The sequence below is a fragment of the Psittacula echo genome (genome assembly GCF_963264785.1).
Source record: "Psittacula echo genome assembly, chromosome: 1".
Lineage (NCBI taxonomy): Eukaryota > Metazoa > Chordata > Aves > Psittaciformes > Psittacidae > Psittacula > Psittacula echo.
Genome location: NC_137735.1, coordinates 161,219,109 through 161,504,977, shown reverse-complemented (window position 1 = coordinate 161,504,977; position 285,869 = coordinate 161,219,109). Strand labels below are relative to the sequence as shown.

Below are 285,869 nucleotides of genomic sequence, written 5' to 3'. Positions count from 1 at the left end.
CAGGAGCCTCTGAAAGAGTGGAAAATGAGTGCGGGATTTAGAAGTGCAGGATTTAGAATAGCAAAGTGGCACTGTTCCTAACCCATGTCAAGCACTCCTCGCTGAAGACATGGCAGACAAAACAAGCTGTTCGTTGAAATCCTAACTGAAAATACTGTATTAAATATCATGCAGTAACAGAACTGTTTGGCAGGCATTCCTTGTTGACAGTAACTAAGCATTTCTTAGCACCTTTGAGTAGATTATGATGCAGATGGTAAGGTCATTGTAACTTTTTTTCTGACAAGTGCATACACAAGCACACCTGACAGGTTTGTAAATGAGTATTTAAGGAGGAAAGTGCTCAAACCAGAGAAGGAGACAGCTTTGGCAGTAAGAGCTGACAAAGCACTATAGTAAGTCATTAAAAGACTAAATCTGATTGTATTAGTTTTTAGAGCTGAGCAATTTGCTGCTTTATATTGATGTTTATGGCTTAATAGTTTTTCCACACCAAAACTTTTCTTCCTCAGATGGATGCTTCATCCCTGGCAGTGTTCAAGGCCAGGTTGGACACAGGGGCTTGGAGCAAACTGCTCTAGTAGAAGGTGTCCCTGCCCGTGGCAGGGTTTGGAAATGGATGAGCTTTAAGGTCCCTTTCAACCCAAACCATTGTATGAGTCAGTTGAAAGGGAAGCAGTCTCCTTTGGTATGAAACCCACTTAATATCTGAGTGAGCCTGCTCACTTGGATCCAACTGCACCTGAGTCTCACATGCAAGATTGCTAATGCTTTGCACTGAGTAAAGGAAGCTTCTTTTCAGGTGGGTACTGCTTGTCCACCATCTAACCATATGCAGAGAGAAAGATGAGGGAAAACTGATTCAGTGGGCCAAGGAAAATGAAAAATACAGCAACCCAGAACAGATCCTCCTTAGCTGTGTTCTTTTTCCACCATCATGGACGAAGGTCTTTTCCTCCAGTGCTTATATGCCACATGAAGAAGCATTGAGCCATCCAAGGTTGGCCACTGTCATGCCGTGAAATAAGACAGTGGTTACACTTAGAGATATTCAATACCATCAGCTTCTAAGTGATGGTCTTTAAAGACTCATTCAACTATGTTTCACCCATTTCCACCCTACTATCAGCACTGCAGGCAGAGTTGAGATCATTTATCGCCACCTTTACTTTTCCTAGCTGAATGTAAAAATTACCTTTTTTTTCATTCCAGTAGAATAATTCTGAACCAGGTTTTGCAAGATTTGGTTTGGGAGCTAATTGCAGTCTCTTTCAGACAGTTTTCATCTGTTCATCACACACATGATGCAATTTAAACTCCACTTTAGCTTTGGCTTTGTCTAGGAAGGCTTTTCAGTTTCTTTTCTGTTTTCCCTTAACTATCAGAAATGTCATGCAAGACTGGTAAAGAAACCCAAGGAGACTGTTATTAGATGAGAGTGCTACAGATTAGCAGTCTTATAGAATGTGCCTTAAATTATATATTTTTGAATTCATTTTAAGGACAGATTTTCGTATTGAATTTCAGCTGTCTTTGTAAGTCTACAAGTTTTCTACTGAAACTAAAAGCCTCTTTAAATATATTACATTGTAAGAACTTGATTCCATTGACTTTATGGGCACATATAGTCCATAGATTTTGAAGGTTGTGAATCGCTGCTCTGAGATACCAGCGAGCAAACACCAACAACTGGCACTTAGTACATGGTTTGCATTGGCAGGGCTGCTAAAACATACCAGTGAAACTGCCCCAACATTTACAGTTTCCCTGTTTCCTCAAAACCGGATTTCCCTTAGTTGTGGACCAGAAGAAAGTTGGTAACCTCCTCATCAGGGATTGTAGTGATAGTAAAAGGGGTGATGGGTTCAAACTGAAACAGGGGAAGTTCAGGGTGGAGATAAGGAAGAAGCTCTACTGTCAGGGTGGTGAAGCACTGGAACAGGTTGTCCAAAGAAGTGGTAAATGGCCCATCCCCGGCAGTGTTCAAGGCCAGGTTGGACAGAGCCTTGGGCAACATGGTCTAGAGTGAGGTGCCCCTGCCCATGGCAGCGGGGTTGGAACTGAATGACCTTAAGGTCCTTTCCAACCCTAACTTTTCTATGATTCTATATAATTACATGCCCTTGAATACAGTGATCAACTTAATTTATTTCTAATATCTGTCAAACGTTAGTGCCTGTGGATGGTTTTGGTTTCTTTTCTAAAATCAGAAAGACAGCCTAGTGCGAAGTCCTATGGAAAGCTAAATCTGTGCTTACTAACTTGTTTCTTTTCCTCTGCTTCTCCATCGAGGCCTGTGAGTATAGAACTTGGGTATAATTAAGTACCTATATAGGAATGCAGTTAGGAAAAAACAGAGTTAGGTGACAGCTCTTAGAGTATTCCATTTGTTCTGCTTAAGCTTACGTTTTGTTTGGTTACAGTATCATTCAGAGTGAGAGAAAATAATCTTGATCATTTGCTGCCTGGTAAGACCAGAAATGTGAATGAAAATTCATGTTTCGTTCCCTCTTTGCAGGCAGAGTTCATTTGCTCAATTAAAAATGTTTTCTTCTGTGATTGCCTGAAGGCATTTGTCTGTGTCCTGCATGTTCTGGCTATTTCTTGTTCCCAATTATATTTCTTGGGTTTTCATTTAACTCCTTCCAGCTTGGACATTAACAATACGAGTAATTCTTCTCATCGAACTTCAGTCACTAAACAACTAGATGCCTGGATCAGAGTTATCTGATTTCAGAGTTAGAGAGTCAGGTACCTCTGCAGTTCATCCCATTGTAAGAGAGATGGCTTGTTGTCAAAGGAGACGTGCTTTGTGCAAGGAATGAGGGTAGTTGTGTTAATGCTGAAGTTGGCTGAGAGGAATCCCAACTACTTTTACTGCTGCTGTTGATTTTAATGGTAATTTAAAATACATTTTCCCTTTTCAGGACAGATGGCCAGTATAGAACAGGTATAATTTAGAGTGAAATAGCCCCATATAGAATCATAGAATAGTTAGGGTTGGAAAGGACCTTGAGATCATCTAGTTCCAACCCCCCTGCCATGGGCAGGGACACCCCACACTAAACCATGTCACCCAAGGCCTCATCCAACCTGGCCTTGAACACCGCCAAGGATGGAGCATTCACAACCTCCCTGGGCAACCCATTCCAGTGCCTCACCACCCTCTCAGTAAAGAATTTCTTCCTTAGATCCAATCTAAACTTCCCCTGTTTAAGTTTGAACCCGTTACCCCTTGTCCTATCACTACAGTCCCTGATGAAGAGTCCATCCCCAGCATCCTTAGTACTGTTGACTGTTACGATTTTAGTAATTTGTGTATGATGCTTGGAGGTCAAGGTCAGTTTGAAGCCATGTTGAGTTAAGTACTTTATAAACATAAAGAGAACACACCCTCCTCTGGTGAATAAGCCATGTACCTGTATTCTACAGTTGACGTAACATGAGTGGTGCTCAGTTAAAGTCAAAGACATAAAGTCAAAGACCTTCCAGTACCTAAAGGGGCTGACAAGAAAGCTGGAGAGGGACTTTTTACAACGAATGTAGGGAAAGGACAAGGGGAATGGCTCTAACCTGACAGGGGGAAGATTTAGGTTAGATATTAGGAGGAAGCTCTTCCCTGTGAGGGCGCTGAGGCACTGGCACAGGGTGCCCAGAGAAGCTGTGGCTGCCCCATCCCTGGCAGTGTTCAAGGCCAGGTTGGACACAGGGGCTTGGAGCAAGCTGCTCTAGTGGAAGGTGTCCCTGTCATGGCCGGAGGTTGGAGCTGGATGAGCTTTAAGGCCCCTTCCAACCCAAACCATTCTATGATAAATACTCCTATGTTTTAGCCAGCATATGCACATCTGGTAAGAAGACCAGAGATTTACAGCATAATTTTCAAGATGCTGGTAGTAGTTTCTTCCCTCAGCTCCTGTTCCCTCATTTTCATTACTCTTGATTTGCCATCAGCCTGGTATGCCACCTTGAAGGACTGCATTGTAAACCAGGTCACAGAAACAATCGGAGTTAAGGACCTCTCTAAAAGGAGAGGAAGGATATTTCTATCTTGATTTGTGTCACTTGCCCTGCTGCCCTACCAAAAGCTGTGTCAGTCAAACGTGGAGGCAGTAAATTCCAGAATAGGGGTGGGTGTGAGTAACTGGGTTTTAGAACTCCTTATCATGAAGCATTTAATGTCCAGCTCCCCACACCATAAAATTCAGCTCCATTGGCTAATTTAGCAACTAATTGCTAAGGGTTTGTGTTCAGTTCTTTTCCTTAACTGCAAAAACCTCTGTGTAGTTAATAACATAGAGGAGATACAAGGACTGGGGAAGTGTCACAGTCTGACTCACCTTAGTTTGTCACACAACAGACTTGTTGCAATCAGTGGCCTTGAGAACCTACCTATCAAAATACTCAACCTGGTAAGAAAAAAGTAATTCTAGTTATTTTCCTGTCTTTTATTATTAAATGAATTCCTTAATAAATGTGAAGTTGGTTACATTAAAATATTTTCAGAGATATTTGTAATTCTGGACACATTTGGATTATTAATACAGAATCATAACATGATATGGGTTAAAAGGGAGCTGTGAAGGTCATCTAAGCCAGCTTCCTGCTCAAAGCAGAGACATCTTCTGTGGAGGATGCTCAGGGCCATGTGCAGCTGGGTTCTGGATTTTTCCAAAGATACTTTGCATTTACTCTGGGTAGGTTTTGTTGTTGCTTAGGTGCTGTGTAAGAAGTTACTGTGCAAGACCCACAATACAAACAATGAATTGAATTCATTTTTTTAAGCACATTTCCTCATAAAGTTGTGTTGATGATAGCAGGGAGCTGGGACAGGAGAGGGGAAAGTGAGGACTGAGATGCTTTTGTTTTAGAACACAGCTCAACTCTAATATGCAATTCTGCTATTCTATTAAAGGATATTTATCTACTCATTTAAGGCTCTTGTAATGAGATGGGAAGTTTTATGTTGCCAGCTTTGCATTAAGAGATCTACAGTATATTTGTTTAAATACAACTTTTCTAGGTTATATTTCTAGGTGCTGTAGTGGAATTTATCTTCTCTGGCTTCAGATTGCTGCAGTGCAGATGAGTGCACCTGAGCTACTTGTTCTTTGCTGCCTTGAATGTCAGTGGAGAGAAATGGACACTTAAAACACTTCATTATTCTGATCCAGCTGCTGATGTCTCCATTGCACAAGATGCATCAGGCCTTGGACAAGCCTGTTGGTTATGAAGGTAGCCAAGGATAACTAGCCCTAATCTCTATCAATGCCTACACTTGTTGGCATGCATCTTACTCATTCTACAGGCCTTGGGAAAGCATTAATCTCAGTGTTCCTCAGCCCCATACTTGTAAATTGACTTTAATAATCTCAATGCTTTCTTCTGAATCATTTCAAGATATTTAATAGGAAGAGCCATCAATATAGAGGTTGTGCAGAAACACAAGCAAAACCTACCTATCTTTGATGCTATTGACTTGCTATAAAATACAACAGGCTACTTCTTAGCAGGTTTTACTTTGAAATAATGATTTTAAAAGATATTTAATGGGATTTTAAAACTAAGTACCAAAAAAACTATAGATAGAAATATGCTCAGATTTGCTACATTAGTTTTAAGCACCTACATAAATATTTTAGATAAAGTGAACGAATCCCTTCTCAGGAATAGAAACATTCTTTTCCAATCCTTTTGAAATTTTAAAGGTTTTTCATCTGTTCTATAGTAATTGATACAGAAAAGAGCAACTATGGTCTGTACCCATCAAGACCCGGCTCTTCTACTTATTTCCGCTTCCATATGCAGGAAAGATGTTCACATTTAAAAGTGGACAGTAGTGTGCTTTGAATAATACATTCAAATAGTGTTCACTAACATATTTTTAATCCACCTCTATTTTGTATATATATATACTGCCTTCAGTTATGCCCCTAGTGGTAATAAAACTGGATTTTGTCTCACTTTTAGTGGATAAGATGAACTCAGATTGGCAAAATCATGCCTAAAAGTTCTGAAATAAGAGTATGCCTGTAGGAGTATGAAGATCTAAGCTGACAGGGTGATCTTTTCGTCAGGGAGAACTACACTGAGTTGCTCACCCATTGTCTGCACTGATTTCCTCATCTGTTAAAAGGCCTAGTAATAATTCTGCTAGTAATGGGTTATCTGCTGTAAAACGCTTTGGAGGTTGTGGTAACAGCTAAAACTTATTAATATGAACATGTGCTTCAGGTTGGGTTCTTACATGCTGATACGATTATTTATACAACTGCTTGTCTTTTTTAATTAGCAAAGCAGATACTCATGTGGAAATTATGTAAATAGATGGATTTTAGCACAGCATTTCCTTTTACTCGTTAGAATAAAATGCAGTTCTCCGTAGGAGCAGCCATCCCCTCTCCTCCCATTGATTCAGCTTTCTTTTCTGTTTTCCCTTGAGATTTTTAGGTTGAAAGAGTAGTGAGGCCTGAAGTTTGGCAGAAAGACATCAAAACCTGTAAATACTGCCTAGCTATACCAAAAAAAAGCGCCTTTATTCTGCATATGTTTGCAAAAACCTAAGAAGTGCAGCTCTAATGAACTGGACTCTTAGGAATTTTATGCCTTGCAAAATAAAAAGATCTCTACACAAATCCCTTTTGTTCACAGGATTTTATGTGCATCTCTTGCATAGTGTTTTGCAGCTCGAGCTCTGAGCTGTATCCTATTAACCAGAGGTCTAACGAAGAACAGGAAGAGAAGAAGGAGCCTCCATGCTATTAATAACCTAATTAAACATTTAAAAGTCAGGAAAAATGTCAAGGACAGACAACTGGATTCACATTAGAGTCAGCTGCCTTATTTATTTCAATAGTTCCTAAAAATTTATTAATAGAATATGAGGCTTCTAAGCTTTCCAGCACAAGGTGATGCTGATGGCAAAATAGAGCTTGCAAGGTTATCCAGAAGAAATCATGTTGAGAGGCCATCTGGGTACGCGTGGCCACTGGGACAAAGATGAGTACAGAACTTCAGCGTGTTACATTATTTGGAGTTCATAGCAGAAATGAGTATGTGATTTGTGAGGCCCTGACAAACGAAGCCATCTGGTGTCCAGTGATAAATGTAGGTCTTCTGTCTTGTACCTTGTATGGGAAGAATAGAAAACAATGGTAGTTGTTTATGAGTTCTCAAAAGCTTGTGTTAGAGTCTAATGAACTAAAGCTTGGGTCATTTCTTCAGCTTGAAGAAGAGAAGGCTCCTTAAGAGGAGACCTTAGAGCAGCTCCAGTGCCTAAAGGGGCTACAGGAAACCTGGAGAGGGGCTTTGGACAAGGGCCTGTAGGGACAGGCCAAGGGGAATGGATTTAACCTGAAAGAGAGGAGATTGAGATGAGCTCTTAGGCAGAAGCTCTTCCCTGTGAGGGTGCTGAGGCGCTGGCACAGGGTGCCCAGAGAAGCTGTGGCTGCCCCATCCCTGGAAGTGTTCAAGGCCAGGTTGGACACAGCGGCTAGGAGCAACCTGCTCTAGTGAGTCCCTGCCTGTGGTATGAGGTTGGAACTGGATGAGCTTTAAGGTCCCTCCCAACACAAACCAGTCTGGGATTTCTTGTGTTAGAGTCTAGAACTAAAGCTTGGGTCATTTCTTGTGTTAGAATCTATGTAAACTAAGAGTAAGTTAGGTTTGTTTGTTTGGGGGTTGTTTTAAACATGCCTATGCATGCTGTCACTGACAATAAATAAAATCTGGCTTCATTTAGTGTGCATCAGGATAAACTTGTGTATCCTAGAGATTGCCAGTAGTCCAAAGAAGGCATTACTGTATTGTTCTGCCTTCATGTTTTGAGTATTTACTCTGTAATCATAAGTGTAAATATAACCATGATTACAGAGGGAAATTCTATGTATTTATGTATATATATTCTATCATTTTGTCTGCATATCTATTTTCTACATTTTAATTTGGATACTGACAAGGGTATCCTTTAGCTAGGATCAGCTTTAAGAGGATGCTGGAGCTCTTTCTCATGCTATTGTCTCTTGTTGCTCTTCCAGGTGAGTTGAAGATAAGTTAATCACGAGATAGTTGATTCTTTTTTCCTTGAGCAATGTGGAAAGCTGTAATGTGTCATCTCAAGATGAAGATGGGGCTAATGCATAACAGGCCTATTTGTAATCGGATTCTCAATAACAACGTGAATTCTGTTCTTCCTCAGGAATGTTGGTTTATGTCTGTAGAACTTTATCAGCAGTTTATGTCCTTTCATTTCTTCTTAGAGCTCTAACCAGATTGAGAAGACAACTGGGCTGGGCAGCTTGAAAGCTCTACAGACATTGGACCTCTCTAGCAATAAAATAACTAGTCTAGAAGGCTTGAAGAAACATGATCTACTACAGGTGATCAACTTAGAGGATAACCAGGTAGCATACTTGATTTTGATATATATATAATATAGCTTTTTCTAAGAATGCATAATTTTTCTTTCTAAAATCCAATCCCTTTTAAGGCTTAATCAAAGAATCTTAAAATCTGCAAGGAATTAATTATAACAGATCATATTTTTCCTTTCATATTTTACTCCAGTGTTGCTTCACATGTTGATCAATAGTGTACTCCTTAGGCCTTAGATCTCTAAATGGGTTTATCTTTATGTAGGTATCACTTCTGTCACATTTAGTGCTCACATACATAAATAACCAAGAGTGTTCTTCTGAGTGGATAAGATAGGGATGAGCATGCAGCTTTTCCAGCTTGATTATTCTTGAGGCCTTTTACTTATATCACAGCTTTTCTACTGCCAGGCCTCAGGAGGCTTTGCTGGTATCTCTCAGCCTAATTTTACAACCACAGGTTCTTCTGAGCTTTCAGCTGAAAACATCCTATGGGGCAGAATTCGTGGTCTCTGTTTATAAAGCAGCTTTCATTATGCAGCAGTATCCACTGGCAGTACAATGATACAGTCAAACTCATTTGGGTTTGAGTTTTGAAACCCAAGCCATATATACGGAATACTACTGATATTGATCTGCCAGCATCCTTACCTGAAAAGACTGGAAACTGAAGACTTAACTGAAAATTTGTGAATCATTTTAGCATCAAAGCTGGATCTGCTCATGAAAGAAAAATCTAAGAAAATAAGATATAAAAACATAAATCAGGATATTATTGATATTTTGACTGTATTGATAATTTTCTGTCATTTCCTTCATTTACAAGATACATTTACAGGATGTAATACAAGACTATGGATTGTTTTTTCTCACACTGTTTTCAGGCTGACATTTAAAGGTACATCAATTGCACAAGCCAGGAAACTAATAGTATGGTTGCTATTAGCACTAATAACACCACTTCCATTGCCTCATATAGTTTCCACTGTTCTTTAGCATGTAAAGCTATTAATTTTACCTCATCAGAATTTGCCTCTTAATGATGTTATTGAATCTCTTTAATGAGTCACCAGGTTTTGAACATTTCCTTCTAAAGGAAGGAAATTTAAAGAGAATTTAAAGTGAATTTTGATTAATTAACACAGAAAGATCTGAGTTTCTTGAGCTCATACCACCCAGCGTGATTTCAAATGCTTGGTTTATCTGCAAACTAGGTCTCTCTTATACATGTTGAGTGATTTTCCAGATGCTGACAGTTGGCATTCTAGGATTTCTTTATGAAATCCACCCAATTGACATTTAACTTGGTCAAAACTGTTTCATGGTGGGCTTCTTCATATCCCTAAATGAATACTGGGTAGGCTATGGTGGAGGATTGTGGTTTTAGACTGAGTATAGGGATAGAATCTGGAGTCTTCTAAGTTCAGTCTTTCAGCAGTGGAGGCAGAATAGGTATCAAGCATTACAAGGCCAGTCATCCCAGCCTACCATGGATCCAGTGACCTCTGGAACTCCCTCTCCACTAATGATAAAGTGAGGTTAGGGTATTGGTTTGAACCAGTTTAGCAGATGCCATCCCTGGCATTGTTCAAGGCCAAGCTGGACAGAGCCTTGGGTAACATGGTCTAGTGTGAGGTGTCCGTGCCCATGGCAGGGGGTTGGAACTGGATGATCTTAAGGTCCTTTCCAACCCAAACCATTTTGTGATGCTATGGCTAAAATGAGGCAACATGAATTCCATTAGATGGATTTAATTGACGACCTTACAACTGTTCACTCAGCATTTATAGTGCCTCAAGTGAGACTTTGTTTTGGGCACACAAACTCTGATTTAATCCCACTGAACTTCTAATGCTTGTCTGATGTGCCCGAGTGCAACCAAGCCAGGTTTCCTGTGTGGATAGAGGAGACCTTAAGTGGAAGGCATCATCCTCTGGACACACACAGCCAAGGACAGCTGTGCGGATGCTTTTCAATCAAGTGCTGCAACTTAGGTAGGATGAACTTGAGCTGCAGTGAAAAGAAACTCTTCTTAGAAGGATTTTCTTTTGCCAGTCAGCTGAAGCACAAATATAAGTGCACAATTGCCTCACTTAAGCACATCAGCCACATAAAAACTGAATGTGTCAGGGCCTGACATTTGAAAGAACTGCAAAAGATCAGGTGGTTTGAAATTGCTGTCTGTATTGTGCTGCTCCTCCAGCTAACGTACAGGTTGTCTGCCTTTTGTGACTAGAAGTGCCTTATTGAATGCACTTAACATATATATCTGTTTTGTGAGTATAATGAAGTTGGTTTATGTCCAGATTTTAAAAGCAGAGACTAAAATGCCTTTCCACCTCCCACACCCCCCATAGTTATCATGGATTCTGTTACTGCTGGTTTATGTTCTCTTTCTGTCACTAATTAGATTGCTGAGCTGCATGAACTTAAGCACATTGAAAATCTGCCTCTCCTCAGAGTTTTAAATCTGTTAAAGAATCCTGTACAGGTAAGAGGAAGCCAAAAATAAGAATCTGGAACTGCTGGTTTGGATCACACCAGAATCCCTTTAGCCTCAGCTTCTATATCTGACAGGGGCCAGGTCATTTTAGGGAGTCAGTACAGGAAACACTGAGTGATGGCTTTCCTGTCATGGGTACCAACCTTCGTCTGGGAGCTTTGTCTAAACAAAAGCTGCATGTGAATCATGATGTTTAACACAGTAAATCTGTTGAATTGATTGCTTCAATTTGTGAATCCATTTATAATTTGTATTCACAGCATTCCATGATTTTAGTTTGGGAAAAGATTCTCTTTTCTTTTGCTTTGAAGGTCTGTACTCGATTGTCCCTGGTAAAAGCCCAAAGGAACTTACTAGTGTCCCATTTAAATCATGTGTCTCTCGAACCTGTACCATCTTTTCTTCTCTAGGATTTACTTAGTTCTTATTTATGGCTCCCATAATATTCCTCAAACAATGAATTAAACATCCATTTTATCAACAACAACAGTTGCAAAATATAGGAAATTCTAAATTTGCCTCTGCCTTTATCATTTGTCCTGGGTGATAAAAGGCGATTCTCTCCTGACTCTTGTGATTTCTAAATTTTATGTGAATTTTACAGTGATTTCCAATGTTAGAAAGAAGAAAAATATTAACAGTTTAATTTCTTCTTCCTGTAATTGCCAGTTTGGCTTTGGCTTTCATGAGGATGGTCTGTTGTGGCACACAATGACATTACTGTGTAAGAAATACCCAAAATAGGCTGCCCCTGCTCTCTGTAATCCAAAAGCCTTTTTCTATTCAGATGTCCTTCCCCAAAGCAAAGTCTCATCATATTCCTTTCAATTACTCTTTTAATAGCTTATACATGCAACAACCATCTTATGACAGCTGTTCTGTTGTTTAACAGGACCTTACTGGTTTGGAACTAGGAACCTTCATGAACTTGTCAGTGTCGGCTTTTTAATTTGACTTTCAATTATTCTTTTTATTGTCTCAGACTTAAAAGCCTATATGATAACAGATTTATGGTGCAAATTCTCTTTTAAAGTTCCTATACTATGACTGAGTTTAGAATTATTAACCATAGTTTATTACTGTGTAATATTACTATGTAACTTATCATAGTGATAGGACAAGGGGTAATGGGTTCAAACTTAGGAGAAGTTCAGGCTGGATATGAGGAAGAAGTTCTTTACTGTGAGGGTGCTGAGGCACTGGCACAGGGTGCCCAGAGAAGTAGTGAATGCTCCATCCTTGGCAGTGTTCAGGGCCAGGTTGGACAGAGCCTTGGGTGACATGGTCTAGTGTGAGGTGTCCCTGCCCATGGCAGGGGGTTGGAACTGGGTTATATTAAGGTCCCTTCCAACCCAAACCATTCTATGATTCTATAATCCCTGCATAGATAACACTTCTAGTTCTCCAACAGTCTTTCTTGGTGTTATAGTGGACGTGGTGGTGAATTTTAAGTTCCCATCTTGACCTTTTGAACAATGTAGTTGGAGACTTTGAGCAATTATTAACTCTTGCTGCAGAGGCTAAGCTTGTGGTGGGGTGTGAATTTATAGTGTATTGACATCCTTCAAGGTAAAGAGCTTTTGATGTTGCAATGTATTAAGGCCAATTCAATTTCAACTGATTGAGATGAAATATTAGACTGATGAAGTTCGATACTTTATGTCAAAGTGGAAACTTTGTCCTTCAGGAGCAAGCAGATTATTGGCTCTCGGTGATTTTCATGTTGCTCAAACTAACAGAACTGGATCTCAAGAACATTTCAGTGAAAGAAAAGGTATGTAAATATGATACCCTTCTGAATTTGTCCTAAATAAAGAATATTAAAAACTATGCATGAAAATGCAGCTTTGTAGTCATGTGGGAGTGACAAACGTCCTGTGTTTTAGCCCCCAAGATAAGCTACAAATTCAGACATCTGCTTTTAAATCTGGTGTTCAAGGCCAGGTTGGATGGGGCTTAGAGCAACCTGCTTTAACAGAAGGTGTCCCTGTCCATGGCAGGGATTGGAACTGGATGAGCTTTAAGGTCCTTTCCAACCCAAACCAGTCTGGGATTCTCTATGGAATTTCTGGCAGTTGTGGTATGTAAAAATGCAAGGCTTCTTACCTAAAAACTTAGTTCAGTGAAGAGATTTACTTAGCAGCCATTGTTATTCAGCTAGTGAATCCAAACGGGCAACTACATTCATGAAACACTCTGAAGTGATAACCACTGTGCTATCTCTAAAATACTGTTGTTGGGAGTTTTTTAGTGTCATGCACGGCAAAGTGAACTCTGGAAGTTAAAGTGCTGCTTGTATCCCATTCTACTCCATGCAGCTTTCACTGCAAAATCTTCTGCCAAAACCAAACCTTCAGTGGTAATAGAATCCTTTCCCTGTTGTGCAGCTTTTACTGTAATTTGGTTGCTGCATGTAGTATTTGGGCCCAAGCCATGCTAGAACTGTTAGGATCAACAGCTGCCAATTGGGGTTGGATTTCAGGGAAATAAGCTTTAAAATTATCCTTCCTGGAAATTCATTGCTCCTAACTTTGACTGCATAAATATCAGAGTTCTTGTTGAATGCCAGACTCTCTCTGTCTTGAGCACAGAGAAGGGATAATATCAGGGTGTAATTCACCCACTTATCCAAGTGTGGTTTTGAAGTGAACCCCCTAGTTGCCCAACTTGCTGTGCTTGAGTCTCAGTATGGAATAGTCTTGCAATATGTTCCCTGTGAGGGTGCTGAGGCACTGGCACAGGGTGCCCAGAGAAGCTGTGGCTGCCCCATCCCTGGCAGTGTTCAAGGCCAGGTTGGACACAGGGACTTGGAGCAACCTGCTCTAGTGGAAGGTGTCCCTGCCTGTGGCAGGGGGTTGGAACTGGATGAGCTTTAAGGTCCTTTGCAATCCAAACCATCCTATGATTCTATATGAACTAGACCTCTTTTGGGCTTAACCTTAACTGGATGATGTGCAACTAAGTAGCTCCTAACCATTAATTCAGACCAAACTAACTCGAGTGAAATGAGCTCCCTTTCTCCACTCCTCCCGAAATAGTGTGGATATTGGGTCCTGAGTACTGAAAGTCTTGCTTTAAAGACCCACTTCTGTTGCACCACACTACTGGCTAATAAAGGCATGGTTCTCATCAAAACTTTGCAGCAGTGTTTTGCAGCAGTGTTGTCTCATTGATATTTGATGGTTTACCTGAAGTGACTTGGTAGTTCTTTACCTGATTCTGAGTGCACAGCATTAATAACACCAAAAAATATGCAACGCATTAATGGTCAGTACCCTCAATAGAGCTTTCAATAGAATGGATGGAAGGAATCCTTGGAGTTTAAGTGCTCCTCATTCCAGGAAAGCCAGAAATGCATTGTCAGGAGAAAACTGCAGTTTGTTTACTTTGTTAATGCCCATTCTGTTCCTCTTCTGACAAAGAAATGAATGACTTCAGTCCCTGAGGATTTTACATCAGCATCTTCCACCAGCACTAAGAGGATGCAAATTAATGGATAATTAAAACCTAACCAAAATTACTTTGCATCTTATATGGCATCCTGTTTGCTTTCCAGTAAAATGGTGACTATATTAAAGATGGTAAGCTATATCTAGCTACCTTCCATCCGTCCATCCATCAGATTGGGCTTAAAACTCCTGAAAAGATTTATGTGCTCACAGATAAGCCAAATCTAAAGACTGACCCTCATAAATACAAAGCCACCATTATTCATAGTGGTCTGCTAAGCATATAGGAGCTGGAAACCATAACATCACTGCTCTTCTTTCTTTTGCCCCTAAACAGGTTGCTGCTGTGAATAAATATGATCCTCCTCCAGAAGTAGTTGCTGCTAAAGACCATATGACTCATGTTATGCGTGGCGTGATGCAGCCCCAGAAGATCTTTGACAGGTAAGATTCCCTCCACTTCACATCTGCTCCTGAGGGTGGCACATGTGTAAAGCACAATGTGTTGGCATATTTAGAGGGCCGTTTTCCTGTCCCTCTCCCACCTCTAAATGGATCTACTGAAGAGGAGATATGGTATTCCGTTCATTAGCAGGCTGGAAATCAGGCAAATCTTATAGAATCATAGAATAGTGAGGGTTGGAAAGGACCTTCAGATTATCCAGTTCCAACCCCCCTGCCATGGGCAGGGACACCTCACACTAAACCATGTCACCCAAGGCTCTGTCCAACCTGGCCTTGAACACCACCAGGGGTGGAGCATTCACAACTTCCTTGGGCAACCCATTCCCCAGATCTTATTTGATTGGAATTGATTATGGAATGAAATCAGTCATTCACTTCTAAAGGCTCAGACAAATTTTCTGCAGCTCCGTTGCTTTTAAACAATCTGTTGAAACAGATGGCCACAAGCACCATCAATGAAAGATGCAAAATTTCTCTCAGTTCCCAAAGGCACTTGAAAAATCTCTAGAGACAGAAGAGAGCCATAAAACACAACTTCTTCCTGTTCTGCTTACTGCTTCTCTTTACACTGTTGGCATCCCATTGCGAACAAAATGACCTTATTTTGTGGCTTTGGGGCACATTTTATATTCATAAGGTGAGATTTTTAAGTTTCTCCTTAGGGAAGTCCAGCTACTTCTGTCTTTGGGAGGAGATGGTGCTCATTGCCACTTAAAAGCATAGGTGGGAGAGGCAAATCGTTGTGCTTTTCCAGTGTTGCCATAGGCATGCCGGGTGACTTCCCTCGGTTTCATTTCTCATGGAGAAATCGGAAATGGCCATAATTTGCTGCTTTGCAGATGTGTTATGATGCTTCCTTGATGAGTACTTGGAACATGCTCTGATGGAAAAAGTTATGAAATATATGTGATCTATTCTTATATTTGCTACAGTGGGTACTGAGATCAACTTTCATGTCCCCACATCCCATTGTAGCACCATTTTGGACATCTGAATTCATAACTGACTAACCCAATACACTGAACCTGCCTTCCAGTATCTGAAGGGGGCTACAAGAATGCTGGAGAGGGACTCTTCACCAGGGTTTGTAGCGATAGGACAAGGGATGATGGATTCAACCTTAAACTGGGGAAGTTCAGGTTAGATATAAGGAAGAAGTTCTTCCCTCTGAGGTTGCTGAGGCACAGGCACAGAGTGCCCAGAGGCGTGGTAAATAGATGCTCCATCCCTGGCATTGTTCAAGGCCAGGTTGGACAGGGCTTTGGGCAACAAGGCCTAGTGTGAGGTGTCCCTACCCATGGCAGAGGGTTGGAACTGTATGATCTTAAGGTCCTTCCCAACCCAAACCATTCTACAAGTCTATGAATTTAGATCCATGATTTATTAGCTCAGAAATCTTTAGGTTTAGAATAACTTTATTTCAAGTCTTATGTTTCCTGGGATTGTTGACAAAAGACTGGAGCTATCCCATGGGTGATGACAGCTCTGAGAATTCATAGCAGCCTGTTAAAAAAGCCTCCTAAGATTTATTTACCGCTCTGCAGGGCTGGCGGTTTCTTTAACTAAAAGCACAATACTTTTACCTAAAGGCATGGATTTCTTCCAGTGCTGACATACGCTCTATTTAAATATTTGTTTACTGGATTGTGTACGTGTATCTTTTTTGCTGGAAAACAACAATTCTGTCTTGTGTCAGAGGTATTGTATACACAAACATAGAAACATGCAGACCAACATAGATGGGGCTGACCAAGATTGCTAATGATGCTTTGAATGCTCGCCCGTGCTCAGCTGGAAAGCAAATGACAGAGTCATTAGTGAAATCTTCCTAATGAGGATGTTTTCCAGACTTCTACACTCTAAAATGTTTATTGGAACCAGCTTAGTATATAGTTCATTTGCATCTATCATTTTAAATTCATTAATTTGTAGTAATATCTGTATTAAGAAGTGAAAATAAGGCAAAAAGTTACATTCTTGCATAGCCTGCAGTCAAAAAACGTTCACATTAAGTTCCTTATGCCATTGCCTCTCTGTGTGTGCCTTGTGGTTCTTCACTTACATAGCAACACACCACTGAAAAATATGATGGTTTTCCCCTACTATACATGCATGTGGCATTTTAAAAGGCAGCTTGATCATAGTTAGAACTGCTAAATGGGGAGCAGAAATCTATTAACAGGGGGCTTTTCAATCTAAGTAGAATCATAGAATAGTTAGGGTTGGAAAGGACCTTCAGATCACCCAGTTCCAACCCTTCTGACATGGGCATCACACTAGACCATATCACCCAAGGCTCTGTCCAACCTGGCCTTGAACACTGCCAGGGATGGAGCATTCACAACTTCCTGGGGCAGCCTGTGCCAGTGCCTCAGCACCCTGACAGTGAAGAACTTCTGCCTTATCTCCAACCTGAACTTCTCCTGTTTCAGTTTGAACCCATCACCCCTTGTCCTATCACTCCAGTCCCTGATGAAGAGTCCCTCTCCAGCATCCTTGTAGCCCCCTTCAGACACTGGAAGCTGCTCTGAGGTCTCCACGCAGCTTCTCTTCTCCAGGCTCAACAGCCCCCATGCTCTCAGCCTGTCTCCATATGGGAGCCGCTCCAGCCCCTGACCATCCTCGTGGCCTCCTCTGGACTTGCTCCAGCAGCTCTATGTCCTCCTTGTGTTGAGGACACCAGAACTGCACACAGTGCTGCAAGTGGGGTCTCGTGAGATGAGACTTGGTATCTGGCTACTGAGGATCAATTCATTCCGAGAAGAAGAGCATGCTTTTCTTTAACAATGAAAGTAATTAACCCTTGGAACCATTTACCAAGAATTCCTCACATCTGGAATGTTTATAATTAAAGTATACTCTAACAGAACCCCAGGAACCAGGCTTGAAACAAGAACTAACTTGGGGAAACCCTGTAGCCAGTGTGATGGTGCGAGTCTGACTTAGATGATCTCAGTAGTCCCTTCTGGCCTTGATATCTATTAATCTTGCACAGCAGTCTATTACTGTACTCACCAAAGACAAAGAAAGAGGAAAGATGCTCATTAAATGAGCTGAGATACTGCTGACAAGTTATAGGCAACCCAAAACTTCTGGTTTCTCTTTTGAGAATCAGTAAGTGGGGATGTAATGAAACAGAGGATTATGGAAATATTCTCCATGTTCTTCTGATGAAATAATAAATCCAAGGAATTTGAGGATGTGAGGAATTTGAGCAATGGAAATTTACTTCAGAGAATTTGAATTCTGAGTATAAGCATGTCAATAATTATATATTGTGTCATTATTTGATTCAACACTTCATTGCAACAGGAGAGATTACAGAGGAATTCTGCATTTGCAAGCATGTAACAAGCTCTGTGCAAGGAGAGGGAATATATTTAAACTGTGCTGAAGATAAGGGTTCTTTCTTCACAGACCTGCTTTGACATCTTTATTCACAAAGGGCATGGCCTTGAGCAAGAGAACCTTTCTGCTACATCTTGTTAAATTTGAATCTCTAGTCAGTGAGAGTGTTTCCTGGAATTCCCATCTTTGAAATGGTTCATCTACAACAATGCACTTGTAGCAGCCACAACTGTCACTAATACTTTCTGGGATCATGTTGCCTTAAACTGGTCTTTGCACAGAAACCCAGTTTGTGTTGGAAGGGACCTTAAATCTCATCCAGTTCCACCCCCTGCCATGGACAGGGACACCTTCCACTAGAGCAGCTTGCTCCAAGCCCCTGTACCCAACCTGGCCTTGAGCACTGCCAGGGATGGGGCAGCCACAGCTTCTCTGGGCACCCTGGGCCAGCGCCTCAGCACCCTCACAGGGAAGAGCTTCTGCCTAAGAGCTCATCTCAATCTCTCCTCTGGCAGGTTAAAGCCATTCCCCTTGGCCTGTCCCTACAGGCCCTTGCCCAAAGCCCCTCTCCAGGTTTCCTGTAGCCCCTTTAGGCACTGGAGCTGCTCTAAGGTCTCCCCTTCAGGAGCCTTCTCTTCTCCAGGCTGCCCCAGCCCAGCTCTCTCAGCCTGGCTCCAGAGCAGAGCTGCTCCAGCCCTCGCAGCATCTCCGTGGCCTCCTCTGCACTCGCTCCAACAGCTCCACGTCCCTCTTGTGCTGCTGCCCCAGAGCTGGATCAGGGCTGCAGGGGGGGTCTCCCCAGAGCACAGCAGAGGGGCAGGATCCCCTCCCTGAGCTGCTGCTCACGCTCTGGGGGTGCAGCCCAGCACAGGGGGGAGTCTGGGCTCAAGTGCACACTGAAGCTGGGTCATGGGGAGCTTCTCATCCACCAACACCCCCAAGTCCTTCTCCGCAGGGATGCTCTCACCACATATGTTAAAAGGGAAAAGACAATCTTAGCAGCTTAAAAAATCATGACAGGAGGAAGCTATTTTTTGAACTGAACAGAATGTCACAACTTAATACATTCAGATAAGGATTTTTAAGGTGTATTTTTACCTTCTTCGGTATTTTTCATGTATTGTGCTAACAAACTTGTACTTATATTGTCCAATGTCTTGTAAATGACACTAAACAGCACAGTAAGTAAAAAAATCTTTAAATATCCCAAGGGTTCTGCTACTGTCTTGCTTTAAAATAGCCTAGTGGATGGAACACTGAACCACAGTCTGGGTTCATTTCACAGTTTAGTAACAGCTCATATGTACAGAGATGATCCAGTCTCTTAATTTATTAGGTGTATCTGTTGTGTCTTTTGTGAGGCTGGTACTCCATAGAGAATTAGGAGGCTCAATTTCCTTATTGTCTCAGTGCTTCTGAAGCATCAAGTCCCATTATATACCAATAGTCTGGTAGATAATAGAGCTGGTTTGCTGATACTAAATAGGAGTAAAGCCATTACTTCGAAATCTCTCTCTTCCATGCTTGTGTTCAATGGTTATCGTTACTTCTTAGTTACTTAGAAAAGGTAAAAGAAATACACTCTGGTTTCAGGTATGTGCCTTTACCTGCTTAAATTGCATTAAATGGAAGCTAAATACACATAGGTTGTTTCCATCCTCTTTAAATTTATTTAAACTATTTATTAGTTAAAAATGAATGAGTTTGGAGCTGTTTTAACTATTTCTGACATATTATCAAGTGGCTTCATCAGAAGGTCTAGCTGAGGGTTAAAAATGAAAGTCCACAGTTGTGTTCCATTTTTAGCTGTCTATGTAAATTGCTGGACACAACTGCTTTTCATTGCAGTATTTACAGCTGGAAGTGGAAATCTGAGGCTTTAACCATCTGCTCAGCATGGAGAAAATGGAGGGCTTTGTATTTCTGTAGCACTTTGGGTTCTTCTAGTGTGGTGGTGTTTGTGTTCAGTGGATCATAGAGGTTTTCATTGTCTTGAATTGTAGAGTCCTTTACAAATCACCACCTTCATCTGGCAAGGCCATGGAAGTCAGCAAGATTCCATGCAGGAGCGTGGAAAGGTTGGTAGGATTGAGTCCAGGTTCATGCTAGGCTCATTATCCTCATCGTTAAAACAGTACCAGCTCTGCAACAGACTTAGAAAACTCTTAAACATATGCCAGCAACACTGTGACTGCAGAGGGAGCTTTAGAAAAGGCTATAAATCAGAAAAGATTATAGCAGATAGAACATTATTCCTTTGGCAAAAGAGACCCAGGGGTCCTTAATGCAGCATTTTGTGCTATTTTTATGTTTAGAGCATGTCAAACTGAGCACACGCTTCTCCTGGTTGTTGTCTACCCTGCGAACAATGTGAACAGTGTGATAGACAGATGAGATTAGTTGAAATGATGATAAAGCCTCCATAGAAGCTTTATACAAAGTCGCTAAAGATTTCATTTGCAGGTAATGTGACAGCTCCTTTATTTTCCTTTCTTGTAGCACTTTACCTTCTCTTGATACCCCCTACCCCATGCTGGTATTAGCTGGTCCTGTAGCCTGTGGTAAGAGAGAGCTTACTCACAAGATCTGCAGACAGTTCAACAATTTCATCAGATTTGGGTAAGTTTGCTCCCTAAGTTGAAACCACCAAGTGATCCAGGCTAGAATTGCTCCTGGTTTAGTGGCTGTTGCTGCTTCTCTTCATAAAGAAGTTAAAGACAAACAATAAATGTTCATTGCTCTGCATTTTATCTCTTCCCAGGGCTTGATTGCCTGAAGTCATCACATACTTCCTTAAAAGAAAAGCTATTTAAATGCTTGTGTTCTTTTCAAAGGTGAACAGCAAACAAACAAAAGTGTCATTTAGTGCTCCTTTTATTGATCTGTTCCCTCTCTGCTCACTGATGCCCCTCAACCAAAGCATCTGTTTATATACATATGCATTTCTCTTTATTCTTGTAATGTACCTGCATATAATACATTAGCATGCATGTGCTGAGGGCATCCAGAAGCTAAGAAAAGAAGCAAGTGCAGTTGCTGGACCAGTTTATTATCCTGGGAGTAGTGTTATCAAAGCAAATGGCACCTTTCAGACTTCACCACATGCTAGGAGGACAAATTCTCCCTATCTGAAAGGCCTGAATTATGATCCTTTTGGGCTCCCTGTGTGTTTAGTGGAGAGAACCTATCTCTTCCCAAGGGAGATTCAACCTTTATGAATCACTTCCCTGAGGCACCTACTTATTTCCAGTGCCCAAGAGACAGGAAGTCTGGCTAAGTTATATCACCACTATCTGGTACTTAAAGTTAGGTGGTGCAAGCTGATAACTTTCGTCCACCCATTCCATTCTTCAAGATACCTGACTTTCATAGGTCTTATAGCACATGCTATCTCTTTCCAAGAGAGGTTCAACCTTTGTGAATCACTTCCTTGAGGTACCCACATATTTCCAGTGCCCAGGAGGTAGGAAGTCTGGCTGAATTAGATGACCACTGTCTGATGCCTAAAATTAGGTGGTGCAAGCTGTTTCTCTTGTCCACCCATTCACAATACCTGACTTTCATAGGTCGCATAGCACATGCTATTCAGCACCAGTCTATATTCCTATGTACTTTATATTGTTATATTGTCTCTCCTCTATTCTCTCCTTTACTACACTGATTTATCCATTAATTTTCAACTAGACTTTAGCCATAGTTTCACATATATTGCCACAGTAGAACCTGGGTCTCTATTTGTGCACTCTTAGGTAATGAATTGTAAGAAAGGGACGGTGGGCACATACATATATGAGAATGAAACCTCAAGAGTTCTTACCATCACAGGACCATGTTCTGCATGTCAATGTGATGTCTAGTAGTAGCCTTCTTCTCTAGCACATGATGCTGAAGAGGTCTATATGTATTTCTGTCTGCCCTGTACTCAGATTGTAGCCACTTGCTGGTTTAGGTCATAAAACTGGCAAGTTGAAAGGACATCGTAAGATTACATGACTGGAAAAAGGACTTTTTACCCTTCTTTAAAGCAACGACAATGTTTTGAAAGACTACATTGGAAATGACAAGCTAATTGAAAGCCAATTGAAATGTCCCAAGCGCTGTGCAGGGTTTTTTTTTCAGAGCATTGTTTTTCTACCACGTCTTTTATTTTCTAAAAGCTTTATGCATGAGGGGAAACTAAAAAAAGAGAGAGAGAGACAGAATCTTAACAGAGCAGAAAATTGCAACCATAAACCAAAGTTGTGTTTTAATTATTCAGGGGAGATTTCAGCAATTTTCTGGCTTCTACCTTTAGATTTCAAACATTCCACTCATTAAAAATGTATTGCATGCAGGAAACCCTGGCAGCTTGAAGGTAAACATGGCCTTGCAATTCAAAAAGGGTTGTAATGTAGAAAAGTGTTTCAGAAAACCCAGTGAAATTGGACCCTCCAACCATCTGGCTGGTGCTCAGGAATGACCTTTAAAGCTCGATGTGTTCATAATATCTTGAAGAAAATCAGGCCTTTGAAGTGGAGTTTTAGAGCCCGTGTGTAGCGCACTGTTCTCGTTTGTCATAGCTTGCTGATATAAAAGAAAGTGGCACCCTCTAAATGCTGTGGTGGTGAAGATCTGACAAGCTCTGTTTTATTGACTAAACTCGTGTCATGGTTTAACCCCAGCCCCATGCAGCTGCTCGCTCACACTGTCTCCGGTGGGATGAGGGAGAGAACTGGAAGGTAAAAGTGGGGAAACTCGTGGGTTGACATAAAAACAGTTCAATAAGAAAAGCAAAAGCTGCGCACAAGCAAAGCAATCCAAGGACTTCATTCACCACATAGAAACACAGAATGGTTTGGGTTGAAGGGACCTTAAAGCTCCTCCAGTTCCAACCCCTGCCACACGCAGGGACACCTTCCACTAGAGCAGCTTGCTCCAAGCCCCTGTGTCCAACCTGGCCTTGAACACTGCCAGGGATGGGGCAGCCACAGCTTCTCTGGGCACCCTGTGCCAGCGCCTCAGCACCTACGAACCATAGCAGGCAGGTGTTCAGCCATCCCCAGGACAGCAGGGCTCCATAATGCATAATGGGGACTTGGGAAGACAAGCACCATCACTCTGAATGTCCCTCCCTTTCTTCCTTCTTCTCCCAGCTTTAAATGCTGAGCATGATGCCATATGGTATGGCATATACCTTGGCTCAGTTGAGGTCAGCTGTCCTGGCTGTGTCCCCTCCAAACTCCTTGTGTACCCCCTAGGTTCCTCACTGGTGGGGTGGGGTAAGGAGCAGAAAAGGCCTTAGAATCATTGAATCATGGAATCCACTAGTTTGGAAAAGACCTTTAAGCTCATCAAGTCCAACCTTTACCTCAGCACTGCCAAGTCCACCATTAAACCATGTCACTGAATGTGTCACCTTAACACTGTGTAAGCACTGCTCAGCAATAACTAAAACATCCCTGTTATCAGCACTGTTTCCAGCACAAATCCAAACCACAGCCCCACACCAGCTACTATGAAGAAAATTAACTCTACCCCAGCCAAAACCAGCACAACTTCTTAATGGTTTATAAGTGGTTTATAATGGGGGCTTTGGGATTTTTTTAGGGCTTTTTTAGTGTTTCATCCTGGTTGTAAGCTCACGTACCTGAGGTTTATCCTATTGTCCTTACGTGGTGGCAGGTAATTACTTTTCCTGCCTTGTATCGTACTTTTCTCCATCGTTTCAGGAGTGTTTCTTCCCTTTACTATTAGCAGTCTATTTAAAGATTGGTCTTTATAATCTCTTTCTTAAGCTCAGTTCAGCCTAATTCTTAGTCTCCTTTCCCATATTTAGGATTCTACTTTATATCATCCACAAGCTGACATGAGTAGGAAAAAAATGGTTTCATCATTTCTCTGTTACAGGGTGCTGTGACAGCTTCAGTTCAGGCTACCCTGGGCTGGGAGGGGATTTATAGCCAAAATGTAGTGTTACATTGAAACTTCCTTTTTGTATTTATGGGTTGATCTTTCAAATATGCAGCATTAGTGCTGTGATTTGCACCTCGTATTTCTTGTCTTCTTCAAAATAAACTGATTTGTAGCATTCTCCCTTTCCCCCCCTCCCCTCCAATTCCAGAGTTGCTTCTATGATTGAAACCAGGTTATTTCTTTATTATACCATCTATCTTCCAGTCCCTGTCACACTACCAGGGAAGCTTACTTTGGAGAAGAAAACAGACTTGATTACTACTTCATTACTCAAGAAGAATTTGATAAAATGGTGAACCTGGTAAGTACCTGACTAGTATTTTAGTAGACCCATTTCCTACACCCAGAGTGAACTCAGCTTTATGACCAGCTCTGATTTTGATTTTTATTATATTAGGTTTTTGTGTGCGAGCTTATTCACTCACAGTCATGTAGCTAAAGTTTATAGATGGAAACCACAAATCTCTTTTATCATTGCATATTTATTCTGTCTTGTATGAATGTAGAGAAACCAGTAAATGTGCATAATGATCAGTAGGAAACTTTAAACAGCACTATGATGTCAAAATAAACTTATTTCCATGTGCACCTATGTGTGTGCAGGGAAGAAAAACTCCTTAAATAGTTGATATCCTTTTTCCTTGTTATTTCCAAATCTTCTAGCAACCCCACAGCGAAAGCAGTCTTTGAGAGCTTAGCAAATTCACCCTGAAGGCATTGTGTTTCTCTCTGAAGGCATTGTGCCTCCAGCTACTGTTTCTGATGCCTTTTGCTGCCTGCAATAAAACATTGGCTTGAAAAGCCACAACAGAGCTCATTATTTATACATATACAAATGGGGGAGCCAACACAGTCTTAAGCAACTGATCTGGTCCTAAACGATAACTCTTAGTAATTAAATAGTTTCATTTGAAAAGCATATAATCTGCTTACATCTCTCTAGATGTACTAATGGGAAGCAAAGTTTCAGTTGTCAGGTTTTAACTTTGAAATTTCTTGGCCAATTATACATTCTCCTTGCAGATCTGTTTCTGTCCTGTCTTTGGCATCTTCTCTTTTATATGGCATGGCCATATGGTTTGATGTAATGTCAAAAGAAGGATGCCCCTTGCTTTAGATCTCACTTTCTTTACAGTGTAAATGAATAACCAATGAAAGCTGTAACCTGTCAGCAGCTTGTTTTCAAGACACTGGTGTTTTATTATCTATGAACAATGTACAAGCACATGCCCTGCAGGAATGACTACGTGCTCTTCCCTGCAAATTGTGTGTTCCCATTGGCCTCATTATCCTTGATGGTTTACACAGGGAGAAACTTTGTAGGGAATAAAAACAAAGAAGTCCAGAGCTATTATGCTCCTTTAAGGAAGTTTTTCACTTAAAATATTTCTTTTCTCATTATAACTGCTGTTTTGAATTTCAGGGGCAGTTTATAGCAACCTATAAATACAATGGCTATTCCTACGGACTTGCAAGAAACACTATTGAATCAGTTGCCAGAGAGGGTCTTGCAATTTGTGTTGAATTAGAATTAGAGGTAAGGATTACTAATTGCTTAACCATTGTTGATTGAGTCATTCTTTAACCTGAAAGAGGGGAGACTGAGATGAGCTCTTAGGCAGAAGCTCTTCCCTGTGAGGGTGCTGAGGCGCTGGCACAGGGTGCCCAGAGAAGCTGTGGCTGCCCCATCCCTGGCAGTGTTCAAGGCCAGGTTGGACACAGGGGCTTGGAGCAACCTGCTCTAGTGGAAGGTGTCCCTGCCCGTGGCAAGGGTTGGAACTGGATGAGCTTTAAGATCCCTTCCAACCCAAACCATTCTGGGATTCTGTGGGACCTATGCTGGGGAGGAATTCATGCAGTTTGACTAAGGTTTGTTTCAGCTGCCTAGGCATATCCGTTTAGTGACACAAGAGACACCCCATGGCTTTCTGCCCAGCCTACAGCTGCTGCTGATACATTTGAACTAGTTGTGTGGGCTAATTACAGTGACTGGAATTATGGTTATTTGGTCAGAACTGCATTTTGAACTCCAATGCCTGCATCAAGTAGCTCTCCATTGTCTGTATGTAACCCTCACCACTCTGTTTATGGACAGCCACATTTAGTCAGATGGATCCTTCTGCTGGCTTCTTAACATTTTCTGGCCTGTTTTTCCAATCTTCAGCAGCCTCATCTCCCCACCACATCGCCAGCACTTCCCATTACAGTATCCTCAGCTTTTCAACCAGTGCATTCCCTCCATCTGCAGCTTATAGTGAGACTAGTCTAGAGCTGCACATCTCCTGATCACCCCTAGAAGAACACTGTGTTTCTCCTTTGCTCCTGAAGCAACGGAGGCCGTGTGCAAGCCTGAGGAAATATTTTGGGCAGAACTATTAAAAGATGCAATCTCTTTGAAGGATGCCTTTACCTTCTTTGAGATTTGTCAGGTGCACATGCACAGATGGTAGAATCTCTGAAGTCACACTGCGTTAGGAAAGTAGGTCACAAGCAGAGTGTCAAAACCTGTCTATTAGAATCCCAAAAGAATAACTTTTAAACTCATCTTCTAATTATCTACTCCTCATCATCTTAGAACAAGATTTACAAGAGAGGAGTTGAGGTGACAAAAAGGAAAGGCAGGATACATTTTCTTCCAAATTCTTTGTATGTAACAAGCTCCATCTTTATGAGCTTCCAAACTGAGAGACTCTACAGAGCACCTGGAACGTTATACTGAGTGTTGCTGGATTTCACTGTGTTTGTAGGGCTCAGCTCTACCTCCGAGGGTTTACTGTGAGTTAATGAACACTACAAACCTTCAGAATAGATGGGGAAAAATAATAGAGATAGAAAGAAAGGTGGGAGACTGCAGTGCTGCCATAGGATCTTAAGTTTTGTATCCAGAGTTAGGGGAATGACTAAGGAAAATTGAGCAAAAATCAATGCTAAATTTAATATTAGGATGATTAATTTGTTTGTGAAACTGATGCTCAAAAAAAATAGTTTTTCACTTAAGAACATTAGTGTTCATGAGGAATTTTAGTCTGCTTTGGCCCAAGTAAATGTGTACATATTTACTGGCTTGTATATAAATGTACAAATAACAGAATAGCAGCATCGAGTATCTGAAAGGGGCCTACAAGGATGCTGGAGAGGGACTCTTCGTCAGAGACTTTAGTGACAGGACAAGGAGTGATGGATTCAAACCGAACCAGGGGAAGTTCAGGTTAGATCTAAGGCAGAAGCTCTTCCCTGTGAGGGTGATGAGGCACTGGCACAGGGTGCCCAGAGAAGTGGTAAATGCTCCATCCCTGGTGGTGTTCAAGGCCAAGTTGGACAGAGCACTGGGTGACATGGTCTAGTGTGAGGCATCCGTGCCCATGGCAGGGGGTTGGAACTGGGTGATATTAAGGTCCTTTCCAACCCAAACTATTTTATGATCCCATGTCAGTGCTAAAATATAAGTAGATCCCTGCTCAAATGGTCAACAATTTAATGCTGCAATCGTGCTCTTCAGTGCCTGTTACATGACTGATCTTAGACAGAAATTAATAATTTAATCTCAGTTTAGTTCCATTCCCTTTTCTCTTCAGTCCTGTCAGAAACGTGAATTCCCCTCAGTCTCCATTGATTGCAATAGGCATTGAGTGTGTTTTTTGTCTTGTCAGACAGACACTAGAATTATAGAGGAAGAAAAATAGGAGATTCAATATGATGGAATGCCTTTTAAAGCTGTCAATTTTTCACAAAGTAGATGTGTTATCAAATAATTTAGGAGAAAGAACTTTAAGTAGCACAATTTTTATTCATAAGGAGGTTAACCCAGTGACATAGGCAGTGACAGTAACTTTTACTGGGTATTACTGAAGCTACTGCCATGGACAGACAGCTGAGAAACTCCCTTGTCACCAAACTTTCAAGATCAGGTAGTAATTATTCATAGTCTTGTATTACTGTGGACTCTGCGAGCAGATGAAAAACAATACCAGTGAGTTATGTATCTGAATAGAAGCTATAGAAGTCCATTATCTTCTGTGAGGCTCATACCCAAAGTGATTTAGCACTATTAAAAGAAATTTTAATTATGGGCTGTGGGCTGAGACAGGAACTTTAGAGCTGTTCATTCCCTTTAATCTGGAGTATATCTTTCACTGATAAAGGAGACTGAAACAAATACTGGAAGTTAAATCGTGCTGAGTCTACACTTCCAGCCAGTGAAGCTGCTGCAGTTCTGACACACAGTTATGTGTTGGAATAAGCACGTTTGCTGCACTTTCTCTTTGCTCATGTAGCCACCAGTACCTGTAGAGCATGTTCCAAACAAGGAACAGGGTGGCTAATAGTTCTCGTTATGCTCCCAGAAATAGGTTATCCTCTCATTCAGGCCAAGGAGTCGAAGGATGTCATAGAAATCCCAGACTGGTTTGGGTTGGAAGGGACCTTAAAGCTCATCCAGTTCCACTCCCCTGCCATAGGCAGGGACACCTTCCACTAGAGCTTCCTGTTAGCAGCAATGCAGTACCGTATTGCAGGTTACACGATTCAGTATCCTGGTTTATATGTAGATAGGACAAGAGGGAGAGATAAAGTACTCTTCTAAGTGTATGTTGGTGCAAAGGAGAGCTGTCAGAAATTCAGGATTGATACCATTACCTACATCACTGTATAAAACTTTATCCGTAAGTCCTGGCACACAGACAGGTTGCTTTTCAGATCTAGCTGAAATGATAATAGGTATTTGCAGTCCTCAGCTGTCAGAGCTGTTGTCCTCACAGCAGAGTTGATGCAAGACACATGTAAATGTTTCCTGGGCTCCTATGTGACCAGTTGTCCTGGGTTCAGCAGCAGCAGTCACTTTTTCTTCTTAGTAGCTGGTGCAGTGCTGTGGTTTTGACTTTCGGCCTGGGAATAATACTGATAAAACCGATGTTTTCAGTTGCTGGTCAGAATGTTTACCCTGACCAAGGACTTTGTGAGTCTCATGCTCTGCCAGGGAGGAGGGGAAGCCGGGAGGAAGCAGAGACAGGACACCTGACCCAAACTAACCAAAGAGGTATTCCATAGCACAGCACGTCATGCCCAGGATGTAGAACTGAGAGTTCCCAGGACGGCTAGATCACTGCTGGGTCGGGCTGGGTATCGGTTGGCGGGTGGTGAGCGGTTGTATTCTCTTCCCTTGTTATTTCCCTTATCATTATTATTATTGGTGGTAGCAGTAGTGATTTGTGTTATACCTTAGTTATTAAACTGTTCTTATCTCAACCCGTGGGAGTTGCATTCTTTTGATTCTCCTCCCCATCCCTCCAAGAGCGGAGGGAAGAAAGGTGGGGGGGAAGTAGACTGCGTGGTTCTAACTTACGACCTGGGTTTAAACCACGACACAAGTCCTTTTCATTATAGCTTACTGCTGATGAAAATTGTTCAAGTTAAGTTGGCTAACTACGGTGTAACAGCTGAGGAATGTGCACATTGTACCTCTGCTGGGGACTTGTGGTTATGCCCAGTTCTGGGAGGGAGTAAAATTGCAAGCTGCTTTAGCCAAATAAATATGCCTCTATCCTGATGAAGTTGCAGAGTTTCACTTGAAAAAATATACAGGATGAAGGAGAAAATTGACAGTTTGTTCAGGCTGGAAAACTACGGGCCAAGTGTTACAGATAAATTGTGCTCTGTGTCTGCACAATAACATGAGTCAGTGAAATGCTTGTTTAGAATCATAGACTCATAGGATAGTTTGGGTTGGAAGGGACCTTAAAGCTCATCCAGCTCCAACCCCCTGCCACAGGCAGGGACACCTTCCACTAGAGCAGGTTGCTCCAAGCCCCTGTGTCCAACCTGGCCTTGAACACTGCCAGGGATGGGGCAGCCACAGCTTCTCTGGGCACCCTGTGCCAGCGCCTCAGCACCCTCACAGGGAAGAGCTTCTGCCTAAGAGCTCATCTCAGTCTCCCCTCTGGCAGGTTAAAGCCATTCCCCTTGTCCTGCCCTACAGGCCCTTTTCCAAAGCCCTTTTCCAGCTTTCCTGTAGCCTCTTTAGGAACTGGAGCTGCTCTAAGGTCTCCCCTTCAGGAGCCTTCTCTTTTCCAGGCTGAGCCAGCCCAGCTCTTTCAGCCTGGCCCTAGAGCAAAGCTGCTCTCAATTCAGCTATATATCACCTGGAATAACTAGGTCCTAATGGAACAGGAAGGATTCAAAAAAGAGAAAACCTATTAACTGGTGGGTATGAGAAGTACGATGTTTTAAATCACTGTGGAATTTGACTAAAAAGATTATTTGAAAAGTGTGTTTAGAACAAAGTCATACTACTCATACAATGCTTTTCATATGTAGCTTTAAGGCACTTCACCTTGAACTTGCCTATTTTGTTGCATTCTAGATCTTGAGACCTGTAGATGGGATTAATGTTTCCAGCACTGATTTCACAGTAATTTCACAAAACATTTTGTTTCCCTACTTCATTTGAAGGGTCTGCGTAGCTTGAAAAACACCTACTTTAAACCCAGATGTATCCTGTTAGTACCACTTAGCAAAGGGAAATATGAGGAGCATCTGCGGAGGAAAGGATTATTCAGCAGGTCAGAGATTGAAGAGGCAGTCTCCAGAGTGGATATGTACATCAACATGAGTGAGGATTTTCCAGGGTACTTTGATGCCATTATCTACATAGGTAAGTTAATCTCTTTTCGTACTTTAAATCTGATTTCTAAGGTCACACCAATAGATGGACTGAAACTGCTAGGCAAACAGAGCCACTGGCAGATGTTAAACTAAGGATGACGAATGGTTTGATGTTCAGCATAACAGCTTAAACTATCCCTTAACCGATTTTCCCAGCTAATTCTTGTCCCAGGAATCCAAAAACTCTGGAGATCTGTCAGGACTAAATTACTCCACTATGTCCAAGTTTTGTTTTAAACCCATCTAGAAACGAACCAGTTATTGAACCCAGCAGCACACTTGTTAAGTATTGGGTTCTATGACAATATTCAACTGATCTAATTGTCTGTTGGTCTCTGGGTAGAGTACAGAGCTGCTTTTGATCCAAAAGACCTAGTTATCCTTGGGCAGGACAGGCTTTATGCAAGTCTTAAAATGACAACCAATGTGCAGTCTGACAATGTCCCACTATAAGGAAGAGTCTCCTGCAAAGCTTCTCCTTGTAGGACTCTTCTGCTTCCTAACTTGCCCGAGTCCCCCAGCCTGGAGCAAGGAATGGAAGGGTGGTAGATATTCCGTTAAAATAAACATTTTCTTCTTGCTACTTAGGAATTGAGGATGGCAGATGGAAAAGAAGTGTCCTTTTCTACTTCATTTTGTGTCTGCCCTTTTGTGGAGGTGATTTTTGTGGTTCACCAGAGTCATGGTGAAATATCTTATTGTGGTGTGAAATAGTGTATTTGTACTTATTCTCAAGGGCATATAGAGCTTGCAATTTAAATGTAGTATTAAAGAAATAAAACAGAAAGCCAAATTGCAGAAGGACAATGTTTAGGTGAGTGCAGAAACTGAGATGAATTTCAGATTATCTTCTTGAATGTGCTATTTATGAAGATGAAGACTTTTCTTCCAAAGAGATGAGCAGGTTAAGTTAAGAATGCATTTCTGTGTCAGACTTCTGTGATTTTTAACTTTGTACTGATGAACGGCTGGTTTTTAACATTATGTATCCTTTCTCTATGCCATGAAATGCATATCCCTGTCTGCAGATGAACTGGATGAGGCATTCACAGAACTGAGTTTCATCATAAGGGAATACCTGGATTTGAAGCCACCCGCAGTTGCTGATAGCATTCAGGACTCAAACAGCAGAGTAGGAGCAGGTACTGTGTCTGGGCACGTGCTAAAACTGGTTTTATCAGTAAAGAATTCCTATTTATTTGTTACAAGAACTGAAATCTGTGAATGATGCAGTTTTTGAGATTTCTCGTGTCTAAACCTCTGTGTGCTTCCCTGCAATGGGTCTCTTGGGCTGATTCCTTCCCGGGATGCAAATCTTTAATGGAGATTTTTCCAGGTTTCTTTACATCACTGTGTGTCCTGAGGCAATAATATGCAGAAAGTGAGTTGCCTGACTCTTTTAAGGATGCTTTTGGGCTGAGGATCATCCCATTCATTCCAGATGAATCACAAATGAGATACGCACCCATGGCTGAGAGTTTTGTGCCAATCAACCTGCTGAGCAGCAAGAAAATGCCAAGACAGTGAGACCTTACTTTACCCTCTTCCTCAGGGTAGCAAGAAACATAAAGAGGTATATGAAACCCAGGATAGTAAGATGAGTGAAGGCAACTTATAAATCCACTCTAAGTGCTTTTGTGGCTACTTGCTTCATGGTAAACCCAAATGATTGGTAGTGTATTTAAAAGAAGCCTTTTGTGCTTGAATCATAGAATCTGAGAATGATTTGGGTTGGAAGAGACTGTCAAAGCTCATCTGGTCCAAACCCCCTGCAATAAGCAGGGACATCTTCATCTAGATCAGGTCACCCAGAACCACATCCAACCTGGCCTTGAATGTCCCCATAGACGGTGCATCCACCACCTCTCTGGGCAACCTGGGCTAGGGCCTCACTACCCTCATTGTAAAGAATTTTTTCTTCACATCCAGCCCTAATCTCCTCTCTTTTAGTTTAAAACCATCCCCTCTGACTGAGGCTGGAGCCTTGTGATCAGTTCCAGCTAATTCAAGCGCACACTGCTGCAAAAAGTAGATAGACATGCCCAACTTACTTCTGCTTATGCATTTCTAGTTCCCCCCTTGCTCTCATTCCTCTGGTTGTGCAGTCATGTGTAACCTGGATCAGGGAACGGTTCCATCCAAAAACTAAGATAGGAAAAATCACCTCAACCAACTTTCAGACAGATCCATTCCCAGCTCAGAATCTTGGAGCTATAGAATTGGCTCAAGGAGGGAAGGGTGCAGTGAAGAGCTTTATGGCTGCACATGGAGGAAGAAGGGAGAAGTGCTCTTGTCAGAGGCAGCATAGCCAAGGTTATCTTAACATACTGTGAGAACTCAGCTGGAACCTTTGATTTTAGCCCAGACAGGGCAGGTTACCAGCTGGGATGAAAGCAGAATATGACCTCTAAAATACTGGAGTAGAAGAAGTAAGACACAGATATTATGATAGTCAGAAGTTGTGCAATGTGGACTAACAAGAAGCTCATTTATGTGATCTTCCCTCTGACAACTCGAAGAGCCTTCATGGTTTATGGCTGTCTTTGTTAGATCCATTGCAAAAGGAGGGTTAATCAGTTTGCTGAGTAACACAGAGCCAATATTCAGGACCTTCTGTGTGGCACAGAAGGCTGCAAATAAAAGTAGCTGAAGGAAGGGCAAGAATGTCTGAACGTTTTAATGAAGGATAGCGTAAAAATTCATCAGTTCAAGTAATTCTGTGTCCTGAAAGAATTAATAAATACTGATTTCCCAGTGGGCAAGAAAAAAGCTTCTCCACATGAGAGGAAGTGATGAGAAAGTGAGGACCTTTTTGCAGGGTCTTATTTAATCTTAAACTATTAAAGTGAGAAAGACTTCCTTGCCTTTTTACTATGATATTCTTACTATATGTTGTTACTTATTTGTCTTAAAAACACTGGAGATTGTTTATCCTGAGAGGCAACAAAACCCACCAAACCCCAACTAGATTAATAGGAAAGAGAAAAAGGAGAGGATTAAAGAGAAAATACTTTAATATAATGATAGCATTTCCCAAGATCTATATTTATGTGTCTAAAGCTCCTTTAAAGGACTTTGTATTCCTCAGCAGTTCTGAGTTCTTTCAGTGAGTGACTTGTCACTAGTTCCGGAAACTTCATTACTACTACTAGATTTTGGTAATCCTCCTGTCCATAAAGTAACTTTGAAATTTACTGTGCACCATTAAATTCATTTAGAGCTTCATTTATAGGTGTTTAAATAAATTTAACTACCCTATTTCTCGAGATCATCTCTTCTTATGGACGCTGTGAAATAATTTATCTTAAGAAACTTGCCCCAAGGTTGTCTTTAATACGGACATTCTTAGTAAGATAGTAGCAAGGGGAAGATTGGTTGGGGGAGATTATGATAGGTTGTTAATTCTGGTTTTAATGAGCTGCTCTGCAAGAGCTTTTGCTCATGTATAGAGTGAAAATAGTGGGAGAAAATAGATAAGTTCTGCCTTTTATAGAAGTTTTTATAGCAGAAGGATAATCCATTTCCGAGCTGATAATGCTTTGTACTTGCATTAGCAGCTTTCCTTCACAGAGCCTGGTATTTTACAACTATTAATTATATAGCACAGCAGTCCTGTGGAGTACGTATTGCTATTTGTATTTTTCAAATGAGGAAAAGGACATTTATGTCAAAGACTGATTATTCGTGATGCTGGGCACCAGAAATCCCACTGAAGTTTCAGCAATGTGAAGCTCTGCACCTCTGAAGGTGAGGCTTTAGGTTTACTCACTGTCGAAGTGAGCAGTTTACTGTCCCTGAAACAGAAGCCACCAGTCTTCAGCCTCATCTCTGTTTTTAACACCAACTCTTCTGATAGCGACAACCCAGCAGTATAGAATCATAGAATGGTTTGGGTTGGAAAGGACCTACAAATCATCCAGTTCCAACCCCCTGCCATGGGCAGGGACACCTCACACTAGACCATGTCACCCAAGGCCCTGTCCAGCCTGACCTTAAACACTGCCAGGAATGGGGCACTTACCATTTCTCCGGGCACCTTGTGCCAGTGCCTCACCACCCTCACAGGGAAGAACTTCTTCCTTATGTCCAATATATATCCAATATATATCCTCATAACCAATCTTTTAAAAGTTTCTTGAGTTATCTTTTGTGGATCCAGAACTGTGCTGAAAGCCAGCTGATGATAGTTGCAAATAACTGGTTTCTTTCTGCTCGCTGTAAGCAAAGTGGTGTTCAGAATGTTTTTGTTCAGGAGTGTCTTTTGCATCCCAGCTTCCAGAATACAGGTTTTACGGCAGCAAAGATTCTCACCTGGTGGTGTAACTACTGGAACTACTCAGTCTTCATTTGGCAGTGAGTTCTTGGACTCTTCTGCCAACAGCTATGCAGGAGGCATCTCAGAGAAACATGCTGCACAACTGAGGTCTATGGTAAGGAGCATTTACTCTAACCTTAGATAGAAATGATTAGTTGTATGCAAAAAATACATGTCAGACCTTTCTTTCTCCAGAGAAAATGGACTCCTGTTCTCTGGCTGTGTTTCATTCCAACAATATTTACCAGTTCCTCAGAGTTAAAGGCAGATTGAGGAGAAAGAGGCAGGTAAACTCAAATGAGAGGACAAGCTGTTGTTTCTGCTCAGTTTTACACCAGAGTGGATCTGTTGATCCTAAATAGAATCCCAGACTAGTTTATGTTGGAGGGGAGCTTAAAGCTCCTTCAGTTCCAACCCCCTGCCACGGGCAGGGACCCCTTCCACTAGAGCAGCTTGCTCCAAGCCCCTGTGTCCAACCTGGCCTTGAACACTGCCAGGGATGGGGCAGCCACAGCTTCTCTGGGCACCCTGTGCCAGTGCCTCAGCACCCTCACAGGGAAGAGCTTCTGCCTAAGAGCTCATCTCAGTCTCCCCTCTTTCAGGTTAAAGCCATTCCCCTTGTCCTGTCCCTACAGGCCCTTGTCAAAAGGCACAATTCCATCCAGTTGATTTCGTCCAATTGTGTACTGGTGTAAGGATATCAACTCTCAGCTCTACAACAAGATATGAAATGATCCTATTCAGTGGCAATACTTAAATGCAGTTAAAAGGACAATGAAGACTACTTGTGAACGCCATCCTGTGGCTGTGGATAAACCCATTCAGCTGAGCCTCTCAGAGTGTATCTAGTGCTAACAGCCAGAGATCAGATTTAAGCACATTTTTCACCTGCTTTTACTTTTCCAATCAACAGATGCAAAAACGTGCTTGGATTTCAAATAACCTCTTGCAACTCCAGCTTCATCTCTCTTCCTGTTTTTTTCCTTCTCCTTAATAGTCCTTTCCCTACAGGCATTCATCCTGCTTGCAGGCAGTGGAGGAGTTGGGGCTATGAAGCAGATGTGGCTAATGCTCATTTTATACGACGATGACAGGAGAAGGGGGAAAAGAAAAATGAAAGCTTTAAACTATGTTCCATTCCAGGGTTATGATGTCATTATGATGAATGATGGCTTGGCAGCCATGACTTGCTCTACAATTTTGCCGCTATCTCTGTATTTATAACTACCTCTGATGTTTAGGATTAGTGCTGTAGGTAGAGGAAAGTAACAGAACCCCCCTGCCCTGTTTCCCAGGCTTTCAAAAAGACTCACTTAGATGTGGAGAAAGGTATGGTTAGAGAACCTCCCATCTTTCAGTTTTCTGAAATGAAATACATCCTTTCAAGCTACGCAGAGCTCCAAAACTGTCACAAGTGTTGTTCATTTTCATGTTTCATAGAATCATAGAATAACAGAATGGTTTGGGTTGGAAGGGACCTTAAAGCTCCTCCAGTTCCCCTCCTCTGCCACGGGCAGGGACACCTTCCACTAGAGCAGGTTGCTCCAAGCCCCTGTGTCCAACCTGGCCTTGAACACTGCCAGGGATGGGGCAGCCACAGCTTCTCTGGGCACCCTGTGCCAGCGCCTCAGCACCCTCACAGGGAAGAGCTTCTGCCTTATTTCCAACTTGAACTTCCTCTGTTTCAGTTTGAACCCATCACCCCTTGTCCTATTGCTACAGTCCCTGATGAAGAGTCTCTCTCCAGCATCCTTGTAGACCCCTTCAGACACTGGAAGCTGCTCTGAGGTCTCCATGCAGCTTCTCTTCTCCAGGCTCAACAGCCCCACTGTTCTCAGCCTGTCTCCATACAGGAGGTGCTCCAGCCTCTGATCATCCTCGTGGCCTCCTCTGGACTTGCTCCAACAGCTCCATGTCCTCCTTATGTTGAAGACACCAGAACTGCACACAGTGCTGTAAATGGGGTCTCACAAGAGCAGAGTAGAGGGGCAGGATCACCTCCTTCGACCTGCTGGTCACGCTCCTTTTGATGCAGCCCAGGATATGATTGGCTTTCTGGGCTCAAGAACACAATGAAGCCAGCTCATGTTCAGTTTCTCATCGACCAACACCCCTCAGTTTCTTTCATGCCAAGGTTTGTTAGTTTAATGAGGGAGAAGCCAGAGTATTTCTCACTTTGGTGGCACTCTGCCATCGCTCCTACCCCAGCAATTTATTTTTCTCACTTTTTATTTAATCTTTTTTTATTCCTATTTTGAAAGTTTACATTTTGTCAAGTCAGGGAGAAGTGGTTTATGACTAAGGGGGCCATCGTTTACCTTGGGTTTCACTTACTTAGTGGCTGCAAGGCTCTTTCTTATTAGTCTCCTTGTTCAGGTCTGGTAATACCTTTTCCTTATTTACTGCACTAAGTTTCCAATATATTTTTACATGCAGAGGAAGCTTTACAGCATCAGCTGAAGCGACAACATAGTAAAACACTCAAGGTGAAACGCAGGTGCCTCTTAGACCATATTTAATGAGAAGAATGTAAATATGTCAGTGGCCTTCAAGTGAAATTTTGTCTAAACTGTTACACTTGGGACTGGAAATTACTATAGTGCTTTTGGCACCCAAATCGTGTGCTGTCACTGCAGTAACCGCATTCCACTCCCACTGTGTAGAACTGGACAATCAAAACCAGGAAGAAATTAATGGGAATTATCCACAAGCAATATAAGAAGCAGGATCTGCTGCTCAGAGATAGACAGTAGATGTGATTCCTTGCAGCCTTATCCCTTGTGAGCATGCCAATTTCGTATGGCTGTAATTAACTGTACTGGGTATGAACAGAAAGGTGTCTATAACTGTAATCTACACAGAAATAAAGGTCAGAACTATATCTTTACCAAAACAGAGCAAAACAAAGCACAAGCTTGGTGAGCACCTAAGGAGAGCCTTACTTAGTGTAAGTAATGAAAGAAAGTGAACGAATCCACAAGAGTCGTAATGTGAGCATTCCACAGATTTACCATATTCTCTGTCATTGCATATACCATGATAAAACACCTCTATTACATGTGATTTAGCTATTAAATTGAGAATTATCAATGGGTATCGGTTGATAAGAAAGCACAATTTAATAAGTTTGTGATGTACATGTTAATGTATTTGAGCACATGCTACTGCTGCATTGTCTGACCTGAGAAATTGTCCTATAGCATATGTTAACATACTCTTAACAGTCAGGACCACATTTTCCTGCTGAGATCATCATGTGTTCATTGTACAAAGTCATTTAAACCAACTAAAACTTGCAGAAGGTTCTTTCTTTTAGTGAAGGTATAATGAGCAATGAATTCTTTCATTGACAAGGGGGATATTGCTTGATACAGAGTTGGCAAAGTGTTGCTGGAGAAAGGAGACAATGTATTTAAGATGAGGCAGAGGCAAATTTGACTGTATTCAGTCCCTTGCTAGTGAAGAGAAGCTTAAGACAACAGCATAGTTAGAATTATCCCTACTCAAACATACTGGGAGGTTGGGACGCATCAAAAGTAGTTCTTTGAAGGTATTTCTTCCTATTACCTCCTCGCACATTTTGACTACTATGAAGAAATGGAGCTTCACTGGAGGTAAAGATCTTCATTTTTCAAAGGCAGCAAGATTTCAACCTAAAATTGGGTCTGTGTAGACTGATGAATCACATTTAGCACCTTGTTAGTTATAATATAGCTCTGCTATTTTCCCAGAATCTATCAATTCATACACTCTGGAGCCTTAGCAAAAGAGAGGAGTATCATAACCTATTAAGTTGCCATATATACTTTTAAGCTGCTGTCTAAAGTTGCTCATATTTCTTTATCAGGAAGAAGCTTCTTTCCAAAGACGTTTCCGTGCAGCATGTCAGGCTCTATCAGGGAAAGCACCTAATGCGTATGTCCAGCCCTTCCAAAGGTAAAGTGGAGTGGTTTCAGCCAAGTCCTTTGCAATAAAGTGAGTAATGCCTGTTGGAAGGTTTCTTCTCCACTGCTCATAAGAATGAACTATTAGAAGCTGTCAGGGATTGCAGATCTCATAGACAACTCTCCTTTCCATCACCCTGGTCTAGCCCTACAAATAAATCACACACTGGCTGTCTTTTGACTCGGGAGTGTAGCAGTCCCAAAATATATACCAAAAATATATGAGGCAGAGCCATCCACAAGTAACTTGTCTAAAACTATGAAATTATTGTATGTGTTTTGTCTGTGAGCACAGAAAGGGATCATTTTTCTGGCTGCTCACAGTCTCCCACGTGGCTTTTAGCACTACTTGTAATTAGTGTTGGGAAGTCACAGCCGCGCTCAGCACAAGGTTGGTTGCTGCAGTGTATCTCTGTTTAAAATAGAATCCATGGATGTCTCTGTTTAAAATGCAATTTCTGAAAGCTGGTTCCACCCCTAATTTAATTTTTTTTTACTTGTTTTATTTTTTATATTTTAGAAATTGGATCCTATCTTGACTGTCTTCTTCTTCCTTATAATCACAGCCTTGCAAAAGTGGTGTTAAAAGTCTATGAATCTCAATGTACCTTCTTTGATTGACCTTTTGTGGCACTCCTGCCTTCCCCTGCTTGTAAATCTTCCTAATCTGAATTCTTCTTTGCTTGCTTTTCCTACTTGCCGTGAAAAGGCTCACAGTGTTGACATTTAAAGTATCACATAGGCCTCTAAAGCAGCAATCATCAGAAAGGACAGAAAAGTTCATACCTTTCAGCCCATTTCAGTCCTGTACAAATGCAGTCACCAGCTGTAGATACCAGATGTGTTTTACAAAAATCATTCCAATGACAAAGTCTGGAGACTGACTCTTAATAAAAGAAAAGAAAGAAAGAAAAAGAACATCCTACTGAATTAAAGTGTCTCTAGAAAATCAACAGCCAAAGCTTATACACAGAGAGGCACAACTGTCATAGAATCATGGAATGGGTCGGATTGGAAGGAACCCTAAAACTCACTCAGTTCCAACCCCCTGCCATGTGCAGGGACACCTTCCACTAGGGCAGATTGCTCCAAGCCCCTGTGTCCAACCTGGCCTTGAACACTGCCGGGGATGGGGCAGCCACAGCTTCTCTGGGCACCTTGTGCCAGCAGCTCCCCACCCTCACAGGGAAAGACTTCCTAATATCTAATCTAATAATAATAATCATCATCATCATAGTTATATCAATAAAATAATAAAGTAATAAAATAATAAAATAATGTCTAATCTAATTATGATGCATTTTCCAAATCTTAGAGAAAGACGTTTTTAACTAGCTGATTCATTCATTTTAAACTATGTTGAAATGAAGAAGAATAGAAAGCAGTGTTTTCTTTTGCTGGATGTTTTGGGTTTGATTTAGCATTGCAGTATGAACTGTTCCTGTGAGTCTTCCTGCTTGTTGCTCTTTGCTCCCTTTATTTCACAAGACACATCTTTTGGAAGCTGATTTTGGAGTTAAGTATCAGGCTGCTTTGGCAGAGCTGTCAGGCAGGTGAGAGCAAATCCTGTCACCCCCAATCAGTACTTGCAATTACCAGGCCTCAAGGGATAGGTGCACTCAGTGGAATTGGAGGCAAGAGTAGACAGCATCCCATTCCGTGCAAGAGGTTATGTCAAGAGGGCCATAAATATGAATGTTATAAAATGGTTGAAATGCTGAGAGAGAAGCTGAATCCTGGAATGTAGCAATTAAATAGTGGAGAACCTGGTAGGTCAAGAGGTCCACTCCACTGTTAGTGCATGGTTGTTCCATTGAGCAGGTTTATTTACACAGAATTGAATCAAGTTTTAAATACCCATCAGAGAGGGGTTTTCACCTTGGAAAAGCTCACCTAGGGTTTGGTGGATCTTCACGGAAGAGAGGTTCAGAGAATCATAGAACACCAGGTTGGAAGGGACCTCAAGGATCATCTGAAGCAACCTTTCTAGGCAAAGCATGCCCTGTTCCAATGCCTGACCACCCTCTTGGTGAAGGAACTGTTCCTAATATCCAATCTGGATATTAGGAAGAACCACTTTGTGCTAGCATCATACTGAGAGAGGACTGGGAATGTAAATAGGTGGCTGGGGACCAGAAATAGTGGAGGGCAGGGGCAGCTCAGCTTGCTTTTGAGCAGTGCTGCTGCAGAGAATGAGAGCCCTGCTTCAGTGAGGAATGGACCTAAATTCTATGAAATAGATGAAACTGATGTCAAAAATGATATATTCCATGAAGTTCCTAAGGTATGTTTTGAATTCTTGCGTATCTGTAAATATTAAAAAGATTCTTTAATGTTTAATCTCATCATTAGACATTTTAATCCAAACTGAAATATAGTGCTCCATTTTCCTGAGTATGAGAATGTTAAAAGTGGTGTCACACAAGAATCTAACCTATCTTATTTATTGCAGACCCTCAGGCTTATCTACATAAATGTAGATTCTTAAACCCAAATTACTGGAAACCTGGCCTCTATTTTTTGCCTGGGGCTGTGTGCAGGTGTAATTGAAGTCATTTTGATGTCTCATTGCCTAACATAATGTACAAGCAACACTCGGTGGTTTGCTCTGAGTAATTTCACTAGTTGTCTGTGTATTTGAGGGTAATAAATAAGAGGTTGGGTTGAAATCTCCTTCAAATCAGGCCTTTAGCTAATGATTAACTTCTCGATTTCGTCTAAATGTTGCTGAAAGAACTGGAGGAAGCAAGAGCAGGCAGCGCCGAGAGGAGGATTTATAGCATTGCTTCTTTGAGTTGGAAGGAATTCATACCCTTTACAGTTTCACTGCTAGAACTGCAGAGAGAGGTCTACAGCAGCTTTCCAGTATCTGAAGGGGGCTACAAGGATGCTGGAGAGGGACTCTTCATCAGGGACTGTAGTGACAGGACAAGGGGTGATGGGTTCAAACTGAAACAGGGGAAGTTCAGGATAGATATAAGGCAGAAGTTCTTCCCTGTGAGGGTGCTGAGGCGCTGGAACAGGGTGCCCAAGGATGTTGTGAATGCTCCATCCCTGGCAGTGTTCAAGGCCAGGCTGGACAGAGTCTTGGGTGATGTGGTCTAGTGTGAGGCATCCCTGCTATGGCAAGGGGTTGGAACTGGATGATCTTAAGGTTCTTTTTAACCCAAACTATTTTATGATTCTATGGTCTGCCTGTGGTTGAGACTGTCTTCAGCTTGGATTTGATTACTGTGAGCGTAAGATTTATGTGCATGTTGTTCCAGAGAACTATAGGACTGTTTGTGTTGGCAGGGACCTTAAAGCTCATCCAGTTCCAACCCCTGCCACGGGCAGGGACACCTTCCACTAGAGCAGGTTGCTCCAAGCCCCTGTGTCCAACCTGGCCTTGAACACTGCCAGGGATGGGGCAGCCACAGCTTCTCTGGGCACCCTGTGCCAGCACCTCAGCACTCTCACAGGGAAGAGCTTCTGCCTCTTTCAGTTTTATTTCTGTGCCCCTCTTAATGACAAAACCAGGACATTGTTCCGAACTCATGGATATGCCTTTTCACAGGGTGCTGTTGAACTTCTTCAGTCTGTTTTCCCTTTCTTTTTTTTTTTTTTTTGTGAGCTGAGGCATCCTGATGCAGTTTGAATTCTACTCTGAGCCTAAATACCTATAAATGACAGTGTATGAGAGACATTGACAGACAAACATGAGAGACAACACAAAGAAGACATTTAGTGCAGAGACAGAAGGTGAAAAATCATCCCTATCCCACCTCTAAAAATGCATCTTTTTTATAGCTGTCGGGCATCTTGGTTTAAGTTTATTTATCAACTCAGTTGCAGCTTCCCAGAGTGGGTCACAGGTTCTGAAGCCAAACCTTTGCTCCAGGAAGCAGAGCCCATTTTCCCATGGTTGTCCTTCAATCCTGCCTTCAGACTCCTGCTTTAACCTCCCCTGTCAGGAGGTGTATTTCTGTGCTGTACATCAGAGTTCTTTGCTGAGCTTTCCTTCATTTCTTCTTATTTTCATTTCCATCCTGTGGATTTACAAGAACTGATTTCTGAGAGCAGTCGGCTCTGGGGGCCATTAAAGGAATCAGGCCCTTTCTCCTATGTAATTGGTTCAGATTCCGATCTGAGCTGATAACAAACAAACACTATTACCAGCTGGCAGTTGCTTGACAGTGAAACAATAACAGCTTGAGGCCTTACACTAGGGAAGCTTTATTTATAGGTGTTAATAAGAATAAACTAAAGAAAGGGAAATTTAAAGGCAAAGAGTAGAAAAACCTGGCTTGCAATGCAGTGTACTGGGCTAGGGACTGACTTCTGAGGAGGGGTGGGGAAAGCCTCCTCACTGAAGCATCAGAAGACCCACAGAGGGGAAGAGTCCTGCTCTGGCAAGATGAGGAGGTGTGAAAAGGCAATGAGAGATTCCAGCCTTTCTGTTTCCTGTGGGAAACCAGCAGTGGTGTACTTGTTGCCTTAATGGCCTATGGTTGGACAGGGCTTGGAGCAACCTGAGCTAGTGGAAGGTGTCCCTGCCCCTGGCAGGCGGTTGGAACTCCATGGTCCTAAAGGTCCTTTCCAACCCAAATCATTCTATTACTGTCTTTGGTTTTAGCTCTGTGGCTCAAGTCGATAATAATGAATAGTGGTGCCAATTACTGCAATAATAGTGATGGCAACATTGGAATTATCAGGAGCGCTTTGCTTTAGGTGTTATACGTGGCAGTGATGATGAAAATTCTCATCTTGTGAGTTAGTCACAGTCTCACCCGATTTCATGTGTCTAATAAAAATGACTCTATCTGAACAAGTTGCCCTACACTGCTGTCTCAATGGAGAGTGATTCATCCAACCTGCTTTAGCTCCTTACTTAAGCTTGAGTTTATTCCTACTGTAGCTGTGACTGTTCCTCTCTATTTGCTATAAACAGAGCCTGGATTACTACCCCCAACTGCTTATATTGCTGCTTCTCTCCCACAGGAGATAACACTCTCCTCCAGCTGAACAGGTCTTGTGAACTCACTAAGCTCTAAATGAAGCTATCACAGTATATAAATGCATGTAACAAGCACTTTATTTTCTTTCTATATCATTTCAGGGACCTGGCAGCCACTCCTGCACCGGGCAGCTCCCATCAGCAATTCCTGGAACCAACATTACATGCTTCTGAGCTCTCAGATGGAAGGAATATGACCCAAGACCAGAGCTTCCCCCTGAGTAACCCAGAGAGCCGGTGAGTTCAGCTTCTGAGACAGCAGATCATCGTTGGGTAGAATGAAGGTTAATGCTGCAGTGTGCAAGAACTAAAACCATTTCCCAAGCTAAATGCAGTTGTCTCATCTGTTACATCAACAGCCTTATTAAGCACGTGTCACTGCAGCATAAACCAAAGTCTTGCCATTCGTGGGACTGGTTTCATTTAGACACCATAATTCAGATACACAGAAAGAGAATTTTGAGAGCTTTCTATCAAGAGGATGTTTGAAGGGAGAAAGATGCTGAAAGAAACTTGGTCCAGGTATAGGAAAACAGAACTTGAGTGATAAATATGTTTTTGAAACAAATTTACCACATATTGCTATCAGGGTTATTTCTTGTTCTTTCTTTAGAGGAATACCATAGTTACCATTTGGGAGGCTCTGGTGATCTTCACATTCATATCTTATCCATGATAGCATCAGATCCCATCACGATACTGAGCTCTGTAATACCTTTACCTTCTCTTGCTATCTCAAATACTGCTACTATGCTTCATATCTTGTGCAGCATCTCTGTTCACGAGTGATGAACATCCTCATTTACTTGTACCACAGCTAAGCAGGCTCTGAGGTATGAGAGGGAAACATCTCCCTATCTCATTTAAAGCTTGTAGAGAGGTGAAGGTAAAAGAAGATATGAAAAGGCTACATCTTCAGTGCCTTCAGCTATATTTTCCTGACTAGCTCTGCAGGTACACATTGCCTCTTACAGGATGGCAGTGACTTACTCTAATGGTCCTGTTTCGTAAGTACATCTGAGCTCTGGCTGCCAACAAGCCTGTCTGCTGCTGTGGCAGTGACATTGCAGCTTTTCTATGCGGTATCCTGGATAAGCTTTGTTTTTTCCCCTCTCCTGGCCATCTGTTGTAATCCCATGCCCAGATGGGATATACAGAAGCAGCCGGATGCCACACAGCATGACCTAGTGAAGTGTAACACACCAGATCCCCATCCACACTAGGAAGTAGGTGTGTGCTTGTAGCCATGCTCTGCTCACTCTTCAGAACCTACCACAAAGCTCATCTGAAAGCTTCAACTTGAATGAGCTAAGTTGAATGGCTTAGAGTGAGCTATGCTATCTGACTGTTGGTAAACTTGAATTGGATCATGGGTTCAACCCCATGTCTGCTATCTTGTTCTAATCCCACACAAGCCAATATACCTTTCCTGCTCTATTTAAACACACTATGCTGTGTTTTTTCCACCTCTGCGTTTTCACACCTTGTAAAAATCATTGTCAAATAACCTCCTAAACACACATAGAATCATAGAATAGTTAGGGTTGGAAAGGACCTTAAGACCATCTAGTTTCAACCCCTTGCCATAGGCAGGGATGCCTCACACTAAACCATGTCACTCAAGACTCTGTCCAACCTGGCCTTGAACATTGCCAGGGATGGAGCATTCACAACATCCTTGGGCACCCTGTTCCAGTGCCTCAGCACCCTTACAGGGAAGAACTTCTGCCTTATATCTATCCTGAACTTCCCTTGTTTCAGTTTGAACCCGTTACCCCTTGTCCTGTCACTACAGTCCCTGATGAAGAGTCCCTCTCCAGCATCCTTGTAGCCCCCTTCAGACACTGGAAGGTGCTCTGAGGTCTCCACACAGCTTCTCTTCTCCAGGCTCAACAGCCCCAATGTTCTCAGCCTGTCTCCATACGGGAACTGCTCCAGCCCCTGATCATCCTCGTGGCCTCCTCTGAACTTGCTCCAACAGCTCCATGTCCTCCTTATGTTGAGGACACCAGCACTGCACACAGTGCTGCAAGTGGGGTCTCACAAGAGCACCTCTGGCCAGGATCCCCTCCTTTGACCTGCTGGTCACACTTTTGATATGAGGCAGCTTTTCACATTAAATCAGACCAATCAGAAATGCTGAGCATCTTTATAAGATTTCAACCCCTTCACCTTATCCCTCATGTGTTAAACAGAATTTGGAGCTAAACTTGCTGTTGTAAAAAACCCTGTGTTCCTTTTCTATCCTAGAGAGACTGTGCCCTCTCTGTGATGTACTACCTGCCACTGTAATTACAAGTAGTTAATTAGCATGCTGTAAAAAGGGCAAAACCACAGGCCTCTGCAGACTCATTTGTCCTGAGTATTTGTGCCACGGTGGAGTGTGCTGAAGGGGAACAGAGTGAGTGTGTGAGAGAAACCAAGTGCATAATAAGTTGCTGAGGGATTATGCATCATCTGTCCTTAGCGGGAAGAAGCAAGACCTATAACTCAAATGAGTGTGAAGCTCTGATGAGTTGTAAAGGTCTTACCCTTCACATATGGGAATAAATATGTCTTTCCACTCCACCACATTGTGGTGTTTTGACTTCAGCACTGTTTTCATTTAGCGCTGTTAATAACACGGTGGGAAAACAACTGTGAGGAGAGGGAAAGCAAACTGCTAATCTGATTCATTTTCCGTGCGTGCAGCATGGCCTACAGCAAACTGGTAGAGAGTCGTGTTGCCAACTCCTTTTGCAAAGGAAATATGGGAAGCTGGGAAGGAATTTGCTTAGAGGAGTGATGGATGGAAACGCTGTTGTGTAGATGTGTTTGAAAACCCCCACATATCTAAAGCATTGTACAACCTGCAGTTATCTTGTTTGAATATCGAGGTGCTTTAATATGTTCTTTCTCTCCAATTTCATGCTTTCAACATTTGGAATGGAAGAAAGAGTAAACTGAAAAAAGCCATCAAGGGGTAAGAGTATGAATGTGTTGACCTCTGAGCACAGCAAGTGAAGGAAATACTGCTTTCCAAGAGCAGGGTTAGTCTCATATCAAGAGCAGATTAGTCTCATATCTCACTGGAAAACACTGTGTCCAGCTCCCAAATATTTTGCATTATTTCTCAGTTCTGGCAGTTTTCATTTAAGCCTGAGCTGTGGTGTGGAAGCAGCAGCATTATTCTTCAGGTCACTACCACTTGTTGGATACAAGCCCTGCCGTTGTCTGTTACTTCTGCTTTACAAGTGAAATGATTGCATTTACTGCAGAGTGAAAATTAAAGGTTTTGTTTAGACATCTGCCCACTGACGTGCAGGTCTCAGCAGGACAGTTTCTAATCACATCCATGGCTGCTTTGCATTGCTGAGACCATAGCTATGGTCTTCTCCTGGGAAGTAACCTACGACGACCTGGTCTTCCCTGATCTCGCTAAAGAAAACACTGTGCCAGTTTCTAGGGACTTCTCAAGTCCTCTGCTGGAGGCTGACCTCTCCCACACATGGAAGTGTGGATTATGCTTGCCTGAGGTGCCATTTGTTTTCACTCATAGACTGAAGCAATTTATCATTGCCTTTGGTGAGTAGCAGTCCTTTAGGGCAATAGATCTTACAACTGTACTTTAAAGCACTGCTACTCGCCACAGGCAATGATAAATTCTTTGGGTCCCTCTCTGCTATATTTCATCACTCACTTTAACCAAGCAGAAGTATTTGTAAGGTTGTTGAAACGACCTGGTTACAGCATAATGAGGAGAGGAGACACAAAATACAGTGAGTTGGAGAGTAGAAACTTCTTAATCATAGAGCACTGCCAGGGATGGGGCAGCCACATCTTTTCTGAGCACGCTGTGTCAGCGCCTCAGCACCCTCACAGGGAAGAACTTCTTTACATCTAACCTAAATCTCCTTTGTAGTTTAAAGCCATTCCCCCTTGTCCTATCACTACATTCCCTTCTGAAGAGTCCCTCTCCATTGCTTCTTCTGATTTCTTCTCCCTAACTTTTTCTTGTATGTACAGGTTGTGGGCTGTGCCTCGATACAGGGCTCTTCAAACCTCACCCCACTGTTCTATTCCATTCACTTCTACCGGTGACAGAAATAGAAAGCAGACAAAATTAGAGCAACTGCCACAGTTTTTATTCTTGTATAAGCATCTTTTCACACTGAAGACAAGGAGACGACATTCTCTGTGTCAGGACTCCCAGTAGCTTCTGTCCTATGCCTGTTTGCAAGTTTGAGGGTGGAATAAGAACCTCACCTACCATTTAACAAGGAACTGACTCAAATATTGAATTGCACATCCCCATTCCTGCCAAACACAAGCAAATGAGAAATGTCTATCAACTGAAATATTACAACATCCTGTGCAATGATGTACGTTAGGGTTTGGCAGCCCAGTGCAACCAGAATCTAAACAGGATCTATAGCAGGCTTTACTCCTCAACTTGTTACTGAGGGAAAACATTAAAGTCAGGACACATAGAATGGTTTGGGTTGGAAAAGACCTTAAGATCATCCAGTTTCAATCCCCCAATGTGCCTGCTTCCCCTATAATCGGTCTCTTTTCTGTGCTGAGGCTGTCAGGAAAGTACTAAAGATACCTTATCCAAATTCATTCACAGGTCACCTGGCAAAGGCATAAAGGAGAGGCAAATTCTCAGCTCCTCTGTCCCACGCTTCCCAAATACCTTGGACATCTACATGGCAGAGATCTCATAAGCTCTGGTTTCCCACTTCTCTTTGATGTCATTCTCATTAAGCAGCTTTGCAAGAATCCTTAATTAAGCTAAATGCTTCCTGTAACACTTGTACTACAAAAGCCTGAGTACCTACATTGCCTTTACACCCTGCCCAGTGGTACGTGATCTATTTCCAGGCTCTACCTTGTCTTCTGCCATTTAAGAAAGGGACAGCTGAGGAGAAAAGCAATGGAGATTGTTGTTGAGTACTTTTGGATGCTGGTTTTTAACACACTGCATTCAAGTAGTTGCAGCTAGAGATCCACAGGGGTTAATTCTAACTATATGGTATCTATTTTTAGCCTTTATTCGTAGGTGGATGTGTGACTGTGTTCTCTGAAGCAAAAAGCAGTAGTCAGCCTTTTAGAAACTGGAATAGATGCTGTTGAGGAGTCCAAGGTGCTGTTTATACTAAGCCTGGATTTACTACTTCTAGTTATTTCTTATCCCTACCGCAGTTATGTCTGATAAGTATTACAGGCAGCTAAAATGAGATTACAACTAGGGTTAAGCACTTGGCTGGAGCACTGGGTGTTTGATGAGCATCCTTGGGTGCAGTGGACCTCAGAGGAAGACGTAAGCACTCAGTACATTAAAGGATAAAATATCCTTTTACCATGAAGGCAACAGAAAAAAATCCCATAGTCTTCCATAGTACATCTATCTAGTGACAAGATAATTACCTGTTTCTTATGGGAGAATCTCACTGTTTTATCTCATTATTCATGATCCTTTCTTCTTATTGCATGGGTTTATTCAAATACCACTGAAATACTTCCTTTCCTTTCCCCACAACGCTGTAATCACAGTTATTCTCACAAGCTTAAACTCTTCTTGCAAGAATTAGAGGGTGAAATTACTTTGGCCTGCCCCATGGGTAAGGTCAGGCTGAATAATCTTCCTCCTAGATTCATAAATCTATGAATTAGTTTCTCTCACCTAGACCAGAACAGTCCTTTCTGTACAGAGACATTATTAATTATTTTAAGCATTGCTCCAGAAATATATAACAGTTTTGCATTAAATAGGTAGTTAGTGATCCTTCCATATCAATCGAAGCCTTTTCCTTACTTATCTTGAAGTAAATGGATAGTATATAGAGGGAAATGGGAAGTCTTTATCAGAACAAGCTACAACATGGTCATTATCATTGTCAGGGTCTCAGACCATTTGTGTTTTGGCTTTTCTGCAAGAGACATAACAAGTCAGAGGTGCTTTGGGTACTACTCACTGGTAAATGACTACTCATGGTTTGTGTTGTCACTGGGGTACTCCAGAAATGCTTCTTTTCAAGGCAGTTCCTATTTTCTTTCACTCACCAAGAGAGAACATTGAAGATGCATTTAGAAACAAGGAGCTCTGAGTTCTGATCTCAGATCTGGAGCTGCTGCACTGTGTGGCAGGAACCCCTTTTGCACCGTTGAGTGGCTGATGAAATCAATAAATTCAAACTGAGAGGTAGCAGTTGTGTTTGCTAGCACTAGAAGTTTTGTGATGTGTAAAGCTTTGTGTAACCAATAAGTACCGGGATTTATTTCTGTCTCTTGACTGAGTCGTGTGACTGCAACACCAGTGATACTGTCAGGCTTGGTGCGTATGCTATTTTATTGCTATTTTAAAGCATGAATCATTTCCTCCTCTCAGCTGCAAAGAATCTGGTCCTGCCAGGGGACGATTCCTGATCTCATCTGGTGCATCTGCTGCTGAAGGTCTGCCTGTTCGGAGCCCTGTTCCTCGTGCTCACCTCACTGAAGAAGCCAAAGCTGAGCATCAAAATCCAAGAAGAGCTGAAGATGGAGTAGACAGACTGAAAGGTTTGAACCATACTGGAACACATTTTGGAACAGGCTTCCCAGGAGAGTGGTGGAATTACCAGTCCTGGAAGTGTTCACACACTGTGTAGACAAGGTCCTCAGTGACATGGGTTAGTGGTGCATAAAGGCTGGACTGGATCTTAAAGGTCTTTTCCAACCCGGTTCATTCTGTTCTATATTCTATGTAACAGCTTTGCTCAGGCTGTGCATCTTATTATAAAAGCAGTAGCTTTATTTGGGTTACAGAGCAGCTTCTTTCTGCTTCTAGTAATGATACTTCTAAGAAGCATGGATATGTTGGAACTAGATGATCTTAAGGTCCTTTCCAACCCTAACTATTCTATGATTCTACAATTCTTTGATGTGGCAGATTCATCACAGTGTGAATGCAACACACTCAATATAGCAGCTTTCTCTCAATGAACTTCTCGAGAAATTAGATAGTGACTGTTTAGGTGTAAAGTTACTCTTCCATACGTAGAGGGAGAGCAGTCACTACCTGAAGATGTTGCTCTTCCCTCACTCCCCAAAACACTGGCTTTTCAGCTGCAGATCTGTGGAAGTTGTGGCTGCCCCATCCCTGGCAGTGTTCAAGGCCAGTTTGGACACAGGGGCTTGGAGCAACCTGCTCTAGTGAAAGATGTCCCTGCCTGTGGCAGGGGGTTGGAACTGGATGAGCTTTAAGGTCCCTTCAGCCCAAACCATTCCATGATTCTATAAACACCCTCTTAGTGCTTCTTCATTTGTTATTTCTGCAGACGCTGAATTCTCTGGTGACAACCCCCAGAGAAAGCACAGCAAGTCCAAGCCTGGTTCTTCTCAAGTGCCTCAGCTCAGCAACTGGTCAGGCTCCAAACCTGTCCTACCTCCAATCCCATCAGGGTGGAAGAAGACCAACCATTGATGGCTGCAACTAGCCAAGCCTTTGTTGTGAGTACACTGAATCTTTCTGCCTAACAGGAACAGTGATTTTTATATATCTCTTTCTCTTCCACAAAGCAAAGTCTATCAAATGTTATTCCTAAATCCATTTCTAATTAATTCTCCCCCCCAAAAAAGTTATGTATTTATAACTTGATTAAAAAGTAATTTCTCTATTTCCCAAAGCTAGAAATTATTTCCCCAGGCACTCCCAGCTGGGAAATGGTGTAGATTTTATTCCTAACAGCCACATGACCACATCTTCCATTAACTTCCCTCTTTTCTTCCTCTCCTACGTTATAGATTTAATTGAGGTGTGGGAGCACTGGGGTCTCTGTTAATATTGTCTATATTGTAGGAGTAGTGAATTACTTTGAAGGACTTTGTGAAATGTTCAGAGTTGAATTGAGAGTTAAAACTGCTTCCAAAACTCTTTGTTGTTTAATAAAATGTGGTTTTTTGAAGGGATGAGTCCCAACTCTTGGATTTGCAAGTGTATTTAAACAGCCCGGTGAGGAGCCATCAGGAAACCTCAGTATAATCACTGACAGCTAGCTGAAGCTGTGAGTAGTGTGTGAACATTTGTTCTCCTGTATGCGGAATAGGAGCTCTGACAAGTAAATAAACCTCTTGAATTAATGTTTGTCCTGATTAATTTTCATTACCATCGACTTAGAGAGCAGATAGTGAAGCCCCTTTGCCCAAGCAGCTTCCCATGAGGAGGGGGCATTTGCTATTCCTATTGCAGCGTGGATCTTTGCATGCACAGAAGACAACGTGACTTGTTGCCACAGTGTGGAGTCGTGCCCATGGAAGAGCTCTGTGTGTTCAGTGTGGCCAAGGGGTTTTGGTGATTAAATAGGATGAACTGAACGAAGCAGCTCAGCTCGTGATAACTAATGGATAGATACGGATAGCCTTGACCTTAAATTCCAGTAAAGCCTGGAAAACAACTCAGCTTTTTATTAAGCAGTTCCCTTTCCATACAGCTCTTTCCAGCTGAAGAACAACAGCACCTTTTTCATATCACTGATTTTGACAGAACAAAAAAGCAAGGCTGCTCCATGGCCTGGTTTCAGAAGGAATTCAGAAGCTGCAGTTCCAACCTTAGTGGCTGTTTTGCCAATGCAGTTCAGCAAAGGTGGGTACCCAACTGCCGCTGGATACCTACCCAACCTCCACAGCTTCTTCAGCAAACCACACAGGACTCCTCGTGGCTGCATTCCCTCTATAAATACCCTTGCAGAAGCTGGCCTGGCTGTTGCAGTGGCTGCATGGCACATTGACATGGATGCTGATGGGGGTATTGGGCTTTGCTGGTTTAGAGGTGACAGTTTTGCCATGCACTGGACCAAGTTGCTTAAGGAAGCTGTGGCTGCCCCATCCCTGGCAGTGTTCAAGGCCAGGTTGAACACAGGGGCTTGGAGCAAGCTGCTCTAGTGGAAGGTGTCCCTGCCCATGACAGGGGTTGCAACTGGATGAGCTTTAAGGTCCCTTCCAACACAAACCATTCTGTGATTGTGTGGTTAATGAATATGTACAAGGTACCTCGTGGTTCATACGCAGCAGGGCCGGGGTGTTCACACCTGCTCACTTAAGTTACACAGATAATGCAGTCAGTGCAGATAAATCAGTTTTCTCCAGGACACAAATGCAGAAACCCATGTTCAGGCCTCTGTAGCCCAAGTTCATGTCTGGAAAATAAGGGCAGTGGATGGTAAGTAACACCCCAGTCACATCAGTGTCTCTTTTCCTTCCATTCCTGCCCAGTTCTCCAAGCTGAGACCACTTCCACATTCAGCCCCAGCTCTCCAGTTTTCCCTTGGAACGGTTACTTCCTTCTGTGTAAAATGGATCAAACCAGGACAAGTTATTCCTGAATTGTGATGAATTTCCTCTGCTTGAAGTGTGCAACCCTGCAAAGGCGCATTGCACACCTTAAGCGAATGAGCACAGAACTTCAAACTACTCCTATTTACAGGAATGTCTTAAAGGCTGAGCTCTTCAGTGTAGGAATTGTATATCTATTTTGCTTATAGAGAGCTGAGCATACAGGTGCAGTATAAATACATTGCTCTTATTTCCAAGTTGTAAAATCCTTTGTTCTTTTGTGATCAGGGCATTGCATTTGTATCAGACAATAATGTTTGAAGAGAATCTCCCATTTTGCAACCAGTTCTTGGGTCCTGAGCTTTCAATTACTTCCAAATGTGGCACGTCCAGTGGGGTTCATAGAATCACAGAGTGGTTTGGGTTGGAAAGGACCTTCAGATCATCCAGTTCCAACCCCTGCCACGGGCAGGGACACCTTCCACTAGAGCAGCTTGCTCCAAGCCCCTGTGTCCAACCTGGCCTTGAACACTGCCAGGGATGGGGCAGCCACAGCTTCTCTGGGCACCCTGTGCCAGCGCCTCAGCACCCTCACAGGGAAGAACTTGTGCCTTATCTCCAACCTGAACTTCCCCTGTTTCAGTTTGAACCCGTTACCCCTTGTCCTGTCACTACAGTCCCTGATGAAGAGTCCCTCCCCAGCATCCTTGTAGCCCCCTTCAGACACTGGAAGCTGCTCTGAGGTCTCCACGCAGCTTCTCTTCTCCAGGCTCAACAGCCCCAACTTTCTCAGCCTGTCTCCATATGGGAGCTGCTCCAGCCCCTGCTCATCCTCGTGGCCTCCTCTGGACTTGCTCCAGCAGCTCCATGTCCCTCTTATGTTGAGGACACCAGCACTGCACACAGTGCTGCAAGTGGGGTCTCGCAAGGACCTTGTGTGGACATTAGAATTTCTAAGGGAGAAGCTGAATGTGAAGCCAATTCAGCCAAATACTCAGTTTCTTCCCTGCTTTCCCTGCCCTTGTCCTGCTGTACCCTCACTTGCTCTCTTCCCACTCCCCAGCACACCACAGCTCAAGCTGCAACCCTGATTGACAAGGATTTACCCCAAACCAACTGCATTCTGCTGAGCTGCCCTTTGTCTCCTGCGCCCTGAAGCACGGAACGTCTGGTTGAGTCTGAAGGCACAAGTGCTGTTGGGTTGCTGGTGTGTAAGACTGACGTTTCATTTAGCACATTGTTCTGAGGAGTTCTGTTTTGCGTGGCAGGAAGCGGTTTGCATTACAGCGGAGCAGCACCTTCAGTTACTCATAGTGAAACAAAGCTCTGAGGCTGGAGTTTTACAGAGGGCACTGTGACAAGCTGTTTAATTTCCCCCTTTTTAAGAGAAACATTCAATATTCAATAGAATCAGGAACTGTGGTTGCTGCCTCGTGAATGCAAATGGCTTTACCAGCCAGAGGTAGCTGCATGCTTATCACACATGCTGTCTCATAGCCCTGTGCTACACACGGGTAAATCACGGCAGAGGGAAATCGCACTGATTTGTGTTATCCCAGGAGGTTTTCCATAAGAACTGGATCAGAATCCAGGAATTCTGTATCTCTGCTCAAATGCTGTCTCTTTGAGGCGAAGCACAGGAGACTGTGCCCATGCAAAAGCGTTTTGGGGAGCCAAGAGCAGCTCTTTTTCCCTGATTCCTCCCCTAGGTCAGCAGCAAGGCGGTAGGAATCACCATAGAGATGCTGTAGGACAAAGAGCTGCTGAATGAAGGGACGGTGAGTTTGTCAGACATAAAGGGATGGTGTTTTCATACAGCCCTGTGCCTGAAGGAGAGGATATGAAGTTTTCTGGCTATAAGTTTGATGCGGAGTGAAGAATTCCAGGGGCTGTAGAATAGGTCCATACTCCTGGACCTACTACTGGTAGAACTACTGGCTACTCCCGGACTGAGCGTGTCGAGCGCTGAAGGCTGAGATGCTCCATGGACTATCACAGTGTGTAGGCAGCCAGGAGAACCTGCTGTGGGCTTGGTAGAAGACAACAGCAGAAGGCTCGTGGTGGCTTAGGCTCTCCAGCAGCCATTCCCCAAATTGTAGCTGTATATTAAACAAATGGGTACAAAGTGGTTGGGTTTGGCACCTCATCTCCCTGCCTCATTCCTCCACTAACCCCACTGATACCAACCCTAGAAACCCTAGAACCTGGAAACCACTGGTAGAGGCTTGACTTGCTGGTGACACCACTCCAAACCCAGCAGCTACCTCTTTATTGTATTCCTTGAACCGTGCTCTGCAGCCAGATGAGGAATTGTTCCCAGCACTGACCAAAGGGCCGTTTATTTCCCTGCAGATCACACACATCCATCTCCAAACCTACCTTCCTGAAGCTCCATGTCATGCCCTGGCAGTGTCCGGCTGCCCCACTCCCTCTGCCTGCTCCCTCGGGAGCCTGTCTAAGGGAATATGCTGCACAATACACTGCTGTTTGGCAGCTGTTAACGTGAATTAGGGTTTCTTGTAATAGTCCTATGGGGGGGTTGAGGAGAGTTGCTGCTCAGTGTGATCACACCAACCAGCCGGGTCCCTCTTTGAATCCCTCACTCAAGGGAGAGAAAGGGAACGGCTTGAAGGAGACCCATGATTTCCATCCCGGGTCTCATCCTGCACTGCTGTGGTGTTGCTTCAGCAGCTCCAGCCTGCAAACCACTTTGAGTTCCCCATTCATCTACCAGTTGTCCCTTCTAATGCCAAGGTGTGTTTCACCACCTTCTCCCCACGGTGACTCTTCATCAGGGACTGTAGCGATAGGACAAGGGGTGATGGGTTCAAACTGAAACAGGGGAAGTTCAGGTTGGAGATAAGGCAGAAGTTCTTCCCTGTGAGGGTGCTGAGGCGCTGGCACAGGGTGCCCAGAGAAGCTGTGGCTGCCCCATCCCTGGCAGTGTTCAAGGCCAGGTTGGACACAGGGGCTTGGAGCAAGCTGCTCCAGTGGAAGGTGTCCCTGCTCGTGGCAGGGGTTGGAACTGGAGGAGCTTCAAGGTCCCTTCCAACCCAAACCATTCCATGGTTCTATGGTCTATGGGTCTGGAGCCTCCTGGCACAGTTTCAGCCCTGCACACCCTGTGCAGGCTCTGCACTAAATCTTGCTGCTTGGACAAACCCTCCCCGTAACCCTCACAAAATATTTCAAGCTTCTGAGATATTTTTCCTGCCTTGTGTAAGGCAGGGGCAGAGGAACCCTGGGAGCTGAGCCTGAAATTCATTTTCCTGCAGGGAGGAGGAGGCTCCTGCATTTTTATCATGCATGCTTTTCCTTGCTCGTAGCTCAGAGCAAGTAGAAGCACGCAGGTGTAAACCAGTGCCCATCACAGAGGCATGAAGGCTCCGCAGTGAGAAATCCCCCATGCTGAGGGTCCTTCCGGAGAAGAATCACTGCTAGAGACCCCCATTTCGAGACCCATCTGAGACCCAGCTTCAGCGTGCCCCCGTGCTGGGCTGCACCCCCAGAGCGTGAGCAGCAGCTCAGGGAGCGGATCCTGCCCCTCTGCTGTGCTCTGGGGAGACCCCCCCTGCAGTCCTGATCCAGCTCTGGGGCAGCAGCACAAGAGGGACGTGGAGCTGTTGGAGTGAGTGCAGAGGAGGCCATGGAGATGCTGCAAGGGCTTGGTATTGTGGAACTTCATCTTCCCATTTGCAGTGGTCTGGAGGCCTTGATGTACACAACTAAGCACCAGTTGACTCAGCCTAAGATGCCACCAAGTTCAGCTCTGTATGCTAAGGACTACAAGGCCAGGTTGGACAGAGCCTTGGGTGCCATGGTTTAGTGTGAGGTGTCCCTGCCCATGGCAGCGGGGTTGGAACTGGATGACCTTAAGGTCCTTTCCAACCATAACTATTCTATGATTCTGTGATTCTACATAAGCCAGACAAAACCAAAGGAATTCAGTTAAAGGAAATCAGCTAACTAAACTTAAGCAACAACACAGGAATGGAGGAGATGGATGGTCCCGGCTTGGTGCTGCAGAGAGGGAAGGAAACAGCCACAACAGGAATCTACTGGCACCACAGGCTGATGGCACGTCACTGGTTGAGCTGCAGCTCCCTGTCAGCCTCTGTGAATGAGGAGTAGGAAGAGGAGATTTGGGGAAGGCAGCTTCTCACCTCATGGCAGCATCTAGAGGCTTATGTTGGACTGAACCACAGATGGGGCCACACATTCTGGGTAGCATCACCAAGCCCTGGAGGACACATGTGGGGAGCACATGGGGTAGTGAGGCCTGGGGGTACCGGTGCTCAAGGGCACTCTGGAGGTGTTTCAATGCAGGAGGGATGGGTCTTCCCCTCAAACCCCAGCCAGGCTCAGCCTCTTCTATCTTCTCTCATGTAACAGCAGGACAAGTTGTGTGCTGATTTCAGAGCCCCAGGAATTACTTGACTTCACAGCTCTGTGTATTTTCCAGTCGCCAGCAGCTGATTCCAGTAGCACAGCATGGATGGAGAAACAAACCCAGCACACTTTGAAGAGGATAAGACAGATTTATTTCGTATTTTAAAAACCCAACAAAAGCATCACCCTAAGCCCAACCAACCGACCCGAAAGCTCAACACTGATCAAAAAGCTTTTTGGCTCACCCACTTTTCCAATCTCTGCTGAAAAATCTGTGCTATTATCTCTAGAACACTAAAACCAAGCACATCAGGAGCCCCATTTTTCAGTGGGGGAGAAACCTGGATTTAAATACTGCTTTTGGCTAATGGGGCCCCTTCTTCATGGACCGTTCTTTGTCTCACAAGTGGGCAAGCTCAATGCTCTCCTGCAGCAGGAAGGGAATCGCTGCATCTTCTATGATACTGTAAGAGTTATAAATATACAGAAAGACACAAGTCACATAAAAATAGCCCTGACAACAACAAATCTCAACCCATCGTTGACACTTGGTATGAGAGAAGACCAAGGACAGCACATGGCTAAAAGAAGGGAACCCAAGTAGCCCCAAACCTACCAGTAGGACAGGAACTGGAGACAAGATGTGATCTCGAAACGAAGAGTGACCCGGTGAGTGTCTATGTACAGGTTACACTCACTCAGGCTCTGCGCAGCTATTGCTCTGCTAAATCCCCACCAGTTACTCAGTCCCTGATGCTGAATTTGTGGTGCCTTCTTCTCCTTCCCCACTGCAGCTGAAGCTCTCTGTTAACAGCTTTGAGGAGCAATATCCTTCATCCTGGTGCCCATGCAAGGAGATGGAAGGGGGACCTGACCCACAGGAGGTGCTGGGAACCAGTGTCCCCATCTACTGAATCCTTGGAAACATCCCATGTCTGACACTCAAGAACCAAGGTTTTCCAGGCTCAGGAAAAATCAACCCCCTTCACAGCACCTCAGGAAGTTGCTGCGGGTCCCATCAGCATCATACCACTGTTGAGATGGAGTTAATCATTTCCATAGTGGTCCATACACTGCTGGGCTTTGGGTCCGTGGCTAAAACCATGCTGACAACACACCAGTGCTTCAGCACTTGCACTGCATCAAGGCTTCCCCTTTTCCACCCACCAATGATCAGACTATGGTGAGCTGGGAAGGGGCATGTCTGTGACACAGGTGAAAAACAGCAACAAAACCATCAGGGAGGAGGTTTTGGAAAGGTGGCCATTGCTCAGGATGGGCTGGATATAGCTCTGACAGTGGGAGATGGGTTGGAAAGCTATTGGGATGCTGGGTGGCAGAGTAACAGTCCTTACTTGGCCAAGCTGGATGTGAATGAGGTTGACATTCTGGATGCTTTAACTATCACAGCAGAGCAGGGACAGCATCATGATGATGGGAACAAGGTGCTCCAGGACAACTGAGGCAGCACAAAACAGTGCTCCTCATGCTCCAAAGCTGAGATAACTTGCTCTGCCCAACACTGAGCAGCTCCTGGAAGAGCTGCGGCTGCTGCTCCTCAAATTGCTGGCCACACGTTGCCTGTACTCATTGGGACACACACCCAAGGCTCTTGGAGACACCAATCCTGCACCAGTTGGATGCTGCTATGATGCACAGAAATGCCACAAGCGACGCTGATGCCCAAGGGGCGGGAGAAGAGAACCAGGTGAAGGGACAGTAAAACCAGCCCCCAGCAGCAGAAATAAGCTCAGTTGTACTGGCCCTTAAGTTCCTTGGCATCATTTGAACCCTGAGGTGGGGCTGGATCTAGGGGGGATCAAGGGTGCACTGGGGGCTCAGCACAGGCTGTTGTTAACAAAACCCACTGCACATGATTGTGATGAGGGGAAAAGTAGGAAGCGACTGGAAAGTGACCTCTCCTGAGGACCTAACAGGGGCAGGAAGAACCCAGGACACCCTCTGGCTGGTGAAGTATCACGGCAACACCTGAGGACTCTGATCTAGTTGAAGATGTCCCTGCTCACTGCAGGCGGGTTGGACTGGATGAGATTAGAAGGTCCCTTCCAACCCAAACTATCCTATGCATCAGCAAAGCCTCAAAGCACTTCAACTACTCCCTGCTGCTAGTGATGGGAACGTGCTGGCTTGGGAATCAGCCTCCTGAGCCACTCCCCAGTGAGGGACCTACTGGGCAGACTGGAAGGCTCTACAGGAGCACAGGGGTAATAGGATCAGGCAACAAGGACTCAGGTTAACAGCCAGGCCTGGAATCTCCAGTGTAACCAACAACCCGCTGCACAAATAGCAGTGCCCCTGAACATTAAAGGATGGTACCAAAGAGGCTCAGGGTCCAGCTCGTTGAAGGGGGAAGAGTGGACAGCAGCACCACAAGAAGGCTGGGCTCCTAAAGGAGAACTGGGTCAGCTTTTCCATTACTTTCAAAGGGTTCTTCAAATGGGAAAAGAAAAACAGGAGGAGAAGCTGGAAGCAAAAGGGGTTGCAAAAATAACCGCATTGTCTCTCCATTTCAGTAGGTTCCCAGGGGAGGCTCCACATTTCCCAGGAGCTTGGCACAGCCAACACCTCCCCTGTGTGATAAAACAACCCCTTCTGGGGCATTCCCTGCTGCTCTGCTCTATAAAACAATAAAAAGGTCCCTGCAGAGAGGTCCCAGGCTGTTACTCCTCCTTTGACCTCCTCCTCCAGCGAGCCAGGAAGGGCCCGAGGCTGTTCCACACCTCGGTGTACATGAGAGTCCCCATGAAGACGAAGGCAGTGCCCAGCCAGTGCCAGGCTGTGAAGGGGTTGTGGAAGTAGAGGATGGAGAAGATGAGGCTGACGAACTTGCGGAGCGTCACCACCAGTGTGACCGTGAGGGACGTGCACTCTGTGGTGAGGATGAACACGCCACGGATGCAGACGTATCTGGATAGGTGAGGTAAGGGGACATCAGGGATGAAGAAGGAGGACACCTTGGAAAGCCTTTGGGAATGAGGATTGGGCAATGAGCAACCCAAGTCTGGCTATAGAGGGAATAAGATTCCCTTCTCGTCACATCAGTGTTTCCACAGCTGTGAACAGCTTCACTGCAAACCCCAAAGACACCCCAAATCTCCCCCCAACCCTGCTATGGGCCAGCAAAACTACTCCAGTCCAGGAGCCTGGTGAAAGGTTGATAGCACACAGGGTTTACAGTCCCTGCCATAGAGTCAAGGGAAGATAAATCCAGACTTTATGGAATGGTTTGGGTTGGAAGGGACCTCAAAGCTCCTCCAGCTCCAATCCCTGCCACGAGCAGGGACACCTTCCACTAGAGCAGCTTGCTCCAAGCCCCTGTGTCCAACCTGGCCTTGAACACTGCCAGGGATGGGGCAGCCACAGCTTCTCTGGGCATCCTGTGCCAGCACCTCAGCACCCTCACAGTGAAGAGCTTCTGCCTTATATCCCCTCTAAATCCATCAGCATAAGTTCCCCTTCCCCTTGAGAGGGTATAGGAAAGGCAGATTAAATAAGGGGGTTTCATGGAGGAGCCTGAGCAGCAACTTAGGTTCTCTGAACAGTGAGAGGAAAATGGCAAGAGTGTCTCAGATGAAGGGTCCCTTTCTTGAGGGCATCTCAGCTTCATCAGACTTTCAGACCTCTCCTCTCTGCCTGAAGACTCTACACTGATATATTCCAGATAGCTCCTGATGTGTCCCTTCTACCTCGAGCTGCCTGGCAAAACTGTAGTGAGTTTACCACAATCAACCTGTCCCTGGGGAGGTGGTGCCAGATTTCAGCTACCCTGGAAAAAATCGTAAGCCCCAGGTTAAATTCCACTCTCTATTATCCAAGTTACACACACATCGGCTCCCAAACACAGGGAAGACTCCAAGGACTTTATATCCCCACCCCATTGCTCCTCTCCCACTCCACTGCCATCTCTGCCACCTCCGTGGCGTCTCAAGCTGAGCTTTCAAAGGATACTGAGTGATGACGTTCATGAGGAGGTAGAACCACATGATTGGCAGGGTCAGGCCGATCACTGGGACCTGGAATGGCTCTGCAGGGAGAAAGGATGGAGCAAGGTCACTTTCTCCTACTGCTTAAAGATGATGCACAGAGAAATTGCTCTATCCCATCCAGCACTGACCACTGCAGCTACAGGAGGCTGTTGCTGTGTTAGGCAGGATGTGGTGTAGGCACAGTTTGATTTTGGAGAGTTATCTTGTTCCTACTTTGGTAAATGACAAATGCCAGAGTTTCAGATAAGCTTTGTCTTGGTTTCTTCAGGGCTGTCCCACTGTTAAAACTGGACGAATCAACTGTGTGGCTCTGAGAGTGCTAACACAGCAAAGCCAGTGTAGCACCAGTAAAAAAAGAGCCAATGGGACTTTGTTTACACCTGGGTCCTGCTACTCCCATTTCTGAACCCTCTTACAGGGAGGAACTTCTGCCTAAGAGCTCATCTCAATCTCCCTTTGGGCAGGTTAAAGCCTTGTCCTGTCCCTACAGGCCCTTGTCCAAAGCCCCTCTCCAGGTTTCCTGCAGCCCCTTTAGGCACTGGAGCTGCTCTAAGGTCTCCCCTTCAGGAGCCTTCTCTTCTCCAGGCTGACCCAGCCCAGCTCTCTCAGCCTGGCTCCAGAGCAGAGCTGCTCCAGCCCTCGCAGCATCTCCATGGCCTCCTCTGCACTCACTCCAACAGCTCCACGTCCCTCTTGTGCTGTTGCCCCAGAGCTGGATCAGGACTGCAGGGAGGGGCTCCTCAGAGCACAGCAGAGGAGCAGAATCCCCTCCCTCAACCTAATGACAGGGCTGAGAGATACAGAAGCTTTCTGGTGCTGGAAAGCCTGTTGAATTTCACTTGAACATCCCAAGACAAGAGTCTGATGTGCAAAACTGCTGGAATGAAAGCTTCCTATGGCATTTTCCAGAGGACAGAAAGGTGTGAGAGCAAGGATCCATCTGTGCAGCACTTACCTGACTGGCTGAAGAGGACTGCATGGTGGTAGATGTTGGGGGCAAGAAGCAGAAAGCCAGGGAGTGGTAATGCGTGCTGGAGAGAAAAGACATGATGTTAACATGTTATGTGCACCCAGCCCACTTCTCATCCTGGGAAAGCAGCCTCACACATCTGGATGAGAGCACACACTTCTCTGCTCCAGCTCTGCAGTGTGTCATCCTTTCGATTTGTGCTGCGTATGGGATGGGAAGGAATTCTCTCAGCAGTTCTATCTGCCCACTAAAAGCAACAGGAAGGATGTGGTGACTCACATTGTAAAATAGGGCCTCTTTGGAGTGCTTCCCAAACCGCTTGTACAGGGTCTCTTGGAAAATCCCCATCCTGGCAGACATGAGGAGGGCGAAGGTGAGCGCAGCAATACCTGGAAGAAAAGCACAGCCTTGCCACACTGCTCTAGCATGGCGTAGCTCAGGTCAACCAGCCTGAAGGCTCCCACAAGTTGGCTTTCAGTCAGTCCAGACTTGGTAAGACTGATAACAACCTTCGGGACACAGGCATCCAGTGTCTTACTCCCCTCACAGGGAAGAACTTCTTCTTTATCTCTAACCTGAACTTCCCCTGTTTCAGTTTGAACCCATCCCCCCTTGTCCTATCGCTACAGTCCCTGATGAAGAGCCCCTCTCCAGCATCCTTGTAGCCCCCTTCAGACACTGGAAGCTGCTCTGAGGTCTCCACGCAGCTTCTCTTCTCCAGGCTCAACAGCCCCAGTGTTCTCAGCCTGTCTCCATATGGGAGGTGCTCCAACCCCTGATCATCCCCATGGCCTCCTGTGGACTTGCTCCAGCAGCTCCATATCCTTCTTATGTTGAGGATACCAGAACTGTACACAGTGCTGTAAGTGGGGTCTCACCAGAGCAGAGCAGAGGGTCAGGATCACCTCCTTTAAATACTGAATGAACACTTGAATCAGCCACAGCCCGTCTCCCTCTCTGCAGTCTATCTCATAACATCAGGTGTGTCAGGTAGGGCTTCTTTTGCAGAAAGAAGTCAAGAAGATACCTGCAAACATGCATGACTGCAGTCTCACTTTGTCACTAAACCACTACCTTGAAGAACCGCTTAGATGCCGTATTTACCTCATTCGACAAATGAAGAGCATCTCCTTGCACAAAGCTGCTGATGGGTGCCCCAAAACCTATTCCTTTGCAAACCAACATCCACCAGATGCTCAGCACAACTTAAACCCAGCACAGGGACTTCCAGCAGCATCTGCTTCACACAACCCGCATAGAATCATAGAATCTACTAAGTTGGAAAAGGCCTTTAAGGACATCAGAGAGCCGAGTCTTGACCCAGCAAGGTCAGCTAGAGATGTGACACTCACCTAGCAGCCACCACAAGAAAACCTGGAGTCCATCCTCTTCATTTAAGCTGGAGTCAGATGCCTGGTGGAGGGAGACACAACACAGTCACATTGAGCCACCATGTCCCTGCAGCTCAACCTGCCTGTACCTCACTCTTGGTGTGTGTGTTGTATTCCAAGCAAACCCAAGCTCATATTCTCTGAACAGAGGTGGCAGCGACTACAGCACACCCTGCTTTCCATCCTGCTCAGGGAATGCACCAGATTCCAGCAGAAAGTGTAAATGTCTGACCAAGAAAGCAGCTTTCCTGAAGTGAACGCCCTAGCTTAGCAAAAGACTGAACTCTTCAACCACAAAGCTGATCAATGACACTTACAAAGCTCTCAGACAGCCCATCAGCTCATCTGTCCTCAACTCAGAGATGAGTGTGCAGGAAGGAACAAGGGGTTTGGGCAAGCCCCAGTCAGGTATTAAACCAGGGCTCTGGCTTGCAGTGAAGACACTGAGGAAACCAGGCCTGTAGAGGCTGCTAGCTGAGGGTAAAACTCCAGGTAGCATGACCTGGCTCAACTCTTTTCCACTGTAGTTCAGGGCAAATTAGATTAACTCACCTTTGCCCCAACTGTCTGTACTATCCCACAACTCCATGACTGCACATGGGCTAATACGGAGCAAAGCTGCACTGCACAGACCTTCTCAGACATTCTGAGGACATAAAAAGCAATTCAGTGGTGAGGAACTTGGAGGTTTGACAGCGCTGGTTTATTCCCAGTCTCTCAGAGCTGGATAAAGTGCAACCGATTTTCCCTTGACCACCACTTTATGCCATTTTCCTGTCTTCAGCTGACAAGATCAGGCTGTAGGTGCTGACCCCAGGGATTTTTTTTCATTCCCTCCTGTTCTCCAAATACATGCACTTTATTTCAAGGGTCACAGAAAGTTACACTGGATGAGAACAGGTCTGGAATAATCTAGCCTGAAAGCTGACAATCTCTTCTGGGATAAAAAGAGCAAAGGCTTAAGATGGATGAGTTTTGTTTAAGATTCACTGCTCCTACTGCAACACATCACAGTAAAACAGCTTCTAAGTGTTATAAATAATGGTTTAGTGTCAGCAAAAAGCAACCTAAACAGGTTAAAAGGCACCTGGAATTAAGCTAAACCACACATATGTGTGTATCCCTTCCTTCCAAACCACATGAAAATTAAACCAGGAACAAGAGCTTTTGTGAAGCATATTTAGAGCCAGGATACATTTTATCTTTCCATTAATAGTCAAGCAAAGGGAATTACTGATGAAGGTGCTGACAGCAGCTCCTCCTGTCAATAAGGTTCACAGCTCTGCCCTCAGGCCCTTTCCAATCCTTACCACTTGCTTTGCAGACATGAAAGTGCAGGTGAAGATCCCCATGGACACCAGGGCTATGGACATATATTTAGATACGCTGTACCTGCACGGGGGAGAAGAGAGATGTCAGTGACCCAGCTCAGCCTCATGTCATTCATCTACTGCTCTCTTGCATTGCATTTAGCTCCATTACACTGGTGTGAACATGGAGTAATGGGCACATATCCATTACCTAACACTGGAGAGAAGGTCAACTCACTCCAACGGCAACAAAAAAGGAGCATTTGGACCAACATCTCCTTGCCTGCGGCAGAGGATCCCTCTTGGATCTCTGCGTAGTAATGGAGTGGCAGGTGATGTGCTCATACTGGTCCAACAGCCAGACCCTAAAGTACTGGGAGGACCCTCCTGACCTGATGTGGGCGGGGTGACCCCAACAGCAGCCAAGCACCTACACAGCACTTACTCATTCCCCCAACTCCATGGGATGGGAAAAGAACAAGAGAACTCATGGCTTGAGCTACAGAGTTTAATAGGTGAGGGAGGAAAATAAAACCCCCAAACCATGCAAAAGCGATCACTCATCACCTCCCATAAGCATGGCCATCTTGAAGCCAATTCCTCCCAACCCTTTTCTTCCTCTACCCTGGTTTCTATTGCAGCACACATTAAGTGACACAGAATATCCCTTTGGCCATATTGGGTCAGTTGTCCCAGCTGTGTCCCCTCTCAACTTGTTGTCCACCCCCAGCCTATTTGCTAGGGATGCAGAGTGGGAAAAACAGAGCCTTGACACTGTGTATGCACTGTTCAGCAACAGCCCAAACATCAATGTGCTATCAACACTGTTTTAGCCACAAATCCCAAACACAACACCATATGGGCTGCTATGAAGAAAGTTAACTCCATCCCAGCCAGACCAGTACAACCATCCATCAGGAGTGGTACTGGCCTCACAGAAGCAAGAGGAAAGAAGAGAGCTAACACAGAAGGCTGCGGTGATGTGTTAATCTCTCTTTTCACTCCGTGCTTGACTTAAATGAAGGAGTGAAGGGTGGTGGGAATGCAAGGGGGAACTATTCCAGCCTCTAGTTCAGGCATACCTTTATGTCCCAGTTTCCCCACCAGTAAACCAAGAATATTTAACAGGAAAGGGCACTAAGCAGTCAGGATTAAGTCAATGGCAAAGCATTCCCTGGTGCTGTAAAAAGAGGTTTTGATTTACCTTTTCTTCAAAATGATGATACCTAGAGCCATGCTTGCTATGAGAGAACCCTGGGGAGGAAAAGAAAGAGGATTAAAACAAAAGAGAAGGTCAGCATAACAAAATTCCTTGCACTGGGATGCAGAGAAACACCACAAACTCAATACAACTAGTGCCAAAGCACCAACAGACGTGCCAGAACAGGATCAGGGAGACTGGCAAGGCGGGGACAAGACAAGACAACTTCAAGTTGTGCCAGGGGAGGTTTAGATTGGACATTAGGAACAATTTCTTTACCCAAAGGGTAAAGTGCTTTGTCAAGCACTGGAACCTGGAGCAGGCTGCCCAGGGAAGTGGTGGAGTCACCATCCCTGGAAGGACTTTTTTGACATACAATGTGGCATTTAGGGACATTGTTTAGTGGTGGACTTGGCAGTGCTGGGGAACAGTTGGACTTGATGATCCTAAAGGGCTTTTCTAACCTAAATGATTCTATGAGTCCCACTTCAGTTAGGAGGAGGGGAGAACTTGAGCTGGGTGGCTTGGGAACAAGGATGCTGGGGCAAACAGGCAACTACGATCTTCCCCATTTTTGGCTCCCTCATGACATTCTGTGTGTGCTACAGACCAGAACCTGCTGTGGTGTTAATGGGGAACAGAAATATGGCTCCACAAATTGACTGGAGGGCTGCAATACAAGAACCATCCATTATGGTTCATGCAGGACAGGTCTCTGAATGTTGTCTGGTTTTCTTCTTTTTAACCTCTCCTTACTTCAGGTATATCAACTCCATGCTGTGTTGCAGGAGAACAGTAGATCTGCCCAGCAGATTCTGTTACTCCAAATAGCTGGGACTTCATCTTCTTTGGTTTTAACAGATATGGTAGCCTGGTGCTCATCTACACTTAAGTAAAGATGCATTTTAATAGCGCTTTGCAAAGCAAAGACAATGCAGTAACAGTGGAGGTGGAACTAGGCCAAATCCATGCTCTCTGACCTTGGGTGTTTAACCAAGACACCTACACCAGGACATGGACCACTTGTTGTAGCTGTGGGATGGAAGGGAAAGCTGGATGCCCTTGGCCAGCAATTCAGTTCATCCAGAGCTGACAGGCAGAGTCTGGGCTTGGTTTTGTCACTTACTTCCCCATCACCTTTGGAAATATAAAGCCAGGTTGAGCCTCTTTCCTTCTCTGTCCATTAAGTTGAAATATAATGATCAACACTGTGAAAGTTAGAATTGGAACTGAACCTTCAGAGCAAAGTTGCTCTCCCTACAAGTTACATGGAGTTTACTATTTGCACAGGAGTGCCCTTAGAGAAAGAGTGGGTGGCAGAACACATGCAGGGACAGTGCTTGCAGAGATAACAGGAAGAGATGTCACATAAGGAGGAAAAGGATGATAGTACTCACTGATCTGAAGATCATGTGCAGTGGCATGGCGATGTTTAAGTTCAGAGCATAGTTATTCACCACACTGACAGTGAAGAACATGGCCACCATGGTGAGATAGTACCTGAAACACAGAACCAACATAAACCAGCTGACCTCCCTGGGATGCTGGGAGTCACCTTGGGAACAGATTTTGGGTTGCAAGGAAAAGTCTGGAGCTGAGCAGGAGCCCTAGCTCTTGGGGCTGTGACAAGGAGATCAGTCCCCTTTGGATGTAACAGGCAAGTCCTTAGGACAGGAAGCAACCTTACCTGCACTGACTCAAGCTATACTAACTCCAGAAGCAAAGGGGAGCTGAGGATACTCCACATGAGATCTTTTAGCAAGGACTTCCTCCAGATCCCTCTTTTCTGAGGGCAGTGGCATAAGACAAGGCTTGATTTGAGGGGATTCAATGTCTGCCAGCAGGCATCACTACCCTGAGTGGAAGGAGAAACCATTCAAATCCAGGCTGAGCACCACCTCCGTGGTTCTACACCTCCACGGACTATAGTTCCTCGTTGTGACGCAGCCATGAATGGCACTAAACTTGCCCTCAACTTCCTGCCATGAGGATCTCTGTCTCAACACTCAGTTGCCACAGGCAATCTGCTAAGGAACCCCACTAAAACTCTTCACTTCACCCACTGAGTGCCAGGGAGGAGAGCAGGAACATGCCAGGCCATTGCCAGGACAAGATCAGCCCTGACAGAGAAATGCAGAAGTGAATTTGTGTTTCCAGTAAACCTCTCCCTCCCACACTCATTGCACCAAGCCCCAAAGACACAGCAAAGCTCTTCAAAACACAGCCAACTCTTCAGTGTGCAAAACACTGCCCTATTGCTTGGACAGGGAAGTATCTGATGGCAATTTCCTATTGAGAATTCTCATAAAAAAGAGGAGTTCATCTTTTATCAGGCACGACAGGTTCTCAATGTGGCTTCACAAATACTGCACAATAGATGGGATTTAGCCAGGATAAATTGATAAGCCATTTTATTAAACACTTCTGGAGATAACAGATAACTAGACAATTTGTGCCTAGCAAAAGTGTTCAGAACAACTATACCTTATTGGTATGGCTGGCTTCTTCCTCCCAAAGTTGGTTTCGAAGATAAAGCCTTCCACTGCAATAAACAGGAACTGGGAGAATGTCACTATGTTCCCACATCCTGGAAACTGCCTGCAGAAAGGCAAAGAAACACAAGCATGCAAGCAATGCCACGGAGAACAAACACTGCATTGGGTTCTGATAAAAAGAGGCTCACAGCTCATAATCCCAGAGTGAGCATCAACCTGGAGGGGCTTTACTGCTTTATCTGCCCAGGTTCTCACATTGCCTTTGTTCAGCACCTCCCTGCAGGTATTATTCATCTGTGCTTGCAAACACATGTGCAGCAATCTCTTCCTCAAACATTACCAAAGAGGTAATAAGCAGCCACCCCCACTGGTGAGGCTGCACCTCAGATTCTGTGTTCAGATCTGGGCCTGAAGAGACATTGAGGTCCTGGAGCGGGGCCAGAGAAGGGCAATGGAGCTGGAGCAAGCCTGGAGCCCAAGTGTGGTGGGGAAGGGCTGAGGGACCTGGGGGGTTCAGTCTGGAGAAGAGAAGGCTCAGGGGGGACCTGATGGCTCCCTACAACTGCCTGACAGGAGGATGGAGCCAGGAGGGGCTGGGCTCTGCTCCCAAGGAACAAGGGACGGGACAAGAGGAACCGGCCTCAAGCTGCACCAGGGCAGGTTTAGATGGAGCTGAGGAACAATTCCTTCCCCAAAGGGTGCTCAGGCAGTGGCACAGGCTGCCCAGGGCAGGGCTGCAGTCACCGTCCCTGCAAGTGTTCACACACCGTGGAGAGGAGGCCTCAGTGCCATGGGTTAGTGGTGGCCTTGGCAGTGCTGGGAACGGTTGGACTTGATTTTCTTAAAAGTTTTTTCCAACCTGGTTGTTTCTGTGACCATGGGTCAAGTGGTGAATTGGGTCTGGAAGTGAAAGACGAAACTTGCCACATCTCAGAGCTCTGCAGGGTGCAGAGTCTGAATGAGCAACATCACACACTTGACTTAACCGTGGTTATGGATCTTCCCCTTTCTGATAGGGAAGTGGTTCTGATAGGGCTCTCTCCCTACCTACAAGCTGCTGTACTTTTTAGAGGCCAGGTGAAATGATGAATCCACCCAGGAGGAAAGCAGCAGGATTTCCAATAGTGCTTATTTCCACCGCATGAGGGAAGTGCCATGCTCAGGTCCAGGCCTGCAGAGCAAGGTGTAGTATCTGTGGTTCTGGTTGTATCATTAAGCCACAAAGCAGTGTCTGACCTTGAAAGAGACCTTCTTAGCTGAGCATCTTTCTCCTCCCAGAGACCCAGGCACTGCAGCCATCGCTGCCTTTGTAGTGAAAATGACACCACCTCTGAGCAAATCAACCTCGTGTGTTTATTCTGAGGGAAGAACCATAGAATGGTTTGTGTTGAAAGGGAGCTTAAAGCTCATCCAGTTCCTGCCCCCTGCCACAGGCAGGGACACCTTCCACTAGAGCAGCTTGTTCCAAGCCCCTGTGTCCAACCTGGCCTTGAACACTGCCAGGGATGGGGCAGCCACAGCTTCTCTGGGCACCCTGTGCCAGCGCCTCAGCACCCTCACAGGGAAGAGCTTCTGGTTTATATCTAACCTAAATCTCCCCTGTTTAAGTTTAAACCAATTCCCCTTTGTCCTATCACTACTATCCCTGATGAAGAGGAACTACACACAAGCCCACAACAGCTTGACAATCCACACTCCCTGCATGGTGATCCTACAGACATGCCCACTGCAGAGCCTGCCTCCTTCCTAAGAAGCTTACAGGCAGCAGGAAAGGATTTCCTAGAGGCACACAGTCAGCTGTGGGCTCAGAGGAGTCTGTGACATGTCACATAATCAGGAAGCTCCCTGTTATTTGCAGCAGGAAATGGGAACTTAAGTGAGTACTTCCCCTATCTCTGCTGCAAGACAGAAACTGAGGCCAAGGACTTAATGGAGAAGCTGCACACCACTGAGTCCCAATCCTCACCCTAGTGCACAAGTATGCAGTTTGCTCATACAGCATCCCATCACAAGTAGTTAGAGGGTGGGTCTAGACAGCGTTTCGTAGAATCACAGAATCCCAGACTGGTTTGGGCTGGAAAAGACCTTAAGATCATCCAGTTCCAACCCCTATGTTCCCTGCTATAGGCAGGGACATATCACATTAGACCATGTTGCCCAAGACTCTGTCCAACCTGGCCTTGAACACTGCCAGGGATGGAGCACTTACCACTTCTCTGAGCACCCTGTGCCAGTGCCTCAGCACCTCACATTAAAGAACTTCCTCCTTATATCTAGAATACCGAATGCAAGCTGAGGGATGCACTGGAAAACCGGAATAACCAAGCTGTCTCCTGGGTAGCAGAGCCAAAGGCCTGATCTCCAAAATCTCCTCTGTCACCCGCCAAGACTTCTCAGAAGCAGCAGCACTGGATAATGCAGAGCTGGCAAGCAGTTGCCACCTAAGAGCACTTGAAAAGGCCACCTTCTCCCTGCATTTTCCATGGGGTAGGCATTAGCCTGAGCCCCTCCTCTCTACCCACCTGCCAATATTCACATTTTTCAGAGCTCAATCACCCATAAGACCTCAATTCCTGCTGTGCAATGAGGTTAAGAGGTTTGGAAGTGACTTGGGGAAGTAAAGAGATACTGAACAGTAGAGAGAGGCCAGGCTCCAGGATTGTAAACTTTATAGGGGAATACAGAGCACGTGTAAACTTGGAATAAACCCAGACTGTTCCCATGCACTAGACTTTGTTTCCTCCCCATTTACAGATCCTTGCTGTACATATACCTCACATTATCAGGGTTATATGTTGACTGATAGTAAAAGACAAAGAAAGCTCCAGGCTGTATCTCCATCCTTCACTCACAATCCTAACACACTGACAGACCTAAAAGGAGAGACAAGAAGCGTGGATATATCAACCACAAGGATCTGCTTTAGCTGTAGCTAACTGGTAACGAGTCCTCCAGAAGCAATGTGAAAACACTGGAATGCAATTGTCAGCCTATCTACTAGGATGGGATTGCCTGGGCTGTCTCACAGCCCCAGCAGATGCTGGGATGAAAGACGGTGCAGAACATTCCACGCTCTGTAGGGAATTCCTTCAACAGCCCCTGCAAAGAGCAACCTCCCCATTTGCACCGTACAGGGAAGAACCCCCTACCTTGATATCCACCATGCAGAGCCTCAATTGGTCTTACAAAGAAGGCACCTCACAAGGACACAGCTTCAGAAGGTGAAGAGCAGATCATGGATCATGGGATGAACTGGATGGTGTTTCTTGCCCTGCCCAGGACTTAAGTTTAACTTGCTCTTTAAAACCCCCTAACAAGGACTTTTCATGCTCTTTCTCTCACAAACCCACTTCACTACATTGAGAAGGAGCAAACCTGGTTTTTGGCCTCCTTTAAATCCCCTTCATAGCAATTTAAGCCCCTTATTTCTTGTTCTGCCTCCAGAGCCTAGCAGAAAAATTTCTCTCCTCTTCCCTGCAGCCATTCTCCACACATTTAAAGTCTTCTGTCTGTCCTCAGGCATCTCTAGACTAAACACTTCCCACTCCTTTGCTCTATCCTCATAAATCCTTAACAAATTTCTCCCAATCCCCCTCACTAGACTCTTAGTCTGGTCACTGCCTTTTCCTGTGATCCTCTTCCAGGACTTGGCTTGTTATGAGAAGATTCATTTCCAGGAGAGACTTTTCTCTCCAGGTAACCCCAAGACCCAAAGAAATAATCAGCGCAACCCCAACTCAGGGACCAAAGGTGAACTGCACAAGTGAGGGGTACAGGAACTGAGCTGTTAGGAACAGGGGAATGAGAGGCACTGCTTAAGAGAAGCCTGTATGTGAAAAGCAGCTTTTCCTTGATGTCTGCAATTGAATTTCTGGAATTTGTTGCTCAAAATCCCTTCTGGGGTTCAGACACCTAATTCTGAATAGGGCCAAACGGCTCAGTTTTGTTTTAAGGTCTGGCTTCAGGATACACAAACCTAAGTGGCAAGCAAACGGAAGAAGCCAGATCCAAAGCTCTCTTCACATTAGAAGGACCCATACCTTCTCCCTCACTGATGCTGCAGCACAAGCCAACAGGAAATGCAGAAGTCAGAGCAATCCCTGACAGGAAAGAGAACTCACCACAAAAGGTCTGTTCCCCCAGGAACAGCTTCTTGATTTACACAGGGATTGATGAGTGATTGTGCAACCTGTGTTAAGGTACCTGCATCCCAGCCTCCCACTTAGCTTCAAATATCCCCACTGCTGGCTTATAGAGGCAGGCTTCCTTTTGCACTCCCTTTTTCTCTGATCAAGCTGGGGAGGAAGTAAGGGCAGGTTTTAACTATGAATGACTGCCCAGAGAAGCTGTGGCTGCCCCATCCCTGGCAGTGTTCAAGGCCAGGTTGGACACAAGGGCTTGGAGCAACCTGCTCTAGTGGAAGGGGTCCCTGCCTGCGGCAGGGGCTGGAACTGGATAAGCTTTAAGGTCCCTTCCAACCCAAACTGTGATTCTATGATGTGAACACAGTACAGAGTGGTCAGGGGATGCAGCTCCACACTGACTTACTATGATTGTAGGCACAGAACCAGTTTAATCATTACTTTCTTCCAGTTAAATCAAGCACTTCTGCCTTTAACAGCTTGCTGACCGACCCTGGACGCAAAACCAGCAGACCATCACCTTTTCCAAGCCATGCCAGCCTTCCTCCATAAGGGCAAGGAAGGTGACACAGCACTTACACAGTACCCTAAACATCAGCCCTCCTCTCACTGCAACCTGGGAATTCTCCTTCGCTCCAAACACCACAGGGACTCGTTGCCATCACCACCTTGGCTTTGCAGCTGCGTGATGCTACCAAAGATCACATTTCCAGATGGAAAATGCTCCCTCGGCCCTGCCTGCTGTCCCCAGGGATCCCTACCCAGCTCCTGCACATCGTCTTCTTGGGATTTCAGCTGTTACTTGGGATCAGTGGGGTTTTAGGGCTGGACTGATGCATGTGATGGTCCCTGTGTCAGCGCAGACATGAGATTCCCAGTGCTGGGACCATGGCAGGACCAGACTGAGCCCAAGCTGGGGGGGACAGCCCCCCAAAACCCCATCAGACACTGACACAGCAAGGCCAGGGCCTGGCAATCCACACCCGGGCACCTTCTGGCACCTCGATGAGGAACCCTGGCATTCCTAAGCCATGAAGGGCACCGGCCACCCCACCGGGGCCACAGAGCCCATCACCACAGACCCCCACCACCACCCCAAACCCCTTCCATCTCCTGGAGACCCCCAGGGCACCGCTGCCGCGTCCTCCCCTCACAAACCCTGAAGCCGGTGGAGGACACCGCGCCCCGATCCCATCGCTGCCCCCGAGGCCTCTCCCCGTCCCCGCACCTGGCCAGCAGCTCCAGGAACACCACGTTGCTGCAGCAGCCGCCGAACACCAGCCCCACCGCCACAGCCGGGTGCATGGTGTTGCCTCAAGCAGCGCGGCAGCGTCCCGGGCCGCCACCGCATCCCTCTCTCGGCCCGCGGCCCCGCTCCCGAGCCCGGCCCCGCTTCCTCCCGGCCGCGGGTAGTTCGGTCCCCGCCCGCTGCCCGTTCACCGACACCGCCACGGCTGCAGGGCCTGGACTACAGCTCCCAGCATCCCGCGCGGCGCATGGCCGCACCCTCCTGCCAGTGGCGCGGCGCCGCGGGGCATGATGGGAGTTGTAGTTGCGTGGTGGCGGCGTGCGGCAATGGCGGTGCAGGGTTCTGCGCTGAGGGGGTTGGAGAAGGGAGAGGGGGCAGCTCAAACGCTGCTTCCCTGCTGAGAAACAGCCGCTAATTGCCGGTTTGGGGTTTAGACCATTAAATTATCGCTTTGATGTGAAATCGAGCTTATCTGAGGCCTGTGGTGGAGCCTCCCGGGAGGTCCTCCCATGCGCTCAGGGCCACAGGCAAGCCCCTTATGAATGGCACCATGGCGGAATCAGAAACACGGGATACTGAGGCAGCAAAACTGAGTTTGAAAAGCAATTGTGTGCTTGGAAGGAGTCGAGGGCGACAAGGAGGGTGTGGGAAGGGGAGAAGGGAGGGAAAGGGGCACAAATGGTGGCATTGGGGTGGTTTGGGGACGGTGTGGGTCCGACAGCACCAGAAGCAGCCCGCTGCTTCACAGGGGGAGATGGAGGAAAACACAGCCCATTTAGAGGGATGGGTGAGGTGTTTCTTCGCACAATCCAGTGACAGAGAAGGGCATCGTGCTGCTGGAGATGGAGGATTTGGGTCAGAGGATTATTGATGTGGGGACAAACTGCACCCAGAGGCACCAATAGCATGTGCAATGATGTGTTTGCTAATTTGCTTTCATGGCAGGGTACTTCAGCTTCTCTTGTCAAGGTGAAGATAATGTCCTGGCCATCATGGTAAAGACATGAACCAAAACCCCACAACTCCAAGGATCCAGCCCTGACATGGATCTGGTGTGGACTTTCCATAGGGCTTAATACAGTGTCCGTGGCACCTTCAGTTTTACTTTGTCCCTATTAGATTTTGTTGTTGCCCTGTTACTCCTTATCCCCGGTACCTAGAGAGTGATTTTGCATGGAGTTGGAGCAATTCATGCTTTCTGCTGTTAATGTAGCTACATATAAGTCAGCAGTGAACTATCTTATAGGGTTGCATGGAGAGCCCTTTTAGGCACCTGCCAAAGCCCTCTGTGAGCAAAAGAAGCCAAATTGATCAAAAAGTGGGATTTTCAGGCTGTAAATATTTCTTTTTGTTGTAAATAAATTTGTATCGGAATCAGACCCAAGTCTTTCTTTGAGTACAAGTGTGAAATCCCGTGAGCACACTGCAAAGAACTATGGTCAGCCCCAAAATGAAGCACTTCCTTTTATGATTTCCAGCTCTTCAGGGAATGTGACAGCCTTGGCAGCTTCTCTGCTGCTAAAAGCAGCTAATGACAGGGGCAGAACTGCCAGGATTACCCATTTTTCAGCTCACTGAGAGAGTTTATAGGCTCTTTGACTCCAAGCTGGTGATCCCAGCGTTCCAGACTCCATACATGGGGGCTGGAAACTCAGGGTGGATGGAGCATGTGTCCTCAGCGCTTCCAGGAGCTGAAAACCTGGAAACTATAGCAATGACACCCAGGAATCCTTGGCTACATCGTGTGCTTTGGCTGCAGATAGAAACACTGAGGTGTCCCTGCCCGTGGCAGGGGTTCGGGCTGGATGATCTTCAGGTCCTTTCCAACCCAAACCATTCTATTATTGTTGATAAAAGCATCATAGATCCAAAGGCTCTGGAGCCTCCATTGTGATATTTCCAGGAGTTTCAGCTTGGACATACCCTCTAGGAGGATGGTCTGCCAGAGAAATGCAGCCTTGGGGCTCCAAGCATCTTGGAGACCCTATTGGAACGCAGTAGTTGTGCTGAGCTCTGGCTCTGTATTTGGCAGAAGTTCATTTTTCCCCTATTTCACAAAGCATGTTGGTGCTTTCTGCTCTCTCTCTCTCAGTAGAAATGCTTCCATTGCCTTCCTTGGTCTTCCCATCAGGTCCTTTTAAATGGTTTATATATTATTAAAAAGCACCATGGCTCATTAGCAACAAACAAAGACAATGGCTCAGGCTCACTGGCACGTTGTAATGTCCCCAGGGTTTCCTGCTTCCAGATCCTCAGCTGCTGCACAGGTCAGAATGATCGATTCCTTTCTGTTCCCTTCACTAATAAGCTTTTGCTACCTTGGGTGCTCACTTCTTCGGCTTTATTCACTTGCTTTGTGCTTCAAAATGAGGGGGGAAGAGGGCTGAAGGTTGTTTTCCTGTGACACTAAATGCGCCGCACCTTAGTTCCTAAATGCATTAAGCCACAGAACAAATTGCTTCTTTTGAACTGCTCCAGTGTAACAGTGAACCCCAAATGTCAGCTCATAAAGCATTTCCAGCTGGTCACTGTAGCCTGGCACTTCTGGGAGGGCAGTTTTGTCTGGGCTTGTGAGTACTTAACATCCTTTCTAATGTTACAGCTACGAGGCAGGTTCTGGGGACACATTGGCTGAGGGAAGTTCTCAGTCTGGTGTGTTCATGGTCTAATTCTGAGGGGATGGGGGCTTACATCATTGCAAAAGCTTCCAGGTCACCTCAGTGTAGCATAGGGATGTAGTTGCCAGACTTGCCTTTTATCCTTGGAGTGAGGTTGGTTTATCCTAGCTGTGATGCTGGACCAGCTCCTTGTTTGCAGGTTGGTGTATTCTGCACAGGTGATCCTGATCACAGATGAAAGATTAACAGTATCATTATTCACTCCCATTAAAAGAAAAATGAAATCCATTCCGAATTGGACATCAACTCCATGATATCAAAATGAATGACAAAATAAGGTTCAGAAAATAGAAAAAATATTAGTATATATAAAAAATACCAATTCAGAAGTAATTTAAAATCAGTTCACCTTCACTGTATCAAAAAGCAGACACCCAGCAGTGTGTCTATGAACATCCTCTGAGTAGGAGAGATTTCTTAGCCCTGTCTCTGTACTAGGAATGACAACTAACACTTGGCAGTGCAGCCAGGTTGTCTTGCATACCGTGAACAGACAGCAATGCACTTGAGGCCATGTTCTTGCAGTCAGGATGCTCTAAGGGCACAGACAAGATGAGGTTTGTAGGTTGAAATAATATAGCTGGAAAATTAAATAAGCTTTCAGCTATAGGACAAAAGCTTCTCTTTCCTGCCCAGGGCTTATTTGTTTTCTACCAGCAACAGCAGATGCTCTAATAAAAGATATTACTTCTACGTACAAACATCATCTTGCTTCTGCCAGGGTTATTTTGACTTTCTTCAGAGATAGCTCAAATAAAACAAAGCATGTTTTCACATCATGGAAACATGGGAGAGTCTGTTGCTGCCCAAAAAGCAGGCTGGCTGGTGGTGGTGTCTACTCTTATACAAATCTGTAGCACTTCGAGGTTTGAATAAGCCCTGGCAGCGGTTTGAGTTCCTAACTTCTAAAATGCAGTTCAAAGCAGACTGGGGACTCAGTCTGCTGAGTGAGGGGGGTTGTGTTGATTTACTGAATGCATCACAGAATCAATTGGGTTGGAAAAGCCCTTTAAGCTCATCCAGTCCAACCGTTCCCAGCACTGCCAAGGCCACCACTAACCCATGGCACTGAGGCCTCGTCTCCACAATGTGTGAACACTTGCAGGGACGGTGACTGCAGCCCTGCCCTGGGCAGCCTGTGCCAATGCCTGAGCACCCTTTGGGGAAGGAATTGTTCCTCAGCTCCATCTAAACCTGCCCTGGTGCAGCTTGAGGCCGGTTCCTCTTGTCCCATCCCTTGTTCCTTGGGAGCAGAGCCCAGCCCCTCCTGGCTCCATCCTCCTCTCAGGCAGTTGTAGGGAGCCATCAGGTCCCCCCTGAGCCTTCTCTTGTCCAGACTGAACCCCCCAGGTCCCTCAGCCCTTCCCCATCACACTGTGCTCCAGGCCCTGCACCAGCTCCGGTGCCCTTCTCTGTCACCACTCCAGCATCTGCCTTCAGCTCTGCCCAAGAACTGCATTGTGAGAGATCTTTCTCATGCCAGAGCAAGGAATTTAAGAAGCCAGATTTCTTTCATAGTTGCCAGACAGTCAGGCCTTGATTCCCCAAAGAATCATAGATTTTTGGGCTTTGCTTTGGGGATGACTACGTTGATGGAGAAAACCAAACAGAGCTGTAAGCTCTTGCATTAAAAGTTCTTATGTTTCATTTCCAGACAGGCAGTTTTGAGCCTGTTTGGTGTGGCAAAATCTGACAGAACACCAGAGACTTTGACATTCTGACACGGGCAAAAGCTTGTTTCTCAAAGTTGAGCTTTCCCAGAGAGGCTTTCTTGCTCTCTTGTTTTCTAAAGCATGGCTTTTTCTGAGCAGTAAAACCAATCATGTTCTTCATGCGTGGGAAGCAAATCAATCAAACCAATCTTGGCTGTTTTCACAATCAATACCTACGTGATGCATGCCTGGAAAAGGCAGGAGATTCTAACATAACACCGAAGTGCAGCGGGTTTCTGTAGTGCCTGATCCATGGAGCGGGGGAATCTGTCGCAGAGCAGTTCCTGACCTTTGGCTCAGCTCGAAACTGCTTGTACTGTTAGTGCTGCAAATGCCTTTTCAAACCACAGGGTATCAGTGGCAGTGGTGTTGTCACACAGGTATTGTGTGACTATCTCTGAAGTAGATCTGCTAATGTTTCAGTCAAGTGCCTTAGAGACAGTGATTTCTGCAGGCCGGGCTGATTCTGAAAGATGCAAACAGAGCAAGTTAATGAAATGCCTCATTTCTAACTGCATCAAATGCATTAGTTCCCCTTAGATTTCACCTTTGCCTTCAGCTCTTGCTTCACCTCTGACTTTGGGGTCAGATGGAGATGCCACAGGTGAAAAGAAGTCATTTGTTAGTGAGAATTACTGCAAATATGAACAAGTTTTAATACATCTCCACCTTGGCCTTCCGTTGTTTGCCAGCACCTTTGGTCTATCTGTATATTACACTGTTAATTCAAACCTCTCCCTTCCAGCAATGGTGTCTCTGCTGAAATGGAGTGTGATGTGTCATCTCCAATAACATTATTATGACAGTTATATTTTTCCCGATGGATGATCCAGAGAAGGGATTCAGAACTGCCAAACTGGACTCTCTCCAATCCACATGGATTTGTGTTTTCTGCGTGCAAGGCATTTCCGAAGAATGGGAAAACTGGTGAAGAGGGAGATTGTGGAGTGATGGGTGGTGGTGATGGACTCACAGCCTTTTAACTGGCATCTGGGTTTAAACTGAAACAGGGGAAGTTCAGGTTAGATATAAGGAAGTTCTTCCCTGTGAGTGTGCTGAGGAGCTGGCACAGGGTGCCCAAACAAGTGATAAATGCTCCATCCCTGGCAGTGTCCAAGGCCAGGTTGGACAGAGCCTTGGGCAACATGGTCTAGTGTGAGGTGTCCCTGCCCGTGTCAGGGGGTTGGAACTGGATGATCTTAAGGTCCTTTTCAACCCAAACCATTCTGTGATTCTATGATTCTATGATTATTATTAATCTCATTTTATAGTGGGAACAGTTACGTTGCAGACACAGGCAGAGACTTGGTCAGATCATTTGGGGTGAAAAGAAGGGAACAGATCCTGGGATTTAGATTTTCCTCCTCCAGTATTATGTATCACTATGTTAGGTGCATATTTGTGGGAGAGCAATGATAAGGAATAAATCCTTTTTGTATGCCTGAAACCTAAACTCCCCTAACCCAGGTATCAATGAGTGCTGTTGGGAGAGACAGCTCCTAAACAGTCTATATTGTGTCCTAAACCAGTCTGCTCTGCCAGCAGGCAGCTTGTTGCTGTGCAGCTCTCCCAGCCTTTCCATGTCAGCTTCTTCACCTTTGTTTTGGGAATGTGCAGTAACAGAAACTCAAGAAGTGCTACTCTACTTTCACCAGCTTTGTTTGAAGTGCCCCAAACCCCTGGACTTCTACAGCTTTGGCTGAGTCTTCTGCTTTTCTGTTGGGAAGCTTTTTGTGGTAGTCAGTGTTAGCTTGCCATTTCTTTTATGATATCAAGTAACTTTAACTAAATCAAATCACTGATGCGTTTTTAGGTGCATTACAAGGGGTAAGTCTCTCTCCTCAAATCACTGCATTCTGTTCCATCACAAACTTCCAGGTGCCTCAAATATTCTTCCCACTCTCTCGTCGGTAGATCCTTTCTCAGCAATCTCAGTTATTTGCTAAATGCATTGTGCACTTTCTCAGCTTAGCATTCAGAAATGATCCCTGTTTCTGGATGGAGCAGGAGACATTTCTGCTCTCTCAGATGCTTTCTGAGAGGCACACACGTTGCTTTTCTCACTACAGATGTTTCTGTCCCTCGCTAGTGTAAAGCAGCAGGGCTCCTATGACATAGTAGATGCAAGAAACTGGCCTCCTTTCTCCTCTTTGTCACTTCTTAAACACCCCTTTTTTTGTTTCTCTTCATTTTTCCTCTGCCAAGTTTTATTTGGGTGATTTCCAAAGCAGAACTCTCTGATCAAGCAGCGCTGGTGCTAGAACTGCCGATGTGTGTTGCTACTTGTCAAAAAAGGCTAAAAACTCCAGGCATGTTTAGGGGGGAGAAAAGGGGAAAATTGGAAATAGCTTCTTTATTCTTTTCTCTAACCCTCTCCCCCTTCCTTCTCCTCATTCCTTACAATCGTTAAACTTGACATCTCTTTAAATGAGCTGGAAGAACTTCAACCTCAAGCGCTTTTCTCTTCTGAGAGCATCCCCGTGTTGGATATGTCTCTCCATGCTTTAGGCAAGTGAGCATGACTCTGCAGAGGTGATTGATGGCTTCTCATAGAAATGCTCTTTCAATTAAAATAACCCAAATGCACACAAAGAGGAGAAAAAGAGGTTCTTTTTCCTTTATTTTACTGGTTTTTATGCTTGTCCAGAATGTGAATCAGTTATCTGCATTAAAACATTGCATGTTTTCTTCTCCTTTGCAGCCTAACACTTAACTGGCTTCTCTCTGTATGCTCAGCCCTGATCCATGTTGCCCCTGGAAAGCAACGCTGCTGAGCTCAGCTTGTTCTCCCTGCTCAGCCCTGCCGACACTCCCTCCTTGCAAAGCTTTCTGTATTTCCTATGATTTAAGACTGGGTTTGCCCCCCCTTGTGCCTGGAGATGAAGAATTAATGCACTACACTGTACCCTCAAGGTGTCAGAATCATTATCATTAAACATCTAAACTATGCGTTCACCCCAGGTAGGGCTTGTTGCTTTAAAAGCCCTTGGTGACAGGGAAATTGAAAGGGAAATGCATCTTTAGGTATTAAAGAGCTTTGCAAGCTGCAGCATCACAGTCTGCCTCCCACCTTTGTTCAGCACTGGGTTTTCCTTCAGTGTGTTGTCAGTTTTGCCCCCAAATTCACTTTTCCTTCAAGGAAAGCCAGGGAAATGGTCACTAACATGTTTTTATCTAGGTATTGTGTCCATTATTCATTTTACTCCAACCTTTGTTGCTTTTGGCTCCCACGAGCGTGGGAATTAGAGTTCTTCCCAACCTCATGGCACCAAGCTTTAGTTTCAGTGCACTGCAGGACATGGGATTTGGGAAATTGGACCTACCTGTCTATTCAGAAATCTCATGGTCTAGCAAAGACCTTTGGAACCACTGCACTCCCTGAGTAATCTGTCATGACTTCACATGGGCTCCAACAAGGCTTTGGGAAGTTGCTCCAAGATCCCCTCTGAGAGGGCTGGAAACCTTCTGCAATGGTATACATTTCCCACATGAAATATACCCATGTCTGCTTCTTACCCATCTGTTCTTGTGTGTTGGTCTTTCTTCCACTTTGCTTTTACTGTCTCCAAGAGTGTGTTCAGAGAACAGACATGGTGCCTAGGTCCAGCAGATGTATTGTTCCACCATTGTGGCTTTAGTTCCCCCCTGTTGTGGGGGATCTTTGAGATATCATGCTATAGGATTTGGGCTCCTAGATTAGTAGCTGGATAATTTCTTCCACTATTAATGGTGTCCCTGAGGGGTTGGTAATGGGACCAGCAGTGTTTAACATCTTTGTTGGTGACATGGACAATAGGATGAAGAACACCTTCAGCAAGTTTGCCCATGAAACCAAGCTGTGTGATGTGGTCGACACACTGCAGGAAAGGATTGGGATCCAGAGGGAGCTGTTGGAGTGAGTCCAGAGGAGGCCACGGAGATGCTGCGAGGGCTGGAGCAGCTCTGCTCTGGAGCCAGGCTGAGAGAGCTGGGCTGGGTCAGCCTGGAGAAGAGAAGGCTCCTGAAGGGGAGACCTCAGAGCAGCTCCAGTGCCTAAAGGGGCTGCAGGAAACCTGGAGAGGGGCTTGGGACAAGGGCCTGTAGGGACAGGCCAAGGGGAATGGCTTTAACCTGCCAGAGGGGAGACTGAGATGAGCTCTTAGGCAGAAGCTCTTCCCTGTGAGGGTGCTGAGGCGCTGGCCCAGGGTGCCCAGAGAAGCTGTGGCTGCCCCATCCCTGGCAGTGTTCAAGGCCAGGTTGGACACAGGGGCTTGGAGCAGCCTGCTCTAGTGGAAGGTGTCCCTGCCTGTGGCAGGGGTTGGAACTGGACGAGCTTTAAGGTCCCTTCCAACCCAAACCAGTCTGGGATTCTATGATTCTATGATTTCTGCATGCTGGTGTTCTCAGGCTACGGGTCTGGAGCTGTAATAGCTCAGCAAGGCTGCTGCAGAGAGGACAACAGGTTTCCTGATGCTTTCATAACCTAAACCCAAGAGGCCTTGGAGGCAACAGATTACTGCAAACCCCATGAATGCAAGTCAGGGTAGAGAAATGAAATGTTCTCTGGGCCCCCATTGACAAAACGATGTTGATGGCTGTTGTTAGACCCAAGAGAATCTGAGCCCGAGAGAAAGGGCTGGGGATGACTTGGCTCTGTTTGCTGTGAGAAGGTTCAGTTTATTCTCTTGATGCTCCATTGCCTGGAATTTTTCTGTGCCTGTGTTCACTTGTGTGGATTGAGCTAATAAAAGGGGGCCACAGGCGGTCTAGACAGAGGTGGTCTCCTGAAGGCATCAATCTTCATTACAGAGACCAGCAGCTGGGAGATGAGGTGGGGAAGGAGCTATCCCTGAGTAGCACCACATTTAACCCTTCGGCTTGCAGTGCAGCAGCTCCCTCCTATCTCTTTTTATGCTGAAATTAACAATTTAAGGTATATTTCCTCTTTCTGATAGGGCAGTTATGGTGGGGCTTTTGTGCTGGTGAGGGTGGATGGAATACGGATGATCCTTGTTGGTCTCAAGGCAGAGAACTGGGAGAATGGTTTGGAGGCCATGAGAAAGCTTGGGGGAATTCTCTTCAGGGATGTGATTGCTCCTAGCACGGAGCACTTGCTCTCATCTACGCTTGTACATGAATTATACTTTGCTCCTTGTTCCCAAGGCTCATGGCAAAGCTTCCTTGCAGCTCTACCACAATGGAAACCTATTTGCTGACCACTAACCCTCATCTCTGACCCATATGGGAGGCAGTTGAGCTCAGCTCTCTTGGAGCACCAGCCACACTGTGCTCCTATGGGCTTTGCTCAGCTGCAAAGGTCCCTGAGAAGGGGCTGATGCCAGGCAGACACTGGGGACTTCGGGGGCCTCTGAGTATTTGTGTTTATTCCTGGGCCAAAGGGGTATTTTGGTAGAACTTCATCCACACTTGGGACAAGGGCTTTTTCCAGCCCTGGATGTGGCTGTTCATGCAATGGAAGGTCATCTTCCACTTGGGAATGGTTGGCATGTTCTTGTTGTATGGCTTCATGGAAGGAGCAGGACTCATTGTGTTGAGTTTATGGTTTGACTTGATGTTCTTAAGGGTCTTTTCCAACCTAAATGACTCTATGTTTTGTTGCTGGGCCAAGGTCTGGGTGGAAATGAGCTGCCCTCTGTGTTAACAGATGCTCATGGGGATCTTCCAGGTTTCCTCAGTCTCTCCATGGGCACAGGCACTTCGGTACTATCTCGGTTGCCGTTAGTGCTTAAATGTATTTCTGATATTGCCTCTGATGTACAAAAATCATGTTTCCTAGCCTTAGAGATGGTAGGGATCATATGGAAGAAATGGGCAATGTTTCTCCAAGGTTTAAAAACCTTTAATGTTTGTTGTTATACAAGAATCGAGTGGCACTATACGAAGCAAGCAGGATTGAGGTTGAAAACTAGTGAAAGGACATAACAACATCGTGCAGCACTTAGTAAACCTGTGGAACTCATTGCCATGGGACGTTGGGAATGCGTAAAGTGTAAATGGTTTCCAAAGTAAGAAGTTTCTTCAAATTAAGAAGAAACATTTGGGAACAATTCCTTCCCCAAAGGGTGCTCAGGCATTGGCACAGGCTGCCCAGGGCAGGGCTGGAGTCACCGTCCCTGCACCATAGAGACGAGGCCCTCAGTGCCATGGGTTAGTGGTGGCCTTGGCAGTGCTGGGAACGGTTGACCTGGATGAGCTTAAAGGGCTTTTCCAACCTGGTTGATTCTAAGATTCATAGAAGGAAAAATCATGCAGGGTATTAAATACAAAGACATTTCCAAGGTGCAGTCTGTGCCTCACATTGTCCCTGAGCTATTGGTCACTGGAGGCTGGAAGGATGGAGGTGTCTCCATGTGCTACCCAGTGTAGGGTTTTCTTCCTACAATGGCCAACATCAGATGGCCATTGTAGGAAGCAAACCGTGCACTGGATAGCAAGTAGGAATCTGATGTTGTCCATTGTAGAAAGCAAGCACTGACCTAATACAGCAGCTCTCATGTTTCTCTTCATACTTTGCTCGCAACATCTGCTATCTTTGCATAAATATTTCGCTGGCACCAGCTGCAGCTCTCTGGCAGAACGAGTCAGCAGGGTTGACTCTCAGCTTAGTTTTCCCAGAGTCTGCAGGATTTTCACTGTGTCCTCCACAGAGGCTGAGCTTTTCATCTTCCCTTTTCCAGCTCCATCTCGATCCTTGGCGAGGCTTCAGAGGAAGAAGCAAGTGTGGGATGCGTTACAGGTGCCGAGTCTCATTTGCTTTCATTTTACCTCTTATGGACAAGGTAAGTGAAAATGGAAGAGTTATATTATACTCACTGTGGGTCCCAGTCCAGAGTGAAGAGATGAGATAACATAACCCTGATTTTGATTTAGACTACAGCAAAATATATTGCAAAGGGGGAAAGTGAGGGGCTATTCTGTACCTTGTTGTTATCTCTGTCCTGGAGTTTTACCTTGTGACCTCCTAATGAATTTTGGGGTTTGTTAAAATCTACTTTTAGCAAAATATATTTGGAAAAGGACAGAAAAGAGGAAATCTGTGAGGTTCCCTGAGTATCCTTTGGGATGTTTGGATTCAGGAGATGTGTGCTGCGTATGATGCACATTTAGGGATAATTTGCCCTCCCTCTGCATTAGTTCTAATCCTGTACCCTAGTATATACAGGATAGATAAAATCTGAAGTGGAGGCTTGAAATCTCATATATAGGAGTGGCTTTTATGATTTTTAACAATCCCTGGCTATTCTTTCTATTCACATGTGTCAGATTTTCAATCTATGTGCAGATCTCAGCTGCGCTTGGCTTGCAGTTGGGGTCCTATACTAATGCTGTGTTAGGTGGCTGTCATCAAGGCTGTAATAGCACAGGGTTGCCAGGTAAGCAGGGTCCCTAGGGGGCAAGTCAAACCCATCAGTCTGCCTTTGGCATGCCCAGTCTGCTTGTGCCCTACTGAGGAGTGGTGGGAGGCCAGGGAAGATGAAGCTGTCTCCCACCCTTCAGCCATTTAACCTATGGAGTCAAACAGCTCTTGACCATGTGGAGAGTTTGATACATGGCAGCTAGTTTTATACTGACCCATTTTTTTCTCTTCTAAAGCAGCAGTCTCAGCCTCATGGTGTTTCATGACATAAATGTCTTCTATCCTTCTTTTCATATCTACTCTCCTTTTAATTCCCTATAGAACAGCCACAAACACTTCTTCCCTTGGTAGAGCAACACAGCAGTCTTTGAATACCTAAAGGGGGCCTACAAGAGACTTGGAGAGGGGCTTTGGACAAGGGCCTGTAGGGACAGGACAAGGGGAATGGCTTTAACCTGCCAGAGGGGAGACTGAGATGAGCTCTTAGGCAGAAGCTCTTCCCTGTGAGGGTGCTGAGGCGCTGGCCCAGGGTGCCCAGAGAAGCTGTGGCTGCCCCATCCCTGGCAGTGTTCAAGGCCAGGTTGGACACAGGGGCTTGGAGCAAGCTGCTCTAGTGGAAGGTGTCCCTGCAATGATCCCAGGAAAGGCTGGTAACAGAGGACACCCTTTCTCTGTTCAAGAAACATAGACAAGAAGGCAAGAAGTCTGTTAATATTCTTCCTTTCAACTTCTTTTAATTCTGACAACATGATCCAGAACAGTGAGATTTGACCACATGCACATTGGAAGGAACATTAGTTTCGCTGAAGGGTTTTGGGGCCCTTTTAGAGCATGTCCTCATCAGTCTCTGTGTTACAGCAGCACTACTAATAATTTAACTTCTTGATGCTGTAGACATGCCATTATCCAGGGAATCTATTCACCCCTGCATGAGGGAGTGCAGCATTTGTCAGTCCACCTGATAGCTGACTCGTAGCCCTCCTTGCCAAGGTAAATTATCTATAGATCAATCACTTTGAGTGTCCTGTTACCTTTAAGTGCTTCCACAGCATCATTGGGTTGCTGGTGTGGATGTGTTAAGTGTGAAATAGAAACGCCAGCCCTGGTGAAAGGTGAGGATATGATCCTTTGGAGAGACACCTCGGGGGAATGCAGCTGTGGCAGGAATCTGCTGTGCTCTGGGGCTCCTTTTTGCTCCTGGAAAAGTTAATAGTGCCAAGCAGAGCTCCCCAATGTGGATTACTTGGGCATCCTTTCGTGAGTTGCACCTTGTCAGGCTGAGCACTGAAGGGCACAAGTATTGAAGTTGCTCTTGGGATGCACTAAAAAGCTTTTCCTTTTCTTCCCTTGTACACAGTAGGTACTCTCATCTGAGAAAAAAATTATGATGATGTTTTTCAGGTAGATCTTTCTTTGCTTTTTAGAATACAAGGGGTTGCAAGCAGTGCCCTGTACCCTCACTTACTCCTGCAAGGGCCTTGTACACTCCTGATGCCCAAAATTTTCCCTCTTTGATCCCATTTTTAAGTCTGTTATCCCACATCATTTGTGCTTCCAGATTCATAACCCCTTATGGAGGCATTTGTCCTGCAGACACAGTTCTTGAACAGTCTTATTACAAGAGCAAGAAGCTTCCTGCTAAAGACACAATACGCCTTTATTACGCCATGGAAAGAAAATCCTTTGTTAACTCCTAGCCTGCAATGGTATTAGCTCCCAAGTGCCTAATGTTCTGGGAGGGATGCTTCATAGCCTCAAAATGTAGTGTTTTATCCTGATTTGTTGTCATTGCCACCAGGTTAGACACCTTCAATCTGATGCTTCATGGGCAGTCAAGCCCAGCCTAACTAACTCTAATGGAAGGGGCTTGATGGTTCTTACTGTGACATAAGCCTGTGGTCAGGAAAGCCCAGAGGGAGCAGGGACGGGACATTTGGACAGTGATGCAGCTGTGTCAGAATCCCAGACTGGTTTGTGTTGGAAGGGACCTTAAAGCTCTTCCAGCTCCAACCCCTGCCACGGGCAGGGACACCTTCCACTAGAGCAGCTTGCTCCAAGCCCCTGTGTCCAACCTGGCCTTGAACACTGCCAGGGATGGGGCAGCCACAGCTTCTCTGGGCACCCTGTGCCAGCGCCTCAGCACCCTCACAGGGAAGAGCTTCTGCCTTAGATCCAAATCTTGTTTCAGTTTGAACCCATCCGCCTTTGTCCTATCACTACAATCCCTGATGAGGAGAAATGTCGCATGATGTATTTGCTGCGGTTGCTATCAGTAGTGATTAGGGCAAAGTCACTCCAAGGTTTTCCAGGTAAATCTGTGACTGAGTGAAGTTCAGTGGGTATTAATAGAGAACAAGGATATGAATTGCTAGGATGCTAATTACCTATTTGTGAGGTTGTATTTAGCCCAGTGGCTTCCAATACAACACCCTTGAAGGGTGAAGGGTTCTGTTCCCTGTCTCCCTTCATATGAAAAAGACACTCATGTCTTCTATGCATGTTCTCAAAGTTGTATAAACTGCTGGAACTTACCTAAAAATGAGCTGAGACACAGATTTTTTACAGAATATGCTCTAAATAATGAAAAATTATCTAAATAGCGATCAACTTACTCGTGAAGGCTTGTGTCTGAGGCAGCTTGGCAGTGCTTCCTGCTGCCTTCCAGCCTTGGACTGATAGTTTTAAGCTGAAAGGTCCATTTTTGAGTGATCAGGCACACTACATTCATTTCAGCTTCTGCTCATGGTAGAGATAAGGTTTCCTTCATTCACCATTCATTTTGAGGTCTTGATGGATAAGGTCAAACCATGAGAGCTCTCACTAATATTTGGGGAGAATTGTGTGGTCTTGGTAGTCCATATCAGGTTTGAGATGTTTAGAAGTTGCTTCTTTGTGTTCAGTGAACTCAGGAAAGTGCTTCCCAAGCAAACCATGATCTACTGCCTTTTTTAACCCCTACTGCATATTGCTGTCATTTTTAAGACCCCTGGAGCTTTGTATTGGTGACCACAGGTAACTGAAAGATGATGACTTTCTGGATTTGAAGCACCTTGCAAGACTGGGACAAGCATTTGTATCTGAGTTACGAGACAGTCTTACGAGACTGTACTTCTACCAAGTGTTTCCACGTTGGCTTGCCAAAAGCTGGATGAACAGTCAGTGCCATACCATAACCACGTCCTCATCTGATGAAAACCACCCAACTGCTCTAGATTAGATGCCCCTAAGAGAGAACACACCACCAGGAAGCACAAAATGCTGTTATCACATGAGGAAACATCATGTAACGCTCCCCACATTGCTGTCCCTGTGTAGTCTTGGGACTTCACTGCTGTGTTTCCTGTTTCCAGCATCTGCCCTGTATCCAGTTGCCTGAAGTGAGAGTGAACTGGGTAACCAAACGGTGCCAGTAATTGAAATGGGATGTGTGACCAGGACAGCAGAGACTCCAGACCAGCTTCCCCAGTCCCATCTTGCTGTGGTATCCTGATGGCAAGGGATATATCCCAGCAGGATATTTCGTTATACCTCCCACAGAGCAGTCAGCTACAAAGAGGGAAATGTGTTCTGTGTTATTTCCAATGGGGGGAGGTCTCTGTTGCTTCTGATCGGGCTTAATTTCATTTATTTAGTGACTTCTTGTTTAGAGGACTTGGCTTGGTTTTAATCTCAAGGCATTTCTCCAGCCAGCATAGACACATGTGCCTTCTGTATTGGGGGATTTGATGGAAGAAGTAGTTCCTAATCCATCTCCAGTTTAGTAAGGGGTATTTCCCCTCCATGGTGTTCCAAGTGATATTGCCTTCACTGTTGAGTCTTCCCTTCAGTCTAGTTTCTCCGGGACCTACATGCTGATTTTTCCTGTAGCTGGGATATCTGGGACAAGGCACTTTACAGACCCTCCCTGGCTGTTGATTTCTGTGAGATCTGGCTTAGAATTTTGTTGGGAAGATGGAAAAAGCCCCAAGATACAGATGTACAGATAGACTGACCACAATTCATTTGTTTCCACAGGCAAATCATGCTGAGAGTGCTTTCAAAGATTGTGGTACTGAGGAAAGACTTGGACAGACATCAGGAAAGGATGGATAAGACATATGAATCTGTCTTTGCAGGTGTCTTTAACAGAAAGCAAAGGGATGGTCCCTTCAGCCCCAGGTGACACTGAAATAAAAGGGTAGAGTTTGAGACAGCAAGGCTGCGGTGGGGAGGGAAGTGCAAGGTTGCCTGTGGAAAGAGGGGGATCATGCTGGGATAGGAGCTATAGAGCATCCTGATGGTTTCCAGGCAGCATGTGGGCATCTCCAAAAACAGCCATATGCCAATCTGGAGATCTGGTTTAGTCCTTTTCTCTCTCACTGTAAACTCAGCAGCACCAAAGGATGCCTCACGTTGGTACCCCAGGTAATTCCCTGGAGGCCCGTTCAGGCCAGTGGCCCTTCACACTTGTCATCTCTCACCTTTCCAGCAAAAGGAGTGCTTGTGGTGACACTGGTTTGAAGACAGAAACCATTTCCCTGTGTTCTATACATTGTTCTAGGGGTCTGCTTTGGTCAGTCCTGGTGGTCAATGCTTGCTGGGTTGGTCTTATGGAATACGAGACAAGAGAATGTCAGTGCCCAAAGGTGCCTATAGGTCTGGCACTGAAAAGAAGGCATCTTTAGCTAGGTAACTATTGAACCTGATATAAATGGAAGTTTGCAGGCGAAGTGTACCCACAAACCCACCATAATGCTGTGTTGTAGACAGGAAAAAATATCCATGCTTTGTGGTGTTAGCCTGGATCCAGAGGTGACAATCCATCGGAGTCACTGATGATTCAGGAAGGTCTGGTTGGACCCAACTTGCACCCTACTGGTATGATAATGCTTTTGGCTCTTCACAACAAGGTTCTGCCTGGGTCCAAACAGCATTTAGAGGGAGAGCAGGGTGACCTCTCTTCCCCTTTCAGTGGCTCTGCTATAAGATACTGGAGGACCATTTGTCCTTGGTCCAGCACCACCTGTATGCGGGTAGCCACTGGATTCCCCTCCCATAAGGCATCAAATAGCTGATAGGTGTATATGTATTTCAGTTTTGAGAGGAGATGTTTCATGCCCCCTTATCAGCCCCCAAAGCCACGCTACAGCTGCTTTAATAGCCTGAACCTCAGCAGGAAGGTTACAAGAAGGAACTATATACATGCTGTGTTTTGATTGCTGCCTGTTGAAAACATCTTGGCTTCCCTGTGCCCTGGCACAGGCTGGAAGTGGTTGATTTGGTTCATGTGCTCCAAACAATGCCCGGGGAAGATCTGAAATACTGAGATGTTGAAACTTCCATTTTAGATGGGTTTCGTTCTGCTGCTTTCAGCCATCATCTCAGTTCACCTCCCTTGTGCAGTGTTCCTGTGGACTGGAAGATGTGGTGCCTTGCCCTGAGGTGGGGCTGGATGTGATTCCAAACATCTGGAGCTTTCCAGCCCTTTCTTCCTCAAAAGCAGAGCTCTGGGCAGGGATTACCATGAAACTTGGCAAAGGAATGGTAGTTTGGTGTTGATGATGAAGAAAAGTGGGATATGAGGAGTTGAACCTGGTGGAAGTTGCTGGGAGGGGGTGTGCTCCTGCTTCCAATGGGGATTATACCCTCAACATCTGTTGGTTGCAATCAGAATGCACGAGGCTGTGGGTGCTGGGTTAAGTATGAAGTGTCTCTGCCCATGGAAGGGGTTGGAACTGGATGATGTTAAGGTCCTTTCCAACCCAAACCATTCTGTGATTCTGTGATTCACTGCACGAATTTGAGGGCAAATGCAGCTGCCCTCCCCATCCCACAGGGCCTGACTTCTTGGTGAGTCAGTTCCCATCCTTCCTCCATATGTGAAGACAGTGAGAGGCGTGGCACTTCCCACCACTTCCATCCATATATCCTAGAACAAGAGGAGGCTCTGAAGTCTTGGAGTATTCAGATGTTTAATACTTTCCTTTTAGTTGCAGGAATGGCAGGGGCAGCGTCCTACCGAGCTGTGTGCTTTGACAGGGAAGATAAATGAACTTGCTGAGCAGCATTAAGTATAAAGAAGCCCAGGAGCTCCCCTGTTCCTCCCTGCATCTCCAAATTGAGTTTTGAAGCTATGATTTTCAGCTGGCTTGGGACAGGAATGGATGGGAAGCTTGTCAAGTACAGGCAGCATCTGCTGCTCAAGGGGGAAGGAGCTGATGTAAAATGTGATCTCTGTGAATGAGGAGCCCTGGGCTGAGATATAACACAACAGCACATGCCTCCCTTCCAAGAAATACGCATTAAAAGGTTGAAAAACCACCCTACAGAATGAGCAAAGAGGGGTGGATGCTGAGCTTAGCAATGTGTCCTAGAAGCAAATGAGCCTAATTTCATCTTGGGCTGTGTTTCTAAGAGTGAAGCCAGCAGCTCCAGCAGATCCTTCCCTCCGTCTGGCACTTGTGAGGTGGTATTTGGAGTGCAGTGACCAATTTTGAAGAGGTTATTGATACACTGTATGTATCAATACATACACAGTATGGGAAGGTTATTGATACACTGGAGTGAGTCCAGTGGAGGCCACTGAGATGGTTGGGGGTTGAGATGTACGAGGAGATGCTTTGGGTCTGTTGAGCTTGAAGAAGGAAGTTGGTCCTCTGGGGCTCCTTTCCTGACCTAAACTGTGATTTTACCACTCAGTGACATCCAATCTGTTCTTTGGCTGTGCTGTATTGTCCATCAGAGCAAGCACTGAGCAAGCAGAACCGTGTGCAGATGATGAGTTGGGGCTGTTCAGCCTGGAGAAGAGAAGGCTGCGTGGAGACCTCATAGCAGCCTTCCAGTATCTGAAGGGGGGCTATAGGGGTGCTGGGGAGGGACTATTCACTAGGGACTGCAGTGACAGGACAAGGGGTAACGGGTTCAAACTGAAACAGGGGAAGTTTAGATTGGATCTAAGGAAGAAATTCTTTACTGAGAGGGTGGTGAGGCACTGGAATGGGTTGCCCAGGGAGGTTGTGAATGCCCCATCCTTGGTGTTCAAGGCCAGGTTGGATGAGGCCTTGGGTGACATGGTTTAGTGTGAGGTGTCTCTGCCCATGGCAGGGAGGTTGGAACTGGATGATCTTAAGGTCCTTTCCAACCGTAACTATTCTATGATTCTATGATTCTATGAGCTGTGTGTCTGCGTCCTCTCCCAACTCTTTGGATGACTTTTGCTGATGGAGCCTAATGGGACCCCCAACATACCCAGTGCCTTTCCTTCTCTGCCCTGTAACTGAGTCTTAGTGGCTCCCAGACATCCCAAAGTGTAGCTCAGGCCACCAGAGATGATGAGATTATCTTTGAAGTCATCCTTTTTCAGAAATGAAGGTGGGTCTGTGACACCTCAGAGCATCAGGCTCAGCAGTTTAGATGCTGTAAAGTGAAAGAGTGCTGTGTGGCTGCTTTCTAAAAGGATCGTTTTTATTTATGTGCTTTAAAATGACTTCAGTTGGCAGTATTTTATCAGATAGGAGAATGGATTCTGTTCTTCCATAAGAAAAACAAGCATTTGAAGCTGTGCTCTGTATGCTTTTCTTTTTGGAAAACTCTGGTTTGCAGGCAGGGAAATCTTGAAATGGCTCAAAATATGAAACCCTCCCAAGGAACAGGGTGGGATAGCACTAGGTGAAGAGACTGTGAACACTGCTCCTGTATGCACATGTATGTGTGGGGACACCAGTGGTCTGCTTTCTGCAGGAGCTCTTGCATGTCGCAGCATCCTGTTCTCCAGTGACCATCCTTGTTGCTGCTGCTCAGTCATTCACATTCAGCATCTAATGGTAAGGATTTTATTGGCAACATGGGCTCCTCTGGTTTTATTTTGATGAATTAAAGAGAAATGAGGCCCACAGCAACATGACAGACACCTGTGATCCATCCTGTGCTGGTGGTATAGGACATGCCAGAAGGGAGGATTAGCTGTCAGCAGTCCCAGCGCCATAGGGATCAGACATGGGGATGGGTTCAGTGGCCTGAACATGTGAATATCCACTGTATTTTCAGGTTCTGGATTATCTCTTCAGGCCTCCAAAAGCCTCTTCAGGAGGAGAGCTCTCCCTTTTTCCCGATGCCTGGTGGCACCTCTTACAGCACTAAATGCCTGGTTTTAGGCAAAGGCATCAAACCCGCGGTGTCTTAACAAGTTGTTGGGCATCAGCTGAGCCTATATAACCGTATGTATTCCCATGTACATGATCCTGCACTGCCCCTGGCCAGTATGATTTCACACCTCTTCCTCTCTCCCAAAAATAACACTTTTCCCCTTGCACATATACTGGCCTAGGAGCATTTTCTTGCTTGAAGGCTTCCTCTCTGCTTGTGCATTGTGTTTTGTTAAACCACAGTAGTTTGCTCATGGAGCTAAGCCCTTAATCTCCCCATCTATACAACACACAGCTATTTAATGCTGGTTTGCTTAAAACACATGACATTTGTGCGTATTTAAAGCAGGCAACACTGCAGTGCTTGCGTAAACATGGGCAGAGTCAAGGGGAAGTTTTTGGCTGAGTCTCTGCACTTCACTGTCTGGCTGGTACTTAGAGGCTTAACTTATAGGTACTTACAGGCTTAACCACTGTGGGGCTCTTTGAAGGCTTTTCTTTGCTTTATTTCCTCTTTGATTTAGTAAATGGCGAAAAGAGGCAAAATTTGAGCATGGTTTTTGAGTCACTGCAAGTGGCTTCACATAAATGGCTGCACGTGACTGCTACAAAAAGCAGGGCAGGCAAAAACTGCTGCTGAATTGGAAGCAAAGGGTCACCCTCTTCTGCAATTACGGCGGTCCCTAATGCACTGAATTGCAAATCATACCCGTTCCTGGAGTGTAACACTAGCTGGCTCTGCCTGTCAGACTGAAATGAGCTCACAGAGCAAAGCAGCCTGAGAAAACAGCTTTCCCAGTGATGGGAAAATGGTCTGAGTCTCCAACCTGGGTGGGAAAGTAATCAGGCTCCATCCCCTAACTCTGCAAGGAAGACCTTAGTACAGCAAGGGACAAAGGTACCGCTTGCAAATAGTGCTGTTGTAACACCTTCTGTGCTGGGTGTTGCTGTGCTGGACAAGGATGTTTTCAGGTATGCCAGTGGTTTCAGGATGAGAACATCTACAAAGGAGAGATTTCCCTCTCCTGGACTCCAAAATGTGCTTTGAAATGACAAATGGAAGTTATCACATGGATCAAACTTTAAATATTCCAACTCTTCTGATGTTTTTTCTGCAACCAAAGTTACATTATTTTGACAGCAGAGTTTTGCCCAGATTTTTCCTGCCCCTATGATGGAGGGACCCAAAGTGAGCAGCAGTCCTGGCAGTAACTAGGCTCCTGAACTGGATTCCTCATTGGAATGGGATGAGTCCCATTGGAACAGGATGGCACACTCTGGCAGCATCTCTGGTTTCTTCATAGCTGTCTCAAGATCACAAATTCTCTTCTCTTTTTGTCTGTTATTTTGCTTCCCATGGGGGCCATCCTATGGGGGCTCCACTGGGAGCGCGCATCGAGACTAAGGCCAGGACCTCTTAGTCTACAAGCATTGCAAGATTGAGAGGGCATGATTGGCTTGGACATTGACAGCTCAGCCTGCTTCTGTTCTCAATTACCAAAATGAGGTCACCTTTTCATCCCTGACAGTATTTTTGCCACCTGCCCACTATGGGCATGCATCTTGGACCATCTTTCTGGGTGGAGAGGATGGAAAGCTCCACACCACCACTTGGGCCATATCTCTGAACTGCAATCCAGCTTCTCACCAGTAACCCCAGTAGCTCTGGGCCTGACAGCAGCACATCCCAACCTGGCAGTCAGCGGTGCAGATCTGCTGCTTCTGAAGTCAGTGCATCTGGATGCTACACTATGATGTATCCACTGGTTCAGAGCTCCCAGGAGATTTGCCTCTCTTTCTGCATGGTATGGTACAGTCTTGCCTTCAGTTTCCTGAATATGCATGTTTAAAGGTTCCCTGTAGCACTGTAGAAGCTATTTCTGGTTCTTGTAGAGAAAAAACACTTTTCCTGTGAGATTTATGTCATCCTATATTTAGAACACCTTAAAATGCACTAATGGTGGAAAGAAGATCATTTATATGATTTCTCTTTCTTTATTTTTAAGCTGATGAAGAGTAGAGTGGGAACATTTAGTTGTTTGCAATATATCCTGCACAGGGCATAAGGTGAGGGTCACGCTTTGATAAGTACCAATGTCCCATACCAAACCTCTGCCTCCTCTAGCTAATCTGTGCTCCCTTGCCCTGATACTCTGTGGCTGCTCTTGGTTTCACGCTGCAGATCAAATGCAGCTCGTTGCTGCCAACTGGAAGTAAGGTTTCCTCATATCTTTGTGTTCTTTAATTACTTTTCCAAAGAACTGAAACAATTCCCTTCTTCAAAACCACATCACTGCATTAAGGGGGAGTGCTATTGTCTCTCTGGGTACTGGTTCAATGTTTCCTCTTGCTGCTGGCGTTTTCCTTCACAAAATGAGCAAATCTCAGCATGGAAATGAATAAACGAAAGGGTGAAACATGTCTGCAGGGAGAACCAGTTTGAACTGCAGTGATCAGGAGGACCCACTTCATGTAATCCCATTTACACCTGTGTTATGCTGGCTAGTGAGATTGTGTTCTAGTAAGCTTAAATAATAGGTTTTGCTGACCTGACTGCTTTTGATGGAAAAGGGTTAACACTTACTCATATAGTAGCACCCATAGAGAGGATGGGGACAAAGAGGACTGGTGAAAGCAGCTTTAAATGTCTCAAGGTAACAGCTTCCCCATCTGCCTGTGGAAGAGAATGGGAGCTGAGATGCATCTACGCTGGCCATGGTCACTATTAAAGGGCTATAACCCTCCTGCAAGCTTTGTGGAGGGTATTGAGTGTCTATAGGGTGTTAAGTGCCTCTCTTGTAGAAGTCCAGGGTCACCTCATGTCTCGGTGCAACCTCACGCTTCGGAGGTGATCCCACAAAGCTTCATCCAGAAAGGGGCAGACTTCAAGTTCAGCTTTTCTCCGTTGCTATGTCCCTCCACCTGCCTTTTGTTGGTCCTTCTTGAGAGATGGGTTGAGGGTGAAATAAGGTTTATTCCCATCCAGGTATGTCTTACAAATCAGAAGTACAAAGAACTAGGAAATGAGTGACCAAGTCAATGTCCCAGATAGCTAAAGACATCTCAGGTGCCATTAGATGCCAGTCTGCTTTCATCTGAATCAAGCTCAGGATGTCACCAGTGACCTTGTCCTGAGGAACTATTTCTGCGGAGTTCAATGGACACAGGACCAGGTTAAGCTATGGTGGACCTTCTGGAGCGCTCTGCAGTTGGGTGGAGATGTCGAAGTGCCCTGGGAAGCTGGGAAAAGGCAGTTAGAGAAGGGGAGGGAAAGACTGAAGAAATGAAGCTGCTCAGAACCTTCATGTAAGAAGAGTGAAGTGGCAGATAAATAGGAAAGGAAAGGAGAGATCTGCAAGGGGTGATGGCAGAATGGGAAAATTCAACAACGAAAACAACTGGGAACCTGATTTTGGACAAGAGGAAAAGTGGCTCCAGTGATTTTGGGGCTGGGCTTATCAAATGAGAGCATTTATCTTGGAGTGGGAGTGATAAGAACCATCATGGCACAACTGGTCTGAATGAGACCTCATGTACCCAACCTCTCAGCCCCATGAGGGCTCTGCTGTACCTCTGCACCGGCCCCATGTCTGCTTTCTAGGCCTCAGGCTAATGAAGGACAAGGGCATGAACAACAAGGGCTGGTTTCCTTTCAATGGTTTCTCAAGGCAGAGGTGGTTGGGGATCAGCAAACACTGCTGAACCTCTCCCTGCTTTTATCTGATGAATTATGTGTTGGGACCAAGACATTTTGCTAAATATTAAGCCTGAAGTTTAGAAAATGGGAAGTCTTTCCTCTCCAGGAAGGTTGGCATTGAGGCGAGTGACGACTGCCCATGAATGCTCCTCTTTGTTTGCCTTCCCTTACTCTCCCTTGATTGCTTTAAAATATTGCTGATTGCTTGAGTAGCTGAGAAGCCTCTCTTGGAAAGGTCCCAAATATGCTTCAGCACAGTTTATTTCTATGATTTGCACTTGGCCTTGTTTGATATTCCCCCCTTTTTCTTGGTTGACAATTAAAGAACCAATTTCATTCCTCACCCCTGCTCCATCCCTTTGATGGAGGCTGTTTGGCTCTAGGGTTTGGTAACAACATACAGGGTTGTTCAGCTCCAGGTGTTCACCTCTACTGCTCAACAACTGAACATAAAACTTCCACGTGAACTGAGAACAGTTCCTTGGGGAAGGGTGGCACACAAACAAGTTAGCAGCTAGATGGGCCCAATCTCTACAGCCCCACACTGAGATGGAGATGCTCCACACCTTTGGTTTCTTCTCATTGCTCAGCATGGTCATCCTTGCAGATTAGGACAGAGGAGTTGGATGTGGTCATGATGCAGGTGCCTGTAGATATCCCTGAGCTAGTGCCAAGCAAATTAGGCTTGAGAATGGGAAATTTCATTTCAGCTGTGCTGGCACAGTGCTGTGCTGGGTTATTAACTGAGTGACATGGCTCTGCCACCCCAGCTAGCACGCTTATGTATCACATAATCAGGTGTTAAAGATTTATCACAGAATCATGCAATGGTTTGTGTTGGAAGGGACCTTAACGCTCATCCAGTTCCAACCCCTGCCACGAACAGGGACACCTTCCACTAGAGCAGCTTGCTCCAAGACCCTGTGTCCAACCTGGCCTTGAACACTGCCAGGGATGGGGCAGCCACAGCTTCTCTGGGCACCCTGTGCCAGTGCCTCAGCACCCTCACAGGGAAGAGCTTCTGCCTAAGAGCTCATCTCAGTCTCCCCTCTGGCAGGTTAAAGCCATTCCCCTTGTCCTGTCCCTACAGGCCCTTGTCCAAAGCCCCTCTCCAGGTTTCCTGTAGCCCCTTTAGGCACTGAGAAGCCAACCAGGAGGTCTGGACACACAGGACAGCCAGCCTCATCATCGCTGTGACTCTTGGTGCAGGCTGTAGATGAGACTGACCCCCATCATGCTGCAAACTGCCTTATCATTAGTGACCCTGGAGACAGAAAAGGGCAAGAAAGCCCATTGGGTTGCTTCTTATATTCTGAATACAGCAAGAAGCCACATATGCCCAGGAGGAACTCCAGTGGACCTGGATTAAAACCACAACTCCTGCCATAGCTTTGGGCACCTCCAATTGGCAATTGCAGCCCTGCTGTGCTGGAAATGCACTTGAGCTGCATGGCACAAGCATCTCCTGATTGCCCCACTCAGGGCTTGTGAGAAGATTCAATTGCTGAATGCAGATACAATTGCAATTAAGCCTATTCAGCCTGATAACGAGGCATTCAGGGCTTTAGGAAGCTTTATATGGTTCAATTAGATTCAGTTGTTAAGCCTGAGCCTTAAGGAGTGCTCCTCTGAAGCCTGGGATCTGCAGGCAATCCTACTGCTTAAATCCTGGAGAGCTTTGGGTGATGTTTTCAGCCAGGAATGCTCTGAGTAGAGGGAAGAAAATGTGAGTATATATGGTCAGGAAACAGTTAACTCCTGGGATACTTTGCTGGAGTGGGAAAACATCAGCCTAAGTGTTCTCCCTGCGGGCTCAAGCTGGTGGGGAGGGATGGGAAGAGCTGCACTGCTCTATCCTTACTGTTAAACCTGCACACCTGGAAGCAGACACTGATTTATGTCTTCTAGCAGCCCTTTGAGGGTACTCTTATTTACCGATGGGGCTGTGATGGTCCCAGAAGCAGTAATAAAAGATGGAGCCCTGGGGACACTTTGTACATCCTCTTCATCTCCCCATCCCCTTTGGCTTCACCTGGACCTTCAGGGTCAGGATGGGGCTGGGATTCCCTCCTGCTTAATATCACAACCCAGTGTGTTCCTGCTCACCCTGGGGGCTCCTGTCTTTCACTCTTCCTTTATGTCTTTGACCTGTTTATTATCACTTGGCCAGAAGCTGGGATGGATAGGACCTACTGTGACGTGACCTGTTCTTCCTTGGATCTGGAGTTCTCAGGACCCCTGGCACTGCAAAATAACTGATGGTGTGGGGAACAGCCCCTATTTTGAGCACAAAAATCAGGATTTTGGGATGTGGAGTCCCTGGTTCTTCCGCTGGGTCTTTTCCTGAGGTGGAATCTCTGTTTGTGTGGTGTAAGCTCAAGGGGTGGCTGAAGGGGGTTTCACCCCACTGCTGGGCTGCTGTGGGGTGTATCTGGCTTTGATAGACCTGGGAGGTGGTTGTGGATGGGCGTCCCTTATGCTCCATGAAGGTGGTAGAATGGATGTGCTCCTCAGACCCTCTCTGGCACTGATCTCCTTCCTAGTAGTAGGGGGCTTCATCTTCCATCTCACCCATTCTGAGCCCTGCAAGAAGAGCATACCCATCTCATCTAGATCTTTGTGATCACTCCACCGTCCCAAGTGGCACGTGTGTCCTTTTTGGGGTCATTTCTCATATATGGTAAATATTATGGGGTCATTTCCCATTTATCCAACAGGGTTTGCATACCAAATACACCTGCATCCCTTTCACCATCCTGTGCCTCAGTTTCTTAATATCGCTGCTAACGTCCTCCATCTAAGAGACCATCTCTAAAAAGCTCTTTGCCATTGTGAGATGAGACAGATAAAGTGAAATCACGATTTACTTCGAGATATCTTGACTCTGGCCCCTTCATACCCTCCCAGCAATGTCAGACCCCTGAATCAGACCCATATATCAGTTTTGCACCCCACTTCTGGCATTTCCCATCCTCTCCTCGTGCTAATATCAACCTGAGCTCATTGACCTCCTAGAAATAGAGACTTTCCCTCCCCTCCTCCCAACCTTTTCCCCACACTGGCCCCTTCCTCTGCAAACATCCCAGTTATTTTATTACTATTTTGTGCCCACAAGGTAAGGATTTGTGTTTTCCCTCCCCTCCTCTTCACTCCAGCATTCCTATGGGGTGGCATCCCCTATCCCAACCTCCCCTCCACTGCTTCCATCCCAGCTGCCGGCCCTCGGAGAAGGAGTCAGAGGTGGAAGGGGGGAATGCCTGGAGCAGCCCCTCCTCCTGCCTCATAACTTCTTCTTCCAAGCGTGCGGGGAGTTTCACTGCAGCCTGGCCGATGCTGATGCCTGTTCCTGGGGTTGTTGGACCCTCTCATCCATAGGGAGAAGCCAATGCGCGGTGGCGCGGCCCGGGTAAGCAGTGCTGTCTGTCTGTCCCTTGCTGTCTGTGTGTCCATCTGCACTGTCACTGGGTTTTCTATGCTCTGCTGTGTGCGTTTCTGCTCTCCCCATTCTCGGGTTGCAGGGAAATGAACCGTGACATCAAAGGCGTGAGAACGGGATGGGGGTGATGGGGAGGATGAAGAGGATGCAAAAAGCCCCCCAGCTTCCCCGTGCATGGCACAAACCCCTCGCTGCTGTTTCAGAAGTGTCTGAGATGCCCCAAACTTGTCTGAAATCTGGATTTTTGAGTGAATTTGCATTTCCCATGATGGGGAGTGACTCAGGGGCATCAGCTGGTTGTGGAGGCAGGGAGAGTTGGTGAAGTGCTGTTGTGTGCAGCACATGGTGGGTTGGTTTGGGGGGGGTTGATGTGTTCTGGGAGGAATTGGGTTCCTGTGGCTTCCTTTGATGCACACATGATGTCTGAGCATTGCAATGGGCAGAATCTGACCCCAGTGGATTTCCCACCAGTGGAATAAGGAGCTATTCCTTAATAAGGAGTTAGTTTTCTTCTAATCTTGTTCAGTTGGATTGTGAGAGGTGGATGCTGGTGAATAGCAAGTGCTGAAAGCAAATCCTGGATCAAAGCTTTAACAGCAACGGAGCAGACCCCCCTGGGACTGGTTATAACTCCAGACAGAATGGATATTTCAGTGGTTTATGGGAGAGGCAGCAGAAAGGGATGGTCTGGGACCATTCCTGTCTGGGGAAGAAGGATGATTTCAGGAGTGGGATTCTGCTTTCCTACATCTGGCCCAGACTAATGGAGCTTTGCAATGAATGCAGTGATCGCTTGGGTGCAGCCACGTGTGTGTAGCTCCTGATTTGAGGGTCTTTACTGACCCAGCATCAAGTCACACATCCCAGGTTTTCCTGCCTCAGTAGTGGTTATGGTGACTGAGATCCTTCAGCATCAGCCCCCCCCGCCTTCCCCTGTAGATGCTGACATGATGTCTCGCAGGGAGCAGCAGTGATTACCAATTCCAGTTGGCTGCTCTCCATCGTAGGCCCAAAATAACGTGATTTCTGCTTGCAATCAGGGATTACAAGAAAGTGCCTTTCTTCCGGGGAGAGGAGAAAATTGGCCACCAGGCAGATGATTCATGGGGTGTCTGCAGAGTCTTTGTGGCTCTAATAAAGTGATGGAGTCTGCAGAAATCACTCCGTTGCATGGATCAGGAGAAACAGAAAGGGGATGGATGATGCTGTTTGGGCTCCCCAATGCTTTGCAGACATCTCCTGAATCTACTTGAAGATGTCCCTGCTCATTGTAGGGGGGTTGGACTAGATGAGCTTTGAAGGTCCCGTCCAGCCCAAGCCATTCTATGATCATACGATTCAATGATTCCAGTGGCCCAAGCAGCATCACGTGCATGGGGAGATGCATTGGGCCAGGAGGTGCTTGAGGTTGTGTTTGTGAATATGAGGTTGGCACATGAATATGGGGCCGTGTCCCCATCTGCAGGTCCTGGCACTGTCCTCAGCCTCATTTATACAAGGGGAGTTGGTGGGGTGATATCTCCTCCCCAGAAGCTGTTTGGAACAGCAGCTACCCAGGGGTTTCTCACTGGAGCAGCTCTGTCAGCTCTTCCTGGTCTTAAATATCAGTGCACTGGGGCTCATGACTGGAAGCGGGTTTATGTGCATGGAAGCTTGTCTGCCTTTTCCAACCAGCTTTCCCAAACACTGCTTATGTTTCAGCAATCCTCAGATCTTCCTGTCCCAAATAGTGCCTCCCCACCAGATTTGTTCCTCTGGCCCCGATAATGGATAAGGGAAAAAGAGAAGAAAAGCAGCAGGCAGCTCCAACTCCTTTGTCTGGCTACCTGGACCCTTGCTCCTGTTCATGATGTCCCCTTTCCCATAGGAAAGGTCACCTGCCATGGTAGGGAGCAGACCTGCAACCACTGCTGGAGGGAGCCAGAGCTAAGATTTGGGGACCTTTCACGCCTGTTCTTTGGAATAGAACTTCCCCTGGGGAGACCATTTCATGGCTGGCAGGGACCAGGGCTGCTCAGACAGGGAGCAGAGGTCTGTGTGACTGGGAAAGCTGGGGAAGGATGGGTGAGTGTGACTGTTTGCTGGGATAAATGCTGTTTTGAGCTTGCTGCAGCTCCAGGGGGTGGTGCAAGTGGTGGTGAAAGGTGGGTGATGCGTCCATTTCAGGCTCACCTTTGAGTGGAAGGAAGGCGATAAGGAAATGCATGTAAAAAGTGGGAGACGTGGGCTTAAATCCTTCCACAGACCCCACTGCTTGGCTCCAGCTCGTGGACTGGTTGCTCTTGCCCTGGCTGGGAAGTGGGTGCCTCTTTCCAATTCACTGTCCATAAATCCTCATTCCCTGTGTCTTGGGTGGGCACAGACCCAGCAGCAACTTGAGAGGAGTGTCCAAAATGGGTTTAGCTGCATCCACAGGAGCTTTGATTGGAGCATCCTGCTGAACAGGATGCACAGTTGGTCCATAAAACCCTGTCTAGATGGATACAGGGAGCCAGTTCTCAGTTCCTCAACCATTAACACCAGTTTATAGTGGGTATAAAATAGGATTTCACTGAACAGCAAGTTTGTAGAGAGGTAAAAATAATGGTGTATAGTAAAAATGGCAAGTTACGGCAGTGCTGTATGATCAGGGAGATGTCAGCCTGTCACAACACACTTGCCTCAATGCCCCAGCAACTCAGCCAGTGCTGAACATGAGACCTGGGAGACCAAAATAGTCCAAATCAAGATGTATATCTAATGGCACCATCTCAGCAGGATGCAAATGCCAGTGAAATATGGGAAGGTGCAGTTGGGAAGGGTTTCACTTGCTTAATAGAAACTGAAGCTGAGATTTATGGTGGTTCCATCCCTTTCAGCAGGGACTGTTAACTTGAGCGCAGCTGGTACTTGCATTGAGGCCGTGTCAAGAGACAGCAGGGAACATTCAGGGCCCATCCTCATCCTAGGAGGCTTTGTCAAACATAGTCTGTAGGGGTCATCTGTTATGGTGGGTTTGTGGTACCCCACTGAGGTTGGCTCCTGACCGGGGTGTAGATTTAGGTTGTAGGTCCTGGAGGGTGTCTGTGAGGTTGGATGGGGTTGGAAGAGTAGATTGGCAGGGTTAGGCTGCCTGCAGTGGGTCCTGAGCAGGAGATGGGACATGCAAGTCCCATGCACAAGCCCTTCTTCCCTTGCTTGCTCCAACATGGTCCTTGTTCCAGCAAGATGGAATTGAATAGCCTGGAGGCAGTGAAATGCCATCAGCCGAGAGGCAACAGGGATCTGCTTGTGGAATTTATCCAGCCACAAAACCAAGAGGTTCCCAGGGGATGTGGGACCTCAGGCTGGGATCTGTGTTTTCTTTGTCCCAGCTCCCAGTCCCCTCAGTCCTGCTCAGGAGCACTTTGCAATGTGAATAACGTGGAAAAGATCCAGCCTAAGTGAGTAACCTGAGGAATGCCACCTGGCTGCCAGCCCAGCAGTCAATCCCTTCATCAATTGACTTCCCAAGCCTTTTTTTCCACCAACATCCCCCCCACCATCTATTGATCTCCTTGTCTGGAAGTATTGCCTTTGACTCCATCAATACATAATCCCGTGGGACCTTTCACCTTCTTTATGGGAAGACAGAAGCATCATCTCATGAATGCCCCTGATGACAACAGGGTGAAAACCCCACAAATACCCTTAAAACCGTGATACCCAGTCAATGGGCAGCTCCTGTCTCCTTGCCACACGTGCTGAGGGATCTCCCATCACCTCACAGCCAAAAGCAGGGTGGCTCATTTAAAAGCTGAGCATTAAACTGGATGGAGGCAGCAGAAAGAAGCTGAAGTTGGTTTTGAGGTGTTCCCTGTGTCTGGGAATGCACCCAAGGACTGTTTAACCACCATCACTTGCTTCTCTTTCAGCTTTTTCCTTTCCAAGTGTATCACTCATTTTTAAGTAGGATTCACATCATGCTTCTCAGCTTGTGGATGTCCAGGGGATGCTATCAAAGGCTGTATTAGGATCAGAAGCCCAGTGGGGAGGCCCATGGGGTGGAAGCGAACCATTTGTTCCATGTAGACCTCTGAGCAGTGAAAACCCTCCTTCAGAGTTACCCACCCCAAACCTTCACTGTGCTCTTGGCATTGCTTGCAAGGAGAGATTAGGAGTGAGCAGCAAACCCTCCGTTGCTGTTTCCAAGCAAAATATCAATCCCCCCCAAAACTGGGTCTCAGAGAGGAAAGCAGAGACTTGCGGAGATGATCTTCACAACAACCATCCAATTGTAACATTCAGCTTGGAAAGGTTTCCGAGTTTAGCTAAGAAGGTATTTTTCCTATTGTTAATGTGGAAACCTGACATGCAGGGTGTCACCGCGGTGTGGAGGAAAGGAGAGGAGGGTCCAGCTTTCATTTACAGGACTCATAAGGTATTGTTGTGCTTTTCGCCTTGGTGCTTCTAAGCTGCAATGCTCCATCCAATGCTCCTGGATGCTGCTCGGATAACTTCTGCAGAAGGAGGAAGGTGGCAAAACCAGCTCCAATTGGACACTACTCTGCAAGTTGTCCCATACTGGGGGAAGAGAACCTGCCAGTTATCTCCAGCTATTTATCACCTTTCCATTGGCCTTGCTGCCCTCTCCCCAGTGGGGAATGGCCCAGATCCCAAGGAGTTCTCTCCTCCATGAAGTTTTGCCCTTAACTGGCTGTTTCCATCAGATCTGAGCAAATCCTAACCTGTGCTTTGCTCCTTGTTGTGTGACTCAATATGAACACTACAGAAGCTGTGCAGTTGGATATTGGAGCCTGATGGATGAGAAAAAGATGGGCACAAACCACCCCACAGCATGTCTCCCACCCTGGAGGAAAGGCATAGCCAACCCTTGCTGTGCTCTAAGGAGACCTGTTGAGATGTCAATCCAGCTGCTTTTATACATGGTCCCCATCTCCCCACCACGTTTCCTATGGGAAGCAACAGCTCTGGGATCTAAACCTCTTGTTGGTGGGACTGGGAAGCCAGCAGCCCTTGTGAGTCACTGCCTTTGAACAAACCAGGCACTTTCAGCTGGGTACCGAAGCAGAAAACAGCATTCCTCTGGGTACCACTTCATCTTTCAGTGAGCAGCCTCACTAGACATACCCCCTATCATCTCTGTTAAACAGTACTGCACAGTGCAGGCCATTTAAATCAGGAAATCAATGGGATTTTTTAAAAAAGGAACAAAAACCATCCAACAAAACACTTTCTCAAAGCTTTTGCTTGAGGAGAGGAAGGGGAATCATTCACCCCTTCTGCAAGGAGCAATGATTTCTTCTCATTGCTGGCACTACTGTTTAACCAGGCTTCATGCTGGAGAATGCAGTAAGAATGCTCTTTGGGAAGGTTTCCTTGCTTTAAAATCCTTGTGTTTCATGGCAGGATTGACTGGAGCTGAGAAAGGTCCATCAGGAGAGTAAGGTGAATTGATGCATCAATGAGAAGTGGAAGGGAGCTACAGCTCTGAGGATGTGGTGTTTGCTGGATCTTCAAGGAGGGCTGTTGGCCATCAAAGCTGCCGCCCTTTGCGCTACCGCCACCAGCTTCCGCTGTTTGGGCACTCTTCTGCATGAAGGACACCCAAACCCTTGTTCTTTTTGGGCACACCTTGACCCAGGATGGTGCTGGATAAGCATTCAAGCTTTGGCTTAAAAAGCACATGCAGCCAATGCAGCCATTTCCCTTCATCAGGAGCTGTAGTGGTAGGACAAGGGCTGATGGGTTCAAACTGAAATAGGGAAAGTTCAGGTTAGAGATAAGGAAGAAGTTCTTTACTGTGAGGGTGCTGAGGTGCTGGAATGAGTTGCCCAAAGAAGTGGTAAATGCTTCATCCCGGGCAGTGTTCAAGGCCAGGTTGGACAGAGCCTTGAGTGACATGGTTTAGTGTGAGGCATCCCTGCCCATGGCAGGGGAGTTGGAACTGGATGATCTTAAGGTCCTTTCCAACCCAAAGCATTCTATGATTCTATGGTTCTATGACTGTGTTAGCATAATTCTGAGAGAAGGTGTCCAAGGGGCTTTCAGAAAGACAAGGGACAATCGCATCCCTTTTGGACTTGATTTGAGCTCTTGCTTTCAGTATCATTTGCACCTCTGCTTGCAAAGGGGCCATCTCCTCCCTGCAGATCATTCCCTCTGGATGTTCTTGGAGAGCACCATGTGTTTCAGGAGCGTGCCTCCAGCTACCAACAAGTCAATGCATTCATGTTTCTTTGGAAACAGCTTAAACTTTGTATTCAAGGGATTTAGAGGGAAATCAATTACCATAAAAATCTATTAACTCCATTAAAAAGGAGACGCTCAACTTTTGAATCCCTGAGGCCTATTGCTATCAAGCCAGAAATGACCCGTGTTTAACCAGGCTTTTTCTGCCCTCCAGATCTACCACTTTCCTTGAGGTTTGAAAATGGCTTTAAATCCCCTGGTACCTAATCCCAGGAGAGGAGCTGCCGAGATGCCCTGACCAGGCTTTTCCATGGGAACATCTCAGAGCGAAAGGAGGGAACCAGCATTTCCTTGGCAGCAAACTGTGAACACATTTGCTTGGACAGACCCCCTAATTGACACCAGCTATTGCATCTGCATCCTGTCTCCTGGATTTTCCTTACATTGGTGACAATGTGCTGCTTTTGGAGGAGCTGTTGGTACCATTTGGGGGCTGACAGTTGTGATCTTTGCTCTCCATCTCTATGAACATCAGTTGCATTTTTGCTGATGTTTTAAGCCTCAGGCCTTCGGTTTTATTCTTCATCTTGCCACCCACATTCAATGGTTTCAGTGTGTTCTTTGTGTCAGTCTCAGTGCAATCTGTGCCCTGATTTTCCCCACCTAAATACCGTGCAAAATTACATGTAGACGTGCTGGGATCTGAGTGACCTCTTAATACTGGTACCTTCAATACCTGTACCATCTCCATACCCTTCTTCTGCCAGTCTCTTTGGTGCTTCCACATCCTGAAGCTCCCATTAATTCTCCATTTAGGCCAATCTCTACATTTCAATTATAGATCTTTGCAGGGCTGCTGGGGTCTGTCTCCATAGGGTTTACCATAGAATCCCAGACTGGTTTGGGTTGAAGAGACCTTAAAGCTCATCCAGTTCCAACCCCTGCCACAGGCAGGGACACCTTCCACTAGAGCAGCTTGCTCCAAGCCCCTGTGTCCAACCTGGCCTTGAACTCTGCCAGGGATGGGGCAACCACAGCTTCTCTGGGCACCCTGTGCCAGCGCCTCAGCACCCTCACAGGGAAGAGCTTCTGCCTTATATCCAGCCTTACATCTGGTCTTATTTTGTGATGGAGCCTGGCATTGCTCCATGAACAGGAGCCCTGTGGTGCTAGGTATAGTAAGTTGAGATGTAGCTGAAGCCTTGGCTTCAGCTGGAGTGTTCATAAGGAGGTGCCCTCTATATTCTCTGCTGGCTAATATAAGGCTGTGCTCAGCCTGCAGTCTTTCAGAGGGAGCTGCAAAACAGGATATCTATCCAGTCCAACTGGCTGCTTTCAGGAGACTTGTATGAACACATTTGAGACCTGCTTCCCTGTGCCAGATTTAGCTGATATTGCCAAGATCTTGTGAGGCAAAGGAGCTATCTGCTTGTGTGACGTGCAACGTATGGCACAGTGGTGGGACATGGATCTGCACAGGTCATCTGAGAAAGCTCTACATGCCCAGATGCATCTCTGAAGTGTTGTTGTTGTGTCTGTATGCAAAAGGGATTGTTATTTGGTAGATGGACTTAGCAGCATCTAGTGCGAGTGATGGTGAGGCAGGAGATGTGTGGGATCTAGCTGGAACCACAGGCAGATGGGAGGCAGGCACCAGCCAGATGAGGCTGCAAATCCCTCTTAGACAGAGCTTGCTGACAGGGGTAGTTATTTATCCCAAAGGGGTTATTTTTTTATCCAAAAATTTGTTGGGAAAACGAAAGGAAGAAGAGTTTAATGCAAAGGTAAGCCAGGAAGAAGAGATGGAGGGGAACAGCCCAGCTGCTGGCATTACCACAACTGTGTAAGACCTGCTTTTCTTCTCTTACCCTCTTGTGTCTTGCCAGGCTTCCCTCAGCTCTGTCATCTGATCCAGACGAGGTAAAGGGAGAACCTGGTCCATCAACTTTATGGGGTTTGGAGGCAATTTGTTCAAGGAACTGTAAAACCCGGAGAAGTTGCCCCTATAAATTATTTACCAGGGACAGTAAAAGATCAAGGGAATTACTGGGATTCCTTGCAAAACCCTGAGGTTTAAGGGGTCGTTTCCCTGCCCCTACCAGGTTTCTCTAAAGATCTCTGTAGAGGTTTTAAGAGGTCTTTGATAGGGGCTGACGGCAGCCAGTGTCTGCAAAGATCAGTTAAGAGCTGCTGGAATGAAGGTCGCCTATCTTTAATGTACAAAGTGAGCATTATGGTGGTACCTATGATGTGAACTGAGCTGTGCCAAGTTGGACAACAATGGTAGAGCAAATGACAGTCCTTCATCAGCCTTATACATAAGGCTATACCCAAAATATATGCTGAAAAGTGGAAGGAGCAAGCCCCAGTATGATCTTGGCCCACTTGTGGGCTGTGGATGGAGGGAGGTGTGGGAGCAAGTATTGGAAGCCGCAGAGGTTATATACCTTATATACCTGTCTCACCTAGGAATATGTTCTCATCTAGGATTGGTGTTTGACACCCAGGTAAACACTTAAATGCAGTGGAATTTGGGAAGGAATAGGGAAGGGCTGCGCTCACAGCCCAGAAAGCCAAGTGTATCCTGGGCTGCATCAAAAGGATTGTGACCAGCAGGTCGAAAGAGGTGATCCTGCCCCTCTGCTCTGCTCTCTTGAGACCTCACTTGGAGCATTGTGTGCAGTTCTGGTGTCCTCAACATAAAAAGGACATGGAACTGTTGGAACAAGTCCAGAGGAGACCACGAGGATGATCAGGGGCTGGAGCAGCTCCCGTATGGAGACAGGCTGAGAACACTGGGACTGTTCAGCCTGGAGAAGAGAAGCTGCATGAAGACCTCAGAGCAGCTTCCAGTGTCTGAAGGGGGCTACAAGGATGCTGGAGAGGGGCTCTTCATCAGGGACTGGAGTGACAGGACAAGGGGTGATGGGTTCAAACTAAACCAGGGGAACTTCAGGTTGGAGATAAGGCAGAAGTTCTTCCCTGTGAGGGTGCTGAGGCGCTGGCACAGGGTGCCCAGAGAAGCTGTGGCTGCCCCATCCCTGGCAGTGTTCAAGGCCAGGTTGGACACAGGGGCTTGGAGCAACCTGCTCTAGTGGAAGGTGTCCCTGCCCGTGGCAGGGGGTTGGAACAGGGTGAGCTTTAAGGTGCCTTTTAGCCCAAACCATTCTGTGATTCTAAGGGGAAAAACAAGAGACTCATTTTCAGTTCATAGAACAGCGCCCTTGAATTTGGGATCATCTATAACACAGATGTGCTGCAGTCATCCATTAAGGACCCGTGCTGCCAGCACAGCAGCAGGAGCTGGGTGGGTTTTCACCCTAAGCAAGCATTTGCAGCTCAGTGCTGGGAGGCAGAGCCCACCTCTAGCTATCCTTTGTAAAATGCATGTAATAAGCAGAAATTCTCAAAATGCTCAAAAATGGAACACGCAGAAGTTCATCATCCACACACAAGTTCATGTCTGCCAGGAAATGTGTTCAGTTTGTGGCATCCAGATTATAAACCCCTTTTGAACCCTTATCCTCATCTTTGCAATGTGAATTCAAGGTGTGACTAGTTCTGAGTTCCAGCCTTTCTGCATCCACGTGGCCTTTGCTTTTTGTGACTGTTGACACTTACTCACTGAAGGCCTGGAGCTACTGTGCTTTCTCTTTGCCTATGCAGAGCCTTCTAGGATTTATTCCTTATGTGACCATTTTCCTATTGCCTTCTTAATGTGTGTTTTTCACTGTAGATAGAATCATAGAATTAACTAGGATGGGAAAGGCCTTTAAGATCCATCAGTGTTCCATGCTGGAGTGTTGAACAATATCGGAGCTTTTAACCCGTTGCTCAGACACCCGTTCAAAGGCTTTGCTGCCTTCCTGCTCTGTGAAGGGCTGGTTATGGCGCAGGACGGACTCTGCCCTATGGAGTTGAGGATTAGGGTTAGGGAAAAGGATTAGAAAGCGAAAAGGGGATGCTGGCAGGTCGGTATTGAAGGATGCTGGGATCTGAGCGGCAATGGGGTCATCTTCCCAAAGCTTGTAATACAACTCCTGCGAGGGAGGTGGAGGCAAAACCTAGTTTTCTTCAGCTCCACACTTTTCCATTACTTTTTTTTCCTAGAATCTTGTTTATTCCTGTTGTTTAAAAGCCTGAATTTGTTTGGTTAGGGTTTTTGTTGGCATTTCTGGGGGGAACGGGCTGGTTTTGCTTTGAAGCCACCTCCACAGCAAATAGTAGCAGCACCACATAGAGATTTGGACCTGAGTTACGAGGGAAGGACACAGCACAGGTTAACTGCTGCACAGCAGAGATTCTGATTGCATCCAGCAATTAGGAGAAGAGAGAGGGAAAATCAGGAATAGGAAACACATTCAGAGAACTTAAGTCCTGCAGGTCTCAGATGGGTGTAGGTCCATGATGGGCAAGGTGACCACAGCCCCGGTGCCCCTGCAGGCTGGATTCACACAGGCTCCCCTTATTTGTTTGGGGATTCATTTAAATGGGGTTATTCTAAGCTGTGCACAGGAACTCAGCCTTGTTTTCCAAAGAGGATCTGATCTATAACACAATGTGATTTCAAGGTTGCATGTTGTTAACTGGAAGGAGCAACACAGCTCTGGCAAAGAACTGGGTTGGATGAAGTGGAGCTCATCTTTTCCCGACATCTGTAATTTCCAACCTGGAACCAGTCCATGCCTCCCTGGGCAATGTGCTCAGCCCAAGATGAGCAGGGGAAGCTCAGAGCAGGAGAAGAGCATTTTAATGCCCATTAAAAAGGATAAGGCCCCTTCTGGCAATGCCACTTCTGTTACTGTTGTTGCTTCACAGAGAGTAGTCCCTTCTTCACAGAGGGAGACTTATGTAGCAATTGGGGGGGGTGTCACTAAACCATCCATAGACGACAACCAGAGCTTTCAGCCCGCTTTACTCCATGATGGTGGGGTGGATTTCCAAGGGGAGCAGGTACAAGGCAGTTAATCCTGGATTTAGGAAACTGCAGGTTAGTTGCAGAACAGGGTAATAAGGACTTGAGTGCAGTGATTGCCGTCTGCAGTGATGATCCTCCCTTCCTGCATCGCTGAGGCAGCAGATGCTTCCCTCTTCCCTCACACCACTAGTATTCACATTGAGGTGGTTGTTGCCTGAAGAAGGGTGCTGTTAGGGAAAGGTGCCGTGGAGCAAAACTGAGCTCTCCCCTGTAGCATCAGCAAAGGGATGAAGGAATTAGTGGATTTATGGACTTCAGTGCCAATAGTCTAAGCCAAGATGAGCCTTTGTAGCTGGAGAAAAGCTTCTCTTGCCTCTGTAGGCAAATGGGATCATCATGCTAAGGTGGCTTGTCTTAAAGCCTCTCTTCTCCTGCAGATGAATGACTCTCCAGGCTGTGTGCTGACTCCAGGAACCAAGAAGGAACTTCTTCCCAAGGAAAAGGAAAAATGTATGCCCAGATCCTTGTCCTGGCAGCGGCTGTGGTGCAGTACAGAGCTGTGGCCATCCATGAAGGTATGCGACAAATGGGTTACCATGAATACTGCATCTAGGGGTGATGGTGAGACACATCAGAGAGAAAAAGACCTTTTCCAACCAGCTTTTTCTGCTTGTGTTGTGGATACACACGCACGGATACTGTAGTGCTGATGCCTTTAACTTCTGCACAGGGTGCTTTTAGTTTGGGATCATCTGGCTAACAGAGCATCTCAGCTGGCCCCAAAAGGCAGGCAGGACCTGACTTGCTGCAGCAGGGTTTATGGGGAAATGAGGGCTTTGCTCAGTGTCCTGCCTTTAATCCTGTTCCACCCCAGCTGCTCCAGTGGAAGGTGGGGAGAAAGGGAAAACGTGTGCCCTCCTGACTCCTTCTGATCTCCAAGGCCTGGTACAAGCCACCACACAGAGGATGCAAGAGTAAAGACCTCAAGGGAGCCTCGAAGCCTCCTGCTACTGTTTAGAGATGGTACAAAGTTTCATTTCCTCCCTGAGAAGCTCATAAGAGCTTTTGGGGAGGAGAGACCAGAGCCAAAAGGCAGAAGGACCCCAGAGAAGAGCCTCATAGAATTACAGCGTGATCCATGGCTTATCTCTATCCGCAGGATTGGGAAACTCCTTGTGAGCATCCTACAGAGCTACTCCAGAGCTCCTGGGACTGTCCTGAGGCTGGGTATGAGCCAGTGAATCCTCCCTTTTCATATTGTTCTGCAGCAACAAGCCTCCAGGTTTTGAAGGTGTAAATTCACCTGGACTAAGCTCAGTCAATCCACCAAGGAGTTAATGGAAGCTTTGGTGTCAGCTACAAAATTAACTTGATTTCCTGTCCATCAATTAAGCCGATATACTCGACTATAATGCTCTTAATTCCAAGCTGGGAACAGGGCAATAAATCACCATTTACAGATGTCTCTGGCAAACCTGTGATTGATGGAACATGGTAATTTGGGAGGTGTCTGGAAAATTTCAAATCAAGTCATATCCCCCTGTGATTAATAGAGCTGTCTGTGGTGGTGTTCTCTCTAGAAGGTACCAATCCAAATATGCTTAACATCACATGTTTCCACTGACAGCTTCAGGTATCACGTCCAAGCAGCAAACACTCCCAGGGTTCATTGCCAGGCTGGAAAGGTGCTGAGCTCCTGGCTCAGTATCTTGCAGAATGGGCTCTGGTTTTCTTCGGGTAATGGTTGGACTTGATGATCATAGAATCACAGATTGGTTTGTGTTGGAAGGGACCTTAAAGCTCATCCAGTTCCAACCCCCTGCCACGGGCAGGGACACCTTCCACTAGAGCAGGTTGCTCCAAGCCCCTGTGTCCAACCTGGCCTTGAACACTGCCAGGGATGGGGCAGCCACAGCTTCTCTGGGCACCCTGTGCCAGCGCCTCAGCACCCTCACAGGGAAGAACTTCTGCTTTTTATCTAACCTGAACTTCCCCTGTTTCAGTTTGAACCCATCACCCCTTGTCCTATCGCTACAATCCATGATCTTAAAGGTCTTTCCCAATCTAGGTGATTCTGTGATTGATAGTTGCCCCTTTATGGAGAAAGGAAACCATCCTGCCCTTCTTAATCCCATGGAGCTCCTGCTTGTTGTCTTTCCTCTCATTATCCCTGGGTGCAGGTGAGGGCAGGAGCATTGTATATGGTGAGCAAGACTCAGGGGCCAGGCACAGCTGGAGGAGGTTCTCTAGGGATTTGGGATATGGAGAGGAAGGTGTAGCAAAGGTCATATCCATGGCATTTTGTGCATGTTTTCCAGATCAGGGCCAAAAATGCAGGTCTTGCTTAAAAGCTGCACTGCTTTGAGTAGGTCCAAGGAATGGGTGATTTGGAATGATCTGAGTGATTTGTACTTGGCAGTGCTAGGTTCGTGGTTGGATTTGATGATCTTAAAGGTCTTACTTTTGCTCTCAGCCTTAATGATTGTATGGTTCTATGATTTTGGGAGGGCTGGTGGATGGTCTTCTCCACCTTATTGAACCTTTATTGGGATTTTCTTGTGGTAATACAGGTTGTGGTTACTCTGAGAAGCTTTTGGATGCTCTACACCAGTTCTGAGCTCAGAGCCAAGAACTGGCATTGCCTCTGTTCCAAGTCCTTCTAAGGGAAGAGGGAGATCAAGGTCCAAGCTAGGGAAAAGGGGTAGATCCAAAACGGCATTGGCAGTTGGGAAAAGAGCTTGTGATCTGCTGAGGTGCCTCCAAGACACCCTGATGGGGAGATCTCAATAGAGAGCTTTAGGAAGGACAATTTAAATCATTGTCTCCCATTGTCGTCAAGGGAAAGTGCTTTATATTCCCACCTGGGTACAAGTTACACCAAACTTAGTGCCATGGGTTAGTGGTGGTCTTGGCAGCCCTGGAGTAATGGTTGGACTTGGTGATCTTAAAGGTGTTTTCTAACCTGGTTGATTCTATGATTCAGAAAGAGCCCAGTCATTGTTTTTCTGCAGTAACCGGATTGGTTAAGTCTTCAGGAGCTCAGTGTCAAGAGGCATAAAGAAAGATGAAGAAACCAAAAGCCTTGGGTAACAAAGACCCTTGGACTGCCATCCATCTGCACCCAGCAAATGATCCTCTGTCCTGCTGTGTGCCCATAGGGGACTGATTGGGGACACAGCAATGAAGAAGAGCACAAAACCTGCATCTTTCCAAGCACTTTGGGAATCCTGCTTATAGGAATAGGGTAAATGTCAGGTAAATTGAAGGGGTCAAGCTAAAACAGGCTTTCCATTTGCAGCAGAAGCATTAGAAACCCACCCAACACATCACCATAGCAAACTGGAACAAATGCTGCAGCCCAGCTGGGTGCCAATTGGGTCTCCAGACCTGCAGCTTGAAGGTCAAGGCAAGGGCTGGATAAAATCTGAATCAACAGTGGCACAAAATGTGAAGGGATTGAGCCCATTCCTGGTGAGCAAGATACAAAAAGCCCTCCTCCAGCAGTCTACTTTTTAGCAGCCCTATGGTAATAACTCAGTATCTGTCTGCAAGAGAGAAACACCAAAGATAATACACATTTTGAACATCCCTTGTGGAGCCTTCGTTAATTTAAGGTCCCTAAAAGTCATCAGGTTTCTGACCATGAAATGTATTTCAAGACTGAAGAAAATTACTTTCAATTGAGTCTGAACACTGTAAAGGGAAATATGCCTTGATGTTTGTTAAGCTCATTTCCATGTACCTGCCTAATGTCTCTTCCCTGCCAGATGTCATCAGATAGCTCTGCTTGTATAGAAAAACACTCAAATTGTTCATTCTTTGCACAAGATGCTGGTGCTCCTCATGTTTCCAGCATGTCCTACAGACATGCGTGCTTTGATGGCGGAGTGCAAGGTCCCGCACATGGGTCAGGGCAATCCCAAGCACAACTACACACTGGGGGAGACTGGATGGAGCAGCCCTGAGTAGAAGGACTTGGGGGTGTTGGTCAGTGAGAAACTCCCCATGACCCGGCTTCAGTGTGCGCTTGAGCCCAGAACCCCCTGTCCCATGTGCTGGGCTGCACCCCCAGATCGTGAGCAGCAGCTCAGGGAGGGGATCCTGCCCCTCTGCTGTGCTCTGGGGAGACCCCCCCTGCAGTCCTGATCCAGCTCTGGGGCAGCAGCACAAGAGGGACGTGGAGCTGTTGGGAGTGAGTGCAGAGGAGGCCATGGAGATGCTGCGAGGGCTGGAGCAGCTCTGCTCTGGAGCCAGGCTGAGAGAGCTGGGCTGGGTCAGCCTGGAGAAGAGAAGGCTCCTGAAGGGGAGACCTGAGAGCAGCTCCAGTGCCTAAAGGGGCTGCAGGAAACCTGGAGAGGGGCTTTGGACAAGGGAATGGCTTTAACCTGCCAGAAGGGAGACTGAGATGAGTTCTTAGGCAGAAGTTCTTCCCTGTGAGGGTGCTGAGGCGCTGGCACAGGGTGCCCAGAGAAGCTGTGGCTGCCCCATCCCTGGCAATGTTCAAGGCCAGGTTGGACACAGGGGCTTGGAGCAACCTGCTCTAGTGGAAGCAGGGAATTGGAACTGGATGAGCTTTAAGCTGCCTTCCAACATAAGCCAGTCTGTGATAGATCTGGGTCTCAGTGTTTGTGCTTCAAATGGGAAACTTCTTCTGAGTAAGAACTACAACATGTGGAATTAGGAGGAAAATAAAGAGATCAAAGCAGCCTATTGCTCTGGGAAGCCCATCATTACCCACTTCATTGGGCCTAAGCATGGTCTCACTTCTTCAGCTGCTCTATTTCGTGTGTTTACATGACCCCTAGGGGTTTATCTCCTGTCTGGCTTGTGGCATGGTTGGAATGAGCCTTCCTGCCCCTCTTCTCCCCCAGCATGCAGGACAGCAGAGGTGGCTGATGTTTTGTTCCTTGTGGGACAGTCACAGAGCACAGGGAAGGAGAGCTCCCATCTGGTCAAGGACTTCATCAGCAGCGTGGCCCGTTCCTTTGAGAACGTGGTGATGGGCAAAGGAGGAGTCCGCCTGGCAGTGGCACTCTATGGGGAGAAACCAAGGTAGGTCCACCAACAGCACCAAGGTTTCTGTGGCCCTTTAGTTCTATATGGGCAACCATATCCCCATGGTTAAAGAGCTCTTGCTGCTTTAGTGAACTGTTGCAAACGCAGAGCAGGAGTCTAACCCTCAGCAATGTCACCAGAACCAAGAGTGCTCAGCCATGGGGAACACTTTCAGGACAGGGAGGATGAGATTTAACACTGCCAACAAGAAATTCCCACCACCACCCAATGTTTTATTGCAACAGGGAGCTGGGGCTCATACCCTGGACTCCCCTGTCCACTATAAAGAGGACTTCTTGCCTATATACAAGCCTAGAGTCACCAATTAAATTATTGCTGGTTATTGCCATTATCAATAGAATTCAATGCATCCTTCTTGTAATGACAGTGTTTTCTTGCTCTTCATTTGCTCATATTCCCCCATTCCCAGGATGATCATTGAGCTCACGGATTACGTGACCATTGAAGAAATGCTGGTGGCAATTCAGGATATCTCCTTCAAATGCAACTCCTTAAAAACAGGGTCAGCCCTGGCATTTGCAGCTCATGCCATGTCTCGCCTGGACACGGTGAGAGAAGATGCAGCAAAGGTAAGTGACCTTCTGTGATTGACTCCCCTGGTGTCATCCTCTGTAGAGACCAGACCTCTAACTTCTTTCCCCAAAGGCATAAGGAGGCCAGGAGGATGATCAGGGACTGGAGTAGCTCTCGTATGGAGACAGGCTGAGAACATTGGGGCTGTTGAGCCTGGAGAAGAGAAGCTGTGTGGAGAACTCAGAGCAGCTTCCAGTGTCTGAAGGGGGCTACAAGGATGCTGGAGAGGGGCTCTTCATCAGGGACTGTAGTGATAGGACAGGATAGGGGTGATGGGTTCAAACTGAAACAGGGGAAGTTCAGGTTGGAGATAAGGCAGAAGCTCTTCCCTGTGAGGGTGCTGAGGCGCTGGCCCAGAGTGCCCAGAGAAGCTGTGGCTGCCCCATCCCTGGCAGTGTTCAAGGCCAGGTTGGACACAGGGGCTTGGAGCAACCTGCTCTAGTGGAAGGTGTCCCTGCCTGTGGCAGGGGGTTGGAGCTGGATGAGCTTTAAGGTCTCTTCCAACTGAATTCTCTGGCCACACTCCTGAGAGGGACTCATCCAAGTTCTGGCTTGTCAGTGTGAAAATCCTGCAACTCTCTGTGACCTCCTCATGTTGTTCTCTTTCATTCTCTGCCTCTCACACTCATTCTTGAAGGTGGTTGTTTTGATCACGAATGGGAAATCCAGCGACTCAGTTGAAGATGAAGCCCAGGTCCTGCAGGATGGAGGGGTGACAGTGTTTGCTGTAGGTATGTATGAACACACTAAGTTGCATAGAACATCCCACCAACACACAGTCTATGCACTGGGGATGATTTCTGATGGACAACACCACCGTCTTCTAAAACTGCACCACCCCCAGGCTCAACCAATAGCAACTACTTCAAGTACAGGAAAACCACATCTGTGCTGTGCTTGGGTATTTTGTGTTGTTGTCAATAGCTGATTTATTCAGTGTAAACCTGCAGTTTTGCATCTGTCAAAACTACTCATGAATTCAGGAGGAGTTCAATAAATAGTCCCATAAAAGTCAAAATGTTTTGATGTGACATTTTCGCAAGTGAAATGTTTTTGCTTTTGAAGGTTTCTCTTAATGGGGTTCAGAGGCTGACTTTAGCTATGTTAAAAACATCCATCACAATCATTCTATAGGCAAGGAGAAGTTTCAGCACCCCTCCAAGGCCTAAATACAGACATTTACAACAAGTCAAACGCTTCACCAAACATTTCAGTGGAGAAGAAGGGAATGGTGGTGGTGGTGGTGATGGTTCATTATAGAGAGCTACCAGGTTGGTTTGGACCAATATAAAGTGAAAATTAGGGGAGTGTTGGTTTGTTGGGGGGGGGGGGGTTGTCCTTCTTTAGTTCTACACAGGAAACCCCTGCAATTTCCAGATAGCCTCCCAAAGTCCTGTTGTCTGCCCATCCATCAGAAAAGCAGAAATTCCTCAGTATCCCATGGGAGGGATGAGGCCAGGTCCTGCCCTGCTCCTTTTCCCTCTCCACATCAAGAGAGCTTTCCACCTCTCAGCCCATAAGCAGCCAAAAACCTTGGGGCAATCTCTCACATACCTCTGGAGGAAACCTTGACCTCTTTTTCCTGATGGCATAGGCTTCATCTGCTTCACCACTGCCCATCCAGCTTGAGACTCCATTCCTTGTTTCATCCTTTGCTGTAGGCAGCAGGATTCCAAGGCTGTTTTATACCAGCACATCGCTCCCCCTTGCAATTGACAGCCCTTGCCTGTGTCTGATGTCCTCCTTTCCTCTTCTTTTCTTCATGTAGGAATTAAGGGTGCTGACAGGAATGAACTGAACAAAGTAGCTTCAGAGCCCAGTGCAGAGCATGTGCTCTATGTTGAAGATTTTCACCTGCTCAACAATGTGGCCCCCAAACTCTCCCGAAGACTCTGTTTCACTGCCTCGGAGCCACCACGGCCCATCAAGCAGACAGTGCAAGGTACGTCAGGGTCTCCCTTTATCCTGCTTTCCGAACCAATCCCTTCCCAGTCCCTGGATGTGCCAGCCATGGAGACAGACCTCCTATGTCCTGTCTGTTCATGCCTCTACTCTGCCCTTGTGAGACCCCACTCACGGCACTGTGTGCAGTTCTGGTGTCCTCAGCATCAGAAGGACGTGGAGCTGTTGGAGCAAGTCCAGAGGAGGCCACCAGGATGATCAGGGGCTGGAGCAGCTCCCATATGGAGACAGGCTGAGAACATTGGGGCTGTTGAGCCTGGAGAAGAGAAGGCTGCGTGGAGACCTCAGAGCAGCTTCCAGTGTCTGAAGGGAGGCTACAAGGATGCTGGGGAGGGACTCTTCAACAGGGACTGTAGCGATAGGACAGGATAGGGGTGATGGGTTCAAACTAAACCAGGGGAACTTCAGGTTAGATATAAGGCAGAAGTTCTTCCCTGTGAGGGTGCTGAGGCGCTGGCACAGGGTGCCCAGAGAAGCTGTGGCTGCCCCATCCCTGGCAGTGTTCAAGGCCAGGTTGGACACAGGGGCTTGAAGCAAGCTGCTCTAGTGGAAGGTGTCCCTGCCCATGGCAGGGGTTGGAACTGGATGAGCTTTAGTGTTGCTCCAACCCAAACCATTCCATGATTTTATGAAGAATCACAGGGGAGCTTTAGGGGTTGGGTGACCCTAGAAGAGCAGCCAGCTCATGGAGCATCTATTGCCTAGGAGCAATGGTCCTGTGTTTTTGTGTCTGCATCTTCATGGTTTCTCTCGTGATACTGGATCCTGAAAGTCTTGCTGATGGTTCAAACAAAAAGAGCAGCAATGGGCTGAGGCAGCATTTTTGCCTCTCAGGAGCTTTCGTGATGGGGTTCTTGCACAGTTCAGGGTCTCAGAATCACAGAATGGTTTGGGTCGGAAAGGGTCTTAAGATCATCCAGTTCCAATCCCCTGCCATGGGCAGGGACACCTTCCACTAGACCAGGTTGCTCAAGGGCCTGTCCAACAGAACTAAATTCCTTACAAAAGATGCAAGGAGCAGCCAAAGAGATCTACAAAGAGATCTAGATCTGCCCCCTGAGGGAATATTGATGTTGCAGTGAATCTGGAGGTGATGGCAACAAATTCCTGCTCACCTCTTGGCACACAAAACTCATGAGATGAGTTAAATACTTGAGGCAGAGCCTGGGAGAACTTCATCTGAGTCCTTCAAGGGTCTTCTTTTGTTTTCTCTGCGGTTCTGTAGCTCTTCAGAGCTTCCTGTGACATTTCATGTAGAGTTCAAGCTTTCTGGTACTCTTCTCTGGTGGCAGTGAGGAGAAAAGCAGGAAGAGCTGATGCCCTATGCATTAAGCGGGTCTTCACAGGAGGAACGTAGCCAGAGCCAGTTTTGTTTTCTGTCCTTGTGCTGTCAAGCAATTTGCCAAGAGAAAACCTGATTTTGTGTCTTTGGCCTGGAAACAGATCCCAGTGCCCCTGTGCTCTCAACTGAGTGTCATCTATACCCAAGGCTTTCTCTGCGCTGAACGTGTTGACTCCATCCATGGCCAGCTTGCGTGTGTACAACACTGGTAACCATCACAGTCCAAACCAAAGGCCTTTCTTCTCTCTTTTTACAGCTGAGAAGATCACTGGTCCCCAAGATCTGCATGTCAGTGAGCACAGCCACAGCTCGCTGCGCCTCACCTGGATGCCAGCTACAGGGAGGGTGATGGGGTACCATGTCCATCTGCATCCCTTGATGCCTTCGGGACAGCCAGTTTTGGAGGACCAGCAGCAGGTAGAGTTGCATTCCCACTTTTCAAAGCACCAATTACAGGTCCTAGTGTTCAGGTTTAGTCCTCTGGTGAGGCTGCTGATGGCTAAGCCTCGTTAGGAGATGGCATCATGTTCCTCAGCCATTCTTAGTCACAACCCGGTGCATTGACATGGATTCCTGAAGCTTGAAGTGCAGGTCTATAGATAGACCATTGGCAGATATGTTGGTTGCTCTTCTGGTGAGGTGGAGTTTCTTGGAGTGGCAGGAAAAGATGGGGTGGAAGAAGGGTATGGCATGAACTGGCACAAACTCCATTGGGATTGATAGGAACAGGTCAATGGGGCGCACTCCTTTGCTTACCGCTGTGATACCACCTCTCAAATAAGCCCATTCAGCTTCACTACCAGCATCCCCTGTTCCTCTTGCTGCCAAAGTTGTTCATCTTGGTAAGATCTCCATGTGTTTTGGTTTTGGGTTTGTCATGTCCTTGTGTGAGGGATGCTGCTGTGTGTGCCAGCTCGCTTCAGTATCCAACTTGGCCACAGCACAAAGTCTGAGAGCAAGATTGAAGGATAGAAGATGTATGCCTGAGAGCTTTGATTCGTAATAATAGAACAAAGAAATGAAAGCATCAATTATTAAGGTTAAGAATATTTATTCTATTAATTATTAAGACTTAACAAGAATTATCATCTTTGGCTGCTTCAGAAGCACGTAAGAATATAGTGAAAACACAGACGTTATGTCTCCACTTCTTTTACCCTCAGGTTACATTGAAATCTCCCTCTATGAGCTTAAAAGAAACTTTCTTTGTCAAAGGTGGTTGTTTTTCCTCCATGATCTTCAAGGGGATTGTGACCACCCTCACCCTTATGTCCTTGTCTTTATGGAGTTTTTCAGGGCTATCCCATGAAGCCCACTGTTGGCAATGTCCTGTGTCAGTCCTATGTCCATTGTGAACCTGGGTATCCTTTGAGAATCACAATGTTTTGAGTTAGTGCATTTTAAGAGGCTTATGGTCATGGAACTCACCTTGCACTATACATGAAGCCTTGGGCTCCTAACTTGTTGCCAACATGGGGGTCTTCTATGGTCATGGAGGTGTAATGATGCCCTTTGTCCCCTCTGTGATAGATTGTGGTGGATGGTGACAAAAGCACCGTGCTTGTGACTGATCTGAAACCCAGCACCAAGTATGTCTTCAAGGTGAGGGCTGTCTATGGAGATACCCTTGGAAAGTCAGCAGCTGTCAAAGGGAAAACAAGTGAGTGTCTCTTTTGCAGTCATCTCCATGTGTTCCTTGTCTGTGGGCACAGGAAAACTCCCTCCCAAAACCATGTATGCAAGGAGTGAGGGATGGATGGGTAGGAAGGAGTAGGAGGAACATTTGTGTAGATGTCCATGGTGTGAAGTGAAGAGTTGTGAGTGGGTACAGAGTAACCCATGTGGTTAACCCACTTCAAAGCAGAGGGTGCAGCCTGCTGGATAGCTCTCATCCTCTCATTAAATCAGGATTTAATGAATCCAGGCTGGGGTTCAGTTCATGTAACACCCACGTACCTGGGATGAGATAGCTTTTGGAGACCACAAGTTGAGAAACAGAGACATGAGTTTATATGGAGAGAAGTATATTCTAAATACCTCGTTTCACAAGTGGATGGTCCAAAAGGTTTGGGTTGGTACTACCCATGCTCTTAGGGCTTCATTTCACTCAAGGTAAACACCAAGGTGGTATGATCATGGCCTTTAGGAAATGCCCCAAGCAGTAATCTCTGGACCAATGAAAATGATGAAGGGTTCTTCTGACTTGCAATCTGCCATGCCAGTTTCCTTTGCTGTCACATGGCTGGCTGTAATGACAAGGTTCTTGGAAACAGAGGAGCAAATTCATCCTTGGCCAAAACCTGGAGTGTAAAACACTGGGTCAGATGTGATGGATGGAGCAGATTTTGTCCCAGAAGCTTCTGCACTGATTTGAGAGGGTTTAAGAGTTTAAGGGGTGCCTGATTCCACTCCCTGGTTTGGATGAAGCACCAAATCTGCTTTGCCAGAGGGGTTTTGAAAAGAATTATTCCCCTTTTCCCTTGTCTTTTGTTTCTTCCCCACCTCCTGCAATGTCTTAAGCTGTTTGTCTTCTTGAGGGACAATCTCCAACAGGATGAATAAATAAAGCTTCTGAATGGGGTTGACTCATGTGGACTTGCCAGGAATAAGATTTAATGTCTTTATGGGTGGAAATAAAGTCATTTGATCTCTTCTCTTATTATCCCCAACATGAAGCCAGAGGCAGAAGCTATAAATCTGTCTGCCATGGCTGGCTAGACCAGAATGGGTTCCTCGTTGTAAGAGTGGCATCCATAGGTGCAAGTAGTGTTTGATTCATGTGTCCTTGCTCAGTCTGCATGAAACCACTGCAGAGTTTTCTCTGCTTTGGAGGAAATGAGTAGATAATTCAGTTCCAAACACCATTCAAAAAGGAAGCATTGTGCTTTAGGTGGGGGGGTTCATCTCACTTCTCAAGTTGACAAGGGTTTGGTAGAGGGGGAATGGTGGCTTTTAAGGAGACCGCATGGAGAACTGGTGCTACTCAGCTTTGTGTGCCCTGCCCTTGAAGACAAAACATTTCCCAAGGCTCTTTGCCTTGGTACTTTATCCCAGCGCTGTCACATCCATTTCTGCCATGTTTTTGTACCCCAAAGCCCCTGTGCCTTCGGTCACTAATTTCCGTGTGATAGAAGAAGGACTTTTCAGCTTGAAGGTGGCTTGGACACCTTCACTGGGCAAAGTGGAGGGCTACAGGATCTACATCCCCAAAGGTGAGTTCAGGTTGGATTCTTTTCTCTTGGAGTTTGCTTTAAAAGGAGCAGTGACCCAAGGACATGAAAGGTGCCACTATGGACCACAAAGCTCCTTAGTCCAGGTTAGCGTCTTCCAGACAATGTGGTTCCTCCAAAACAGGGCAGAGTTCATTGAAGGACTTTCTGTTGAAGAACAAGGTAGGGATAATGCTGAGAATGCCTTGTACCCATTTGCACTGTCACATTCAGACCATGGGTGTTTTTCATGCTCAAGTGCCTGCTTTGGTGTGGATGAGGGTGAGTTCAAACCTTTCATATGGTCCGCACTTACCTCTATGTGATCTGGAGGGCTGAAATACAGCCTCCATATATGTTTGGATGCAGCTGCAGACATAAATCTCAGCAACATCACATGGGTTGGGGGACTTCAACCATGCACTTGAACCTGCTCCTATGCACGCTTTTCATAACTATGGGATGTAGACAGGCAGTGGGAAGGCTTCACCATCACTTCTCTCCTTGACTTTGCAGCCAACAGACCAGGAATGACCTATGAGCAGGTCCTGCGGGGTGATGTCTCTTCCTATGTGCTGGATAACTTGCAGGAGGATAGAGAATACAGCATCAGCATCTATGCAGTGTATCCCCAGGGGCCAAGCCAGCCTGTGGCTGCTGTGGGGAGAACATGTAAGTGGTTTGAGGCTGTGGTTGGTCCTTTCATGCCCTGGATGCTGTGAACACCCCTTTGTTGTTAATGAGCACCTTACTATTGGTGAGTGCTGCAGCTACATGTGCATCAAAGGGGCAGCCTTCAACTGATCCGTATCTCCAACCTTCACATGCATGGACTGGGACACCTTCAAACACCATCGTGCTCCTGGGAGGAAAGGTGGGAGATCTGCAAGAGCTTTGCTTGCCCTCCACAACTCCACTGACAAGTTTGTTCCCTGTCCTCCTTCCAGTGAAGCTCCTGCCTGTGAAAAGCATCTTGCTGCAGAATGAAACCACCAACACTCTCCAGGCAAGGTGGAGCCCTGTTCGGGGAGCAACAGGATACAGGCTCACTTGGACATCAGCAGGTAAAGACACAGGGTGCATGCATCAGTGAGCAGGGGGATGGAGAAATGAGAGCTGTGAGGTCCCCAAGGCACTGGATGTACCAACACATTCTTTGTCCAGCCACACAGTTAAGAAGCTGGAGGGAGACAGGTTTTTGGGGATCCATGAATGAGGGAGTTAGAATCATGGAATCAGCCAGGCTGGAAAAGACCTTTAAGCAAATCCAGTCCAACTCTTACCCCAGCACCGCCAAGGCCACCACTAACCTATGGCACTGAGGGCCTCGTCTACACGGTGTGTGAACTCTTCCAGGGAGGGAAGGGTTCCAGCCCTCACTCCATCCTCCTGTCAGGCAGTTGTAGGGAGCGATCAGGTCCCCCCTGAGCCTTCTCTTCTCCAGACTGAACCCCCCAGGTCCCTCAGCCCTTCCCCATCACACTGTGCTCCAGGCCCTGCACCAGCTCCGGTGCCCTTCTCTGGCCCCGCTCCAGCACCTCAATGTCTCTCTTGTAGTGAGGGGCCTGGAGCTGAACACAAAAGCTGTTGTGTGTACATGGGGATAAATCAGCAGCTTGAAACCAAGAGCTGTGTCATGGATGTGGATGGTGAACTCTGCCATGGATGCCAAGATACCTGCTCTGGCTCTGCATTAAGGCAGCCTAATGGGTATCCAGCCTTTTAAACATGGGATTAGTGCTGTATTTACTGGACCTGAGCAGTGTTTGAAAGGGTTAACAGCTGGATTGAGGCTTCTGAAGTGCTCCATGCAGAGCAGCACATTACACAGCCCCTGAGCATACGGGTTACCCCCTGTTTGGAGGGACAGGTACTACATATTATAGACTTGAAGTGCTCATGCTTGTTGCTTTTCTCTCTGCAGCATAAAGACCTGGCTTTATCCCCAAACATCCCATAATTCATCCTTATTCTCAGGCAAACTTTGCTGTTTGAAGGCAGATCTGCCTCTGCAGCTGGAGCTTCTCCCCTGCCCTGAATCCAAACATGTTTTTTCTCTGCTGGTGTGGGGGAGCAGGAGTTCGAAATTCAGGTTTGATGGCATGTTTTGGCCTTGGGAGATGGATGTTTCTGTGGTTCAAAGAGGAGATGGGATGTCAGGACACCTGGGCTCCATCACAGGCTTTGAATAAACAGCACAAACCCCTCTGGCTCAGCTCCTCTGGTTATGAAATAAGGAGACATCTCCCACCAGGGGAGGGAGGATTAGCTGGAGAACAGCTCCAGAGGACATCAGAAGGGAAAAATGTTTACAAAGAAGATATAAAACTGCTTTTATTGCTTTGTAATGAATATCATTATTCATTATATGAATATGACAGGGCCTTGAGCAACCTGGACTAGGAGGAGGTATCCTTGCCCATGGCAGGGGGTTGGAACTGAATGAGCTTTAAGGTCCTTTCCAACCCAAACCACTCTGTGATTCTATCCAGTAAAACCATAGCACACCCCAAACTTCAGTCCTTGTTCAATACCCCAGCTAGAAATGGAGCACACATGCTCCTCCTGCCATGTCTTTGCAATAGGAACATCCCTTCTTGAGGGGACAGTGCGGGACATCCTCAGATGAAGCAGCAAGAGCACATCACCCCGTATTCACTCTTTCTGAGCAGCTCTTTAACCTGCTAGCACTTCATCACAAATCCAGGGGTGGCAAAACCCCAAGGAGCACCCCACCCTGACTGCTGGGCCCTTTGGGATCTTCCTCCCCTGCTCCATCCCATCCTGGGCCTATGCGTTAGGATGCAGTGGTGTTGGGATCCAGACACCTTCTGCCCATCCCTCCGCAGCCGTCCCAGGCATTGGAGGGGGTTGATTTTTCTTCTCTCACTTTTAAGACAGAGAATGGATGAACATAAACGGCTGATGTGTAGGGAGAAGGTCCATGGCTGGAATGGGAGAAGGGGGATGGGGCTCAGAGGCTCAAGAGTGCTGATGGAGCAGAAGATGGGGACATGGCACCCTCCAGTGACCAAACTGCAAATGGCAGCTTCTCCCCAAAACCCCAACATATGCTCCTGCACTTCTCTGCCCGTCTGAAACAGGCTGTGATCCCAAGGGATTAGGTTTTAACTCTTTTCCTGCCATGCTGAGAGGTTTAGCTGAGTAGTTCCGAGTCCACAACAAGGATATATCGTATGCTAGAGCATCTCCCATGTGAAGACAACCTGGAGAAGAGAAGCTGCGTGGAGACCTCAGAGCAGCTTCCAGTGTCTGAAGGGGGCTACAAGGATGCTGGAGAGGGGCTCTTCATCAGGGACTGTAGTGAATAGGACAAGGGGTGATGGGTTCAAACTGAAACAGGGGAAGTTCAGGTTAGATCTTAGGCAGAAGTTCTTTACTGTGAGGGTGCTGAGGCGCTGGCCCAGGGTGCCCAGAGAAGCTGTGGCTGCCCCATCCCTGGCAGTGTTCAAGGCCAGGTTGGACACAGGGGCTTGGAGCAACCTGCTCTAGTGGAAGGTGTCCCTGCCTGTGGCAGAGGAGGGGAACTGGAGGAGCTTTAAGGTCCCTTCCAACACAAACCAGCCTGGGATTCTATGATTCTGTGATACCAAATGAGAAAATGTCTTTTTGGGCATGAGTTGCCTCCAGTGTCCTGCAGAGAAGGCAAAATGACTCCATCATTGAGTCACCCAGGGCTGGGCTGGGCGGGATGTGGACCCTCTTATGGGGCTGCTCTCAGACCCATGTGTGGCCATTTGTGTGCTGCTACCTGATTTATCTTCTTTGGCCTGCAAAGCCCTGAGTGGCCTTGATCTATTTGTGATCACAGAGGTCTGCCCAAGTGGCTGTGGGTTATTTCTACCTGCTTGAACATTAGCTCTTCTTCCAAGATTTGTGCTTAGAATCATAGAATCAACTGGGTTGGAAAAGACCTTTAAGACCATCAAGTCAATTGTTACCCCTGCACGGCCAAGGCCACCACTAAACCATGTCACTACAGGCTGCCCTTTCCCTACCATCTTTGGCTTGAGGACCTTGCTGGCACATATGCAACCAGGAGGATGAAATGCTGTTGAGTCTCACACACAGTGTAGTTCTCAAGTGGTTGTTTGCATGATTGCCCACTGCCCTCCCAGACAAGGATACCCAAAGAGGGTGACCTAAAGGAACCCAGATACCATTTCCCTTTGCAGAGGGCAGCATCCAGGATGTGAACCTCAGCAGCACCTACAACTACTACATGGTCCAGGGGCTGCAGCCTGGCACAGAGTACACCATCACCATCAACCCTATCTTTGGGGATGTCGAGGGACCAGTGGTGAGCAGTAAGGCAATGACAGGTGAGTAACAGCCCAAGTAGACATGGATGGGGTTGGCAGCATAGAGCTGGCGTCATTTGTTGTCACCACCTGCCTGTCATCTGGTGCAGAAGGCAGTCTGGGTCATTATAATTTGGGGGGCCACTTAGATGCTGTTGGGACTTTGATGCAACTGGGCAACTCTGCTCTCTTGCAGTGGCATCAAGCACAGTCCAGATGCTGAAAGTGAGTGAGATATCCATCAACAGTGCTCTGGTTTCCTGGGACTCGGTTGCTGGGGCCACAGGGTACCGAGTGGCTTGGGGTCCTACACCAGGTAAGATTCAGCTCTCCTCCAGCCTGCATCACCTCTATCTGCTTCTGTAGCATGAGAGATGAGGCACTCGGAACCTCAGCGGTGGTGGATAAAGGGACTCAGATGCAGCTCATAATTGCTCTGAGCAGCCTCTTCCAGAACTTCTGGCTATGAACTGAAACCAGAATGGACTTGACCTACAATGCCAGAGGCAGGGTGCCTGCAGAAACTGCAGTCAGCTTGATTCCAGCCCAACACAGAGTCTTACACCACCTTGCCTGGTCCTCAGGGAACAGGGGGAGCAGATCATCTAGCACAGAAGCTTTGCAATGCCCTGCAGGTGCTGGGGAGAGGCAGAGCACATGCCCATTTAAGGTGGGCCCTGGATGTGGTAGCTGGTTTGGTTCCTTTGGTTTCTCTGAGTTGGTTTAGATTCTTTAGTCATTCAAACTCCCAAATAAATAGCCATAGGAAACTCTTGCCCCAGTGCACACATGGATGGTGTCCTTCAACTGAGGTTCAGCTAAATTGGAGATGGACTGCCAGGGAAAACATGGTGTCTTTCCCAGTGTGCAACAGAGCTGCTCTCCAGACTCTTCAGTCTTCACCCATTCCTATTTCATTTCTTCTCTTCCAAAGAGTTCTTTGACAAAGACCGTCCTCACCAGTTGACCCTCAACAAGTCAACCACAGCCTACACGCTCCGCAACCTGGCCCATGACACCGAGTACGTGATTTCCCTCTATGTGCTTTTTGGCTCGGTGGAGGGACCAGGGATCACAACTTCAGCCAGGACATGTGAGTGTGGTCAGGACCTTTAAGTAGCTACTACAGCACACAACAACTCTTCCATCTCTGGTTCAACCTTGGGTATCCCTACAAAGGTCTTACACTGTACTTCCTGCATGCAGCTCCCATCATCTTCCAGTGCCTAAAGGGGCTACAGGAAACCTGGAGAGGGGCTTTGGACAAGGGCCTGTAGGGACAGGCCAAGGGGAATGGCTTTAACCTGCCAGAGGGGAGACTGAGATGAGCTCTTAGGCAGAAGCTCTTCCCTGTGAGGGTGCTGAGGCGCTGGCCCAGGGTGCCCAGAGAAGCTGTGGCTGCCCCATCCCTGGCAGTGTTCAAGGCCAGGTTGGACACAGGGGCTTGGAGCAACCTGCTCTAGTGGAAGGTGTCCCTGCCCGTGGCAGGGGTTGGAGCTGCATGATCTTAAGGTCTCTTCCAACACAAGCCATTCTAAGTTCTTCCTCTCATGTTTAGCAACCCTGGAATGCAGTGTGGAGATAAGGGGCTGGCGTTTGTGAAGAAGAACACAGGCAAACACTGATGTTCAGCACCCATGGGAGCTCTGGGCAGATGTTTCACCCTGCAGACAGTGTGAGGGCACTGGGATTTGTATCTCACGTCTCCCTGGATCACTGTACTGCCTGTCCTAGGCTTCCAAAGGTGTTCCCAGCTGCATCTAGAGCAGAATGTGCTCCTTGATGCCAAGGGAGGTAGGATGTACATGTATAGCCCAGGCTTCAAGCAGGGTGTGATGGTGAGACACTGAGGACAAGCAAAGGTGCCACTTTTAACCCTTTTATATCATTTTGGCCTCATTATACTGCCAATGAGGAGCCCTCATTGCACAATAGTCAGGGCACTGTCTAATGCTGTCCTCACCTTGCAGCTCCTCTCGGCTACGTGTCCAATTTCAAGGTGATGTCCTACACCAGCACAAGCCTGTCTCTAGCCTGGAGTGCCACAGCAGCGGCCACCAAATTCAAAGTCACCTGGAGCCCTGTGGGGGCAGGCAAAGGTGAGCAGAGAAAGGGGTGAGCAGAAAGGGTGCATGTGTCTGTGGCCATGGTAACTTTCCAAACTCCTCATCTACTGCCTGGGGTAAGAAAGTGATCTCACTATTGAGAAACATTGGCCTCAGCCTGCACCCACTGGCGATGGCACCTTCTTTCCTTGTATTCATGTTCTTCTATTTATGAAGATAATCCCCAAGTTTCTGAAGCAGTAATACAGCAAGGAATGGCTGTTCTCACTACAAGAGAGACATTGGGGAATGGCTGAGGGACCTGGGGGGTTCAATCTGGAGAAGAAAAGGCTCAGGGGGGACCTGATGGCTCCCTACAACTGCCTGAGAGGAGGATGGAGCCAGGAGGGGCTGGGCTCTGCTCCCAAGGAACAAGGGATGGGACAAGAGGAACCGGCCTCAAGCTGCACCAGGGCAGGTTCAGATGGAGCTGAGGAACAATTCCTTCCCCAAAGGGTGCTCAGGCATTGGCACAGGCTGCCCAGGGCAGGGCTGCAGTCACCGTCCCTGCAAGTGTTCACACACCGTGGAGACGAGGCCTCAGTGCCATGGGTTAGTGGTGGCCTTGGCAGTGCTGGGGAATGGTTGGTTTGGATGATCCTAAAGGCCTTTTCCAACCCAGCTGATTCTATGATTCTTTGATTCTATTTCTTTCAGAGGGGATGCCACCAGCCTCACTGCAGAGCTGCAAGCTCTGAAATATCCCTTTTCTTTTACAGAAAACCAGGTTGCCAAGACTCAATACCTGGGCAGTAATGTGTTGTCTTATCGGATCAACCACTTACTGCCCAACACCCTGTATGCAGTCAGTGTTCGGGCTGTCTTCAGCAAGGCCGAGGGACCAGAGGTGACCCTGACTCACCGCACAGGTATGTCCTGGTGGAGCAGCCCTCTTTGTGCTGCGATGTAAAGGTTGAATTCATGGTCTTGTGCATTGCACGTTGATGGTGGAGTGATGTGAGCAGCCCTCATAGCTGGTAGCAGTAATCTATGGCTCTTCCCATGAGTAGGAGTGGACACATCCTTCTGGCACCTTAAGGAGGCTCCATCCTTGGCAGTGTTCAAGGTCAGATAGGATGGGGCTTGGAGCAACCTGCTCTAGTGGAAGGTGTCCCTGCCCATGGTAGGGGCTTGGAACTGGATGATCTTAAGGTGCTTTCCAACCCAAACCAGAAAGTGGGTGTTGCATAAATACCCAAATCTTTCTTCAGGGCCGTGAACCTTCTGTTGTGTAACTTGAACTGTTACTTCAAACATCTTAGCTTGGATCATTTTTCCAGCATCTTCTGGAGACTCCAACCCCATCCAGACCATCCAAGATCTGAGGATTACTGACACTGGCATAAATAGTTTGAAGCTGTCTTGGAAGAGGCTTCCTGGAGTAACTCACTATAAGATATCCTGGGTGCCATTCAATGGTAAGCAACCTGGTCTCTCTGTCAAGTGTGTTATAAGGACAGAGCACAAGGAACCCCAAAAAATAGGAGCTTAGATGGGCTCATTCCTTTTCCCACAGATGATCAGGGCAGATGAGAACCATAATGTTTACAGAGGCAGGTTGTAGCCCTGTCACTGAACCAGGTTTTAGTCGCTAACAATGATATCCATTGGACATAGGCATAGTTGGGATTTGGGAAGTCAAAGAAGCGGATCCCTTCCAGCAGCTCATGTGATGCCTTTGTGACCGTATCTCTTACCTCCCTGTGCCTCAGTTTTTCCATATGCAAAATGAGCTCAGACACTCCTCCGTGGCCAAGTCCCATAAGCTCTTTATGAGGAAGCTGCTGTAGCAATGATTGTTAATAGGAATTACCTTGTGTTTTCTATGTACACTGTTTTGGAACATCTCCTCTCAGGTGGCTTGGAAACCTCCCAGCTGGTTGCTGCAGAGACAAACTCCTTCACGATCCCCAAACTGAAGGAGAGCACCACCTACACCATCTGCATGTCTGCAGTGATCAGGGGAAAGGAGGGAAGCCCCACACTCCTCACAGCCAAAACCTGTGAGTATGGGACCACTGGATGGGGACAAGAGCACCTCTCACACATCTCCATGGGGCTGTCTCTTCCTAGGGGCTATGATGGGAGGTGAGGATGGAAAAAAGCAATATGGGCTGATAGGCACCTTATTACTTCTGAGGTCCCACCAGGAGCATGCTAGAAAACATGTATTGGTCCTTTCTTCTTATTACTGAGAAACCATGGGACTTTGCCTGTCTTCCCCTGTCAAAAAACACCATGAGATGTTATTTTTGTGACCCATTATCTTGGAATTATCTCTTTAGTCACAATATCTTGACCATTTCCAGTAGAAAAAGGCAAACATCACTCAGGATGCTGTGGCATCATGCAACCTGGTTGATGCTGCAGATGAGATGGTGGAGAGGGTCAGGGGAATAGACCAGTGTTGTGGCATCAAGGAGCATTAACATTTGGCACACATGAGCAGGCAAGATCTTAATTTCCCATCCCAACAGTTCAAATGTCAGTTTAGAGAAACACCCAGCCAGAGATCTGCCAACTTGCTAAAACCCCACCAGTTGAAGATCTGATTTGATCTAGTTTTCTGGAAAAACCTGAAGTGCTGCAGGGTTCTTCTTCATACCAGAAACATGGTGTTTTAGGAGGCAGAAGATCTGCAAAGCTGTTTGCAGGCTAAGATGTGCTTCCTGGCACACACATCTTTGCACCCTAGGGTAGATGTATCATCAGAGATTCACCAACAGCTGGAGCTGTGAACAAGTGTAGCAAAGATTTGCTTCATGTTCATTATTTCTATCTGGACTTTTTCCTTTGATTTCAGTAGGGTCAGGATTTGCATCTCCCAAAGGATACATCAGTTTCTTTCTGGCTCAACCAAGCTTTCAGTGGTAGCTTCTACCCACCCTAAGCTTTGTTTCTTTCTCTTCCAACAGTGGATTTACCCAAAGTGGCTGAGTTCACAGTGCAAGAGGCTACAGAGACCAGCATTGTGCTGACTTGGAGGGCTGTTCCTGGAGCATCCATGTACCTGCTAACGTGGCGCTTGTCCTCAGGTAATGTGGTTTTGGTGGGGGAAGAAGGGTGGCCTGGAATTTGGTCCTTTCTTGTGTGAGCTTCCCCCATGGCTCAGGGGGATTTGAGGGTGGAGCGTGGATGTATCTGGCTTGCCCTCCAGTCTGTACCTGGTCTTGGAACCAGCTGATGCTGCAGAAGATGCAAGTGGCAGGTATTAGCTAGGAAACTTCTTTCCACCTCTACCCTTAAGTGGCTGCTGCTACCTTCAAGTCTCACAACTTGTGTCTCCGTGCTGCTCAGTTTGACTTGGGATAGATGATGTTGTCACTGTTGGCACCAATACTGTTCCTTCTTTTGGACCCATCTGGACTTTGTTTAGCAGAAGAACAGAGGGCTGACCTTGGGGCCTTCCACACATCCTGTCCCTTCATCTCAGCTTCTTCGTTTGGCTGAAAAAGAAGGGGGAAAATAGATACTGGCCCATTGAGGAGGCTCACAAGATGATCCATTTGGCCATTGCAAAATCCTCTGTGGAAGAAAAAGCAGACATGAAAATTACTGCTCTAGTGGAAGATGTCCCTGCCCATGGCAAGGGGTTGGAATTGGATAAGCTTTAAGGTCCCTTCCAACCCAAACCACCCTGTGATTCTACTTAGGAAAGCTCTGCTGGTGGGCATTATCAGTATCTCTTCCTCTAGGGTAACTACTATCCATCAGGGATAGTTGCAGAGAACCAAAAAGTTGGGCTTTGTCATCCATAGAACCTTAATGCTCTGTTTAAAAGCTTTTGTGTCTGGTAAAGAGCTTTCAGAGCTTCCTTAATCATTGCTCGCAGCTTCCACTGTATCTTTCTGTTTCCCATTGGTTTGCCCTTACAGGGTTTGCCCTTTTCAAGCACCAGCTATATCATTTCTTACCTGGAATGGGCTTAAATCTCTTTGAATATAGCAACTCCCCTGCCATTGCTGCTTCGGCCACTGGCTTTTTTGCTAGGGATCACTTCATCTTCCCAAGTCAATAAAGAAAAGGAAACCTGACATGATTCCCCTGTGCTCCCTGCAGTGCTTTTTGAGTTACAAGGTCTTCAGCTTTCATTCTTATTGTAATTCCAAGGACATTTTGGTATTGGCAGCTTAAGACTTGCAGCATATGTCACTCAGGATGAAGTCTCCTGTGGTAGCATCGGTTTGTTGCTCTACATGTTATGTGTAAGTGATTAAGGAAGTGAACATTCGGTTCTCGAGGGGGATTTAAGTGATCTAATGCAACTGTTCCCCTCCTATGCTATGCTGTTAAAGTATCGACCCCTAAGTGTCCAAAAATCATTGGTTTCAGCGTTGTCAGGGGCTCAGAAATGGATAACACTGTGTCTGACAGTCCCCCTGTGCCCTCCCTGGATCGATCCCTCTGAAATAGGCTTATAACTATTGATTTCACATTCCAATCAGATGAATCTTGCCACCACGTTTCAATAGTACCAACGAGATCAGATTTATACTTATAAGTGGGTAATTCCGGTTTCTCTTGTTTAATTACCCAAGCTGCCAGCATTAGTGCATAAAGGCAATTAAGAATTCCTTTCTTTTTGGTCTCTTGGTGTCTTGATTAATTTTCTTGCCCACAACTTGATTTTTTCCTAAATGACTACTCATTCATTACCCATGTTCTTTGCCCCCCCCCCCCTTTTAAGCTCATATAATGCTCTCCTCCCTGCTGGCTGATTCTAGCCAGCCTGACCTATAAAAGATTGGGTCCCCTTCTAACAGCTTGAGGTTGTCCCAGCTGGAGACCTCCTCTGTCCAGTGTTAAACAAGACCAACAACATGTATGTCAATAGGGCTCCATCCAGAGCCAGCCTTCCTCTCCCATGGGACAGGAAGGACTTTGAGCTGGGCTGGTTCAGCCTGGAGAAGGCTCCTTAAGGGGAGACCTTAGAGCAGCTCCAGTGCCTAAAGGGGCTACAGGAAACCTGGAGAGGGGCTTCGGACAAGGGCCTGTAGGGACAGGCCAAGGGGAATGGCTTTAACCTGCCCGAGGGGAGACTGAGATGAGCTCTTAGGCAGAAGCTCTTCCCTGTGAGGGTGCTGAGGCGCTGGCCCAGGGTGCCCAGAGAAGCTGTGGCTGCCCCATCCCTGGCAGTGTTCAAGGCCAGGTTGGACACAGGGGCTTGGAGCAAGCTGCTCTAGTGGAAGGTGTCCCTGCCCGTGGCAGGGGTTGGAGTGGATGAGCTTTAAGGTCCCTTCCAACCCAAACCAGTCTGGGATTCTATGTGAAATCCCTATTAGGTGAATCAAAGCGGTTTAGCGCTGGTCAGTGGCATAGCTGCAAAAGAAAGAGTAGCTGAACTTGCCTGTTTGGGAGTCTAGAGTGGGTGGTGGACTCCTGTAGATCTGTGCTTCATCACTGCTGTCAGCTTGTGTTTCACACAGCAAATTTCTTTGAGCAAGGTAACAGGCATCTTAAACCAGTTATTATTATTTTAACTACCCAAAGAGAGAGAAGTAGAATGGTTTGAGCCAAACTCCAAGAAGGAGCAAAATCTCCCTTCCAAAATTTGGGGGAGTAATTGAGAACATTTAATGAAAATGGGATAATCATTTACACTGATTTAATTTCTTTCCATAGGAAATGAACTTTTTCATATTTTTGAAGGGAAAATATTCTTTCAGAAAGAAAAGGTGCAAGTTCCACTTTGAACAGCGCCAAAACTCGTCGTTCAGTATTTCCAAAATAAGACACTTCTAAAATACCAAAACATGATTATGACATTTTTTGCAGATTTTTCCTATCATTATTTTAAATCCAAACCATCCATTGTATTTCTCAAGTAAGTTTGATTCAACTTTTCATCAAACTTCCCATTCATCCACAAAAAACTCCTGTTTCTAACCATGCCAACCACTGCAAACCAGTGCCTCAGGCACCACTTAAAGCAAATGCCCTCTTTAAATACTTGTACAAATTCCAATTTTCTTTTCCTGTTCATGTACTCAAGAATTCCCTTTTTGCATGCAAACAAGCTTATTTCATCTGGTTTAGGACCTGACCGTTGCAGTTTGCAAGCATGTCTTACCAAGAGCCTCCTCTCTGAAGCCAAGGACTCAGCTTATGCCCAAGCTCCTGTTTGTCCAAGTTGATGTTATTGGAAGGTGGATGCTACAGAAATGGGAATTATTTTGAGTTTCTCTGGCTCCCAGTCAATGCATGGTTTCTTTTCCCTTTTTCACAGCTTCTGATGTTTCCCAGGAACTGTTATCATCAGCTTCTAGGTCTTATCGAGTGATGGGACTGAGCGCCAAGGAAATGTATTTGTTTTCTATAAGACCAATCTTTGGAGATACTGAGGGACCAGAGACAACACTTCTTGGGCAAACAGGTATGAAGGCTGGAGACTTGTGCAGCAGTTTTGTCTAGGTAAATGCTATTGAGGCTGATTTCCTGGCTTCTTTACCCTTCCGACCTTTGCTAGATTGTGGCATCATAACTAAAAGAGGTTTAAAACGTAACTGAAAGAGGTTTAAAGACACCTTTTCTGTTTGTCTCTTACCTCACATAGGGTCACCTGCACTAATCACTCCAAGTGAATTGGATATGATGAGATCTGCATCCATATCTCCCAGCAATGTGGGGACCACTCCTCTTCCACTGGCCACCACCACAAATCTACCACCAACCCCAGAGACCCCACTATCAACCACTGCAGTGTCTGCACTGCTGACAACTGTCCCTGGGCCAAGTGAGTGTGTATCTGTGTGTGATATGATGATGATGTAGCAGTGGGCCAAAACCAGCAGGGACCATGGTCTTCTCTGATCTCAGAAGCCAAAACTAGTCTTTATTCATTGAGTAGTGAGAGGGGACAATATCAGGGAAAGGGAAGACACAAAGCCTATAAAATGGAATGAGGCTTTCAGCACTATGGGGGTGAAGGCACTGCCTGCTCACTTACCAGCTCTTGGCATCACAAGAGGTATTGAATTTGTTTTGTTGCTCTGAACATAAAGAAACATGCTTCTGCTTTAGGACCCCCCAGTTTAAAGAGATCGTCTCTTCCCTCTGCAGTCTGTGGCAAGCTCAAAGCAGACATTGGGTTCCTGGTGGATGAATCCTCAAGTATTGGCCAGAGCAATTTCAATAAAGTGAAGGATTTCCTCTTCCGGATCATTTCCTATTTCCCTAAGATTGGGCCTGAAGGGACACAGGCAAGATTTTGTTCTTCTCTTTCCCGAAGGTGTTTTCCTTCCAAGTGTTCACCATTTGCTCACCTGTGCTATACGAGAGCAGTCTGTTCGCATACATGTTGTGGATCAGAAAGACTAAGTGCTCTGCCTAAAGACATGTATTTGTCCAACAAAGACACGAATAGAAGTCTCCTCAATGTCAGCTTACTCATTTGGATCTATTTCCATTTCTTGGTTATTTTTCCAAGACCAGAAATTCAACAGGAATAAAGCAAATTCCAGACTTACTGAAATGCTGTCTAGGTTATGGAGTCCAGGGATGGGTTAGGGGCATGTACCCCTTTAGTGCTCCATTTCTGCCCACATCCACACTGCTGATGGTTAGAAACCCAAGCTGGGGCCCAGATGAGAGACAAGGCACATGCCAGCAGATGCCTCCTCTAGACAAGCAGAGGATGAGATCCCCAGGCCATGCTGTGAAACACCCAAGAGCAAATGAAGCCTGCAGCAAATGACAGCAAAGCCAAAGGGAAGACTCAGTAGATCATTTATTTGGGGTCATTTGTGCTTAATTAATGTAATATTTGAGCTAGCTCTTTAAAAAGGAGACCTACATAGCTCACTTCCAGTTGATCAGGAGATGGGAACCTCTTGCACTCTTTGTTTTGCAGGCAGCTTTGAAGCTTTAGGTACATGATGCAGTTGCCCCAGCTTATCAGATAATTCTGGGGAGATGAAAACAATTTAGGTCCTATAATATGAGCTGAGTAGATCTCTGTTGACTGCAAAAGGAAGCCAGCAAGGGTTTAATTCAGGAGGGATGGTGCTGCCATAGGAGGTACTGCAGCAGGAGATGCTCCCAGCCAGCCATGAGCAGCCCAAAGTGTGCCAGTCTTCTGTCGGTCCTATTCTGTATCCACCCGCCTGTGCAGAAATCTCTGATGCCCTGGAGAGTCAGAAAGAGTATCTTACCCCTCCTTAAGCATATGGATTGTGCTCTATGTGCCTGCCAACCTGACAGACATTTTTGTTCCTGTTTTCAGTCTGCAAGAAACACAGTCTCTTGTCTCTACTCTTTTTCCATCACAACTAGTTATCATCTAACTAGTATTAACTATCTAATTAGCGTATTATCGAACTCAAGGCAGTTTACTGAGTGATGGCACGTTGGTTGTGTGCCATCCATGTTTTTAACCCCCTTCTCTTTGGCAGGTTGCTGTTGCTCAATACAGTGAGGAGCCCAGGGCAGCCTTCTACTTCAACCAGCACCATGACCGCAACAGTGCCCTGAAAGCCATCAAAGGACTGCACTATGCTGGAGGCAACACAAGAACGGGTGGGTATGGCTGAGCTGCAGACATGGGGTTGACCTTCTAGCTCCAAGACAGAGTCTGAAGGCCAGGGAAAGCATTTGAGTGTTTTGAACCCATTTACTTGGTCAGAAAGTTATGGCCCAGAGTTCTTTAAAGTTTGAGGCCAGAGGACTGAATGTAGTTTGATTGCCAGGGATGGTCTTTCCAAGTAGCCTGATGTCCTGTATCTATATACCAGTTTTACAGCTGGGTTCCTCTTCATAATTTTATAACCTTGCCTGCACTTGAAGGAGGTTTTTATACCTGGCTTGGAGATAAACCCCATAGACATTAGGTGAGAAGAGCTGATGCTGAAGCATCTTTATTGCTCACTGTATGCACATTTTCATCAGCAAATTCTGTTATTGCCTTGTATAACCCAAGCAACAAAACTATGTGCCCTGTCCCATTTTCATCACCTGATGTCCTTTGTTCCCATCTGTTGACAAGTAGCACAGCTCTTCATTAGCTCAGTGTCTCAGAAATCCAGATACTTTTGGTTTATGTAGTTCGAAAGCTCAGAGACAGGCAGGACTTTCCAAATGCTTATTCCCAGTGGGACAATAGGGTTTACTTGGATCCCTGAAGGTACATGAGCAGTAATACTAAGTTGAAGGTAGCTTGTTTTAACCTTACCATTTTTAAATGGCCCAAATAATGTCTATACATCAGTCAACAGAAAGGGAAGCTTTGATGCATCAGTGTGTGTTAACTGAAGGCTTAAATACCTCCTCCTGGCTCAGTAGTATTGGTCAGGAACAGAATAAAATGGGGCTGATCCTAATACAAGAAGAGGTCAGAAAAAGCAGGGGTGAAATCAGACTGCAAATTCCTGGATAACCCCGCCTCTAATCCTTCTTTTTATGCTTGCTCAGGTCGTGGTATAACCTACATGCTGAAGGAGTTATTTCAGTCCTCCAAAGGGATGAGACCAGATTTCCCTCACATGATGGTGCTCGTGACTGATGGTCAATCCCAGGATGATGTGTTGCCACCAGCCAAAGTAGCCCATGCTTTGGGTAAGAGTTGCCCTGTTGCATTTCCCTGAGTCCTTGGTTCTCCATGGATTTCCAAGGGGTGGTACACTGTGTGATGTGTGTGTTCTGGCTTTCTTCACTCCTTTATCCTTTATCTTTCTGTTCCTAGCTTGTGTCTCTTGGTTTTCTATAGCTCACACATGCTGCTTCAGGTCTGTTCTCATGCTGTCGGAGTAACTGATCCTAGCAGAGGGTATTAACAGGAAAATGGTCATGAAGGGTTTGTAAACTCTGATCTCAAACACTTTTGCTTCAATTGGGTGATCAATGTGTTTCAGGGATCCGCATCATTGCTGTGGGTGTCTCAGGAGCTAACCCCATTGAGCTCAACAGCATCTTGCTGCAGCAGAACCTGCAGAATGTGTTCTATGTCAGCACATTCGACGACCTACCTCATATCCTCAGAGAGCTCATAGAAGTCATTTGTTCTGACCCTCAGCCTTCAGGGACCCAGCTGCCATCTGGGGAGGTGAGATCCCTCTTAGAGCTTTGACTACGAGCCATTTCTTGGTGTGGGTCATGCACACAAAGGGCAATATTCTTCCTTAGGCAAAGTTTCAAAGCAAAGTTAGAACAGAGTTAGGACATTGGGCCCAATTCTGACCTCACTATCCAACCCTAGAGATAAGGAACAAAGTTTGATATCAAGGGGGTGGAATTGGGGAAGTCAGAATATGGCTTTAGAAGTTTTGTTGAATAAAGCCACTGCAGAGCACTTGGATGTGTTGCCCTCTTCTAACCTCGGCTGACGGATCAGTGGTACGGATGTGAGCTCTTCTGCAGAGTATTTCCAACAGTGATACTTTATGGCTGTTTCAATTAAAAGGTTGGTGATATAAAAGCACAGAGACCTCTTGAGACCTGCTGAAGGTTGTTGTTTGATATCTGGTTCCAAAGCCTGCAGGATCACTAATCTAAGCCAACCTCCATGCTGTAGGTTGCCAGACATGAAGCTGACAAGTGGTTGCCCTTTGGTGACACAGAGAGCAAGCCACACATCCCTGATCTGTCATCAACCGAACCGCATATCCAAAGAGAAGAGAAAGCTTGTGGTCCTTGGTGTTTAAAGGTGAGAATTAGTTCATTGGTGTCTGCTCAGGGGACTATATTTAAAGAAACTGATGACTGCTTTGATTGGGTCACTTCTCATATCTGTGTGGTGTGGAGTTATATCAGTGTCAGGACCCTTAACTTTGGAAACCATGTCCCTGATTGGGAAGGTCATCCTAGAAGCTGCCATTTCAGCATGGGAAATGCAGCAGCCTCCTGTGCTCCTTCCCAGCAAACCAATGAGCTGCAGGTCTTCCATACAGCCCACATCATATCTGCCCTTGCAGATGTCCCAGATGTTCTGTGGCATCTGAGATAGCTCTAGACTTCATGGGAGCCATTGAAAAGACCAAGCAGCTGCCACTGCTCCTGACTTCAGAAATAAAATGTCAGGAGGTAAATCTACCCACTCCTCCCACCAAGCAGAAAGCCAGAGGACATGAAGAACAGTAGAACAGACCCAGAGCCTGTGTGCTGGTCTAGTGAGTTTACTGATGTGGCTGTAGCAAACAAGATTGAGCAGTCTGTGTTAGCTTTACTGGAGAGCATGAGGGTCTCTCTAGTAGCTTGGTCAATGTAGTCAGCCAAGACTGGTCATGATTCAGTTCATAGGTAGGTGTCCACACTGAAGTGAAGTTTATGCTGTGGCAGTCTAAAATGAGGTGAGATGAATGTTGTCCATGGATGGTTGAATTAGGGTCTTTATTTCATCTGTGCCAAACTTATTTCTACAGTTTCTTCCATGGTGGGGGAGAAGAATTGTTTTAACACTATCCTGAAGTCTTGCAGATATGTAACCAGGAATACTTAGAGTGTCACTGAGACAGAAAGACGGAGCTGTAGATGTGACATAGGCCAAGACTTCTTGAGGCATCAAAACATCCCCCAACTGCATTTTGTCCTCACACAACTCTGTGTTCTTCATCCTGTTCTCCCAATTTCGGTGCAAACCAGAGACAAAATAAATAATGCATGACCTCCAAGGGACTTTAAACAGTCTGAGATTATGAACAGGTCTCCTGGATGGTCAGCTCTGCTTCTTCCTTTTGTTGCATAAGCCAAGCATGCTAGCCTGTGTCTCATGACCACTCTGATCTGAGTTTATTTGCTCTCCTTTGGTGGATAATAATTTCCTGATGATATTCTATTTTCCTTTTCCTTTCCAGAGCTCCAGGGGATCACCAGCTCCTGGCGGCTATGACCCATACAGCTTTACTACAAAGGGAGAGAAAGGAGAGCGGGTGAGTTCACCAGCATAAACCATCCACTCAGTTAATTAATATGTATCTAAGTGGTTAGAACCAAGGAAGAGATTAGAACCAAGCAATCGTCTTCAGATCTTTCATGTTGGTGTTTTAGTATATCCTGCTCCATGCTGGCTTTGAAAATTGAGCAAATGGGAACTAATATGTGTACATATGTGTGCTGGCAACTGGGGACTCTCACAAGAGGTGCTTTTTGAGAGGTACATCACTTTGGGTTATACCCAAAGCTCTTGAAGCTCTTTGCGTTTGCAGGTCTGGGCCCATAACCTAGATGCTGTTACTTTCCCTATATTTAGGGTCTACCTGGGAAGGATGGCATTCCCGGGCTGCCGGGCAGACCGGGGCGGACAGGTCCTCCTGGTCCCCCTGGACTCATGGTACGTATTTGCTTTAACAAGCTTTGTCCAAGTGCCATTGAAGAGAAGAGTAAGCATGGCTCTCAAATCTTTCTCTCCTGTTTTGCAGGGTCCTCCTGGCATCCAAGGAGACATTGTAAGTAAAAATGCACAACATCCATTGGTTCTTGGACATACTTTACTGTTACTACATCGGGTGTCCATCCTACATGCACCCATCACTAGAGAAGGACATACAACACATTGGCTCCACAGGTGACAAATACTGGATTCTCATCAGTTTTGGGACCAAAATCTGTTTTCATATTCACTTTAAAAGCAGATCTGTAACCTGAACATTCCACAGTGGTGGTCTTATGGGTGCTTTGCTGTTTAATGCAGCAGGATTTGTTTTAATTCCAGGGATCTCCTGGCTATCCAGGACCAGCGGGGCCAAAAGGAGACAGAGTGAGTTTCATTCCTGGGTTTCATTGGCAAAAGCTATTGCATTGCTCTGATCTCTAATTTCTAGGCATCCACAGTGACCTTGGGTTAATATGAGCTTCTGAGCTCCATTAACAAGCCCTACACAAGTCTCCAGCTTGGGGAATTGTCCTTCAGCTTTGCTAGGGAGAAGCTAATGTCTTAATGGAGAAAAGTGTTCAGTCTTTGTCACAGGCTCTTGGCACATCTTGGCTATTTGCAGAAGGAGGTAGCCCTGAGTTGGGTCATTCTGCCTTTTTGAGTTTCCATTATGAACAAGCCTGTTTGCGTACATTTAGGACACAGAAAGGTAAGGCTTCACGATCAGTTGTAGGCAGATCCCAGGAGCAATTGTTCTGTCTTTCCCAAAGCCCCAGTGCAAATTCCTCCTTCTTCCTTGCATCCATCTGTATGGCTACAGATCATGGAAGAGATCCTGCTGAAAGCCAACCTTTTACTCTTCCCCTGGGATTAATTTTCTTCTATGCCAGTAAGCAAAGCTCATGTCATGGCCATTCTGGTACCTCTGCTAAGGTGTTGCTGCAAGTTAGGTGGCTTGAAAAGGGCTGTTTGGCTTTAAAGTTGCTTTTGCACATCATGAAATTGCCTCTAAGTTATGATAGTGCCTGTCTGCTTGATGAAGCTAAGAATGTATCCTTCCCCCTTTGTGTGCAGGGTGAACCAGGCTATGTCCTGGGAGGAGTGGAGGTGATTCCTGGACGCAATGGGCAGCCTGGACCCCCTGTGAGTATCATACCCAAGGTGTGCTGGACCCTTCAACCTCCCAAGGGCTAGCAGAGAAGGGAAGGAAGCTGGGAGAGAGTCCATATCCATCCCTATCCTGGTTTTCACTGTTGCAGGGACAAAAAGGGCAGCCAGGGGTTCCCGGTGTAGCAGGACCACCAGGTTTACCAGGGCCACAGGGGCCACCAGGGATCCCCATCAAGGTGAGTGTGGTGATTTGAAGCTTGGTTCTGTGATATGTCACAGAAGGACTCAGCATAGCCCATAATCGGGATACTCTTCAATCAAAGGCCCTGGGAATGCACATTTCTCCTCTCCATCATGGGATTCTCCCATAGAGATATCAGAGGGGGCATTACAAAGTGTGCCTATCATCAGGGCCCTGCTGTTGAACACAGTGGGAATTGATGGAACTTGGAATGGTTACAGTCAGCCTCGTCTGACATGGAACTAGATTCAGTGGCTGCTAAGCCTTTTCCAGCTCCACATCCCTAGGGTGGTTGTTCAATGATTGGAGTGGAATTCACAGGATCACTTGTGCTGTGCCAAAACCAGCCTGATGGTCATCACCAAATGTCTCCTTGCACTGGGGATGGGTCAGAAAGACTCAGTAGACAGCAGGAGACCTAAACTCCCCTGCTTTACCCAAAGGGGTGAGGGGTTGACACCAGATATTGCAGGTTGAGGTGTCTGGACCATGCAAGAAAGCAGAAACCTCTACTAAAGCTCTGTCTTCCCTTGGGGATGGGGATTTTAGTCTCTGAGTTTGTCAACCTGCAGGAGCTTTTTACTGGGACTAAGTTTACAGATGACCCCTCTCCAAATTACCACCCTATGGTAATTCACATTGTCCTTTGTGTTTCAGGGCGAACCAGGGGATTCAGGAATCAGGGTAAGTACTTGAGATTGGCTTTACTTCTGCATGTGATGAGAAACATTTAATAGTAATATTTCTAAGCTGGCAATAGGCTTTCATACCTATTAGATGTCCATCAAGACTCATAAAGGGCTGCTGGGACATGCAGTAAGACTGTCCTGTGCTCCATGCAGGGCCCTTGTGGGAGGAATGGCCTCAAAGTGACAGGGAAGGCATGGGAGAGCCGGTGAGTGGTTTGCCAATGGCCAGTTCATAGAATCACAGAATGGTTTGAGTTGGAAAAGACCTTAAGGTCATCCTGTTCCAACGCCCTAGATAGGCACATCAGGGTATATATTTCTCTGCTTGTGTTTCTGCAGACTTGAAACTAAACCTTTTCTTTAATAGGATTGGTAACAACCGGTTTGGAAGAGAAAGATTTGATGCTGTATCTTCCTTTTCAGGGGAAACCTGGCTTGCCAGGCCCTGTGGGGCCACACGGTGTTCCTGGACTGCCTGGACCAAGGGGAGAAAAGGTCATTACTTAGATACTTGTTGAATCCATCAGCTAGGAATAGCTGAGACAAAGTAATAGGAAGATAGACATGTGGGGAGGCATACTGGGATCTTCCACCATTCCCCTTCTCTCCCTGCTTGTATGGGTTGGAGTTTGTACGTGGTTGAATAGATGCTCCATCTCCATCCCAGTCTATCATCCTCTGCATCCTCTTGTTTCCACTCAGTGGAAGATCTCCTCTGTGGTTCCTGCTCTCAGGAACAGTGTTTCCTCCAAGACATGGCCCAAGCCTTGCATGCTCCCTGTCCCCTGGATATAGGGTTGCTCCATTGAATCCCACATTCTGCAACCTTGGGGACCAGCTTTCCTGAGTGAATACTGTGCTTTCCTTATAGGGGATTGCAGGAACTGGCATTCCCGGCACTGCTGGAATGAAGGGGGAGGAAGGAGAGCAGGTTTGTTGGCAATTTTGAGTGGGATTTGCAGCTAAAATCCCTTTGGAGGGTTCAGTGTTTCCAGAGCCCCCTCCAATACCTCTTATCAAGGTGTTCCTTGGAGGGCACATCCTGTGGTTACAAACTGAGAAGGGAAGACATTGGGTTTTAAAGTCTGAGTTTTCATTGTTTCTCCTGTTTTTAGGGGGTTATGGGACCTCCAGGAGCACCAGGACCAAAGGTGGGTACTGAAATGCTGAACCTGAGTCCCTGTGCCTGCTACTCGGGTGCCAAGGAAAGCATCTGACTCTAACCATCATCATAGACTGCAGGAATATTGTGGCATCCTTAGATTTATAGATCACGTCGCATCATCATAGGCTGTGGAAATATTGACCCTCTATGCAAAAGCGAAGAGGGAATAATTCTACCCATCAGCAGTCCCTGGTCTGTGGGAGTCATTGCTGCACAGACCTGGAATGGTAGCAAGATGTGATTTTTTTAGTCAAATAATAAATGGCATTTTTGTGGCCAGTGAAACTCTACAGAACTGTGGGCATTCACATTAAACGTGTTTTGGGAGGAAGGTGTAAGGAGCAGATCGTCTCACATCTGCATTTTGGACACCTTCCTCCAGGCCAGATTCATTCCCAGATTTCCAGTGGAGAAAGCTCAGCCCTGTGAGAGGTGATAGATCCCATCTTGAAGTTCAATTTTTCTAATGGAAGTGCCCATTTTTTTCCAATTTTTGGAGGAAAAAGGAACCTTGACCAATTCTCTTACCATACTGAAGAGCCTGGTGTTGGGGGAAGGGATGATTTTGGCATCATGGTGCTGCCAGGTGAAAGACACTGGACAAATATAGCTCCAGTTCAAATCTGGTAACTCTGCTGTGAAGCCAGAGAAGATGACACATGACAAGGAAGGGACTCAAGCAGGAAATAAAGCTGCAGGAAACCTGGAGAGGGGCTTTGGAAAAGGGCCTGTAGGGACAGGCCAAGGGGAATGGCTTTAACCTGCCAGAGGGGAGACTGAGATGAGCTCTTAGGCAGAAGTTCTTCCCTGTGAGGGTGCTGAGGCACTGGCACAGGGTGCCCAGAGAAGCTGTGGCTGCCCCATCCCTGGCAGTGCTCAAGGCCAGGTTGGACACAGGGGCTTGGAGCAAGCTGCTCTAGTGGAAGGTGTCCCTGCCTGTGGCAGGGGTTGGAGCTGGATGAGCTTTAAGGTCCCTTCCAACACAAACCAGTCTGGGTTCTATGAGATTTTAACAATTAAGATAAAAAAGCAATATGTAAATATAGAAGCTGTAGTATCATAGACTCAGAGAACTGTAGTAACTGTGCCCTGGACCAATATTTCACTTTACTCCTTTTGGTTATGCTCAGTCTGATCAAGCTCAGGACAGTCCATACATACATGTAGTAATATATGTGTATTGTATGGTAGATAATTATGACATAACTATCTAGTAATTATATATTATAATATGCATGAATTTTAATATTAGGCATTATATATAAAGTACATTTGATTATACAAGAAACCTTAATATATCTAGATACTCTACAGGTAATTAATATGCAATATACAATATATAAATGCATGGACTATATATATAACATGCTATATATGATATATATGTGATAAACTTAACATTTTCTTTTATTTCATTTGCTTTCCTCCCTGCTTTCACAGTCTCCAGTGGAGGGAACATGCTCAGCATGTTCTGCAGCACGGAAGCCTCCAGGCTCATCCTGCTCTGCCACTGGGGCTTTGCCTTAACTAAAGCATCTTCTGTTTTCCAGGGTAACAAAGGGCAAGGAGGTGTTAAAGGGGAAAAGGTGAGACTGGCCAGCACTGGAGTGCAGAGTAGGAGGGGAAGCAGCTCTGGCTGGTTTTGGGCTCAGGACAGAGCAGTTGAGATACCTGGTTGGAGATTCAGAGGGAGGGATTTGAGGTCTCCCCTAAAGGTTCTCCTGATTTGGCCAGATATAGCTGGGCCACATAGGTACATGCCACGTAACTGTAGGGTTCAAGGAGCTTGCAGCTTGGGATAGGCCTTGCCCCAGTGGTAGATCCCCAGGACAGTCTGCAGCAAGCAAATACTGACAAACCAACCTGGAATTCTCTCTGATGGTCCATCCTGAGTATCACAGGTTGCTTTTATTGAGCTGTGTTTCAGGTTTACAGCTCCCACAGCTGCACTTGCATTTAGTTATAACCTCAAAGATCAAAAATCACCTCAAAGATCTAAAGAGACAGCAATATTTCTTCCTAAGAATAGCTACAGCAGTGGAAAACAGAAGTAGGCTGAGTCCTCCTTGAGTCAGTGCTCCTTGCAGGAGCAATGCCATGCAAGCACAACAGGTCCATATACTCACAGCTTCCAGTTCTGAGCAGATTCATGGGGCTGGGTTATGGAAAGCACTGACCTGGTCTTGTAGCTCCCATGCATCTCATGAGTATCTCCATACCTTTCGTTGCTTGCAAAGGACCATCTTTGGTTGCTTTACCTGGTGTGAGAGCTTGCAGCTCTCCACTTGGTCTCCTGCTAGATTGCAATAAGGCTTCCTGGAGATAGGCATCAAATCATAGAACAGTTAGGGTTGGAAAGGACCTTGAGATCACCAAAGAGTCCTTATAGCCAATCTGTCTTGTAGTTAGTGAAAGATTGGGCTGAAGATCTTCCTTCTTCTCTCTGTCTGGGAGCTTCTCACTGCAGAAGAGACCAAAAGTTGCTGAATCTGATTTCAGCCTGGTGGAAATTCTCTTTTGATGTCTTACAGGGACTCCCAGGACCTCCAGGGCAGAAAGGAGACCGAGTAAGTCAAGCAGTAAGAGCACAATATGTTTCAGTAGCTCAGGTGAAGCTATCCTGACTGTCCCAGCTTGTTCCATGTGTGCAGCTTTTGCAAGCACTGTTGAGTGTGTTTATACATAGATGAAGCCAGCAGGGATGTGCTTGAGCTCAGCATCTCCTCTCCATTTTGCTCTTGTGCTTCTGAGATGAGTTTTTGAGCTGTTTTAAGGAACAGATGAAGGAAGGCAATGGGCAGATACTTCTCATTGCCCCAGATTGTTCATTTTATGTCCTTTCGCCTTGCAGGGAAACCCAGGATTTCCAGGTGCTCCAGCTATGGGGGTAACTATGAGCAAATTACAGCTTTTCTTGCGCTATAGCTATAAGACATCGCCACCAGCAGTGCCCATAGTCCAAGAGAGATGTGTCCCACTGAACTGCAGGAAGAACAAACAGACCCTTTCCCTGTCCCTCTAGCCTTCTGCTCCCTTGCTCCACTTCTTATATTCCCAGCCATTGCACCCCAGTTGCCCACTGTCTTCTCAAAGGAGCTTCGCTACTATTCAGGAAACACAAGGATAAAGCCTCCCGCCACCGAAACCCTGTGCTCCAGGCCTGTTCTCCTGCTCTAGCTCCTCATTCCCTATGGGGATGCTTTGGTCCCTGCTGAAGAAGCACTGCTCTTCATGTCCCTTCAAATGCTAGGGCAGCTGTGAGGTGAAACCTTGGTGGTGGCCACCTCTGCGTGCCCCATGGTGTTGCTGCAAGGGCTGTGGGAGCACATGGAGGTTGCATTAAGGACTGAGACCCACCACCAGGACAAACCGGTGTGTCTTGGAGGATGCTGGAATGAGCAGGGACATTGCTGTCTGAAGGATGGTACTTGGTGTGTGTTACAGAAGGCTACAGCAGTTATCTACCAATAACACACGAGTGATCATTCAGTCCCGTCTCTGGAGCCAAAACCTATTGAAGTTGGTGGGGTTCCTCACAAGCTTCACTGGGATTGGGATTTGGCTTGTCTTTTCTGGCCATGAGTGCTGATCCATGGGTTTCCTATCCCATAGCAAGGCTGAGATTCTCTTGCTTTGGAAAAGGTAACATGAATAGACCCTCCTTTGAACATCCTTTTCCTAAATAAGAGAGAATTTCTGTGATTTATCCTCAGGTTTTGGGACCTCCAGGAAAGAAAGGTGTCAGGGTAAGTCCATTAATCAGCACTGCTTGAAACTTAGGTGAGACCTTGGCCTGAAACAGGGAAGGTTGTACGATGTTTCACCATCTGAATCATATCTCGCTTGTGATTGACTAGGAGGAGAGGTTGAAATAGTAGCAACAGTCCTGCCCTGCTGGCATTTCTTTTGCTTTTATTAACATTTTGTACCTGTCATTCTCTTCCTAGCCCTAGTCTGCAGGGAAAACTGGGATTTCCATGTGCTAGTTTTGGAAGGGAAACATCACTCAAGTGCAAATCCAGCCACTCACAGGAGCTGGTTTCCAACCAAGGGAGGCATTGACATAAAATCAAAGCAGAACTGGGGCTGGAAGGGACTTCTGGAGGTCTTTAATCCCATCTATTGCTCAAAATAGGCACCACTTCGAAGCTGGATCAGGTTGCTCAGGACCTTGTGTGCTGAACATCCCCATGGATGGAGATTTCTCCATGTCTTTAGTCCCCTCAAGCAGCATTTGGCCTCCCCTGACTGGAGGGCAGTGAATTTCTCAACCCAAGGAGATCTCCTCCATACCTCTTTTACTCCATATGGATGAGTTTTGTCCTTTTCCTTGTGCTTGGATGTTGGAGCAATCTCCCTTCGTTGGTCTTATTGTCCAGACTGCTTAACATTGGTTAGCAAAGTGTCTCTATTCCTTCAGGCTGGCTGCAGTAGGAAGTGGGCTGGGGTTTTTGCAGTGGCCTCATGATGGAATGTGGCCTGAATTATCTTACATATTTAAGATAATGATGATTATTAAATGATAACTTCGTTGCCAACCTTCAGAGAAATAAAAGGTCTGGATTTTATCCTGCTTATACCACTATAAATGTACATTTGATGCTTTACAGCATACCAGTTGCATGGGGAGGGTGTAACTCCTGTGATGAGTTTTGTATGGCAGAAGACCAGGTACCACAGAGAAAAAATTGAGTGGATTTGGTGATGGAATGGTTTTCAGAGTGCACTGGAAGTGCAAAATGCAACTCAAGGAAGCCAGATGAACAGGGCTTCCTGCATGGTATTGTTAGCTTTGAGAATGTCTTTATTCACAGGGAGACATGGGACCAACTGGGGCCTTGGGACCACAAGGAGACAAAGGAATCCAAGGAGACAAAGGAGAGAAGGTAATGCACTTGCTTTTCTTGGTGCATCCTTTATGGGTAGAAGGGTTTATTTTGTTCATGTCCACAAAGGAAGCTCTGAGGCAGACCGAATTCCTTCCCAAGTCTTGCTACCAAGGAGCACTCGTGCTGAAAACCAAGGGGGGACTTGTACCATGTAGAAGTCAAAAGCTCCTTGAAAGGATGTCAGCGAGAGATGCATTTACCAAAGCTCAGCTCAGGAAACTGCCATGGTTGAAGATGAGTAGGATCTGCTCTGTCCTTTCCTGCAGCTTCAGATGTGGAGATTTGTGTCCTGAGCTTGGAAGCTGCTCTAGCAAGATGCTGTTATGTCCTTCTGCATCTTGCTTAGCACCAAACACAGTTATAGGAAGGATGGGAAGCAGGCTGACCCTTGAGGGGACCGCAAAATGGTGCTGAGGTTAAGACTGCCAACAGTGAGCATGGCAAAGGATGTGTTCCAAAGAGTGCAAGAAAGAGTAGAGCAGGGTCATGCCACCACATTGTGTGCATGGTGATGGAAGAATTGCAGCCAAGTTCTCCAAGATCAGGATGGGGAAAGTGAGGCATGTGCTGGGTTCCTCAAATAGAACTCTCGTGAAGGTTGGATATCCACAACAGCATCTCTCAGAAGTGGCAAGGAGTGTAGTTAGGAGGGGAGAAGGCCCATGTTGGAGCAAGTCCAGAGGAGGCCACGAGGGTGATCAGGGGCTGGAGCACCTCCCGTATGGAGACAGGCTGAGAACATTGGGGCTGTTGAGCCTGGAGAAGAGAAGCTGTGTGGAGACCTCAGAGCAGCTTCCAGTGTCTGAAAGGGGCTACAAGGATGCTGGGGAGGGGCTCTTCATCAGGGACTGGAGTGATAGGATAAGGGGTGATGGGTTCAAACTGAAATGGGGGAAGTTCTTTACTGTGAGGGTGCTGAGGCGCTGGCCCAGGGTGCCCAGAGAAGCTGTGGCTGCCCCATCCCTGGCAGTGTTCAAGGCCAGGTTGGACACAGGGGCTTGGAGCAACCTGCTCTAGTGGAAGGTGTCCCTGCGTGTGGCAGGGGGTTGGAACTGGAGGAGCTTTAAGGTCCCTTCCAACACAAACCAGTCTGGGATTCTATATGGCGGCCATAAAGGTAAACTGAAAGGCAGCACCAGCACAGGGTTTAGCTCTTGCTGTGTCTCTGTTGTACATAGAGTCGCATTACACTGATACACACATCATCATTGATTTTTGCAGGGGAGTCCAGGTTTCGGCATTCCTGGCCAACCTGGTCTAAAAGGAGACCCAGGCGACAGGGTGAGTGGGGCAAGAGGCTGGATGTGGAAAGGGGAGGGCAAAGGAGGCAACTTGAGAGCCTCAGAGACAAAATCTCTGTCACTTCCATGTATGTGAATTTGCTGAGCTTCATCCCTAAGGGAGTTAATACTGAGGTGGTGACAAGGAGCTGGGCTCTCAGCCTGTGGTTGGTGAGCCCTTGGTGGTCTTATGTGATGGGGTTCGTCACCCACAGTCAGTGCAAAGAAGTGCAGAGAGGATCACTCATGAGCATGCAAGAGAGCACAGATGGTCAGTGCTCAAGTGGTAACTCTGCAAACAGCAGAGCCAAGGAAGCCCCATTTCCAAAGGTTTCATGTCCTAAAAGAGAACTTGACCTTTATCTTCCTGACTTTTGTGTCTAAGAAGGTGCAAGCTTCTGTTGGCTCCCATGTGAGTTCACTGATATCTAGTAAGGGTTGAGTTAACGCCTCGGTGTGCCCTTCTACATGGGCATCAATAGTCCCTTCTATTTTAAAGCAGCAAAATCTTGCAAAGCTAACATCTTTGTGGTCCTCAGCCTTCTGTCAAAGGTGGCCAACAAAGTATTAATGGTTTCAAAGAGCAGCTTTGCAGCAGTGAGCCTAATGTTTGTGCCCTTTAGATACAACTGAGGGTCCTTCACCTGAAATCCAGTACTTAAATTCCAATACCTAAAGAGGCTACAAGAAACCTGGAGAGGGGCTTTGGACAAGGGCCTGTAGGGACAGGACAAGGGGAATGGCTTTAACCTGCCAGAGGGGAGACTGAGATGAGCTCTTAGGCAGAAACTCTTCCCTGTGAGGGTGCTGAGGCGCTGGCCCAGGGTGCCCAGAGAAGCTGTGGCTGCCCCATCCCTGGCAGTGTTCAAGGCCAGGTTGGACACAGGGGCTTGGAGCAACCTGCTCTAGTGGAAGGTGTCCCTGCCCGTGGCAGGGGTTGGAGCTGGATGAGCTTTAAGGTCCCTTCCAACCCAAACCAGTCTGGGATTCTATGAGATTATTCTACCTGTGTCATTCTTTCCATGTGACTAATGGCCTGTATCTCTGCAGGGAAATGTAGGTTTGTCTGGCAAACCAGGGCAGAAGGTGAGTGTGTGCAGTGATTGCAACGTGTAAAGCATTGCGTCAGACTGATGTCTGTGTTACCCAAGGCAACTTGAGTCAGTGGTGGTCTATCATTGCCATGGGGCTCATGTCAAAACGTGGGGAGGGTTCAGACACTGAAAGGTTTAAACAGGTCCTGCTTTGCTCGAGTCTCTGTGTGACACACAGAGCCCTGCATAGAATAACAATGAAAAGATGCTCTTCAATCTTTAACAAGGCCTTAAAAAACCCTGCAAATCCTGGCTTTTAGGATTCCTCCTTGCAAAGGTTCTAAAATGGTCGAGGGAAACATCCCTAATGTGGTGTTCAGTGAATCTGTCTCACTGTGAGCATTTCTCAAACAGCATTGCTCCCCAGGCTTGGCTGGAGGAGCATATGGATCTGGGAAATGTTACAGCATGATACATACATAGCCCATTGAATAGAATATCCAGTCTGGATCAGCTTCATGGGCATGGAGAAATTGGATGTCAGAAGAAGTAAAGGAGAGACATCCAAGACAGGATGTGTTAATACAGTTGCAAAGCAGAAAAGGCAGCAAAGGGTATTTTGGTTAGGGATGAGGCATGATGAGGTGGTTGAGTGATCAGGAAGGTGACTTTTACAAAGATCAATCAGAACAGACGTGTAAGTACCCATCAATGAGAGCTCAACTGATTTTACATTGGAATAGTTAAAACATGGAGGGGGAACTGATCCTGTGTCCCCACCGTGCTCTTAAGACAGGACCCATCTCCTGGATCTCTGCTAATGGGCCACCTCAGCTGAGCTGCAGAGCTTCCTGGAGATGGAGAACCTCATAAAGGTCTGTCCTGCAGTGTCTGCCAAGGCTGGCTGTGTAGTCTGGATGGACTGTGTTAGAGATGGATGCTTTCCAGCCTAACCCACTGAGCAAGCACTATAAACACAGCCCATCTTAGCACAGGGTAATGCTCTGAGCCCAAGCTTCAGCCAGGAGCATGGAAACAATTGCATGGCCATAGGACCTGGGCATGCTGAGTCTGCCCTGCAGTGTCTGAAGTGTGAGGACAATGCAATGCAGAAGAGGAATGTAACAACAGTATTGTTTTCTTTAGGGGGATGCAGGTCTGAAGGGGCAGAAAGGTGAACCAGGATTACCTGGGAAACCAGGCAAGACCGGACTAAGAGGTAAAGATGTAAGTAGAAGATAAAATCCAGTCAGATTGATGTCGTGCTGACCCCCTTGGTGTACTGCTCTGTACCAAGTTAACAACCCCACATTATGCAGTAGCAAGTAGGAACAAGTGACAAGATGGGACCACTCATTCATCTTCTACAGGCTGGGGAAGAGACAGGTCTCAACACCACCGTGGTCAACAAATAGGAGTGGACAAACTACCTCTGATTAGACGTGATGGTTTGCTCATCGAGGGTTCTAATTTCTCCTTTGATCTGTCTGCTCTTCCGTTGCAAGTGAGGAGGCAGATCCTTTGCAGGTTGTCATCAGGGTGTGTTTTAGGCCATGTTTATTCATGATGTTATTCAACATCGTGTTTTTTCATCATTGAGTCATGGAACTAGGGAACTATCACAGTGTGCAGCCACAACAGCCCTCAAGGGCTTGCTTGTGGTTTGAGGGCATAACAGTTACTTCTTAGGATCAAACAAAGTGGCCCCTCACAGATGCATCATAACTGGCTTCTGGAAAGCCTCTGCTAACCACAGGCAGTGAAGACTTCTCTTTAGTTCAAAGGACTGAGTTGATCTCTCAACATCAAGTGGAATGGGATCATCAAGGGAAGCCACGTTTCTGATCCTGACTTCAGTCACTGGTGATGTCAAAGCAAGAGCTCTTAACCCGAGTAGGAAATGAGGGTAAAAAGGACTTGGTCATGGGTGAAAATGAAACCCAGCACTTTTGCATTGCGTTGTAGGGAGAAGCAGGGAGGAAAGTCACCTCTGGGACCAAGGTAATCAATGGGGAGCCCACAACTCCCAGAGTTATATGGGGACCAAATGCAGCTCAGAGCTGGAGCTGTGGGTATAGTGGTGTAGAGAAGGAATGCACTGAGTTAGAGTGAAGGTCCGTCCAGCTCAGCATCTCCAAGAGTGACCAGCATCCCTGGACATCTCTAGAACAATACAAAAGCAGGATGTCCTCTGTGAGAGGTGATGTCTCGTGGGCTGAATGGCCCTTGATAGACTTTGCTTCCATTAATTTCCAGCCCAGATAAAGCTTTATCACCCTCAAAACCCTGGGCAAGGCACTGCGCTGTTAATGAAACAGCAACTGGAAAATGAAACACTTTGGTTTGTTTTGAAGCTGACCCCTGCTCATTATATTCCCTGTTTACTTGTACTTAGGTTAGATGAGACCATGAAGAATCACCTTCATCTTGCCCTTGGCTTTTCTTTCTCTTCCTTTAGCTTTGGTTTCATCTTCCAAAGCTACAGGCTGAAAAAGAAAGGCCGAAAAACAAGTAAACTATGCTTTGTTTGGGAGATAGTTCTTTCTGCTCTGCAGCTGATGTAGGAAACAGAGTGCCATAAATAACAGTGGGGTTTGGTGGAAATAACCTCATTCTACCCCTAAATATGAACACTCTACAGTCACCCTACACCTTCTGCCCCATTTACTTCATTTATGGGACTGCTGTAAAACGCCTTCCCTAACTTAAGACATCCCATAAACCTGTCTTTGTCCTGGCTTTCCAAACATTAAGAATGCCAAAGAAGCCTTAGAGCCACTGAATGGTAGGTGTGCTTGGTTCTCTCCCATTAAACTTTTCCTCCAGGTTTAAGTGCAGTAAAATTAGTGTCACCAATGAAGGTTGAACCTGATGGAAGCAAGCTTTTACAAGCTATTACTCCTCTCTTTTAGGGAGAAGCTGGTGTCCCTGGAGAGCCAGGAAAGAGAGGAATCAGGGTAATAATTGCTATTACTATCCTTTTCTGCCCAGGTTACGGTGGGGCATCAGAGGAGGTTGTTCCTTCCCTCTCCATCCAATGAAAGTCCCCACTTAGAAACATCCATGTGCGTGAAAAGTCATGGAGGGGATAACATTCTTGTTGGATTTACTTTCCTGAGCTGCTGGATGCTCTATTTCTGTTTGCTTCCCCAAATCCTTTCTTACAGGGTCCACGAGGGCTCCCAGGACGGCCTGGAGAGAAGGGGATGAAAGGCGATACTGGACAGCCTGGAAAGGATGTAAGGCAATCCCTAAAGGAGCAGTTGAGAGATGGTGGACTTGGGATAGTGCAGTGCCAATTGAAGAAAGCCATATTCTTCTTCTGCCTTACAGTATGCAAGGCATAGAAAGCTCCCTGCCTCTCTTTTGGGGAAGGGCATCTCCTCTTCATAGGGAAGATCAGTGCTGTTTCTCCCTCTTGTTTGATTACCTAGAGCACAGATTAAAGAACAGGATGGGCACTGGGGGGTTCTGAGTGTACAAAACCTTCCCCAGACCCACACTGTTGGAAACAAAACGCTTCTCACTCAGTCTAGTGGGTAAGGAAAGGAAATTATGCACTTATGCATTGTGTGATCTCCCTCTAATAGCTTTGGGAATCACCAAGACCAGCTGCATTGTCAGAGGTCTTAAAGACATGGTGTTTCTGCAAATGTTGTGAAACAGTAGAGGGAAGTCCCTGCTGAGCCTTCCCACTGAGGTAGAGGTTCATAATCCCACCCCTTATTACATATCAGAGAACCCCTCACAGAAGAGATGTTGAAACTCAGATTTCATTAGCTCAAAGACGGGCTTATTAATCCATCAAATGCTTCAGCTGGCAAGAGACTGCTGAGACCTCCTACCATGGCTTGTTCTCATCCTGTTTCTTTCTCCACCTCCTAGGGAATCACTGGAGAGAAGGGAGACAAGGGTGAATCTGTAGGTTTGCACATTCCCATTTATAACCTTTCATGAGAAAGAGTCTGTTTGGGGGCTCCAGTGTTGAATTGCACCACTCACTATTGGGTTTTGGGGTGGGGGTATCTTCATAGGGTGAGCCTGGGCTGCCTGGCACTCCTGGAAGCACTGTGAGTAACACCTACTGCTGTTGACTTACACATTTGTTCAGGGAAGGGATGTACTGGGATTTATCATGAATCCTGAGTACCACAGAGAACACATTGCCAGAATGTATTGCTTTCAACCATGCATGTTATGGAATGGATTTCCCTTCTAGCCTTGTCAAACGTGCAAAGCAATGCAGCTAGCTCCTCTATAGGTATATGCATGAATCCCTCCACAAGTGGTGTGTTACTGATGCTGCAAGAAGACTGTGACACTGAAAAGCCTAAAATCTTGCTTTTTTTGACAGATATCTTCTCTGGAGAACACCATTACCCTGAAAGGTGACAAGGTAAGAGCTCCCTGCTAGAGAAGATGGGTGTTGAAGCTCAACATGTGATTATTTTCCACATGTTGTGTATTTTGTAGCTTCATTACTTTAAGACAGAGTTTGCAAACATAGCCTGAAACTCCCAAGTTCCTTAAGCAAATACTTGCTGTTCCTTCCTCTAGCAACAAAGATCCTCCAAACACAATGCATCATCCTCTTCATCAGGGACTGTAGCGATAGGACAAGGGGGGATGGGTTCAAACTGAAACAGGGGAAGTTCAGGTTGGAGATAAGGCAGAAGCTCTTCCCTGTGAGGGTGCTGAGGCGCTGGCACAGGGTGCCCAGAGAAGCTGTGGCTGCCCCATCCCTGGCAGTGTTCAAAGCCAGGTTGGACACAGGGGCTTGAAGCAAGCTGCTCTAGTGGAAGGTGTCCCTGCCCATGGCAGGGGTTGGAACTGGATGATCTTAAGATCCTTTCCAACCCAAACCATTCTATGATCCTAAGAGCAGAGCTGCTTCAAATTTAACTTCATTATGTGAATTAGTGTGATAGTTACAGGACAAGGCGGGTTGGTCCATCTGAAAAAGGTGTTGTTAGTCTGGGGCCAGGAAGCAAGAAATGCCACAATGTATGATGAAACCACCATCCCCACTAGCAGTTGTGGAGGGATCAAAGAACTAACGTGTTCCTTCTGGTTTACAGGGGGATTGCGGGAAGGATGGATTGAAAGGCGAAAGAGGTCCTCCTGGCCCAAAGGTATATTCAGAATGCATGAATCATCTTTGTATTGATGCCATTGTGTTGGGGAGGGGTAGAGCGTCCATCCCACATCTCTTCTGGCTGTCAAAAAGTTGTGTTTTCAAAGCAGAGTTTCTGAGATGGGCTCATAAGCTTGTGGTCACAGTGATGATGTTGTCATTCAACTCGATTAAGCAGATACACAATATTTAGGGCAGAAGATGTTCAGGAGTTGAATGGAATAAAGTTCTAAACTGTTCAGGAATGTTTCCTTCCTTTTCTCCTCACTGCAAGTTGGAGAATGCATCAGAAAGGGATGGAAGAAATGGCTTCTGATACCACACACATCTAGAGAACTTTAGAGGTGGGACCAACTCCTTCAGTCAATGGAAAGGAAAATGGTACAGAAAACAGCATCAGTGGGTACAGGTAGATCTCCTGACTGTCATGAGATCCAGGTCATTGTAAAGGCAAAGACTTATCCAGCAGCCTCAGATGTACCCATTTCAACCAGCGCTCCTTTGCGGTTCCTGCACCTCATGGAGATGCATCCTTCACCTTGGCGTGGAGAGCAGCACCACTGGGGCCTTCCTGGCGCCCTTCATTCCACCGGAATCTGTTAATGCAGACACCAGATTTCAGTGAAATGAAGCCCATCAGAGGGGCAGGTCACCCCCACCTCAGCAGATGTCCCTTGCTGCAGTGCTGGACCTCCTAAGCCATTGCAGCTCATCTGTAGCTTCATCTTTGATGTTGGCCCAGGATCACTCACATGGAGAGTGTCGCTATGAGGGCAAGAAGAGATGGACAGCCTGACTGTGTGACTTGCTCTTGGGTTTCCAACACATATTTGACCCAGACTGCATGTGAAGTAGGACCACCAGCACCACTGGCCACATCCAGAAAGGACTGTAAACCTTCTCTTTGCTGCTACCTCTGCACTGCTGCCACCACAGTGACAACATTGGTGACACCAAGGGGCCTCAAAAACCTTTGCTTCTTTACATGTTGAACATAGCTAAGGGCTGGAGAAGGGGATGGTCCAAACCTCACTTTGGTGATGCTCTTGTCTGACTCTGGTCCATGCCTGCCCTACATATGCAGCCAGCATTTGTATCCAATGGAGTGAAGAAGCCCATTGACCAGAGTAGGATTGAGCCTGATGAGGCTTACTCTGGGGTTATAACATGGGCTGGTAGCAGAGTAAGGGCACGTATGTGACTCTTGCCCCTTCTCAGAGCTTCTCTTCTTGCTGCTCATTGGGATAATGACTTAGTTAATGAGTTGTTCTTCTTCATTTGAAGGGAGAACCGGGTCCACCAGGCAAAGGAGTGGAAATGCAGGTAAATAAGATTTATAGAGCATATTGATGTTGGAAACACCTCCCTCTGTCTGGGGTTAGGGTGTCAGAGGGGACCCAGTTTGGGTCCATCAGCTTAGCTGTCAGCCACCCACAGCACCAGCTTCTTGGGCTGGAGAAGAGAGGAAGAGAAGTTCTGACCCTTGTTTCCTCTTGCAGGATCTGGAGAGGCTTTTTGAAGCAAATGGTATCAAGGTAGGGAACACTTTGACCTTCTTCTGGCAAGGTGATTGTAATTAAGCTTTTCCATCTATTCCCTCTGGCCTTCTGGAGATGATGTGTGCTCACCCAGGTCCAGCACTGCACTCACAAGAAGGCAGGGTTATTGCATGTTTTTTTACAGCTCGCCGGAGATGCTGCGAGGGCTGGAGCAGCTCTGCTCTGGAGCCAGGCTGAGAGAGCTGGGCTGGGTCAGCCTGGAGAAGAGAAGGCTCCTGAAGGGGAGACCTTAGAGCAGCTCCAGCGCCTAAAGGGGCTGCAGGAAACCTGGAGAGGGGCTTTGGACAAGGGCCTGTAGGGGCAGGACAAGGGGAATGGTTTTAACCTGCCAGAGGGGAGACTGAGATGAGTTCTTAGGCAGGAGGGTGCACTGTGCTATGTCTTAATGGTCTCCACTTGCTGCAGCTGGCACTGCTGAAGGACCTCTCCAATGCACTCCTGCGGGATGGGCTGGATGTGCTGGTGCAGCAGCTCAGTGGCTCCAAGACAAGCCAGACTTCCATGAGAAAGCCAGCAGCTCTGCATGTCACTGATCACAGTGTGAGTATTGTCATCTGTCAGCCTTGGGGCACACAGACCTTGGAGGAAATCAGATGCAGAAATGAGTCATCGAAGGCTTCAGGGTCACCTCTGTCATTAAGCAGGTTGTGGTGACTTGAAGCCACTTTAAGAAACAGTTAAGCTGGAAGAGGCTAATGGCTCATATCAGGATTTTGGATCTTCAGGTTAAACTGATGGGATTGCAAAACACACTTTTCAGTGAAAATAAAGGAATTAGTCTACTGTTATTGTTGATGGAAGTAGGTAGAAGCCATGAAATCCCAGACTGGTTTGTGTTGGAAAAGACCTTAAAGCTCCTCCAGCTCCAACCCCTGCCATGGGCAGGGACCCCTTCCACTAGAGCAGGTTGCTCCAAGCCCCTGTGTCCAACCTGGCCTTGAACACTGCCAGGGATGGGGCAGCCACAGCTTCTCTGGGCACCCTGTGCCAGCGCCTCAGCACCCTCACAGGGAAGAGCTTCTGACTTATATTGAACCTAAATCTCCCCTGTTTCAGTCTGAACCCGTCACCCCTTGTCCTATTGCTACAGTCTCTGATGAAGAGTCCCTCTTCAGCATCCATCTGCTCTGCTGCTTATTTTCACCTTAGGGAGTCCTGCAGACCCTGGCACCCTAAACTGATCCTCCACCTCCACGCTCTGTGCTGCTTCTGTCTCCTCCATGCTGCCTGGGGCGTCATGAGTAGTATAAAAACCAGTGAACCCTGCAACATCAAAACAAGTGGGTTGATGTGGTGATGACAAACTTGAGCTCCCAGGACTCACGTATGATGGGCTCATCTCAGTATTTAAAGGGTGGCTACAAAGACAATGGACACAGCCTTGGGCGATATAGTCTAGTGTGAGGTATCCCTGCCCATGGCAAGGGATTGGAACTGAATGATCTTAAGGTCCTTTCCAACTCAAACCACTCTGTGATTCTATGAAGCGCAGATCTATGTTCCATCTTGTCTGGGGCAGCAATAATATTAGGAGATTGCATATCAAATGTGTACAAGCTTCTTGTGAGCTTCCATGCTCCAGTAATGCCTCCTCCTGATCCTCATCCTCCCTTCCTTTCCACCCTTCTTGTCTTCTGAGCAAAAAACCAGCACAGGTTGGGCTGATTGCAAACCATCCCATGCTGGTTACATGTTGAACATGCCCTGCAACTTCCCTCTTGGAGGCTGTAACCAAGGTGCATCTCTCCTGCCCTGGCAAAAATAGATCCAATCCTGCTGTTAGGTTGGATTGAGACTGGACAAGAGAAGAGTCCCTACCATGACTCCACAGCCCTCATTTGCTTCAGTAACCAGGCTAACTGCTATAGATGATCAAGTCACCTGCATCCTTTGCAACTTCAAGCAACAGATTGTGTTTATGGGAATTAGGAATTTATTAGCAATTTAAAGGCTAAGTCTCCATGCTGGACCCAAACTGCAGCACACCTCCATGAATGACATCAGAGGGCTATATCCAGGTCATCTCATAGCTGCTGGAGGAGTCATGGATCTTAATTTGCCTGATCAGACAGTCCTGATAAGAGATAGTCCAGGAAATAGTGCCTGCAGCTGTGGTGGGGCTTTGCTCATCCTCTTTAGGACAGACAAGAAGTGACTCACTCTGGATAAGCCCTTGTAGGTCACTAGTAGGAAATGCTGTCTCTAACTGGAGCACAAGAGCTGTTTGGAGCCAGCTCCTGATGATTTTATCTTCCTCTGTGGTTGGTTCAGTGATGACCCTGTTGCTCAGGCACTTAGACAAGGTGAGACAGGCTCATCACTTCTCACCTCCTGGCTTCTGCTGTGCTCTCAGGTGAGATGTGTTGCTTTTCAGGATCATTGCAACCTGAATGATGGTAGCACTTTAGGAGCCTGAGAGGGCATGAAGTGCTCACCAGTAGATGTGTTTGCAGCAGGAGACACAAACTAGATGTGTATCAGCAACCCAAACTGCTGGGATTTGAGGTACAGGGACACCAAAACTGTCTCTGTTGGGCATTGGGAGCCCATCTTTATCTGGCAGAAAGGGTTGGGGACCATCTGGGCCAGCCTTTCTAAGCTGGTCTTCATCCAGAGAGCAAAGGGGATCAAAGCAGCTCTATGACCCCTGAGGGATCCTTGCAGCCTGTTGCAGCCCATCCTTGGTGGCACTTGCCAAAGTAAGGTGCAAGAAAGGTCTTGGCATCTTGGTTCTCCAGCCTTGTCCTGCTGGCTCTGAGCATGCTGTTGGATAAACGGCGGTGTTGATAGTGTATTGTGGATGATGTCTTGGCTTAGGAAGGGCAGTAACTTACTTTGGTCTCCACAGGGTCCTTCTGCTGGTGGTTCTGGACCTGAGTATCAGTCCCTAGGAGACCCTCCTGAGCCCTTGGAGGAAACCTCTGAGGAAGGAAGGAAGCAGAAAGACTCAAAAGGGACAAACACTTCTCTCAGCAGTGTAAGTGAATGCCTGTTCAGTGACTTTTAATTAGGTTTTCATTAGTGCTGGTTTAATAGATGCAAAGGAATTACTCTTCTCAGGGCTTGATTGGACAAATCACTGTGATTCTGTGGCATTTACCCTATTTTACTGCAGTGAAACACTAAGTTAGAGAAAGGAAAAGGATCTCTGCTTGAATCAATGTCAGAGCTTGGAAAAGGGTCTGGCTTTCCATCTTCTGCCCTGGTTATTAGTGATACTGTTGTCACTTATCCATCACCCTCTGCAGAGCTTGGCTGTGCCCCCATCACACCCAGAAGATGATCTACAAGGAAACCAGTCCATGGAGCTTCAGGGGTCCTTGGAGGACAGGATGGAAGGACAGCCACAGCAGGACACCAGCCATGTAGGTCTTCCCCAGCAGTTCTGATCTTTAGACCAGTGTGGAGATAAGTTGATGGACCGGGAGGGACTGGGATGCACCCCTCTCACCCAGTGCTCTGGGGCAGCTTCTCCCACATCCCTGAAGGATATGGCTACTTGGGTATGGGACCTGGGCTGGAAGCTCATGGCCAACTGTGTCCATTGCATACAGACAGAGCCCTTGGCAGGTGTTTTGTGGGAAAAAGAAGGAAAACTCTTGCTAATCCAGATCCGGCTGGCCACAGCATCCATCCCATTATCTGGGCTTGGCTGACTGAATACTTGATGATTCTCAGTACTATTTAAAGTCAGATTTGTAATTCTCCAGCAACAACGCAGACCCCAGACAGTGAATTTAAGATATGCCCCTGATATTTGCTTTTCCTTTGCCTTCTTCCTTTCCATAGATATCTCAGAATAGTCCATAGACCCACAGGTTTCCCTGCACAGAGTTAGTGTTTTAGACCCTGGTATGCACCCTCCTGAGCACAGCTGTGGAATGCAGAGTTTGACTCTTTTAAAGAAGAGGATTTTAGGGTCTAAGCAGGAATTTGGGAGTTTCTCCTTTTTAAGGACTCACCAACAAGAGCAAATCGTAATGTAATGAGCCTTTGTGCATCACCTGAGCCAAGGTGATGTCCCAGTTGAAACACGATGCAGAGTGATTCACTTTACCTCTTTCTTCAAGGTCTGAAGTGATTTGTTGCTGCACTTTAGCTACAGGACAGTAGCAAAGTAGAGGGTTTTTCCGTAGCCAGGAGTTAGAGCTGCTTTACAAGTGCATGTGTAAGAGAGATTGAATCATTTTCAGCAAGGTTGGAGGGTGCATCCAGGCTGGTAGCAGCAGTTATCACAGCTCAGCTGATGGGCAGTAAGTTGTGATATTGCTGCAGCGTGGTTGTCTGATCCCTAACACCCCCTTTCCCTTTTGTTTTCCTCCCTCCTTGGCATACATTTTGTCCTGAGAACCCAAACCGTGCTCCTCTGCCATGTACCGAACCCAGTACCCTCCACTTTGAACATCATTGTAACCATAAGTGCACAGACCCCAACATTGAGTGACACCATCCCCAGTGATGGAGAGGGAAAATGCCTTCATCCAGTGCTGGTTTAACACCCTTGCATAACGATGCGCTCCTGTGTGATGGAGGGAATGCTCTTTTGGGGAATACTTGGAGACAGGATCCCAACAGCCTTAAAAAATGAACTGAAAAATCCCTTTGATGTTTGCTTACAATTACAGCCACAGTTATGGATAGGAACAGCATTAACAAGTGTATAGGCATAGTGAGGGAATAGCTCACAGTGGGGAGATGCTGTTGGAAGAGATCTCGCTCTGGTTTAAGTCTGCTGAACCCTTGCTTCTGCTTCCATCACTTCAGTTGTCTCCGTCTGGTTCTGCTTTAACACACATTGAATCATGGAGCTGGAATAAAGGATGTGGCAGCAGCCACGAGAGGGCTCCCAGCACAAGCACACGTTCACACACCCCACATGTCTGTATGTGTGTGAGCTGTAGCTCTGGAGACCGTGGCCTGTGCCATGAGCATCCATCAGCTTTGTTTCTCCTCCTGGATGCACCATTTCCCTTAGCTGGGAATGGTTAAGCTGGAGAAAGACCTGGAAGAACAAATGGATGGAGCCTAAACCCCCTCATTTCTTATGGGATTGGGCTGCACGATGCTGGCTGAAGTGGCAGCTTTTTGGTGTCCTGCTCTTGAAAGCAGGTAGAGCTCAGTCCCTATGGACCTGCACCCATAGACCATGAAATGGGGGTATCCCGAATCTGTTGCTCCATTTGAAACTGTGGACATCCAGCTGTGCTGGATGCTTTTTGGGAGCAGATTCCTAAAAGCTTCACATACATCCCTGTGTGGAGTTGTTTAATAAATCAGACTACCTCACACAGCATCTCCTTCCTCAATGAAATGGAAGTGATCCCTGTTCATTGGATGTCTGGAAGCTAAGTGCATCTCTGTGCCCAGACACTGTGGCCATTATGTGGGAAATAAAAAGGACTGTATGGCCCTGTCAAATGTGACATTTGGGCAGAAAGAACTGTCCTCATTCATCAGTATAAGCAGTTAATTTAATCCCTGCATCCCAAGGACCAAACCCAATCTCTGTGTCCTGTTTGAAATACTTGTTTTCAAATCCCCATGGGAAGTGCAGAGCAGAGCCCCAAAACTGATTTGTAGGCGGCTTTCAGGCTCATTTATCACAAGAGACCCAAGACTGGTCATTTTTTAGCCCAATTCAGAGTGCCTGAGATGACTTGATTTCTGCGTCAGAGGTTTTCACAGGGAGAACATACGGAATGTTAAAGAGCTCTTTAATCTTGTGGTGAAAGGCAGAGGAGAGCCGGAGGGGGGAAGCTGAATACTTATAATTCAAATGGGAAATTAGAGCTCAAGTTGATTAACCCCGGGAGCAGGCTGGAGGGAGATGGGATGAGGAGGTGATTCCCTGTCCATCGCTCCCTGAGTTACCAGGAGCAGAGCAAAGAGGGCTGGGAGAGGGAGAAGTTTTCACTTTGGCCTGACAAAGATGATCTGCTGCCCTGTTGGGGCTGGTGGTCAACAGCCCTATGGATTAGTGGGTGCAATATCAGTACTGACCCACAGTGATGCTACCTCAAGGTGTTTGGCAGTAATCATTGGTGTAATCCTGCACCCTGGTGTTATCAAGCACCTTTTCCTGAATCCCAGCCCAGAGAGTTCCCTATCAAATGAAGAGCTATTGGAAAGATAGGCAGATAGCATCACCCTTCCTGCTCTTGTGTCTGATGATCATAGCAGCTTCCAGTGTCTGAGGGGGGAATACAGGGATGCTGGAGAGGGACTCCTCATCAGGGACGGTAGCGATAGGACAAGCGGTGATGGATTCAAACTGAAACAGGGGAAGTTCAGGTTGGAGATAAGGCAGAAGCTCTTCCCTGTGAGGGTGCTGAGGCGCTGGCACAGGGTGCCCAGAGAAGCTGTGGCTGCCCCATCCCTGGCAGTGTTCAAGGCCAGGTTGGACACAGGGGCTTGGAGCAACCTGCTCTAGTGGAAGGTGTCCCTGCCCATGGCAGGGGTTTGGAACTGGATGAGCTTTAAGATCCTTTCCAACCCAAACCATTCTGGGATTCCATGATCCCCATTTTGGTAGGGGCGTTTGTAAAAGTGGAAGGGCTGCCACAAGTTTACGGCACTTCAAACCCCACCAGCATGATGGAATCTGCACCCCAAGAGTGTTTTCTTCACTTGCAGTTGGTGCAAAATCTCTTTTATCCTCAGGAGAGTGCAAAAGTGTGGTCCAAAGGCAGGGGAACAGCAGCAGCCCCTCTCTCCCTGCAGCTCCTGCATCCTCTCAGCTGATTTGGGCTCCCGGAGTGAACCCAGCAATGCAAAGGGAGCGGAATTGAGCCGGTTGTTTTCCAGTCAGCAGCAGCTGTAATCACAAATTTTACCTGTTAAAAGGTTCATGGGGCCCTGGAGAGAAGCAGCTGTAATAGCCCAAGAGCTTCATCTCAGAGGTGCAATTACTGCCTGGCAGGAGTTAATGGGGAAGCAAAGTCACTGAGAGACAGAGGCAGGATGAGCCCAGGTACACGTGTCCGTGTGAGGAGCGGCAGCCGGTTACTCTTCCTATGAGTGAGCCGCTTCTTTGGTGTTCCAGGACCTTAACAGCCAACCCCTGCCTCCTCCATCTCCCATGCAGTAAAGTTAGTTCATTTTCAGACTTAATTCAGATTAATGCCCCTGGTTATCCTGGTTATCTCCATGTGGATAACCCCATAGTCACAGTTTTCCTTGCTGATATCTGCTTGGCCTCTTCTTTTTCCCTCTTTCCTGTGTTTTTTGGCATATTGTTTCATTCCCCCTTTTATTACCATTTTTCTCTTCGCTGTTCTAATTTCATCTGTTCCTTTCCTCCTCTTTTTTGCCCTTCTTTTTCACACCGCCACCCACCCTCAGTAACTCATTCCTTTAGACAGCAGCAGCCTCCCTCCTTTCCTTGGAGGTGCCTTATTGCTGGCACCTCCAAGCAGGAAACTGCTAAAATTGCAGAGGAATTGCAGAAGGAAGGCGAGTTATTACCCCCTGCAATTTCCCACCACCCCACTTAATGGCAGCTTTATGAGATGGAAGGCACACGGGTCACCTTCAAACCTCAGTAAGGTCTCAGCAGCCCATTCTTGCTTCAGCGCTGCCTTGTGATGCTGTTCAGTGTGTCCGTGAGTTGAACGTGGACCCGTGCTAAGGAGAAGCAGCATTTTAGAGCTAAAAGTTCTTTGCTATAAGTGCAAAGAGTTGATTTTTACAACATTTTAGAGTTAAGGATGAAATATCATGAGAAACCCATGTGGTCTCAGCTAATGGGACCATCTGACCCATCTAAACCACCTTGATGTAAGCATTGGAGATGTTCCTCTTGCTTGTCCTGTTAAAAAACACACCCTTGATGGGTCCTCCCCTGAACAAGCTGTACCAGCACGTCCCTGACTTGTCTTTTATTCCTCCTTCTGTCACCCTCGCCATCTTTCAGTAAAGAATTTTCCATTTTCATTGGACCAAAATAGTGGGGTTTTTAATCCTTTACGTATTTTGGTGAGTCAGAAACTTGCTGGGTTCATTTGCCATTAGGTAAAACTCACATCCAGCCAGTTAATATCCAGCAAAACAGGATATTTTGCTATCATTCCTGAAAACCTGACAGCGTCATGTCCAGGGCTGCACCAACCAGCATTTCCTGGAAGCCCTTCTCTTAGGATTTACTTTCCCTTAACTTTAACCATCTAAAAGCCTCAACACATACCTTGAGGTGAAATTAATAGAGATTAATCCTGCTCTTTGTTTCTGCAGGGAAAAAATGTGGGAATAGTGCTAAATAACTAGTGATTTTTCCCTCTCCTTCATGTCCTTCTGGCAGCGTTGAGGTTTGGGTGCAAGGAGATGCTGAGCTTTCATTCATATATATCTCTCTCATATATATTTCATATATATATATAATATGTATTTCCTTATGTGTATATATATATAAAGATTTATATGTATTATATATTGACATATATATTGAGATATTCACCAGAGCCACACTGCAGTGCTCTCACTGTGTGGTTCAGGGAATCACTGCTGTACACAGAGATATCCAGCAGTGAGGAATATCATCATCTTTACAACAGCAAGTAGATAATTTACCGTTGCTAATATGAAGAAGAACAAACCATGCCAGTAACTATTTGTACAAGCTTTACTCTGTGTGCCTTCAAAGTTTATCAGCCTAAATCATGAGCACTGCAAATATCACCAAGTGGCAGGTTAATGTGTAGACATTAATGGGCATTAATAATTGTTTTATTCCAATCAGGTATGTTAAGGTACATTAAGTGTATAGCTGGTGTGTTACTCAGGCACGGCTGGGGCAGGGAGGCATTTGAAGTTCAAAGTTGCAATATTTTAGGTGGGTTTTATTTCTTTTAAATGGCAGAAAATGAATGGCTTTAATAATCATAGAATCACAGAATCCCAGCCTGGTTTGGGTTGAAGGAACCTTAAAGCTCATCCAGTTCCAATCCCTGCCACAGGCAGGGACACCTTCCACTAGAGCAGGTTGCTCCAGGCCCCTGTGTCCAACCTGGCCTTGAACACTGCCAGGGATGGGGCAGCCACAGCTTCTCTGGGCACCCTGTGCCAGCGCCTCAGCACCCTCACAGGGAAGAGCTTCTGCCTAAGAGCTCATCTCAGTCTCCCCTCTGGCAGGTTAAAGCCATTCCCCCTTGGCCTGTTCCTACAGTCCCTTGTCCAAAGCCCCTCTCCAGGTTTCCTGCAGCCCCTTTAGGCACTGGAGCTGCTCTCAGGTCTCCCCTTCAGGAGCCTTCTCTTCTCCAGGCTGACCCAGCCCAGCTCTCTCAGCCTGGCTCCAGAGCAGAGCTGCTCCAGCCCTCGCAGCATCTCCGTGGCCTCCTCTGGATTTGCTTCAGCAGCTCCACGTCCCTCTTGTGCTGCTGCCCCAGAGCTGAATGCAGAGGTTGTGAATGCTCCATCCTTGGCGGTGTTCAAGGCCAGGTTGGATGAGGCCTTGGGTGGCATGGTTTAGTGTGGGGTGTCCCTGCCCATGGCAGGGGGGTTGGAACTGGATGATCTCAAGGTCCTTTCCAACCCTAACTATTCTATGATTATTATTATTGTTGTTGTTGTTATTACTATTGATACTATATAATATTAGGTGCTCAGAAGGATGCTGTTTCCCTTCCCACAGGAAGATGTGAATTCAGGTGATGGCTCTATGCTCCCAGGGCATGTTAGAGCCAGGAGATCTGCTGAGCACAAGACACACAAGGTAAGCACCCCATTTCACTGCAGCAGCTTTGGACTTGCCTATGTGCCATCAGCATGATCCAGGAGGAAGTGGTGACCTTCCCTTGTTGGGTCCATTACAGATTCATCCTCCTGGTGCCTCAGGAGCTCGGAAATCACTGCCTGCATCTGCGGTGAGTGAAGACCCCGTGCAAGGGTGTCTTGTACCAACACAAGGGGAGCGCTGATTGCCCACTTGTGCAAAGTCACAGTGAATGTAGAGGGTGGGGTGAAAAGTTAGTGATGGATATGAATAAATAAACCAAGAAAGAGCTGCTGCAGAAGCATCTTTCTTGCCAGAGCAGATTTTTCTCCCTATATCTGGAAAGGGACTTGGAAACAGAAGTAGGGAAAATCAAACTCAGCCAATGAGGGAACATAATAACCTAGTTCATGGGGAAGGCAGCATAAGTGAAGGGTGTTTTGTGTCCTGAGAGCTTAGATGATATCTGTATGTGTGTTTAAATATGTAAAATATGTTTATAAACACATCTCTGATGTACCTGCGTCATTACATGTCAACTTTAACACAATATCCCAGGAATGGGAAATGCAAAGAGTTGATTTTCACGACATTTAAGAGTTGAGGATGAAAGATTCTGAACAGATTTCCCCTAAGTTTGAATGAATTCCTTTAAAAGCAGTGAGTGGCTCCTCACCCTGCATTCCCAGGGGAATGGCAGCACTGAGCTGAGCTCATCCACACCATCCATCATAGCTCTCCATGAAGGGACAGGGTTAAGGTCTATTGCCAAAAGCCTGGTTCTGAGGCATTTTTGGCTCATGATTTCCTGGTTCATTTCTTGGTTTCCTGGCAGCCCATCTGCAATGGGCAGCACCAGCTCTTAGATGTCCCATCCATGCTGTAGCAGGTCAGGAGCCTGGAAGCCATCCCATATCCAACCAGAAGCCTTTCAATGGAGTTATTGTGATCCCATGGCTTCCCTGTGAGATGCCTCCAGCCTCTCCACTTCCTGCCTAACATCAGAAGTGTCTTTTCCATGGCTCAAGGACAGAAAGTTTCTCCAACTGCTCTCACACTTTCCTCCTTTCTTTTCCATTCAAGGCATACCTACGCCCTCATCAGTCAAGGAGAATCAAGGTACAGCATCATGTCATACTCCTCTTATTGCAGCTGCTCACAGTGAGGATGCTGCTGGTCCTTTCTGCTGTCACACCACATCCCAACCCCATTCCATGTGTGCATTTTGTCCTTACAGAAGGAGGGAACTGGCCCAGCAGATCCACCCTCCCATGGCCAAAAGGTCAGTGCTTTTGCTTCACCTTTTAATGCTGATACCAAACAGCACCTGAAGGGAGGCAGGATAGCGATCATCTCCCAGAGCAGATTCATCTGGTGGCTGAGGAATCACTGGTGCCAGTAGGTTCAAGAGGTAGTAATCAACAGTTTTGGCCACTGGCAATGAGCAGACATGCCCTGTGACACTGGCACAGGGTGCCCAGAGAAGCTGTGGCTGCCCCATCCCTGGCAGTGTTCAAGGCCAGGTTGGACACAGGGGCTTGGAGCAAGCTGCTCCAGTGGAAGGTGTCCCTGTCTGTGGCAGGGGTTGGAACTGGATGAGCTTTAAGGTCGCTTCCGGCCTAAACCATTCCATAACATAACTCCAGGCTTGAACTTTTCATAGATGATCCAAATGCGGGATTTATGTTTTGGGGATCCTCAATAGTTTTGTCCTCCATGGACTTCTCCGTCTCCCTCAAACTCATGGCATCCTTTAACATCTGTAGTATCCTGGGGCAGGGAGACTCTCAGCTTACCACTCATATCTGCAACTTGTATTTTCTCTTTCTGCATTTCCACTGCACAGGATAGAAAGGATGGGGTCAGGGACATCCCCAGTCTGGTTGGGGTTACAAGTGGTGGAAATGAGGGGTTCCTCCAAAGTTGTTTGCCAAAAGCTGATGCAGGAAAGAGGGCAGCACCCACCTGGTCTAAAGAGGGAAGGAAAAATTCCTTGTGGTGATGCATGTTTGCAATTGAGAGAGTTGCCTGTTGTTTTCCAGGGAGAAATGGGAGCTCCGGGAGTCCAGGGAGACAAAGGAGAAAAGGTAGTGATAGTGTTTTCTTGGTCTGAACCTCTGAGACCAGGAGAAGGCTCTGGGTTTGGAAAAGGAGAGGCAGCTGGGGATGTGCTGATGGAGATAACATTCAGGTGTATGGGAGACTGTGCCCATATAAACTGGGACTGCCACAATTCCACCTTTATCCATGAACCTGGCTGCATGTTTCTGTTCCTCCCCTTAGAGCAAATGGAAAAAGCCAGGAGGTTTTCCTGATGCTCCTTTTCTGCTGGATCAATGAACTAACCAAGTGACAGGCAAACACCAGCCCTGGCACCAAGACAGGGATCTAAGAAGGGCCACACAAAACACTGTTTCATGGACACTTGTAGCAGCAAAAGCTTATAGGGACCTAATGGCAGATCTGGGGTGATGGGACCCAGATATTCAGGAGGAAGACAAGGCCGGTTGTTGTTGAAAAGCACAGCTTGATGGGGAAGGGGTACTTTGCATGGGCTACTCTTTAACCACCTCTGTAGTGGAAAGTCCTGGGTACACAGGCATATGGAGGGAGCTGGAAAGTGGATGGTTTTTGTCTTGCAGGGGCAGCCTGGGGAGATGGGAGAACCTGGAGCAAAGGTGAGCTGTGGATCTGCATCAGCAGCTGGAGCAGGACAGCGTTACCAGCTGAGGGGCCCAAATCCAGCAGCGGAGATTGCCATAGAAAAGTCCATATTGACTGGGTCAATCCAGTTCTCCATCTCCTTCTCATGAGCACTGTGGCTCTGTGTGAGAGCATTTGGCTCTTCCCTAGGCACATAGCTACTGCCTATCTCCCCCAGGGAAAAGAGGTGGAGGTCAGAGGATCCGGTTGCTCTGGCTATGAATCCAGAGGAGGCCATTAAAATGATCAGGGGCTGGAGCACCTCCCCTATGGAGACAGGCTGAGAACACTGGGGCTGTTGAGACTGGAGAAGAGAAGCTGCGTGGAGACCTCAGAGCAGCTTCCAGTGTCTGAAGGGGGCTACAAGGATGCTGGGGAGGGGCTCTTCATCAGGGACTGTAGCGATAGGACAAGGGGTGATGGGTTCAAACTGAAACAGGGGTGATTTAGGTTCAATATAAGGCAGAAGCTCTTCCCTGTGAGGGTGCTGAGGCGCTGGCACAGGGTGCCCAGAGAAGCTGTGGCTGCCCCATCCCTGGCAGTGTTCAAGGCCAGGTTGGACACAGGGGCTTGGAGCAAGCTGCTCTACTGGAAGGTGTCCCTGCCCATGGAAGGGGTTGGAACTGGAGGAGCTTTAAGGTCCCTTCCAACCCAAACCATTGAGTGATTCTATGAGCACAGCTGGAAACCTTTGTTCTTGCTCAGGGCTGCACTGAGGTGATACTTCACACAGCTTCTTGCACACGCTTGGTAACTCTCTGTTTATTTCATAGGGCACCAAAGGAGAAAGAGGTGAAAATGGTCAAAAGGTAAAGAACAACACTGGTGCCATAGTCAGGGGAGTCTCTTACACTCTGAGAGCTTGTCTGCTCTTTTTGCCACCCTAACCTTTCTGTCTCAGGGGAAGGTGTTCAGGTAACCTCCTGAGATGTGGGATTAGTGGCCAGCCACTCACTAGGGACCTGGTGTCTCGCTGTTGACTAGGGAGGGACTCAGATCACATAGACAGGGCACCTACCTCATAAATGAGTAATGTCAGAAGATGAGAGTCTCGTCCAGAGTCTTCTGATACCATCTCCAGTATTATAATAATTCATCCCTGCCCATGGCAAGGGGTTGGAACTGGATGAGCTTTAAGGTCCCTTCCAACACAAACCATTCCATGATTCTATAATATTCCTGCAACTCGGTTCCTTCTTTTCTAGAGCTGTTTAAATGCTCTCAGGAGCTTTTTCTCTCCAGGTTGGATAAGACTTCACATCATCTAGAGCAGATGTGATGGTCAGTGAGGGCTCTGTAGAAACCCTCAATGTAGGACAAGCTATGAGAGGCTTCAGGGAGCAGCATGAAGCAAACTCTCATTCTTATGGGCCTACAGTCAAAGGAGTCAATCCTAATTTCTCTTGTCCTCTTCACAGGGAGAACCAGGAATTGGGTTCAGAGGTCCTATTGGTCAGGCTGGGGCACCAGGACTTAAGGTAAGCCTTTCTTCTCTTCTGTATAGGATCTCACTTGGGTTTTTTCCAGGTCTTTCCCTTTGTAGTCCTTGCTTTCCACCACTGGATGTGGAGCATAGATCTGTTTGTGGCTACAAAGATAAAGCACCAAGGCCAGTCCCAGCCTGGGATGGCAAACACCATCATATGTGTCTGGGACAGAGTGAGTGCTCTGTGCCCTCCAAAGGGGCATTTCAAAGCAGGTGAGGTCCAGAGGATAAACATTATAGAATCATAGAGTGGTTTGGGTTGGAAGGGACCTTTAAGGGTCATCCAGTTCCACCCCCTCTGCAATGAGCAAGAACATCTTCAACTAGATCAGGCTTTGAAATATGGCTGTGAAAAATCCAGGGAATTGCAGTCTCAGCAGATAAGTGTTTCTGTGATCCCTTGGGATGCTGCAGGTCTGCAGGGCTTGAACTCACTGGAGAGCTCTGGAGGTCTGCAGGTAGGGGCTCCCTGCTTAGAAAGTCATGGTACAGCCCTTTCATAGAATCATAGAATCAGTTAGGTTGGAAAAGACCTTTAAGATCATCAAGCCCAAGGACTCCAGCCCTAGGACCTCTCTTACAGACCAGTGACAGAGGGGTGTCCTGGTACTGGTGTTTTGGGTATGGTCATGTGAATTCAAGGGGACCCCCCTGGCTTTCTCCAGGACCTTTAGGGGTGCCATTAATGCCACCTAAGACCCAAATTCCTTGTGATCCACTCAACAGGGTGAGCCAGGGGCCCCAGGATCTCCAGGAGCCCAAGGCATCCAGGGCATTCGCGGCAACCCCGGCATCCCGGGGTCACAGGGAGACAGAGGGGCTCCAGGTCTGCCCGGGATGCCAGGACAGAAGGTAGGTGGTGTGAGGTGAGGGGACAATGTGTGTTGTGTCAGCCACCCTATGGTGAGAACAATGATAACGCTACTGAGATTGTCTGTGCTGGGTGTCCACTGTGGATCAGGCTCCCACTTATCCAGCTCTCCTGTATATGCCTATACGTAGTCTGTATGTAGTGTGTACGTAGTCAGGGAAGCAGGAACAAAGCCTGGTTGCAGAAGGAGAGGTAACAACATTGATTAGACCAACTGATGTTGTTAGGGAATAAACAGGTCAAGAGATTTGGTGCAGAGGGATGTCCTTCAAGAAGAAAGGAAGGGAAAGGAGGGGAGGGGATAGGGGAGGGGATGGGAGATGAGAGGAAAGGAAAGGAAAGGAGAAAGGAAAGGAGAAAGGAAAGGAAAGAGGAAAGGAAAGAGGAAAGGAAGGGAAAGGGGAAAGGAAAGGAAAGGAGAAAGGAAAGGAGAAAGGAAAGGAAAGAGGAAAGGAAAGAGGAAAGGAAGGGAAAGGAGAAAGGAAAGGAAAGAGGAAAGGAAGGGAAAGGAGAAAGGAAAGGAAGGGAAAGGAGAAAGGAAAGGAGAAAGGAAAGGAAAGAGGAAAGGAAGGGAAAGGAGAAAGGAAAGGAAAGAGGAAAGGAAGGGAAAGGAGAAAGGAAAGGAAAGAGGAAAGGAAGGGAAAGGAGAAAGGAAAGACAAAACGAAAGAAAAGGAGAAAGGAAAGGAAAGGCGAAAGGAAAGGGAAGGGAGGGAAAGGGAAGAAAAGGAAAGGAGAAAGGAAAGGGAAAGGAAAGGCGAAAGGTAAGGGAAGGGAGGGAAAGGGAAGAAAAGGAAAGGAGAAAGGAAAGGAGAAAGGAAAGGGAAAGGAAAGGAGAAAGGAAAGGGAAAGGAAAGGAGAAAGGAAAGGGAAAGGGAAAGGGAAAGGGAAAGGGAAAGAGGAGAGGAGAGGAGAGGAGAGGAGAGGAGAGGAGAGGAGAGGAGAGGAGAGGAGAGGAGAGGAGAGGAGAGGAGAGGAGAGGAAAGGAAAGGAAAGGAAAGGAAAGGAAAGGAAAGGAAAGGAAAGGAAAGGAAAGGAAAGGAAAGGAAAGGAAAGGAAAGGAAAGGAAAGGAAAGGAAAGGAAAGGGAGACTAGAAAGGAAAGAGGTGATGATCGCACAGGAGATGTCAGCAAGGGGTTTTGGGGTCTTTAGCCCCTGGAAACAGAGGAAGCAATGAGTAAGTCTTATTTCAGGGACATGGAGACTTAGCTGGAGATGGGGTGGTGGACAGCAATTCAGGTCTCCATGTAGCTGGAGTCCCCTCTCTTCAACAACAAGAAGCCCACACAATGAGGCTATTCCAGAACACCTGAGGGCACCAGCTCCTGCTCTCTATGTGGATGGGGAAAGCAGAGCCTTTCCCATCAGGGTGTTCTCCTCCTTAAAGGGCTTTGTTTTCAAGGGGGAGCGTGGGAAGAGAGGCCGGAATGGATTTGCTGGACCTCTGGGACCATCAGGATCCCCAGGAAAGGAGGTGACTTCTCTACCTTGCCCCTGTGTCTTCTGAGCAGCAGAGGGGTGGCTGGTGGTGAGGTTGAGGTCCTGGGGCTGGCCTGGGTGTGCATTCATGCTCTTGGGACACCAGGACAGGAGAGCATTGAGAATTGCCAAGCAAAGCCCTTTCTGTTTTGCTTTCCTTGCCCTACAGGGGATTCCTGGGACACCCGGACCCAAAGGCAACAAGGTCAGTGCCAACCTGCCAGGAAGGTCACAAGCAGCTGAGATCCTGGGGTGGCAATGGGAGAGCCCACTGCCCTCCCCTGGCTCCTTATCCCTGACCCCATCCAGCCACTTCATCCTTCTTTCTGCCTCGTGCCCTTCTTCCCAATGGTTGCTGGAGCATCTTCCAGAGAAAGCAAATCTTAAATCATGGCCAAACTAATCAGCAACCATGTGGTGCCCTTTCTCCAAATGAGACCTCTGGGCTTCTCTGTTCTGCAGGGAGAAATTGGCTTTGGAGCAGCTGGACCAAGAGGTCCTCAAGGACTGCCTGGCCCTCAGGTAGGTCCCTCTATACATGCTCCTGGCTTGGTTTCTTGCAGCCTACCCTCTTTTGGAGACAGCTTTATACCATCACTTCCACTACCCATCTTAGAAGATGCCTAAAGGGCTGATTTCAGACCCCTCAGTTTTTCACCAGCCAGATTTGGAGGTGATGGACACTGGCTCATCAGAAGCTGGAACTGGCACAGACCAGAATCTGTCCAATAGGTTGCAATTAGCATCTCCTCCATAGTTAGACACCCTCAGTCACTTCAGGTCACACTGGCCAACTGCATGGCCAAGTGAATCCTGCCCCTCTGACTGTGTTGGCTGTGCTCTCACTGGCTAGATGGGAGTGCTGAAGGCAATATCTACACCCCAATGTCTGCGTGTTTTAATCCCGACGACTTGTTGAGGAACCACCTTGTGTTTGTGTGCTTTGGGGATGCTACCTGCAAGCTTCCTTCAAAAACCTGCCTCCAGCTTCTTTATCCTCATTCCCATCTTCCCTCCTGTTCTCCTGGCAGAGGGAAACCAGCTCCCATCACTGGGGCAGCAACATTCCCTTTTCCTCATGCTGCTGAGAAGTTTTGGTCTCCTTCTGGCAAAGCCCCTCTTGAGCTGTAATCAAAAGCCATGTTTCAAGTTGCTCCTTCTGTGGCTGTTGCACAAATAAACTCATTTTATGCTGCAATCCATTTAGACAAACTCCACATCTGCCAGAGGAAGTGTTCAATGAGGCCCCTGAGACAAAACACTTACTGGGAATGTCACCAGCTGTGAAAGGTCTGGGGTGAAGCTTCATTACATGGAGGAAATTATGAAATGATGTTTCTGCTCTTCTGACTCCAGTGTAGATCTGAAGTGAATCACAGAATCTCAGACTGCATTGGCTTTGTATGAGATCTAAATGGGCCTCGTAGGACAATGACAAAGTTTAGGCGTCTTAAAGACATGTAAGTCTTGTAGGATATAGCTCAGGAGGTCGTAAAAGGACTTCATAGACCCACCAGCACAGCTATACCTCATAGCAAGGTTTATAAGAAGCTAACAGTACACTTAAAGGGAGGCTCAGGACAAGGTTTAGCATCTGGAAACCACATCTGGGTGTGAAGATGAGCCTCACATTGGTCTCCAAAGGTACAAGTTGCTGTTGAGCAGTTGACTGGTGGCCTCTTCTTTCTGAAAGTCAGTGGAATGAGTTTCCAGGTGAATTCCTGGCTGCCTTATTCATTGTGTGAGTCCTGCTGGGATCATGTTCAACAGGGAGATATCAATGTGCAGAAAAGCTACTGAGCTCTCCAATAGCAGGGGATAAGCCTCTGTATCCCAGGCACACCTCACAGCTCTGTCCCTTGCCTTTGTCAGATTAAGTACATCTTGGGGATGACAAGTCATCCAGCTTCAAATGGCTTCTTCTGAGCTGGTCCTACCAGGGCCTCTCTATACCAACACCTTTTTGGAGTGGTTTACATCATGCCAAATCAGATGCAGATTATCTCACAAATGCCTGTTTCCCTCAGGGGCTGAGGAGAAGCTGAAGCTTGAAGCTTCAACCTGACCAAAGCATTATTCTCTAAACACTGCAGTGTCTACCTGCAGTGATACATGGCTGATCTCAAGCCCTTTAGGCTCTTTGATCCAGATCCAGAAGAGCATTGTGGCTCCTAATCCTGATGGAGATATAAGCGCAGAGGCTGGACAACTCCTTTGAGGGTCTCAGCTTCTGCTTCATTCGTGTCATCCCCAGTGGGATGGTTTGCAGAGTTGGGACTGTGTGTGTTGCATTTCTTTTTGCTGATGTCCATCACTACCCTTCTCCATCCTAACAGGGTGATGAAGGCATCGTGGGAATCCGGGGTCCTCCTGGTGTAATGGTGAGTGGTAAAATAGAATAAAGGGGGGATTTCTGTTGTCCTCAACATAAGAAGGACATGGAGCTGTTGGAGCAAGTCCAGAGGAGGCCACGAGGATTATCAGGGGCTGCAGCAGCTCCCGTATGGAGACAGGCTGAGAACATTGGGGCTGTTGAGCCTGGAGAAGAGAAGCTGCGTGGAGACCTCAGAGCAGCTTCCAGTGTCTGTCTCAGCACTTCCCTGTGAGGGTGCTGAGGCGCTGGCACAGGGTGCCCAGAGAAGCTGTGGCTGCCCCATCCCTGGCAGCGTTCAAGGCCAGGTTGGACACGGGCTTGGAGCAAGCTGCTCTAGTGGAAGGTGTCCCTGCCCGTGGCAGGGGTTGGAACTGGATGAGCTTTAAGGTCCCTTCCAACCCAAACCACTCCATGACTATGATTCAATGATTTTGCAAGCCACATATTGTGATTTTCATACCTTTAACATTAACAGAGGCAGCCTCCACCTCTCAGGCACCATAAGGGAAGGGTTGCTCCCAGAGGGCTCTTCCAGGTGGAGGTTATGGGGATCCCCAGATGAGAATCAGCCCTTCAGGGATGAGATCCTGGAGTGAAACCTGGTACTGGAACCACCCTTGGTCTTGTGAGGAATTTCATAAAAGCCCATCCTGTTCGTAATAACAGATTCACTCCAATAGAGAAAACAGCCTAAGGAGAGTAGAGGCTCCTGTGCTGATCCTACCAGTAGCTTCTCCATGGTGGAGCCCATCCTTGGAGCAGCTCTGCCTTTGAGTGTTGTCTGCTCTTTCCTAACACCTTCCCCATGCTAGCATTTATCTTCACATTCTTTTATGTTCCTGCAGGGTCTTAAAGGCTTCCAGGGTCCAAAAGGTGAAAGAGTAAGTAAGAGTCATCTTATCTACACAGTGCCTTGGAGTAAGGCACCATTGTGGGAGCCTTTATCTGCAGCAGCACACACTGATGATGCCCCTGTTAAATGAGTGGGGATAATCCAGGCATTTCATGTGTGCAGTGACATTAGCAGCCCCCAGTAATGGCTGGGCTGAAATGAGGCACATGCTGTCTTTATGCATGACTAGGTAGTTTTGGATGGAAGTTTGGGGGTTTGGGCAGAAGGTGACCCCAGGTATAATCTGGTTAATCCCAAAATGTAAAGGGTTGGCGGAAGAGGGCTAGAGAGAACAATGAGTGCCCAACAGGCAACACATAACCTTTCATTCTCACCGATGAGTGGGAGTCTCCTTGGTCTCCTGCTGCATCCCACTTGCAACCCATGGAAAGTGCAGTACTGAGAACTGCATCCCAAATGTAAGGGATTATAAGAAACTTCCAGGAAGTTACTATTCCATACACTTACAGTGAAGCATGCCAGATCTGAGGTTGAAATGTGGGAAATCCTGTATTATATAGGATGCTATCCCACCCTAGATGTATTGTATGAACATGCCTGCAGCATGGAAGTGCTAGATCCCATTGGGAGGTTGAAATCCAGCAACAGCTCTACATTGTAGATGTGTTGAGCATAAAGTCAGCCAAATCACTTCAGTTTTCTGGGTCTTTATTTGTTGTCAATGCAACAGATTCTAGTTGTATGGATGTAGAGTACCCAGAGGAGCTGTCTTCCAGCATAGATAGAGCTTAGTGGCTTGGAGTGTGAATTAGTGGACTGAGCAACACAAGAAGAGTTGTGTTAAGGGATAAAGGTGTGATAAAGGGAGTAACTCACTGTCTTCTTTTCTTTCCTGTGTTCAGGGTGATCGGGGACTTCTGGGACCCAAGGGAGAAAGAGTAAGAACATTCCAGATTGTGACTTTCTGGGACAGATGGGGTAAAAGGTTTTTATTCAGGATCTTATAGTTACCAGTGATCAGGTGGACAGTGAGCAGTTATTTAAACGAGTCAGACATCATAGAAGATAAAGACGTAAATAGTAAATAATATATCTGTTTTCAAATACCATAGAATCCCAGACTGGTTTGGGTTGGAAGGGACCTTAAAGCTCCTCCAGCTCCAACCCCTACACGGGCAGGGACACCTTCCACTAGAGCAGCTTGCTCCAAGCCCCTGTGTCCAACCTGGCCTTGAACACTGCCAGGGATGGATATCTGGGGTCTTAGTGGTTTTACAGGTATTCATATCATTACATGTGGGTGAGCATAGCCCACCTATCGTAGAGCACTGAGCAAGGTTCCTAGGTGATGGGGTGCAAATGCCCTTCATTGAAGAGGACTTTCTACTTATTTCTACTGATTTTCACATTCCATCCATGGTGTTGTGTGCAGTGCCATCATGTGCCTGGATCAAGATCTGATTGGCAATGATATCTTCAGGATTTGAGGCTCAGGGACTCATGTGTGCTTCTGTGTGTCCCTTCTCAGCATCTGGCCAGCTCTAGCGTGAAGATGATTTTCCTTTTATTAGGATTTTCCCTTGTTGCAACTTGTCCTTTCATTGTGTGCCTCCAAGAAGAACCTAGAGAAGAGAAGCTGAATGGAGACCTCAGAGCAGCTTCCAGTGTCTGAAGGAGGCTACAAGATTGCTGGAGAGGGGCTCTTCATCAGGGACTGTAGTGATAGGACAAGGGGTGATGGATTCAAATGGAAACAGGGGAGATTTAGGTTCAATATAAGGCAGAAGCTCTTCCCTGTGAGGGTGCTGAGGTACTTCCAAAGAGTGCCCAGAGAAGCTGTGGCTGCCCCATCCCTGGCAGTGTTCAAGGCCAGGTTGGACACAGGGGCTTGGAGCAAGCTGCTCCAGTGGAAGGTGTCCCTGTCTGTGGCAGGAGGTTGGAACTGGATGAGCTTTAAGGTGCCTTCCAACACAAACCATTCCATGATTCTATGATCCATCCTCTCTACATTGTACACCCATGTAGGTAGCAGAACACAACACATAGACGCCCCACTCCTTTTCAAGTCTCCAGTTTCAACTCACTTCATTAATCCCATCCTTCCACTGAACGCTCTGGATTGAGCTTGAGTTTTGGTGGGATCCTACAAAAAACAGGAAAAAATAAAGTAATTTTGGCCACTCTTTGCTGAGACACAAAAAGGTTTCCTGTGAATTAATGGAGAAAGAAAATTGCCACTGATTCTGGTATAAGCAGCTCACCCAAAGCATCTAGCGATCTTAAACAGCCTGAGCTGGCTCATAGCAGGTAATGTGGAAATAACTCCCTGAGCACTTCTGGATAATGCAGAGAAACTGCTGAACTCCTGCCCAGTGTTTTGTTAACTTCCTTTCTGGCTGCAATGGCTGCTTAGAAAATGAGGTTTAGAAACCCTACATGACGATTCTGCCTTTGAGTCATGCAGTATGAAATGATTAAGGCCCATTTGTCTCAGAGGAAGTTACTTGCGAAAGGGGACTTGCTCTAGAGATGAATCAATTCTTAATTTGCTTCATGAAGATGCCCCAAAACACTTTGCAAGCTGCAGGAATGTTTAATGCAGTTTTCAAAGAATGGTTAATAAAAGATAAAGTGGAGTACAAGACAGAACAGGAAAAGGGGGGAATAACTGGCTTGGGTTTGTTCCACATGATTGCAGCTTAACTTTCTTTCTACTTCTCCCTTGATCAATACAGGAGTAACTGTGAAACCCAGGCCCTGTGCTATGTATTGGATCTACAGGGTCTTTATTCTCCTTTTTGTTCTCAAAATTGATTGAACCCATTCCTGTGTCCTTAAAGACCCTCCTGAGCAGGGAGGCAGGAGAGTATATTAAGCCAGAATTTGGTCAGGATCCTATGGTGATGCTTGAATAAACTGCAAGAGATTGTCTAAGTCTGGGGAATATTGGTTGTTTTGTGATTGTTAAGACACCAGCAGCAAGGCACTGTCACCCTGAATGGGGATGCTTGCAACACTGAAGAAAGCTGGTGTAAAGAGAACCAAATGGGCTACAGTTGCCCATCAGAAGGTGGCTTCAGCCGTTTTCCCTCTGTACTATAGGCAGCATCACCACTTTGGAGACACAACCATTTCTTGCATAGGAGTAGCCTTGTCTTCACTCTCTGAGGAGCAGAATGTCCCTCCTCAGCTGCTGGGCTGATAAATAGACTTGGCAATGATGTGTCCATGGGGTTACTGTATGCCCGTAGCTACTGGATGACAGTTTGGGGTCTGACCCTCCAAAACCTACCTCTGAAGGGTAGCCTAAGTGCCAGTCTTGTTCCTTAGCTCCAACTGTGTATCTATAAATCAGGACACCATGAGTAGACCCCTTCACCATCCTGGCTATGGCCAGCTCCAACACCTGGGAGACGATGACATCCTTGACATCCTGAGTGACACAGTGACAACAAAGCCAAGCCACCATGTCAGATATGAGTCCATCTGCCACTGACAGCCTCAGATCAGGAACTGAGCCTCAGGGTCGTGCCATGCACAGCTCAATTTCCAGCCATGACATTTAGACTGGGGTAATGCCACTGGACCCCAACAGTTTTTGGAGCAAGAGGTCACTGTCAAACCTCAGGACTTGTTTTCTGTGCAAGTCATCATCCAGCTTTTAGTTAAGGACAACTGTGGAGCACACGTGCCTTTCCCAGCATAGGGACCATAGTTTAGGAAGTGCTCACCCATTCCAGATATTTTAATGACCATTTTGCCCATCATAGCAAAGGCAGTTCCATCTAGTGGGACCCATGAGTTCATGTATCACCGGGTGTCTACATCTCCCTGTGTCTCCTTTCTCTAGGGTGAGCCCATGACTATTTTTGGACCCCAGGGCTACAAAGGCAGTAAAGGAGATCCTGTAAGTTTGGCTTTTATTGACTATTTAAGTTGTACCTTCCCCACTGTTGGCATCAGCATCAAGCACAGCTTGAGATAAGCACTGAGAAGTAGCACTTGAGTCCTTCCAGGGGAGAGGCACCATTCACTAATTCCTGTCTTACCTTTCAGGGGGAACAGGGCCTGCCAGGTTTTGATGGAGACAAAGGAGAGAAGGGAGAAGATGGGCCTGTAGGAGAAAAGGTATGAACCTCCCAATGCAACTGAGAAACACAGCACAAGGTCACTGGTGGTGGGGTGGCTCTGCATCCTCCCCTTGTGCCTGCTGGGAAACACAGTGCAAGGACACACTCACAATCTCTTATCAAAGAAAGGGAGAGGAGAATGCTGGGCTGGAGCTTGGGAATGTGATACACTTCCAGTTTAGCAAGTGGCAAGTTTTGGGACCACATCTGCAGTACAGATGTGGTGACCATTCAATTACTGCAGCACTGTATGAGTCCCACATCTCCCTCTCCTTCCACAAGCTGGCTGTGCTGCTTCAAACCCTGCAACTCTGGTGGCATTAAGGCTTGGTTGGCTCCTCTGTTCCATTCTTCTTCACGTAGAACTGTCCCCTGGGTGCTGGCAGAGCAAGTTGCCCGCTCCTCCATCTGCTTTTGCTCTTTGAGGTCTCAACCCATCACCGTGATGCTGGAAGGAATCACGTAACTCTCCCACTCTCAGACTGAGTCACAGATTAAATCTCCATGTACTAATCATACCTATTTTCCTATTACTTTAATGCTTTTTGCTCCAGAAGCCTGACCCAGGATGGGGACTCTACTGAATAAATACAAGTATCTACAACAGCAGCATCCCTATCTGAGCTGGACATCCAGCTCCTGGAGGGCCTGGAGCCCAAGTGTGATGGGGAACGGCTGAGGGACCTGGGGGGTTCAGTCTGGAGAAGAGAAGGCTCAGGGGGGACCTGATGGCTCCCTACAACTGCCTGACAGGAGGATGGAGCCAGGAGGGGCTGGGCTCTGCTCCCAAGGAACAAGGGATGGGACAAGAGGAACCGGCCTCAAGCTGCACCAGGGCAGGTTTAGATGGAGCTGAGGAACAATTCCTTCCCCAAAGGGTGCTCAGGCATTGGCACAGGCTGCCCAGGGCAGGGCTGCAGGCACCGTCCCTGCAAGTGTTCACACACCGTGGAGACGAGGCCTCAGTGCCATGGGTTAGTGGTGGCCTTGGCAGTGCTGGGAACGGTTGGAGCGGATGAGCTTAAAGGGCTTTTCCAACCCAATTGATTCTGTGATTCTGTTTCCCATGGGGACCTGTATAATCAGTGTAGTTCTGGGTGGGAATTGTGTGACCCAGTGTGGGCATCTCCCGTGTGAAAAGGCAGCTCATGTTCTTGCCTCAACTGATTGCACTGATCAGGTCCGCAGCTACCTTAAAGGAAACCCATAGAGATGTTCCCATGGCAGGGGGGTACTTGTTTTTTTAAGTCAGGTGAAAGCCCATGCATGGTATCTGTCAGTTTGCTTTCTAATAAGAAAATACTACATGATCATCCAAGAAGACGGGGGCTGTTCAGCCTGGAGAAGAGAAGCTGCGTGGAGACTCAGAGCAGCTTCCAGTGTCTGAAGGGGGCTACAAGGATGCTGGAGAGGGACTCTTCATCAGGGACTGTAGTGATAGGACAAGGGGTGATGGGTTCAAACTGAAACAGGGGAAGTTCAGGTTGAAGATAAGGCAGAAGCTCTTCCCTGTGAGGGTGCTGAGGCGCTGGCACAGGGTGCCCAGAGAAGCTGTGGCTGCCCCATCCCTGGCAGTGTTCAAGGCCAGGTTGGACACAGGGGCTTGGAGCAACCTGCTCTAGTGGAAGGTGTCCCTGCCCATGGCAGGGGGTTGGAGCTGGAGGAGCTTTAAGGTGCCTTCCAACCTAAACCTTTCTATAACTCTATGATTCTATCTCTTAAAGCAAGAACATCTCTTAGCCAAATATCTGAGTGACTTTGACAGAGCCCCAGAGTAGTATCTCCACCACCAGTAAGTCCAGCAGGGTCTTGTACCTGAGTGTTTTAAGGGAAGCAGCTCACCCAGAGACTTTGATACCCTTTTCTGCTTGTTTTTCTTCAATGCCCATTTCTGGGCTCCAACTTTCTTACAGGACAATTCACTGAGGTTTCTGCCAAGCTGGTAGCTTCCTTCCCCAGCAGTGGCTGCAATGCAGACCTTTGGGCTCCCCGGGGCTGAAGTCTTCTATAGATGCAATGCTTTTTGTCATCCTCTCTATCATCTCCCCGGGTTCTTCTTCTGGCCTCTCTTGAGGGGAAACAAATGTATTCAATATGTGTTTGACAAAGATTTTAAATTTTAGGGAGTCAAGGGTGAAGCTGGCTCCAAGGGAGTGATGGGGCTTTTTGGAGCAAGAGGACCAGTGGGACAGAAGGTGAGTACAGTGCTAAGGTATCCCCCCAAGAATTGATAGGTAAAATCACACAAGAACTGATGGGTAAGATACCACCACAATTTTACTGCAGAATATACATCTACATTCCCTCTCCAAGTGTTATGGGGCTACCAGAGAGCAGAAGTAGCTGCCCTTTTCCAGGAGAGCCCTAGAGATATCTCCCATTGTGTAAAGCAGCAGCATGCTCTGGCAGCTTTCCTGGGCTAAAATGGGCATAATGACCCAATGAAATGTCAATATCCAGGTGTGAGGTGTGAAGTGCTGTCCAAGCCCCAGTTATAGTCAACAGAGATGTAGGGCTCCATTCAGTTGCCCAGATGAGATGTTTGGGTTATTCCACTTGTCCCCTCCTTCAGTTGCTCCTGCAGAAGGGTCCCCAAAGGTCCCGTTGCCCCTCTTTCACAGCTGTAGGTATCTCCCACAGCAATCCCCATTTCCAGAGGAAATGCAGCTCTTTGCCATGGTAACTCATCTCCACTTTCCTTCCAGGGGGAGCCAGGAGAACCAGGCTTGCCAGGCTCTGCTGTGAGTTGGAGCATGTTTCTCTCTCTGCCTTTTCATTGCTGGTCTTCTCCACACCACCGTGTGTGTGGGTCACAGGGCGGGAGGAGGTGATAATGACTTGATGCTGCTCCACGAAGCCCACGTTCAAAGAGGCTTTGGTGGGAAACCAGCCGTGGGCATGGGGTACCACAGCCAGAGGTATGCTTTAATAGGTGTTGCATTTTGCATTAAGGAATGCATGAAATATGCGTTTATTTACTATTTGTAATGCCTTTAGTGTGTTAGGGGCATTGCCAGACACGAGCACATGATGTTTCATGTTCAGATAGCTTTAGAATTGCTACTATAGGCTGTATATCCAATGAGAAATGTGTATGTCCTTAAGAGACTGAATTAGAAGTGGCTATTCTCAGTGGGTGCATGTTGCTGGCCAGAGGGAACAGTTATGTTGAAGGATCTGGATAATCTGTGAGTTCACCTTATTTCATGATACATTTCAATTGGGAAAACAAAAAGCAAAGCAATTTTGGGTTTCAGAAGTGTTCACATGCCTTTGAACTTCACCATTTCACCTGGAAGTGAACAAATGGTTCCCAAGCTTGTCCAAAGTGAAGAAAGTTCCCCCCCCCCCCATTTCTTTTTGTCTGGGAAAGGAAGGAATAGGAGGGGAGGGAACACCAGAAAGTAACTGGGACTTTTTCTCAGACCATGAAAATAGGAGTCTATACAATTGCTTGGTTGCAATAAGAAATATCAGTGTTTTCTATTCCCCAGTTATGCCTCTTCGTGTTTGAGTGGGGGATTCTTGGCAACTATCTGTTGCTGTGGAAGTCCACAGCCCTTCAGTGCTGCCCACTGATTGCTGCTCATGGCTGTGTAACTATTTAGAAGCCCATAATGCAGACTGGCAATTGTTACTGATTAAAAAGCCCTCATTCCATTAAGTATTTCAACCCCTGCCTAATTGCAATCCGCATTTTGCAGAGTGCTGTAAGACCTCAGCATCTGGCATCACTGCACGTAGGCATTGCACTGAAATTGCTCTGTAGGGAACATCTGAATCCATAGGTGACAACCAGTAGTAGTGCAGGAGTAGAGCAAAGGCATTTGTTGAGGCTGCTGAGTGGAAAGGAAGCACAGGGGGAATCCGTAATCCAAAGATATTTAGTGATAGAACAAGGGGAATGGCTTTAACCTGCCAGAGGGGAGACTGAGATGAGCTCTTAGGCAGAAGCTCTTCCCTGTGAGGGTGCTGAGGCGCTGGCCCAGGGTGCCCAGAGAAGCTGTGGCTGCCCCATCCCTGGCAGTGTTCAAGGCCAGGTTGGACACAGGGGCTTGGAGCAAGCTGCTTTAGTGGAAGGTGTCCCTGCCCATGGCAGGGGTTGGAACTGGATGAGCTGCAAGGTCCCTTCCAACCCAAACCAGTCTGGGATTGATTCTTTGATGTGCTGTTTTCTACCAGCACCCACATGCATTGACATGTACCACAGTTAACTACCAGAAAGTGGTATCTTGTCAGCCAGTATTTGAGGAAATCCAAGTAATCTTTCTTCTGGAAATATTATGGGATGCTGCTGGTGTAGGTTGATGCTGTCGGTGCTGCACTTGGAGCTAGATGAGATAATAGAGCTTGGGTTTGGTCCTTCATTGCATTTCTAAAATGGCAAAGGTCAGATCAGAGCTGTTGGGGCCTTGTCGGAAGAGCTGTGATATACGACATCCTGGGTGAAACTCATCTGATGTCTGCTCTGTTCACTGCTCAGACTTGGTTTATTGACAGCTTTAGGGTACTCTTAGTGCATGATTCACATCATCTGTTTCAGAAACCTGTGTTAGGATGCAACATCCTGATGTGACTCGTTCTTCACAAACGGATGTCTCACTTTATCTTCTAAATACTTTGATTATTTTTTCCCCAAGTTATTCTGCAGATCTCAGCTCTCTCATGTATCATTCCCCAAGTCCTCTTCTCCCATTTTCTTGGAGACAAACACTATTTGATCCAATCTACCTACACCAAATCTGTCCTATGCGAAGTCATAAAGGTAATGGGGTAGCAGCTCTCATTTTCCTTTGAGTCCCACTGATTCCCTCTTTTATATCCACAAATTGCCACCAACTCACTGCAAACATTTGCTGGTCCCTTTCTGTCCTGTTGAATTCCCCCTAAGTAATTTAACCAGCTTGTAGAAAGTCTCATCCAGTTACTCTTTTGATTTGGTGATCTATAGGAGTTCCCAACCAAGCTGACAGCATTTGTGTTTTCTCCCTGTAACCATTACAATAGATCTAGTTGACTTTACAACTGGACCTCACAGCACATAAGTGTATTCTTGATATTCAAGACACCTCCTCCTCCTTTTTCCTCCTTTCTAAAAGCACTGCACTATTTTACAATGACCTTCCTGCCATGCTTTTATATTGATGTTGTAATCTGGTTTATGCCTATTAAATCATCATCTTGATCAGATATTAAGGTTTCCAGCTCCTCTTCTTTATTTCCCATGCTTTGTGGATTAATATACAAGCAGATTAACCTATTCTTCTCCCTGAAGCAGTACCCCAGTCCCCCTCTCTTGCCATTATTCCCTATTTTGGGTTTCCTGGGTCTACAGTTACCAGTGTTTCTTGGCCCTCCCCATCCTGGTTTGCAGTCCTCCTCATTAGGTGTACAAACTGGAGCTCAGAGATGATCTTCACCTCCTCCTGTGAGCTGGCCTCTGTATTTGGCCAGCAGCCTGTGGCTGCTGCAGTGAAAACCAGACAGCACTCTGAAGGGTCTGAAACTAAGTAAGTGATAATCAAGGCCCTATAACCCAGAGTATGGTAGGTGTGAGAATGGCTATAACCGTAACTTTACAACAGATATTAACAGCATAAGACCTTGAGGTATCCCAGCCCACGGCAGGGGGCTGGAACTGGATGATCCATTGAAACCATTCTGTGATTCTGTAACCTCTAGATACAGGTAAGAACGGTGGATAAACAAATCTGAAAGGTACCAGTAATAAAGGTCTATCTCCTTCTATCATGTGCACAGAAACTTGGGTGAACCCATATGGTGTCCCAGTTCTCCTGCCTGCTGAGCAGTGGGCTGTTTGGAGACAGAGGAGAGGAAAGGTGCAGAGTGGGGTTCTGCCCCACACTTGACAAGAGGTGCATTTGGCCACTCAAAAGTGGAAAAAGCCATCTCCTAAGAAGTTATTGCCCTGGGAGGGTGTCTTGATGCCTCCTGAGCACTTCTAATGAGTCCAGGCTGGCCAAAGAGAGGTTTGTCAGCCAGATCTTGTGGAATCTCTGCCCAGGATACCTTGGAGTCTTTGCAGGAGGGTAACAGGCTGATCCATCTCTGAGATGTAGTGCCTGAGAATGAATGCTCATTGTGGCTGTGAGGGCCAGTGACATCAGGAAAGGATTCTGGGGGGAGGATGCTCAGAACTGCATCACATAATTGTGAACAGGACAGTTCTAGACAAAAGGCACAGCAGGGAAGAGATAAAAACACAGATGAAACTCTGAGGTTGAGACTCCCAGCTAATTCATATGCATCATCCCATCAAATATTGAGCACTGAGGCCCAGGAGGTGGGAAACCTTTAAGCAGAGGTTGCAGCCTACACCAGGGTTTGGGAACGCATTAGTCCTTTGATGTGCATCTTCAAACAGATTGATCCTTTCGGGGCATGCCTGGAGGTGATGTTTCTGCTGATGAGTTTCCCACTTTCCCAGGGTGTCCCAGCTAATTCCCCAGCTTGTTCATCTGAGTGGAAGCAAGGAGCCTGGAGACAAGGCAGGCTCCTCCCTGGCTCCAGCCCAAAGCTTCTCAGGAATTTGTGCCTGGAAGCATTGATCCTCATCTGCTCCAAGACATCTTTGCGTCAACAGGCAACGCTCAGCACTTATGACTAAGCCTCTGCGTTGCTCTGCCTTCGTGGTACCTGGTGCCTCTGCAGTTAAATGAAGTCTGTTCCAAGCAACACTTTAATGACAGAACCAAATAGCAAGAGCCATTTCCAGTACTCCAGTAATTGCCTTTAAACTACCATTTGACGAGCTTTATTGCCCAGCAGAACATGGGATGTAAATCGGAGGGAACAATTCTTCATTCAGCTTCTTTCCCTTGCTTGGTCTCAAATGTTTTCCTCTTCCTCTGTCTTTTTTCCCTCTATTCCATCTTTTTCTTGTCCTTGGTACAGATGGTCTTGAAAAGCATCACCCCTCTGACCTGCTTCCCCCCCAAGATGAAGTGGGGATGGACCTGCTGTCATGTCCAATCCGTGTTATAAACCTTCTAGTCCATATGACTATGTCTTTTCAGCCCATGATGAGTAGGAGTCCACCTACAGCAAGATAAGACCCAGGTCAAAAACTTGTTTATGATTACTGGACCAAATAGGTATGGCTTAGACCCAGTTGCCTTTCAGCCTACCAGCACATGTTGTGAGTTTAACTCTTCCTAAAGCCATTTGAGCTCCTTTCAGGTCAAGAGCAGGGAAGAAGCCTCTCATGATCTAAGGCAGACAGAAAGAGTTGGACACACGCAGATAAAGAAGCACAGGAAAACAAGGAAAGGAGAGACCTTTTCACAGTAAGCACAGGAAAACAGGGAAATGTCTTTCCTTTCCTTGTTTTTCTTCTCCACAAGACACTAAGGGTAACCTAGAGAAATATTAAAGCAAATTTGGAAAGATCTATTTAGTGTCAGGTTCCTTCAGGATCAAGCAGTGCTCAAGAATAAGCTTTTTAGCCCATCCCCTTGCATACAGGTGTATAAATCCCTGGCCAGATGGATCTGTACCCAGTTCACAGCTATCTCAAAACCACAAGGCACTTGAAGGTATCTTGGGCTGGTGAGGTTTAACCATCAAACCAAAAGGTTTATTACCTTCCTAGCAAACAGAGAAACTCTGGTTAGCTGGGGTTTTATGGTCCATTTACTTCCTCAGATGGAACAATATATTGATCATGTGAATAAATAGTTACCGGTAAATAAAAAGCTTGCACAAGATGTTTGTGCCTGATAGTGTAGGCAGAGCTTGAGGAACGTGGACTTTTATACCTGGGAATGAGAAGGTAATGGATCTGTCCTTGTGGTCAGGTACAGCAGCATCCCACCCGGGTGTCTCTGGGATGTTTGCTTGTCACTGTGGTTGTGTTTGAAGTGTCCATTTGTCACTAAAAGGAGGAGCAATTTGATGCACAAATCTGGTGGCTGATTTTTTTTTACTGTATTTTTGGGTAATAAATGTGTTTCCTTTCAACAACCAGCTGCAAATGAATCCCAAGTGGAGAACGTCACTTGTTCATCTCCCGATCTGCTTAAGCAGCCAATTCATTCTCTGAATGAGCACAGCCCTGTGCAATCAGTGTCTTAAGTGGGGATAAATCCAATTTCATCTCACATCCAGGCTCTGAAAACTGCCATCAGAATTGGCCAGAATGGATGAGTAAACTGTGGGAACCTTGTAGAAACAAAAAGGGCATTTCCAGTAGCTTTCCATTTGCTACGAAAGCAGTAGGAGACCCCTTGCAAAGAGGCCCCAGTGCTGGATGTGGCTCCGATGTCTGGGCTGGGTGAAGATCTCTCTTTGGGCTCTCAGCTCCCCACATGGGAGATCTCTCAACTGCAGCTGTGAGCAACATCATGCTTGGGTCCCTCATTCACCAAACCAGATTTCACCACCCAGTGTTGCTTCCCTCGGGTCCAAAGCCATCACCACCTAAATGCTCTTGGCCCAGGACTTTAGCTGCTACATGCCTCTGTTTCCCAAGCTGTAATTATATCAATTCACAGGTTGCGTTTGCTAGTGGCTTACAAGCTTGTGAGGAATGGGTGCTAAATCCCAGCCTCAAGTCTTGGTGCTAGTATTAAGTGTTAGTATTAAGGTATTAAGGTAGCTTCTGACCTCTGACTGCAGGAACATGCAACCCAGGCTGTTGAGTCTCCATCCTGATGACTCTCCTCAGCCACCTTCCCTGCAAGAGCTAACACAAAATGTGTTTCTCTCCTCTTCCTGGCAGGGTGCAGCAGGTCTTAATGGGCACAACGGACACAAGGGAGCCAAAGGTGACAGAGGTCTTCAGGGGCAGAAGGGGAAGCCGGTGAGTAGCAGGGAAGGATGTGGTTCATTTGGGAGGCAGAAAGAGGCTCTGTGCCTTTCTTGAATCCAGGTTCATTTCTCCCTCCATACCCTGTGTGCCTCAATACTGGAGTCAAGTTCTTGCTCAGGGTCTTTCCAAACAGAGCTGAAATCACTCCCTAAACATCCTGGAGAAGTATCTAGTGCACATCCTGGCCTGATGTTTAGGAGGAACCATTCTCTGGATGCCAACAGAAAATCCATGTCTCTAGCAATAGACTTTTAAGTTTTCCCATGTTTTCCAGCATGAGTTTTCGTTTGTGTACTTACCAAGGCCTAAATTCCGAGTTCCTTCATGTACCAGGTCCAGTTCTCCTCGATGCTGACCTGCCTGATGCAGGGGGCAGTGAGCAAAGCAATCATTTGCTAAAGCCCTTATGGAAGAGCTGGCTCTTTCTCACAACAGAAGGCCTCGCCTGTCCCCAGATAAGTTCCTGCACATGGATGGGACTTAGCCCCCTTATTACTGAAAGCACATCTCCAAAGGGATTCCTGGTGGGAACATGCCTTCACTTTCTGGAAACAAGCTGAAATCTGCTGGTGTTCTTCTCCTTTGTTTTCCCATGAGGGAGAAGGAAACAGTAGAAGATTTTGGGAGGGAGCAGGAAAGAAAGACCTCACTGAAAGTAATGAGCATCCTCTAGATCATTCAGGTAGTGCCTGAAGGATCCAGGCTCTGAGTGACAGCCTGTATTTCCACAGGCAGTGACCAACAGAATTGCTGAGTGAGACCATCTTAGCATCTCCATAGTGCAGGTCCTTGTGATTGTAGCCACTCCGTCAGCTACCAAACCTCAGTAACATCCACTCCAACACACAGATCCTCAAGGGTCATTGTCTAAATGTTACCCATTGTAAGCTACAGACCCTGTGGAGACTCATCACAGCATTTGTCCCACTTCACTAGCAGCACTGGCGCAGTCATCCATCTTCTGCAAGGTCATTGCCTGTCCCACCACAGAGCTGGTTGCATTACTAGAATCATCTGCTGATTTTCAAGTTGCTTCTGATGATTAAAAGCACAATGTAAGTGCAAGATGATGCTGTCACCAGGGCCGTATCCTTTACCTTTCAGGCTGTGCATGGTATGTTTGTCTTCTTTTTTTATGCAGGGAGGAAAAGGTGATGCTGGGACCACTGGTGACACGGGACAGAAAGGAGCAAAGGTAGGAGATGAGTGAGATCCTGTAAGATCTCTATCACTGGAGATAATCAAAAGCTGTCTGAACATGGTCCTCATCAACCAGCTTTAGATGGCCCTGCTTGAGCAGGGGGGTTGGACAAGATAGTGTGAGGTGTTCCTGCCCATGGCGGGGGGTTGGAACTGAGTGATCTTAAGGTCCTTTCCAGCCCAAACCATTCTATGATTCTGAGATGTCCTCCAGAGCTTCCTTCCAACGTCAACCATTCCATGATCCTGTGAAGCCAAGGTCTGGGCAAGCAGGGAGGAGAGCTGCAGCTCCAAGCTGCAGTGAGGCTGATGAGGAAGGGTGATGAGGAAGGATGCTTTGAGCAAAGGAACAGCTTGCAGCTTGACCTAGAGCAATCTGCTCCATGGTGCAAGCACACAGGGGATGCCCTGGGCCTCGAGCATCATCCAGCATCTTGTAGCTACAGCTGAATCCCACCCAGTGCTGCACCACTGACAGAGTGATTATAGGAAGGACTGCCCCAAGCCTTCCCTATGGGATGCAGGTATAGAAAGACCCTTCAGAACAACAAGAAGTGGTCTGCTACTTCAGACCATAGTAGCAACTACATTGGAGTTAACCCTGTGTACGCATGGAGTCCCTCACTCCTTCCCTCACCTTGACTGAACATCACCACCTATGATCTGCTTTATCCTCAGGGCTTACGAGGGCTTCCAGGACACATTGGAGCTCCCGGAGCCAAAGGCATTAAGGTGAGTTAAGCCCAGCTTTCCATCCTGCTTTGGCTGCTTGACTTCCAGCAGTGTTTCCCACTCATCTCAGGATAGCATTATGCATGAAGAAGCCACCCTCACTCTGGCACAAGTCCCACTTGGTGGGATATGGCCATGCAGAGCAGGCAGCAATGGATGGAGAGGTTTCAAGGCTTGAAGGGAACTTCATGATAATCTGGACTAAAAAAACCCAGACCTTGCCCAAATCCCCTCCCGCCTTGTGGCTTAGCAACTGCCTGGACTCAATTTGCAATCAGTGCTGGGCACATCACTCTGGCTGTCAGCATCATTAGAACTTCCTCTATAAACAGGGATAATGGTCTTTTCATGAAGGGGTTTGGAAAGCTTGATAAGAACTAAGGGAGCTGTTAATAGCTGAGCTGATGGGATGTGGTGGTGTTATTATTGTTGCTGTTATTAATATTTGCCTTCATTGGCCTACTGGGTAAATGAAGCACTGTTCAGTGGGTTTCCCACCTACTTTCATGTATGTGGGCTTAGAGCTGGGACAGTCTAGCATTTATACTGGTCTGAAGTAAGGCTTTGCCTATACTTACGTTTCTGTTACCAGGAGTGTCATCCTGTTCCCCCTCAATTAGTGCTTAACCTTGGCTTTTTGGAGCCAGTTTTCTCAATGTTGTAGGAGTTGTTTGTGCTTACAGCACATCCTCTGCTGTTTCATCCTCAGGGAGAAACTGGCAGTCCTGGAAAACCAGGGATCCCAGGATCAGATGGACCGTATGGACCAAAGGTATCTAAATTAGGCATCCTACAAGTAAGAGGTTTCCAAAAAGCTTTGCAAATGCTGCAAATCCACCTCTGCAATGTGCTAATTCCTTTCAAAGGGCACAAATGGGGTTATTCTGGATCTGTTCCTATAAACCAGCATGGATCTGAGTGAAGATGTTGGATACTGAAGTAGGGACCCCTTCACTCACCTCTGCAAGACTCAACCGTGTTCATCCACCCCATCCCTGAAGCTCCACAGGCATCATTGCACATGGAGCTTCTTAATGTGATTTCTTTGTTTCCTTGAGTACCATCAATGCACAGGCTCACTACGTAATAGTGTAATCTGAAGAAAAGCTGGTTCATGCAGCAATTTGCAACCTTGCCAAGTCCACATTGGCCATGATTTTATCTTGGCTCGTTCCAGGGTGAACAGGGAGCATCAGGGGATGATGGTGCCTCAGGGATTCCTGGAGAGAAAGGAGAAAAGGTCAGTGCTCACCAGACTGCATCAAGCTGCCATTTATAGAAGGATAAATCCCACATCCATCAGGTGGAGTTAACAAAGTTATACACTTTCTGCATCATAGGTACCCTTTCCAGTGGTCAAATGTCAACTGGCTGGAGCATTAAAGGACCCTTCCAACCCAAACTATTCTGTGACTCAATGATTAAGGCTGGGACTGCAGGTGGAAAGGGCAGGAGAGGGGAGGTTTCCTTAAACTCACCTTCTGCCCATGTATGAAACCCCAGGAGGAAGCCTGCTTAATGTGAGGAAAACCATCCAAACTCTTCTTGGGAGTAGTTGTTGGAGTTTATTCAACACCACCATGCCCAGGGTAAAGAGTGCCTGGGATGCTGTGGGGCAGAAAAGCTGGATAATGCTGGACACACGGACACAGTAGTGGGAAAGGTCTCCAAGCTGACCTGTTCCTGGGCTCTGCTCTCAGCTCCATGAGGAATCCCCACCATGATCATCCCCCTCCAATATTCTTTCTCTGCATTGCTTAATTTTCCATTTTCTTCCCTAAAAGATCAAGTCTAAAATTTATACCTTTCCATGGATGGAAAAAATAGGGTTTTAGTTAAAAAAGAAAACCAAACAATAATCCCAGCAGCCTCCATCAAGTGTACTGGCATTTTCCAGCCCCTTAGGCCCTTCTCTCATTCAGCTCCAACATCTGGTGTCCATCTGATTTGGGATCTTAATTGCTTTTATTGATAACAAGGCTTCTGGTCGTCAATCCACAATAGTCATCTGTGTTGAACACTAAGGGTTCTTCTGTTGTCAAGCAACACTTCTAGCTTACTGAGTGTCTGAGCTATGAATGGTTGGAGGCTGGGAGGTCATTTCCTGGGTAATATCACTCCCTCCCTCTCCTGTTCTTCTCCTCTCCCACAAGCATCTGCTTTCAGCCACTGCTGAAGGTTGGGTGTTGGGTTGACTAGAGGGCTTTCCTTCTGCTGCGGTTAATGGGAGCCTTTTCCATTCCTATACATCTGTACCATTCACAGTGGTGCAGATGATTGGGAAATTCATAGGCCAGCTCATGGTAACTTCTATTCTCCTCCTTGGGAGTCGCTGTTTCTCCCGGGGTTGCAGACTAAAGGATTCTGCTTACACATGCAGGGAGAGTTAGGCATTAGATACCATTAAGCATCATCCCAGAGAGGGGGTGCCCATGTCTCACCAAGCAATGAAGTGCCTTCTGGACAAGTAAAGGTGAAGAGCAAAGCTAAAGTGATCTCTACCATAAAACTGGTGCTCTGCTTATAGCACAACAATAGCAGACAAAGTAAGATACAAGTGGTCTCCTCTTATTGCCCATGCCGTGGAAGTATTTGGGTAACACTTGGCTGGCCTGTCTCTGTAACCAGCTGTGCTTGAACTGCTCTGTTGGTGATTCTCAGGGGACCAAGGGAGTTCCTGGCTTGGGAGGCTTCAAAGGACAAATGGGATGGCCTGGGAAGACTGGAGTCGCTGGACCAGATGGGCCTCAAGGGCCGCAGGGTGAGCCAGGGCCACAGGTGAGCATGCCCTGAACCATGGTGAGATCTGCACCTTACATCCTCGTGCGACACAGCATCCCAGATGTGTCCCCACATCACCATGTCCACATGCATCACCGCCCCACTTACAAGCTGATGTGTCTGACATGGAGATGGCTGCAAAGTCTGTTATCTTTCTGTGGGATCTTGGTCAAGTTACTTCATCTCTTGGTGCATTTGTCACCGGAGATTCATTTCTTTTTCCTTTCCTCTCTTCTTTGCCTCTCTGCAGTGTAAGATGTGACCTCTCAGTCAAGAAAGGAAGGCTGATAATTTCAAGTTAGCTGAGCATTAAGTGCACCTTTCCTGTTGTTAATTATGTGGGATCAGGATGCCAAGGCTTCGGAAGGAGCTGGTGGCTTTCAGGCCCTGTTTGTGGGCCACCCTTAATGAGTGTTTTTGCATGCAAGACCTGCTGTGCACCCTTTAAATGTGACAAAAAGACTTTGAAACAAAACATGTTAATGCTGTTGATGAGCAGGAACACGCTGCCCCCAGATCCTGTGGTAATGAAGAGTGTCCTGCTGCTGCCAGCACAATGCAGAGGGGATGATGATAGAGATTAATGCTAAACACCCGCCCTTAGATAGTGTCCATTAAGTAATGAAGAACTTGTCAAGTGAAAGAGGACTGGAAGTGGAAATAGCCTTCTCATCTGTGCTGAGCTTCAGGCTTGGACAAGAGAATGCATAAATAACGTGGAAGAATTGAGAACAAAAGAAAAGCTAGACTTGGGTAACTACCTGAAAGACCAGCTGCTATCCATAGTGTTGAGGGATAGCCCTGGGTTGACTCCTGCCACTCTCTGACTCTGGCAGGTATCTGTCGTCCCATGTTTCACCCTTAAGCGATGTATCCCTATAGAAATATGTGTATGGTTTGTAAAATACTTGAGTTTTCCCCTTCTAAATGGGAATTAGATTGTGCTTTGAAGACAAGGGAAGGAGGCAGAGACTCAAGAAAGATTTTCCTGTTATGCCCTGCTGAATTATTCCAGCCAGATACTCCAAACTCTAATCACCAGTGAATATCCTTCACCGAGTGAGAAGCACATGCAATAACATGGAGAATTTAGGTGATGTGTAGCTGCATCTGACAGCTCAGGACTGTGCTGGTAGAGATACACCAATGAAAATTGCTTTAGCTTTTGAGGATTGAAGTTGGGACCATTCAAACCCAGTTTGAATGAGTCTGGACCTCATCAGATCAACTCTCCTGGGTCTCAAAGGTGTCCCTGTCTTCAAGGCACTTGCAGGACTTGGGTGGTGTAAAAGTGTAGGCTTTATTGATTCCTAACCTGGTTTCCCCCATACGGAGAAGAGCATCACATGTTGGGAAAGCCGTTACCCTGCTCTTTGGAGCCACAAACCAAAATACCCAACACCAGGTTTTAAGTCTTAGGGAAGAAGTGATTAAGGATGGGAAAATGCAGGTGGTGCAGCAAGTTGCACTGATGGTCAAACTGAACATCTATATTGTGTCCTGAGACACCGTCAAATAAAGGCTTGACCTAGAGCAATCTACTCCATGGTACAAGAGCACAGGGGATGCTCTGGCCCTCCAGCATCATCAGCATCCTATAGCTACAGCTGAATCGCACCCAGTGCTTCACAGGTTGATTATAGGATGGACTGCCCCAAGCCTTCCCCTATAGGGTGTAGGTGTAGAAAGACCCTTCCAGAACAACAAGAAGTGAACTAGATCCAGTTTCAGACCGTAGCAGCAACATCATTCTTCTTCCCCTTGCTCCCCAGGGCATACCTTGCAATGAAAAATGTATCAAAGGAATCACAGAGAGGAGGAAGGAGTCAAAAGTGTGAGATTCCGTCATGCATGTTTAAAAAGGCTGGAAGTTTTTACGTTAGCAGCTACAAGCACTGCATGCTCAGAGAGCTGTGTATGAGATAACAAATGGCTTTTGTTTGGATGCTGATTAAAGAGGGGCTGTGAGATGCCACTTCCTACACCCACACTGTTACTGCTCTTCTCCCTAGATTAAAAGAGCAAGTCCCTGGGTCTGAGCTGCAGCAGCCAGGTTACCCTCATTTCTAATGTATGGGGGGGGATTATCTCCATCTGCAAGACCTCCTCCTGCTGAGGCTGTTTCTTAAATCAGTGCTGGGACAAACAGAGTGTAAGAGAGGGAAAACTGCCTTCAGCCCCTGTAGCATCCATCCTTTCTGCTGGGAGGGACCACAGAAACACTGTGTGGTTGCCCAAGGTAGAAGGGACAAAAGCCCAGGGCTGTGACCCATCATATCTGATCTATCTGGGAAGCATCTGAGATCCAGAGGGCTCTGAGTGTCTTCTGCTACTGATGCCCCGGTTGGGCTTTAGGGGGGAGAACCCCAGCTGGTGCTGTGGGATATCTCTAGAGGATACTTAGACATCGCTAACTGAGCTCTGCTCTTCTTCTCTAGGGTCCACGAGGGAAAAGAGGGAAATCTCAGCTCTGCCTTAGGGGACCACCAGGCATGGACGGGCAGAAAGGAGAAAGGGTCAGTATGGGGATGAGCCTCCCAGTGGGGTTCCTCGCCACCCTGCAGCAGTGCAGAGCTCTGCATTGGGGCTGGAGGGACCACGGATGTTCAGGGTTGCATTTCTTGCAACCACAAAAACACAGAGAGCATTTTACTCCCAAACACCAGGATATTGGCTATCCACCAGGCCTTGGATATGGGCAATGCTGACCACACTTCTGCCTGGAGGTATCTCTAGCTGGGACAACTGCTGTGAGCCCTGTGGGCTGCCTGTTGTTTTATGTAAGACTTCCATAAAGCATCATATTTTGGGTCAGCGCTATGCTTACCATGGCAGACCAAAATGATACTCAATGCAGGACCTCACTACAGAGGGGCAATGCTCAGCCTTTTAATACACATCAGAGAATACAAACGAGAGTTTAATCTCCAGATCCCAACCTGCAACCCGTGTTCTGGGTCAGTCCTTACAGGCTGCCAACACTGACTCAAGGGCTTTTTGCATCAGAACATGGCATTGTATTAGCTCCATGTGTTGGTAGAGAGTAATATGATTTCTCCTCACTCTCCAGGCCCTGTAAGCAAGCATGGATTGAGAAAAACGACCATCACAGCTTTAATTTAGATTGTGCTTCCTGTGCTCCTTTTCCTTTAATATTTTTTAGTATTTTTAATCAACAAATCCAGTTTTCAGCAGTTCTGAGAGGAAAATTGCCCACGGTATTTTCTCCTAAGAGGCAGAAAGCCCTGTTGGCAAATCTCAGCATCTCCCTGTGTTTCAGCACTGGGATTACAATCCCAGCCTGGTCTGGTTCCCAAAGGTTCAGATCCTCTCCACACCTCCACCTCAGCCTTTGTGGCCCTTTATAAATAGCAAACAAACCTGACTTCAACTGGAGCTGTTTGCATCCTTACATAGGATGTATAAGGATGCTAACATATCCTTATGGATAAAGCAGCGCTCCCCAAAAACATAGGAGCCCACACCAGCTCTCTTCTGTTCGTGTTGCCTTGCACATGGATGAGTCCATTCCTTTCTGCTCAGTGAGCTACTCACAGATATCGCTAAAACTTATAGGAAATCATGTAAACCTTTCTCCCCATCTCCCTTCCTAGCTTATCTTTTCCTCTCTAAGGCGCACTTATTCTTTGAGCATTTAATAGTCAATCTACTGAGCTTTCGTAATCACTTAAGTGTTTTTAACAGGGTGAAAATGGTCCAGCCGGCCAGAAAGGAGAAAAGGGAGGTCCTGGTCTTTCTGTGAGTACTTTAGCTCAAGATCACATCCTATTAGACAGGCTTGAATAGAGAAAATAGGACAAACTGCCCCTAAGAGGTGTAGGGGAGGAGGGAGATGCTGAGAAACAGATTCATTCAGAGAATATCTGGGAAATGAGAGTGTTGGCCATTACCCAGGACATCAGACGGGCACAGGCTGGGGTGGGAGCACTGCTGAGCTATAAGATGCCCAGCCCAAGGCACATTTCCCTTCTCCCATCCTCCTTGTGGTGCTTCAAACTCCTTCCAGATAGGATCAGTGCCGATGCCCCAGGGCTGGTAACAGAATCCCAGACTGGTTTGGGTTGGAAGGGACCTTAAAGATCATCCGGTTCCAACCCTTTTCCATTGATGAAATACAAAGAAAGAGCAGGAGAGAGAAATGTGCCCGGTTTTCAAGATTAGGAAGCTGGCATTGCTGCAAAAGCTGTTCCTTGGCTTATAAATCCTGAAGGAGTGGGTGACCCACGTGGGTCAGGACAAACTTCCTGTTGCAGCTCCCCTTAGGGTCTGCATCCTATGGCCTGAGAAAATGTGTTTGGTGCCATTTGACTGATACAAGGTACTTTCGTCTTTCCAGTGTATGGAGGCAAGCCAGGATTAGTTCTAGCATGTGTGTTATGAGTAAAGATATCCTACATGTGGGCTGCTGATGATCCCAAATCCCAATGTAGAAAGTGGCCCAAAATTTGACGTCTTACAAAGCATAGGAGGTGGTGACCTTGTGAAGTGCAGTAGGACACCAACCATTGCATATGAAATATGCTCAGCTGAAACAGGGACCATGAGACCAGATGTTTTGTTCTATGGGGAATTGTATAAGCTGATAAAGAGGCAGAGAAGAACAAAAGGAGGTGTAGCTACATCTCACCTACATCTAGGGCTATAGCACATTTCCAGTCCCCTGCCACAGGCAGGGACCCCTTCCACTAGAGCAGGTTGCTCCAAGCCCCTGTGTCCAACCTGGCCTTGAACACTGCCAGGGATGGGGCAGCCACAGCTTCTCTGGGCACCCTGTGCCAGCGCCTCAGCACCCTCACAGGGAAGAGCTTCTGCCTAAGAGCTCATCTCAGTCTCCCCTCTGGCAGGTTAAAGCCATTCCCCTTGTCCCGTCCCTACAGGCCCTTGTCCCAAGCCCCTCTCCAGGTTTCCTGCAGCCCCTTTAGGCACTGAAGCTGCTCTAAGGTCTCCCCTTCAGGAGCCTTCTCTTCTCCAGGCTGACCCAGCCCAGCTCTCTCAGCCTGGCTCCAGAGCAGAGCTGCTCACTGCTCATCACTGCTAACTCTGCTTTCCCCCCCATGGCACAGGAGGAAGAGGTGAAGGAGGTGGTCAGGAGTGAGATGAGAGGCAGATGTGGTAAGTTGGCCCCTGAGCCATGCTTGGGGCCACCCTCTGACACACATCAGCAGCTAAATTGGAGCAATTTGAGGGCTGGCACATGCTGGCTCTGCAGAGCAAATATCACCCATTAGCAGCAAGTGGAGACGCGTCACCTCTCCATGCTCTGAGATGAGTGTGGGCCTCTGGGCTGCCAGGTCTCTGCCATGGTCCTGACTTCCTACTCTAACTCTTAATTCTTTCCCTTAAAACCCTGTCTATTCCCATTTATTCACTTGTTGGTTTGTCAGCAAAGCTTTTCCTCCCTGCTCATCTCCACTTCCCCACTGACTGGTGACAGGCACTGAGTTACAAGGGAAGTTTGGAGCTGCATTTTGTCTGATCACGATCTTTCAATTCCTTTCTACTTCTTGATACACAAACCTCTTCATTCTGGTGGTGAATAACTGTCAACCAGCACCATAACAGCAACGAAACCCACCACATTAAGGGATGTTTATACCCCCAATCCTGATATCACAAGGATGTCAGGCTTTGGGGATCTTACTTTCCTTGCCCTGCAGAGTCCAGCTACCTGAGGGCCATCAGAGAGCTGCCGAACTCCTTGTTGTCTACCTATGGCCAAGGAGTGTTTGGGTTCACCACCACTTGCCATTGAGCTAGCACCACATTCATTTCTGCCCAGAGATGTTAGGGGTATATTTGAATGCTTTGAAGAGGGGAAAAAGGATGAAAAGCAGTCCATGAAAGCATGTGCTGCCTGTAAAAATAAGGATTTTGTTCGAAAATCTTATTTACATAGGGAAAAAGAAGTAGCAAACTATGTCCTGTCTGTCTTTTGTTTGCAGATTGTGGAGGTGAGTTGGGAAGGATGCTCATGGAAAGCGGTAAGGCTGCTAATATCTATAGAAATGCATGTGAATTCGTGCAGTAAAGGATGTTCTCCTTAACCCAAACCAGGCTGAAACTGCAGGTGAAAAGATGTTGCTAAGAATAAGTGGGTTTTCCTGTGATTCAGTGCAGAAAATAACCCTGGATCACCAACTGCTTTTAGACCCTGGCTCTGGAGGGTGTTTCTTGAGAGGAATAGGAGAAAACAGGATTGAAAGGGTCACCAAGAGGTCTCCTGCTGTTAACCTCTACTGCAAGAGAGGATAAAACTATTCTTGACACCCTGCTTTAAAAGCTGCACCCATGGGAACACCTCTCCCATACCTGGGATCCTGCCCTTGCCTCAGCCTCCATTTGCTTCTGTGTTGTAAATAAATCAGAGCAAGTGAATCCTGCACAGGGAGTGCTCTTGGACACAGCAGCCTCCATGCTCCTGCAAAGAACAGCCTGGGTGAACCCTTCATGACTCAGGTGTTACCCAAGGGCCCTGCCTGGTATCTGCCTGCTTGATCCTTCAACCAGGAGCATGTGGTCTTCTCCATCCCTTATGTTCAGAGCATAGAATCACAGAATCCCAGATTGGTGTGTGTTGGAAGGGATCTTAAAGCTCATCCAGTTCCAACCCCCTGCCACAGGCAGGGACACCTTCCACTAGAGCAGGTTGCTCCAAGCCCCTGTGTCCAACCTGGCCTTGAACGCTGCCAGGGATGGGGCAGCCACAGCTTCTTGCATCGTTTAGATAACACAGTGAGTTAGCAAAGGAAAGTAAACCCAGATCAAAACCACAGCGGACACACCACAGAGTATTAATCTAGGATGGATTCTGTCTGCTGGTCCACAGTGCTTTGAAACAGGTTTCTGGGTTAACTTTGCTTTGCTTTTGTTTAACTTTTGGGTGACGTGGTCTAGTGTGAGGCGTCCCTGCCCATGGCAGGGGGTTGGAACTGGATGATCTTAAGGTCCTTTCCAACCCAAACCATTCTATGATTCTATGCAGTCAGGCTCCGCTATCTCTAATGTCCCCTAGCTGCCAACTCTGTCCATCCACCATAAAACAGAACTCCTAAAATACCTGCTTTGCTAATGTGCTTCCAGCTTGGTCCAGATCACGCTTGTCCTTAAAGACACTGAGCATCAGACATACCCAGTATGAAGGATGGTGGAACCACAGCTCCAAACACATATGGACATAGAGCTGGATGTGTATAACTCAGCTAACTCTTCTTGTGGACTCCCAACCTTTGAGTTAACAAGTGCTACCTGAGAAGACAGGCAGTGCTCAGCTCTATCCCATGGAGATGCTGATCCAGCAGCATTTCATTATCCATGTAGTTCTGATTATTACTTCATCCCCACTGACACTGAGGTCCTTGCAGTCATGGAGGTCCTAAGGAAGCCCAGCACACTTCTAGGGAACCAGTTCCTCAAAACCAGCTTTTATTATTACTAAGTTTAGCATACCCCTTGCTGCCTTCCTTGAGAAGAGAGTCGACAGTACAATGTCTCCTTAACTGCTTGCCCTTCTCTATACTGTATGTGATTTGGCAATAGGTTTCCTACTTTTACCACATACCCCAATGGTCTATAGGCATTGGCCAACCAAACACAGTGTTGTGACTTGTCTCCCACCTTGTGTTATGCAGTGACAGTCACTTTGTTGAGCTACAGCCATTTATCACATCATGGTGCCTTTCAAACTATGGCACCAGATCTCATCCTCACTGACCCAGAGATTAAACCCACAGGTCTGGAGGCAGCTGGAATCAACAGGCAGCTCCAAGGGGATTTTCAGCCTTGGGAACACACCAGAAGGGATGGTGAAAGCCAGGAGGAAATGCATAACAAACCCCAGAACATGACCACATTGGTGACCTCCATGAAGCCCTTCATGAAGCCACCTTCACTTATTGCAGGTAAGTGCAGCAGAATAACTGCATGTTTCCCACCATTCCAGTCATGGCAACCAGAATCTTCTGGAGTATTCCATGAACCCAGTGCTAAATCCTCTTCCCTAGGGCTGGGCAGAAATAAGGCTGTGATGGGATTTACAATGAGGGGTCCCATGCTGTGATACCCTTGTGCTCGTCTGTGCTCAGAGTTGAGGTGAGCTGATGCCTCTGGAAGGGGTGGTAGGTGAGGAAAAGCCAAAGTGTGTGGTCTCAGTGATGAACATCACCTTCAAAAGGATGCATTTGAAACGCTGGGAGGAGGCTGCTATTTTCAGGCTGATTTTGTCCCTCTCTTCCCATTGTGTGCTTTGCAATCTCTAGTAAAGCTTCCTATCAGCCAGAAATTACATCTCTGAGACCAAACACTCGAGATATTACAGACTATTTCTGCCCAGGGCCTCATGAACCCTTTAATGGGTAAAACTACTGATTACAGCTAATGGGAAAACAACCAGCTCTATTTCTGTCCCTTTGGGTTGGCCAACAGATGGGGGGAGAGGGAAGGGCCAAGGTCCTGCCCTGAAGACATGCAATATAGATGCATCTGTACATGAACACCAGTGAGCTTGTGGCATCGCCTCACACTGCATCTACATCTACATCAGGCAACTGGAGAGAGCAAGAGCATGATCCAAGACTGGATCCACATGTATTATCAAGCTCCCAGTAGGATCTCGAGCAGCAGCAGGCAGACAAGGTGCAAACATCATTCTGGGGATGAAGGCTGTTCAGCCATAGGGGGGTAATCTATGTCCTGCTATTTGCCCATGGGCTGGAGGGAGGTTCATGGCTCACTCTGTAGGCACAGCTGATGTTAGCACAGGAAGCTCCAGGACCACCTTGGGATGCAGTGGGTGTCCTAGTGGAAAAGCCTGTGAGATGAGCCTGATGGATACAGAGAAATCCCTTAATGCCTGGCTGAAAACAGCCATCTTTGCAGGGAGAGGAGGGGATGGGGCAGTTTTAGCTGCATTTCATATCATCTACACTTTCTTCTGATCATGAACCACGGTGAGCATTACGATGAGGGAATTCTTGGCCCACCTCCATGCAGACTTGGTAAGCAGTATGATCTCATTGACACGGAGGAGCTACCAGTCTGGCATCTTCCTTCTCCTGTCCCCATGGGATAATGGCTTGTGCGTGGCTTTCCCTGGCCATATAGGCCTGCCCACTACCTGGGATGCTGATGGAGGCAACAAGCAGCCTTTGGATGCCAGAGGGGAATTCTTCATCAGGGACCATAGTGACAGGACAAGGGGTGATGGGTTCAAACTGAAACAGGGGAAGTTCAGGTTGGAGATAAGGCAGAAGTTCTTTACTGTGAGGGTGCTGAGGCGCTGGCACAGGGTGCCCAGAGAAGCTGTGGCTGCCCCATCCCTGGCAGTGTTCAAGGCCAGGTTGGACACAGGGGCTTGGAGCAAGCTGCTCTAGTGGAAGGTGTCCCTGCCCATGGCAAGGGGTTGGAACTGGATGAGCTTTATGGTCCTTTCCACCCCAAACCATTCTATGGTTACCTTTCCCAGAGCTTTGGGCAGAGATTTAAGGCAAACCTGTTGATGATGACCTCTACTTTTCTCCCGTGTAATCTCCTAAGGACTAGAACAATCCCACAAATCCAGCTAAGCATAGAACTGGACTGAAATTACCCCCACCTTCCTCTCTCCTGATGTCTGTGTCATACATCGAAGACATCATCCATCTGGCTATAACCTCACTTTATACGAAGGCAGCGTTTGGGATCAGGGCGGTTTCAGACCGATGGGATGTACCACATCTGATTGAATCAGAGCTGCAGCCGCCGCCAGCTGACAATCCCATTACAGCCCAGATCCGAGGCAGGAGGGCTCATAAATCCCTCTGCTAAGTGATGAGTGCGGATAGGAGCTCCAAATGTTAACAGAATTCTGCAATGGGAGCATTATTGCTGCCAGATTACAATCGCTCCTGGCTTCTCCAAGCCAAAAACTCCAGCCTGACATTTATCTCCTGCAAACAACCGCGAATACTTCCATTTTCTCTGACTAACACCCAACCTTTCGGGGTTGTTTGTAACACCGTTAAGACTTTTATTGCCGCCCCTTTCTCCCTCCCTTTGCCTATTGCTCTGTGACATTTATTAAGAGGACTTCTTAACTGGTGAAAAGCCAGGTGAGGCTCCAGTGATCTCTATGTAAATGGTGCCTGATTTGCTTGTGTGCCCTCATTACTTGTGGTTTCCATTTGCTTCTTCAGTGGCTGCCCAGGCGCAGCAGATAACGGATCCCTCTCGGCACCAGCGCAGAGAAGCCCACACTCAATTACCAGGTGAGATGCGCTGAATTAAGTGGCATTTAGGGAAGTCACTTCCCGGTGGGAAGTGTTTGTTGGCATTGAGATCCAGGGGATGTGGTGCTGAAGGACTTACACATGCCAGCAAATGGTTCAACTCGTAACACAGGTTTGGAATGGGCTTAAAGGAGCTGGGTTTGCCCCAGGGCACTGAGGTAGTGGTGAACAAATTGAAGGGTGTCCAGTCCCACCAGAGACAGTCCTCCAAGCAACACCCCAAATACAACCACCCCTGCAAAGACATCACCCTGCCCAGGACACAAGGGTTAATCACCCCCTTGCAAAGGTCAGACACTACCATGATGGGCACCACAGGGATGGACAGTGCTATGGAGCAACAAGGAGCTGAGGGACCTGGGGGGTTCAGTCTGGAGAAGAGAAGGCTCAGGGGGGACCTGATGGCTCCCTACAACTGCCTGACAGGAGGATGGAGCCAGGAGGGGCTGGGCTCTGCTCCCAAGGAACAAGGGATGGGACAAGAGGAACCAGCCTCAAGCTGCACCAGGGCAGGTTTAGATGGAGCTGAGGAACAATTCCTGCCCCAAAGGGTGCTCAGGCATTGGCACAGGCTGCCCAGGGCAGGGCTGCAGGCACCGTCCCTGCAAGTGTTCACACACCGTGGAGACGAGGCCTCAGTGCCATGGGTTAGTGGTGGCCTTGGCAGTGCTGGGAACAGTTGGAGCGGATGAGCTTAAAGGGCTTTTCCAGCCTGGTTGATTCCATGATTCTATGTTAGGGGTTGCACTTGACGACCTTTGAAGGTCCCTTCCAACCCAAACTGTTCCATGATTCTATGCTCATCTGACTATGGAAATCCACTGCCAGATGCCTCACCTTGGTCCCTGTTGACCCTTTGCTCTGCCAACCCCATTGCTTTGGGGTAAGATGTTGACTGTGTGGCCATGGAAGTCCTTGGACCAGCCAAGGGGGAGGATGTAGGTGGCAAAGTGTGGCCTTTTTCCCCCTGGGTCCAACACATGGGTGGATGGGTGTTGTTCCCCTACAGCACCCTGCCTGCAGCCAATGGACGAGGGTTCCTGCCAGCACTACACGCTGCTCTGGTATTACCACGCAGAGGCAAACGTCTGCCGGCCCTTTGTCTTTGGGGGATGCCGAGGGAACAGCAACCGCTTCGAGACCAAGTGGAGATGTGAGCAGCAGTGCAGAACCTCAGCAGGTAGCGCAGCCCTGAGCCCTCCAACCCTCCTCCTCCTCCAGCCAGCAGTGAGGCCAAAGCAGGAAACCCATCCCGAATGTACCCACCTCCTCTGGACTTGATCTACTGCTGTGGAAGCAAGTCCAGAGGAGGCCACGAGGATGATCAGGAACTGGAGAAGCTCCCGTATGGAGACAGGCTGAGAACATTGGGGCTGTTGAGTCTGGAGAAGAGAAGCTGTGTGGAGACCTCAGAGCAGCTTCCAGTGTCTGAAGGGGGCTACAAGGATGCTGGGGAGGGACTCTTCATCAGGGACTGGAGCAATAGGACAAGGGGTGATGGGTTCAAACTGAAACAGGAGATTTAGGTTGGATCTCAGGAAGAAGTTCTTCCCTGTGAGGGTGCTGAGGCGCTGGCACTGGGTTCCCAGAGAAGTGGTAAGTGCTCAGTTGTGTTCCTGTTACCAGGTCTATGGGTTGTGAGGTCAGTGTTTGAGGCTTTATCTCATCTCCATGCTCATCACAGGGGAAATGAGCTCTTGCTGGCCCTGACAGTAATGCAAACACCACTGCTGCCAAGCAGAGCACGAGCTGTGGCGGAAACCAGCCTCCCTAGAAAGATGCTCCTCTCTCAGCCTTTCCTCTGCATGGATGCAACCCCTTTGGGCATCAGGAGAAATGCATTAGTTCTCCATAATACATTATAAAAACCCCTCTGGTGAGGTTCATTTTCCCTGTTTCTGAAAAAATGTTAAAAAATAGAAAGAAATTTAAGGTGGAGATGTATAATTCCAGGTTCATTTCAGAGTTTTCAGGTGGTTGGTTTTCAGACAGGCACCTATTATGCATAAACTCAAGGCCATTGCACACGATGTTATCATCATCCACTTGAATCTTTCTGATACGCAATGGACTTTGCACAGCCTAGCCCTCCTGTTCTGCAAGAAAGGAGGCAGTGCAAATATTCACTGCTCTAAGTCCAGTTTAGGACAGTCAATGCCACCCTGGAGAGCTGAAGTGCCCTGTGGGGAGAAGGAGAATGCATTGTCTGGCTTAGGAAAGAGGGATTTGCTACCCCAGTGCAACCAGCCCGAACTAGGTGCCCTCTTCTGTCCATCCACTGCAAGGGTTAGCATCACCCCTTGGGGCTCATGAGGAGCCCATAGAATCATACAAAGGTTTGTGTTGGAAGGGACCTTAAAGCTCATCCAATTCCAACTCCCTGCCACAGGCAGGGGCACCTTCCACTAGAGCAGGTTGCTCCAAGCCCCTGTGTCCAACCTGGCCTTGAACACTGCCAGGGATGGGGCAGCCACAGCTTCTCTGGGCACCCTGGGCCAGCGCCTCAGCACCCTCACAGGGAAGAGCTTCTGCCCAATATCTAACCTGAACTTCCCCTGTTTCAGTTTGAACCCATCACCCCTTGTCCTGTCACTAGAGCCCCTCTCCAGCATCCTTGTCCTTATTGACCATAAAGACAGTCAGGGTAGACCAGTTGGCCCAATTAACCTGGTCAGTGCCTACATTCCTTTGCAATGTGCTGTGAGGGGAAGCCACTTTTGGTGCTTTCAATTCAGTCCAAACATCACCAGGCGATAACTGACCCTCTTCCCAGCCAACACTTTAACATTGGGAATAAGCATTGAGATAGTGTAGGCTTCACAAAGCAGCTGTAGATACCTCCATCAATGTATCTGCACTCTATTGTGGGGTGAGGGCACCCCTTGGGAATGGGAGTCACCCAAATCCAAGACAGGCCCATGTGTCCTCTACATGCCCACTTCTCCTGGCTGAGCCTAAATGCTGCCAGGAGCTGGTCTGGATGGGGACATTTGCTTTATGGGTATCATGACCTGGCATAGACAATCCTATAGTGTCACATACCTCCTGAGCCACAGTGAGCATGGGAGGTCCAAGAAGAAGCCCAAACCTGAACCAACCTCCAACATCAGCTTTGTCTTCTCTTTCCTTGCTTATGAAAACCAGCCAGAGGGAGGTGATGTGCTGCAATTGCCTTGTTTAAATCCAAGAGGAACAAAGCTGGGAGAAGCATTACCAGGACATCTCAGAGACTGGACAAGCAGAGAAACCCTTTAACATGAAGAGGCAAGGGATGCCTGGAAGATGATGCTGGGAAACTCATTATGAGCAGGAAATAAAGTGGTATGAGGAGAGGGGAGCATCTGATTGCTCAGCAGACCAGAGATGTCCAGAGGGTCACACCAGCACCACTCATCCATAGAACTGCTGTGCAAAACACATCCCTGGAGTTTATTTTTGTAAAATAAAAGTGGTTTAATGCTGTTGTGTATAATTCCAGTTCATCATTCACCTGGAAACAGAAACCCTTTGAGAAAGGCAGAGAGAAAGGTGGGAATTTCTATGTCTCCATGTCAGGGATGGGTCAAGTCACATCCCATGGCCTTTCAGCTTGAGCCTAAACTCCCTATGGCCTCTAGCACGTCCCACCTTCTCCTTCACTTGAGCATCCCTGGGTAGGTTAAGAGAAGCCATCCCAAATTGTAGAGTACAGGGTTCAGAACCAGGCTTCTCCATGCAAAATGCCACCCCAGATCCTCAAGGCATTTGGAGCTGCTGCTTGGAGGGGTGTGGAAATCCAAGAAGTGGGAAGCTGAGCTTCTGGGTTTCGGTGGCCACATGGACCCAGCTGAGATGAATCGTATCCTATAGGATCTCCTCCAAGTATGCCAGCCCCTGGGAATGGTCACAGCAGCTTTGATGGCACAAAAGTCTCTCCTGGCTTTGGAAATACTTGTAATTTGCCAAAGAAGCAGCAGAAGCAAAAGGCTTTGCCTTTCCCATGAGCAAGAAATTCCTTGTTGTGTTGCAACCAGGTAGGAAATATGGTCTCTAAATATGACACCTCTCAGACGTGGCATGTGATGGTTGACCATGCCATCGCTGCCCATGCTACCAGCTTAGCAGGAATCTCCCCAACATGGGAGCTAGCATTTTGGGCTCCTTGCCTTTGCCTGGGGTGCCCTGCTGTGCTCTGGAAAGTCGAGCATCCATGGATGCAAGCCGCGATTCCTCTCACCGTAACAGGTCCCCAATAGACATGCCCAAGATGTCTATAAAGGGTCACTCTTCTGCCCCATTTAGACAAAAATACATCCGTTAGTGAATGTACATTGTGTTGCATCTTCAAGGGAATTGCCTTTCCTCCTCATAACGCCTTTGGTGGGAACATAATGATGAGGATCCATGGTGCAAAGGGATTGCTGGGGAGTTGGTTAGGAAACCAGTGAGGCTTATCAGAAGCTTTCTGTACCATTTGGTAAGGTTGAGCTCAGATTTCCCTGGTTTCAGGGTTGCCTCGTTGCTACTGGTAGTATAAAAGGATTCCTCTTACCCTTAATGGGTAATTCCCACTTAATATGGTTATCAGAGAGGTGGTGGATGCACCATTGCTGGAGACAACTTAAGGCCAGGTTGGATGTGGCTCTGGGCAACCTGATCTAGTTGAAGATGTCCCTGCTCATTGCAGGGGGCAGTGGAACTGGATGAGCTTTGAAGGTCCCTTCAACCCAAACTATCCTATGATTCCACCCACATGTCCCCGGCACCGAGGAGGGACAAACAGAGATTTTGGGGATTTTTATTCCCCTTCATAGCTAAAAAAAGAGCTTTTTTTGCCAAAGAAAGAAAAGGAGAGAAAAGATGAATTTGGTCAATGCTGGCAATGAGACAAGTCCCATTTTCAGCCTGGTATTTCCAGCCTGTCCTCTCGCAAAAATGCTCTGTATCAGAATGTACTTCAGCAACAAAAACACTCAGGTTTTGTATCATGGCAAGAGAAATACTCCCCGAGAAAAGGAACAAGATGTTCCTGGCTGAGCCAAACAACGGAGCAGCACCATCCCAAGGAAAGTGTTTATTCAATCCCAGGTGAGGCCACAGTGTCAAGAAACAGGGTTTATTGTGAGAAACATGCAGATTTCCACATTTCCCTCGTATCACAGTGATGGGGGCACTTTGGAAGGAAGGATGCAGGATGCTGATGTCTGCAGAGCCCTGGTTGGGTTAGGGAGCTTTCAGGGTACCCGTCTATACAGGTGCTGCAACCTCTGGCTCTCAGCATCCCAGGATACATGGAGTGACTTGAACTTCAGCTCCTGCATCAGCCCAGGATTGTTGACAGCATCCAGGGGAGCATTTGCAACCAAGAGGAAAAACTTTCGTTCCATCATGCTTGATGAAAATAATCACTGTGCACAAGAAATCGGAGACCTAATGGAGCGCATGGCCCACAGGTTCAAGTGTCACCTTGGTATGAAGATCTTTATTTAGGTGGGACCTTGCCCAGGGTCACAAGTTGTTGAACTCGTACAACTGAGCACAAGTGTGATGGGGAAGGGCTGAGGGACCTGGGGGGTTCAGTCTGGAGAAGAGAAGGCTCAGGGGGGACCTGATGGCTCCCTACAACTGCCTGACAGGAGGATGGAGCCAGGAGGGGCTGGGCTCTGCTCCCAAGGAACAAGGGATGGGACAAGAGGAACCGGCCTCAAGCTGCACCAGGGCAGGTTTAGATGGAGCTGAGGAACAATTCCTGCCCCAAAGGGTGCTCAGGCATTGGCACAGGCTGCCCAGGGCAGGGCTGCAGTCACCGTCCCTGCAAGTGTTCACACACCGTGGAGGCGAGGCCTCAGTGCCATGGGTTAGTGGTGGCCTTGGCAGTGCTGGGAACGGTTGGAGCGGATGAGCTTAAAGGGCTTTTCCAACCCAATTGATTCTGTGATTGTGCAAAGGAAATGTCATCTCAGAACACTGGAAGAGTAGGGCAAAAGGAACTCAGCCATATGGAGGGCTGGGGATGCCCTTCCAGAAATGTTCACTCAAGTTAATTTGATCTGGGGTATCTCTGCTTGCAAACCCCTGTGCCCCAAATGACCCTTCCTGATGCAAATCATCCCAAGGGTGGACTGGAGGAGAGATGTTTGTATGGGAAAAGGGGACATATTGGAAACACACTGCTAAGAAACAACCAGCAGCCCAGTTAACACATTGACAATGTCACAGTTCTCACTGTTTAATTAATAAATACATAAAAACCTCATTAATAACATTAATTTTTATAAGAATAAATCTCCTGGCACCTTGCTTCTCTCTGGTATGGTGATGACCCCACCAGCATCCCTCCAGTGAAGGCACCAATGGCTTCCAGCAAAAATGTGGGGTTATCATACTTGAGTGGCCACCGCTACCTGACCCACGGTGTAAAGTCATGTCAAAGCCTGGGGGTTGTATTAGCAATGGCAATAAATATATATATACACACAAACATATATATAATTTTTTTATATATATATTATTTTATATATCTAAATAATGCATACACATATTTGTTGGGCTGCAGTCACTCTGGGCCAGCTGCAGTGGTGAGTTTCCACCACAACAATGGAAATAGATATCCCCAGGAGCCTTTCTCCAGTTGAGGGCGCACAGCATCACCTCCTGGGGACCATTGCCACCAGCCAGCTCAGTAATAACTCAAAGTGGCACTTATTTACCAAAAACCAAGAGGAGAAAGAGACTTCCTCCATCTTCTGGAGATTGTTTCCCCAAGGAGCTCAGCCCCACATTTCATTGACCCACAGTAGCTATCAGCTGCATTAAGGCATTAGGGAATAGGAGGTTGCATCGCTCTGGGTTGGTGAATCCATTCATGCAGTCATGTTAAGTTGACATCAAGTCTAAGGAGACAGTAACAGCAGTAATTGCATGAAGATTGGTTTTATCGTGAATCAGCAGCACAGTGAGGGTCTGGAGCCAGCAGTAGGTGAGCAAATGGACCTGGGGGACCTGAAACCTGCCTGAGAACATGAGGGATTCGCCTTTCTGCCTCCCTGTTCCCAGACACCAAAGCAATAGGATGACACCTTCATATTTTCCTTTTAAATCACTCTAAATAGGTCTTACCCTCCCAACATGCACAACTTCTTGGCAGCTTTTGCCTCCAAAAGCTTGGTGAGGAATGCAGGAACCCCAAAGCCAAATCTAGGGGACAAATTCGTCCACCTTCATGATCAAGGTATAGCCAAAGGAGAAGGGAAGAGTCTCTGGAGAGGTGATTTGACTCAAGACCCCTCAGCATAGACCAACCCAAAGCAGCATCTCACCAGGGGGTCACCAAGTGACTTAATTCAGATGCAAAGCATCTGGATGACTTAAGTGAAACCCAATATTGTGGTCAAATATCTCAGCTCAAGCTGTGCAGGGCTCAGGGAGGTGTATTAAATGCAGCTTGAATTCCCATCAGTGCTCGGGGAGTTTTGGCGTAATGGGAAATGGATAACTTGATTGGTTTTTAATACGCCTATCATTAAACGTTCACTATTGATTTGCCATCTGAACCGCTTTGGCAGGGCCAAAATATTCCGGGAATGCATCCTCGGAGCTTCCTTGGAAATGTCATGTCACCCTAATTGAGTTTCTTGACGTGATTTGATTTCAGGGCAGGGAGGGGGGTGACTTTTAGGACTTGGCAAGCCACATGCTTTCCAGGCGCAGGGAACTGGGGATGCTCCAAACCAGGCTGAAACCAGAAGATTCCTGAATACACATTGCATTAGAAAGCAAAGGACATGGCTATGAGCATGTGGAAAGCTGGGGCTTTAATGCACCTAAAACCAGCTTCCTCATGGAATTTGTAATGTCGAGGGTGATTTTGGAGCATGAGTGACCCCATCACTTATCTTGTCTGACTCACATAGCTCCAGAGCTGAGCACACAGGTCTGTATCTATGTATATAGGCGTACCTATAGCTTGAGCACACGGGTCTGTATCTATGTATATAGGTGTACCCATACCTTGAGCACACAGGTCTGTATCTATGTATATAGGCGTACCTATATCTTGAGCACACAGGTCTGTATCTATGTATATAGGCGTACCTATAGCTTGAGCACACAGGTCTGTATCTATGTATATAGGCGTACCTATAGCTTGAGCACACAGGTCTGTATCTATGTATACAGGCGTACCTATAGCTTGAGCACACAGGTCTGTATCTATGTATATAGGCGTACCTATAGCTTGAGCACACGGGTCTGTATCTATGTATATAGGCGTACCTATAGCTTGAGCACACGGGTCTGTATCTATGTATATAGGCGTACCTATAGCTTGAGCACACGGGTCTGTATCTATGTATATAGGCGTACCTATAGCTTGAGCACACGGGTCTGTATCTATGTATATAGGCGTACCTATAGCTTGAGCACACGGGTCTGTATCTATGTATATAGGCGTACCTATAGCTTGAGCACACGGGTCTGTATCTATGTATATAGGCGTACCTATAGCTTGAGCACACGGGTCTGTATCTATGTATATAGGCGTACCTATAGCTTGAGCACACGGGTCTGTATCTATGTATATAGGCGTACCTATAGCTTGAGCACACGGGTCTGTATCTATGTATATAGGCGTACCTATAGCTTGAGCACACGGGTCTGTATCTATGTATATAGGCGTACCTATAGCTTGAGCACACGGGTCTGTATCTATGTATATAGGCGTACCTATAGCTTGAGCACACGGGTCTGTATCTATGTATATAGGCGTACCTATAGCTTGAGCACACGGGTCTGTATCTATGTATATAGGCGTACCTATAGCTTGAGCACACGGGTCTGTATCTATGTATATAGGCGTACCTATAGCTTGAGCACACGGGTCTGTATCTATGTATATAGGCGTACCTATAGCTTGAGCACACGGGTCTGTATCTATGTATACAGGCGTACCTATAGCTTGAGCACACAGGTCTGTATCTATGTATATAGGCGTACCTATAGCTTGAGCACACTCAGCCCCTTTGCAGGAGGGGGTTCCTTGTGCATTGAGCCAGTAAAGTCTTGCAAGGAGGAAAGGAGAAAGAAAGGAGAAAGAAGAGGGAGAGGAGAGGAGAGGAGAGGAGAGGAGAGGAGAGGAGAGGAGAGGAGAGGAGAGGAGAGGAGAGGAGAGGAGAGGAGAGGAGAGGAGCTCTCCTCATTGCGCACCCATGTCCGCGGGCAGTTCCTTAGCAACCCTGACAAAAGAAAATGGATGGGGAGGGATGAAGAGGCCGGGCCAGTGTAATTTAGTAATTTGATAATGATACAGCCCCTGAAATGGCTGCGAGCGCTGACAGCAGGGTCCTGAGCATCATCCTGCATCCTCTGCCTGCAGATCGGAGCCAGCAACAGCCCTCATCTTCACTCCTCCAGAGTCAAAAGCAACCCAGTGTTCATCGCTGTGGCACCAGCCTGAGCTGCACTGGGTTAATAATTACGTGGTATTTTTAGAGCAGGAGTAATTGAGGCTCTGGAGGTTAATGCAGGGCTGGACCTGAGCACCTCCTTGGTTCTGTGGGAGGTGGTGGAGGTTTGAATGCTGTCCACAGCCCTTTTGGGTGATGTCCATTGCTATTTGGAGCAATAGGAATTGCTGCATCAATGTATTGAGATATGCAGCCTCTTGCCAGCGTCGCTGGGAGGATGCTGGTGAGCTCCATCGCCATTGCGAAGGTGGAATTGCGACCCAACAGCCACAATGCCCTTGAGAAAGGAGGGAAAATGTTGGAAAAGCCAGGAAAACTGTGCCAACAAAGCAGCTCTGCTCATCTGAGCTGGGACAAGCAGGAGCAGAAATGAGGATGGATTTGCCCCTGACATCGTTGCTGTGTGGGTTAGGATGAAACCCAAGGAGAAACTCTCCCATCCAGGAGGCAGTGCTCCTGCAGCAGCTGCCTCAGGCTGTCTGTCCTGCCCCATTTTGCACCCCAAAGCACCTCAGTAAATCCCATTTGATCTTTTAGTATTGCTCTGGATGGCTCCTCACCCATCCCTTGCCTTGGGCATCCCTTAGTCCAGCATCCTGAGCCCCACTGGTGGGCTCTGCATCACCCAGATGTGTCCCACTGTGTCCTGAAACCACCCCAGGCACCTCCCCATGGATCATGAAGCCAAGGGGCCAACCCATGGCCACAATCCCAATGGCAAGGATCAATATAACCCATCCATAGAGAAGAAACCACCACACTTACTGAGCACTGTCTCTCCCACCAGCCTCATCCAGCTGCTGCAGCCTCACAGTGGGAATTATCCCTGCGTATGGAGGCAGCATAAGGAGAAGCAGCTCTTTTCATGCTCCATTCCACTGGGTATAAATAGGCTTTATGTTTACACCCACTGTCAGAATAAGTGCCCTGAGGCCAGCCCTGCTCCTCTACGTGGATCCAGGCTCCTGCTGACTCCCTTTGCCTTTTTTCCTTGCTTTTAGATGTTTCCTTCAAACCGGAGATGTGCTCACAGTAGCTGCAGGCACCGTGTGTGCAGGTAGGTGCGAACACCCCTTTGGAGAAGGGATAGAGGTGCAAGGGAGAGATAGCAGATAAAAGCATGGCAGCAAACACTTGGGGAAGACAATTCCATAGAATCCCAGAGTTATTTGGATTAAAAAGGGACCTTAAAGCCCATCCAGTTTCAACCACCCACAGGCAGGGACACCTTCCACTAGAGCAGGTTGCTCCAAGCCACATCCACCCTGGCCTTGGACACTGCCAGGGATGGGGCATTCACCATTTCTTTGGAATTTAGAGGATTTAAGATTATTTTTTCATTTCCATTGCTCTTTTCTTCCTTTGGAGGGAAAGCATCAAGAGCCAGGCTTCATCTCACGCCTGAAGGCTGTCAGTGAGGCAGTAGCCCTTTGGGTATGGCCCAGCCATTCTTGCAGGAGCACATACAGCAATCCGCAAAATAGCCTCAGCCGATCTTATCCCAAAGAGGCTTTTTGCTATCACATTTGTATCAGAAGCTGAGGGCAGAGCTTAATTAAGATTAATTGCCAGGAGCATGAAGCACTGATGGTGGGGTGGGAAACTGTTCATTACAGGCAGCCAAGTGCTTTGCATAAAATCAGGGCTGTAAATCCCCTGTGACCCTGCAGCAGCAGCAAAAGACTCAGGGCTCAAGGAGGTGAAAGAAGGGCAAGAAAGGGAAAATGATAATTCAGGCTCTGCAAAGCTAACTCCATGTCCCTGGGTCCTCTTATTCCTCTGCTCATGTGCCAGCTTCAGGAGGTAGGGCTTTCCATGTCCACTATATGGTCGCTTTGGAGAGACGTGCAGGGATTTGCTGCTGCTGAGCTGTTGGAAGGAGTGAAAATCACCCCCAGATGGGGTTATAGGAAGAGAAACCCCTGAAAACCAGCCTCACTGGAGAGGAAGGGCCGTTTGCTGCAGGGTTATGGGAAGATGGACAAACCCTGCCTCCACAGCCTTGAAAATGCAAAGTGAGTCTTAGATTAATCAAGAAGGGGCAGAGTGAACCAGAAAACTCCATTCTGTCCCTCTATAGACACAAAGCGCATCCATGTCTGACTTCTCTATGCAATTCTGGTGCTGGAAGCAGTAAACAGGACATCACATCACATTCCCTTTGCTTCCCCAGGCCAGGCAAAACTTCCATGCTGCTATTTAGGATCACAGAACCACAGAATGGCTTGGGCTGGAAGGGACCTTAAAGCTCACCCAGTTCCAACCCCTGCCACGGGCAGGGACACCTTCCACTAGAGCAGCTTGCTCCAAGCCCCTGTGTCCAACCTGGCCTTGAACACTGCCAGGGATGGGGCAGCCACAGCTTCTCTGGGCACCCTGTGCCAGCGCCTCAGCACCCTCACAGGGAAGAGCTTCTGCCTTATCTCCAGCTGGAACTTTCCCTGTTATTCCCTGAATGATGGGAAGCACATTCACCTCCATTCTCCAGCTTCTCCTTCAGGTAGTTTTGGTCATCTGAAGGATAAAAATGAATAGACTCACATTTACATGGGCCATTCTGGCAGCAGGACTGACTTTTGAGCGTGACCCATGTGTATTTGTCGTTCCTTCAAATCCAGTGTGTCTTTAAGGTTGATTTGATTGCTTTTCATCTTTGCAGCCATTGGATGCTCTGTCTCAGGCCTCGCTTTAAGTCCCTCCCTGCCTTTTATTCTGCTCTTGTGCCCTGCTCCCCTGAGACCTTTGGGATCCACTGGCACCCAGCTCAGCCGAATGGGGTGAGGTTCATGTGAAGATGGACCCATGGTGGAGGTGGGTAACTGCACTTGTCACCCTCCTGTGCAAGGCTGCAGCAGTAGCCACAGACACCAAATAGCCCAAGTAGGAGCTGGCACTGACAAACACCTCCTCAGGGTCCCACAGCACCTCCTAAATCCCTTAGGAATGTGGATCGGCCCTTTCCTAATGTCCCCAAGCCAGCCAGAAAGCCGGGAAGGGCTGAGCACCCACTTTCCAACCATTCAGATGCACAACCCGTGGGGACAGCCTGAAGCAGCTGCAATGGATAAAAACTACCTCAAACCTTCTCCCTCCATCTCACACCATCTCCTCTCAACCTCAGGAAAGCTTCAGTGGGAAAGGACGAACACCCCATCACAAGGGATGAGATGGTTGCAAAGGTGGAGCAGCCATCTCCTATGTGACCTTACCCCGTCCCAACCTACAGTCTTCATATAGTTCAATTCACCTTGGAGACCCACTGAAATAAGCTAAAGATCCATCACCTCTGGAGGAGAGTGGGCTTTAGGATGGATTCAATAATCTGCTTTGATATTCCACCTTTCCCTAACCTATGTTCCCTTCCCCAGGTACCAGAATCCCAGCTTCCCAGTGATGTTGGCAATAGCCGCGCTTCAGCTTTGGCCTGAAGATCTGAAACTCTTGGAGGTGCTCAGGACACCAGGTCCTTGTGTCAGAGGCGTGCACCAGGCCTTGATTTCTGGGATACCAATCCAATGGGATGTGATGCCAGGGCACAGGATGGAGATGTCCCCCTTGGTAGGCAGAGGGGACCCATTTTTTGAGTGCCAACAAAACTTCCATAGGATCATAGAATGGTTTGGGTTGGAAAGGACCTTAAGATCATCCAGTTCCAACCCCCTGCCATGGGCAGGGACATGAAATATCCATTAGCCAGGTCAGCACCCAGAGCTCCCATCCATATGTATTTACATGCTCAACCCCCTTCTTCCATCCCCTAGACCAACAAAAGCAGGGGAGTTGGGCCCCTAAAACCCACTCTGAAGCATGCAGGGCTGTCAATGGTCTGAGTCAAACAGGGTCCAAAGGTCTCCTGAGTGTTCCACAAGGACCACAGGCAACATCTGCAGCCCTCAGGGAGCAAGAGGATGCAAAACACATCTCTCCATGAGGTGTGATGGTAGAGAAACGCTGGTGAAGCCCTCACTGTCCACGCCAGGCAGGAAGTCTTCCTTGAGTAGTCAAATGTGGGTTGAGTCAAACCTGGATGGAGTTTAGCACCACCCAAGGAACTTCATGTACTTTACAAAGCTTTAGATACCTTCTGCCAAGCTTCAAGCCTTGCCCTGCCATGTTATTTGGTCAACCAGCACTAGTTAAGCTACTGGGTAATGGTGCTACTCAAGCCCATCTCACCCTATGGAGATCAAGGGAAGGTAGGACACAAGCCAAGCTGGGGGAAGCTGAAGGTTGTTTGAGAATCAGCACCTACACATCTGAACAAGAGCAAAGGGAAACCATTTTTGGGTTGGAACAGGATGATCTTAAGGCCCTTTCCAACCCAAACCATTCTATGATTTTTAATGGACCTCCACCATCAGGGATGGGTTGGGAATAGCTCTCATCTATCACTGCTTCCCCAAGCAGCAAGTTCAAGGCTTTCATCAGCTACAGGGGCCATGAAGCCCTTAGAGACACCTCATCCCTCTGCAATAAATGAACCCATGAGAGCAGAGAGGACTATGGGCCAGATGCTGATTTACATCCCTCTTGGTGTGGAGATGTCCTTCTAATGGAGTTTCCCACCCAGCTCTTTGTGTTGAAAATGAGTGTTCTTGCCCAAAAATACAACTGAAGGCTCCAAGGACTGGGATAACCAAACCACCTCCCAGGTCTCAGTGAATGAGGGGAAAGAAATCATGGATCCAGGAGGTGAAAGCAGGACATGAAAATGGAAGAGGAGTGAGTTGCTGGAGCAGTGGGTCCTGATGTGTCCCAGCCAGCAACTGGAGGTGATCAAGGGCAGAACACTCTACCAGGTTAGAAGCCAAAGGGGAGCTCTCATTGTAACTGTCACTGCCTTTCAGACACCAACCAGCATCTTCAAGGCCTGGGTGAGAAGCTCGAAGAGGCTCATCCAAGAATATCCACAGTCATAGCTCCGTGTGCCCAAAGGAGCTGCTGTGTCCATCGTCTGTGTGGTCCAGGAGCAGGAATATCTCACCATTCCAACCCAGAGCCCATCCAGGGTCACTACTGGCTGCTGTTACCTTTCATGGAGGGGCTCAGATGGTTTTGCCCACCTATAGCAGGATGTGTCCCTTCCTAAGGATAACTGCACCACACCAGCCCTTTGGTAGGAGAGGGTGGTGATGGCATCTCAAAGCAGAGGGGAGCTCTGATCAACAGGCAGGGCTGAGCAGGGTCGTGGGGCCACAGACCCACACTGACCATTGCAGGGAACCCTCCACCAGGGACCTGACCCCTTTGGGTGTCAGCCCATGGACTAATCCCTGTTCCAGCAAGGAGACCTGCATCCCCATCCTCTTCATAGCACAAAGCACTTTTCCTTGCAATCCAGTACCATAGGGCACTCCCTCTGACCACACCAGAGTCAGAACAAGAGGGGGTTTTCCTGCCTTGCTGCTGTTTTGGTGCAATCTGAGTTAATTCTGGTGGATCTCAGTGGCTTTGGGGAGTTTGAGGGGTTTTTGTCCCCAAGACACACATAATCCTTACAACCACCCCTCTTCAAATGCTGCCTCTGGGACTGTGCAACCCCATCCTGCAAGAACTTCCTTGTATTTCCAATCTTCCACAGGTTTTCCTGACTACATGGGAGAAGAAAAGCCCCCCGAGATGGGAAACCAGGCAGAGAGCAGAGCAGTGTGAGCAGGGCAAGTCTGTCCTTGCTGCAGGTAGGGGTTATAGCACCATAGAATAGTTAGGGTTGGAAAGGATCTTAACATCATCTGGCCTGGGGCAAAACCCTGCTGAGGTCCTCCACCAGCCCCACTCTTCATATAGAAACACATTAATTAGGATAACAATCAGAGCTGAAAACCCCAACAGGCGTCCTTAGAGGGCATAAACCCCTTTGCATTTAAAGCATTCTTGCACCAAGTGCCTTGCTCCCTGGAGGAATGGGAGGAAAACATGTTTGTGTGCCCCTGCAATGTCCCAGCACTGGCGACAGCCCCATTTGGGATAACTCCCACCAGGTTGTCAGGTTCAGATGTCTGGTTTTGCCCTTGTCCCCCCTCCTTTTTGGCTCCTGTGAATGGGAAGCGGCGCCGCAGCCCCGTGACGTTGCCAGCTCCCTCTGATTTCAGCTTAATGAAATCATGCCCAAACGAAGGCTCCACGTCTGGAGTTACGACTCCGACCCCGTGATCACTCACTTTTATATATACACGAGGGAGGGGAAAAGCGTTTCCATAGAGAGAATAAAACCAGCTGAGCCCTCTTTAAGAACAAGAAAAGCAAAGCAAGGGGCGCAGAAGTTCAGGGCGACGCGCCTGATGCTTCTCTCCTTGGAGTGAGCCCACAGCAATCCCTTCCCATCCCGACCACTGAGGACTACCAGGTGAGTGCCTGGGTTTTGTTTATTAGCCATAAAGCAGCTTTATTTGCACAAAGTTGAGGTGTTTTAGTGTTTTCCCTGGGAGAGCACATCCCACTTTTCTCCACGAGAAAAAGGCAGGAACAGGAAAAGCAGTTTGGGATATTGTGTCGAGGCTCCCCACATCCTCCCTCCTCACCAAAGGCATCTCTTTTTATTGTTACATCAATTTTTGGATGCTGGGGATAGTTGGGAAATCTTGGGAAACGGAAAAGTGGGGCAGTAAATCACTGCTGCGATTACAGGGATGGGGAGGAGAGGAGGGCACAGCCCCATGGGGCCAGTTTGCATGGTGGAGCCCCTGGGAATCAGCATCCTCAGGAGGGATTCATCAGGAAAGTGGAGGTGGCATCACATGAAGAGAGTTTAAAGGGTCTAAAGGGCTTACCCACAGCATTATTTTATCCCAGACTTACTTTTTGATGGGGAAAGAATCAGTTTTATCCAGTGCCTCCGGTGCCGATGAGCAGCAAATTGCTTTGATCCCACTCTGCCAGAGCCGCCTTCCCGAAGTGATTTTCTCTTTTCAATCCAAGAGGCAGCTCCTCAGCTGAGCAGGTCCTGCTGTGCCTGTCGGCACCATCTCAATAAATGCCTGTAAATTCCTCATGGCCATCCCAGCAATTCCCATCAGGAGGAACAGCACCTGCAGGTCACCCGGAGCAGCAGCAGATTTAACTCCGACTTCCTCAGATCCACCACATGTGGGTTTTCTTCTTTTCCTGCTTTTTTGGGAGGGGAGAAAACCCCAATTCCAGCTTCTTTCCTTGCTCCATACAAACTTCCTGATGTGCCCAGGCACAAATGCACCATGTAAATAGAAGCAAACCCTGCAAAATCAGCTTTTTCTGCCCATCCAGCAGATCTGAGCGCTGCTTTGCTTTGATTTTTGCTCTTTCCACCAGGATATCCACCACAGCCAAGGACCAGGGAAACAGACACAGGGTGTGAATGTGTCTCAGCCACGTTTCCCTCTTGCTCTGCCTTTCCTGAGGTCTCCAATGGGTTTTCCTAAATGCCACCAGTTTCAGACAGCTGTGGAATAGCTGTTGGGAAGCAGCTATTGGAATAGCAGCTATTGGAGATGCTGCTTTGTGGCTTTAGAGAGGGCAGCAGCAGCTCCAACCAGAGCAGTTCTCTCCCAGCAGCTTTGGGTAACATTCCCATTCTCTGTCCAGCAGCTTGGGCTTATGGAGGAGACTGGGGGCTGCAGATAGGGGTGCAAAAATAAGCCATTTGTAAATCCATGTCCCACATCCTGCTAGCAGCGAGTGCAAGGAAGTTCCTATGGGAAATGCTTCATCTAGGGCTGAAGCACAGCAAAGGGGGAGGCTTTGGAGTGGGACAAAGATCCTGTTGAGTTTTTGCAACCTAAAACTAAGCACCAGGATTTAAATGTCTGATTTGGGGCTGAAGGAAGGAGAGTTTTGGGTCTCCAAACCCATGAGGATTGAGTGTCTGGAAGGGTTTTCCTCTCTTATCCTACAGGGATTTGCTGGTGATGCCTGGATTGTGCTGCAGCTGCCGCATATCCTCCATGCAGGGCAGGGTTAAGGGGATGGTTGATGCCTGGGGGAGCTCTGTGAGGTTCTGCGCAGGGTCAAGTGGAAAACATAGGATCATGGGATCAACCAGGCTGGAAAAGCCCTTTAAGCTCATCCAGTCCAACCGTTCCCAGCATTGCCAAGGCCACCACTAACCCATGGCACTGAGGCCTCGTCTCCACGGTGTGTGAACACTTGCAGGGACGGTGACTGCAGCCCTGCCCTGGGCAGCCTGTGCCAATGCCTGAGCACCCTTTGGGGAAGGAATTGTTCCTCAGCTCCATCTAAACCTGCCCTGGTGCAGCTTGAGGCCGGTTCCTCTTGTCCCATCCCTTGTTCCTTGGGAGCAGAGCCCAGCCCCTCCTGGCTCCATCCTCCTCTCAGGCACTTGTAGGGAGCCATCAGGTCCCCCCTGAGCCTTCTCTTCTCCAGACTGAACCCCCCAGGTCCCTCAGCCCTTCCCCATCACACTTGGGCTCCAGGCCCTGCACCAGCTCCGGTGCCCTTCTCTGAACAGGATTAAGGGGATAAACCCGTCCTCATCTGCCCCTCCACAGGACAGAGTTCAGGTGACAGCAGTTTGAGGGTCTGTGGCTCAGTGGCAGAAGAGCAGCTCCAGGGTGGCAGCCGCTGGGGACAAAAGGGTTGATTTGATTTGGATCAGTCTGAGGACATCTGCCCCACCTGCAGCAAGGCACAAACTCCATCCCAAGCCCCAAGACACCAGCATCCACAGGGACTCCCAGGAGCCATCCTACTCCTCAGGACATTCCCAGGGGCTTCCCCAGCCTCTGTCTCCTCCATATTCCTCATGGGAATCACATCAGCGTGAATGAATCCTCATAGGAAATACATCAGCATCTCACTACCCCACATCAAACGACGGGTCCCCACAGCTCTGGGGACTGTCCCCAGACCTGAGCTTGCCATGAGATGTGCTTACCACAAGATGGGGCCCGAAGATTGGGAATGCCAACACACCTCCAGGCTCCTGCAGGCTGGCCCTGGGGGCACAGGTCAGTCCTCAACCTGGGCAAAGGCCCCCACCAGGAGACCCCATGCAGCCTTTTTGGTGGTCAGAAGGGCATATAGAGAGGTGGATCACATCCCAGATAGCCTGGCCTCAATGATGGGAGGTTTTGCAGAGCTGGAGGGTTATTCCCCCCTTTGGACCCCAAAATGACCGCATTTCAAGCAGGGAGGATGCTGCTGTGCTGTGATTTTGGTGGTCCCCTCAGATCCCCAGTCAGGGCTGCCCATGAAGGGACTTCACCCTGGATGTGCCACCAAATGGGGCAGCCTGTCCTGAACCCAGGGTAAATGGAAGTCCTAGGGATGGAGGATAGGGAATGGGCATCCCTGGAGCACCCAAGGCCAGGGTTGGAGAAGGGACACAGGGCCATCACACTGGATGGGTGGTAGATCACATCCCCGGCACTGGGGATGGCTGTACCCCATTGTCCATGCCCGTCTTGGACCCAGTTGCATGAGCAAGTAGATGGGCAATTGCTGGCTTGAAGGATCACAGAAACATCTCTGGTGGCTTCAGACTGAGAGAGGAGCTGAAAGGAAACCTCACTTTTGCTGATGGTTCTCACAGTTGCTGTGAGGAGACATCAGCAAGGTGGAGATGGGTGAATGGAACTGACATGAGGTTGTCCCAGGCAAGGAGGGACCCTGGTAAACCAGCACTCCTGCAGCAGGCACTTGTGTTTGACAAAGGGATGGTCAAATCCTCTCCTCCATGGAGGCTGCAGCTTTCAAAGCATCTTGGACATCCCACCCAGCACTCCAAAACCAAGGGCTGAGGGGCTGCCCTCTCCATGACCTTATAGAATCATGGAATGGTTTGGGTTGGAAGGGACCTTAAAGCTCATCCAGTTCCAACCCCTGCCACAGGCAGGGACACCTTCCACTAGAGCAGGTTGCTCCAAGCCCCTGTGTCCAACCTGGCCTTGAACACTGCCAGGGATGGGGCAGCCACAGCTTCTTGCATCATTTAGATAAAGCAGTAAGTTAACAGAGGAAAGCAAACCCAGATCAACCTGTGCCAGGGCCTCAGCACCCTCATAATAAATGACTTCTTCCTTCTATCCAACCTGAACTTCCCCTGTTTCAGTTTGAACCCATCACCCCTTGTCCTATCGCTACAGTCCCTGATGAAGAGTCCCTCTCCAGCATCGCTGTAACCCCCTTCAGACAATGGAAGGGAGAAGGAGACCCAATGGAAGGGAGAAGGAGACCCCAAGACAACTCATTCCCACTCATCCTAATGATTAGATGAGGCTTAGTGGGGATGTGGGAGATGAATCCACGTGTGGAGGACCTGGGAGGTTGAGCCAGTGTCCGTGGAAGGACATGGGGATGACGATGCTCTGCCGCGGGCCCCGCGGGATGCTCATGCCCATCTCTGCCCTCCCCTTGCTCTCTCCATTGGACAGGCCACCGCGATGTCCCACTCCAGGCTGCTGCTCCTCCTCGCCCTGCTCTGTGCCACTGGGAGCAGCCGGGCTTTCCGTCTCTACAACCCCACCTCCATCCTCAGCTGCCTCAACACGGCCCTTGCCGAAGGCCAGAAGAGCCTCCTGGAGGAAAACACCATCTTGGACAAGCGCAGCTTCGAGTCCCCATCGCTGGAAGAGGGCTCTGAGGAGCAGGAAGGAGATAACGTGGCAGAGGAAGAGGTAGGGAAAAGGACGTTCCCAGGGGAAGGCCATTACAAATACGTGTCCCAAGCGCAGGTGAAGGGGAAGTCGTACCAAAACCGAGCCAAGAGCGACCGCCGCACCAAGGTCACCCTCTCCCTCGACGTCCCCACCAACATCATGAACATCCTCTTCAACATCGCCAAAGCCAAGAACTTGCGGGCAAAGGCAGCTGCCAATGCCCACCTCATGGCTCAGATCGGGAGGAGGAAGTGACACTCCACGGGCCAGAGGGGACTGATGGCCATGTACGATAGCAGTGTTGTATAGTTTTGGCCCATCGAGCTCACTTTCATGTCTCTTCTTCATCCTTCTCTCCTCCCTGCTTTCCTCCGTTGCTCCTCCTGGACATTTCCATGCACGGGGAGGAGGCTCATGTCTGCTCCAGGGCAAGGGGACGGGTCACCTCGGGAAGGTCCCTATTAAAGCTATGATCTCTTGAGTTTCCCATGCTTTGTTGTCCCATCGTCTCCACTGGGTGCTCTGTTGGGTCCGTCTGGGCCCTTTGGGTATCCAGAACCTCCCTCCAGCTCAGCCTCATGGCCCTGTCCCCACCACAGTCCAATCCCTACTCCATCCCCATACACAAGCTGTCCCTCTACACAATCCTCAATGCATTGTGAAGGGAAAACAGGACTGGTCAGGGGACCTCAGGAGGGATGGAATCATGGAATGGTTTGGGTTGGAAGGAACATTCAAAGCTCATCCAGTCCAACCCCCTGCAATGAGAGGGGACATCTTCAAATAAACCAGGTTGCCCACATAAATGGATGTGGTTCCCAATGTTTGGATTCCCCAATTTCTCCTCCTGGATACTCTCTAGGTTTTAAGGTTGTCTTTGCAACCACCTCTTTGTGCACCAGCACCTTCCATAGTCACAACTGGGACAGCATCAACCTCCCCATCCACATGGTCCTTCATGAGTGGCCCCAGGCCAGGGTCACCCCATGACCTCAGGTGAGTTTGGACCCCAAGAGCTGCAGGTGCTTCCCTGTGTACTCCAGACACACCTATGGGGTCTGTCCATGTTGTTCAATCCACCCCTGCCCACCTTTCTTCTGCTCTCCATCTCCTGAGAGACCTCTGCATCAGTTCTTTAGCTGGTACAGCTACACCTCCCCATACACAGACCATCCCCATTCACCCTCCACTGAGCCCCAGCTCACCAAGCTCCCACCCCTTCACCTTGGACTATTTATTCCTTTCTCTAAACACCCCAGAACAGCTCCAAGATGGAACTTCATCTCTGGTCTCCATCCCTGCTGTCCTTCTTTCCCCATTAGATGCTTACCAAGAGCAGCTCCCACCAGCCCTATCCAGGTCCTGGCCATAGGTAACATTCCAGGTGGGACATTAAGAGGGATCAGGTCTCCAAGGCTTGGCAGGTGGACCCACATGGCTGCAGAGATGTAGCTGGAAGCATTTTCTCTCTATCCCAGTGGTCACCCAAAGGAGACAACACACGAATTCAGCCCCAGCAAGCCCACGCTTAAGTGGCCAAGGCTCCTGGCTAACCCACAGGAGGGGGACTCGGGATCCAAGTTCACCTGAAGCCCAAAAATCAAACCCAAAAAGGGTCCTTCAGCATATTCCCAACATAGAATCAACCGGGTTGGAAAAGACCTTTAAGCTCATCCAGTCCAACCATTGTCCAGCACTGCCAAGGCCACCACTAACCCATGGCACTGAGGGCCTCGTCTACATGTCTTATGAACACACACCACACATCTCCGGCAGACAACTCACCAACATGCCCACAGCATCTCTGTGCAATAGCCTTCTCCTGCCTCAGCTCCAAGGGTGTACCGGTGAGGTCTCTCCTCATGGCAATCTCCTGTAGCCTTGGACTATATGGTCCTTTGCACCATTTTAAAGCCCAACACCCTATAGGTCCACCCCCCATTGGTATACTGAGCTCTGATTCAGCAGGGCAAAGGCATTGTCCCCATCTTACACCCAGGGAAACTGAGGCACACACTCCTGCTCACATCTGGTCAGGCAAAGCAGAACAGAACAAGTCAGACCTGGCCAGGCATCCAGCTGGATGCACTCTCATCCCTATGTGGGTTTGGCCATAGGTGTCCTCACATTGTCCAGGCTCAGCCTTTCTGATGCACAGGGCTCTCTAGAGGAGCCGTAGCACACTAGAACTGCTCAGAGCCAAAGTCATTGCTTTGAGCAGAAAATGGAATAAATTTCCCCTGTTCTCCCCATTGAGCTCCAGTAAATCCTTGGCACAGGCTTGGAGGAGGCTTTTCCCCACCATCAGCTGCTGGGGGCATGTGCACCGGCCCTGCTTGGGTTCTGTCCCAGCACCAGGTTAGACAAGGGGAACATCTCAGCCCTGTGCTAGTGCCTGGGTCAAAACACCCCGTGACTGGGTCTTTCTTCTGCTCCCCTTTGATGAAGGCCATTAACATGGTTTGGGTAGGAAACGGCCTTAAGATCATCTGGTTCGAACCCCCTGCCATGGAAGGAGATGGGCCAAGGTGTTTGCTGGCACCAGGCTGTGCTTGTACATGAAAGCTGAGATGGGGACAGCAGATACCAGCTGATAGTGAGTGATGGGGAAAAGCAGAGATGCTCCTTCCCCAGCTGCATCCCCATGGGGAGTCTCACCCAAGCACTGCCTTGGACAAACCTTTCCACTCTTAATCCTCCTTCCCAAGCTCTGCCAAGCAAGACCAGGGATTGACTGGAAGCGCTGAGACACAGGCAGAGGTTGGAGGAAGCTGGATGGAAATAAGAGCAGTGAAGTCTCCATCAGACCCAGCTGGGTTTGGGAGCATGATGAGCCACATTTCATGCAGGGATGAAACCCAAACTCTTTTTGAGTTCAGAAATGAGTTTGCTCTGGTGCACACGGCGAGGTCATGGGGAGCTCCTCATCACCCAACACCCCAAGTCCTTCTCCTCAGGGCTGCTCCATCCAGTCTCCCCCAGCTTCTATTTATGCTTGGGATGGCCCCAGCTCAGGGGCAGAACCTTGCACTTGACTTTGCTCCCCTTGTCATAGGCAGAGCAATGCTAAATGTATATTTAAAGGCCAAATAAACTCCAAACCCCATGGATCTGCAGGTGCAAGTCCTTCAAAGCACCTCGATGAGCCCCCATAGCTCTCCATTGGAAACATCTGAGCCTTTTGCCAGCAGATGCCTACATAAGGAGGGGGCAGAAGGAGGGAGCTCTTCAGCAGAAAGCCCAGCCCTACCTGCTATAAAAGGTGCAAGAGGGAGGCATGCAGGACATGCTCTCAATGAGGTGATTGTGTGAGGAGTCTGAGTGGTTCAGAGCCATAGCGAGTAGCCATGGGGTTGGGTTTGCTCTCTGATGGCCGTGGCTGGCTCTTCTGTTGGTTTCCTTGGGGGTGAAATTAGTTATGGGCTATGGAGGAGCATTGTGAACCCTGGAGAAGGGGCTCCTAAGGGTACAGAGCTTGTACTCCGGGGTGTCCAGAGCTGGGTTGGCTTTGCAAGAAAGATGCTTCCCTCCTCCTGCCCTGGGGAGGATTGTCCTGATTGCCTTCAGGTTTGCCCGTCCCCCTGCATGAAGATGCTTTGAAGGTCTTGCTGGTGGCATCTAATACAAGACTTAATTCGGTGCCCATCTGATGCTGCTGTGGGGCTGAAGCAGATCTGGAGCACGGGGTGAAGGTCTCCTTGTGAAGACTGGCTCAGCATCCTTGCTCTGTCCCTGGTGCATTGAGGCTGTTCTGGGTCTGTTTGTGGTGACTGAGGGCTGACACATTAGATTCTAACCCTCAGGTAGGACCCTCTGCTTCAGTATAGGGTGTTGTTGCCCTGTTTCTGTGCTTGGAAGGGCCAGGCTTCTGTCAAGAAGATCATTTGAGGCTTGCTGGGTTGGATCTTCAGCCCAGGCCACAGGTAAAAAGTGGGTTATAAGGGCCATATGCTCTATAAAGACACCCAGAAGTGCCAATGTTAGTCTGATTCCTCAGTGCCCATTCCTAACCCCTCTTCTGTCCCATCCCCATGCAGAAGGAGTGTGTTTCTGTCCATATTGGACAAGCAGGCGTGCAGATGGGCAACTCCTGCTGGGAACTGTATTGCCTAGAGCATGGGATCAGGCCGGATGGCATAGTCTCCTCCCATGCATCCTCAGGGAGAGCAAACTCTTCCCTTGGGACCTTCTTCAGTGAGACAAGATCAGAGAAGCGTGTGCCCAGAGCACTGTTTGTTGACCTGGAGCCCACTGTCATTGGTAAGTCATGGAAGGCCTCTTGGTGGGGTCTGCATAGGGGGGCACCTTCTCTGACCTCAAGTGTTGGCCACATAAACTGCTGGTGAGGCTGGCAGCTTCCATGTGAAACTGCATCTCAATCAGTGCAAGTCACTTGGTAGATGGGGGTCTTGTGCCAGTGACACTCATGAGGTCTCAGCCTTCTCCAGATGAGATCAGGACTGGGACCTACCGCACTCTCTTCCACCCAGAGCTTCTTGTCAGTGGCAAAGAAGACGCTGCCAACAACTACGCTGGGGGTCACTACACCATTGGGAAGGATACCATTGAGTAAATTGTTGAGGGGGCTCAGAGTATGGTAAGAACCATGTGGAGGGTCTTCTGCATTAGGACTCTGGTTGTGGTTGACCTGACCAAGAGATGTGATGGTGGAGAAGGGCAATTGGCTCATGGTCAGCTTGACCATGCTGCTATGACTAGAACATGATGGAAAGCATGTGGGTGTATATCTTGCTGGCTGGGACTGAAGGGGAAAACAAGGGGTTAAAGATGCCCCCAGCTCAAGCAGGAGAACAAGCAGTGATTTCACTGTCCAGGTTAAGTTGTTTTGTCCTACTCGTGTGTCAATCCTGATCCAAAATCTCATCCCAACCAGTGTCCCAGCTCAGCTTCTGGCTGAATGTATCCTCTTGGGCCTCTTCTCTGTTGTGTGGTTGCTTCTGGAGCACAAGATTTCCCCCATGTAGACTCTCATAAGTGCTGTGGTAACACAAAGATGGTTTTGGATTAGGTGGAACCTCTTAATGGCCTTCAGACTTTTCCTAATCTTCGTGATTATTACTATCATGAATCTCCATATAACCTAATATGTGACTTTCAGGGTAGGCCTTGCTGCTAAAACAGGAGATGATTTACTAGCTGTATTTGCTCTGTACAGCAGAAATCATCTGTAAGCAATTGGAAGGTGTATGACAGCAGGAGTAAATATGGCCTTAAACTTGATGGTGGAACATGGTGCTTTGCCTTGGTTCTAGTCCAGTGGGGCCACAATAACTTGGTTATTGTAACTTATAGAATCATAGAATAGTTAGGGTTGGAAAGGACCTTGAGATCATCCAGTTCCAACCCCCCTGCCATGGGCAGGGACACCCCACACTAAACCATGACACCCAAGGCCTCATCCAACATGGCCTTGAACACTGCCAGGGATGGAGCATTCACAACCTCCCTGGGCAACCAATTCCAGTGCCTCACCACCCTCACAGTAAAGAATTTCACCTCCCTACTCATGGAGGAGCTCTCTGTGGAGTACAGCAAGAAATCCAAGCTGGAGTTCTCTGTGTACCCAGCCCCCAGGTCTCCACCACAGTGGTGGAGCCCTACAACTCCATCCTCACCACCCTGGAGCACTCGGACTGCTCCTTCATGGTGGACAATGAAGCCATCTACGATATCTGCAACCGCAACCTGGATGTCGAGCATCCCACCTACACCAACCTCAACAGGCTCATTGGGCAGACAGTTTCTTCCATAACCACCTCGTTGAGATTTAATGGTGCCCTCAATGTTGACTTGACTGAGTTCCAAACCAACCTCGTACCCTACCCACGGATACATTTCCCCCTCACCACCTATGCACCCATCATCTCGGCAGAGAAAGCCTACCATGAGCAGCTCTCGGTGCCAGAGATCACCAACGCTTGCTTTGAGTTCTCCAACCAGATGGTGAAGTGTGACCCACGCCGGGGCAAGTACATGGCGTGCTGCCTGCTGTACCGGGGCGACGTGGTGCCCAAGGACGTCAACGCGGCCATCAAAACGCGCCGCTCCATCCAGTTTGTGGACTGGTGCCCCACGGGCTTCAAGGTGGGCATCAACTACCAGCCTCCCACTGTGGTGCCCGGTGGGGACCTGGCCAAGGTGCAGCGCGCTGTGTGCATGCTGAGCAACACCACGGCCATCGCCGAGGCCTGGGCACGCCTGGACCACAAGTTTGACCTGATGTATGCCAAGAGAGCCTTTGTGCACTGGTACGTAGGGGAGGGCATGGAGGAGGGTGAGTTCTCGGAGGCCAGAGAGGACCTGGCTGCCCTGGAGAAGGATTATGAGGAGGTTGGAAGGGACTTAGATGAAAGGGAGTTTCACAGTGAATTACTTTAACTGTTGCATGGTGGCTTGGATGAGGCTTTCAGGTGTCCTTATCTTGCAATTCCTGCCAGAGGAGACAGTTGTGGGATGGGTCTGAGGAATTGTGGCTTTAGAAAGTAAAGCTTGTCCAAAAGCACCTCTTGGTCCAAGTCTTGTGTATGCACAACTGACTGAATGAATGGTGACCTGCAAGACTATCTCCTGTCTTGATGTGCCACCAAACTGCTTCATAGTGGAGTGCGGGTGGTGGCTGCAAGGTTGTTCCTGTGTTGCCTTGGTCAGTGCAGCCCTACCTAAAGGTCTGTCCTCCTTGTAGATGACATTAGGATGGGTGCCACCTGCCCTGGGATGTTAACACGAACACTGGGGTGTTGATCCCACTTGTGCACTGGCTCCCATGACCTCTGTGTGTGCTTCAGTATGCTTGGCTCTGAGTTTCTATGCTGCTTTCTGCTCCAAGGCATAGAATGGAGTAAGATCGGGTTTGTCTGGTCACTTGCTACCATGCAGGGCTCTGCTAAAGTAATCCATGTCCTGCTGCCAGCCCTGGAAGTTGAGATGGGAATTCAAATACTTCTGTCTGTTGAACCCTTTCAAATGCACCCAAACAATGTCTGATCCCTAAGTCCTAAAGTCTGGAGTTGTCTTCCCATTTAGACTTCTTCCCTCTCGACTGTTCCCCATCATGATGCTGAAATCACTGCAAGCAGCTAATGAGCAGAAAAAGGGGATTTAACTTGATCTCTACACCTCCCCTGCACTGCAGCAGGTTATTTCTCCACTGGGATCTCTCCTCCTAGTCAGTGATCCAAGGAAAGGAGCTGGCTGGGATGCAATGGGGATCTGGATTTGCAGTCAGGCTGTAATTGAAGGGCTCTTGGCTCCGGGCTGCACTGGAGGAATGTTTAAACACCCTGAAGCAACTGGAGGGTTCTATTAAAGCCTGTCTGCACTTGTTATTACTCAGCTGGGCTCCCAGGGGTGGTGATGTCCCAACTCCAACAAGGTGGGAGCTACTGGGGCTGTGTCACCTCCAGCTGCCCTCTGCTTGGGGGAGCAAAGCTGCTTGGACTGGTAGTGCTGCTGATGTGATGAATGGGCTCTCCTGTGCCTGCTTTGAGGCTTCTGGCCCCACCAGATGCAGTTCTATGTGCTGGGGAAAGCCTCTCTGCAGGGAGCTGGTGTAGGTCCCAAAGTGATGCCCAAACTTCCCTCCAGAGGTGAAAGAAAGAGGGGTCGAAGCAGGAAGTAGCTCTGGCACATGCATTGCCAGCTCTACCTTACCCTTGTGGGTGCATGGACAGGAGCTGAGTGAAGGTTGCCTGATTGTTTTGGTGTGAGGAGCTATTCTTCTGCTCGCCACAGATGGCCTGGGATTGGGGTCCTGGTCTGGGGCTCATGGGCTGTCCATGTGGCACATAGGGCTGCAGGAGGAGGGAGGCACAGCAGTCAGAATGGTTGTACCATCACTGGTGGCCTGAGGTCACATCCAGAACCTCATCTTATGATACTGGAAAGGTTTAATCTCCATGGATCTACTGAACACTCTGCACTCTTTGAGGGTCAACTTCTTGCTTGGAAAAGTACTATTGGTATTCATTCTTATTTTAAACCTTCTCATGTGCCTGACAGCTTGAGTGCAGAGCTGTATAGTGTGAGCTGCTGCGTAGCCCTTATCCATGCTGGGAGTGCAGGGAAGGTCTGGCTGCTGGACCACTGGGGACATGCTCGTCTCCTGCCCACTCCCCAACAGCCTTGCAGCTCCATCAGGGCATTTTTGTGAATGCTCATGGGCTTCAGGCTCATCTGCTTGTGATGGTTCCTTTCTGTCATATCTCTGTGTGATGGCCCTAAACTGAGCCCAGAAGTGATGGACTGAAGCAGTTTGTCCCCCAGCCATGTGAAGACCACGTTGCCCTGTGCTGAACCACAACCCCCACTAAGCATCCTCATCACCACTGGCCCCAGGAGGATGAGGAACATCTCCTCATCCACTCCAGGCACGGCTCTTGGCTTGTGTCAGGCCATGGGATGGAAGCAAGAAGCAGCAAGTAATGCTGGATAGAACCAAGGAGGGTGAACTTGCCCAAGACCTTATGAGAAGTCAGTGGCAGAACTCTGCAGGCACCTTGAGTCTCCTCCCTGTAGGACAAGGATGAGCAAATCCACCCTGACCCCTGTGATCCACCCTTATTGCATTAATGGAGCAGTGAATGAATGGTGATGAATGGGCTGGAGCAATGTGATGGAAACACAGACCTGTTGCTCCATGTGATGCTCTTCAGTGAACTTCTTTACGACCAGCTTTGGTATTCCAGCACACAGGTAGGGAAAACTAAGCTGGAGCTGTGCAATGAAGCATTGGGTGCGGGGCTGGAGGCTCCACTGCTCATGGAGAGGCCAAAGCATTGCCTATGGCCATCAAGCTGGAGATGCCAAGTCTCCAGAAGCCATAGGATTGCTCTCCCTGCAAGCAAAATCCTTTCCTTCCCTCCATTCATGGGAGGGCAGGAGCAGGTCTGTGCTGACCTATGCACCAGAGTGATTGATCCCAGTAACAATTCCATCATCCCAGTGCTGTGCTGGTGCTTTTCCAAGCTGCAGGAGCACACAGCTGTGTTCCTGCCCTTGCTCAGCCACACTGTTTGGCTTGTGGCTCCAAGTGGGAATGATGCTTGACCTGTGTCCAACCCAGCTGCTGGCCTTCCCTTCTTTGGGGGGATTGAACCAGTGGCAATCAGGAAAGGGGGCAGCCCTCAAGACCATGCCTGGAAACATCTCAGCATGTTTACTTATGAGCACAGAACCAGAGCTCACCTTTGCTCTTTTAGAGCATCTTTGAGCCCTGGATAGTCTCATTTCTGGCAAATGGAGTAGCTGATGTTCCCCCTGGGAGGGTTATTGTCAGTGTTAGGGATGTGGTATGGAGACAACCAACTGGAAACCCAGGAGATGGAAAGTGACCACCTAAGGTGGATAAGAAGAGCCAAGGTCTTTGGGATGTGTCAGTGTGTTGCATCACCCTAGCAGAGCTGAAGACAAATGAGAGGACCCATCAGATGAGGCAGGAGGTAGTGACCATCCCTAGATGGACCAGCCAGAGCACAGCGGAGGCTTCAGCCCAACAGGGATCTTCCTGAGGACCATCTACTGCCCATACATGCTGTCAGCACCCAGGCTTTTCAGGCTGACACCATCCTCTGGTCTCTTTCCATCTCCTATCCCTGCCTGTATTTTCCCAGTGCATCACTTTAAGACCACCTCCAGAATCATGCCTCCATCAGTGGAGAAGGCAACTGTAGCTACACGGCATGGAGGATGCCTTGGGGAAAAGACTGACTCCACTTTGAGCCCAGCATTGAAATAAAGCATGGATGGAGGTTATGGTATACAACAAGCACAAAGTGTAATGCAACCTAGACACTCAATGTGGCACGGACCAGCCATGATCCTATCCCACAGGATTGCAAACACTCCTTTTCCGTATCTTATCGTAGGCAATTCATTGCTTTTCCTCCTGAGGCATCACAGGGCCTGGCTCAGCTCCTCAGGGCAAACTCCTACCCCATGCACATGGGGCTGGTTTCATGCTCACACCAACCCCTGAGCAAGACCCCAGCACTGCCCCAATGCCCAGGGAACAACCAAACTCTACCATAGATGTGAGGAAGCAAAATCCCACCAGGACACTGCTTTTTACTCAGGCACAATCAAACTGGGAATTCCCTGCCTGCTCCCAGACAAGGTGAGAAAAGCAGCATCCAGCTCCCGCATCAAGTTCCTGCAGGATACAGGACACTTCCCTCACAGCAGGCATTATGGTTGATGATCCTCACAGATGGCTTTATCACACCCTGATCATCACTTTCTCCCCAAAGCAACACCCATGCAGTAGGGAGATCCCGATACAAAGACCTGGGTTAAATCCAAAGAACTAAAAGCAAAACCCAGAAAAAAAAAGTCTTTTTTTATTTGAATAAAGGCAGTTGCATAGAGGTTTACAGGTGCTTTTCTAATTAAAAGGTGCTTTTACATTAAAAGCCAGAGCAAGAGTTTGCCATTTCAAGCCAAAGCAGGCAGCTTGCAACATCCCCCTGGCCTAGGAACCAGGATCCTCTGCCTATGTGTCCCCAACACAACGTCAGACACTTATTCAGCTTCACTCATCAATCAACAGCAGTGTGATAAAGCACGAGACACCCATGCTACAGCCGTGCACTATGAGCACGTAGACTATGCAAGCAGGAAAGGTTTAACACCTCAAACAGTAGCACTGAGGCTCAGGACAATCCTTTGGCACCTCCAGGCACTCAGGACTAGTTTAAGGCTTCTGACAGAGGGTTTGGTTTCATCTGAGGTTTGCCTTCATTAAAAACCAAGCTGCAGTTTGTTAATACTCATCCTCATCAGCCTCATCCTCTTCTCCGTCAGCCGAGTCCCTTCCAACCTCCTCATAATCCTTCTCCAGGGCAGCCAGGTCCTCTCTGGCCTCCGAGAACTCACCCTCCTCCATGCCCTCCCCTACGTACCAGTGCACAAAGGCTCTCTTGGCATACATCAGGTCAAACTTGTGGTCCAGGCGTGCCCAGGCCTCGGCGATGGCCGTGGTGTTGCTCAGCATGCACACAGCGCGCTGCACCTTGGCCAGGTCCCCACCGGGCACCACAGTGGGAGGCTGGTAGTTGATGCCCACCTTGAAGCCCGTGGGGCACCAGTCCACAAACTGGATGGAGCGGCGCGTTTTGATGGCCGCGATGGCCGCGTTGACGTCCTTGGGCACCACGTCGCCCCGGTACAGCAGGCAGCACGCCATGTACTTGCCCCGGCGTGGGTCACACTTCACCATCTGGTTGGAGAACTCAAAGCAAGCGTTGGTGATCTCTGGCACCGAGAGCTGCTCATGGTAGGCTTTCTCTGCCGAGATGATGGGGGCATAGGTGGTGAGGGGGAAATGTATCCGTGGGTAGGGTACGAGGTTGGTTTGGAATTCAATCAGGTCAACATTGAGAGCACCATTAAATCTCAACGAGGCAGTGACTGATGAGACAATCTGCCCAATGAGCCTGTTGAGGTTGGTGTAGGTGGGACGCTCGATGTCCAGGTTGCGGTTGCAGATATCGTAGATGGCTTCATTGTCCACCATGAAGGAGCAGTCCGAGTGCTCCAGGGTGGTGTGGGTGGTGAGGATGGAGTTGTAGGGCTCCACCACTGCTGTGGAGACCTGTGGGGCTGGGTACACAGAGAACTCCAGCTTGGATTTCTTGCTGTACTCAACGGAGAGCCTCTCCATGAGGAGGGAGGTGAACCCGGAGCCTGTGCCTCCTCCAAAGCTGTGGAACACCAGGAACCCTTGGAGGCCGCTGCACTGGTCAGCCTGCAACAGAACAATGTATAGTTACCTCTCTCAATAAGGAACTGGAATAACCATCCCAAATAATATGGCAATAGTTCTGTTTAGAGCACTTAGTAACCAGAGTGAGCCCAAGCCCCGGAGTGAATTCACTCAGTACATCACCCTGCTGAGCATCTGAAGTATACCTGTGGTCATCAAGTGTTGCATTTCTATGGTACTACCATAGGTAGCTTTGTCTGGTCAGATGGAAACAGTTGGCAAATTGCTCCCTTAACAGCTCAATGCAGAGCTCAGCACCTGAGAGGGGATTTGAGGTAGTACGTGAGTCCTACACCCTTAGGAGACATCCCAAGGACATCTCACTGAGAGGCATCCAAGTATGCTACAATCCTGCTTCACTCTTATCAAATATGGAGTTTGATCTTCCCAACCCTGTTACCAATTGTCCATTCAGAATATCTCCAATTGCACAACCAGGGTGTGTTTGCCCTGTGGTCAAAAGTCCTCCTCTTCTATCTCTTCAGTCTAGTGTTGTGTAACTTCATACATGCATAATATGCAATGACAGCTGCTTTTAGAGCAGGTTAGATGGCCCCTTGCTTTACTGAGCACCAAAGCTAATCACAGCAGCAGCCATCTTTTGAGCTCACATAAAGGGTTTATTTTTCCTCTGAAGACTTCTACCCCATCCCCAAAGTGTAACTGTGTCATCCATGGTGTCCATGGACATGTCCATGATGTGTTACTTTAATGGAAAGACTCTCTTTTCTCTTACCATCTTACGAATTCTGCTGAGGACAGTGTCTATAATCTCCTTCCCAATGGTGTAGTGGCCACGGGCATAGTTGTTGGCAGCATCTTCTTTGCCACTGATGAGCTGCTCTGGGTGGAAGAGCGCATGGTAGGTCCCAGTCCTGATCTCATCTACACAAGGAGGAGCAGTCATGAAGAGCAGCACATATTTACAGGTTCTGTGACAGTAAATCACACAGCAAACCTACCGGGAACCCATGACAGACAAAGGTCATGGCATGGTTAGTTCAGACTGGGAATAATGGAAGGAGCAAGGATAATCCTGTCCAAGGTCCTACTATACCTCCTCCACCTTGGGATCCTAATGTAATTTAGCTTTGAGATTTAGGACACTGCCTATGTTTCCAATGTTATTGTGGGATTACAGTTATCACATAGAATGGTTTGGATTGGAAAGGACCTTAAAATCATCTAGTTCCAACCCTTCTGCTTTTTTCCTTGTTGCAAAGCATCTTGAGGTGGCTGGAAGTTTCCTCTCCATCCACTGCTCTACAGCCTACTGAAGAGGAGACAGAATGCCTCCAGAGCTGATATTCCTGCTCAGTGTATCTGACCCAGCTTCAGGCATGCTATGAAGACAGGCATTAGGAGCAGTTTCTCTAGGTTCCATGTAGTCAATAAAGTTGGAGGCACCTACAGGGGGTATTTAAACCCACTCAGTCTCAGTGTTGGACACGTTTCATATTCTACTGGCTCACTAAGTTCTCTATGCCTTAATAAGGTGCCTAAAAATGAAGTGGAACCAAACCAAAAGTCTGCATTCCTTTCATTAGATGAAATAATGAGTCACACATCCTGGGTGTAAGATAGGAGCAAACACTCAGGAGAAGCCCTCAGGGCAGAAGCAGGTAGATGGATGCAGGTGGTTAGGAATAAGGGTAGGAATAATTCCCACCAGTTTCTTGAGCAAAAGGGGACTTGGTTTTGAGAAGATACTTGAAATTAAAATGCCATGACCCAGTCAAACACCCAGAGATCACTAAAGGGGGTGGAAAGGGAAGAAGAAAGATTGAAGTAGCAAGAGACCAAACTTCCACAGAGCCATGATCACCCTTTCTTCACCTAAAGGGTGCTCAGGCATTGAAACAGAAGGAAGTGATGGACTCACCATCCATGAAGGCGTTTAAAACCCATGTAGATGAGGCCCTCAATGACATGGTTTAATGCTGGGGTAAAGATTGGAATCAGTGATCTTAAAGGTCTTTTCCAACTCAGTTGATTCTATGATATGTATAGCACCCATCTGCCCAAAGATGCTTCACCAGTAACATCAAAACCAGATACGCCACATGTGATGGTGTAACTCAGTCCTGAGCCACTAAGGCTGACAAACTCATTCCACTTTGCACCTCTGAAGATCCTGCTCAAGAAAGCAGCTCTCTCTAAAGAAGGGCTCAACTAAAGGCAAGTCAGTGTAGTAAGAACAATAGGTCTGTCACCCCCAGGTCCATTTGGAAACACAAACTGTATTTCCTTCTGATGGCTGGAGACATTTTTAATAAAGATGTGAAGATTTAGCAGAGTGAGAGCTGGCATGAAGAGCAACACAAACCCCAAGTAAGAAGGGTCAAGAGTCAAAGACACCACAATACACAGTTGCCCCACTCTTACCTATCACAGTGGGCTCCAAGTCTATGAAAACTGCCCGGGGCACATGCTTCCCAGAGGCTGTCTCACAGAAGAAGGTCTCGAAAGAAGAATCCACTTGTTCAGCCTTTGGTTCCACAGGTTTCACCTGCTTGGGGCCAGGAATGGTCCCATCCGCCTGGATCCCATGCTCAAGGCAGTACAGCTCCCAGCAGGCATTGCCCATCTGCACGCCAGCCTGCCCGATGTGGATGGAAATGCATTCCCTCTGGAATGGGAAACAATGTGTTAAGGTGGTTTTCAGACATCCTGTGACTTAGCACTAACCCCCGTGGTTCTCTGCTGGAGATGATGAGGGAAACAGGCAGCTTCCTCCCACTGCCAGCAGTTGGAGGAAGGATCAAGCCGTGATCTGCAGGGCAGCTGGATGCAGCTGAGCTGCACACACAGCATTCCTAGGAAGGGCTCTTCCAGCCCACAGGAGAAGGAGGAAGGAAGGAGGTGATGGGCTTCCCACTGAGGCAGGAAGCAGCTGAGCAGCGGTGGCTCCATGCTCAACTGCCATGGAGTGGAGCAGCCGCCAATTCCCCAGGTCCCAGAGTAATGGGGCCTCAGACAACAGCTCCAGGCTCCTGGATCCAAGAAAACAACCTGTGTGCTAAGCAGGGAGAAGCCAAGCTTGGGAATTCCCCAGCCAAGCTGGGAGTCACAGCAGGAAACAAGCAGTTGCCCAGAGCCAGAACAAGGGCAGGATGACACCCGGGGGGAGGCTCGGAGTCCTCATGTAACCAGGTCATCCTCCAGGAGCTTCTAACCCACTCCAGGGCAGTACCGAAGGTCCTGGCGTCTCCTGGAGACTCTCTGATGGTTGTGTGTTCCCTGGGTAATTGGCATCTCTGCTGCTTCCATCATCCTGAGATCAAAGCAGTGCTGCAGCGATGACAGAGGCTCCCATCCAAAGCAGAGAGTCCCAATTACTGCCATGCATGGCATGTAGCAGTGCTGCTTCCCCAGGGATCACCATGAAAGGGAGCTGGTGATTCCACCTGGGAATGGCAAGTCCCACTGTTTGTAGTGTTGATGGGCAGCTTGCTTCAGGTCTCAACTCATTTCACACCACCTACCCGGAGCTGGGGGTCTCCATAGATAAGCCCTGCTCCAAGCAGCCCATGTTGAGCAGGGGATAACAAATGCCATTGACAACCCAGTTGTCTCAGAGCTGAGAGGACCTCGTGTGTGTAGTACAGCCCTACACAACTATCCCACCAGAGGGATTCTGTCCCTGGAATGTCTATGCCCTGTGAGTAATGCTAGACAGCCCTGGGCACCAACCACCTGTGGCAGCAGCCATCAGAAGGATGTAATGCAACCTTTTAGCAGGGCCTGTTGCAATAGGACAAGGGGTGATGGTTTTAAACTAAAAGAGGGGAGATTCAGGCCACACATGGAGAAGAAATTCTTTACAGTGATGGTGATGAGGTCCTAGACCAGGATGCCCAGAGAGGTGGTGGATGCACCATCTATGGGGATGTTCCAAGCCAGTATGGATGTGGTTCTGAGCAACATGGTCTAGTTGAAGATGTCTCTGCTCATTGCAGGGGTTGGATCAAATGAGCTTTGAAGGTCCCTTCCAACACAAACTATTCTATGAACTCCTTACTTTATCTCCAAGCATGGATGTGCCAAGACATTTCTTAGCCCTCAATGGCCACTGCACACCCATATCATCCACCATAAAACCAAACACCAATTGGATGAGTGTCTCTGGTACCTCAGAGAGACACCAACCCCCTTTACCCACACCTTAATCCCAGCGTGAGCCCATCCTGCTGGGTGTGGAGGCCGTGTTTAAAGCCCTCCCTGTCCCAGTTGACATTTGCACTATGTGGGAAATGCTGGCTGCCATTTGCCCATCCCTCTCAGCAAATGGTTGCAATAGCTCCTTGCCACAGCTCACAAGGGTCAGCACTGCGGGTGCTTCTCCAGCACGGGCTGGGACAGCTGCTCCGCTCACTGTCCTCTCCCAGCTCCATATCCCAGCACCTGCTTCCAGGGAGCACTGGAATTTTCAGCCCAGAGCACAGGAGTGGGAACAAAAGAGGAGGAAAACTAAGATGGAAAAGAGAGGGGGCTGCTGGAAAGAGGAAAATGCAGCTTTTCCTGCAGGGTTCCCCCCCCCCCCCCTTAATGTGCCAGAAGGATTTCTTTTGAGATCCCAGTTCTCCAACATTTACGTCAGGACAAACTGCATTTTACAGGCTCTGCCTATTGTTGTCCAGCTGATTTTCCCATTGGGAATGCAATGTAAATGTTTAACCGTTTTCTAGCCAAGGCAGACTCTAGGAGTCAGCAGATAAAAGGAGGAGTTCAAACGCTGCCTCGCTGGGAAGTACTTTGAAGTTTTCTTCCATTCACAACATGCAAAGGGAAACCATTGGGTTTTCCAATAAGTGACTCTTTGCATGCACAATAAGGTGTAAGTTACGTTGTTCTTTACAACAAGTCGCAGCTAAATCAGCCAGAACTGCTCAGAGTTGAAGGGGGTTTGGTAACCACATTAATCCAGCTCAGTTTCACTGCTGTGAACTCCTTAGACCAAAGATTCAACTAAAAACCTAGAAGGAAAAGGGGCTTCATTCATTTCACAGCTAATCCCAAGGGTTTGTAGCAGACAAAGGCAACATGGCAGCTCACTCCTAAGGAAGGAAAAACCTAAAAGTCTGTGGAAGTTGCACCAGTTCCCTGTGGTAAAGTAAAAATTGAAGTGTTAAACTTTGGGAAACCGGGAAACAGAAAGGCCAGGAGCATCGGACTTTAAACCCCGGTTTACTGCATAGTTCTGGGTTAAGATACTGGTTCCCCCCACAAAGTAAACCCCAACTTGCATTAAAGAGCCAAAACCTTCCCAGCTTTCCAGCCCCCACCTCAGGAACTCCAAAGCCCAAGCGAAAAAGCAGCAAGAGGCCACTTAAAACAGTTCTTCTCCAAGCAAATCCTTCACTTTTCCCTTATAAGGAGCAAACATTGACTCAATAACCCATCAGGTAATCAGCAATTCAACCAAGCTGTTTGGAATTAACATTCCCAAGCTAAAAGAGAAGGGAGGGGGGAAAGGAAATCAAGGGGTTTAACTCAGTACAGTGGCAAACACACAATCTCTATGTTAAGTTTAGACCAAGACAAACACAAGGCATGCTCTTACCATGATGAGGCTGGAGGCTCGCTAAGATCTAAGTCAAACAGCTGCTGCCCTGCCTCTCCCTGCAACTTTATAGCCCAGGAAGGCTGGACTCCACCTGAATAGAAAGAAGCTTTCTGCTAGCTTAAAGGAGCAGAGCTCCTTTTCCTTTGCATCCCAGGAAATAGCAAGGGATAAAAGGGTCTCTTCGTGTCCAGCTCTTGGGATTTCTGTGATGAAACACACCTGGGGAGGGTACAATGGGAGATTATTTCTTTTCTTTTTCAAAAGAGCCTCAAATGGGGGGAAAATGGGAAAAAAAGGGGGGTGGGGTGGGGGGGTGGTGAATAGATGACAAATTTGGGATTTGGATGAAAAGAAGGAAACTCTGTGGAAGTTTGTGTCTCCCCTATATGGATTTCATACAGCAGAAGCAATCTTCCACTTATCATTATTCCACTGATTTGCTTTTAGACACAAACCTGCAGTATTTGGGCTGTGTTCGATGCTCAATGACCTTTATGGGAACCTGCTGACTTGTGCACCCCTGGGATGTTGAGGTGCAGGCTCAAACCCTTATTTGACCTTTCTGTTGGTCATTACAGGGCCATTTTTGCTCTCCCTCCAAGAGCTAAAACTGAGGCAGTTTTGGCCCCATCCTGCAAATCACAGAATCATGGAATGGTTTGGGTTGGAAAGGACCTTAAAGCTCATCCAGTCCCAACCCCTGCCATGGGCAGGGACACCTTCCACTAGAGCAGCTTGCTCCAAGCCCCTGTGTCCAACCTGGCCTTGAACACTGCCAGGGATGGGGCAGCCACAGCTTCTCTGGGCACCCTGGGCCAGCGCCTCAGCACCCTCACAGGGAAGAGCTTCTGCCTAAGAGCTCATCTCAGTCTCCCCTCTGGCAGGTTAAAGCCATTCCCCTTGGCCTGTCCCTACAGGCCCTTGTCCAAAGCCCCTCTCCAGGTTTCCTGTAGCCCCTTCAGGCACTGGAGCTGCTCTAAGGTCTCCCCTTAAGAAGCCTTCTCTTCTCCAGGCTGAAGATGGGTAGGTACATCTTTAAGACAGCTCTGCATCCGCCCTTAAGTCTCAGTAGTACCTGTGTGGTTGCAAGCAGCCAGTAGACAAGAGCAGTTGGTGATAACCTGTTTGCTAATTCCCATACATCCCTCTTTATTTTCCCATTACAATGTTCCCAAACCTTCTTTGGTTCTGCCACAGTTGCAATAGGTTGGAGTGATAACTGTGTTACAAACTGTATGGGTACAAGCCTCAGGCAGTCAAGGGCAGGAAGTTTCCCCCCTGTTAAGCACTGTTCTGCTTACTGGGTCCAGCTTAGGCTTCCCAGTACAAGATAGACATTGGTATAGTGGAACAACTACAGTGTAGACCATTGAGTTGGTTGCATTTGGAGTACAGGACATAGGAGAAAAGGGTAATTCAACCCTCAAGAAGGGGAGACCTTTCAGCTCACCATGAAGGGGGTCACACATTGGAGCAGGAAGGTAAAGATGGGGTAATCTTGGATGTATTCAAAGTTCGCTTGCGCAAGTCCTCATCAACCCCTTCTAAGTGGACCTCAAGGTCTTCTTAGGAGACAAAATTAACCCTCTCCAAGGACCTGTGGTCACCAACCTGATTGTAAGGACAACCTCATCCAAAGGGTGAATTTCTTTAGGAAGTTTCATTTCCCAGCGCCGCGTATGGGCTCAGCCAAGCCTGCAGTATGGTGGGTACCCACCCTCCTGAGCCCTGAGGACATGCAGCCTGGAGGGACAAAGACATGAGCAGACCTGCAAGAGGATGGTATCCATGGAAGGGCTCTCCTCCATTGGCATGTTCAGCCCAGCCTCTGCCTCTGAGGGCAGATGGGAGCATTATCTTGTGTCTCCTTGTGGCTATGCCATGCCTTTAGGGAATTCAAGCCAATTGGGCACATGGCTATGCCTGTGTTGGAAGTGGGGGAATTCAGCCATCATTGGGTTCTTCTGTTAGGCAGAGCATCATGCAAACACTGCTGTCAGCGCTGTGGCCTCCAAATGTTTGTTGGGAATAAAGCTGGCCTCTGAGTAGAGAGAACCATAGAATCATGGAATGGTTTGGGTTGGAAAGGACCTCAAGATCATCCAGCTCCAACCCCATGCCATGGGGTTGGAAATGGACACCTCACTCTAGACCATGTCACCCAAGAAGCTATTCATACCCGGCCTAAACCAAGAGCCTCTCAAAATGTGTGCACCAAGCCTGCTGATCAGACAAGATCTTCTCTTTCCAAAAGGCACATGTTCCTCAATGAGAAAATAGGGAATTGGGGCAGTTTAGAGCATGAAGCATTTATTCCCTAAATGATGAGGGTTTGGTGAACCCCAAGTCAAAGAATTTGGGGTCTGATTTCTGTCTTTCTTGGCAAATGGACAGAAAAAGACGGAATTGCTGCAGTGTGGTGGTGACAGGGACAAACCTGTCGTGATCTCAGCCCCAAGACATATTTAGCAATAAGAAGGATTAAGCAGCAATAAGAAGGACAGAGACCACCCCCCCCAGAGAACCCATTGCAGCAGCTCCCAACCTTTTTATAGCCAGACTCACAGCTGCTGCTGCTCCTTCTTCCCACTCCCACGTCCTAAATATTGCCTCCTTGCTGTCCCTGGTCTTCCTATTGCTGTCCCTGCCGTGTGGTCTGGCACCAGCTGCTGTTTGCCTTTACACAGCAAATCCTTATCCATGAGGATGCTGGATGAGTGCTGAGACTGGAGAACTGATCTGTGGCTATGCTGTGGGCAAGCATTTGACTCCCTAGGCTGCTGAGGAACTGAGAAGGTGCTGCTTTGGAGAATGGCATTAAAATCATAGAATGGTTGTACAGGACCATATAAATGGCCCTTTGGGTTGGAAAGGACCTTGAGGCCAGGTAGTTCCAACCCCCTGCCATAGGCAGGGACACCTCACACTAGACCATGTCACCCAAGACTCCATCCAACCTGGACTTCAAAATGTCACTCTTCAGATCAATTGCTTGCCTTTGTTAGAGGTGGCCCCATGGAATCAAAAGGGTTTGGCTCTGGAAGAGAAAATATTTCATTCGATATTAATCGTTGGTGCTGCTGAAGCAGGAAGAAGTGGGGGGAAAAGTCTCATTTGCTTCAGGCTGAGCCAAATGTGGGATTTCTCAGTATTTCTGGCTTGTTGGCTGAAGTGAGAAAACAGTGATTCATGTAGTTCCAACATCCACAGCTTCAGAAATCACTTGCTCCCATGTTTAATTGTTCACCTAGTTAAATGTGCTCCCTGTTTCACATTCCCAGGATCAGCTTCCAGCCACTGGCTCTCATTATGCCTTTTTCTGGGGAGTAAAAGCTGCCAAATTTCCACCCCCTCATCCCCCTGAAGGCATTTGTTGTCTTTTCAAGTGAATTCAGCTCTGGACTAATATGCAGAGGAACAGTCCTAGAGATCTCCATTATCTGAACTGCCGGATCCTGTTCTCCAGCCGGTCTCCATCTGCCTCCGTTGTTCTCCAGAGGCATAAAGCCACTAATGTCATTAATGGTAACTCCTCACTGACTTGGGCAAACCTGGGCTCATTCCACTTGCCGCCACTGTCCACTAACAGCTTCTGATAGAGGAAGGACCAGTGGCTGTGATCTGTTCCCAAGGAACAAGGGATGGCACAAGAGGAAACGGCCTCAAGCTGCACCAGGGCAGGTTTAGATGGAGATGAGGAACAATTCCTGCCCCAAAGGGTGCTCAGGCATTGGCACAGGCTGCCCAGGGCAGGGCTGCAGTCACCGTCCCTGCAAGTGTTCACACACCGTGGAGACGAGGCCTCAGTGCCATGGGTTAGTGGTGGCCTTGGCAGTGCTGGGGAACGGTTGGGCTGGATGAGCTTAAAGGGCTTTTCCAACCTGGTTGATTCTACGAGCCTTCCTGACGAATGCAGAGGACATAACTTTGCCTCATATGGATGGATTCCATATCCAAGCTCTTTTATCCAAGCTCTCTCTGTGAGGGCGATAACCACCAATACAGCCAATCCCTTGGACTGGTGAGATGGCTACACCCTCCCTGCATGCCCTTGAATGCCAAGAGCAGGTCGGTCCCAGAGCCTCTTCATCATCAAGTTCTGCTGTGTGGCCTTCAGCCTCATGTCTGATGGGCAAATGAGGAACCTCCCAAGGGGCACCCACTTGCTCATAGACCAGCATCCTCTGGACAGCCCCGCTTCTCCTTGTAGGGAAGCCTCAGGCCGCTTCTACCCTAATTTAGGTTTGCCAGGGCTGACTTGGAAGCGCTGCTCCTGATAATGGTTGTCCTTTATCACGCAGTGAGGCCCCATCCTCAGCTCAGGCATCTGCTGCTGATAACCAGACATGATTTATCCACATGTTACCCTGCGTATCTCTATGCATTTCTGTCCAGTGCAGGGTTTGTTTTCATACTCTGGCCTTTGTGTCAGCTCTTCCTGCTTTGTGCATGTGAAGGATGGGAGCAGGGATAACCCCACTGGTTCTGCTTATGCTCCATCTACACGTACATCCACACACAGCCTCCATCTGCAAGCACATCCCTGCAGTGTGAGACACTGGAGCAATGTGGATGCAGGGGGATATACTCACAAACAAAGAATTATTCTTGCCACAAAAGTCAGTTACTGATATAAAAGCCAAAGGAAGCAATGGGCATTAGTAGGAGCCTTTGATATTCTCTGTTGTAATGCAAAAAGTTACAGGAAAAAAGGTGATTTAAACTGAAAGCTTTCATTTCAAGGCTATCAGAATGGAGTATTTTGCCAATCCAACTTCTCCCCCACTCTCCTCTTTCTTTCCAAGTAAACCCTGGCAGACCCATCCCGTTCTGCAGACGGCTGGATTGGAACTGCATATTTCAGCAGAACACAATTCCAGCAGAATTCCCCCAACCAGCTCTGTCTCAAAGCTATTCCTGTAACCCGGGGTGGAGAAAGCTCCACCTCTGTATTTGTGTCTGCACAGCTGTGCTTCTCCTCTGTGTTTCCTACAACAGATAGGAACCAGCTGTGGGATAAGGGCTTCTTTGCAGCAAGTTTAGGCCATAGCAGTAGTGAGAACACAGGGATATATTTTGACTTATTCTCCAGTTGCAAAGGGTTGTTTCTACTCACCTCCCTTTAATTGCCTTGAAGAGTAATTTGGTAGAAAATAGGTTAGACTCTGAAGAAGTGCCTTGAATGGCTCTTGAATAACCTGGTGACTCAATGGTGTTGAACTCTTCAACATAAACCTCATGGAGCAGTTGGTTTGCTCTTCTAACCTGTTCATAATGCAAGTGGAAATGGACATGTAGACCACTCTCAACAAGTGGACCAGCCATGGCCACAAACAGCTGCTTGGAGAAGTGTAAAGGGCTCTGGGAAATATATATATAGGGTCCCCTGAAGTGGTTCCTCTGAGTTTTATTCAGCTCAGGGACTTTCTGAACTTCATGTGGTTTCGACATACTCCACACGCCAAGAGTTGTGGTCAATGGCTCGATGTCCGGCTGGAGACCGGTAACGAGTGGTGTCCCTCAGGCATCGGTGTTGGGACCGGTCTTGTTCAACATCTTTGTGGGTGACATGGACAGTGGGATTGAGCGCGCCCTCAGCAAGTTTGCCGATGACACCAAGCTGTGTGGTTCGGTTGATACGCGGGAGGGAAGGGATGCCATCCAGAGGGACCTCGACACACTTGTGAGGTGGGCTGATGCCAACCTTATGAAGTTTAACCATGCCAAGCGCAAGGTCCTGCACCTGGGTGGGAGCAATCCCAGGCACAGCTACAGGTTGGGCAGAGAAGAGATTCAGAGCAGCCCTGCAGAGAAGGACTTGGGGGTGTTGGTCGATGAAAAAATGAACATAAGCCAGCAGTGTGCGCTCGCAGCCCAGAAAGCAACCGTATCCTGGGCTGCATCAAGAGGAGCGTGACCAGCAGGTCGAAGGAGGTGATCCTGCCCCTCTACTCTGCTCTCGTGAGACCTCACTTGGAGGAGTATTGTGTGCAGTTCTGGTGTCCTCAACACAAAAAGGACATGGAACTGTTGGAACAAGTCCAGAGGAGGCCACAAGGATGATCAGGGACTGGAGCACCTCCTGTATGGAGACAGGCTGAGAAAGTTGGGGCTGTTCAGCCTGGAGAAGAGAAGGCTGCGTGGAGACCTCAGAGCAGCCTTCCAATATCTGAAGGGGGCCTACAAGGATGCTGGGGAGGGACTCTTCATCAGGGACTGTAGTGACAGGACAAGGGGTAACGGGTTCAAACTGAAACAGGGGAAGTTTAGATTGGATCTAAGGAAGAAATTCTTTACTGTGAGGGTGGTGAGGCACTGGAATGGGTTGCCCAGGGAGGTTGTGAATGCTTCATCCTTGGCAGTGTTCAAGGCCATTTTGGACAGAGCCTTGACTGGCATGATTTACTGGGAGGTGTCCCTGCCCAGGGCAGGGGGTTGGAACTAGATGATCTTAAGGTCCTTTCCAACCCTTTCTATGATTCTAATAACCCTCAATGCATTTCCCTGCCATCAGTTTGTCTCGTGCCCTTGAATGTTGTCCAACGTTAGAGTCGACTCATGGGCACTTTTAGTTTCAATTTGGTCAGCAGAGCCCCAAGTCACCAACTTCCTCCTGCCTCCCTTGTTTTCAGCTTTCCAATACCTTGGTATTGTTTAATTGTAGTATTGGTACTTTCAGCTTTCCAATACCTTTTCTTTTCAGCTTTCTAAAACCATTTTTTGTTTCTTCTTGATCTCTCTCTGCATTTCCCTGTCTCCAAAGCTGAAACCATCCCATCAGTCAAGAGTGTGTGTGCACATTCCTTGAAGAAACTGAGTTGCGTCTTTCCCTCTGCCAATGAAGCGATTTTATCTGGTTCTGCAGAAGATCATAGAATCATAGGATGGTTAGGGATGGAAAGGATCCCAGCAGCTCCCTGCTGTCTTAGTAGCAGACCCTACTATTGGTCTTACAAGTGTTTTAATCAGAGACTGAGCCAGAATCCCCATTGTTAAGTCGAGTGTTGCTGTTAGTCTTCACTATGGAACTGCCTGGTGCCTTTCAGCGATGACTCAATTCATTATTGACCCTCTCAAAGGGCCCTTCCCAGTGAGACTTTTCCTTTCCACCTGTCTGCATATGGAAAACAAAGATGGGATTAGAAAAGCTCTTGCGAAATTCATTACCCCTTTAAGAACTCAATCTTAGCTCTTCATGATTAATGTCAGAGCTGCCAACACTGCCTTTACTGGGCTTGAAAACTGAAGCTTTGCAGCAAGTGGTTTAGAAGAATCAGGTTTCAGCACAGAGGTTTAATAGGAATTATTGGGATTAATATGTATATGTGGTGCGCAGTGATCTGCTGCGTGGCTGGAAAAGGCAGGTAGACACATCTGATTGTTCAGGCTGTTCTTGGCTGCATGGGATCTTTTCATTCCTGCACATATCCCTCCTCCCTTATGGAAAAGGATTGGTTTGGAGCTGCCAAAAGCAAATTCATAGCAGTGTCAAAAGGGCATTGTAATGTTATAGCTAGAGACCTGTTCCCCTGCTGAGCTGTGTGGAAGAGATTTGAGCAACACCTTTTCCATCTCCACAGATGAAGTTCATAGATGACGACAACTCTGCTTGTAGTGCATGGAGTTTTTCTAATGGTCCTAATTCTCTGACAATGATAAATGCTGCCATTAAACCTACACAGAGAATTGTTTTGAAGATGTAAAAGCAAAAAACTTCTGAAGGTTGGAATACATTGTGGAAATACACGTGGGGCTGAGCTGTGAGTAAAACTGGGGATTTTACATTGGTCAGGTCTCTGGTGAAGGCAAAACACAAGCAAGCCCAGCTATAATGTTTGTAGGAAGTGCAAGGAGTGAGAACAGAAGAGCAGAGTGATTTGGATTATCCAAACTAATCCCCTCTATTTTTCTTCTAAAAGGAATCAATTCTACCTGGAATTGGAATGGTTGGGAAAAGCATCACTTGAGGCTCAGAGCAGATTGGCCACCTTGGGCATCTCACGAGCCTCATGGAAGAGCTCTGAAACCTTTCATGAGTTGATTGTGTCACTTGGCAGAGCTTGTGAACCACGTGCATTATCTACCCTAACACTTGCTGACTGTCTGGAATGCGAGAGCAATTTCCATCTAGTTTTATGGCACTTATTTTCTAGGGATATTTTTCCTAGATGAAAATACAAGACAAGTTGGTGAGGTTTTTTAAATGGCTCTAAATGCTGATGGTGACACACACCCTCATCATGTGTAACTTATGGCCTAATGTTTTATGGCACTATAAATGTCTAAGCTGCCTTGAATCCTCCAGATGACTACTTTGGAAGTGCTTAAATGAGTAAGGCTGCCAAGTGTATTAAACTCTACGAAATCACTTGACACTTTGAATCCTGAAAGAGGTTGATGTCAATGAAGAGTGCTTTAATCATTGCCTAATGAAGTCTGCTTGTTTGAGAGCCACAAGTCATTAATACATGTGTTACTAATCCCCTGCCTAATCCACAAAATCTTTCCAAATGAGAATAGTCCTGACAAGACAGACATTTGGGTCAATAGAGTCCTGCTACTACTTGATGAGAGCAGGGAAGAGGAAGCCTTAGCAGGCAAAACCCTCCTTTGGGTGAAATCTTTTCTGGCCTCAAAGATGAAGTATGGAGCAAAGCTCAAACTGAGAGGCTATGCTCCCTCAGTAGTTCCAGTTGTGCACCACGCTTGAGATCCCACAGATACTATGTGGGCACAATCTTCAACCCTACTTCTCTTTGATGGGCACTGGGCTGGCCAAGTCCATTTTCAGTGGTATGAACAGCCTCAGTCATTTCCAGGGACTCAGCCATAAACTGAGGATGTGGCTTGAAGCAAGGCAGAGCTTCTGCCCTGACCATCATGAAAGAGGCTGGTTGTACCAACCCCTGTTGAAACAAACGCCTGACTTTGGGATAATTTCTTTATACAGCATCCTAAATCAACTTATGCTTATTAAATTCCAGGCTCTGGTGAGTGCATAAACTGCACAAGTAGCAGTTATCAGGGCTATGCAGCTGGTAACTGTCTTGCAGAAGTGAAGGGAAGGTTGCCCAGGGGGGTTGTGGAGTCTCCTACGTTGGAGATATTCAAGGCCCGGCTGGACAAGTTCCTGTGTGATGTACTCTAGGTTACACCTGCTCTTGCAGGGGGGTTGGACTAGATGAGCTTTTGAGGTCCCTTCCAACCCTTGGGATTCTGTGATTCTGTGATTCTGTGGCACAGTGTGAGGCTGTTGTGTCTCGCTGAAGACTCTTGCTCATGTATGTGATTGTCAAGAGGCCCTTTTGTGCCCCAAAACAACTCAAAAGACGGAAGGAACTGAAGGAAACTCAATGCCTGTTGGTGATGATCAGCATGTTATAGCTTGGGCAAACATCAGGGAAGCAGAACAAAGTCACGCTCCATGAAGATGGGGATGTTTTCATGGGTTGGCTGCCTTGAGGCCATGGAGATCAATTGCCCAGGCACCAAACTGCCTAGAGACAGGGCTGCACTGCGCCTGTGCCCATCAAAGCACAGCATTAACTGGGCCTGGGGGTTTACCAGATACCCCTGCCACCATCTGGAACTTTCCAAACCAGCTCATAATGCATGTGCAAGCACACAAAGGAATCCCCACCTGTGGGAAGATTCCAAGAGAACCAGTTAGAAGGCACCCATCGTTCAGCTGTGTGGCTTCTCCATCCTGGACCTCAGCAGACTCACTGACTAAAAGGACTTCAACTCACTGACCAAGAAGACATCACTGGATCCATGGGGTGGTGATCCTATCTCGTTGGTTTCTCTCCTTCCTTTTCTTCCTCTTTTCCTCCCTCTACTTCAAATCTTTCATAAGAATAAGAACTTGCCAAGACTTTTGTTCCTCCGGACACATTTTGGGGAAGTTTACTATAAAAGTAAGTGTTGTTTGGTTTCAGCCTCTGGAGAGCCTGTGGTTTTTCCCGTGAACCACACAAAGAATGTGAAAAGCTGCGGATCCCCTTGAACACCGTGGATCCAAACTGGTAAGCCCTGCCATTCGAGAAGGAATGCAATGCAGGAAGGTGTGGGAGGCAGATCTCCTTAGCATCAGGAAGGGTTTTCTTGTGCAGCCCCTGATGAAATCACTGCTGTTGCTACCACCTCTCAGCAAGGAATGGAAACTGTGAGAAGGTTCCTTACACAGTCTTGATTTACCTCTTTTCTTGTCTGATCCAGAGGTTCTTCTTTCTCATCTCTGACAGATGGGCTGATGTGCCAATGGACAGTGCAGTACTGCTTCTAACATGGGGTCCAACTACAAAGCACTATTCCCATAACTAGGCAAATGAACAAGCTCCTCTAGAGTATCCTTCTAGCTCAGGGTCTAGCTCCAGCCACTGGAGAGACACCAAAAATCAATGGAAATCTCATAAAGAGGATTACAAGAGCCATGAAAATGATCCCTGAACTCGACTGGCTTCTCATCTTCCTAAGATGTTTGCACCAAGAATCCTGTTGCCCACAATGGGAGGTTCTTCTCTCTTCTGAGCTGTGGCCCGTGCTGTCAGGTTCCACTTTGTCTTCTCCTCTTGTTCAGCAGATTCTGTGAGGCTCTGTGGATGTGGGTTTGAGGTGTTGTAGGTGAGTGTCTCTAATTTAAATTCATTTAATATAAAGACTTAAGCCTCTTCCAGAGGAGGTAAAGGTGACTGATTTTCAATCTACATCTCCTTCTTTCCACTGCCACTTGACCTCCCTTTTACTACAGTGTGGAGTAATGGGGGAACTTAGACACACACACAAATCCTCCAAGTTATGTTGCAATACTAAAGACATTTTAAGGTAAAATGCAGCTGGATGGAATGTGGTTAACAGGCACAGAATCTGCCCTATGATAGTTCCCCAGGCAACCCTGACAGCTTGGCATACACTGAGATAAACTGAACATGGACCTCAAGCTCCATAGACATATGTTCAAGCTCTGTAAGTGTTTAGTTTAAGCTAAGCATACATTTAAGCTTACCACCATATACAGTTAGAATTCCAGAGGTATTTAGTTAAGAACTTAAGACTTTAAACAGATACAAGGACCTCTTAAAGGGTCAGGAGACCTGAGAAGCAACAGTGATTTACAATGGGAACTGATAACTGGAGAGGCTTTGGCCTTGTAGGCAGACTGAGAAAACAAGAGTGAGGAAAAACAGGCCTGAGAAAACCAGAATGGAGGAAAATCAAACTGAGACCCTCCCCTGAGCAAGTGTAGTTGGGCATTTAATTCATCCCTATGCAGATTAGTTGACCAGCTGGTGAAAGGTGGGCTATGAGGAGTCACTAGTTCAAATTAGATCATTTAACTATGCAAAACTAGGGGGGGGAAATGGGGGAAGACTCTGAATGGGATCAGTCAACTGGATGAATCTGTCTTTTCCGCTCCATAAGGATGCCTGTTGGGTAAGAACTTTACTCTGTGCACATTTAGTGGTTGATTTTTTGCTGGCTTTATACATTACTTTCACACTTGCTCTCACAGTTGGGGTATTATGGTCAGCAGCAATCTTCAAACCTTAAACTGTCATGAAATTACATGATAAAAAATCTCAGTTAAGATTTGTTTTATGTGAGTTTCTGGAGACTCAAATTAACTTAAAATTGGCTTAAAAACTTACTTCAAAACCTTTTCCAGCTTGGTATGCGAATGTGCGACTGTGTACCCCTAATACGATGGTCAAATCACCCTCTGATAGGGTGTAATGTTCAATGGACTGCCTGCAAAGAGGTCTGACAGGTTCATCAGGATCACGAGTCCTGGGCTGGTAGCAAGTAAAAGACCCCCTTAATGTGACATATTGTCTTCAGTGAACATATTTCACTACAGCTGGAATTCAGATTGGTGTCCAGTGTTCTACTCTTACAGTGAGTGTGTGTCAGTGGGAAGGGAGACGCTGCCAACAGTCTGGGAATGAGGCACCCAGGGAAGGTAATGCTGGATTTGGGCACTGGTTGATGAGACAGTGATTTGCTCTTATAGCCTGTGTGTAAAGCAAGTGGAAATGATGTGGATACCACTCTCAACCAGTGGATGGTCCTTCAGCTAGTGCCTCTTGGAATGGGTCTTTGAAACAACGCTTATCTGAAGCTGATGCCTGGTTTGCCAGCTGTAGAGATTTTAAGAAGGACATTGCATTCCTGGGATCAGACCAGGAGAATTTGTTCCTGTCGGTGTTTCCACACTGGAGATTACAGTAGATCATCAGTGACTTGACACCAGCCAGAATTATTGAGATTCCTTAATGCCCTCAGAAGGGCTGTCCTCTGTTCACAAACAGCAATGGTTTGCCGTGCCTAGAGCAGAACAAGGCAATGATATAGGGACTCAGGGAACTGGGGTGATGGATTCAAACTGAAACAGGGGAGATTCAGGATAGATCTTGGGCAGAAGCTCTTTACTGTGAGGGTGCTGAGGCGCTGGCACAGGGTGCCCAGAGAAGCTGCGGCTGCCCCATCCCTGGCAGTGTTCAAGGCCAGGTTGGACACAGGGGCTTGGAGCAAGCTGCTCTAGTGGAAGGTGTCCCTGCCTGTGGCAGGGGGTTGGAACTGGAGGAGCTTTAAGGTCCCTTCCAACACAAACCACTCTGGGATTCTGGGATTCTGTGCTAAGTCCGTGGCTCACTGCCTGCTGCACTGCAGGGATACAGTGCTCAGGAATGCAGCTCTGGCCACTTCAGAATGCAAAAAACAGGTCTTGAAAGACTGGAAGCTTCTCAAACCCAAGAGGACACAGCAGTCTGTGGATGGTTCCTGCAGAAACCAGGGTCCAGCTGAGCAGGGCAGGTCTATGAGGTAGGAGACAGCTATGGAGGACTACAAAGAATTTGGCTGGAAGAGATGAAGTGTATGAACATCTGCAGCGTACTGAATGTCTATCAGTAGCTATAAACCAATATAAATGAAATAGTGAAGCAGTACAACTTGCTAAACTGTTTAGGTTTGAGCAAAAATAGAAACCTCACAGTTTTCTCATGTTAAGTTTGCACTGGAATATAAGAAGCAAACTTAATTCCCTTCTCTTTAGCATAATAGCAGTGCTGAGTCTGACTCCCCTGGCACACTCTGCTGTGAGTAAGCCTGGTGTATCAGGTATGTTTGCTCCTCTCTCCCTTCCCGATGGTGTGTTTCAAACTAGAAGCACAGCATCTCTCTAAAACCCTCACATTTTGTCTCACAGATGGTTACGTTAAACCCTTTGGGAGTTTTCTGTATCCAGCTTAAAGAGGGGGCATCTACATCTCTGAGTCGAGCTGCAGGTTCCACTTCAAAAGCTGGGCTTGTGTTTTAGTATCTCTGAAGAATCCATTTCAGATTCATTACTAAAATACAGCCAAGTCAGTGAAATGCCTTGTGCACATGTGGGGTTTTAATGGGTTTCAAGGAATTCCATCCAACTGCTGCACAGGAGTCGAGATCAGACTGAAGTGAATGTGATCCACTGTAAAAGGCCATTCCAGCATCGCTGCCTGGGGTGCCAGCATTGTTGAAGGGAGATCTTTCTGCCAGGTATGTCTGGTCTAAAGGCAGATTTGCACTCGAGAGGAGATAGAATCACAGATTCATATATTCATACAATCATAGAATGGTTTGGGTTGGAAGGGACCTTCAAAGCTCATCCAGTCCGACAATGAGCAGGGACACCTTCAACTAGATCAGGTTGCCCAGAACCACATCCAGCCTGGCCTGGAATGTCTCCAGGGATGAGATAGTTCCAATTTATAAGCAACAATAAACCATAATCCATAGGAGCAATGAAGGGAGAGACCCCAGCTTCTCCATGATAGACTTTCCACAGCGGGAAAGGGCTGAGAAGGAGGAAAATCAAGATCTTAGCCAAGCGGGATACATCTCCCATTAACACCCTCATGGAGCATGTGTAAATGTTCACCCGGTGCCTTGCTCAAAGCTCTGCTTAACCCAAAGTGGGACATGAGGAACCGTGAGGGCTCCTGATTGCTTTCCAAGGCAGGGTTTCAGGGGTTTGTCCCTAATGTCTGTCATAGCCAAGGCATCTGCTTTTCCCCAGCACCATTAGAATTGAAGATTCCCGCTGCAAATGGTTTACGCAGTGGTTTTGTGCTGGGATGTGGCTCAGGGATGGGGGACCACAGCCTGCAAGACCCCATCATCTGCGCATCGGTCGTTGGGAGATGAGCAGGAGGTGCTTCTTCTTTTGTGTGGCTTCATGATGCCACACAGGGATGGCTTGGTCCAGGCACATCCCGGGTTGTCTGGGCAGAGGGAAAACCCTGTTAAATTGAGAGGCAAGGGGATGGATGCTCCATGAGGGAAGCCACTGCCTCATCCTCACATGCAACGGACACTCCAAAGCTCACACCCCATTCAAATCGCTTATGTGTGCTCTGAGGGGGTGTCTGAGGTAAATTTGTATGATCGGAGCCGATTTCTGCCCAATGAGGGGCAGAATTCTGGGGAGGGAGCTGTTTCTGCTCCAACACCATCTTTATTCCTGCCTCTGAAGGGGATAAGGACGCTGCCTCCCTCTCCGGGAAGCCGTCCTGGCACCGGCTTCGCGTTCGCTGAGGAGAAAAGGCTGAGGGGAAGGTCGGAAGATGGGATAAAAGGGAGCACAGAGCGCAGGGACGGGAACGACGGGAGACATGGATGAGAGCGGCCGCGAACCCGTGTACCGAGAGGCCGCTTCCTCCTCCCGTCCCCTAGAGCCACGGCCCGCCCCGCCCCGCCCTCTTCCCTCAAGCCCCGCCCCCGTCTCCTAGCAACGCGCACCTCCCGCCGCTCTGATTGGCCGCCGCCGCCACCGCCGCCATTTTCAAACGGGCCGGTTCGCCGCCGCTGGTGCTGCCGCCGCCGCCGCCATTACTCGCCGAGCGCCTCCTTCCCCGGCGCGACCTGTCACCATGGAGGCAGAGCCTGTGGGCATGAAACCCCCGCAGCGGAGACGGGGCAGGGCCAGCTCTGGGGCCCGCGCCAGCCGCTCCCCCCCGGCGGACGGCACCCCCGGTGTGGCCGCCTCCTGCAGCCGGTAGGAGCCACGATCCCTCCCCGTCCCTTGCAGTGGCCGCGGTTCCCCCTGGGTTGTGTGAGCTCCTCCAAGGTGGATCCCGTCGTGTTCCTGTCTTATAAGGGAGGGCTGCCCTCAGCCTGTAAGGCGCTGTATGCCCTCCTGTTCTTTAAAGTGAAACCGCGGCAGGTTAAGGTGGATTCCTCATCTCTCTGTCTTACACGGGACATTCCCTCCCTGTAGCTGTACGGGACCCCCATCTATGCTCAGGCATCGGCACAGGCTGCCCAGGGCAGGGCTGCAGTCACCGTCCCTGCAAGTGTTCACACACCGTGGAGAGGAGGCCTCAGTGCCATGGGTTAGTGGTGGCCTTGCCAGTGCTGGGAACGGTTGGGCTGGATGAGCTTAAGGGGCTTTTCCAACCTGGTTGATTCCATGACTATATCTTATAGGGAGAATTCCTCTCCTTCAGGCTATAAGGGATCCCTTGCTCTCCCTTATAACCCAGGAGAATGGCAGGATCTACCTTAGGAGATGGACACTTGCTTCCTTCCCCCTCCCTGGTTGTATCCTGTAGGATATCCTCTGTATCCTATAACAGAGGATGCCCTCGAACCCACCCCTGGCAGCCTTTCTTTCCTGTCTAAGGTGAACATGTACCTTGATATTAATCAAGGGGTCCCCTGCCATCCCATCTCATACATTAAGAGTGAGGAGAGGGTGTTCCTCAGGCCAAAACCGGTTTCCCTGCCCATTCCATTCCTGCAAGGTGGAGAAGCCGCTCCTGTCTCCACCCCTGGGTGCCGAACCACCCCCGGGCTTGTGTGCAGAGGTTTTCCCCTTCCCCTGTCTCTTGTGGGGGTGTCTGGCAGCTGCCTGCAGTTTGGGAGCAAGAGGAGAGGATCCTTATTGTTCCTCGGGGTAGGAATAATTTGGAGGTGGTGTTGTTTTTACATCCCATTGCATTGGATCATCTCCCTCTCCTGGGCATGGGCCCTCTTCAGCTCCAGAGTAAGCCTTAGCTTTTACTCAGCCTTTTAAATCCCTATGCATGCCTTTTATTGCTGTAACTTTGATATATTGAATGTGGGAGAAGCTCCCAAGACCACCCAGTAAAAGAAACTGCTACTTCTTAAGTGAACCTGAAGCTCAGCTTATCTGTTTTGACCCCAGTCGTGTTACCTGGATGTGTTTATAAGCAGCTCCTGCACTATCAGCAGCTGACCCCGGAGTGACCCATCTCCCGCTCATTCCTATCTACACAAACCCACATTGATCAGCAGAGGTTTGTGTTTGCTGTTGCCCTCAAGGTTAGGAAATGACTTCTCCAAGCATGCAGGTGATGTAGAAACCACCCAGTTTTGACAGATGTGGCTCTGGTTACCTCAGTTTCTACCTTCAGGTGCTGTATTTGGGCATGGTTCACTCCTAGATGTGACCAGGGTCTTTTCCTCCCTGCCCTGGTTCTTTGTGCCTGATAGGGATTTCAGCCTGTTTGCAGCCCTTTGCTTCCCAGCCTGGCAGCTACTTGGGTTGGAATGGTGAGGGGTGCTCCCGCTCTTCCTCCAGGTTCATTTGTGCCATCGGAATGAGTGAGAGGAAGGTGCTTGTTTTGAAACCCAGTGAAATTCCCCACAGGAGTGGATGTTCTTTCTTAGGTGACTTAAAATGGGGCAAACATTGAGCTTGGCTTTCTTAATGGCTGGTTTTAAGAACCGTTGTGTATTCTGGATGGCAGAACACTTTAATGACCTTTTAAAACCAAATGTTTTCATAGAAACATAGAAATCATCCTGAAGATCAAATTGTAGCTCCTTAATCACTACACTTGCAAAGCAGAGCATAATTGAAGGCTTCAGTGATGAAACACTGGCTCAGGTTCTGGGATGATCACACATTCCTTTGTGAGGCTTGTCTGTGTGGAGAGGCCCAGGGAAACTGTGCTAAAACTGAGTTTATGCACATAAGACATGTACATGTTAAACCTTCAGCTGGAGACTCACAAGCAGGATGATGCCAGCTCAGCACCTAGATGTGGGTTTGTGGTGTAGATGGAGCAGTTCAAGAAGTCACTGGCTTGAGGCCAGTTTAACTGGAGGTGACTTCTGGGAGGTCTCTGGCCCAAAACCTTTACATTTAGGCCAGGCTGCTCAGAGCATTGGCCAGGTAAGCTTCACAAACCTCCAAGGACAGGGATTTTCTTACATCTTTGGGTCTCTGTTCCAGAGTTTGACCACACTCATTGTGGAAGGAAATATTTTTCCTTCCATCTATGCAAATATTCCATGCTGCAGCTTGTGTATGGTGCCTCTTCATTCTGCCGTGTGTGCCCAAGAAGGGTTTGTATCTGTGTTCTCTCTGTATCTGTGTTCTTAGACAGACGAAGACAGCAGTTTGATCCGCCTTTGCCTTCTCTCACCTGAATGAACCTGCTGTTGGTCTCTTCTCATTCATCCTGTGCTCTAACACAGTCGTGTTTGCCCTTGGCTGGACATGTTCCAGTTGTTTCTTGGGCTGAAAGGCTCAAAGCTGGATCCAGTATCCAGATGGGATCTTGCAGATACAAACTGGCACCGTCTGACCTGCTTGCTGTGGTGTTGCCACCCAGTAACTCAGATCCAACCATCTTCATGCAAATCACTGATAACAGAATTCAGTTGTTTAATCCCTTCAGCTGTTGCGGAAGTGGCACACTGGGACAGAGGGACAAAATCTGCAAAGCAGTTCTGGGGGTTTTTAAACCACTTTACCCACTCTTTATTCACAGTGCAACCATCTTGAATGTGCCCAAATTCAATTTCAAGCTCTCTGCTCAATATCTGAGCTTTAAGTCAGTCTAACCTTGTATGGGCTGGTATAGTGATAGGACAAGGGGCGATGGGTTTAAACTGAAACGGGGGAAGTTCAGACTGGATATAAGGCAGACTTTCTTCCCTGTGAGGGTGCTGAGGCGCTGGCACAGGGTGCCCAGAGAAGCTGTGGCTGCCCCATCCCTGGCAGTGTTCAAGGCCAGGTTGGACACAGGGGCTTGGAGCAAGCTGCTCTAGTGGAAGGGGTCCCTGCCCATGGCAGGGCGCTAGAACTGGATGAGCTTTAAGGTCCCTTCCAACCCAAACCATTCCATGATTCTATAGGTTAAAGTGTGATTTAACACTTGCTAATGGTGACTGCATTTATCCACCTGCATTGAGCAGGAACCATACTTGACTTTCAGGGCTAAGACAGGCAAAAGCTCCAACTGTTTGCAGTGTCTGTGGTCTGAGGATCTGTCCTGCTGCACAGGACTCCCCTTAACAGCAAATCCATCAGCTGGGGGGTTGAATTCAGCTGGGCCTCCAGGAGACCCATATGGAGCACTTAATAGAAGGCCCCTACTCCCAAAGCAAGCACTTTTGCACTAGAACAAGAACATATTTAAACATATGGAGAATAAATTACCTCACTCCCCTGCTAATTTGTCTTAAGCTTGTGAGTGTGTGCACACATGATGAAAACGTTTTTGTCTCCAGCCCTGGAATGTGACCCTGGAGGAGGAGCCCTCTGCTCACCAGCCTGATTTTAGTCAAGTATCTGTCCAAGCAGAAAGGGAGCTCCAATTGCAGCCTGAGGCCTCTGGCTGAGAGACTCTGAATGCACTAAATACATTCAGCAGTGTTTGAGGGCGAGGTAATATCCCTTATTAAACCTGTCTTCTTGCAGACCCTGTCTTGTTTTTGTACCCTTCGACTCTCACGGCTGCAACATTCCTGAGTAGTCTCAAATCTGCTGCTTCAGTGAGGGTTTTTTATTAAGTATTAGTTTGACTTTCATAGGAAGCATCAAGTTTCACTTCTGTGATGCTGGAGAATTCCTGACACTTCCCAAAGAGGGCTATGTGGCCAGGGAGGTGTGAAGGGATGTGGTTTGGGAGAGAGTATTTGTAGTCAGCCTCTTGTCTGTGTAATCCCAGAGTTGTGGCTAAAAAGAGAAGAGACAGTTGACAGCATGCTGGAGACAGTGACTTCACACAGTTATGAACAGGGACTATTTCTTCTGATAGTTCTGGTCTGGGGACTGCTTTAACATCTTGGAATGTTCCATTCTTCCCTTTCCTGCATTGGCTCTTTCCTCCCTGAGGCTCTTGCACAGCAAGAGTCAGGTTTAAGGTATAAACATGAGGTAACTGCTCCATTGAACAGTGGGAGAGGAAGCTATAGAGTGTGCCCAAAGAAGAGCAGCCCTGAAGGGGGTTCACCAAGAACACATTCTCCCTGTTGCCAGCTAGTTTCTGACCCAGAATCAGACAGCATTCCTGGCTGCTGAAGGAGTGCTTCTCTGAACTTTGTTTCCCCCCAGCTCTGGCAGGTAGAAGATGACATAAAGATTGCAGGAAGGCTTCTGAAACAGATAAAAGCAGCTTTGTCTGGGGGGTTGTTTGCTCTGTAATCTTATTCCCAGCTCGATAGTTTATCTAGTCTGCAGGTGAATCCAGGTGAAGCTGGCAGTTCAGGGACACGTTATCTCCTCTGAGGAAACACAAATCAGTGAGTCCTCTCACCCACTGCAGACACACTGCCTACCCCTGGTTTGCAACTTGCATACATCTTATGCCAGCTTATGCATGAGCTGGTGTTGCTCAGTGTTTTTATCTTTATCCAGACTCAACTGTTCTATCTGCAGCTTTCACATTACAGATGCACCCTGAGGTGATCACTCATGGTTGGATTCCTCCTGTGCTGAGCTTCTGAGGGCAGAGATGGGCTTTCACACATACAATTAAAGCCCTACCTCACACTCCCCTTCCTGAGTGTCTGCATCTCTGGTAGTGCAGAGCCACAGCTCTTTTCAACTGCTGATCCTATGACTCTCATGCTGTGCTGTGCCTGTTCTGTGATCTGTTGGTACTTGCTCAGCACCTGGGGTCCCAGACCTTGTAGACAGCCACTTTGGGACTCTCTTCCCACTGCAGATAGCTCATCTCAGCTGATTGTACATATTCATGTGCTTGTAAATGTTTTAATTGTAACCATTACTTCTTAGTAGTTATTCAAATGGGATTAATCTCAATTAACTGGCTGACTTTGTATGGAAGGATTAAAAGAAACTAGTGGGTTTATGTAGGCCATTTTAGGATGGAGGGTGGAAAAGATGCTCAGCTGTTGAGTTGGGTGGTGTCACAGTGAGCCCCTGAGCAAAAGGTGGTCTGAAGCAGACTGACTGGTGTTGACTTGAGAAAGCCAGGACAAACAGCTTCTGTCTGGTGTCCTCAATGGATGAGGCTGACAAAGGAGTAGCAGATGCTGGAGAAGAGCTGAGTCTGTTTTTGTTTTCTCACAGATGCTGCAACTGTGAACCTTTGCCAAAAGGTTCCCCAAACCAGCTGCATCCCTGCTGCTTTCCTTGCAGCAGCCCCAGTCACTGTGTGGCTGCAGGTTCAGCTGGGCAGCTGGCTTTCCATTAAACCTGTACCCCCAAAAAAGTGACATTTTACACTTAACCAGCAGCTGAACCACTTTTCCCTATGATCACAGGATTGCTGAGTTAGGCTTGCAGGGAGGAAGAAGAAGGATGGCCTGTTTTGGAGGCAGCCTGCAATCACGCTGGAGAGTGGTTATGTGAAGCATGACCCTTCACTGCAGCCTGCGTAGGAGGTTTGTCAAAAGAGGAGATGTAGGGGGGATATATGACAGAAGTGCTTCCCTGTGAGGGTGCTGAGGTGCTGGCACAGGGTGCCCAGAGAAGCTGTGGCTGCCCCATCTCTGGCAGTGTTCAAGGCCAGGTTGGGCACAGGGGCTTGGAGCAACCTGCTCTAGTGGAAGGTGTCCCTGCCTGTGGCAGGGGTTGGAGCTGGATGAGCTTTAAGGTCCTTTCCAACCCAAACCATTCTATGATTAAGAGGTTTGTTTCTGTAACAGAAACAGGAGCAAAGAAGCTGGTTCTCCACACAGGAGGATGGGTTTTAAGGCATCTGAGAGGAAAGTCCTTTTTGAATTGTATGTTTACATCTTCTTTTAAAAAGAAGTCTTCTCTGATCACCCACTTGTTCTGCACAATCTGCTGTGAACTCAATTGGCTTTTATTTAGTCACTTTACACTTTTATCCTATTTCAATTTAGTTGTTTGTTGGCCACTGGCCTTACACTGTGTGAAGGCCAAGTGGTTCTGATGCTGGTGGCTCTCTCTTTCCTTTCTTCTCCCTAATTATGGCTCTTCTGAAATGAATGTTTGTTTGCTCTTGATGTTTGTGGGGATTAAAGCCTATATTCCGTCAGACTTTCTTGGGCTGGTAAAACAGTAATGAAGAGTGCAAGCATATTCTTTTCCTTCCTATTATCACATCAAAGTTAGCACAAAGGGAAACTTTTCCTCCACTGAAGAAGGTAGCTATTAAAATGCATCACTTGAACATAATTGGAAGCTCTGGTGCAGCTCTCAGAAGATGTTTAGAGGCTCTCACATTACCACTGGCTTTTATTCCAAAAGCAGCCTCTGAGCGTCTGGGTCTGAGTGTGTTCAAGGCACAGTAGGTATAGATGCAACCACTTTAGTCCAGTGTCCTTCCAAATGCACAGCTCCCAGAGTGTCCTAAATTGGGTGTCTGTGTTTTGACTGTAAGAGGATGCTGATACTTTGGCAATTACTCATAAAAATCAAAAAATGGTTTGGGTTTTAAGGGTTAAAACCTCCACTTACGAACTTTGTTACTTGTGCTTCTCCTCAGCTTCCCTTTGCACAAGAACTCCACGATGTTTTAGCAAGTAGGAGAGAGCTACAAGTACCCTAAATCTGAGAGGCTTTACACTCATTGCAGTACTTCAGCACTGCATTTTCTTCTTCTATAGACTGTTTTTCAGTGAAATAGCTAGTATAATTTTCAGGTCATCTTTCTCTTTCCCTATACTGAGTGTCAGAGGGTTTATTAAAATTCAGTTTATTACTATCCAGCAAGCTGGAGTGAAATCCTGACCTTACTGGGCACCTATTAACTGTTGGTACAGGAGAACTGTCTTGTACCTGGTGTTTTTCTGCAAGGGACTAAGAAGGTGTGAACATACCTGAACATACACAGCTCTGGAAATATTCCTTGTTTTCTTTTTCTTAGGACATGCAAAACGTGTTAAAACAGGCAGAGTAAATTAACCAAGCTGAAAGTATATGAAGTTTATATTTCAATGGCCTCTGAACAAGTATTTCTAGGAAATAGTAGTGCCTGTGGAATGTTCTTCTACCCCTAGTGTGCTTCAAGTGCAGTTTGGTGTTTCTTAGTACTTGGAGATGCTGGAAATGGATGAAGAAGGAAGGAAAGACCTGTAAAGTCATTCAGACCTTTCTTTTTCTAAGCTATGGTACTGCTGCTTCCCCAATCTACATGGCAAGTGCCACTAACTGGTCATTAGAACCTTCCAGCAGTCTCAACATCCCTCTGTGTGAGTGCTGGTTGTGGGTAACACCAGGTTCTTCATTACTCTATGCTGATGATAGCCTGCATGTTATTGTCTTGTAAACCAGAAGCCATCCTGCATTTAGCAAATGATTATCTTCGCTCACAAATCATTATCCTCAACATCAAATTGGTTCAGCTTTGCTATTACTGCTTCCATTCATATTTACAGGGCAAGCTCACCACCAGTGCCTTGCAGAGTGCTCCTTCAGATAAGTAACTTGTAGTGGATGAAGGTACAGGATATTACTGCTGAGCTCAGCTAACTTCAGTTCTGTGAGTCAAAAGATAAGGACAGCATCATAGAATCATAGAATGGCTTGGGATGGAAAGGACCCAAAGGTCCATGGGCGTGGACACCTTCCACTAGAGCAGGTTGCTCCAAGCCCCTGTGTCCAACCTGGCCTTGAGCACTGCCAGGGATGGGGCAGCCACAGCTTCTCTGGGCACCCTGTGCCAGCACCTCAGCACCCTCACAGTAAAGAACTTCTGCCTAAGATCCAACCTGCACTTCCCCTGTTTCAGTTTGAACCCATCACCCCTTGTCCTATCACTACAGTCCCTGATGAAGTCGCTCTTCAGCATTCTTGTAGCCCCCTTCAGACACTGGAAGCTGCTCTGAGGTCTCCACACAGCTTCTCTTCTCCAGGCTCAACAGCCCCAATGTTCTCAGCCCGTCTCCATATGGGAGATGCTCCAGTCCTCCTATCTCTCCTGTAAACATGGGCTGTTGATGATGGCAGGGGGTTGGAACTGAGTGAGCTTCAGGTCCCTTCAAACCCAAACCATTCTATGATTCTATGCTAGTGAAAGACAGCTTATATCTTTAAATCTAGCACAGACCTGGAACCACATAATTTCCTATGGACATTGGTTGTACTGGGAAGTTGTCATTACTGCTTGAGTCCCTGGTCTGCAAATCCTTTTCTGTTGGGCTTTTCAGCAACACCTTTCTTTGAAAACATCTAACATTCAAAAGCAATATGACCTCACTGAAACTGATGGCAAAATTCCAAGTAAATTCACTGATTTTTCCATAGTATTCCCAAATTTTACCCTAGGCTGCTTTGTACAATGGATTAATTTCAAGTGCCCATCAACTTGCCATGGAAGCTTCCCATTTCAACTGTCTTGCAAGGATTTCCTCTCTGGATCCTGGAAAAATCTCATCCTTACCATTGTTCCCTGCTATCAGTTGGCTGATGTCACTTGTTGCCTTCTTTTTTCCCTTTCCCCCCTTCTCCTCCTTTCCTGTCAGTATATTTTACACTTTCATTTCTGCATCAGCTTTAAATCTGGTTTCATCTGTGGTGTTGCTGGAAGAAAGAGCAGGAAATGTGGTTTCTGGTAAATATCAAACAACTGCAGCAATGAAACTTAAAGGAAAACTTGGAAATGCCTGAGAAAGGAAAGCAGAGATAAGGCAGCCCTAACAATAATAGATGGAAGGAAGAGCTCTTCCCAGAAAGGAATGTGATAGTGAGGAATGAACAAACATGGGGTGAGAGAAACAAAGTGATTCTATGAAAGTTTCCCTAAAATATAATGTATAAGTGGGGAGGAAGCAGCTGCTGAGGTAAAGAGTGAATGAGGATGGGAAAGCCCCTTCCCCAGTGTAGGTCAGTTGAAGATTAGACAGTGTTTAAGCTTTATATGGACAATTCCCAGGGAGTCTAATGGAATTTGAGTACTTGTATTCCTTTATACTGGCAATATTTGCCTGCTTTTTTAGTTAAAAGATGTAGACATTCAGAATACACTGGATTCTTATTTAAATCTCAAGATTCTGCTTACAAGTAATGTCTATTTGTGTTTGCATTGGAGCTGTTAGTGAAGATTTTGGGTTTGTATTTAGTGTGATGTCTCTAACAGAGGAGCTGGTACCCTGATGCCTTCTGCTGCTGTAACTGTGAAGGGCCTTCTAACAAACTGAAATGTAAGTGAAATGCAGGAATTCCTTCATCTGCTGATCAAGATTTGCAGCTGAATATGACCAACTGTATCCTCCTGGACTGCATCAAAAGAAGTGTGAGCAGCAGGTCAAAGGAGGTGTAGACGAGGCCATGGGTTAGTGGTGGCCTTGGCAATGCTGGGGAATGGTTGAACTTGATGAGCTTAAAGGTCTTTTCCAACCTGGTTGATTCCATGGTTCTGTGTCTTCACAGCCACCGATGGGCAGTGTCCATTCAAGCATGACTTTGTCACCTCCTGACAATCCCTGAGCACAAAGGCTGCAGGCATGATCTTAGGAATTAAGTTAAACTTAAAAGCTAATCCATGTCACACCATTATCATACCCAATGAGCTGGAAAAAATAGCCAGTGAATGTTTGTGACATGCTTCCAAATAGGATTTTAAGCTGTCATTATGTTTGTCCTTCTCAGCTGCACATCTTCCTCACTCATAGAACCCCAGACTGGTTTGGGTTGGAAGGGACCTTAAAGCTCACCCAGTTCCAACCCCTGCCACGGGCAGGGACACCTTCCACTAGAGCAGGTTGCTCCAAGCCCCTGTGTCCAACCTGGCCTTGAACACTGCCAGGGATGGGGCAGCCACAGCTTCTCTGGACACCCTGTGCCAGCGCCTCAGCACCCTCACAGTAAAGAACTTCTGCCTTATATCCAACCTGAACTTCCCCTGTTTCAGTTTGAACCCATCACCCCTTGTCCTGTCGCTACAGTCCCTGATGAAGAGCCCCTCTCCAGCATCCTTGTAGCCCCCTTCAGACACTGGAAGCTGCTCTGAAGTCTCCACGCAGCTTCTCTTCTCCAGGCTCAACAGCCCCAATGTTCTCAGCCTGTCTCCATACGGGAGCTGCTCCAACCCCTGATCATCCTCGTGGCCTCTTCTGGACTTCCTCCAACAGCTCCATGTCCTTCTGATGTTGGGGACACCAAAACTGCACACAGTGCTGCAAGTGGGGTCTCCTCAGAGAGCAGAGCAGAGGGGCAGGATCCCCTCCCTGAGCTGCTGCTCACGCTCTGGAGGTGCAGCCCAGCACACAGGGGGGTTCTGGGCTCAAGCGCACACTGAAGCTCAGTTATGCTCAGTTTCTCATCGACCAACACCCCCAAGTCCTTCCTTTGAATCCCATTTTATTGAGGCTTCCTTTGAAGTCTTCCCAGAAATCAAAGCAAGGATGGAGTTTGTCCCAGTAACCTTAAGAGGGAGGAAAGAGGCACAGATTATTTCAGACTTCACTATGAGATGTTTGGATGTATCCCAGGTGGACAAGGCAATGCCTGTGTTCCTTAAGCATGAGCTCATGCTTGTCACACATTCTCCAGAAGAACTTGAAGAGTAGATATCAAGTGCATCGGTGCAGCCACAGGTTTCATGCTGCAAGCACCACCCCTGCTCCATTTGATGGTTCACTGTTCACCTTTAGTCTTGATCTTTATTTGGGTGAAGCCAAAGAAAATGCAGACTTCAACAACAACAAAAACAAGGCATAAAGCCAACAGTGTAGTTAGAATTGCAAATCCAGGTGGGGCCCACCTTCTGTGGAGGAGTAGTAACACCCTTGGCTGAAGTTTCCTGCATGTTCTAGCAAGCAGACCAACACAGACTGTAACACAGCATGAGTTCTTATGGAGCTGGCTTCTGCTTGGGTTCTCTGATGTCTGATGTTGAGGTTTAACAGTTATTGCACAAAGCTGAGAGAGGAAGGCTTTAAGAAAGGCATGTGGAGATCGAGTTCTTGAGTCTGGGAGTGGAGGGCAGGTCTATTAGGGATGGCATGAATAGGGTTATCTGCTCTTGGGGGCCTGGGCCACGATCCTTGGTGGCTGAGCATGATTTGCATCGGAAGTACTTTGCTCTTCCTACAGAGTAAGGGGTGGCTGAGCAGCAGGAGCTGCTGCAGGGAAGCCCTTGGGACCCTCTTCCGTATGGAAGCTGCTCAGGCTTCTTCCTTTTCCACTCCCTCTTTTTCATGTGCCTTCCTGGAGCACCAATACCCGCAAGGAGCTTTCTTCTTGCTGTGTCTTCCTGTGTTGGAGCACACAGAGGGATCTCCAGAGGATGAAATAAGGGATTCTAGAGTCACTGCTGGCTCAGACTGAGCTTTATGACTCCCCTTCAGTCCCTTTAGGAGCTGCCAAGCCCACAGTGAAATCCTCTCCCTCTAGGTGTCACCACTGTATTGGGAAAGGAATCTTTCCCTTTCAGCTCAAGTTTCAATCTGAACATTAATATTTCACTTCTTTGAGCTTAATATTTACAATAAATTGACCAGTTGGGATATATTTGGGGTTAATTTCATTTAACTGAGTCAATATTTAGTGCTTCCCCCCTTAGGATGAAAGGAAACCATGACTGTTACAGGCTGCCTTTTCCCTTTCCTGCGCTGAATTAATATTAGTTCTCTGCTGACCATGTCCTTTTCCTAAACCATTTAAACTCAGCTTAACGGTGACTTTGGAGGGGGAGAGGAGCAAGCAGGGACCCAGAGCACATAAGCACATCTTGGCTGCCCTGGGCTCCCAGCATGTGGGTGGCCTGGGAGCATTCATCGCCTGCATCTTCACTTGAAAGCTCCTCTGCAAAGTTGTCTGGGTGGTTCCAGGTTTGTTTCTGAAGAGTCTTTGGCATCAGAGAGACCACAAAAGTCTATATTGCATAAAGTTACGATTAAGCTGCTTTCCCATCCCCACATACATAAAGGTCTTTGTAACTGCTTTTGTATCTTGCTCAGTGAGAAGTCTCAGTGCTTGGCTTGGTTTAAACCTCTAGATACAAGGTTTTGAAGTGATTTCATTCTCATGGGTGACTTTTAATAGAATCACAGAATCCCAGACTGGTTTGTGTTGGAAGGGACCTTAAAGCTCATGCAGTTCCAACCCCTGTCATGGGCAGGGACACCTTCCACTAGAGCAGGTTGCTCCAAGCCCCTGTGTCCAACCTGGCCTTGAACACTGCCAGGGATGGGGCAGCCACAGCTTCTCTGGGCACCCTGTGCCAGCGCCTCAGCACTCTCACAGGGAAGAACTTCTGCCTTCTGTAATGACAGTTGTGTTCATGAGTCCCTTAAAATATTTGGAAACCATCACCCAGGGCACTACAAAGGGTGCTCATGATTGGTCCATACTCAGAGTCCTTGGCAAGTGACATTGCCATTTGCTTAAGGGACTTTGCACCTCATCCAGGGATCTTTCAGAGCAGCAGCCCTGAGCAGCTGACTTTGCTATAACCCGTTTACAGGGGGGTCAGCTTCAATCTCAGCAGTTTGCAAGAGACTGATGCAGATCTGCCTTTAAACAACGTACCTATTAGGCACAACCCAGCCCAGTCTCTGCCTTGCCCTCCTAGAAGGCTGCAGACTGCTGGTGGTGTCAAGTCCCCTTCCCTAAGGTGATTTATCTCAGTCAAATGAGTTGGTGTTTTAACTTGTGCTACATCAAGTTAGGAAAGAAGCTGCTCTGTGTAGTAGGTGAAATGTTGAGATACACAACGTTGGCTTTGCAATAGTCCTTATCGAACCAGGTCTACGTATGTAACACTGTGTTGCTGCTTATTCCTGCCGATTAATGTATCTCCTACTCGGGTTTTGACATTCATTTTGAATTGTTGGTGATTGTTTAGTGCTTTGTGGTCCCATGTAGAGGAGCTGCTGCAATACTCATTCACACACCATAAGGGGGCAGATCTGAGATGGTGCTGGAGCCTAAATCCATTTCCTTTGCGTGAAGAATTGCTTCAGGATAACCTTTAAAAGACACAGTCATCTCTGTACTAACTGTCCAAGAATGTTCTCCTGAGCACGAATAACCACTGCTTGAGCCGAGTGAGCATTAATGCTGGGTTTCCTGTGGCTGTGTCTAGCAGACTTTCTCCTCTACAGACTCCACATTCCTTCTGGAGAGGTGCTGTTTTCCCCTTGCACTGTGAGTTTTCTTGTCTCTGTGGGTGGTTTGTTTGTTTGTTTGTTGTAAGAACTGGAAACATCTCTAATGCTTTTAATAAAACTGCATTATTACTCTGTTTAATACTTGCAAACAGACTTCAGGTGTATTTACACTTCTCCCATGGAAAGAGATTAGAGGCTCATGTCTGAACTCTCCTCCCTTTCTCATCACTCAGATGTCTTTCTTGGCCCCCAAGGAGCTGCCTTTCCCTGCCAGCCTCCATAAAGCTATCCCTGGAGGCAGCAGTTCCTTGTCTGCTGCAGTAACTACATTTTCACTCATTTCTTGATCCTTCATCTGGATTGTTTTGTCTGAGTTTCAAGCTTCTTTTCCTTTCCTTGCAGGCCTTTCTTTACTCTCTTCCTTATCTACTACTCCCTTTAAACCTCTATGGTCAGATAGCCAAATAACATCTGAGACTGTCATCCACATTATGAGCATTTGACTTCTAGCCTGAGGTCTGACTTGATTTCTACCACCATCCATGTGCAAATTGAGCTAAATTGGCCAGATTAGAATAGAAGGTATCTCAAGATGAAAATTGTCATCTAGGACTTGAACCAAATAACCTGAGAGCTGATACCACTCTAATGCTTCCCCACCAGCAGCAGAGTGGAGGATCTCAGCAGGCAGCACCATGAAGTATGTCCTTAACACCTACATGGGCATGGAGCTAGGGAGGACTGAGAAACACTGATGTGGGTTTGTGCTGGGGTTTTGTGACTTACAAGCTTGGGTCAGACACGGGTACCAGCCATTTGGAACAACTTCAGTTGGGACGCACCTCTGAAGCTCACACAGAAAGAGGTAGGAGGTTAAAACAGCATGAAGAAAGGTAGTCATAGTGAAAGGAAATGGTTTTCTTGCCTAAGCACAGTAGTTAAAGTGCCTAAAATGAATATAATTAAACAGTGCAAGCACTGTTTGAGCAAATGATTTCTCCTGAGGTGGTTACAGGTCTACGTCAGCTCAGCAGAGGTTGCTCTATTACTGGCTTGCAGAGCTGCCTGGGATATCAGCACTGTGTTTACTTCTTTTAACATTAGCAAGGAAAGACTGAAAGGGACTATGCCTTCCTAAAGCAAAAGCATTAAACAACCTTTTGTCAGAGCAAAGTACACCTTCAAGTCCTTGTAATGTTTAAATATTTAAAATATGAAGTCACTCGGTGCTGCTTTACCACCCACCTCCTAAGGCCTGTTCCTCTTCCCATCTTACCCTCAAATTGTAGAGACATTTCATTACACAGCTCCACCCTGCAGCCATTTCCTGCCTTGGTATTTTCTTCTCTCGTCTCCTTTTCTGTGTTCTCTACAGCTCCAGTTTAAGTCATGGTTCCTACACTGCTGCTGCCTTTATCTGCTCTCCCCAAACCCAACCCTGCCCCTGCTGCTTGTTTTCCTGCGTGGGATAAGTGCTAATCTCCTGCAGCCTGCAAAGCAATGCAGGGGGCATCTTTTTATAACCCTGCCAAAGATGAGAAGGAGGTGAACTTTCCCAAGAACATAAGAGCTGGTTCAGAACAAGGCTCCCTCTGACCCAGTGCACTGTTTCCAAGTGATCTGGGTACTAAGTAAGAACAAAACTGACATTTATGAGCATAGAATCACAGACTGGTTTGTGTTGGAAGGGACCTTAAAGCTTCCCCACAGGCAGGGACACCTTCCACTAGAGCAGCTTGCTCCAAGCCCCTGTGTCCAACCTGGCCTTGAACATTGCCAGGGATGGGGCAGCCACAGCTTCTCTGGGCACCCTGTGCCAGCGCCTCAGCACCCTCACAGGGAAGAACTTCTGCCTTATCTCCAACCTGAACTTCCCCTGTTATAGTTTGAACCCATCACCCCTTGTCCTATCACTACAGTCCCTGATGAAGAGTCTCTCTCCGGCATCCTTGTAGCCCCCTTCAGACACTGGAAGCTGCTCTGAGGTCTCTATGCAGCTTCTCTTCTTCAGGCTCAACAGCCCCAATGTTCTCAGCCTGTCTCCATATGAGAGCTGCTCCAGCTCCTGGTCATCCTCGTGGCCTCCTCTGGACTTGCTCCAACAGCTCCGTGTCCTTCTTATCTTGGGGACACCAGAACTGCACACAGTGCTGCAAGTGGGGTCACTCCAAGTGATTCTTCTTTCTCCGCTATGGTCTCAGCCTCCACCGGTCTTCAAGTTGGCTGCTTAATACCCCCTAATAAATCTCTTCCAAGGTTTTATCTAGTCTTGTCTTGATCCCATGTGGACATTGCATCCAGGACAGCTCTGCTGGGTAGTCCTGCAGGTGAGCTGTTTACTTGAGATGCTCCTGGTAGGTCTGTGGCCAAGAAAGCCTCTTCCCCACCAAAAAAGGCAGGAAAAGGGATGTGACCTGCCCCTACCCAAGTCACACACTGTATTTTATGGCTGCCGCAGAACTGCCTTGAGCAGGAAGGAAAATGCTGGCTTGGATTATTTCGAGCCAAAGCCATCCTGTGGCTTGGTTTGTTTGTGGTATGAATCATAAGTAATAATTACAAGCACATTATTGTAGTGCTGAGTTCCCCACACTGGTGCTATAGCAAAGGCTCCCTTTAAATACCCACGTGGCAGTACCACTGCTATTCCAAATCCCCCACCTCCTCCGGTTCTGAGAGCCTTGAGCTGCAGTTTAGTCCTGTATAGCAGGAAAAAAAGCTCTTCTAATACAAGGAAGCAACCACATTTCAGCTGTTCTTTAATAACCTTTTCCATGCATGTGTTCAGCCTCAGCAGATGATGATTGTCCTTCACTGAGTACAAGCACTGCTTGGACTCCCTTGTGTTTGCTGCTGGTTTCAAGGATGCCTGTGGACTCTTAGAGTGCTTCAGCTGGTAACTCCTTACACCACATTAAGTTGCTGGTCCAGTCCTTGAGCCCTACAACTGGTCTAACTGCATGCATACCAGCATAAAGAAAGAAAAACACAGCCAAACAGACTGTTTGCATAGCTGCTTAGAGTTAAAAAAGAGGAAAGTTTGTACTTGTCAGCACCAAAATGTATGTTTTCCTGCATGTTCTCTTGTGATAACTTCTAATATTTGTTGGATCAAGCCTTGGTTCCCACAAGAACCCAAAATAGTTGTCTGGATTTGGAGCAACACAGTCTCCCTCAGCTGGCATGGCTGCTGGGCAGCACAGCTTACTCCCACGGCTTCTGGGCACTTGGAATTCGTCCATTCCAACTGCTCTCCCTAGAGAGTGTTCCAAATAGGTATCACAGGGGAAGGGGCTCACAGGGGTGACACTCAGTGGAAAGAGTGATGCTTAAATACAACTACTTTCAGCTGAACTTGGAGCCTTTTGCCTGCCTGGAAATGCATGAATAGTTTAAAGTTCACTGGGAGCCCTCAAGAGTCTGGATTTGTGGGAATTAGAGTCAGGTAAAGTCAATCCAAAAGGGTCAGTGGTTCATCAAAGCACCCGGAGACAGTGGCCTTCACTTTGCTACATAAACACGCTGAGAAGACAGACTTATCTTCAAGTGTAGTCTCTATGAGACAGTGCTTTCCTGTGAGCAGGGCTGTTGTTTACAACATTTGCTTCCTTTCTCTTTCCTCCTTGAATGTGGTCCAGATACCTAAGCGTCTATTTGTGGTGTTCCCTGTGCATTATCAACATGAAGTTTAACATCTTTGCATTGAGAAGTCTGCTTTTCTGTTTTAAATGGTGGTGGTTTCTCTGAAGCACAGCTCAATCCTGACCTTAGGACCTAAAACTGCTGAAAAGGATGTGAACTAGTTAAAATAAGGCCTGACTAAAGGTTTCTCTAAGCCTTTAGAGGTACCTGCTATCAACTGTGCAGCAAGGATGACATGAGCAAGTGAGTCAAAAGTGTATTTACGAGTATTGCATCTGAGCTCTAACTGAAGTTTTTCTTAGCTGGTATCTCCCAAGCATTACAGGGAGGATTAATTTCACCTAACTTGGCCACCTAAAAGCTGATTCCTTATATTTGAGCTTCACACAAGGTTCCTTTATAGCCTCTGCAGAAGGAGAGGTGCCATTCAAAGCTAGCTTAAAATGCCTAGCTGGAGGTGTCAGCCTCTCTGCAGGAGTGACAGGGGAGCCTGGTCAGCTCTTCCCCCATCCCAGGGCTGACAGATGGGATGGGGCCTATCCCAGCTATATACTCCACAGGATAAGGGGAGTCGAGGTTTGGCATGCGGTGGTGATGTGGTTTCCCTTCTGTTGCTGGTTTTTGATGGTTAGGATTATCCTCTAGCTCATTATTCATGGGAGAAGTCATGACAGGCCTGATTGACAAGGGCCTGATGGATGAAACTCAGTGGTTCAAGAGCTGGGGATGCATTAGCTGATGTTTGAAGCTGTGTTCTTCAGCCAGAGATGATCTGCAGCAGTGAGAGCTCTTGCAGGGCTGCTGACAAGCAACATATTTAGTCAGCAGCTGCACTGCTTCTCCCTCCAGTCCTCCTCCCCCTCTGCTTCAGCATTTACATCATATCTCTGGGAAGGAGAGTACAAATAGCTCTGTGAAGTGGGCAGAATTACGACACACAGCATGTGCTTAATCATGGATCAGAAGATGTTAGTTCTGTCAGCAGCTTTCATTTTCCTCTTAATAAAGAGGAATAAAGTTCTTTCTCTTCCTACTGATAGATCATTGCCATAAACCTCCCTTCCATGCTTGCAGGCAAGAATACCTGCTTGCAGAACCAGAGGTCTTTGCACAGCTCTGCCCCTGCGTGCTGAGAGGCTGTGTGGGGAGAGTCTGCTTTTGCTGTCTTCTAGAGCAAAGGGTGGATGGAAGCAAGGGCAAGTTGCCCGGATGAGGAACAATCGGGTGATGCTCTGGAGCATCACTGGCATGAAGATGTTAATGCCGATGAGCGTAGGGACACCAGCTCCCTCCTGTGCCCTGTAAAGAGGGATGGTACTTCTGGAGCACCATGGTACTATAGAATTATAGAATTCCAGACAGGTTTGGGCTGGAAAGGACCTTAAAGTTCATCCAGCTCCAACCCCTGCCACAGGCAGGGACACCTTCCACTAGAGCAGGTTGCTCCAAGCCCCTGTGTCCAACCTGGCCTTGAACACTGCCAGGGATGGGGCAGCCACAGCTTCTCTGGGCACCCTGTGCCAGTGCCTCAGCACCCTCACAGGGAAGAACTTCTGCCTTATATCTAACCTGAAGTTCCCCTGTTTCAGTTTGAACCCATCACGCCTTGTTCTATCACTACAGTCCCTGATGAAGAGTCCCTCTCCAGGTTTCCTGCAGCCCCTTTAGGCACTGGAGCTGCTCTGAGGTCTCCCCTTCAGGAGCCTTCTCTTCTCCAGGCTGACCCAGCCCAGCTCTCTCAGCCTGGCTCCAGAGCAGAGCTGCTCCAGCCCTCACAGCATCTCCATGGCCTCCTCTGCACTCGCTCCAACAGCTCCACGTCCCTCTTGTGCTGCTGCCCCAGAGCTGGATCAGGACTGCAGGGGTTTCTCCCCTTCACGTAGCAGAGGGGCAGGATCCCCTCCCTGAGCTGCTGCTCCCGCTCTGGGACTGCAGCCCAGCACGTGACGGGGTTCTGGGCTCAAGCATACATGGAAGCCAGGTCACGGGGAGCTTCTCAGGGCTGCTCTAGATCACTTCTGCACTCAAGCTGTATCTGTGCCATTGATGCTTCTGTCCTTTCAGATTGGGCATAGCTTGGACTCAGGCTCCTTGAGACATGCAGGTTTTCCTTGTTTCCTCAGCACTGTGGTTTCTCTGGGATGTTTATGGTGTTCCCATCACGATGGCAGTTGAAGATGCTCTGTGCAGCTGCAGAGTTGCCTCAGCAGGTCAGCCCACGAGCAAAGGAGACCAAAGGTTTTTCCTACCCAGGCTGATGTTTGCTGCCAGCACAAATGTTTGCACAGTGGTGTTGTAAACTAAATCACTGAACTGGTTCCCTTACAAATAACCTTCACAAAAGGCTGTTGTTACCTGTTTCATTTCAGGTGATGGTGGGCTCAGTGCGTCATTACACCAGAAACCTTTGAGAAATGCCCCTGTGTGTGCTAAGAATAAACGCTGAAATAACTTGGAACAGTTGGAAAGGGGTTGGAGCAGGGAAAAGAAGAGACTTGACCATGTGCTCTTGAAAAGACCTTCTCTTTCTCCTGCAGAAAGCTCTGCCAGCCTTAGTGTGAGGGAGCTCAGTGCTTATGGAATTGACTTGGAGCAGATACGCGGATGGGGAGGGAAGTGTGAAGGCAAGCTGGAAGGAAGATGCTTGGGTCATAAGGGAAGTGTGTGGTGAAAAGATATCACTTGGATCCTCAGCTGAAGCTTGGTGTTGCTGTGGGGAGGCTGTTAATGCGCAGCTCTGTAGAGGTCAGGCATGTGATTGTGCAAAGATACCAGTGCATGTTTAATCTCCTCAGGGCTTATCTGCTCGTTTTCAGTGCTGCTGATGGCTTCTGCAGACAAATAGCTCTAATATTCCTGCAGTACCCACGAGGAGCAAACCCTTCTGAAATGGAAGCTGGTTCATCCCGTTCAGTCTGTGCTGAACTCCATAAAACTGCTTAAACCCAAATTGAATGTTCTTTGTATAATCTAAACCTGCCCAGAGTGTCTGAAAGCGCTTCCTTTTTGAAGGAGAGGTTGTTCCAACGTGAAAGAACAAACTAATGGCAATTCCAGAGTGTCTGAGCAGCACAAGAAGTTCTCAGCTCAGCACTTGCACTGCTCAGTCCTGTCCAAGTGGAGGATGGATCGAGGTGGGTTTGATCCCTGTTTAACTCCATTGCTGTGGGCTTTTATGGCTTTGCTATTAGAAAGCTGAGCCTGCTTCAATTCCTAATTGCACCAGTGTTGCAAATCCTCCTGCTGCTGCTGCCAGAGCGTTATTGCAGTTTCTAAACCACATTTCCAGAGACTGACCCCTCAGTCTTTTGCTCTCTATATAATTATGGCTGTATCCTGCTTTCCTTTGTGTGCTCCTGGCAGCAATAGCATTAATGAGGCACCATTAATGATGGAGAAGCAGTCTGAAACCTTAAACTCCACGTGGAGTTCACCAGCATTTTCCTCTCGACCATATTGAAGTACTGAGTCCTCCTCTCTTGCTTTTAGATATGTCAAATGTCTGTCAGTAGATTTTTCTTCTAGTAAAGCTTTTACCTGGAGCTTTTCAAGATAAGGAACCATGACAAGCACTGCAGTAAGTGCTCTTAGAGTTTGTTTGAACAGTGCTTGGGAGGCCTCTTATGTTAGCCAAAGCCTCTGGATATTGTTGAAATGGAATTATTCACTATAGTAAGTTAATAGAGAGGCTCTTTTTTGCTTCCCCCACTGCAGAAAAGCTATACATTCAAACTGTAAAGACCCCTTGTGAAGCTTTTCTGTTCTTGTCATTCAAACCAGGATTCCCCAGTGTAAATTTGGGGCAAGACTTTAAATCTGTTCGTGTTGCTGTTAGTATTCACCATCTTGGGACTTCATTGCTGCAAGTGGTTTAGATTGAAGAACAGCTTGCTCTGCAAACAGCGAGGGAAGGGAGCTGGAAGTCAGAGGGGAAGGAAGCCCAGAGTTGCTGCCCAGGCTGAAGAACGTATTTTGGAGCTCTCCGAAGAGAAGAGAACTGCCTGATCAAAGCATTTCTGCAGTTTCCTGGATAAGTCATCAAAACCGAAGGGAACAGGAGTGCACACTGTGACTGATGCTGACTGGGCGGGAGGGTTTACAGTAAAAGGGGAGAAAACTGTTTCAAATAACATTAATGGGAATTTGCTCTAACTGATGAGTGAAGCTGTTCTGAGCCTTCTTCCCTCATCTGGCTAATGGGAATCTGTTCTAGCACAGCCTGTGCGGATGTCTTTTGGATTTCTCTTGACCCCAAACCCTTATTTATGGCTTTATTAGTGTTTGACAGAAAGTTTTGCTATTTGCTGAATTGATTTAAGATCAGGTGTGTTACTTCACTGCTGTTCCTTCTTCCCTTCTGCACTTCCAGATGTGTTCAGCTCCGCACGTAGTCTTAGAATCCCAGACTGGTTTGGGTTGGAAGGGACCTTGAAGCTTATCCAGTTCCAACCCCTGCCACAGGCAGGGACACCTTCCACTAGAGCAGGTTGCTCCAAGCCCCTGTGTCCAACCTGGCCTTGAACACTGCCAGGGATGGGGCAGCCACAGCTTCTCTGGGCACCCTGTGCCAGTGCCTCAGCACCCTCACAGGGAAGAGCTTCTGCCTTATCTCCAACCTGAACTTCCCCTGTTTCAGTTTGAACCCATCACCCCTTGTCCTATCGCTACAGTCCCTGATGAAGAGTCCCTCTCCAGCATCCTTGTAGCCCCCTTCAGACACTGGAAGCTGCTCTGAGGTCTCAATGCAGCTTCTCTTCTCCAGGCTCAACAGCCCCAATGTTCTCAGCTTGTCTCCATACTTGACGTGAAATTCTGAGGACAAATTTGGCCAAGTGCTCCCTGCTATTGCTACATCCGTACCCGGTGAGAGGATCCTGCTGTTTATCCAAGGAAGGCCAGGAACAATGACTGTTTCCTTAGTCTGGCTTCAATGTGAAACAATTGAGCCTGCCCACTTACCTTTATCAATCTGTTATCTACTCAATTGCCCAAACTTCCTCTATTAAGATTATTGGGGCCCCATCTCCTACTCTGCTATGTTGCTGAACAGGTTTTGTGTTCAGGACTTCCCCTGCCTCTCTCAGTGCTGGTAGCTGGTTTTCTAAACCTGTTTGCAGGCCAACTTGGGAATCCAAACGACAAATAACCTCTTTTAAGGTTAAAAATACTTCATAGCTAATCTCTCTGCGGACCATCAGCATGGCAATCTCTATTTTAACAGGCTCTGGAAAGATTTACTCTTGGCAAGAGTTGGCAGTCTCATCATTTGCTGGTAAGCAGCCTGGAACATTTCATTTCTTGAAGCAAACAGAGGGTACCAAAACAGAAGGGTTTGTTCGTTCTGTACAATCTCAACAACATTGCCCTTCCCCTGCTCTTACTTGGGGGAGAGATTTGCTTTGCCAGGGTGTTGCCACAACATTTTACCTCTTGAAAGTTGTTTTTTGTGTGCTCGTAACCCTGAAGCTCTTCATCACTTTGAAAGCAGAGTTGCATGAATCAGCCAGCTGTGATTAACACTTTCTGCTTGTCTAAAGCTTGGTAAGATAAGGAGAAGAGTCTGAATCTGCTCATCCTGTCTTAAACCAAGGACATTATCCCCAAGACAGTTTATCAAAAAGAATCTCTCTCAAGGAAGTGACTGAACACAGTTGGTTCGGGTGACACAGCAGAGATAGCTATGGATATCCCTACAATAGGGCTGGGCCTTTGGAACAGCTTTGTGGTAAACACAGCTATTAACTCTATGCCACTGCTGGCACCAGCACAATGCTTTACTCTGCTGGCTCCAGGTACTCCAACATTACATCCAGGCTACTCTGCACTTGTCTGAGTTAATCACACAGTGTTTTGAGCCATGACCAGCAGTGCTGTGCTCTGCTTTTCCTCACGCTGTGGTGGGAGATGCATTAGGTAAAACCTCTTTCGGTCATCGCTGACCTTTCATTCACCAGCGTTGCCTTCACATTCCTGACTAGCCTTGCAAGGGATGCCCGTGTGAGCACTGCAATCCTGAGTCATCCATCTGCACGTAATAGGGGTGGTGGTAGTCATGCAGGTGACTAAATTTGGCTCTGTGCTTTTGAAGGGCTTTGCAAGCTCTAACAGAGCAAAAACCCCATCAGTTCTGCAGGCAGTGGTCCCATTGCTTAAATGGTGCCTCATCATGGCTCTGTTACAAGCAGTGACTCGAGAGGGGCCATGGATGAGGTGGGATGAGGCTTTGAGATGATAGACGCTGCTTTGCTAAAGGTCTTTTTTCCACTTAGCACAGGTCTGCTTCCCTCTATGTCTGTTTGCCACTCCTAATGGTTCCTGGCAGATCTCAGCCTCCCATGCTTGCCCAAAGACTTGGAAAGGAAGGAGGAGCAGTGAGATCTCTTTAAATCACAAAACGTGGCTGGGAAGTGTCCGTGATACCAAGATCTAGAACAAATAAGAGAATTCCTACTCCTAGGACACCATTGATGTTGGTGGCATGTAACAAGGAGCAGTTCCTGATTCCTTCTTACCCCTCTTGAGTCCTCTTACTAGACTATTGAAGAGGAGGAAATGAAGAGGAGGAAAGAGCCGCTGGTCTATAACAGGCTCTGCTGATGCAGAAGATGTGTTTGGTGTTTGGAGAACCGATGGGACCCTTTAATCTGGGGCAGGTATTTCTCTATTACATGCCTTTTAAGGGAGGGATTGGCTGCATTTCTCCCCACAGCTGAGTGACCAAGGGCGAAAGCCCAGCTGATGGGAGTCTGAGGTGGAGAAATTTCTCTCCAACTCTGTGGGCAACTGGAAGCAAAGTTGTTTGTGGCGTTTTGATCCATCATCCTATTGAGCTTCCCATCCCTACAACTCATTGTAAAATGCTGAGGTTTCCAAGTTAATGCTTCTCATGTGAGCACCTCTTCTATGGAGCCAGGCTGAGAGAGCTGGGCTGGGTCAGCCTGGAGAAGAGAAGGCTCCTGAAGGGGAGACCTTAGAGCAGCTCCAGTGCCTAAAGGGGCTGCAAGAAACCTGGAGAGGGACTTTGGACAAGGGCCTGTAGGGACAGGACAAGGGAATGGCTTTAACCTGCCAGAGGGGAGACTGAGATGAGCTCTAAGGCAGAAGCTCTTCCCTGTGAGGGTGCTGAGGCGCTGGCACAGGGTGCCCAGAGAAGCTGTGGCTGCCCCATCCCTGGCAGTGTTCAAGGCCAGGTTGGACACAGGGGCTTGGAGCAACCTGCTCTAGTGGAAGGGGTCCCTGCCCGTGGCAGGGGTTGGAGCTGGAGGAGCTTTAAGGTCCCTTCCAACACAAACCAGTCTGGGACTCTATGAAATGGGCCAAACTCATGGCAGAGAAGCATAACTTTAAGCATAACTTTGGGTGCTGCCAGGACCCCAGACATTGCAGCTGGGGCAGCTACAAGCAGCACACATCCATACTGGGATGACTGGGAGTTACTGTGACCAGTTTTCAAGCCTGGTGTGGCTTCCAGGCCACAATTTGGCTGCTTCTTGTGCTGGAGATCAAGATTCATATAATAAAACTGTGCTCCTGCTTCCCAAGCTCATGTCTGCCTTTAGAGACTGAGCCTCAGTCCATCCCAGTAGCTCTTTACAGTTGTGCATGGCACAGTTTGGTACACATTCATTCTCTCTTTGCTTTTCTATCTGTATTCAAGGAAGGTTTAATCAAACTCATGCATTTTCGTGTGGGCAGGTTACATGTTGGGATTAAACACTAAGGATTTTTCTTTCTCATGAGAAAAAATGCCTCTAATTTAAATTTCAAAGAAATCTGATGCTCATTCCCAGATTTTCTTCCTGAGCAGGATGTACTTTTCTAAATCCCAAAGAATGTTCCCTTCCAGAAGTTTCTCTTCCACGTAGCAATCAGTGTGCTGGTATGCAGCTCTTGGAAATGCCACTTTCCTTCCTGGAGCGGTGTCACAGTCATAGGGATTGTATTCAAAGGGTTAGGCTGATTCAAAGGTACCTGAAGGTCTTGTGGTCAAAGGAGCAGCTTCTTCCCATTTTAACTGTCATAATTCATGCATATAGTACTTTAAACAAGCTTATTTATTATATATCTTAGAAAATTAAGGTATTTTAGATAAATATATGTTCCGATATCTAAGTCTATGTGTATATATATATATCACAGATGGCATATTTACTGTTCTAACCACTTGGAAGCCCATGGCAATGTTCCTGCTTCCTGGTTTTCCACTGCAGATGCTGCTTGCTTAGCATTTTCACTGCTCACATGACAGCTACCTTGCTTGAACCCTTGGAGCAGGTGAGATGCTCCCTCAATGATCCTCAAGGGACTTCACTCACCCCAGAAGCCACAGGGAGGTATTGCTCCTATTCCATGGGATCTATTGGAGTGGCCAAGCAACTCTTACACCATATCTGGATCAAAGTCTATCACTTTCTGCTAAGGCTGCTTCAGCTTTTTATGTGTATCAGACACATTCCTTCACCATGAGTGGGGAATGAAGAGAATGTGCCCTTCCTGCACATAGTGCTCTTGTCTTTTTGGTACCTGGTGCCAAATAACAGTTTTGGGTCATCCCAACAAACAAAATCCATTGTCTGGACACCGGTCCTTCTTAGAGAGAGGAGCAAGAA

At 47.3% G+C, this 285,869-nt stretch overlaps 5 protein-coding genes and 1 pseudogene across 6 annotated transcripts in view; 4 read left to right on the top strand and 2 right to left on the bottom strand.

Moving 5' to 3' along the window:
- LRGUK (leucine rich repeats and guanylate kinase domain containing) overlaps positions 1-51,445 on the top strand; it is a gene marked incomplete at both ends in the record, with an annotated part of 57,289 nt that extends 5,844 nt beyond the window's left edge. Inside the window, 15 exons of the mRNA XM_080610554.1 lie at positions 4,285-4,409; positions 8,256-8,399; positions 10,780-10,860; positions 12,560-12,646; positions 14,659-14,765; positions 20,634-20,753; positions 24,291-24,387; positions 25,510-25,623; positions 30,534-30,735; positions 31,775-31,888; positions 35,019-35,176; positions 38,909-38,997; positions 44,104-44,238; positions 50,372-50,541; positions 51,300-51,445. Of these exons, the coding sequence (XP_080466680.1) occupies positions 4,285-4,409; positions 8,256-8,399; positions 10,780-10,860; positions 12,560-12,646; positions 14,659-14,765; positions 20,634-20,753; positions 24,291-24,387; positions 25,510-25,623; positions 30,534-30,735; positions 31,775-31,888; positions 35,019-35,176; positions 38,909-38,997; positions 44,104-44,238; positions 50,372-50,541; positions 51,300-51,445 (1,889 nt within the window). The remainder of the gene's footprint in view (positions 1-4,284; positions 4,410-8,255; positions 8,400-10,779; positions 10,861-12,559; positions 12,647-14,658; positions 14,766-20,633; positions 20,754-24,290; positions 24,388-25,509; positions 25,624-30,533; positions 30,736-31,774; positions 31,889-35,018; positions 35,177-38,908; positions 38,998-44,103; positions 44,239-50,371; positions 50,542-51,299) is intronic.
- Positions 51,446-57,945: 6,500 nt separating this feature from the next.
- Positions 57,946-74,592, bottom strand: SLC35B4 (solute carrier family 35 member B4). The gene is made up of 10 exons (XM_080624420.1): positions 74,426-74,592; positions 69,045-69,158; positions 67,958-68,060; positions 66,564-66,613; positions 65,360-65,441; positions 64,011-64,071; positions 62,938-63,047; positions 62,644-62,719; positions 61,651-61,726; positions 57,946-60,609 (listed from the first exon to the last, which is right to left on the bottom strand). The coding sequence occupies exons 1-10, from the start codon at positions 74,500-74,502 to the stop codon at positions 60,363-60,365; spliced, it is 996 nt and encodes a 331-aa protein (XP_080480546.1). The 5' UTR covers positions 74,503-74,592; the 3' UTR covers positions 57,946-60,362.
- Positions 74,593-113,046: 38,454 nt separating this feature from the next.
- LOC308217469 (uncharacterized protein) lies at positions 113,047-223,052 on the top strand (the record flags this gene model as incomplete). Its single annotated transcript, XM_080610542.1, is given in 86 exon segments — positions 113,047-113,113; positions 117,410-117,590; positions 118,024-118,183; positions 118,825-118,918; positions 119,956-120,129; positions 121,748-121,908; positions 123,022-123,151; positions 124,587-124,703; positions 125,217-125,372; positions 125,648-125,764; positions 128,897-129,043; positions 129,219-129,338; positions 129,957-130,115; positions 130,993-131,121; positions 131,847-131,996; positions 132,408-132,545; positions 132,984-133,130; positions 134,043-134,162; positions 137,354-137,500; positions 138,187-138,326; positions 139,518-139,641; positions 140,533-140,676; positions 140,973-141,163; positions 141,632-141,763; positions 142,911-142,985; positions 143,306-143,386; positions 143,475-143,501; positions 143,768-143,812; positions 144,503-144,571; positions 144,688-144,774; positions 145,437-145,463; positions 145,622-145,646; positions 145,649-145,674; positions 145,892-145,963; positions 146,340-146,399; positions 146,584-146,619; positions 149,165-149,200; positions 150,347-150,379; positions 151,448-151,519; positions 152,744-152,803; positions 153,853-153,888; positions 154,983-155,063; positions 155,802-155,837; positions 156,749-156,793; positions 157,004-157,075; positions 157,722-157,757; positions 157,871-157,906; positions 158,191-158,232; positions 158,915-158,968; positions 160,255-160,293; positions 160,470-160,505; positions 160,935-161,069; positions 163,378-163,506; positions 163,778-163,894; positions 171,473-171,517; positions 172,278-172,322; positions 172,878-172,913; positions 173,712-173,747; positions 174,357-174,416; positions 175,151-175,276; positions 176,698-176,769; positions 176,944-176,979; positions 177,237-177,296; positions 179,111-179,155; positions 179,994-180,029; positions 180,904-180,939; positions 183,852-183,908; positions 184,058-184,129; positions 186,255-186,326; positions 186,837-186,872; positions 192,872-192,952; positions 194,103-194,156; positions 194,840-194,893; positions 195,603-195,665; positions 196,071-196,133; positions 197,555-197,671; positions 200,113-200,190; positions 201,380-201,433; positions 202,759-202,807; positions 203,638-203,646; positions 205,324-205,593; positions 207,865-207,936; positions 208,967-209,110; positions 209,179-209,302; positions 218,402-218,457; positions 222,982-223,052. Coding segments are annotated over 86 exon segments (7,299 nt in total).
- A 4,724-nt stretch (positions 223,053-227,776) lies between these two features.
- Positions 227,777-228,247, top strand: UCN3 (urocortin 3; the record flags this gene model as incomplete). The annotated part of the gene is made up of 1 exon (XM_080621278.1): positions 227,777-228,247. The coding sequence occupies one exon, from the start codon at positions 227,777-227,779 to the stop codon at positions 228,245-228,247; it is 471 nt and encodes a 156-aa protein (XP_080477404.1).
- A 3,776-nt stretch (positions 228,248-232,023) lies between these two features.
- LOC308217457 (tubulin alpha-1D chain pseudogene) lies at positions 232,024-234,391 on the top strand (annotated as a pseudogene). The gene is made up of 3 exons: positions 232,024-232,252; positions 232,441-232,561; positions 233,438-234,391. The product of its transcript is annotated as a tubulin alpha-1D chain pseudogene (transcript).
- Positions 234,392-238,769: 4,378 nt separating this feature from the next.
- TUBAL3 (tubulin alpha like 3) lies at positions 238,770-242,403 on the bottom strand (the record flags this gene model as incomplete). The annotated part of the gene is made up of 3 exons (XM_080619564.1): positions 242,157-242,403; positions 240,508-240,656; positions 238,770-239,753 (listed from the first exon to the last, which is right to left on the bottom strand). Exons 1-3 carry the CDS (start codon positions 242,356-242,358, stop codon positions 238,770-238,772), a joined length of 1,335 nt encoding a protein of 444 aa, XP_080475690.1. The 5' UTR covers positions 242,359-242,403.
- Between the last annotated feature and the right edge of the window lie 43,466 nt (positions 242,404-285,869).

Excerpts from the sequence above, each read along its gene's own strand:
- SLC35B4 (XM_080624420.1), bottom strand. The coding sequence starts at position 74,502 with ATGCACCCGGCTGTGGCGGTGGGGCTGGTGTTCGGCGGCTGCTGCAGC. Across the intron at positions 68,061-69,044 it reads AAGCCAGCCATACCAATAAG|GTACTATCTCACCATGGTGG; the intron begins GTATAGTTGTTC and ends TCTGTGTTTCAG. Across the intron at positions 64,072-65,359 it reads TCATGTCTGCAAAGCAAGTG|GCATCTGACTCCAGCTTAAA; the intron begins GTAAGGATTGGA and ends TCCCTCCACCAG.